This window comes from Haliotis rubra, unplaced genomic scaffold, assembly GCF_003918875.1.
Source record: "Haliotis rubra isolate DU_JTF1 unplaced genomic scaffold, ASM391887v1 Scf234, whole genome shotgun sequence".
Lineage (NCBI taxonomy): Eukaryota > Metazoa > Mollusca > Gastropoda > Lepetellida > Haliotidae > Haliotis > Haliotis rubra.
Window position 1 is genome coordinate 121,488 of NW_025766381.1, and position 286,181 is coordinate 407,668.

The window sequence follows — 286,181 nt, forward strand, 5'->3', positions numbered from 1 at the left end:
AATAATTATTTATAATATCATAAAAGGAATATATTAGTGAATTGCAGTTAAAAAGTGGATATACACATGTCTATAAGAAAGGTTTTCATATTATATTTCCCCATAATGCTAACAATTGTATAGTGCTATCTGCACACAATGGTTCTCAAGTTGACCAATTCGTCTAAATCTCATCTCCTTAGGGAGGTTAAAACCAAATTTGCCAGTTTGTTTCCAGATAGTTCTGCTTTCACATTTTTGTCAAATGTTACTGGGTACCCCTTATCAAGCACCGAGTCAATTGATAGTGTTACAAAACAGTTTTGTCACAAACATTTAGTTGTTTTATTAAAATTCTTGTTGCAGATGTTTTGCGTCATCCTTCGTTCTCACAACTGTGCCTATTCATTCCCAGTAGCATTATCTCACATTCTCTACCTTTTATGGATTTTATTTTACATGATTTTAGCCCTAAAAAACCATCAAAGTAATGAACATTTAAGGTTCTTTCCTATTTCAAAAGACTTCTAGAGGTGAATGAAAAATTGATCTGTTCATTATTGACCAAATCAGATAATATATAACAATAATGCACACAAAAACTCAAGGTGAGCTGTCCATTGGTGCTTAAATATTACTTACAAACAAATATCTTTACCTCTTTAAATATACATATTAGCATCATTTGAACAATCATTATTAAATATGACCCTTTATGGACCATTTAAAGATTATGCACGTACACATGCAAACACAGACACACACATTTTACGGACCACTTAAAGAATCACAAACATATACATCCACCCAATAACTTCATTTACGAGTGACAAGCTTAAATGTGTTTTAAATATAGTACCAAGATGTTATTAAAGCTAAAGGAAAACCATGTTTTATCAGCATTTCACCAAATGTGACAAATGCTGAGTTTGAGAAATCAGTTTCAAATTTGGATAAATTCTTTAATAATTCAAGGTTAATAGAAATACATTAAGTTAAAATATGTTATTATTGTTGAAATGAAACCTGTATACCACTTGCTGAGTCATTTTGTGGGACATTTAGGTTGTGGTTTTCAGGAAAATATTTTTCAATTTGTTAACATGAATTTTCACACATATATGAAGCAAAAACAATATAATGTTTCAAAAGTGATGTCATAATCATCATAAAAAGTTTGGATTAGCCTTTTCTAAAACACAACATAACTAAGACAGGGTTATATTAAGAAAATGTTGAATCACATTCTCACATATTGCTGAGAGTTTTGAATACAGTATTTCAGTACAAAATCTTTAAGTGACAGAAGCTCTGGTATCAGTGGCAAATTTTTGTAAGTGCTGCATGAAATGAAAGTTGTTATACATAAAGTTTGTCTTTCCTAGCTTCTAAAATGCCACTCAAAGAAGACGGAATTGACCTGTGGACTTTTTATTTCTTCATTTTTCAGATGCTACTACCCTTACCTCAAGCTAAAACATAAAAGTACCAATACCAAAATTTTACAGACAGAATAGTGAAGCTGAAATCCATTACTCAGCAGTCTTCAGCATTGAAGAAACTAAAATACTAACAATAATCAAAATGCTATCCAATGCATATCCATGTATAAACAATAAACAATGAAATTTGTATAAAAACCACAGGTCTATTAGAAATTGATTACTGCTGTATAAATACAGTATTCTGTTTGAGTTCTCCAGTTACAAATATGTACCAGATACCACTTATGAAATATATCTGTAATTTGATTAAAACTAATATAACACAATACAATATTTTATACAATAATGTTCATGGTAACAATATTATTTATCATCCAAACAAGCTTCGACTAACACAACAATGAAATTGCATTACCATGCTTTCCAAACTAGCAACATCCTAAGCTTCCATAATGTCAGTCTATCTAACATTTCAGCATCATGCTTTGCACATTAAAGATACCATTTATTTACGTTTTCACACTGAAAAATGTGGAAGAATAAATTTGGATGATAACTAGAATCACATTTTTGTGTCTTTTGACACAGCAAAACATAACACACCTCTGAGTGAGTAACTTTCATCACCTCATAGATCTGAAATCAAAACAGACTACATTGATCAATGAGTTATTTAGAACATCCCATGGACTTATTTTGAAGGTGTTATTCAAATTTCAATTCCTTCACTGACAAACAGTACCAGACTTAGTTTAGGAATCAATCTCTATATACAAATAAATAGAGCATACAGTCACACATGGCAAGCAAACGTTTCAAGATACATAAAATGTCAGTTGTTGATGACAACCAATGAATGATTAGTTTAAAACAAACAGAATGTGATCTAAGTACAATCCAAAATAACACAAAAGGAGGTATTATTTCGTTAACAAGGTTTTCAATAATATTATCCACTTTAAATAATATTTACAAACAAAGCATTGCACAAAATATATACTACTTAATCTTCAATTACATATGGACAAACCAAAGTTGGTCTGACTTTGGTGATGACTTGAAAACTAATCTTTCAGTCCACACAATTTGTTCATGTAGGTCAAGTCATTAACCTTGTGTAGGTATGGCCAAAAGTCCAACAACTTATGAAACTATCCTATACAACAACAAACCAAATTTGAACTAACAAAAAACAATGATAGGGAATACATGTCTTCTAGCTGATGCAGAGAAATCAGTTTGTCTTCCAATAGTTACACAGATTCAGCATCTAGAATAGTTTTCTGTACATACCAAATTCAGTAATGAGTAAAAAGTAAAGATGAAATACTAATTATCTAAAACACTGAATTTATGATCACTACACATTGGAGTTTTGTCATCTGGTTGAATGAACTTACTGTTCAATTGTCTATGCGCATTGATGCACAAAGATAAACAACACCCAAACACAAACCTGGATACACAATCAGGAAAATTAGACACACAAACACTGCATATATACATGTCTCTCAGATGGCCATAACTTGTTCCATATCATAAATACATGAAACTACAAACCAGAGCTATCTCCATGGCACTGATTATTGTGTAGATAAAGCAGATATATATTGTAAATATATGTAGGAAATCTGTACACTCCATCTCACAAAATGTACAACTGACAAAAGTGTGATACAAGCGTGGAATAACAACAGATGTCTTTGTGAATATTTAGACTGAACGAAAATTAAACTGATATAATATATAATTTCTAGATCTATAACAGTATATACAGTGGGATGAAAATAACCTGGTGTGATCCGGGCAACTAGAGAATAAGAGCATGAGCAACACCCAACTCAGTCAGGTTACCATGACAATCAGTCAGTCAGGAAACTGAAACTTACCAATAGATCCAGTTTAGTCTGCTATATATCAGTAGTGGTCTATGATTTGATGATGACCAGGGGAGTACAGATTTGTGAGAGGGGGTAAAATGCGTCTCAAGAGGATGTTGTTAGCCTGAAAGTTTCCAGTGTATGATGAAGGCAGGTTATCTAACTCACTCACTCTTGACATTCTATCAGTAAAGAAACGAAATTTCCATGCACTGATACTTTCAGCACTACATCATACAGTAAGCAATGGTTAGAGATGTTTACACATGACATAGAAATCATTTTGTAAATATTTAACTGATAAATCTCAAGAAAAAATAGTACTGGCATGGGAAACTAAGATTCTGCATTTTTTTACCATGCTCATAGCATTATTGGAACCATATTATGAAAGGTAAACAAGAAGAGGCTAAATAAAAATCAAGATTTTTTAAAGAACTGGTATTACCATAATAAGTAACTGCTGTATAATGACCAACTATAGGCAACATGATGCTCTAAATACCACAGACTAGCCTTTGGAAGTGGTGCTATTGGTGTAAGATATGAACATACACATACACAATGTACTTGGGTATCATCATGGCTTTGTTAAGGTATTGTATTAGTCATATCTATCATAAGGCATCTGCAACATTCTATACTGTATAAGGCTGTATTATATAACATAACCGTGACAACAACAGCTACTCAGGAATTATATTTCATTAGAACATCAAACACAAAGTATACACATACACATCAACAAAGTGAGGTTAGTTTCTGAATCTGTCACCTAGATGAAACAAATATATTTGAACATTTAACAGTGATGCGACCAAATTCCATATCCATCAAAGTATGGATAAATAAAATGATGCAATTCAAGGGTATACTAGGGATATATATTAAATAACATCTAATTACAAGGTATAATATTTGAACTATCATACATAAGTGGCATGGTGTAAAGTTAAGAGTACATTTTAATATACAGTATAATCTGGGCAATTACAAACAGTATGACATCTTGATTTGGACACTCACTTGATGGACCTTGTCGAGACCTTTTTACACATGATACCACATAACATACTGTGGGATATCTGTCTGCCTATTTTACACATGCTATCAGATAACATACTGTGGGATATATGTCTGCCTATTTTACACATGCTATCAGATAACATAACATTTACACATGCTATCAGATAACATACTGTGGGATATATGTCTGCCTATTTTACACATGCTATCAGATAACATACTGTGGGATATATGTCTGCCTATTTTACACATGCTATCAGATAACATACTGTGGGATATATGTCTTGCCTATTTTACACATGGTATCAGATAACATACTGTGGGATATATGTCTGCCTATTTTACACATGGTATCAGATAACATACTGTGGGATATATGTCTGCCTATTTTACACATTCTATCAGATAACATACTGTGGGATATATGTCTGCCTATTTTACACATGCTATCAGATAACATACTGTGGGATATATGTCTGCCTATTTTACACATGCTATCAGATAACATACTGTGGGATATATGTCTGCCTATTTTACACATGCTATCAGATAACATACTGTGGGATATATGTCTGCCTATTTTACACATGCTATCAGATAACATACTGTGGGATATATGTCTGCCTATTTTACACATGCTATCAGATAACATACTGTGGGATATATGTCTTCCTATTTTACACATGCTATCAGATAACATACTGTGGGATATATGTCTGCCTATTTTACACATGCTATCAGATAACATACTGTGGGATATATGTCTGCCTATTTTACACATGCTATCAGATAACATACTGTGGGATATATGTCTTCCTAGTTTACACATGCTATCAGATAACATACTGTGGGATATATGTCTTCCTAGTTTACACATGCTATCAGATAACATACTGTGGGATATATGTCTGCCTATTTTACACATGCTATCAGATAACATACTGTGGGATATATGTCTGCCTATTTTACACATGCTATCAGATAACATACTGTGGGATATATGTCTGCCTATTTTACACATTCTATCAGATAACATACTGTGGGATATATGTCTGCCTATTTTACACATGCTATCAGATAACATACTGTGGGATATCTGTCTGCCTATTTTGCACATGCTTTTAGATTACATACTGTGGGATATCTGTCTGCCTATTTTACACATTCTATCAGATAACATACTGTAGGATATCTGTTTGCCTACTTTGCACATGCTTGCAAATAACATACTGTAGAATATCTGTCTGTCTGTTTTAACACACTGTGGGATATCAGATACCACATGCTTTTAGATTACATACTGTGGGATATCTGTTTGCCTACTTAACACATGCTATGTAAATAACATACTGTAGGATATCTGTCTTTACACTGTTTTAGACATACTGTGGGATATCCTGTATATACACATGTCTGTTTCGGATATCAGATACACTGGGATATCTGTCTGCATACTTTACAAAAAATGTTATCTGGGATATCCGTCCACCTATGTTGATGTCAGTCTAGCACTGAGACAAATAAATACATGTTCATTGATCTGCAGTCTTTTGTCATGCACAGCTACATATGAATTTTGTTTGTCGTTCCCATCTGTACAGGTTTTTATGCAAGTAATATCAATAGTATAAAGTAATGAAACTGAAAGGTAGTACAAGATAATATGCAGCTGAATGAATTAGGTCAAAAGTAGTAATTGCCCTAAAACATATAAATGAATGAGTGAATTATGAATAACAAAGATATGATATATGCTGCTTTTGGCAACACTCTTGCAACATCATAGCAGTTAAACTGACTTTCCGTACTGAAAACATGCTGAAAGGTATCAGAAATATCATTGTGAAGGGTATATAGAACCCTCACACTGGTGTGCTCCAGTCAATGTCTGCTTCAGTCACCCCTTTAGCAGCAAGCTCCTCCTGGACTCTCTTCAAGTAACCAGGGTCAGGGTAGCCAAAACTACAAAACAGAGAAATGAAAGTGACACTCAACAGTGAAGGTATCTTTGTGAAGAGTTCAACTTGTTAACCCAAATACTTACAGATTTAACTGCTGAAGTGAATTTGCTTTTTACATATAATCTTTTTTTGTTTGTTTATATTTTCTTTTTTTTGTGAGTTAATGTGAGTGATCTTTGTTCACAGCGAAATATTCACATACTTTCCAATTAAACAACACAACTTTCCATGAATATGACCTCAACAAAGTATCATTTTATCTTGTATTTTTATTTGGAATTGTTTGCTTCAGTGCAAGGTTTCAACATTTTGATATAAACGGTACATACTCTGGACTAAACCTAACTTCAAAACACAACAGACATATTGCCATTCCATTACTTTATCTCTGTTTTGTAAATTATGCTCTCTTGGAACGTGTAATTACGCCTAAGTACAAAGGTCTCCTATCTTTAAACATTCTGAAAAAAGGGGTCACAAGTAGTTACACATGTCATAAATATTACTGATGTTCGGGATTGAAATATTCATAGTCCTGGACAGTTAAAGATAATGGTTCAAAACACATACTTTACATACTTTTTCAAAAATAAGTTGTCAAATGAATCCAAAGACTTTGTGTAAATGTGCCTATTTTAAATGAGGCATCAATAAGGAAAGTCTTACCTCTTCTGAACCAGTCTGAACAAAGCATTGTTTGACGTCATGATAGAATGTTACTTTCTCAGGGTATACATAAATACAAATTTAAAGTCTACTTTTCTTGTTATTAAGCTAAAGAGTAACTGCAGAACTGTACCAGTCAGTACTTACTTTCCAAAATATGAAGTTTTGTGGTGGATATCATTCCATGTAACTTTATTCTCAGCACCAGTTGTGACAGATCTGCCAACAGTAAATGTCAATCGTCTGTCAAATGCCACTATCAACAGGCGAAGAACTTTTTTCCCTTCCCATGAATCTGGAAGATAGGCAGTCCAATAAGCCCCCATGTATGGTTTGCCTGGGTTCGGGTGTTCTTCCTGAAAAAGCACAATGTAGCTATTCGAAGCACAGCAATTGGTTATACATTCATATGCATGATATCAAAAAGTTTAAGATTTGACCAGTAACATATCAAGTTTCCACAACATTATCAAATGGCATGTTGAAAAACGCCAGTTGAACATCATTGCTAATAAAGTTTCATTAAAATGTCATCTCTACAATCATGTAGGTTTCACAGGAAATGTATGTCCATAATACAGACTATAAAATCAAGGATACAATTAGGATAAAGGAAGTGAAGGTCACAGGACAGTCAAAACTAAAGCTGCCCTCCCAGACTTACAAATGTTATAAGAGCAGCACTCATCATTACCTGGGGATATTTTAAATTTCCATTTGTTCTTTCTTGGGAATCATTTACAAATAGAGAATATGGGCAAGCAAAAACATTCATCTCTGATTACTAAATCAAGGGTTCTCCAAAGGCATTCCAATCTAGGAGTCATCATGACTCTTGACTAAATCATAAAAGTATTAGCATGTTAAACTAATGTGTGGTGTGTTTGTGGATATGCTGGATAAGAATGTACAGTGACCTGACCTGAGTGACCTGAAAAGTTTGCACTTAACTGTTTTTCACCAAGGAAAGAGTACAATATTTTCTAGCATACCCACTTCAAGCCCTGAGACATGCCATTCTGTTTGTGATGTCACTTCAGGATGTGAAGGGGCGGTGGGGTAGCCTAATGGTTAAAGCGTTGGCTCGTCACGCCGAAGACCGGGTTGAATCCCCACATGGGCACAATGTGTGAAGCCCATTTCTGGTGTCCCCCGCCGTGATGTTGCTGGAATATTGCTAAAAGCGGCGTAAAACCAAACTCAGTCAGTCAGTCAGTCAGGATGTGAAGCTTCTTGTAACGTGATGTTTTCAAAACTTAATGAATACTTTTAGCTTGTTGCTTAAAAGGTCCCTGCCCATCACGAGCAACTCTAGTCCCACCTCTTAACTAGCTGCTGAAAGGGTCCTTGCCAATGAAGCTCATTCTTCCACATCCTATCATGCTCCTCCACTTCTATTCTTGGGGACAGGAACAAACCCAAGGATCTAATAATCGTCCCGGGAGCAACAAGGGACCTTGTGAGTAAACGTTAACACCTTGGAAATAGTCTCGTAAGAACAACTGGGTGAAGGTATTATGTGAACTCTACTGGTAAGCGAGATTGGGAAGAGAGTTTTGAACCTGTTTATAACTAAGAGCTAAGATATCAGCAGCCATGCAGCAGCAGCATCTCTTCTGCTGATAATGATGAAGGTCTGTAGCTGCCACCCAGATGCAATTTCAGGGCTTTTAAGCGAAGTGTCCCTAAATAATTTCCATCCAGCAGTTGTATGAGTCTGCCAAGGCAAGAAATCAAGATGTTTCTATCTACAGGGATGGGGACTTGGTCCCACCTAGTTTCTGAATGTACACTACTACCCTTGCATTGTTGGTTGCTATAAAAACTGAAAAATTGAGAAGATCCTTCCAATTCTATAGAGTGTAGAAAACTGCACACAGCATCATTTCATAACAGTTTGATATTATATCAATATTAACCCAGCTTACACCAAATTTCTTTGACATATGCATACATGTGTCCCGGTAATGGGGACGGATAAGATTGGGCTTCTGGGCATTTTCATTTAGGATTGTGTTATGATGAACATACTCTGGCAGGTCAATCATACATTCTAACTTTCTATTTCATTACAGAGTTGAACCTGTCAAACTAAAAATGACAAAAGAAAAAAAACATGTTGTTGAGCTATCAGCAGAAATGCATTCACCATTTGAATGAAATATGTATGTTACTTACTTTTTGAATTCCACCTGGTATGTTGTATCTGATAGTAATGGTTCCATCATGTGGATGTCCCAGGAGATGATTGAAAGCATTCACAGTCACAGACATTTTGCCTTCTGGCATGTTCCCTGACACTGGTCCATGAATGGCACCACAATTTGGACACACAGGCTTGTAATTGTTGAAGTAGTGATCGATACATTCACTGCAGAACCTGTGCCCACACTTCAGGGTTTTGGGATCGTTGCAGGAGTCCTTGCAGATTGAACACTCCTCGCCTCCTGTAGCTCCAGCCACCTCTATGTCCATGGTATCCTCTCCTGATTCCAGGGTCAGATGGGAATCAAACACTCCCTTGAGTTTGGCAATAACCATTGGATTTTTCTCGATCAGATGGATTTCAGGTACTCTGCTTTCCTTCATAACTTCTCTTGTAATGTTACAGAAGGCTTTGGCAAAATCTTCAAGGTTAACTGAAAACACAAAAGTCTTCGCTGGTTATTCAGAAAAGTATAACTATAAGTTTCTGGCGTACTGCTAGTGTCTGTACACTTCAATTTGGATGGATCAGAAATTGCACAAATTCAGCAATAAGGTTGAATGGTGATGCAATATAATGGAGACAAACAAGCATAGTGTGTTGTTGTGTTATGGTTACACAACAACCAAGTGGGTTTTACATAATGTTAAATTCCTACATATTTGACTCAATAATTATTTGAAATACAAAAACCTTTTCATTCGAGTCATGGCTAAAGTAACATTTTTTTCAAAAAATGTACTATAAATATTTATAACTCTACTACATACATAAACAATTTAATCTTTTGACTGTAAACTGCAGTTGGCAAAAAAGATATTGACAAATATTTCCACACACATAAATTCTAAGAAACTTACTATCAGAAACAAAGTTGATGTAAAACCCGGATTTCTAAATGAGTTATCTGTACTTTCCTTTAGGCAGTAGGCAGGACCTTGACACTAATGGTGGGCACTTAAGGCACTCACTATCTTGTTCTTGTCACTACATGACCACTGCTGCTAGTCCACATGTACATATAAAACAAGTATATGGATGGTAACCTCTTCTTTATTGTATAACAGGACGTTTCTGGGCTACTTCTTGCCCCCTTCTTCAGGTGATAGGGACAGGTGTAGAAAACATATTACCCGGACGGAGAATTTTCAAACCATTCCCTATAGATTTCCATTGATAAATGATTCTGTTATCTGGATGGAAAGATCTGTGTGCATGTGCATTTGTATGTTTGTGGTAGAGTTTAAGTCTGTACATAGTGATTATGTTTTATCATTTAGCTGTTTTACTTTAACATGTTTAAAATAATGTCAGTTGTATATTTCAGGCAATACAGTAATTAATAACTATTTATTGTATTAATTTCAGATATATGAACCAGTCATCTTCACTGATATATGAATAATCAAATCTCTTATTTCAGGCTCCATAAGATATTTAAGCAGTTGCAAGTAAACTAGTATCATTAAAGCTCATTTCTTTTGTTAAGTAATTTCATTGGGTAAGTCCACTGCAGTGTAGGGTAGATCAACTAGCAATCAAAGTATAAGCCCAGGTATTTTAATGATTGGCTAATTTTGAATTAGGTGTCCCACTTTCAAACCCTTTGTTTTCCACATATGCATTCTTGTCACTGGCACTTACAACTTGCACTTGGACACTTGGAGAGACACAGGACCAGAAACTAAAAGGGTTAGTTACTATCATGTTCTTTTTATGCCATTGTAATGTATAAATCACTTCATGTAAATATATCTATATCAGATTAATGTTATGTTTAAACATGTCCCATACACTTTGTGTGTGTGTGTATGTTGAGTTTATGTATATAAGAAATACCATATCTGATTGTATGTGTGGTTTTGGTTATCTGGCAGTAATTTGTATTGTTTATTACTGAATTGATAATAGTTTAGATGAAATATTTAGATGTGTAAATAGATCAGAACTCATGGTATGTTTTATATCATGGACAGGTTCATACAAGATTATCTTGAATATGGACAACACCACCCCCATGGGATTCACAGGGTACATATGTTTATATATATTTGTAATGTATAATTAATTGAACATAACATCATGCATGTCATGCCATATCCATATTGCATGTGTAACTTCAACGACCGCAATATGTCAAGCTTATTTAAAGTAGTGATGTCTGTATCACTTATGATTATGTAGAATTGTTGCTTTTATATGTCAGATTGTGAGATGAACTGTACTCTTATTATCTCATTCCTTGTTACAGGGTGTCAGTTTGTCATCTGTTAGTCACCAGCAAATAAACAGTTCTCACACCTTAGCCTGTGTTACCGCGACTTCCACAAGACACTTTGATGGCTATTACAATGGAGCCCCCCAGTGAGGAGCTGTTGAAGACTGATGTTGGAGTGAGTGACAAGCCCAGTGATCAACTGACAATCCAAGTGATCCAGTGAGAGACTGAATATGCACGTCAATACGTGGTAACTATAAACTGAACAATATGATCAACTTGATTCAATCATTGACTGATTTCAAAGCTAGCTTAGAAGCAATTGCTGTATATTTGCCTCATCACACAAGCATGTATTCCATTGCCGGCATATATTCAGGTATCTCATTTCAGTTGATGCATCCAATATTCTGTGAAATTTCAAATAGTTTTCCCTGTCCTACTTAGTAACTGACTTTACACTGCAGTGTTATTCCTGTTGTAACAATTATTCTGTATTTTCAACTCTGGTTTATTTATGCCATTATTTAGTTGAGTCGTTTACTGAAGGTCAGCTGAACTTGTTTATTTATTAGTGATGACCACATGTACCCTGATAGACACCAGTTAGTGCTGCATGGTATTTCATTGTGATGTGTGTGAGTGGTGTGCTTTGTGTTTTATGAAGCTTCAATAGAATTTAAACCTTTGCTTAATCAATAAAGTGTGTAGGCATTACTCTTAGGCGTTATGCATTAATTATACCCAAATCAGGTTATCAATAAACTCATATTGACTGTGTGACTGACTTACTATGTTCCATCACCCAGCACTCACGGCACATTGCACATACCCATGCACCCCAGGGTAAAGCGGGTGGATTCAGTAGTGTCCTACTTGTGTTGTCGTCGGCGTTACTGCAAATCAACATTGGTTTGTTTTCATCTCTCATTGATGATTCGTGATTGAACCTTATCTTCCACCGAACTTTCGTACAAATTTGGTTGTCACATTTTCATATTCTTTCCAGGTGATGAACTCAGATGAACCTGCTGCTTCAGTTTGTATATCACGACTGCTTTGTTGTCATTCATTTCGTTTTCAGCTGTTAGTGCCTCCTTCATAACTCTACTCTTGTCCTCGTGCATTTGACTTTTCAATAGTCAACCATACAGTCATTTAGTCACAAACATTACAACAGCGCTGGCGCCACATTGCACTATCTCCTTTCTCTTTTTCGCCTTCGGGTTTGTGTTTTTAGAAACACGTTTTTCTTTGGCTTCACTTACTCTAACCAATATCGAACTCAGTAAAGAGGACTTGGGTAACATGGTTCGATTGTTTAGAAAAATGGGGATGCATCCTAAAGATGATACTCCAGAGGATTTAAAGGCTTGGATACATGGAATGTCGCAGCAAGAAGGCACTTCTATCAAGATGGAAGACCCAGGCGATACATCACCACCGCCCACAAGCCACAGTAATCCGACATCAGTGTCATACCAGCATTTCCCCAGGCTGCCTTTCTTCAGTGGAGAACATGGAAAGGACACAGAGTATGACCTTTGGAGATATGAGGTGGATTGCCTGCTAGAGAGTAATACATACAGCCCAGATGTAGTATTGCAAGCCATTCGTAAATCCTTTAAAGGAGAAGCAGCCTTAGTTTCTATGAAGTGAGGTCTCAAAGCAACTATAGCTGACTTGTTGTCAAAACTAAGGAGCGCCTTTGGAACACTACGTAGTAGTTCATCCTTGCTATCCGAGTTCTACAGTACCAGTCAGCGGGATGATGAGGATGTGGCAGCATCGAGTTGTAGGTTGGAGAGGTTATTGTTCCAGCTTACTGAACTGAAGCAAATCTCAAGAGAGGAACAGGATGAGATGCTGAGGTCACGACTTTGGGATGGTTTACACTCGTCTCTTAAGAGTCTAGCTGGATACAAATATGATGCCATATCCAATTTTGATGACTTAAGACTATGCCTTCGAGAACTGGAATTTGATCTGCACCACGGGAAACAAGACACATCCAAGAGCAAACCCAAGTCGGCAACACTGAAGATGGCCTCAACTGTTGAAACTGCGAAAGATCAAGACTTTCTGGAACTAAAGGGCATGATGAAGGATTTGAAAGCAGATATTTCAAAGATTAAGGAACAACAGACAGAGATGTCCGCTCATGTATACCAGAGTCAGTCATTTATACCACCCACTATAGAGGGCTATGAAGACAGGCAGCCCCAGAGTTATTCATTGAGAGGAAGAGGCAGAAATCCCAGACGTGGACACGGTTAACAGTTTGGACAACATGCTTCTTGGAGTGAAGAACAGTCACAGGATGTCCAACAAGGTGCAGCTGCACCTCGGTATCAGTACCCAAGCTCACAGCAGTCTCAACCTTCAGGTAAATGCACCTCATCACAGTGGAAAAGCACACAGCCTCAGGGAAGCACACCTATCTGCTACAGATGTGGGTACCCGGGCCATTTAGCTTATGGTTGTCGTGTTTTATTGGATCATCAGAGGCGACCTTTAAACTTGCCAGGGCCTGTGGGAAGGGGTTACCATTAGGCACTTGTCAACGCCCCGTACACAGGCAACCACCACAAGGACTAGTAGGAACTTCAAAAGAAGTCGAAGTTTACATTGAGGACATTCCTGTTCGAGCCCTTCTTGACACAGGAGCAACTGTATCAATACTTTCTCAATCTTTTTATGAGAAACATCTTTCTCACATCGCACTGGAGTCTTTTGATGAATTATTAGATATTGAATGTGCTGGAGGTGAGCAACTCCAATATCAGGTTTATAGAGGTCTCAGTTAGGACTTCAGGAGGTGGCATTAACGAGGACCCTGTGCCTTGTCTTTTCCTTATGGTATCTGATACCAGATACAATGGTAGGGTGTCAGCCTTATTAGGTACAAATGTGTTATCACATCTTCTTGAAGTATGCAAAAACCAAAATGGAGATAGGTTTTTACAGAAAGCCAATTTGCATACCCCTTGGTACTTGGCATTCCCAAGTATTGTATTACATGAGAAAGAATTAGTGAGAAACCATGGGAAACTTGCCTTGATTAGGAGTGCAGAACATCAGAGTGTTGTCATCCCTAGTAACAGTACCACAGTTATCAAGGGTCAACTCAATAAAGGATTGGCATACCCTCAGGTATGTGCACTGCTACAACCAACCAGTTGTTTCGCAGTACCTCAGGATCTTGACATTGCCCCTACTATTGTTAAATACAATCCTCAAGGACAAGATACAATAGAAGTGCACATCTCAAATATCACCACCAAGGCTGTTATCATTCCAACTCGAGCTATTTTGTGCGAGCTGCAACCAGTCACAATTCAAGATTTACCACCTGGACGCCCTGTAGACTCTGACCTATTGCTAAATCAGATTGAGATGGACAAGGAGGGCCTAACACGTGATCAGATTGCTGAGGGAATAGACACCATACTTAAATTCAAGGACATCTTTTCTAAATCAGATCATGACTTAGGTCACTCAACACAAGTCCGGCATCGCATTAATCTTGATGACATCACCCCTTTTAAGCAGAGACATCGTCATATCCCACCAGCTATGTTTGATGAAGTAAGAAGTCATCTACAGGATTTGCTATCTGCAGGTGTAATACGACCATCACATAGTCCATGGGCAACCAATGTAGTCCTTGCTAAGAAGAAAAATGGTCAGCTAAGGATGTGCATTGACTTTACACAATTGAATCATCGAACCATTAAGGATTCTTATGCACTGCCCAGGATTGAGGAAATGCTCGACTGTTTAGGCGGTATGACCTATTTTTCTGTCCTTGACATGAAGAGTGGCTACCATCAGGTGGAACTTGAGGAAAGATCACAAGCAAAGAACTGCCTTTACAGTAGGTCCATTAGGGTTTTTCGAGTACAACCGGATGCCCTTTGGCTTGTCTAATGCTCCAGCAACCTGTCAGCGACTAATGGAGAAGTGTTTGGAAGGCTTGCACTTGAATATATGTCTCGTCTACATAGATAACTCGATCATTTCCTCCAGGACATATGAGGAACATGTCGAGAGGCTTAAACTTGTCTTCCAGCGGCTGCAGGAATGTGGACTTAACCCATTCAACACCGCAGGCCGCAACGTTATGAGTCCCCAGACACCGGAGGCCGCTTAAGCGGTCAGGCAGTAGTCACGTCAAAATGAGACCTAATTTGAGGAACTTACCTGACTTATGATTCCTATATTAAATCCATCACATTTCACAATGTCTGAAAACACTTATTAAATTTCAATTAATCATATATTATCGGCAGAATTAAAATTATAAACTATTTTTCGCAATGTTATTGAAAACAACGATTCTCGGACACATGCTTCGGCAGCGGGTCCACAATAATATTGTCAAAGAGCAAAGTAACGATGTTTCGAGGAAATTATTAAATAAATTGATTAAACTAATGAATAAAATCAACAACAGCATTCAGAAAAGTTGTTAAACGTACATATAAAATTACTATTTCCATCTTTTTGTGCGATCATGTAATGCAAGTCAAGTCACTGACAAGTGACATCTCGGCTCTCGCCGCCTCAATCTTCACGCTCACACACGATGTTTAATGCGAAAATATATACATGAAGCATTTTTGTCACAGGTCATAACCTAGCACGATACGTCCAATAACAGTGTAGGAAAGATGTAGAAAATCTAGCTGTCCACAGGACTGGCAGGTCAATTTTTTTACCAGTCCTGCCAAAATCTAGCCTGTCCTCCAAATATAAATAAAACACCTTCGGCAGTAAATATTCAAAAAGGTTATAATCATTATATATATGTCACTGGTTTGCTAAAATTGACCCGACATGAGGACGGACTAGATATTTTTTTTAACCCGTCCTCCACAAAATTCACCCGTCTCGGACGCTGGGACGGGCTATCTTTCCTACACTGCCAATAAGTCCCATAATTTACGTATATGTAGCGATTTCTTGCTTAATATGTTCAGGATAGCATTATTTTACCCAAAACTTTCGTCTGAATCTAAAAGTTTTCGTTTACGAGGCCGTAATATGATTGGCTGCCTTAGGTCACATGTCTGGTTTTGACCAATCACGACCCTTATAGCAGACTGTGGCGAAAAAGCATCATTAGAAACCAATCTTTATCCAATAAAATCGCTTCTTACAACTGTGAAAATACTCTTGGCAAGGGTACAGTGATATTGTTGATGTTCAGAGCTTTCGAACGATACCCGACATCAAACGATTTGCCTCGCATGTTATTCATACGAAGCATCGAAAACCGAAGTATTTTCCGTTGTTGTGTCCTGTTACCGAGCAGAAAGCCACAGATATCGGGAAATAAGCGACCATACATATTATTTAAGAAATCTTTTTATAATAATTTTCTGATTACGTAAAAATGAAAATATGAAAGGAAAAGGCAAGGGCATGTTATGACATGTCACAAATGGAAAAACATCGCCATCGTTTTTGCTTCTTTCGTGGCTTATCTGGACATCATAAATGTAAACTTGCATTTTCATTAAAAAATAAATTTATTTAAGTTGTAGTTGTATTATTTGAATTATATTATAAAAATAAACTTCATATTTATCAACAGTGGGATTTGATCTTTTAAATGGTGTATGAGATGTAGTAGTAATAACGTTTTACAAGCTTATAATTTCCTTCATAAACATAGGCTTCATCTGTGACCTTAGAGTCTCTGGGAACTCGGTGTCATGGCAGTAAATGCCTCTGGTTGACTGGTGTTGAAAGAGTTAAGCTCCCCCCACAAAAAAGTAAACTTTCCAAGAGGAAAGTGAAATATGTCGGGTACATCGTTTCTGCACATGGCATCGAAGCAGATCCTAAGAAGATTACCAAAATTTGTGACTGGCTTATGCCAACTACACCAGAACAAGTTCGACAATTTCTGGGATTTGCAGGCTATTAAGTTTTAAGAGTCCAAAAGCTTGCCAAACAGGACTGGACATGGGGACAATTGCATGACAGAGCTTTCAATGAATTAAAGATGAGATTATCAACACCACCAGTACTTGGTTACGCTGATTTCTCCAAGCCTTTCGAACTTCATACTGATGCTAGTAACCAAGGTCTCGGTGCGGTTCTATACCAGGAACAGGAAGGTCATTTGAAGGCAATGCCTATGAGATAGCCACTAGACAAGCCAGTCAGTTTCAATCTCAGCAGAAGTCCTTCTATGATTTGAGAGCTAGAGCAGCTGTATTAGATGTCGGTGATCGTGTACTTGTTAAAGTGGTAGCCTTTGATGGTCGTCACAAACTAGCCGACAAGTGGGAAGATAACATTTACATTGTCACAAGCCAGCCAAACCCTACCATACCAGTATATGTTGTGGAACTAGAAAACGGAGATGGCAGGAAGAAAACTCTGCATAGGAATCTGTTATTGCCAATTGGTTCTCTTCCTAGGCCAGAAACATCTGTTTCAGTTCCCAAGCCACGGAAAAGGAGGTACAGTCCACATCTACAACCTACTATGAGACAGACAGTATTGCCCAGTATTAATCCAAGTACCACAGAGAGTGAAGATGAAGACTTTGAACTCGTCCCCAATTCTTCATCCGAGCCATCAGTTTCAGCTGCAGATGTAGTTGATTGGCCAGCTAAGGCAGAAGCAGACATAGATAGTGCTGCTGTGGATGACGAAGATGGAGAGGACCAGTCAGAGGAAGTTGCTCCTGATCTAGATCAGGATGTGGAAACTACTTCGGTACTTGATGATCCCAACAGTGAATCTGATACAGCTCTGACACTACAGGAGGACGCAACACCCAAAGCTTTGGATTTACCTTCAGAACCTGTAGCACAAGATGTTAGTGTACCTCAAGAAAGATAGGTAACACCACCGGTACCTTGTCCTAGGAGATCCAATTGCTCCAGGAGTAGACCACAGTGGATGACCAGTGATGAGTATGTGATGTCAGCAGCTGTACCAAAACCTGATTGGAAGTCCAGGGCAGAGTACCTCACATCATTGATGCTAAGTGGGACTCTCACAAATGATTCTGCTCAAGACACCCTTCTCCACCTGATCTCCGGCAAATGATGAGGACATCATTTAGTCCCGAGGGGGGAAGTATGTGGTAGAGTTTAAGTCTGTACATAGTGATTATGTTTTATCATTTAGTTGTTTTACTTTAACATGTTTAAAATAATGTCAGTTGTATATTTCAGGCAATACAGTAATTAATAACGATTTATTGTATTAATTTCAGATATATGAACCAGTCATCTTCACTGATATATGAATAATCAAATCTCTTATTTCAGGCTCCATAAGATATTTACGCAGTTGCAAGTAAACTAGTATCATTAAAGCTCATTTCTTTTGTTAAGTAATTTCATTGGGTAAGTCCACTGCAGTGTCGGGTAGATCAACTAGCAATCAAAGTATAAGCCCAGGTATTTTAATGATTGGCTAATTTTGAATTAGGTGTCCCACTTTCAAACCCTTTGTTTTCCACATATGCATTCTTGTCACTGGCACTTACAACTTGCACTTGGACACTTGGAGAGACACAGGACCAGAAACTAAAAGGGTTATTTACTATTATGTTCTTTTTATGGCATTGTAATGTATAAATCACTTCATGTAAATATATCTATATCAGATTAATGTTATGTTTAAACATGTCACATATACTTTGTGTGTGTGTGTATGTTGAGTTTATGTATATAAGAAATACCATATCTGATTGTATGTGTGGTTTTGGTTATCTGGCAGTAATTTGTATTGTTTATTACTGAATTGATAATAGTTTAGATGAAATATTTAGATGTGTAAATAGATTAGAACTCATGGTATGTTTTATATCATGAACAGGTTCATACAAGATTATCTTGAATACGGACAACCCCATGGGAATCACAGGGTACATATGTTTATATATATTTGTAATGTATAATTAATTGAACATAACATCATGCATGTCATGCCATATCCATATTGCATGTGTAACTTCAACGACCGCAATATGTCAAGCTTATATAAAGTAGTGATGTCTGTATCACTTATGATTATGTAGAATGTTGCTTTTATATGTCAGATTGTGAGATGAACTGTATTCTTATTATCTCATTCCTTGTTACAGGGTGTCAGTTTGTCATCAGTTTGTCACCAGCAAATAAACAGTTCTCCCACCCTAGCCTGTGTTATTGTGACTTCCACAAGACACTTTGATGGCTATTACATGTTTACCGCATGACTAAGTGTATTCATTGTTAATCTCTCCCAACAGGCATTTGATGTGAATTTGTTAATTACCCATCAAAACACTAGGGACATGTGTCACTTCAGTTGCCAACTAGGATTTGGCAGGTGTGAGAACATCTAATCAGTATAAAACACGTTTTAATTTGGAATAGGATTAACTAAATTGTAATTGTACTGTATAGAATGTGTCGTCAATATGCATCATCAATACGTTTTGCTTGTTTGATCCAGTTAATACGACACCTAGCTATCTGGATGATTTCAGAGGACGCCAGAGATGTACATATGTATATACATGCAATCAATCAATGAGGACAGATCAAAAAGAAGTTATAAAAACAATGATAATTGGGATAAAGTTAAGCCAGTTGACACAAATAATGGGGGTAAGGAGATGTGAACACAGCAGAGTGATATACAGCTAATTAAAGCGACTACTAGTAGAGGCCAGTGTGGTGCGGCTTTTGTGATTTTCCAGGCACTAGGGAGGTATACACTTAGATCGCTATTAATCTCTGGGGTTAATCTCCTGATGTAGATAGCTTCTAGTATGTTTCGTTTTGCCAATCATGAACATTGGTAGCCAAGATGCTAAAGTACTGTCGGAAATGCTAGAAAAATGCTTTTGAGCCTTAATATCTTTATAAAGGTGATAAATGTACTATGTTGTCAATATATCAACTCGCCTATTGTCTACCTAATTTTTATTTCAATCGATTTAACATTCCCATGCATTTAAAGGGCAGTTTACAGGAGAGAATTTGGTACCAAAACAGCAACTTAAGATTTTTTCAGAGTTCAACAACAGAAATCTGAAATAGTCTTTACATTTATGCTAATAATACAGGTGGTGTAAAAAGATGAATTAACGTTTTTCCTAAACAAATAAATGTTGAATGTTTGTGTTACTTTACTTAATTATCGTTTCTTTATTGAAGAAATATTAATATAAATGTTAAGTCTTGATAAATAAGTGTCCCGTCATGCATGCACATCTTTATCACAGCCTCCACTAGGGCCAACGATTTGCAGTCGATTGTTGTTGCAAAGGTTTATAGTTTTTTTCTGCTTCAAAAAGACAGAGGTAAACCGTTCATTAGTTTAGAAAGGGTTTAATACAGAACTTGTAGAGCTGTTGGTATGTCTTACCAACAAGTTTACAATATTGTAAACAAATCAGACAAGACAGGGACCGACTCAAATGCAAAACCAGGACGTAAAACCATCCTTGACAACTTTGACAAGGGAGTGCTCAGACGGGCGGTCTACAAAACTTTGAGAAGAAAAATATATATATTCTAAAGAAGCTACACCAGTGACTTCGTTAAATCTTTGGCCAATGTTCACAACTAGATTAAACAGACCGAATTACATCCATATTTTTGCAATGAAATATACTGTTGACATGCAAAACATTTATTAAAACGTTGCACATTTCTACAATCAATCGATAAGATAACACAAGTAATAGGATTCTTTCCAATGTACAGTAATTCGTATGTTTATTTCAAAACAAATACACATGATCCCTTACATAACTGATACGTATACTATACGTACACATGTTCAACATTTTGCAGAAAACATCTATTGAGATGACCCCTCGCCCGAGCGTGTGCTCAGGTGTCAATTTCACCTGTCGATACCATGCATGCTGATGACGTAACGCAGGCAATTAATGTTTGTATCAAATAACGTCCCACTACTCCTTATTTTTCTAAGTTTTTGGTATTTTCATCAGTAAAAACACATTTTAGAGCATGTCTCAAAATTTATTCCCTCGGTCTACATTAGGTAAATGTTTCTTGAAGTGATATTTGTTATTTAAGTAACTGTAAAACCTCTGAATTTTAGATATAAGTCAAAAAGCATTTTTCTAGCATTTCCGATAGTACTTTAGTCTGTTGCCAGTCAGTGGAGCAGCAGGCCTACCAAAGAAAACTTTCCCACTGTGCAGAAAAACGCAGAAAAGCCCACATTAATCGTGGAAATAGCAACATAAACATAATACCTCGCTACTGAAACAGTTAAAACGGCAAGAGAAGAGGAAGTTGATTTTAGAGTATTATAACAAGGACATCAGATCAGCTAAAGTGATTTCAACAAGCATCCCTTTGTCCACTGTTTATCATGTTTTGAAAAATATTGCAAATGGATATGGCATTTACACCAAGGAGGCGCAGGTAGGCCCATTAAATTGACTGTCAGTGAAAGTTGTTTCTAAAAACAAACGAAGGAGTTTAGAAAACTTAAGGCTGGATATGATTGATAGAGGACCTGTGGTTGTCTGTAAGGAGACAATTAGAACTGAGCTGCATGCAATGGGTTGGCAGAAAAGTTGAGGAATTCCATCACCGATCATGAAACCTGAACAAAAGGAGCGAAGATTGAACTGGTGCTTACAGCATAGAAATTTTAACTGGGACAATGTGATTTTCTCAGATGAAAGTTCTGTGTGGCTATTTCCTAATACACTGAAATTCTGGACCAAACAATGTGAAAAAACATTTGTATCAGCGCCCAAAGAACACAGTCCGAAATTTAACGTGTGGGGTGGCAATCTGTGTTAGGGGCAACGCCCCTTTGTGTATTTGAAGGGAATATGAACAGTGAGCGGTACACAGATATTCTCGAGGGACATTTACTTCAATCTATTCACATGTTCTATGGAAAGTAATGGATTTTCCAGCAGGACAACAACCCAAAACATCGTTCAAAGCATTCACAGGCCTGGTTTCGGACCCAAAATATGACATTATAAGATTGGCCAAGCTATAGCCCTGACCTAAATCCAATAGAAAATGTTTGGGGACTTTTGAAGGAAAGTGTCAATAACAAACATCTGACAAATATTGCTGAAATGAAAGAAGAGGTGGTACGATATTGGAACAGCATGGACTTTCTAACTTCTTTGGTAATTAGTATGCCCCGCCGCATTGAAGCCTGCATTGCTGCCCATGGTGACTTGACAAAATACCAACTGTTAACCTGTCTTTGAATCTGGAGTTATGTTCTGCAAATATTCACATTAAATATGTGAGTAATGAGTGAATTTAAAAAAAAAAAATTACAATCTTAAATTCTCAATAATTTCTGGTTGTACTGTATAATATGTTTTCTACACCTGTCCCTATCCCATGAAGAAGGGGCAAGATTAAGAAGGAGTTGCCATCCATATACTTGTTTTATATATTCACCAACTTCTAAATACCTCTCAAGAATACACTTGTACAGTTAATAAGTGAGGGAGTGAGTAAATTTAGTTTTATGCCGCACTCAGCTATATTTCAGCTATATGGCGGCAGTCTGTAAATAATCGATTCTGGACAAGACAATCAAGTGATCAACAGCATGAGCATCCTTCTACGCAATTGGGATACGGTAACATGTACAGTAAATGTGTGTTAAAACCCATGCCAAAATTCTAAAATATATGTTTTTTTGTTTTCAAATCTGTATTGTCTTCCTTGCTATTGAGGTTTTTGTGAGATAAACCTATGGCCACTTGATATGAGCATCAATTAACAAAAAGTAGTTTCTTCTTTGTGCTCTTTTTGCCATGAGTTGGCCATGTCTATTGTATGCTTGGTGCGTAGCTCCCAACAGTCTATGGCGCAGGGATATTGGTACCACTATATAGTCGCTATAGTACCACAGCTTGTTCAGATGAGAGTTGCTTTTGTCATCCAAAATATTCAGATCTGGTAGAGAAATCTTTGTTGGCCATCTGATTAGAGTAAAATGCAACTGTATCGGATCTCTCTGTGACAGGGTTTGATGTTAACAAGGCCAGAGGGTTAGTGGGTCTTAAAATTTACTAGACCTGACCTTATGTCAACTAGACCATACTGTTGGAAGACAAAACAAGGTTATTTTTGTTATCAGCAGGTTTAAAGTGCAATTACTAGAAGAACAAACTATGGTATATTAAACACAAAATTATGTGATAATTGTTTTCTTTTGTCCATTATGAATACCTAAACTTTTCATTTTCCTGAAGAACGTTTCTTAAAGAGTACCGGTAGATTTTATAGTCGTCTACATTTAAATAAATTTAATACCAGTCTCTATAATGCTCATTATAATGGATTATGCTGTGCACAATTTCGAAAAACGAAAATTTACAAATATGGTGATTTGAAACAGTGTTCATTAAATATCTGCATGATCAGTCAAACCAGGCATGATTTTTAACTAGACCACATCAGCTATATACTACACAATGTCGTTCGGAATTGTGCCTTCCTAAGTGTCAAACCCTGCTGTCTGGCATGAGGTCTTGGCTGTTTTGTGAAGAACATCAATGTGTGTAAAATGGTATACTCCACTTTGCTTTGCCTCTTCCACACTCTGCACTGGTAATTGCAACAAATATTAGCATTCCCATGTGCTTTTGTCTTCCTGAATGCAATGTTGCATGTATAAGCATGTAATTTTCTGAATAAAATTGATATTTTATACTTATCCTGACTCATGCTTATTGTTTGTCTCCTTCCTCTTGCGAATGTTAGTGGAACACTTGTATCTCCTATTGAAGCTCCCTTCAATAAAAAACAGACGTAAAATCACTACCCCCAAGAGTTATCTCTTTAGCTGTTTAGGCGGGAAACTGTGGCTCACCGTTCCCACATGCTTCACTCTCTCCTGATTATGAGCCCGACACTTGAATTTGCAGGGAAATCCAAAGTGTCTACTGGGGAGGCTGGGTGGGCTTACCTCATGAGTCAGGATAAGTATAAAATATCAATTTTATTCAGAAAATTACATATTTTTCCTTATCCTGACTCATGCTTATTGCTTGTAGAATCCGACAGATTGGCGGCGGGCAAGTTACTTTGGATTTTAAGTAGTGATTTACATCATCTATACCCCCCTATGGGAACTTTGTGTTGGCACTGTATTTTACTGCTAATCTCTGCTGCTGCTGCGACCCTGTCTTTCCAGCTGCCTTTAGATGGGGGGACCACAATTGTTAACTTTTGGTCCTTTCTTCTGTTAACATTTTATGTGGATTTTGCGACTCCATCTCTTGATGCAAGCACCAAGTGGAGAAGCGACCCATTCCTGTACAAGTATCCTTACAAGTACTGGGTCATATCACTTATGCAAGTCTGTCCTTGGACGTGCATTTAGACTTCAAGCAAAATTCTCCGGAATGTAGGCTTTGTAAGTCATGTGATAAAAGGGCAAGACTCCGTCTCAGCGCCTTTGTGGGACTGTCAATTGTTGTGCTACAACAAGTGGGCCGAAATGTTGAATGCCAGAGCCGTCCTCGGTGGCAATGTCCCTCAGGTAGTGGTTGGCAACCACCATGTCCCATTTCCAGAAGCAGCCCTCCATTATGGTCCTGATAGAGCGATTCCCATGTAGAGCGAGCGTTGACGCCAGAGCTCTAACTTCATGTGGGTTGGAGGCTCTTGGAGGATCAAGTCCTGCTGCTTTGTAGGTCCGTAGTATGACAGTTCTGATCCAGCTTGATATCTTAGTGCGGACGACCTCCGTCTGTGTCGCTGTCGATATCGAGACGAAAAGACACTTGAATTTCCGTCTCCTGGACCTGGATCTTTGTAGGTAGACTTGCAATGCTCTCACTGGGCACAAGGATAGGTCCTGTGTATCCTGTGATCCAAGGACTGATGATAGTGTTGGGACGTGGAACTGTCTGTCTGGATGACCTGGCAGTTGATTCTTTGCTATGAAGTTCCATCTCAGTCCCATATGCACGATGTTTTGATTTTCATCAAATCGTGTTCTCTGGAAGTCCAGAGCATGTATTTCCGACATCCTTGCTGCAGTTGCTAAGGTTATCAGGAACAGCGTCTTCTGCGTCAAGAACTCGAATGATGTTCTCTCTAATGGTTCGTAGATATCACTAGTGAGATGTCGTAGAACTACGTTGAGGTCCCACGCCGGAGCTTTAAATCTCTGTTGTTGGTCCTCCAATTAAAAGGGCGTAGTAAGGCCAGTAACTCTGGTATTTTCGTCAGTTGCACTCGTCCTCATGGCGATAACTGAGCTCAATGCCGCTAGGTATGTTGAGAGTGTTGACCCTTTTAACAGCATCGTTTGTCTAGGTGACAAAGGTAGTTCGCCACTTGAGGATGTGTCGCTTTCATGGCTGTGAAGCCTGTCCTTGAAGCGTATGTCTCGAAGCGTCGCCACTTGTCGTCGTACAAGTTGCGTGTAGACTTGCGTAAAGCTAGTGTGACTGCTTTCGCTGCCCTGGCGGAATATCCTCTCTTGTTCAAGCATGCCTTGATACAGTCCACACGTGTAGCCGGAACACCTCTGCGCCTATTTTGTGTGAGGATGTACTAGTAGATTCGTCCACTCTGGTAGTTGCAGTTTAGGCAGTCCTAGTTCTTGTATGAGAATGGGGAACCATATTCTCGCTGGCCAGTAAGGCACGATCAAAATCAGTTGTAGGTCCTTCGTCTGACTGATTTTCTGCAACACCCTCGGTATTAGAGCTGGTGGTGGAAATGTGTAAGCGATTAGTCCTTGCCAGGAGATGCTTAGCGTGTCCGTTGCCCATGACCGTGGATCTGGTATTGGTGAGACGAATGTTATCAGTTGACCCTTGTGGTGAAGAGGTCTATTAATGGTGCTCCTATCTCTTGTATGATCTGCTTGAAGATCTCTGGATGTAGCATCCAGTCTGTTGAGACTGTTGGCTGCGTTGGACAGGATAGTGCATCTGCTATCACATTCTTGGCTCTTGGAATGTGGCATGCTCTGATGTGGACATTCAGGTTGACTGTTATGCTGACCAGTTGAAAGCAGATGTCCAGAAGGTTCGCTGACTTTGTTGATCCTTCTGTGGATGTAGAACGCCACTGTGGAGGTTACTGTATGTACCGTCAGATGAGCATTCTTCAAAATGCTGGTCCAGTGGAGTATGGCGTTTATCACTGCTTTCATTACCAGCATGTGGAAGTGCAGATCTTCTCTGCTCTGGTCCATATCCCAGCTGACACATCGTTGTCAAGGTGTGCTTCCCAATCTTGGAGAGATGCGTCCACATAGAGATGCGTCTTGTACTCCGGCTCTGCTAAATAGGTGCGTCCACCATATTAGATATGGATTTAATCTGTCCAGGAGTCCGAAGGGGTCCGGATTGTGCAGTTTGGCATTCACGAAGGCCTGTAGTGGGTGTAGTGGTAGACTCCCTCTGCGTGTCATGTCTTGTGCTGACGTGAGAAGAACCAACAGACTCTGCCACTTCGTAGTAATAACGGAGAGAGTAGTGCTTGAGATACAAGTACTTGTATCTATATCCTACGATCTTGAAACCCTTGCCGTGTCCGTAAGGGAAATGAAGCGATGTCCGACTCTGTGACTGCCATCGTTGTGAAGTCTATATAAAGTCCGTCCAACGTATGCTGCTGCAATTCGTATGATGAATCATCTTCAATGATGAAACGTCGTGAAGGCAGCCAAATCACGCAGGTCCCGTCTAACTGGACTGTAATTGAGGCCTTCCTCTCTCGTTGACAGGTTGTTGTCACTTGTAACCCATTTCTTGACCTGTGAACTACGTCCGACCTCTGCACAGGGCGTTGCCTCTCGTGGTCCAATCAAAATAACGCATTTTGATTCCTTTGGCTTGCCGCGCTGTGACGTCACTGGTGAAGCAGGAAAAAGGTCCTTGTAGAATCTAGTGCCATCGTTGATATCTGATCACCTCTCGGTCTTGTCCGTAGCCTTCCGGAGTTACACGAGTGACCACGTGTATCGAGGGTTGAATGGTAAACGCGCGAAATATTTCGCCGCGGTAGGTAGGTAGGTTGTTTTCCTGGCTGCTGTGACGGTTACTTCAGTCCTGAAGATAATGCCGTCGCCCTTTATACAGATGATCAGCTGTAGACTGCATACATCCATCTCAATGAAGCATCGTAATTGTAGAATTAATGCTGAACTTTGTTGTAAATTCTACTCAGGGAATCTGTGATGAGTATGTAGTTTCCTAGCCTTAGCAAGGCTGCTGCTGAACCACGCCGCCCGTGAGAATATCTGCAGATCTGTACGGAAGTGAAGATCTCTATATGGCCATGAGTCTTCTAATGTAGATATATCAATCCATGCGAAATCCCATCCTGGATTCAGTCTGAAGACCCGTGCCGGTGATGAATTCGTACAAGAGTACCCCTCTTGATCTTTATTACACCTTCAGTCTGTGCACCGACGAAGATCTTATTAGTTGACAAATAATTGTCGCGAATGTTGATCGTCCGAGTCCGCATCTGGGTATGGGTGAGACGTCCTTCGCGAGTGCCCACGCGAATGCTGATCGTCCGAGGCCGCATCTGGGGATGGGTGAGTCGTCCTTCGCGCAGGCTGGTTGACCTCCTGAAGCGTAGATCTGTTCTCAGACATCACGTTAGTGGAGGGCCTCTCTGAAGCGTCGTCTGCGTTGGAACCTCGCGAAGACTCGGGTCCTCTCTGCGGGCTGGTTGTTGAACATGCGATGCCCTCTTCAGTGCGACGCGCCTCTCCATCATCTCCATGATCTGTTGGGAAACCGCTGCATGAGGACCCCCCGGGTTGAATGTCTGCGGTGATAGATGAGCTGCCCTATCTGCGTTGGTAGCGATATGGTCCAGGGATCACTCATCTGCCGCCAGAGTAGATGGTAACTCTCTGCTGCATGAAGACCCTGGGTTGAACGTCTGCGATGATTGTAGATGCGCCCTCTCGGCGTTGATAGCGATATGGTCCAGGGATCGCTCATCTGCCGCCCTCGGACTGCGTGCTGTATCTCTGGGATGATCAGCCGCGGTTCATCATGAAGTCATCTCACTTCCATCGGGACGATGACGGCTGCAAGGACCTTGTAGTCAGCGCAGAAGTCCCCATAGAGCTGCTAGACGTCTTAGGGGTGTGAGGCTTCATTCTGCGTAGAGGATGGCTTCTACGTCTGCGTTGAGGGGTTGTCCGATGTAGAAGACCTTTTCTTCGAAGTAATGGCGGACAACATCCCACGCCCATCCTCCAAGGACACGTCTGGCAGCTCACTGGATGGAAGTAAGTCATCTGACAGCAGTAGACAGCTCGTGAGGAACTCAGCCAGTTTATCCAAGACTTGTAAAGTCGCCTGGATTGTCAGCAGTACGCCTAAGTACAGAGACATTTTATTTATTAAATTGAATTTCTGTTAAATGCTGATAAAGATTACAATAGCTGGAAGTACATGTTGTTGTGCAGCTAGGGCACAGTAATGCGGGTCTGCAGCAGCGAACCTAAACCTACAAAGAAAATAGGTTTTTCATGAAATGTAAACAACTGAACAATCACGTACAAAAACCGTGAAAAAACCGTGAAAATACGAATAAATTTCAAACCATATTGTTGAAAGATACTTTCTAAACCTCTATAAAAGTAAAATAGAGGGTAATAACTAATTAATAAAAGGATATAGTGCCGTATAGGAGAAACAGGCGCTCTCACAACCGTCCGCTAGGGTGAAGAAGGAGAGAGTGAAGCATGTGGGAACAGTGGCGCCACAGTTTCCCGCCTAAACAGCTAACTCTTGGGGGTAGTGATTTTACGGCTGTTTTTTATTGAAGGGAGCTTCAATAGGAGATACAAGTGTTCCACTAACATTCGCAACATTCGCTTTGTGCTCTGGAAACAAGAGTCATCAGAAGATGACATATCCCCCCGGCCCCCACATCTTTGAAAGAACAAATCATCTGACAGTCACTTCAAGTCCAGCTTGATTTTAGACTAAGTGCAAATCGTTTCCATGGAAATCATGAAAAAAATAAATGACAAAAATCTGCAAATAGCAAAGGCACCACTTCAAGATCTGACTCACATATCTGCCAAGTTTTGCTGAAAGATATTAAGAAGTTTTCCAGTTGTGCTCCGGAAACGAAACCCACCCCTCACTTTTGAGACTAAGTCAGAATCATTTCCATGGAAACCGAGAAAATAATAAATCACAAATATCTGCAAATAGCAAAAGGCACCACTTTGGGATCTGCCTCACATATCTGCCAAGTTTTGCTGAAAGATATTGAGAAGTTTTCCAGTTATGCTCCGGAAACGAAAGCAATCCTTACTTTTTGAGAGTAAGTCCAAAATGTTTCCATGGAAACCGGGAAAAATAAAAATGACAAAAATCTGCAAATACCAAAAGGCACCACTCATGGTTCTGTTTGATATATCTACCAACTTTTGTTGAAAAATATTGAACGGTTCTTGAGTTATGCTCCGGAAACGAAGCCCACCCCTCACTTTTGGGACTAAGTCGGAATCGTTTCCATGGAAACCGGGAAAAATAAAAATGTCAAAAATCTGCAAATAGCAAAAGGCACAACTTTAGGATCTGTTTGATATATCTACCAAGTTTTGTTGAAAAATATTGAGCGGTTCTTGAGTTATGCTCCGGAAACGAAAGCAATCCTTACTTTTTGAGACTAAGTCCAAAATGTTTCCATGGAAACCGGGAAAAATAAAAATGGCAAAAATCTGCAAATACCAAAAGGCACCACTCATGGTTCTGTTTGATATATCTACCAACTTTTGTTGAAAATATTGAACGGTTCTTGAGTTATGCTCGGAAAGCAAGCCCACCCTCACTTTTGGGACTAAGTCTGAATTGTTTCCATGGAAACCCGGAAAAATAAAAATGCTAAAATCTGCAAATAGCAAAAGGCACCACTTTAGGATCTGTTTGATATATCTACTAAGTTTTGTTGAAAATATTGAGCGGTTCTTGAGTTATGCTCGGAAAGCGAAAGCAATCCTTACTTTTTGAGACTAAGTCCAAAATGTTTCCATGGAAACCGGAAAAATAAAATGACAAAATCTGCAAATACCAAAAGGCACCACTCATGGTTCTGTTTGATATATCTACCAACTTTTGTTGAAAAATATTGAGCGGTTCTTGAGTTATGCTCCGGAAACGAAGCCCACCCCTCACTTTTGGGACTAAGTCTGAATTGTTTCCATGGAAACCGGGAAAAATAAAAATGACAAAAATCTGTAAATAGCAAAAGGCACCACTTTAGGATCTTTTTGATATATCTACTAAGTTTTGTTGAAAAATATTGAATGGTTCTTGAGTTATGCTCCGGAAACGAAGCCCACCCTTCTTTAAGACTAAGTCCAAAAGCGTTTCCATGGAAACCGAGAAAAATAAAAATGACAAAAATCTGTAAATAGCAAAAGGCACCACCTTAGGTTATGTTTGACATATCTACCAATTTTGGTTAAAAAATATCGAACGGTCTTTGAGTTATGGTCCGGAAACAAAATGATTACGGACGGACGGACGAACGGACGGGCGGACGGACGGACGGACAGACGGACGAGGCGACGACTATATCCCACCGCATTATATGCCGGTGGGATAACAAAACCTACCCCTCCCTTTTGAGACTAAGTCCAAATTGTTTCCATGGAAACTGAGAAAACAATAAGCATGAGTCACGATAAGGAAAAATATATAATATTGGGTTCATCTCTGCATTCATGCTGCCTCCAATGAGGGCACTCCTTTCTTTGGTCAAAGAATTTATAGAAGAGCAAATATACTAAAACAAGAGTCATCAGAAGATGACATATCCCCCCCGGCCCCCACATCTTTGAAAGAATAAATCATCTGACAGTTACTTAAAGTCCAGCTTGATTTTAGACTAAGTGCAAATCGTTTCCATGGAAATCATGAAAAAAATAAATGACAAAAATCTGCAAATAGCAAAAGGCACCACTTCAAGATCTGACTCACATATCTGCCAAGTTTTGCTGAAAGATATTAAGAAGTTTTCCAGTTGTGCTCCGGAAACGAAACCCACCCCTCACTTTTGGGACTAAGTCCGAATCGTTTCCAAGGAAACCGGGAAAAATAAAAATGCCAAAAATCTGCAAATAGCAAAAGGCACAACTTTAGGATGTGTTTGATATATCTACCAAGTTTTGTTGAAAAATATTATACGGTTTTTGAGTTGTGCTCCGGAAACGAAAGCAATCCTTACTTTTTGAGACTAAGTCCAAAATGTTTCCATGGAAACCGGGAAAAATAAAAATGACAAAAATCTGCAAATAGCAAAAGGCACCACTTAAGGTTCTGTTTCATACATCTACCAAGTTTTGTTGAAAAATATTGAACTGTTCTTGAGTTATGCTCCGGAAACGAAGCCCACCCCTCACTTTTGCAACTAAGTCCGAATCTTTTCCATGAAAACCGGGAAAAGTAAAAATGCTAAAAATCTGTAAATAGCAAAAGGCACCACTTTAGTATCTGTTTGATATATCTACCAAGTTTTGTTGAAAAATATTGAACAGTTCTTGAGTTATGCTCTGGAAACGAAGCCCACCCCTCACTTTTATGACTAAGTCCGAATCGTTTCCATGGAAACTGAGAAAACAATAAGCATGAGTCACGATAAGGAAAAATATATAATATTGGGTTCATCTCTGCATTCATGCTGCCTCCAATGAGGGCACTCCTTTCTTTGGTCAAAGAATTTATAGAAGAGCAAATATACTAAAACAAGAGTCATCAGAAGGTGACATATCCCCCCCGGCCTCCACATCTTTGAAAGAATAAATCATCTGACAGTTACTTAAAGTCCAGCTTGATTTTAGACTAAGTGCAAATCGTTTCCATGGAAATCATGAAAAAAATAAATGACAAAAATCTGCAAATAGCAAAAGGCACCACTTTGGGATCTGCCTCACATATCTCCCAAGTTTTGCTGAAAGATATTAAGAAGTTTTCCAGTTGTGCTCCGGAAACGAAACCCACCCCTCACTTTTGGGACTAAGTCCGAATCGTTTCCAAGGAAACCGGGAAAAATAAAAATGCCAAAAATCTGCAAATAGCAAAAGGCACAACTTTAGGATGTGTTTGATATATCTACCAAGTTTTGTTGAAAAATATTATACGGTTTTTGAGTTGTGCTCCGGAAACGAAAGCAATCCTTACTTTTTGAGACTAAGTCCAAAATGTTTCCATGGAAACCAAGACAAATAAAAATGCCAAAAATCTGCAAATAGCAAAAGGCACCACTTTAGTATCTGTTTGATATATCTACCAAGTTTTGTTGAAAAATATTGAACAGTTCTTGAGTTATGCTCTGGAAACGAAGCCCACCCCTCACTTTTATGACTAAGTCCGAATCGTTTCCATGGAAACCGGGAAAAGTAAAAATGCTAAAAATATGTAAATAGCAAAAGGCACCACTTAAGGTTCTGTTTGATATATTTACCAAGTCTTGTTGAAAAATATTGAATGGTTCTTGAGTTATGCTCCGGAAACGAAACCCACCCCTTCCTTTTGAGACTAAGTCTGAATCATTTCCATGGAAACCAAAAAAATAATAAATGACAAAAAATCTGCAAATAGCAAAAGGCACCACTTTGGGATCTGCCTCACATATCTGCCAAGTTTTGCTGAAAGATATTAAGAAGTTTTCGCTTTGTGCTCTGGAAACAAAACCTACCCCTCCCTTTTGAGACTAAGTCCAAATTGTTTCCATGGAAACTGAGAAAATAATAAATCACAAATATCTGCAAATAGCAAAAGGCACCACTTTGGCATCTGCCTCACATATCTGCCAAGTTTTGCTGAAAGATATTAAGAAGTTTTTCAGTTGTGCCCCGGAAACGAAACCCACCCCTCACTTTTGGGACTAAGTCCGAATTGTTTCCATGGAAACCGGGAAAAATAAAAATGCTAAAAATCTGCAAATAGCAAACGGCACAACTTTAGGATCTGTTTGATATATCTACCAAGTTTTGTTGAAAAATATTGAACTGTTCTTGAGTTATGCTCCTGAAACGAAAGCAATCCTTACTTTTTGAGAGTAAGTCCAAAATGTTTCCATGGAAACCGGGAAAAATAAAAATGACAAAAATCTGCAAATAGCAAAGGCACCACTCCAGGTTCTGTTTCATATATCTACCAAGTTTTGTTGAAAAATATTATACGGTTCTTGAGTTATGCTCCGGAAACGAAGCCCACCCTTCTTTAAGACTAAGTCCATACTCCAAAAAGTTTCCATGGAAACCGAGAAAAATAAAAATGACAATAATCTGTAAATAGCAAAAGGCACCACCTTAGGTTATGTTTGACATATCTACCAATTTTGGTTTAAAAATATCGAACGGTCTTTGAGTTATGCTCCGGAAACAAAATGATTACGGACAGACGGACGGACGGACGGATGAGGCGACGACTATATCTCACCGCATTACATGCTGGTGGGATAAAAAGATATTAATCAATTTTCTTACTCCAAGTATTAAAAAGATAGGATTTCTTTCTCAACTTGGGAAAAGCCTTTTATTTATGATCAAGAGGAAGAATTGGCACCTGTTTATTCAAATTCTACCAAATTTCTTTGGATTCACTTGTCTTCACTTCTGATATGAATCGTTCCTGTTCAAGTCAGTCTAGTAGCTCTAACTTAAAGCATATTGAACTCAGTCTTAAGTGTGATGTGTGCTTCCAAATCCTGTATGGTTCCAAGTATATTCCCAAACAAAGACATATATATCTTGTACAAAATGTAATAGAGGTAAGTTTACAAATCTAATATATATTATATGTATATATGATATATATATAATTGTTTCTAATTACCATGCAACATTCACTCTGGTATATTTCTGTCAAGAAACCTACTAATGGACAAGTAAGCTCTGACTTATACAGATGCAAAGTGACACTGACATGTACGCCTATTTGTATCTATGTAGGCATACATGTCAGTGTATCTTCCCCTTAAAAACATGAACCACAAAGACCTTAATAGGAATTGGGATGAAGAACTTGGACAGAATGTTCCAATAAATAAAATCATTTTTAATAACCAACTCCTTGCTATCATTTCCGGACATTAGACATCACTTCCAGCCAATGATGTCTTTACTGTTCCATCTAAAGCAACTTCTGGCCTATTATGCTGTCATTGCTAGACCTTCTTATGAGAAACTCTGGTTCATTATGATGTGACTTCTATTTTTGTGACATCGCTACCAGTCTCCAGATCAAACAACAGTTACAACTGATCTTTATCTTGTTTGGAATTGGAATATTTGGAATAGGCAAAGTTTGAGAATCTGTTCCACTATGTTTGTTGTTTAACGCAGCAATATTCCATCTATAGGGCGGCTGTTTGTAAATAATAGAATCTAGACAAGACAATCAAGTAATCAATAGCATGAGCATCAATCTATGCAATTGGGATGCGATGGAATGTGTCTATCAAGTCTGACCACCTGATCTGCTTAGTTGCCTCTTAGTGGGTCAGTCAACAGTACATATTTACATACGTGTCGTACTGGGTCAGTCTACAGTACCCACTTACATACATGACGTAGTGGGTCAGTCTACAGTATACACTAACATAATTGTCGTAGTGGGTCAGTCTACAGTACATACTTACATACATGACTTAGTGGGTCAGTCTACAGTACATACTTACATACATGACGTAGTGGGTCAGTCTACAGTACCCACTTACATACATGACGTAGTGGTTCAGTCTACAGTACATACTTACATACATGACATAGAGGGTCAGTCTACAGTACATACTTACATACATGACGTAGTGGGTCAGTCTACAGTACATACTTACATACATGACGTAGTGGTTCAGTCTACAGTATACACTTACATACATGACATAGAGGGTCAGTCTACAGTACATACTTACATACATGACGTAGTGGGTCAGTCTACAGTACATACTTACATACATGACGTAGTGGGTCAGTCTACAGTACCCAGATCTTCACAGGTACTTTTGCATCAAGAATTGTAAGGTGCAGAAGCTTGGGACTCAAGAATTGGCAGATGAGACTTCTTCCAAAAATTCACCATGAGACAGGGATTGTTTAATAATTTCCTGATGTAAAGATGGATATTTTTTACATTATTGTGGCAACATTCTCATTTTGGCAGACATAGGAAATGCTTTGAAACTGAGATTTGTAGAGGTGTAATGGGGCTTCATTAATTCAATATTATCAACAAAGACTGGCTGGTCAAGCTAGAGCTATGAGGAATATCGAGCAGTGAAGCAAATGAATCTTTCTATGAATGCTAGGTGGCCAGAATTCTGTCCCACAAGATTGACAAAGCCTCTGTATCAGAAACCAGACAGGTGAGGAGTCTCTTGTTGAGGCCTTTCACGAAGAGATTCAAAATAGTTGTGATCCTCACACATCAATCGCCTGATCAGAATACCAATTACACAGCAAACCATGACCCAACCACTGATTATCCAAACAAAGTTATAACTCTTCACCAAGAGCTCCACATCCAAAATATTAAATGGACTTTTACCATGGATCCTGAAAACCTAGTGTCCTTATCTCATGAATGCAGGGTTGTTTGTCTGCCAGTTGCCTGTATGACAACTGCCCCAAACTGTATGAAAGTCAAGACTAAAAATACATTCAGTAGCTACCCAACAGGCAAGTGATACAAGTGATACACACACCTAAGCTGTTGACACCTTATCTTACCAAACTACTCTAAATATGGATGACACTCTGTAGGAAAAACAAAACATCCGTTCAGTATCAGTCTCATGGGACAATTTGCTGACACCAGTCACTGAAGACACAAACCACAAACTTGTTGCCATCCTTTTTCAGCTAAGCAGGGCACTGAACCAGACACTTGCAGTATCAGATTAAACAAATCAGACAAGAAATGGATCTTTAAACTCAATATAATTCATCCACAATGCATGAATGGCAACATCAAATATCCTCCTATTCTTTGTAAGTGAGCCTGGGTCCTGCCTGTCAAGCATGAATAAGCATTGGAGGATGAAAGTGTGTTTATATCAAAGCACTGGTTATCAGAAATAATGAAATGTATCTTAAGATTACCTTGCTTGGAAGTCAATGGCGTAAGTGCAGTTGAAGTATCAGTTCCACATACCATGTTCAATATTCTTGTCAGAAGTGTTTCTAGATCACTCAGTGAGAGGGAGGAAACAGGCACAATGGCATGAATGATATGTTTTTTATCCCTCATATTTCCTGCATGAGTACTACTAACACACAACAAATCTTTCTTCAAACCCTGTAAATTTATGTGTCCTGTTGCTTCTCCGACAGCTTTGGAGGCACCGGTAATTGGCTGGATGTCAGTGTTTTTCCAGGTGACAAGAACATCAGCACTGGTTTTCACTATATCTCCTGTGTACAACTTCACCACTCCTTTTCCATCAACACTGTATGTGTATGATGCTTCAACAGCAGAAACAGCATGTGATTCACTGACGGTAAGAATTGTTTGACCTCCTTGTAGGCTAGATGAAGTTTGTCTGCCTCTGCTTCTGCTACGCCGACGAACTTCTTGGTGCATGTATTGCTTCATAAATCTTTCCTCATCAGGTCTTGGCGTGATCGTTGAAAGCTTGGATTGAGAGAATGTTGTGGCTATCATATGAAGCATGCTTTCACTCTTATCAACAAAGTGAACTTCTGTCAAGCATCTCTTGCTGCCCGTCCACATACCAAATAGTTTTGTTGCTCTCACATATGCATCACAGCACTTTTGCTTTGGTACACGAAATATACCTACAAGAAAAGAAAAAAACCATGTAGTAATGTGACCTGGTGGTCAAATCATCTAACAGGAACACTGTATACACAGCAATATATACAGTAATATAACTTCTTCTTTGGACAATATGAAACAGAATATGTTCACATTATGGTATGGTGTGCTTAAAGCAAGAGTTCTTTGTGTATAAATTAGTAAGTCCTTAATTCATCAGTTGCTCAAAAAAGTCTGTGGACAAGATATGGATCAAGATATTAGTTATTGAGTATGGTTTCAAAGTGATTGCAGCAATATTCCAGCAATATCTTAGTGGGGACACATCAGTATTACACACATAGTACCAATGCTCTGACAACTACAATGCCGTCCGGTAAGTCCGCGCACCTAAGCACATCGATCGCAACACGGCAGCTAACGTCTCTTATTTTTTGTGGTTTACGTAACTGAACATGCTGCTATGCATCATATTTACCTATAAATATTAGTTTTATTGATGACTATAAGATTCAAACGTTGCATTATGCCATACAGTTGACCTTACCAGCATTCTGACGACATCGCCTGCTGTCCGGTAACTCTGCGCAGCAACTGATGGCGCATAACATCCAACTCAGACTATATGGCTGACGTTGGCAAAAGCGAAAACTTTTTGTCCTTAATTACGTGAATCAGCGATGCTAGTACATACTTTATTGACTGCAAAAGTTTATACATGATACTGTGAATTTACTTCCGTGAGCAATCAACATTTTGCCATGGAGGTGTCTGAATATTCAACAGGTCACCATGAACTTGTCAGCGATGTGGGTGGGCGTGGCAGGTATGTACATTGATGTTTTTCGTAATTCAGTCTCGTTCATAATTATTGTTAACATGTTTTAAATAACATGTTATGCCTATGTACTTAGCTTAAGTGATTAAAAGCCAGTCCCTTGTAGAAATGTCCCGATTTCAAGCGTAAATGTGGTAGCAGACGATGCTTACCTTCGATACGGAAGTACGCTATTGCAGCTGCGCAGACTTACCAGACGCGCGAACTTACTGGACTCGCTTGTAGGTGATATCCAACCATCCCCAACATACATATTCTTCAACATATATAAAAATGTTCTTGTGACATATTAATATTTCCACCATCCAATTCAACACCAATTAGACTGACCTGAACTTATTGCTGGTATTGCCACTTTGGCAGCTCCTGCATTAGTAGCTTCAATAAGGCATCGCAGGATGGTCTTGCACAGGTCATCTTCACACTTCACCTTTTCATAATCCTTATAGTCATACCAGGCTGGTCCCACTGCATGGAGTACCATCCTACAAGGCATTCTGCCTGCTGTTGTTCTTACCACACCAGATACAGGGATGGGGCCATTGTTGTGAACATACTGTCTTCCTTCAACATCTAAAGCATCCCCAGCAGCATCACGTATAGCTCTGGCAACTCCACTTCCATGACTCAGATTGCCGTTTGCAGCATTGACAATTGCATCAACCTTCAGTGTTGTTATGTCTGCTGAGTAAACAAGGACACTGACAGAACCGACTTTGAATACCTGATTATCTGGTTGATCTATCCTTTGCTCGGGTGTAGATGAGTGTTCAAGTGGATTATTAACCACAAGGTGTTTACTAGTGTTTTCAGCAAATGTTCGTTTGGCTCTACTTGATGCTTTTACCTGTCCAAATTTTACTTGAATCTTTTTCTTTGCTGCTGACTGTTCATTCCATTCCTCAGAGATTATGACCACACTCTTACTATCAGGACTCAACTCAGCGTAGACTTTGTTATCATGCATGACCTCTTTCAGTGCCATGTCCTCGTTTGTATTAATTTTCCCATGTATTTCAACAGTTTCAGTGTTAAAACCAAGTATTCGTTGTTTTAACTGATTTGCGCCAGCATTGTCATGAAATAAGAGAGAAATTTGTTCTGCACTACCATGTTTCTTTGAAACTGCTGTTTCTACTTCAGATGTTCCAATCAAATGCATGGCTGCCCTGAACTGAATGCCACTCATCTCTTCCATTTTGTCCAAATCTTTTGTGTTTTTATGAGTGGGAGTTTGCTTTGAAACCACAACTTTAGATGTTGCTGATGAAAACATCTCATCAAGAAACCTGTGTGCTGCAATAATTTGAACAAAGTTGCCATGAACATGGGTAGCATCTTCTGTCAGTGTTATTCCAGTTGCAAACTTGAAATCTTTCTTATCGATCTTTTCATTTTCCTCTTGGCGTAATGCAAGGGTAGTGTTCCTTGATAACTGCAAAGAAATAAAACAGAAAGGGCTTAGTAAATTATAGACTTCGTATTCACAAAGTATCATCTGTAAAAAAATGATGACAATTTTAACAGAACAAGAGCCAACAAATGATGACCAATCCCTCCCAGCTCTTACAAACCTGTTCAAGAGTGATCAGTCCAACTTGATTCCAGGGCATAGGAAATTTTAGACTCATAAATAAGACAGTATAAAAAAATATATCTAAAAGCATCATAAATGTTTAGTCAAGGTTTCTGGGGGTCACGGGTCCACCATAAGAAAAAAACACCTTTTTGAAGAATGCTTGCCTTGACGGGCAAAATTTCATTTGGCAATAAGCAGGTCAACTGTAAAACAGTGACATTGTTCGAAACAAATATCTTAATGACATTTTAATATTCTTGTCAAATTCTTCTACCTCATTACCAAATTCAAAAGTATAGTCTTCAATGAGGGATATCACATACCATTTGCAGCCCTGGGAGATTAAAAACATTCAGGAATTTGCAGACACCTTTAATCATGGGCCTATGGCCCTATGTTTACAAACTTTAGAGGCCACTCTTTCGAGATATGCATTGCAAACTTAAAAGTAATGATTGTGTATAATTTTTTGTTACCTTTTATAATCTTTATCTTCAAATAATAAGTTCACTTCATTAACAAATATTAATGTACCAACCTACTGACAAACATTTAATCACTTCTCTCTGTACTGTGGATTTGCATGAACTATGTAATCAATGGCTCCCACAAATTTCATTACATTCCTACAAACACATATCTTAATGTCATTGGAAATAGCATATCAACTGATCAGTACAAATAGTTACGAGAGCATCATGTTGTTACATCAGTGTTTAATATATAGCGTATGTTTCAAGCATTTGAATGGCATTTAGAAGCAATCCTCATTAAAGATGTGAATTTATAGATGTCAACTTCTTTATTAGGAATAAAGAAGCTGACATCCACAAATTCTTACCTTTTATGGACTTTGTTTGTTAAAGGTCACATGCAACGTAAAACACAACTTTGCAGATTCTGATACCTTTTGGTATGGACGTAGCGAAACAAATAATCAAAAATGCAAATTCAAGTTATAAAGTTGAAAAATAACGCAATGAAAAAAACCGCACGAAATCGGAGTTCAAATGATTCACTAATTTTCCCCCGAAAATTTCGGGGGAAAACGGGTTTCAACAGCTGGGCTGCGCTCATAGCATGTGCGCAGTGAAATAGGTTCGCGCAACTTGGAGGCGGGCTGTCTGGTGAATACTCCGTGAAGGCTTTGGTGTGAGCTATTTTCATAATGTTTTGTTGATATCTCACAGGCGCGAGCTTTTTATATGTTATGACAGTAAATAAACTGTTTATATAATTGCAAATTGCATCTGCAAACGAACCAGCCGTTACACTTTAGTGCACACCCACCCACTCTGACTGGGTTTGGTATCCCGGCTGCTTCGTTTCGAGGGAGGTAAACCCAAGTACAAAATATTGCACTTTTGATTTGCGATTATACGCTTATAATTTTGTTTATTTGTTTTTTCATAATCAGCAATGCATATTATATGTCATGAAGAAGTGATAAATGTGTTTGCATTATGTTTGATTTTTTGGTTGCATGTGACCTTTAAGTATTTTTTCAATTTCAATTAAATTCTCATTCAGAGTTGTTAACATAAATTTTAACATAATATTTACAGCAGATTTACAAATAAAGTACTGTTATTGATGCCTTGAAATGAACATTAGCAGTCAGGGATAATTTTAAAAGTCTTGCAATCCAGGATTCATGGCAGTGATATATTAACGGTAGAGGATTCATCACAGGCCATTGAAAATCTCTTATGGAGACTTGTTGTGTATGTACATGTGTGTGTTAGTGCATGTGTGCATACATATGTGTGAGATTTGTAATGCAAAAAGCAACTATGAAAGGTACTTTGGAACTGATGCTAATATCCCAATCATTTATTGATATACAATGTAGAAATTAAGGAATGTCTTATATATATTAAGCATGAGCAGAAAGGCAGGCTCAAAAGCTATGATCACATACTATAAATATGAACACTGATTCTATAAGTCATAAATATTGCAATACTCATATAAAGTTTGCCATAGAATTTCATCCTTCAAAGTTATTAATTACATAAAAAAATAACAGCTAAAAGTCAAAGACATAATTTGTCATTTATTTGTCATATGTGACTTATCATTTTCACCAAGTTAATTAACCTAGATTGATGGCTCATGTCTGAAATGGTAACCTCCCAAAAACCCCTACATCCCATAACCCCTACAGCTTATAACAACAAAATTCATGGTCCAGTACACAGCTTATTTCCTGCCTGTTACCTATTTCATACAATGGACCAGCCCAGACACTTAGCAATTGAGAGAATGATTTTAATAAGCAATAACCAAACTAAGAGTTTGAGAGAATGGTTTTAATGGAAGATAACAAATACATTGTAACAATGATAACAAATATATTGTAACAAAAGTTCAATATTATTGAACTTTGAGGTTTCATTAAATATCATAATGTCATAACATGATAAATGTTTCTATGGTTTATTTTTCTACATATTATCAGTCAACCTCAAGTAAATTGAGCCTCATGATCCCCATTTTGTTTGACTTTTTACCTTGGTACCCCAAAAACACGCAAAATCTGCAATAAATGCATAACAAACTTCAAGAAACAAAATATGCAAGAAACACTTTGTGTGTTTGAGATAGGCAGAAGTCCTCTAGAATCAAGCTTGAATATCTGGACTCAATGTTTTTGAAAGATCAAAATGGGGGTATTCTTGAAAACAGCCCCAGTCTAAATGTAAATAAAACCTTAGAAGACAAAGTCATCAATATCCCCCGCAATGGCAAAATACCCTTCATGATTATGTCTACGAGTTATGATTGTGTCAAATATTTAGGTGTGTATATAGAAAAGTGGAAGGAGAGTATTGAAAGGTTTTTAAAGTACTGCTCCAGAAAGCAGCACTATCACCAATTTCAGGCTAAGTCAAACTTGTTGCCATGGAAATGCCAAAAATATTTTATTCAGAATTCCAAAACTACCAAAAGGCACCAGTACACCACCAGATCTATCTATGTGCCAAGTTTGGTAAAGAAACATTGAACGGTTTTAGAGTTCTGCTCTGGAAAAGAGCACTACCACCAATTTCAGTCTAAGTCGAACTTGTTGCCATGGAAACGCCAAAAATATTTAATTCAGAATTCCAAAACTACCAAAAGGCACCAGTACACCTCCAGACCCATGTATGTGCCAAGTTTGGTGAAGAAATATTGAACGGTTTTAAAGTTCTGCTCCGGAAAAGACAAATGTGCACGGACTGACGGACGCACGCACGGACAGAGTCCATTTTAATACCCCCCGCAAAACGCATTGCGGGGTATAACAAGCATTGTCACTAAGATGACATAATCCCCTGCTGCCAATTATCAAATCAAACTTAAAAAGTAATGGAAGTGAAGGTCTTAATGTAAGATAAAGTTAAATGTCAACAAAAACATGACCAGTCAACCTTTCTTGATATCTTGCTCTGTAGTTGTTTAAACACACAAATATTTTCAAGACTCACTTTGACCTGACATGAATGTCTTAGTGTATGAAATATGTAAAAATAGTAATAAAGAAATTGCACATTGAGAAACAAGGGGAAGTCTTGAAAGTCTATGAAGAAAATCCAGTGAACTGTTCTTGAGATATCTCGCTGACAATTTTAACATGCAGTTTAACATGCTGAAATCTTCAAAGTGTCACCGTGACCTTGAAAATTAAGTGAAGGTCACCAAAATTGATTGGAACTTGCACCTTCCCTAGATGAAGCTTGGTGTCATATATGAAGAAAGTCCAGTGAATGGTTCTCGAGATATCTTGCTGACAATCTGTATATGCAGGTTAACATGCTGAAATCTTTAAAGTGTTGTCGTGACCTTGAAAATTAAGTGAAGGTCACCAAAATCAACTGGGCCCTGCGCCTTTCCTTGATGAAGCTTGGTGTTAAATATGAAGAAAATCTTGAGAACGGTTCTTGAGATATCTCGCTGACAAGGGTAAAACGTTAAAGTCCCCTTGTGACTTTTAAATGAAGGTCAAGGTCACCAAACCAGACTTATAGTGTCACAAAACCTTTCTTATAGTGTGATAAACCTAGGTACCAAATATGAAAAGAATCCAGTCAATGCTTCTTAAGATATTCCAATTCGTACGGACGGACGGACGGAGCCTAATACTATATCCCCTGATTCGAGCTAAATGCGTAGCGGGGGATAACAATCCAAATCTTTGAATGTTGATTATGACGGGTAGTCATCCAATACTATACTGAACACATGTTACATGATATTATCTCAACGCATACCATTATCCAAGAGGTACCAAATGACCGTTTTTATTTTTGCAATTTTTTAAAGAAATACTATACCCCAGTGTATTATGATATGTGAAGATCATTTTTGGGAAGATCATTTTTTGGTAGAATCAGCATTGGGTAGGTATCGGTAGGTTAATTGTTTGAAGGTTCTTGTCTACTTTGAACCAGGCTGGATAGGTTTATGTATGGAAATATATCATTTGTAGAAATACATAATTGCCATTGGAAGAGCATGGGTTTGTTCAGGTGTGGTGTTACAAGAGGTTGGTATCTCTTTTTCAGGTCATTTCCATTTGATGGTCACATGAGCAAGAGAAGTAAATAATGTAAGTTTTAAAATTTGAATTTGGGGTCAAGGGAAAATATAAAAACACCATAAAAGTATTTCTAATTTGTGTGTTATGATATGTGAAATTTTGGATATGGCTTTGCTAAATAATTTCTTCAAAATAAAATTGAAGTTTTTCAAACATTGGACATCGTGAATATAGTTAGGCTGACTACTTTTTGAATGCCCCTCGTATATACTCAAATTATTTATCCTACTATCTCCAACACTTTTACAACTGATATTATTTCGATTTGCAAAATCTGTCTACTCACTATGTACATCAGGAAGCTATAATAACTAGTTCAATATTTAATTCATCTCAATTATTTAAAATGAATTATTAAACCCTAATAAAAATGTAATTTTCTGATTAAAATTGATATTTTATACTTATCCTGACTCATGCTCTTTTGCTTGTCTTCTTCTTCTTGCGAACATAGTGGAACACTTGTATCTCCCTAATTGAAGCTCCCTTCAATGTAAAATCACTAATTAGTACTCACCAAGAGTTGCCTCCCTCTTCCAAATGCGCGGGAAAGGAGGCACCACCCTCTGGCCTCATGCTTCACTCTCTCCTGATATAGCGAGCCCAACACTTGAATTTACAGGGAAATCCAAAGTGTTATGTGGGGAGGATGGGAGGGCTTACCTCATGAGTCAGGATAAGTATAAAATATCAATTTTATTCAGAAAATTACATATTTTTCCTTATCCTGACTCATGCTCTTTTGCTTGTAGAATCCTACGGAAACGGAGGTGGGAAAAACCAGAATACTTTGGATTAAAATAATGAGTGATTTATATATATATGTAATAATCCCCTACGGGAACTTCATAATGGCACTGAATTAGGATAATTCCTGCTACTATAAAACATAAGTTTTACCAGCTGCCATAGATGGGGTACTACAATAAAAAGATACTATGATAATAGTAATAATGGTATAAAAGTGACTCCAAAATGGAGAAGCTACCCACTGTACATAAACATCAGTACTGGGCTTAAGATTAAAGTAGACTTAAGATATGTATATAATTAGCACTAAAACTCCGTAGAGTTATAAGCTAGATGATACTGGTATGATATATACATAATAATCTCGTGAGACTATGTCTCATCATCTACGAGGGACTGTCAACTGCTGTGCGAGGACCATGGGACCGAAATGGTGAATACCTGAGACGTCCTCGGTGGTGATATCTCTCAGATAGTGGTTGGCAAACACCATGTCGGATTTCCAAAAGCAGCCCTCCATAATGGTATTCATGAGCAGTTACCGTGTAGAGCGAGTGTGGAAGCCAGTGCTCTGATTTCATGTGGATTAGATGCTCTTGGAGGGTCAAGTCCTGCAGCCTTGTAGGCCTGAGAGTATGACAGTTCTGATCTATGTCGATATGGTGGTACAAGAGACTTGGTCTGAGTAAGCTGTCGATAGAGGGATGAATAACCGCTTGAGTTATGAAATTAAGCCTTGTTTTGAATCGTTGTAGATAGATTCTGAGTGCTCTGACTGGGCATAGAGATAGGTCAAGCGTATCTTGAGGTCCGAGAATTGAGGAGACTGCAGGAACATGGAATAATCTGTCTGGTTGACCTGGCAATTGATTCTTGGCGATAAAATCCCATCGCAGTCCCATATGCACTATGTTTTGATTGTCGTCAAAACGTATTCTCTCATAATCTAGTGCGTGAATTTCTGACATCCTGGCTGCCGTTGCTAGGGACAATAGGAACAATGTTTTCTGTGACAGAAATTCAAAGGTTGTTGATTCCAGTGGTTCATAAGCCTCACTTGTGAGGTGTTGGAGCACTATATTTAGATCCCATGCTGGAGCGCGAAATCTCTGTTTCTGATCCTCCAATCGGAATGCACGTAGTAAGGCCAATAACTCTGGCGTCTTGGTTAACTTGACACCCGTTCTCATAGTTATCACAGAACTTAGAGCTGCAAGATATGTTGACAATGTCAAGCCTTTTAAATGTTTATTTTGTCGTAGGTAACACAGATAGTCAGCCACTTGTGGACGTGTCATTTCTAGCTGTAAATCCCTTTTTTGCTGCATAAGTTTCAAAACTGTGCCACTTGTCGTCATACAAGTTGCGTGTAGAATAGCATAAAGCAAGCGTGACTGCTTTCGCCGCTCTGGCTGAATAACCTCTCTTGTTTAGACACACTTTAATACAGTCCATACGTGAAGATGGAATGCTTCTGGGTTTCCGTGCGCTTGTTTGGTGTGAGGATGTATTAGGAGATTCGAGCTCTTTGGTAGCTCTAGTGTTGGTTGTCCGATTTCTTGAATTAGAATGGGAAACCACGTTCTCGCTGGCCAGTATCAGTTGGAGGCTCTGTGTTTGTCTGATTTTCTGTAACACTTGTGGGATTAGCACTGGCGGTGGAAATGCGTACGCAGTGAGGCCTTCCCAGGATATCCTTAGAGCGTCCGTTGCCCACGCTTGTGGATCCGGGACTGGTGATACGAATGTTGTTAGCTGATTGTTGAAGCGAGTGGCGAATAGGTCTACTAGCGGAGCTCCTATTTTCTTGATAATCTGCGCAAAGATTTCTGTATGGAGCATCCATTCTGTCGGTGACGGTATATGTGGCCGAGAGAGTGCGTCTGCTTGTACATTCTTGTCTCCGGGAATGTGACATGCTCTGACATGTAAGTTGAGATCGTCGATTAGATCGAACAGTTGAAAGCATAAGGTCAATAGGTTCAATGATCTCGTTGAGCCTTGTTTGTTTACATAAAACGCCACTGTTGAGTTGTCGGTGTGAATCATCAGATTCGCATTCTGTAGAATGGTGCTCCAATGTAGTAGGGCGTTGATTACTGCTTTCATTTCTAGCATGTTTATGTGGAGCTTGCTATCTTGCTGATTCCATAACCCTGATGCGTCCGGTTGGCGAGATGAGTCCCCAACCTTGGGCGGCGCGCGTCTACATAGAGATGGGTTTTGAATTTCGGCTCTGTTAAATAAATGCCTTCGCAGACATTCGACCTCCTGGTCCACCATAGTAGATGTGGTCTGATGTGTTTCGGTAGACTGAATGGTTGTAGGTCGTCGAGATGAGCGTTGATGAAGACCTGTAACGGGCGTAACTGTAGTCTGCCTCTGACTGTCATGTCTTGGGCTGACGTGAGGAGACCCAACAGACTCTGCCATTGTCGTAGTGGTAGCGGAGAGAGTAAGGCTTGTGGGATGGATTGTTGGATCTTGAGCCATCGGTCCTCTGGTACGACAATACGGTTCAGTGTCGAGATAAATCGAATGCCTAGAAATTGCAGATCTTGCGTAGGTTCTAGGTCCAACTACCATCCTAGCTGTGTTAGTAGCTTGATGATGAAGTATAACTGTAGTTTGAGATGCTGTGGATCTTGATCTACTTGTATCCCGTCGTTGAGGTAGAACGCACTGCGTAGCCCTAGACGATGTAGGTAGGTGACGATAGGTTTCGTTACTCTTGTGAATAACCAGGGGCCGATGATATTCCAAATGGGAGTACTCTCCATTGATAATGCAGCCCGTCTAGTGTAAACCGTAGGTATTTCCTCGAGTCGAGATGTATCGGGATGTGTAGATAAGCATCCTGCAGATCTATACTGGCCATGTAGTCCATGGGACGAATTTAGATGCCGTAGTTGAGGTAGATGTATATGCGAAACGTTGGCGGTTTGCGTAAATAATCTCTGTTGAACGTGCTCATGTTGAAAATGAGTCTGAACTTTTCCTTTGAGTTTTTCTTGGGCACTAGGAAAACTGGGGAGTAGAAGCCTGGTTCGATGTTTACTTGATCTAGTACTTCTATGGCCTGCTTGGTTAGGAGAGATGTAACAGCCTCTCTTAACTTTGGTAGTTGTTGCACCTGGAAGTCGAACTTATGAGGGTTGACTGTAAGCGGAGGCGTGGCCTGTAGTTGGATTCGATATCCGTGTTGAAGTATGTTGGAGACATATGGGTCTTGTAGAATTCCCCAGTTCTCCCAGTGCAGTTGAAGGCGTCCACCCACTTGTGATGGTTGTACTGGAACGGCTGGGGGTGGAAGACTCCAGTCGTTCCGAACTTGTCTTTCATCGTTTATAGTTGCGGGAACCTCTGGGTGCCCTGCCTCTTCCAGATCCTCCTCTGTAGTTGCCATATGGGCGACGAAAAGAATCTTTTCCTCTTGAGCTGGCCATCTTCCTGTCCTGTGCTTTCTGTAAGCCAGTGAATTTTGATCTTCCTGAATATCTCGGTGAAGTCTGCCTGATGACGCTGGCTAGCGTGTCCATCGACTTTATCATAAGGACTTCTCTAGAATCCTTGGTGACTTCCTTAGAGACTTTATCTATTCCTCCGTCGAAGATAGATGGCGTAGACCACGGGGCTGTGTAGAGTGGAGCTGTAAACTGCTCACCCCAACAACAGGAAGCGAGGAGACCTTGACGACGAGCCAGAGTTAGCGCTGCGGAGACTGATGTAAGATGATCCGTTAGAAACTGTTGGTCCTTCTTCTGCATAAGTAGTGCCGAGTAGATCATTCTGTCATCCTCAGATGTCGAATCTCGAAATCTGGTGATAAGAGTCTCATTAATCGTTCTTGATCTGTTAAGGCCGAAGAACATTCGCCTTGTCATGGTTTCGATCTGAACCAGCTTGCGGTCGTCAATCTTATAGTTCTTATTCTTGACATCGTTGATTACTTTGTAGTTATCGTCGATCTCTTGTGCCTTGAAAAAAGGGTCCATATTATGGGTTGAGAACTTTTTAGCCTTGAACTGTGGTAAGTGCGGCGCTTGGGATTTAGTGGCTTTATGGAAGGCTGTGTCCAGATTCTGTGGGACTGTAGCTATCGGGTCGATCGGAGGTAGGGTGATGGTGTCTGCATTGTCCTCCCTCATAAGGTAAGTGTGGGCCGGATTACCGTTCTTGAAAGGTGAAGATAGGTCCAGGTTGTTAACCATCCAATAGCGTGTTTCTGCGTCGGAGAAAATGATGCCTCCATCATCTTCTGTAATGGGATCGCTGATAAGAGGTTGATGCTCTTCCGATGGTGACTGAGGTTGAGACCTGTATACTTCTACCGCTCTGCAGGGTGACGTCAACGGAGACCTGTCTGGGGACTTCCGTGAAGACTTGTGAGGCGAACGGTGTGGTGACCTGTGAGGAGATCGGCGAGGTGATCAGCGTGGAGAACGGCGAGGAGATCGTCTTGGTGAACGGCCTGACGAGCTGCGTCTATATGGTGACCTTTGCGGAGATCTATGTGGTGAACGTTGATAGCTTCGCGAAGCTCTTGGGGAATCCCTCGATGACCCTCTAGACGAAGAGGTTCGCGAATGAAGATCCTCTCATCCCCGGACTCTGACTCGGACCCCCAGCCTTCGCGAAGGTCAAGTCGTCGCTCATGAAGCTTCGAGGGATTCCCCAAGAGCCTTGAAGCTATCAACGCTCTCCTCCGAGGGTAACTCTAGTGGAACACCAGACGGGAGGGGGTCGACCGACAGCAGTTGACTGGCGAGGGGTTCCGATGTATCGGCCATGGCTAAACCCTGTTTGCGTGACCTTAATATTTGTTAAACAGCAGAATTACGAATAAATATCAATACATAATTGTTGAAGGATACTAGCTACACCTCTATAGTAGACTATAAGAGGTAACTAACTAAGAATAATCAAAGGATATAGTGTGTAGGGAGACACAGGCGCTCTCACATCCTGCTCACTGGGCGAAGAAGGAGAGAGTGAAGCATGAGGCCAGAGGGTGGCGCCTCCTTTCCCGAGCATTTGGAAGAGGGAGGCAACTCTTGGTGAGTACTAATTAGTGATTTTACATTGAAGGGAGCTTCAATTAGGGAGATACAAGTGTTCCACTATGTTCGCAAGAAGAAGAAGACAAGCAAAAGAGCATGAGTCAGGATAAGGAAAAATAGAGCACAATCTTATTCCCTTCTCATCTGTATACTGTGAGCTTAATCTCACAGTGTACACTCCTGTAATTTCTCCTTTGGGTCAGTTCATTATGCCAGACAGGTAAATGCCACGTGTTGTTTTACTAATTGTAAGGGTATTGGGCTGTAGGGGTTATGGGATGTCGGGATTTGGGGAGACAACTGTGGTAGTTGCATCAATTGTTAAGTTTTGTACAGTTCCCAAGGGTTGTATTTTAAAGGTTGTCTCCCAAAACTCCTACATGGGGTTATGACAATTATGAACTGTGACAAAATCCCTTAAAAGAAACTCTCCCATCATGCCATTGTTTACTCAGTCACATCAAACTTCAAGCAAGGGAACTATTGACCATTGTTACAACATTTGAGAAATTATGCGAAGTAAATTCGATTAGTATGTCAAACCTTGCTTTACCCTAACCATCATTATTTAAAATACTCTCCAAGAACTAAAAGGTACTTCAGTGCCTAAAGGACTGAATATAAGAGGAAATAACAGCAATATTTCTTCAGCTTGAAGAAATTTTATTATCTTCAAAGTACCATAATTATCACTTGTAACTGAGTCAGATTAGGCATATCTAATTGAGTACAGGCAGTGGCAGTTTCCATGTAGGCAGTATTTATATGATAATAAGCATTCACTGATATGAATGTGGAATAGAACAAATATAGCAGACAATAATTGTAAGTGAATCATAATTTAAACAGTGTACATGTTTCTAGGTTAATTTTCTTCTCTAATCAAGAATGTTACACATGCGCACCTGATATGGTACAGATTTGTACTACTGTTTTTTCAGCTGCTTCATTTTGGCTAAAAGCAAAGCGCTTAGCTTCCTCAGTGAACAAACAGAGGAACAAGTTTACTTTATCGCAATGATAAAATATGTCGTCAATTAATTTAACCTTAATATCCACTGTAATTTGATCTTAATTTAACAGATTTAAATGAACTGAAAGACAAGATACAGAGCCTTGAAGGTACACATGCAAGAACAAACATAAATATTATATTTATACAAGATTGTAAAACAATTTATGACGCATAAACTTACATTTGTAGGAAGAGATTCCGGCTTAAATTTGGCCAATGTTTCTTTTGCCCTAGCTGCATCTGGAACAAAGAATATAAAATAATTATAAGGCAAAACATGCTGTACAGTAGGTACATTCATAGTGAGTTGAATGTCATAATGAAGACTGACTGACTGATTTTGGTTTTACGCCGCTTTTAGCAATATTCCAGCAACATCACGGCTGGGGTCACCAGAAATGGGTTTCACACATTGTACCCATGTGGAGATTCGAACCCGGGTCTTCGGCATGACAAGCCAACGCTTTAACCATTAGGCTACCCCACCGCCCCTCATAATGAAGAAATGTGCCATCATTTGCCATGATGAAGATGGTATGTGCTTGTTAACTGGATGTGCAATGTAGTGTAATGGGGTAAACTTCCTGTGAATATCCTACCTCCATCACACCATTGACATAAGTATTGTATTTTGGGATTCATTACACAATAAAAAACTTCATATTTTCACTAGATGCCCATTTTACAGGAAATTGTCCATATTAAGTGGCACAGATAATAATATTTAACTGCCTAATACTTTGAGTGCTCAAGGTGGGAGAATATGATTGGTTCCTGTGTCTCCAAGTGTCAACATTGAAAATCTTTGCTGAGATTTTGTTTAGCACCATGTGGTAGTTTGGTACACATTAGATGATCAACATCTTTAGTACAACATTAGGAGATACATAGTAGCTTGATCTGATTTGTTGCTGGCTGCCCCTTGCAAACAATGTTGGACACAAGATGCACACAAAGCCTGGTGAAGTGATTTACTCTATTTTGTTGATGTTAGATGCCTCAGCGTGTCTTCTTCTGCATGGAATAAGGAAAGTCACTAAGATTGTTTGATATGTAACGATTGCCTTTGCAAAGAAACTCTCCCATCTTAAGGTGAACACCTGACTTCCTGTGAGCAAACCATGACACAAATGAACTGCTGTCGCATCTTATGTTCATTGCTCCTCATTTAAACAAACAATACTCACTAATGGTGACTCAGTGGCTATTTTCACAGTAGGTTTGCCTCTATGTTTTAGTGTTGGGTGGGAAGATCATTTTTTGGCAGACTCAGCATTGGTAGGTATCGGTAGGTTAATTGTTTGAAGGTTTTTGTCTACTTTGAACAGGGCAGGATAGGTTTATGTATGGAAATACATCATTTGTAGAAATACATAATTGCCATTAGAAGAGCAGGGGTTTGTTCGGGTGTGGTGTTACAAGAGGTTGGTATCTTTTTTTCTAGGTCATTTCCATTTGACGGTCACAAGAGTTAAGAGAAAGTAAATAACGTAAGTTTTAAAATTTGAATTTGGGGTTAAGGAAAAATAGAAAAACACCATAAAAGTAATTCTAATTCAGCTTAGTATGTAACACAAGTTCTGATTGGTCAATGCTATAAACTTCAGACCGTATAATCAGCATGTATGGTCGCAATTTGAAAACCGATTCACCACATCCTTTCAATGTATTCCTACACTATTGGGGTAACTCTGTTTTTCAGGGCACTGTCATTGCAGAAGCCGTAGGTTAATTATAACTCCCCTATCCAGCTAAAATGGGTGGAATTTGTGTTCAAAAAGACAAAACAGAATAATAAATTTAATTTTAAGTTCAAACAACTTGCTCGCAATGGGCTGTTGACCCAACACTGTTAGGTCATGAAACAAGATTTATGACGTCATTATGGAGATGCGACGCTAACGCACCGTTTGGAAAGGTCGTCACCATGAGGACCAACAACGGGACAGAATTCACCAGAACATTCACGAGAAATTCAGGAACATTCTCATCAAGAACAAGATACGTCACCAGATGTCAGCACCGTACTCACCCCATCAGAACGGAACAGTAGAAACGGCACGGCGTTCCCTATACAATCTGGCGAAATGCCTCATCATTGAAGCCAAGTTACCCAAGACTCCATGGTCATATGCTATCATGACTTCAGCGCACATTCGAAACCAGTGTTACAACAAGAGACTGAACATAACACCATTCGAGGCTTTGACAGGTCAGAAGCCAAATCTGTCAAATATGCATGTTTTCGGCACAGCCTGCTTTGCTTTTATTCAAGGGATGAAGAAACTGGACAATCGCAGCGAGAAAGGTTTTTTGTCGGATATGAACGTGAACGCCCTGCCTATCTGGTCTACTTCCCTCAACAGAATGAAGTCAGAAATTAAGATGTGTGAAATTCATAGAAAGGTTTATGAACCGGACTATGAGGAAGAACAGGAAATGTGCAAGAGATTTGAGGCTGAAGAAACTAAAGAACAGGAACAAGAAGACAGTCATCAATATCCCCTGCAATGGCAAAACACTCTTCATGAATAGTACTAGTTATGGTTATGTCAAATGTTTTGGTGTGTATATGGTAAAGTGGAAGGAGGGCATTGAAAGGTTTTTAAGTTTTGCTCAAGAAAGGAGCACTACCACCAAAATCAGTTGAAGCTAAACTTGTTGGCATGAAAACACAAAATTTATTTTATTCAGAATTCCAAAACTACCAAAAGGTACCATTTCACCACCAGACCTATCTATGTGCCAAGTTTGGTGAAGAAATCAAAGTCAAACTTGCTGCCATGGAAACGCCAAGAAATATTATAATCTGAGAAATCCAAAACTACCAAAAGGCTCCAGTTCCCCACTAGACCTATCTATGTGAGAAGTTTGGTAAAGAAATATTGAACAGTCTTAAAGTTCAGCTCTGGAAAAGAGCACCAACACCAATCTCAGTCAAAGTCAAACTTGCTGCCATGGAAACACAAAAAATATAACAATCAGAAATCTAAAACCTATCCTCCTAGGTGGACGAGTGAAGAAGACCCCTACGTCGGACTGCTGTGAGGTAAGCAAAGAAGTGAGCCAGCTGATCCAAAATAGTTTGGAATTGTCCTTGCAATAAAACCATCGAGGCCCGGATATAAGTTTGTTGAGGAGAGACTGCATGGGATACAGACATGGCCACCGCTTCTCTCGCTGTTAACACCATGTTGAGGGGTGCCATTCGCAAGACCATCCAAATGCGACAGTTCCCGGTCTTCCACCAAGAAAGGAGAATACGCTCTCTGTTTCATCCCCAATAATGTAATGTCATCATCCACAGGAGGGGATGCAATCAACGTTGAGGACCCATGGACATGAGAAGACGCCAAGTTAAAACAAGGCTCCGAAAACCATCCTTGACTTTCCGAAGGTTGTCAAACACCTCATCTAGGGAAGCCGCAAGATGAGTAATACAGGGACGAGGAGGAAATGTCATCCGGTTTCATATCAAAGCAAGTCAGAAGATCCGATGGGGAAGTACTTCATGGCAAATGTGTCTTTTTAAAGGTCACATAAACCCTAGGGGGTACAAATACATAAATCACTAACTCGCATCGTTATAAATGAAACCTCGTCATTAAAACTACTCATTTCGACCTTTAATTGACTTAAATCGACCTTTTTGACAACAGTGCACAATTCTCACCCGCGAACGAAATTTCAACCAATCAGAGCGGCGCGACTCTGTGACGTCATATGAGGAATAGCTTGGAGGGCCCGTGCAGGAATTCATCTACATTTTAGGGGTTAAATTATGTTGTTTACAGGCTTGTATAAACTTGAAATCGTGACAATTGTTGTGGAAAATGAAAGCTATATGTTCTCACAATCTACTGGCATTTACTTTTGTCTCCTGCTTTGCCTAGTTTCCGAGTTACAACTTGTTTTCATAGACGATTCTGTCAAAATCGATTGGTGTCGTTAGGCCCTATTTGTATAATGACTGATCCAAATTGATCCCATTTCTGTGTTTTTACCTCGATATTTAATCATGTCATGTAAAAATCTGTTTGTATTCTCAAAACAGTGTCGGCCCATAAGTTTTCACATGCAATACAGCAATTAACACTACACGTTATTTGTCATCATTCACTTGATGGTCAGTTAATGAATTTATCACAGGTATAATTAGTGGTAACACACTTAAATTACCCGACAAAGGTTCCCATTTGGCATTTCTTGTGTCTGGAGTAAATATTCAACATTATAAACATCGATCAAAGGATTAACCGATAACACGCTGATTGATTAATTACTTTTATCTTACACAGCGGAATTGTCAAAAGGTAGTGTTTACGTATGTAGATTTACTAATCTATACTGAGTACACTCTGTAAACGTGTCTGTGTCTGCGTAAAAAACAACGTCCTTCTTTCAAAGGATTAACCGGCAATACATTGATTGATTGCCCATTATTGGCTAACTAAATTACTGTTTTTAAAGAAAGCGGACATTATGCAATTGGTTGCCAGGTGTGCTATCTTGGGTGACCAATGAGACTATACACCAATACCTGAAAAGATTTATCACTTTTTCATTATATTAAACTGTTAAAAGACACATCATTTGGAACAGTTTTGTGGATATTGATGGATACATTCCTCGAACAAGGTAATGGCCTGATATTGTTCCTATAACTTTAATCTGTTTTTAATTTTAATATTTGCATTTTGTTTTATTCATTTGTCGTAGCATTCAACAGAATCATTGTTTTCGTACGTGAAGTGTAATGAGACAGACAACATGCACTAGGGTATTATTATGCGAATTATGATTCACATTGGCAAACTATAAAATGTCTAGATATTACAGTTCTGTTATAAATTCACTATAAGTATCAGCAGATCGTCTGCTTTTTATTTAGTTTCAAAATGCATACAAGTATGATAATAAACTAATTGGGATTATAAGACCAAATATAAAAGCGCACATTGACTAGTATCTACATACTGGTGAGTGGACATTAACCATGGGAATGTAGCAAGAAATTTATCGGCGCGTAGTATTGTGACTTGACCCCACCTAAGCTTCCGTGGAAGAAATCGTTATGTTATAAGTTGTGTCATGCAAAATCCGTTTGGTTATGATTCCAATACATATTTAACTCACAGTAGAAAGTAGTCTTGATTTTCTAAGCAGTGAAAACAAACTATAATCTCATTAATTCTAACAGATTTTTTATTTTTAAAAATGGCGGTAGCCCTGTCGGGAACATCCGCCAGTCTGAGGATAAATGGCATTTAGGTTTGTTTCCACCGAAGTTACAAAATCAAAACTACTTTCTACTGGTAGTAAAATATGTATATTTTATTGATTATTAATAGGATTTTGCATGATAAAATATAACATAACAATTTCTCGTGGCAGCGAGGTGGGTCAATCAATATAATACTACTTACAATATTATTGTTACTTGACCACAACCTCACTTCGAGGAAGAAATCGTTATGTTACAAGTTGTGTCTTAGAAAATCTTTATGGTCATCAATCATATGCATATTTTTACAAAGTAAGTAGTTTGATCCTTTAACTTCCGTGAAGCGATCTGAACACAAGTAAGATATCGTTTCAGGCTTCCACAACGCTAAGCCGCACTCACAAACATAACCCATTTAGCACGAACTGCGGGGGTCCTGTGGAAATCTGTGCATGGGGACACCATAAGCCGACGACCCTAGGAGCAATTGAAGACAAAAGCAGCGATTCGGCATGTGCGTCGTTGATGTCGAGAAATCATCAAAATGATGAGCGTGCTACACATTTTCTATACAACTAACTGAAAATCGTTCCTCATATGACGTCACTGCAGTGCTCCGGCGACAGAGTTACGTAACCTGTCTGTGGTTTCGTTGGCGGGCGAGAGGGAAGCAGGTGACTTTTTGGCAACTTTTAATCGCTCGGTATTAAATAACCACAAGTTTTTAAAGAATAAATTTGGTGTTCCGCATAAGACTAACCACAAATCTTTCATATGTAATGGTTAAAAGAGTAACAAAAAACAAAGTTTAGTGGTTCTTTAACAATCAACACCAGCAACTGAGATGTGTCGACAGCATCAACACTGACATCAAACACTGACATCAGACACTGAATTACCATCCGAAGTGGGAGAAGACGTGGCTGACGGGAGGGCTTCATCCAAAGATTGACAGGGCACGGTTGGCAGGGCCAGCCAACTGAGCGATCGTAGACGTGACTGGAGGTTGCTGACCCAGCACTGAGGCCACTACCCCAAACAATGGAATCAAAATCAAACGGCTGAGATGCAGGAACATCGGATGCCGGATTCCAAGACACCAGTAAATTAGGCCTGGAAGGAATCATTAGACGTAGTCACCGGGGTAGTTGAAGTCACAGGAGGCATATTAGATCTCGTGTCTGACAAAGGAGGATCACCATGAAGGGCTGAATATCCCATTGGTTGTAGTTGTAAGCAGAGCATTGGTATAAAGTGGTGCACTGGGCGGTAGACCGGATACAACAGAAGGTGGTTCACTAATGGAGAATCTCGCAGTCATAGAAATCAGCGCTCCGGAAGGAAGCGCCGAACCCACATCTGTCGCTGTATGAGTCAAAGTAGATTGAAGCACCTCAATCGGAGGGAGGTTAAGGGATACTGAAAATGTGATAGGATAACCAGGCATAGGTGGTAACGTTGACCTGTGTGAAAGCGGCGCATTGCCAGTAAGTGGCACATTGAAGAAAGTGGCGCATTGGAAGAAAGTGGCGCATTAAAAGCAAGCGGCATTCCATAGGCAGGTGGAGCAATCTACTGCACTAGACATAAAGGTAAGACATTTGGTTTGTTTGATGTCCACCATCCAGTCATTACTGTAAAAAGTGCCTGTGAATATATGTCCTATTTCTAGATGATATTTTAGCATACACAATGATGACAAAGACATTATTATTATGCCATTATTTGCATTGCACCAATATCCAGTTCAGCTGCTCAAAGGAGCATTGTTTTTCCCTTGATCATTGGATGTCAATCTTAAATGGCACATCGTATTTACAATCTCAACTCACTGGAAACACAGAAACTGTTCAAATAAGTTTACGTATATTACCCATGCATTAGAGAAGACCCATTCCTGCATCATGACACTATGTCAAAAACACTTACCACTTGGAGACTTTAAAACTATGACTTCATGATCAGGATGATAGAGCTGGTTGGGCTTCAGGAGTCCTTTCACTGCTAGATTTTCCTTCATTAGTGTCATAAAAGATCGATCAGTCTCAAATGGAATCGTAAAGCCACTAGCTTCATCTTCTTGTCTGAAAAGAGTAAATAGATAATATCAAGCAAAGAAAGGGTGAGGGGGAAGAGGATAGGCTGACCTAGATGGCCTTTCATCAAGTAATCAACAACTAGTAAGTAAATCCATATGCTGAAAGATTTAACAGCATAAACTGTCAAAAATTGTTAGTTTATAAGGTGCCTGTTGGGTTGAACTTAAATTAAATAGCCATCCATGCAAATATCACTTACTTATAAGAACTGTTCTCCTAATGTTCTGTTTACTCCTGCATAATTTAACACAAAATGTACACCCATAAGACTGACCAAGTTATGCATGACTTTATTTTAGCCAGATTTAGAAGTAATGACAAGACATCAACATTTGCAACTGTAGAGATTCAGAAGAGGGCAGTTGTTGCTGCTAGTTACTTTCATAATCTTTAAAACCTGTGGGATGTATCAAGATGTAGTTGTTGCACTGTCAGGATTGCAAATACCCAATGTATTTATATCCCGTCAGCTTATAAGACAACTGACGAATTAGGCTGATGCATAGGTACACTTGAAAACTACAGCAACACAGTGTCGTCATATTACTTCCTCAAGTCTACCTTCCTTAAGTCCTTCCTTTGTCTACTGGCTTCAATCATTTCTTATCACAACAAGCTCTCATGCCAACACACTGTACATCAACCTCTTCTATTGTATAAACCCAAATACCTGCCATGTATATATTTCTCCTTGTGCAAATGCTGTGTATCATTTGCTTGATAACGCAGATGTTAGGATCTGCGAAACATCCCAAACTACGGCAACAAAGAAGTTCTCTATCCATAAAAAAGTTCCTCTACAATGTCATATTGCAAATATTTGTATTGTTTGTGTGATCAGCAGTACGGCATAATGTCAGACATTTGGATTGATGGCCAAGCCACATGTAGAGAGTCAACAGTTATCCACCACACAGATGACAAAGTCATTAATTTGTGACTGGCACCACACCAGAACAAATTAGGCTACACTAAATTAACATGTAAGTGTATGGAAATTACGATCAATCGTCCAAATACTTTTTGCACAATTCTGTGTGTGCATTCTGAGGGCAAAATGGAAGTTTTGAATCAATGTACATACTACTAGCGGATTATATTTCAGGACAAATTGTTTGACTGAATTTGCCAATTATGCTCGAACTTGGATTGTGTTATTATCTCATCATAATGTAATATCTTTTGTAGCTTATGCCCTGTATTAAGCAACCACTTCACAATATACCAGTGACTTACCAATATACCAGACTTCTGGGATTGTAAAGGATGGTTTCACTTATTCCCTATAGATCAATTGTCTGTAGGAATTGCAATTGAGAGTAACTCATCTCTTGAAATAAAAAAAAGTGAAGAATAAGGTGAATTATAAGTAGATAAGCTTGAAGTCATAACTTGACCCTTAAAATCAATATCAAAATGGTATGTTCCGTATATAAGCCGAACCACCAGCCTTTGTTCAAATCTCCAGCCAGTGAAGTTCATAATTATGCCAGATTACACAACCACAATAATACACATCATGGTATTTGTCTCTTCACGCAAGGTAATACTTACTCATTTGAGTTCAAGTTGTCAACTTCAGAATCAACAAGCACATATTCCTCATCTGAAATATACATTAAGCTTATTCATAAATGGTTTGCAGCATAGATTTAAATGTTTTACAAATGTCACTTACATTTGTAGCTAAGTAGCATGTATCAAAATGAACACAGACAATTTCGTATGTTATGTCTTCATATTCATACCTTACAAGATGAACAAGAAGTCAACAAGCACTTTGAGTTCACCTTATTTTGCAACACAGTGTGTGGACAGATTACTGAGGATAATTTTGATGAAATAACTGTTTTGAACTAAACATTATTATATGAGCAGCTATCAAATACTGCTTTCTGGATACTATGCGAGAAAAACAAACAAAAAGGTGTTTCTTTGTGAGGCATTTTAGAAGTTGTGAAGATGAAAGAAAACTGATTTGTATTGATAGTCAACTTCTTTATTGCAATGAGTCGCGGCGTGCTTGATAATGGTGTTAGTACCTGCACGAAAATTAAGCACTCATTGCAATAAAGATCACAAACAACACTACAAGAAATATACAACTAATTATGAATTAAACTTTTGACAACAAATATATATTGGAAATAAATATTGGAAATATATATTTCACAAGAAGTGAAACATATTTCAACATGAACCTAAAATGTCAACTATTTCACTTCTGGGCAGATGTGAAATGCCTAAATCTGCCTGGTGAATTCACAAGTGTACATAATCATGTGTTCTAGAGAGGTTGGCAGATATATCTACATAAGATATGCTCTTAATGTTGTGGAATACTAAATATATCTAACACATTTATGTTGTTTTGCCTCCACACTCGGTGAAACGGAGTGGCAGAGTTAATCAAACCTTGAATCAAGTGGTGTGCACTCATTGTTGTTTCCATCTCCATATTCACCAATGTTAGTCATTGTCATAACTTACATTTATTATTCTCAAATGAACTATACAAATATAATTATTGAACAAGAAACGTGTGAATGTATATACAATATAACTTAAAACGGTATATAATGAACTCATTAACACCATTCATTATGTAACATCTGACACTATCTTATAATCTGTTACATTGAACATATGACTGTGTGCATTTAACCATTGTATAAGCAATCCATGGTGCACAGATCAACTGATATTCCGGGTTTAAAGTTCATGTATAGAGTATGCATCCTGGCAATGTTATCACTCCTGCATGTACATATGGAACATCAACTAAGCATTAATGTACCGTATATGACCGTCTATAAGCCGAATTTTGAGGACCAAAAAAAGCAGTCTGTAGAAGGGGGTCGTCTTATCCATGAGTTACACTTTCGTCAAACTTTTTTCCAGGGGTAAGAAAACAACATCGTATCAACAGAAGACGACTTTGTCAGTAGAGACGTCAAATTTGCAATTAAACATCACTGGACAAGATTATTTACCTTTTAAGTTATAAGTTGTTTTTGCTGGGCATTGTATTATTTGCAGGGATTAAGATTACCGTGCGTATTTGTCTCGTACACAAAGCCGGAAATAGCAATCAGCTGTGCACACGTTTCCCGGCGAACAAGTTCAAACATGCACAATAATATAACGGGATGAATTCTGACGCAGTCGTCAGTAAAATATAATACAGAATACTATTAATTAACCCAAAGAAATATATCCTAGCATTGTGTAATTTTAGTTACAGTTTTTATGTAAAATATATATAATCAACACTAAGGTTGTACGGACCCTCATGAAGTTACTCATCTCCTCCATCTCTACCATCTTCATCTGCAGCAGCAGAATAAGAACCTGGCATGAACTCCAACAATGTTACACAATCATGATAGTTTTGGTATTTCCATTACAGAACCTCTGTCCCCACAATCTACCTCAACAATGTCTGCAACAGCAGAAGAAGCCATTCCTGGTTCATTTATTTATACTCATAACAAATATTTACAAGGTTTAGTTGTTTGATATGATATTGAGAAGATACACTTTGTCTTTTTTTATGCAAAGATATTTTCAGTTAAGATTTGTTTCTCATCAGTTAACATGCAAAGCAGCTTAAATGTATATCAGCAGGCTAAGAAATCAGATAAAATGCAATAATCTATGAAAAATAAACATATTAAAAATTTGTTTGTGTTTTATTCTAAGACACCGGTTTTTTTTATTACCAGTAGGTACAAATATAGGCTAGCTAAATGTTTGACAGTTTTACTCATAATGGTAACTTTCTTGTTTAGGAAACAATGTGTCAAAATGTTTCCATAATATCTGCACTAATTATCTTATGAGCGAAACAGGCATATGAACAAATTATGATTTTTTAGGCTATTGTCATATCTTTGGGGAAGTATTTATATGCTTCTACTTGTTATCTGATTTGTACACACTATCAATATTCACATTTCAGTATCATTTCTTTACACAGTAATTATATTTCATGGTATTTCATTGGAAGCATAATGTTTATGTTTATGTTTGTTTGCTAAATCTGTGAATTCTGAAAATAACACTGATTGGTACGTAGATAAATATTTTCTGCAGCAGCAGAACAAGAATCTGACATGCATTTCCTTATCACTTAAGGAAGGTATTGAGTTAACCAACACAAGCGCTCTCTTCAGTCCAGTAATGGATAAACAATGTACAACAACATCATAATCATTCTATTTCACGGTCTCCACTGCCCACAACCTCACTATCAAAGAGTTCTGCAGCAGCGGAACAAGCCTCATAATGTCTATGTATTTACACAATCCTATACTAGTATTTACAATATCTGTGTCTGTATTTAGAATCCAACTGAATTAAATGGTTACACTGCTGTTGAATAGGTATTTACAGGCCACCGCCATATAGCTGGAATATTGCTGAGTGCGGCATAAAACAAAACTAACTCATTCACAGGTTCATATCAGATTTTGATGAAACTATCCACCACTGAATCCATGACTAAATGCTATAATTTAAAATGAATTATGAACAAAATCATTTAACACATGTACATAGCTTCTGCATCCACCTTTCTTCACACCCATTTCAAACTTCTGCAGCAGCAGATCGTGATCTCCTTAACTGTTTCAGCCATCAAGTCCAACACTACTCTAACAATAATGTCAACTATGAAGAAGCTTGGTATAAAAATGAACATCCTGGAGAACACATTTACAGTTCTCTAAATCTGCTTCACATCTTCTGCAGCAGCAGATTGTGAATTCCATAACTGTTTCAGCCATCAAGAAACACTGATTCAACAGTCCAACACTATTCTATCAATAATGTCAACTATGAAGAAGCTTGGTATAAAAATGAACATCCTGGAGAACACATTTACAGTTCTCTAAATCTGCTTCACATCTTGTGCAGCAGCAGATTGTGAATTCCATAACTGTTTCAGCCATCAAGAAACACTGATTCAACAGTCCAACACTACTCTTTCAATAATGACAACTATGAAGAAGCTTGGTATAAAAATGAACATCCTAGAGAACACAATTACCGTTCTCTAAATCTGCTTCACGTCTTCTGCAGCAGCAGCAGATTAAGGTTCTGTGTCCAATACAATTTAGCAATCCATCATTAAACACTGTCAACAGAGTCTTCTATGTTCAAGATCAACAAGCAAATACACATAGCTAACATATTCATAGTTCTTCATATTTTCAACAGCAGCTTCTGTGTACAAGGTACTATAGGAAGTTGTGTGTGAACATTTTCAAGCAACAAGCCCAGTAATGGACAAACAAATGTACAACAACATCATAATCATTCTATTTCACTGTCTCCACTGCCCACAACCTCACTATCAAAGAGCTCTGCAGCAGCAGAACAAGCCTCTCAGTTTCTATGTATTTACAAAATCCTATCTTTACAATATATGTGTTTGTATTTACAATCCAATCAAACAACATGGTTACACCGCTATTGAATAGGTAGTCTGTACATTGTTCAGTTAATGCACAAAGATGTTTGAAGCTACATGTTTTTCCTGTCCAGCAGACCCACATGAGCTCTGTGTGAGTGTACTTGTCATAGGTTAAACATTACATGTTTTCATTTATAAAATAGCTCTCCCATTCAAAAGGACAACGGACTTCGTGGTTGTTTACTTGCTTAAGAAAAAATATCTTAAACTCTTGTGCATTAATGGTCTTATGAGCGAGAGCACATGCACGCATACACACACATACATAAATTCTTTCAATTCTTTGAATTTGTATGTACATGTGACAGTTTGTGGGCTGTTTCATTTATTAACATAACAAATGTTTTCATGACCATTAAATGTGTTTTCAAATATTTTCTATAGAAGCACTTGATAAAATCCTGGTGATGACACTGACTTAAAATCAAGAGATCTGGTTTATCTGCAGGAGCAGAATATGAATCTGGCATGAGTTTCCTCAGTATTTATGGCAAGGTATTGTGTTTTAGGACATAACTGATATTGGGAGTCTAGTGAAGGGTATTTAAATTACTTTTTACGTCATGTTAATTGTCTCCCCTATCATATACCTACCATGTACATCTGCAGCAGCTTAGAATAACAATCTGGTTTGAACTCTCACATTATGTAACAGAAGGTATTGTGCTTGCCAACAATATAATGATACTATCATAATCATATTGTTACTTCCAACAGAACCTACAGGTAACCCTCAGTTTCAGTGACTACTATAACAGTATGGCAAGACTATCAATGTCTATTTATTTACGATCCTGTATTTTCAATATCTGTATATGTGTTTGTATCTACAGTCCAACAAAACAACATGGTTACAATGCTATTATTGAACTACAGTTTCTGGATAACAGACAAAGATATTAATAGCTACTAATTAATCAAAGATCAAACATAATTGTTACACATTTTTGTACTTTATTCTATATTTGCGTTTTATTTGAATCCCTGACATTTTCCTTAAAGAAAAAAGAAAAGGAAATTCAACACATTTTTATCATAAAATATATGTCTTATGCTGAAAAGGAGGAAAAGAGTTTACCTTAGTTTACTTGTATAAGAACAATATGCTAATTATTTGTGAATACCTGATCAATCAAGCACATATGTATACCCAAAAGGTTCTAGAACATACCTACGACGGTTTGTAACTGAGTGTATTCATTATTTTTGTCGTATTAGAAATGTTTGTGTATAAGGTATTATGGAAAGCTATATGTGAACATTTTCAAGCAACAACCAAAATACTTTGTTTATTTCCTCTAACTCCAAAATTAGACCATTTTTCATATAACATATGACTTCTCATTCACTCAGACATGGCTATTTAATTCATTTAAAAAAAATCTTTCTGGTTAGTCAAATTAAGAATCATTTGAAATTTACAGTTATGCATATTTACAGAGAGTTAATTGTTTAACATGTATGAAATGGAATTGTTTAATGTGAAGTCAAGTACACAAGATAATCCGTACATTCACTGTATGCTTACCATGTTCAACAGTCTCTCAAGTTCATCTAGCAATCAAGGAAATGTTCAAACAAACATCTAAAATTTCATTTTCTTTCGAAATGTTATTAAACTCATAAACAGATGCTATGAAACTGGTGATAATGAACATATTAAATATTTCACAGAATCCTTTACCTGAACTAACAAAGAAAGGCAAACAAAACTTTATTTGCAGTTGTATCTATTGGCCAAATTCAAGGATCATGTCTTGAATAACAATAAAATCAATTGAACATTGAACATTTTGTTCACAAGAAAATGAGTAATTATTTTTGAAGACCGTCAGTTATTTTCCAAATTTAATAAACGTCATTGATCTCCCTAAAATATATAAAAGGTATAGATGATTAATAAGTTTAAACAAAATCAGTCTCATGCCCTTTGAAGGCCTTAAAAATGCTGAAGTAGTTAGAGAGTGGGGGTTTTGCCGCAGATGCGGCTTAGAGGCTTATCTATGGGATCTAAGCCCCCCCCCCCCCCCTCCTTAAAAATAGCGAGGTTCATACTCCTATATGTCAGTTCAAATAAAAAAATAGCAAAAAGCCCTCTGTGGCCACAACCCACGGAGGGAGAAATTGGTGTTTTGACCACAGACCCGCCTGGTCCCTGGTCTGATGATGTTTGTAGTGCGCTGGTATTTCTCCTGTGGGGTTGCTCTCCCATTAGAGCTCCGTGTTGTTGTTTTTTCGAACGGCAGGCTTCGAACCTCGGTAACAGAGTCGTTCGACTGAGCCACAGAGGACCTGATAGCTGAGTGCTCGGTTTAACAGGTCTATCCTGAGATTGCAACATTCTCTTGAACCGGGCTCCGTCTATAGTAGTGCAAAGGATGTCTGAAACTCGTCATTCCACTTCCGCCTTAATACTTAGTGAACGTTTGGTGGCTTTTTTCACCTCGAATCCATGTCTCATAAAATATAAACACGATGCCCATAGGTAGTTTGAGCCATGCTGAATACGATATATTAGTCGACGAACGCTGGAAAAAAGTTGTAGAGGCCACAATCCATTATTTATCTTGAGCTGGGCTCCATCTATACTGACTACAGTAGTGCAGAACCAGTCTCCCTCGCCTCGTGCACATTTGGTGGCTTTTCACCTCAATTCAAAGTGTAATAAAATACAACCACGATGCTCTTAGGTAGTCTAGACCCCGCTGATCACGATGCATGCGTCGATGGACGCTGAAAACAAGTTTAGAGGCCACAATCGGCTAATTTAGAATCGGGTTACATAAGCTCGCAAAGCGTATGAGCTATATATAGCTTGAATGCACAACCACTGACAGAGTGTAACTGCTGATCTGATGTGGACGCGCCAGTCTTTGAAGCTGGAGTTTTAGCGTTCAGTTTAACGTGAATCTATTATGGTACCGTTGTTCTGTGTCACGAAGTCTTGAATGATTTGTTGTCGACCTTGTTCTATGAGCTTTTTTTTCTCGACTTGGCTGATGCCAGTGGTTTTCCGAGTCTTGGTTCGAATCTCTTCTTTCATTCGGTGGTATTTCGCGATTTCCAACATCACCAAACGAAACTCTTCCTCGGAGATTTTGCTATCGGTGATTGCGGTGGAAATATGACCGTCGATCGTGTTCAACTTGGCTTCAGCCAGAACCCTGATCTCGTCGTGTTTTAAGGCCTTCCATTACTCCCGACAGCCCCGATACCCCACCGGCTATTTCTGCCCCAGGACGACGGGTGCGGCCACGATGGTGGATAATAAGCCGACGCCTGCTACCCCTTATCCCATCACAGCTGCCACGAGAGATGTGTCCACGCAGGCGATGACATTGACGGATCGATGGTATTTTTTGTGCAATCCGAGTTGCACGTCGCGTTTTTGTTCTAACTGGCGTTTAATTTCACTGATCTATCACAACCGAAATCCATCCACGGTTTCGAGCGTTTGAGCCACGTCTTCCATGGCCGGATACAATCCCATGTCGAGTATATGACAAGTTTAGGAAATTAGCTTCAATTGGTCTGCTGTCAATCTTTGTTTAATATATTTATAGCTAATGAGGTCCCAGGTTCGTCGAATCCTAGCATGTCTCCGAGATCGGATAATGCGATGGTGGCCCTTTGATTGACACGTCGCCCATGGTTATGCTCGAATTATTGAAGAGTCTTCAATTGATTCTCCGACAATTTATTTCTCATGCGTAAACTTCAAGCTGATGAGATGAATTTTTGGATGTAGAAAAAGCCTCGTGAGCGCGATTGTATTCTCCTAGTTAATCGTGACTCCTTCGAGACTCGCGTAAGCGTTGACGTTTTTCTGCATGTAAATCGCTCACAAGATTTTGATGTTTTCGAGGCCAACAGAGGTTTACTCCCGTTATGATTTCAACATCTCGGTTGGGGGATCGAAAGATTCAACAGGACTTGAGCCAAGCGTTTGTTCGGACATCAGTATGCCAAAGAGATGGTCAACCCAGAAAAATGATCTACGGAATGGGTGGTGCGCTTACCGCGAGTGGTGTTGGCGATCAACAACGAAGTCACTCGACTCCTCGATAAAGACCCGTCAAAGCCGCGGAAACTGCGGACGCACCGAATCAGCTGCACCACCACTGCGTCACGGTAAAGAGAAAAACTACCGGACCGGGTCGTCGTGAGGTATCTGTACCAGCCCCGTGAACTTGAAGGAGGGGACAAACGTCATGCCACAGACCCTGTAGGGTCCATGAAAACGTACCACATCAACCGAGTGGATATCAAAGACGACGAACCGAATCTGCATTACTTGCAAGACGGGCCGGTAGGGATTTGTGCAAGAGGAATTACAAATTGTCCCTCAAGACACGGTATTGCCCCCCTTATTAAAGATTCGCCGTATGTTTCCATACATGTGGAGACTAATCGGAAAGCGGTGGTTCAGACGCCAGCGTCGGGTGGATGTCGATGGCCTCGATATTTACACCCCCTGCGTCGAGTCATATGTCGAGGGAAATTCAAGAGCCTGTCACGATAGTTTAGGTCTCGTGGGCACCCAACGGTTGCAACGCCTCATAGATACGTTAGTCGATTATAGCTTCGAGACCAGAGAATGCGATGTCCTGTACTCCTAAATCCACTTCGAGGAATTCATGACAGACCCTCTCCATAAAGCCGTCGCCGAATATTATGGTTACATTTAAATCCAAACCCTGTTTGCTTTCCAAGCTGATGTAACCCGATTCAAAAATAATTGATTGTGGCTTCTAATAAATTGTTTTTCAGCTATAAACTTGTTTCAAACATCGTTTTGCTACAACCAGCCAGCAACCCTAATACGGCTGTGTGCCTAGCTCCGTTTTCAATACTCTGACGTCAGCGTTCCTATGCTCGGTCGCCATCTTGGTTTGGCTTAGAAACCAGAATCAACATAATATAGTCACGTGACAGGTCAGTCCTCCTCCGAGGAGGAATGACCCGACCCAGATTTCCCAACCCTGCATGTCCATGTGACCTGACTCAAACTCACAAAAGTGTTTGCGCCGCTACCCGATTCAAACTGTAAACGCTGAATTACAAGTCCAACGTTCTAACTATCACACTGGCGAGCCAGCTGATAGCTCAGTGCTCGAACTTTGGGTCTAGGTTGGAGGCACATCGGAGGATGGCTCGGGCTACACTCTCAACGTTTTAAGGGGCTGGGGGTTTAGATCCCATAAATAAGCCTCTGTTGCATCTGCCAAAACCCCCACTCTCTAACTACTGCTGAAAAACTATATATACAAAATGTTTTACAACTTCCATCAGGTTTAACGGTTTTTGTTGTTATATATGTACATGGCTAAGTTACAACTATAGGTATTGTGGTTCATCTTGTTTTTACATAAATCAGTATGTTATTTACTATTTGCTATTTGCAGGGATCTCCTATCAGTTTGGAAATGAGTTTGTGACATATTTGAATGCACTGCCCTTCAAACATATAGATATTGCCAATGGCAACAAATTAACAGAAAAAAATGGCTTGTTATTTTTATGGTGAAAAAGCAAATAGTTATAGCAATATCGTCAACCATGCTTCATACACGAACAACATAAGATTTAACGAAATAGGATGAAATATGCATTAAATCCTATTGTTACACATTTACAAAAGACATACAGTTCAAAATCTTACATTTCGGCTTTGACAACTCCATTATGTTACATAGTTCAACTGACAAAACCTACATAAAACATTCTGCAAAGAAACAAATCATAATGAATAATATTGGAGAATATTGTATTACATCAGTATTGATACTGCAATACTGTGGTGCTGATATAAAAGAAAAAGATGGTTGGTTGTTTTCATAATACCGAACACATATTGCAATATGCAGGTATTTCAACAATTACAAATGTTCTCTTGTACTGTATTTAATTCATGTAAACACACAGAGCAGATGTCATCATAGCAAGCCTGTGCAATAAACCCTGAATGAACTTCAGATATGAGGATGGAAACACTTCTTTTGTCAGGGGAGTTGTCAGTCAACTACTTCATTGTTGTGTCACAGTTCCTGCTTAGACAGATGAGCCAGTTGCCCCCAGATCCGCCTCTGTCACACCCTGGGCTGCTAGCTCCTCTTGAACTCTTTTCAAGTAGCCAGGGTCTGGGTAGCCATGACTGTATTAACCAAACGTGAACAAATAAAATGTGAGCAATAAAATATCTGTTTATTTTACATATGGCTTGATAAGTGGGTGAATGAAATACATACAAATATATACAAAGCCTATATTTAATGATGCTTCCTTGTAAAAGGAGTGTTGAGACAACATAATCACATGCATGACACTGACATTATTGTCATTCAGGGCATGTTGACCCTTCTCAGATACCTAATAGCTCCAGTAAATAGGAAAGTACTAGTATTCACAATACAGTATGTGGCCATACTCATTTAAAGAATAGAATCAACATCAATCCCTCCTGAGGAATATCTCCTAAATTAAATCCTTTCTAATGCTACTCTTGTAAAAGCTGTATGAGAATTTGAGATAATATATCTGAGAGAGTGCATATGAGTGAGAAGTGTATTATACTAAGTCAGCAAAGCTATATGATGCTGATCTGTAAGTAGCCGAAGTCTAGACCAGCAAACCAATAATCGATAGAAATAAACAAAGGGGCACCTGGTCTAATTTGGGTACATTGACAGGTACTCAGCTATAAGTACATGTTCTCGTGAGAGTGAGTGAGTGAGTTTAGTTTTACACCACTTTTAGCAATATTCCAGCAATATCATGGCGGGGGACACTAGAAATGGGCTTCACACATTGTGCCCATGTGGGGAATCGGACCCAGGTCCTCAGCATGACCAGCGAACGCTTTAACCACTAGGCTACCCGACCGTCTCGTTCTCGTGAGATAACAACTAAAACTTTGATGGTGGAAGACAGATGCAATAAGATGACTTACGTTGTTGGACCACCAGTTATATGTGTCTTGTGATGTATTTCATTCCATGTGATGCAGCTATCCTTGCCCATAGTAACAGACCTGCCAATAGTGAACGTCAGACGTCTTTCCCAAGCCACCTTCAGCAGAGCAAGGACCTTCTGTCCTTCAGCATTGTTTGGTAGGTAAGCTATATGTGTGATGCCATTATACCACTTCCCAGGATCTGGATGTTCTAACTGAAGGAACATAAATAATCAGTTCTGAAACATTTAACATATTTCACCAAGTAAAATGTTACACTTCCAGGTTAATGTAGAAACTCGACATTCCACATCTTGTGATATTTCTGTATTTCTTCATAAAGATTTACAACTACAAACTATGGCAGTAAGAAATATCTATAACATGTTATCTATATCTATATCTATAACAAACTGATTTTAGGTTCTATTCCCATCATCCATTATAAAATAGTTTCATCAATTGCAGTTTATTTTAGAACATTAGATGTTTAGATTACTTTTACTCATCAGGTTTTATAGGACAAATTTACAACCTCCAAAGAGGTTAGTACAACAAAATATTAAACAAAAATGATTAGTGTATGTGAGAGGTGTATATTAATAATATTACTAAAATATGATGAGGTTCTTATTCTGCTTGATACTGGAATCTGAATCTCTTTGTGTTGCATCAGTCACTGAAAGCTCATGCAAAGCATGTGATCTGCCCAAACTGATCAGGTGACTGACTGTTGGCGTCATTCTCTTGTCCTAGAGCCAGAACCATCCTGTAATCTGTGTAGTGTTGTTGGTCCGGGAATCCATTGTGTGAGATAGGATAAGAATCATTCATATACAATTTTGAGTTATAATGCTCCATTTTTAAAACATATTCTATCTCACATGATTATGCACTTATCCCATGGTTGGATGGTTGTCCGCACATTACCCTCGTCTGTAGGGAAAAGGAGGCTGGCCAAGACTTTTTATCCTGAAGTTGTCTCATCCTGGTTGTAGTCTCACTTGTGATGGGATGCTCAAAATTAAAAATACCCTTATTGATACAAACTCCCAGATCTTAAGTTATTGGGCATCTTGCTGTGTCATTTGTCAAAGAAGAAATGACAGAACTAAAAGACAGGAAGTACTGCTTTGCCACTAATGTGATTGCTTGCAGGCGTAGAGTATGAATGTGGATCACATTTGTTTTCATCTGACTTGCCTCTGTTGGTATGCAAATTATAAAACCTATGATGAAGTCATAGCAGCTGGATTTCAACCTCATAAGAACCCATAGTAAAATAATGAAAACTGTTTATCCTGTAAATTACTATCTGTGTTTTCGGGGTGTGAAATGTTGCTGCACCATGACCAAGGGTCTTCAAAAATGTAAAGCCCCTGCACGTTGTAAACTGAGTTCTGAAATATGGGTTGCAGTAGCATCAGCTTATGGATGATGAGCTCACAATCACAGAGATTCATAGTCAACTGTGGTGAGATGCATCATAACTAATAATAAATCCCATGCTAGCTGACAAAACATTTTCAAGTGGAACTCAACAATGATTGAAGATCTGGAACTGGAGATATCGTGTTACCTGTCACTGGCCACAAATGTGTCAATCATATTGTGTTTCATGGACAACGTGGATCTCTTGTGTTTCTATGAATGCAAAGGTGAAGATAGCCAATGATCGTCTGAGACGAAGTCATAGTCTGAGAGGAGATACTATTCTTCTCTCAATATTTCTCAAAACACTCCCATTTACCATCAAAAGAGAGTGAATAGATGTGTGATGAGCCAACGTGATTGGCTTATCAACTCTCTTGGAACATCCGTCAGCAATCAATAATCTCTGGAGATAGGCCAAGTGTGAAGATGAGGGAAAAACCAGTAAAAAAGATTGAATTGAGGAAAGATCAACACATTGTGCCCCTGAGGGTTGGGGTCTGAAAGGTTTGACAGATCTATGAACAAGCTTCGTGTTGGCCAAAAGGGCATGACCTAAAGCAGATGTATATTCTAGGTTAACTAAAGTTCATTATAGAACCCAATGAACTAGGCCTGTTAGAGGAACTTGGACCAAATCTTGTGATCTGAGCATATGGATACAAGAAGACTTGAAGCGCATGTAATTGCAGCTGCCTCCTGAGTGTGAAGGAATGGGCTGAAGACCCAGAGGCTTCTGCTATTATCAAAATGATCTCACTTTTGATTGTATGAACTGCACAACATCCTGAGAGTAACCATCTTGCCCAGTTGCTTATCAAAAAACAGCCATGGGGAATTGATGTCAATGGGTCAGAACCTGTTCTGCGTAGGGACATCGTACACGAGCATCAATCTTGCCACTGAGGAGGAGAGAAATTAACTTCCCTTCTTTTCGTCTTTATGAGTGGGGAGGAAAATGATTTTTATCTGTATCTACAGCGTCAAATTCATCACATTTGGAGCCTCAGTTCATCGGGATTATATCAAAACAACCTGCTAAGTTGATTCTAGCATCCTGAAGTAGAGACATGAGTTGATCAGGTGTCGGAGAATCAAACAAAGATTCCTTTTCAATATTTCAAAAGTTCGGAGACGATGCTTCAGATCAGAGAGTCCGCAAGAACATCCAAGAATGCATCAATGGTAGGTCATCAGTGAAAGTAAGAACTGTCAAACCATCTTCATAGAGGCTAAGATTCCTTCTTGATAAAGAATCTGATACAATCAGACAAGACAAGATGAATGAGGGTCGTGCAAGGGAAAGTCCCTTACATCTTGCACTGACTATCCTCTTATGTGAGTCGCATGTTGTAACTGATCCCCATATGTTTGTCTTTCATATATAGTTATATAGAACTTTTCGTAGTTGTCATTCTTTATTCTACTTATATTATTTATATCTTCTTTCTTTTTAAACATGAAACAAAACTCCAATATCCGAAGGAATAAAGATATACTACAAACCAAAAGTATGGGAACACCCTAATATTTGATAGTCATACATAAACTTAAACGTTGAGAGGTCATTTATACTTTAAGGTAAATGCAACTTTTTGTGTGCTAACGGGCACTTTAAACGACATGTTGGAAGTGATTGATTCAGTATTCGTTGAGTTTGAGTGAAATAAAAAATTGTCAAAAACAGCGAAAACCAAGGGTGCTGAAACACATGGTGCTGGTGTGTTTTAGCACCCTTGTCATTGAGTGTTTGAATCAAACGTGGTGCTGGTGTGTTTCAGCACCCTTGTTATTCGCTGCTTTTGACAATGTTTCATTTCATTCAAACTCAATGAACATTGAATCAGTTGCTTCACTGCATGTTCCAACATGTCGTGTACACTGCCCATCAAGCACACACAAAAATTCCATTTACCTTAGAGTATAAATGACCTTAGAGTATAGAGTTTATGTATTACTTTCAAATTGTACGGTGTTCCCATACTATTTGTTTGTAGTATATATAAAATGTAAAATAATCACTACATAAGACATGTCTCCTGCACATGTGGTGGCAAGGATGAGAGTGATTCCAGCTGCCAGTCACATGATCAGCCATGAAAGTCACGCTCTCTGCATGAGCTTCCAATGACTATCTATCAATAATTGGAGTAGGGGTGTGTTTGGCTGAGGTGTTAGAAGAGGTGGAAAATATTGATTAAATTTGTTTGCACTCCAAGTATGAAAGAACAAGAGAAAGTGCATGACGTGACATAGGATAAGTCTAAAAATCTAAAAATTCTAACTGCTACCATCAGGAACCGTTCCGTATCCTAAAGGCATCCTTAAAGGTCACATGCAACGTAAAACACAACTTTGCAGATTCTGATACCTTTCGGTATGGACATACCGAAACAAATCGTCAAAAATGCAAATTCAACTTATAAAGTTTAAAAATAACGCGATGAAAAAAACCGCGCGAAATCGGAATTCAAACGTTTCACTAATTTTCCCCAGACTTATCTGGGGAAAACGGGTTTCAACAGCTGGGCTGCGCTCATAGCACGTGCGCAAGTAAATAGGTTCGCTCAGCTTGGAAGCGGGTTGTCGGGTGAATACTCGGTGAAGGCTTTGGTGTGAGCTATTTTTCTAATGTTTTGTTGATATCTCACAGGCGCGAGCTTTTTATATGTTATGACAGTAAATTAACTGTTTATATAATTTCATTTGTCTATTACACCACACGTTCTTCTTACCGAGACACTTTCTCTGTTCGATACTTAAAAGCAATGTCATTATTTAGCGTTGACAGAATTTCTAACTGTGATATAGATATGTCGTTGTCACAGACAAAACTCAATGTCTTGTTTTATTGACACCTGTGTGTCTGCCTGCCTGTCTGCTAATGACAATATTCAATACACAGCTGCTATCACTGACCACTGCAATTTGAACTTAACACCAATCAGGCTATACACCATAAACAAAATGCATTGATTTATGGCCGGAGTTCGGTCTCTGTCACATTATGTAATTACACAGACAGGCAGGTGTGATACTTGAACACATGACATGTTATGATGTCTGTTGATTGCAAAATGTTATACACAAATAATGAGCATGTATTTACAAAACCCAACATCTCTTTATATATATACACACAATTAGCCATGAAGGCATCTGCAAATGAACCAGCCGTTACACTTGAGTGCACACCCACCCGTTCTGACTGGGTTCGGTGTCCCGGCTTCTTCGTTTCTTGGGAAGTAAACCGAAGTACACAATTTTGCACTTTCGATTTGCGATTGTACGCTTATAATTTTGTTTATATAAAAAAAATTCGTAACCAGCAATGTATATTATATGTCATGAATAAGTGATAATTGTGTTTTAATTATGTTTGATTTTTTGGTTGCATGTGACCTTTAAGTTTCTGTGCTCTCCCTATTCTGTGGTTTGAAGAACGTTGCAAGGCAATGGGCCATGTGTGGCAGATATAACTTTGTACATAGGGATTTTATTATTTTAATGTTTTCTGTGCTGTATATATATTAATCAGTGGGATAGGTAAGATATAGGTCATGTGTCCGTCAAGCCCTTAACAAACCCATCCATGACATGCTCAACTGATTGGCCAAGCTTGTAAAAAAGATTTGGTTCATTCCAATATTTGTTCCTGTAATAGTGCATTCGGAACAATTATTTCGTTCCGCATACACAGAATGTATTACGGGTAAATAGGAATTTCCACACACATCATAAAGTGTCTAAAAGAGGGTTTTGCTTGTTTGGGTGGTCTTAAAAATTGGGGCGTTGGGAGAACGGAAAGGAAAAAAGGAATTTTCCTACAGTATTTGTTCCATATGTTCCATATGGAACAAATCATGTGGCTATCAAGAAGCAATTATCATGTGTGAAAGTTCCTTAAATTTCTTGATGAAAATGGATTCCCCAGAATCCGAACTGATGATTCTAAATGAATCTTGTATTAAAAAGAGTTCAGAGTCATTATGTAACCAAGTTACCTTCATTAATCAGGTTACAGTCAATATGTAACCAAGAAACAGTCAGTCAGTACCCAGGTTACAGTCAATATGTAACCAAGTTACAGTCAGTAGCCAGATTACAGTCAATATGCAACCAAGTTACAGTCAGTCAGTAGCCAGATTACAGTCAATATGCAACCAAGTTACAGTCAGTAGCCAGGTTAGTCATTATGTAACCAAGTTACACTCAGTAGCCAGATTACAGTCAATATGCAGCCAAGTTACAGTCAGTCAGTAGCCAGGTTACAGTCAACATGTAATCAAGTTACAGTCAGTTGCCAGGTTAGTCAACATGTAACATGTTACAGTCAGTCAGTAGCAAGGTTACGGTCAAAATGTAACCAGGTTACAGTCAGTAGCCAGGTTACAGTCAAAATGTAACCAAGTTTTAGTCAATCAGTAGCAAAATTACAGTCAACATGTAACCAAGTTACAGTCAGTCAGTAGCAAGATTACAGTCAACATGTAACCAAGTAACAGTCAGTAGCTATGTTACAGTCAACATGTAACCATGTTACAGCCAGTCAGTAGCCAGGTTACAGTCAATATGTAACCAAATTACAGTCAGTACCCAGATTACAGTCAATATGCAACCAAGTTACAGTCAGTAGTCAGGTTACAGTCAATATGTAACCAAATTACAGTCAGTACCCAGATTACAGTCAATATGCAACCAAGTTACAGTCAGTAGTCAGGTTACAGTCGACATGCAACCAAGTTACAGTTCGTCAGTAGCCATGTTACAGTCAACATGTAATCAAGTTACAGTTAGTCAGTAGCCAGGTTACAGTCAACATGTAATCAAGTTACAGTCAGTAGGCAGGTTAGTCAACATGTAACACGTTACAGTCAGTCAGTATCCAGGTTACAGTCAAATTGTAACCAGGTTACAGTCAGTAGCCAGGTTACAGTCAACATGTAACCAAGTTACATTCAGTCTGTAGCCAGGTTACAGTCAGTATGTAACCAAGTTGAAGTTAGTAGACATCCTCGATGTTGACAAGTTGGATGAGGCCATTTTGCATTCAATAATGACTGGAATAGGTTAGGCATATGATATTTGTTCCTGTTGGATGGAATATTTGCCGTATGTGCGGATTTTTTATTCGTGTCATCCATTCTCTTTTTCACGGCATTTATTCCGAAACGGAACATTTACTACTTGGAACTAAATCATGTTTACAAGCTAACCCTCCAAGTTAAATCCTTTGTCTCACAGCCTGCACTCAGTCTGCACAAAGTCACTTCACAGACAAGTTCACAGGAATACTTTTCAAATCATGTTAGTTCAATATATCTCTATATATTTATATTATTGCATTTATATGTTGCAGTACATTAAACCTGTTCTATTAAAGTAAACTAGGTATTTGCTATTATCTAAATCTCATCTATAATCTATTTACATAAATAAGCTAAACTAGGCTTCTAAATTGTAAGCTTTTGTAATTACTAACAAACAGCTATTCTATATCTTTACTCTTGTGCGCATGAGATAAGAGTCTGAATGTGTTGCAGATATAGTCTTATTTAAATTGTGTTGTGGTATGTGTGTATGCAATATAAGGCATAAAAGTAGTATAGAAATTGTGTGTTACTCTTAGTTATGAGAGTATATATATATTTTATTCAGATATATTCTGGATATATTACATTGCTGTGCTGGTCGACACCCCAGGGTAGGCTCAGTGCTTATATTGTCGATTTGATATCTGTATGATTATCAGATGTGTCATACTGTTTTGTACAATTAACTACATGTATATCCATTACTTAAGAAGTGTAATATAGATCAGCTAACCTCCTACCCATTTACTATATGAGTACATTTGTAAAAAAGTTCATAATCTCATTGCAATTAGAATATTTATCAATATATATCGTGCTATATACTTGGTAAGATTGGTTGTAACCTTACTGTGTATTGTATGTTATCTAGTCTGTTTACAACTACTAGTATGACCTATTGCAACATTGATGATTGTATTATGTGTAGTATTAATGTATCATTATTTCTATAAATGTTTCAGGGCTATTTATCGACGAATAAATGGTCCTTTGGGCAATAGCTCACACCCGTAGCGTGTGTTTGTTGTTGTGTTACATTCACTGACCTGCTACACATGTATTCAAGTAAATTGACAACAAACTGACAATGGGTAAATATATAGCTGCTTACAATATGGAAAGTTATAAATCAATAAACTTCAAAGATAACCAAACATTGCATTATATTGTCAGATTACCTTTTGACGACCACCACTGAAACTGTATGTAATCTCTATGGTTCCACATTTGTCATATCCAGGCAAACTCGACCGAGACTCAATGACTTTCATATGTCCTGGAGGCATGTCTCCTGTGATCACTCCACATACAGTTTTACACGTGGGACACATCTTCTTGTGTTTGAATGCAGCATCAATGCATTCTGTACAGAATGTATGTCCACACTTAAGTGTCTTTGGATTAACAATGGCACTGACACAGATGAAACATTGCTCCCCTCCTGAGGCTTCTGTCTTCTGGTTGTCTGCTGAACCCTTACCATATCCACATGATGTCAGGTATTGCTGTAGGATCTGTTTCAATTCATCTACAACATGCTGCTGTTGTTCTGCAATATGCACATGTAATGTCGGCTGTGACTTGTGGCGTGCTAAGTCACTTAGACTGTCAACCATTGTTTCGATGAACAACTGAAGTTTATTTTTTGAAGAACCACCTGGAAAAAAATCAAACAGAATCTTATGAAGCAGCATATAATGTTTTCAGTGATAAGTGGCAAGAGAAGAATGTGAACTAATATTAAAGTGACAAATGTAGATGATAAGAGTATGGTGCAAAAACTAAATACTGGTATACAGCTACAGCCCGTTTGAACCGATGAATTGCTCACCAACACAAAATCTAATAAATGCAACAACTCCACATATTGCACAGTCATATGAATCGACAGACCAACTCTGATGATTTGTGTCATAATTTTGGACACCCGAATAAAAAAGTTGTTCAACAAACGATCATTATTTTGTTGTGACTTTTGCTATTTGTTTGCTGGTAGAACAGCCAGGTGTTGCAATTGAAATTTCACTGCACACACTTGTTGATTGCCTGGCTGATCTACCAGTAAGTGATAATAGATACAAATGTTTTACCAACAACACTTGTTAGAGAAATGCCCTGATAATTGTTAGGGTTATTTATATCAGGAAAAATACACATTTGCTTCCTCATCAGGAACAGTCTAACATGTCAGAGGGGGAGTACTCTACAATACAAATATATGAAGGATCAAAAGGAGGAGGTTTTGATCCTACTAATGAACAGACCGAAGAAATACATAAAATATAATTTTAATATTTGGTATTTACTGTTGAAATCAACTGGGATGCGACTGGCAGCCAATACTTTGCCTTACATGTGCAGTGCACATGCTCTGCATGCACAAAACATGTGCCACAGTCCACACACTACCAATCTAGTGAGGAACACATGGTTCATAACTGACAAACAATCACATTTTTGCCTTCGTAGCCTAGTGGATAAAACCGTCAAGCTAGTAAGCAAAGTATTGCAGGTTGGAAACCAGGCATTGGCACAATATACAGTGAGATACCCGGACTCCAGACATCCGGAAACCTTGCTTTCCTGTCAATTTTTATTAACTCATTAAGGCCGAGAGACGCATATATGGGGCAAATTAATCAGCTCCTCACAGCGAGTGACGTGTTTATGGGGCAGGTAATAAGCAGTTTCTCACAGCGAGAGCCCCATACAGTCGTCAACAGAAAGCACCTCTTTTTCAGCGAGAGACGCACATGTGTGTTGTACTTTTAAAAATCGCACTGTACCTATTATTTCAACCAATTTAGCAGTACTGAGCAAATGTTAGCTTTTCTTACTAGAGATCCCACCTTCAGTATCAATCAGAAGAAGTATTTAAAGGTCACATAAACCCTAGGGGGTACAAATACATAAATCACTAACTGGCATCGTTATAAATGAAACCCCTATTTGTATAATGACTGATCCAAATTGATCCCATTTCTGTGATTTTTTATTGATATTTAATCATGTCATGTAAAAATCTGTTTGTATTCTCAAAACAGTGTCGGCCCATAAGTTTTCACATGCAATACAGCAATAAATACTCCCTTGTTGTAACCCGTGTTAGGTGGTAAAAACCTACACATGTTTTTTGTCATCATTCACTTGATGGTCAGTTAATGAATTTATAACAGGTATAATTAGTGGTAACACACTTAGATTACCCGACAAAGGTTCCCATTTGGCATTTCTTGTGTCTGGAGTAAATATTCAACATTATAAACATCGATCAAAGGATTAACCGATAACACGCTGATTGATTAATTACTTTTATCTTACATTAGCGGAATTGTCAAAGGTAGTGTTTATGTATGTTGATTTTCTAATCTATACTGAATACACTCTGTCGTAATCGGTGTTCATGTAAAAACAACGTGCTTCGTTCAAAGGATTAACCGGCAATACATTGATTGATTGCCCATTATTGGCTAACTAAATTACTGTTTTTAAAGAAAGCGGACATTATGCAATTAGTTGCCAGGTGTGCTATCTTGGGTGACCAATGAGACTATACACCAATACCTGAAAAGATTGATCACTTTTTAGGTATATTAAACTGTTAAAAAGACACATCATTTGGAACAGTTTTGTGGATATTGATGGATACATTCTCTCGAACAAGGTAATGGCCTGATATTGTTCCTATAACTTTAATCTGTTTTAATTTTAATATTTGCATTTTGTTTTTATTCATTTGTCGTAGCATTCAACAGAATCATTGTTTTCAGCGTGAAGTGTAATGAGACAGACAACATACACTAGAGTGTATTGTGCGGATTATGATTCACATTGGCAAACTATAAAATGTCTAGCTATTACAGTTCTGTTATAAATTCACTGTAAGTATCAGCAGATCGTCTGGTTTTATTTAGTTTCAAAATGCATACAAGTATGATAACAAACTAATTAGGATTATAAGACCAAATATAAAGACGCATTACTGACTAGTATCTACATACTGGTGAGTGGACATTAACCATGGGAATGTAGCAAGAAATATTGATCGCGAGTATTGTAACTTCGACCCCCACCGCCGGCCGTGGAAGAAGAAATCGTTATGTTATAAGTTGTGTCATGCAAAATCCGTTTGGTTATGATTCCAATACATATTTAACTACGAGTAGAAAGTAGTTTTGATTTTCTAACTTGATGAAAACAAACTATAATCTCATTAATTCTAACAGACCTTACGATTTTCAAAATGATGGCGGCTCTGTCGGGAACATCCGCCAGTCTGAGGATAAATGCTATTTAGGTTTGTTTTCACCCGAGTTGACAAAATCAAAACTACTTTCTACTGGTAGTAAATATTTATTTTATTGATGGCCAATAGGATTTTGCATGACATAGCGTATAACATAAAAATTTCTCTCCTGGCAGCGAGGTGGGTGTCAATATAATACCTACTTACAATATTATTGTTACTCGACCACAACCTTACTTCGAGGAAGAAATCGTTATGTTACAAGTTGTGTCATGGAAAATCTTTATGGTCATCAATCATATACATATTTTACTACAGCTAGCAAGTAGTTTTGATTCTTTAACTTCCGTGAAGCCGATCTGAACACAAGTAAGATATGGTTTCAGGCTTCCACAACGCTCCTTCGCGACTCACAAACATAACCCATTTTGTACGAACTTCCGCGGGTCCTGTGGAAATCTGTGCATGGTGACACCATCGCCCGACCCCTAGGAGCAATTGGCGACAACGCATAACGATTCGGGCATGTCGTCGTTGATGTCGAGAAATCATCAAAATGATGAGCGTGCTACACACTTTCTATAAAACTAACTGAAAATCGTTCCTCATATGACGTCACTGCAGTGCTCTGGCGACAGAGTTACGTAACCTGTCTGTGGTTTCGTTGGCGGGCGAGAGAGAAGCAGGCGACTTTTTGGCCACTTTTAATCGCTCGGTATTAATTAACCACAAGTTTTTAAAGAATAAATTTGGTGTTCCGCATAAGACTAACCACAAATCTTTCATATGTAATGGTTAAAAGAGTAACAAAAAACAAAGTTTAGTGCTTCTTTAAAGTGTTTTGATAACAATTGCTAATCATTATCATAGGCTTGTACAGCGTTTAGCAAATGAAAGCATGTCGGCGAGAAAGGGGATATATAACAAGTTTTATGGATAACAACTTCTTTATTTTGGTGAGTGCGACGTTTCGATACAGATTCTTGTACCGTTGTCAAGCAAGAGTGATACATGAAGTGTAGGAGCTGCATATATATACTGTATATAACAATGAAACAACATAATAGACAAAGGAAACAACATAATTGCCATGATTGGCTAAGCAGTGAGCTGATGAAGCCAGTAAGTACATAAAGGATAGTGAGTGGAAGCCAGAGATGTAGTTACAATGAGATGTTTATACAATGGATGCGATGTTTATACAATAGACTGGGCTTGGTGGAGGAGTGGATCATAAGCAGATGGAATGAAGTATCCTTGGTCACGGTTGATGGTAGGCTTGTGGCGTTTGATGTGAATGGCTTCTGTGAGCTTGCGTTTAGTGAAGTCCGTTTTGGTTGTTGGCGAGAATGGTGATGTCGGACCACTCTATTTGATGATTGGGGTTGGCTTTGATGTGGTCAGAGATAGCTGATTTGGTGTCGGAATTAGCAACAGAGGTGCGATGTTCTTTGACTTCGGGTGTTGATGGGTCGGGATGTTTCACCTATGTAGCATTGTCCACAATCACAGTCTATTTTGTAAATAACACATTTCGGGTTGTTGTTGTTGACGGTGGGTTGTTTTCTTCCGTTGGCATGGAGGAGGTTGTTGAGGCTGGAGGACGCTGAGAAGGTAGTGTCTATTCCTGCCTGTTGTTTCAGGAGTCGGCTGATTTGGTGTGATGGTTTACCAATGTAGGGAATGGATATCTTGATGGGGGCTGATTCTGGTTTAGATCTTTTGGCAGGAGGTGAAAGCGTTGCTTCGATGGTTCTGTTGACTATTTCAGGTGGGTAGTGGTTGCGTTCCTTGCTTGACAACGGTACAAGAATCTGTATCGAAACGTCGCACTCACGAAAATAAAGAAGTTGTTATCCATAAAACTTGTTATATATTGTACGTCTCAACTTCTAAAATGCCACTCAAACAAGAGAAAGGGGATTATGATGTTTTTATAGAGGTAAGTGCCTGGTACTCTTCCTTGGGAATGGATACTAAAATACTTCGTATGCACCTTGATTGAATTGGATGTAATGGTTTAGAGGTTACTAAAAATTATATTTCCTTCAACTACCTAATAAATAGGAAACATATACGAAATTTCAAGGACATACAAAGAATTCAAACACAATAGAATAGTTTGAATTTACTTTTTAGGCATCATTACGTTGTCATGTTTCATATACTGAAACATAATGTATAAACACAAGTAATTATACATCCAAGCTCGAATAGATTAAACATAATTGAACTTACTAATTTGAAGTTTACTGAATTGTAACTAGTTGTTTTCCATAATCTAAAGTTCGTAATGTTACCTAAGCGAATATAAAGTGATAAGTCGCGCCTTTGCATCGAATACATATACATGTATACATGTAAGTGTTATTACTGTCAACGCGTGGATTATATGTCAACTGGGGAATTAGCTCATAATTAAGATGAAGTGTGCGTTGATAAAGACAAAGGCATAGTTGAGTTCAAACGTCTTTAGTACATGACAAACAAATACACAAGACATGAACGAGTTGAGCGGTGTACCTGCTCAACCCCAGGGCGTTTCCTACGAAGCCGCATTATCCTGCTCGTGGTCGCCCCAACAGACAGTCCAAATAACCAACTCTCAGACTCCTTCACTGTCTAGATGTGAGCATACTAAGTATATATACAGTTTTTGACAACAATGGACAGGCTTAATTTGACTCATCAATGGACAGACAGAAAAACAATAGCACTTCCTTGACCAGTTGATGTGATGGCAGACACGGCCAAGGGGGATTACCAATGAAGGTTATAAATGTCTTATACAATAATTGATGGGCTGACGAGTCAATTTACAATGCGGTAGTGATAAGGATGTACAGTAGTGCTTCAAAATACAGCTTAGCGTCATATATATATTACAATAAATCTCACATGTCTTGAGTACATAGTTTTGGACTTTATAAATATTTGGACGATGGCTGTCCTGAATTAGTCCCTATAACATTACAAAAATGAAATGTTTTACTACGTTTGTTACAAAAGACAGTAAGTTGGTAATTCAAACCATTGTTACACATGGACAGAAGTAATATCATAAGTTATTACATAAGGTATTTCAAGCATTTTTGTTCAAGCTGTTGAAAGTTTCATGTTGATTTGAATTGTCAGTTTTTTATGCAATTTACATGAGCATTCTGTAAAACGTTTGTATTTGATCTGTGTAATTATCAAATCCGGTGCAATTATCACGTGTATCAATCAACTCAGTCTCTATTGATCCATCGTCAATAAAAGCTGGATAGTATATCAGTTACGATATCGATACACATGCGTATAATCATTCAAGCAGATTACAGTAATGAGATAATTGAACGCCTCTTTCGACCTTGAAATAACAGCCTCCGGTAGAATGCATATGTACCGTATTTTTTGCACCATTACCCGCTCCTGAATATTACCCGCACCCCAGTTTTGGACTTAATCTCCACAACACAGTCCACACATAACGCCCACCCTACTATTACCCGCAACCTTTTGTGCGATTCAGTGTAAAAATAAAAAGTAAGACGCGGAATATCTTTCAGTAGCCAGGATCTAGTGTACTTTTATTGGGAGTTGCCTTCAAGAAGTTTTCAAAATCGTTATAATTTGTTATCCTTCTTCTTTGCTATATCCTTTTTTCCATATTATTTGTTGTTATAAATTGTCACTATTAGTGTCGTTGACCGATTGAACATCGTGTGGCTGGCGGATGCGTAGCGTCGCCATTTTAGAAGTAGACCGCACCGAATGGACAATATTGTAGTAAATTCATGTTTCAGACAACTTTAATAATCTTTCGGGATAAATCATCATGTCTTCTGAATAATAAAAATAATCCATTGTTGTTATTACAAAATAAAAGATTAAAACTGATGTGTCGTTCTAACTTCTATGTCTGGCTGCACTGCGACAACTCTCCTACCCAGAGTTCCTTGCGGACAGACTCTGCCACAGGCCAGAAGATGAGACGTTTTTAACACAGTCCATTCAATATAATGTACATATTTCTTAACTTTTGTTATGTTTGATGAGTCTACACATCTAATTAAACATCGTTGCTAAAATGGTTTAGTTTCACTGAGAAAATATCCTGAAACGTGTACCACTATTTCGATTTAGTTACGTCCTTGTTGAAAGGTTTGTCCCGTGACAAGTGTAAAATAAACAGATGCGCTGTTATATCATTGGACATCTTGCTGTATGGAGTCACGTCCCTCTCTGTTATGTTTATACATGCATGCACATCTGTAACCTTATGAACCTCGTTTGCATTCAGTAAAGATATAGGCACGCCCACCTTCATAAATATTGGGGGTGGGGGTGTCAACTGCAAGTTTGACTATAATAATTCAGTATAGTGTCACCTCGTGAATTCTGTAATGCGTGTACTCTAGTTTGGATAGTCATTCGTATCAAGGTGAAGATTATATTTACATGTACAGCAAACCATTATGTTTTATGTACTAGTTGTGTGCATAAAATGTATATGAAAATAAATACTACTTCTACTCAGCGGTTGGATTTCAATTGCTTTGTTTTACTTATCGAAAAACACTAAAATGAGGACAAATAAACTCGCCAAAGTGACTATCTACTTCTATTTGTCTTATGTGTATATTTCATACATCGTTACCAGTGTGAATGTTTACAATACACAAACTGTTACATGATAGCTTGAGTTGATAAAGCTGAAACCCAGCATATCGACTGGTCAACGATATAGCCAATAACCAATCTCTATCCAAGCTGCTGAGTGACCAAACGTGCTCGAAATTTCGCCCACGCCCCGTCACCTGTCCTTTCCTCTGTGACAGGTATCTCATGATACGATTGGTCGCAGATAACATATGACCAGCCACTATACTGAACAGTTGAGATACCAGTGTGTATGTTTACAATACACAAACTGTTACATGATAGCTTGAGTTGATAACGCCGAAACCATGCATATCGACTGGTCAAGGATATAGCCAATAACCAATCTCTATCCAAGCTGCTGGGTGACCAAACATGCTCTTTCAGACATTTTGCCCACTTCCATCACCTGTCCTTTCCTCTGTGACAGGTATCTCATGATAACGATTGGTCGCAGATAACATATGACCAGCCACTACATTGAACAGTTGAGATAATCGAACGCTCTATTCGGGAAATTTGATGACTTCCTATCACGTGACTCTTTGTTTTATGTCTATGCAAGGAATATGTAGTATACATTTTGTATATGTATGTTTGTATGGTCACGATGTTTTCTGCATTAAATCTGTATGAAATAAATTGCAATGCTAAGAATGTGCTTTGTGCTAGTCACAGACTAGCTGCTATAGTACTTTCATTGAAATAATTCAGAACACTAGAAATGTATCGGCAAAACCGCTTATTTTCGCCGAAGATTATAAAGTATGAAAATAAATTCTTCTTTACAGTATGTCATTGTCATAGATGTTTTGTAAATTTAAACCTCACACAATGATATAAGAGAAAGAATTTGTTAACGTGTGTCTCATCTGTTACATACAAAGAATACATGTGTATGTATATTGTGATAAAATATAAATGTACAAGCCGGCAAAAGGTCTACAAGAGAAACTTGCAATAAAATTACATAAAGCTTGCAATACACGACATGTATTCACACCTGATTTCTTTCAACATATATCTTTACGACACAATTAAACAATCAGGACTTGTTTGTACGACTAGACAGTTTCCTGTGATCCCCCAAACCTGCCAGGGAAATCAGGTGTGACTAGCACTAATTAGTCTCGGCACAGAGGGTGGGCAATCAGCGAGGGCTTCCAGGTGTTGAGTAGTGATGGGGCTCTTGGGCTTAATAAGTTAACAAAACCCCAATCTCTTATGTTATAAAAGTGACTGTCTATAATCGATATGCAGGGAACTGTTTCCGGACGGTAAATTTTACAAACCAACTGGCTAAATCAACACAAAATTGACTCACTTATCCGGTTTGAAGTGATGGAGCATGGACCAGACATGCAGTAGACTTTGATGCTACCTTCCCAAGAGCCATATGGAATCAGCATGAGAACACAGGTCCACGCTCCAACAACCATCTTGAAGGCTTCCACAGCGGTCTCATGAAGAGAATGCCCAGGGCTCACCCTAACTACTATCAGTTTGTGAAAGAACTGAAGAAGATCAAGACAGCTGATAGACAATCCAAAAGGCAGATTGGTCTTGGTGGTGCCATAAGGCATCGTACTCGCGCAGACAGAGACCGAGATGTCAGAATTGAGAGACTGAAGCTGCAGCTTGCCACTGGCAGAAGACCTCCCAAAATGCAGATAAAAATAGCACGCTGATTAATTGGGCCATGCTGGTCATCCCTTATTAATGAATGGCCTGGTCCACTCCCCTATACCATAAGGGATGATCGCTATGTTAAGTAGTAGTACTACTACTACACTGAGTAGTAGTGCACAACAACAACATATTGTCTTAAAACACTGCTCCATTCTGATGAACTAAGAATGATTGACGTTGAGGTGTATAAATGAAATTTTATTTGTAACAACTTTTAAATATTATTGACAGGCAGACAGACAATAATCTACACCAATATTTGATTACACGGGTAATATCATTAAGCTGCAGGGGCAATCTGCCACATTCACCCAGTGCCATGGAATTACAAGATGATCGATTTATTTTAAGATACTTGTGCATTAAATTGTGCTCTGGACCAAAGTTTTAGTGTAAATACGATGCCAAGATATATAAATACAGATATTTATAAAGTGTTTTATTAACATTTTCTTTCATTCCTGTTTCCTTGTAAAATAATTCAAGGGCATTTATCATTTTCTGCAATTGAGTACCAGTGTCTGAAACATCAGAAAACATAAGGGCATACACATTTTTGCAAACAGCAGAAATAAATATTCCCTTACCACCTTCATTTTGCATGACTGTGCATTAATGATTAACAAATATTTTAAATATATGAGGGCTTAAAATGCATCCCTGACGGGTACCCACATTGCAAGAAAATTGTTTAGAAAGTCCCTCAGGGCTTCTAATACAAGCACAAAATGAATTATACATACATGTGATAATATCTAAAAACTTCCCATCTAATCCAACCTTATGAAGATAATCAATAAGTATATCATGTTTAAGAGTATCGAAAGCTTTTGAAAAATCGATAAAAAGACAATAAAATCTACCCTGCTTTTTACATGAATATTTCTCTTGTTGAAAGGTTTTTCCTGAAACCAGCCTGACATTCACAAATGATATTATCTAAATCACACCAGATTAAATAAATATTGATGAAATAAAGGATCACTTGCTACATTGTCAAAACTCGTTCCATGGGTGATACCATTTTTCTTAATCAAGGGTACAGCCTATACTAATCGTGGATGCAACCAACCACAAAAAGTGTTGTTTTAATGGGAGGATGCGTTTTGGGAGGATACCCAAGACAAGGTCTGCTAATTCAGATTAATGACTTATCAGCAGGGTATTGGTTGTGATTAGTAGGCCTCTATTACACATAGTGAATTGTAATTGGCAAATCAAAACAACAATGCTGTTTTGGAAATGATTTTAAACCAGATTCAACAACAAAGCTTGGATGACAGAAATCCAGTTATCTGGACACTAAATGCAAAAATGAATGTGTTTAGGTATCCGGGGTCTCACTGAATTGGAAATTTTCAATGTTGTGATATTTTATGTTCGTATTCAGTAATAGCAAGAAAAAGTTGTATCCATATATAAAACTTAAACAAGTGAAATAAATCAAAGTCAAGAGCTATTCCTGAGGAATGCAGAGGTTTACCCTGTAAAAGAGAACCCAACTGAACATTAGAGTGATGACACCTACAAGAAAACCAACACACACCAAATTTCAATATAGTTTGGATTGAGGCTTTGTCAGGCTCGGGGGCAGCATGGCATCATATCCCATTTGTTTGGGATCAGTGCTCATGTTTTTCTTGACCAGACTCATGTTTTTACAGAACATTCTCTTGTAGCTTAAATATTGCTAAGTGCACTGTTGTTTGTAGCTGGTTCACTCATCAATACATTAGCTGTATGGTTACAGACTCTAAATAACTGAGTCTACTCCAGGCATACTTCAGTGACTGTTATCATGTGCATCCATCTAAGCAATTAGATACAATGATATATGTAGCAGCCATAAAATATCTGAATCCTATGGATTCGAAATACAGACCTCCTGATGCCAGGTTAGACATGCCTTGTCCACATGAGGTTAAAACAAACAGTTTAACCCCTGTCAAGGTAAAAATGTCATAAGGTCTGTTGGTATGATTATTATATCATGTTGGTCATTTCATGCGAGTGAATAATTAAATTGCAAACCAACTCACTTTTCGAAAACCAAATTTCATTAACTTCTAAAACAAAACAGTACTGTAATAGCAACATGAAGTTTTAGTGTTCACTTTTAAGGACAATGAGATGGTCATGTGGTTTCAGAGAAAAGAGAAACAAGTTATAAGGGATGGCAGAAACATTTTTTTTCCAATCCGAAACTAACTTACACTATTTCAACCACTAAAATTCAGGCTTATCATTACCTTAAAGTTTGGATAATGAATAATGAATACTTTTTAGTCGTCTTTTTGTAAATCAAACACGAAATACAATAAGTCGTATCTCAAACATAGATGTTTCTGTGGTCAAATGCCCCAAAACCTCGAAGCAGGCATGTTTCATTGGTTCCTAATCAGTAACTGAAGACAATGGTTTGTTGTTTGTCCTTTAATGTCGCATTCAGTAATGTTCCAGCTGTATGGGACGTTGATCTTGATCTTGATCAAGACACTATGCCCTTGTGCACATAATTATTATTCAAGTCAAAATGAAAATGTCATAAAATGTCATGGACAAATTATTGATACTAAGAGACATCAATAATTATGTTTATCCATAAAGAATCAGCAGAACTACAAAATATTAACCTTACCTGTAATGATTTGGTTGCACACAGGAATAAGTACACAGTGGCACTCCTTCTTCACACACATGCCAATTATCTGCCTAAGAAGCTTTTCAAAGGCTGATGGAGTTATAGATACACCAACAACGGCATGGAAAATATGATCTAGAGGCAGTTTTCCCCCAGATGTTTCTGCAATTTTGCCTTGCACTGACATCTGTGACCAATTTCTTTTCCTTTCAGCTTCATAACCAGATCCCCCTGCTTTAATCATAGCCTTTATAAAAGGCTGGATACCCCAGAGTGTAGTATCTTCCCATGAAACCAGAGCACTAGCCTTTGTTTCAAAGACATCACTTTGGAAGATGTTGATTGAGACACCATCAGAGAACTTGAAATATCCATTGTTGATGTCATTGTGTGCAGCAGACATGGTTTCAGACACTTGTTGATGCTTGTCACTACTCTGGTTTGAGTGATGTGAAAGTGAAATACCAAAATATGTTCCCAAACATCTGTAAATGAAGGCTCTGTCCCTATCAAAATCGTTTCCTTCCAGAGGTGTTTTCCAGCTATTTGCTAACTCCTTTGCAATAGCAGTGACCATAGTATCACTGACATCCACAAAGTGAACCTCTCTAAGAGATCCTCCAGATGCAACTGTATCAAACGTCTTCAGGGCTTGTACATACATCCTGGCACAGACATCCTGTGGAACCCCAAATATAGCTGAAAATACAAATCATAAAAAAGGTTAGAAGCAATGAGTGAGTCTGTATCAATACATTACATGACACACCTGATACTTTTCTATGGAATACATTTCTAGTGAAAACTGACAACAGTCCGTTTGAGTAAAAATCTCCCCAATGAATTGCTCTCTAACCCAAAAGCAAATAATTGTAAATGATTAAAACCAATGCCAAAGTAAATATGAAAAACACAACTCTGCAGAATTGTGTCATCATTTTCGTCTACAAAATAAAACAGTTGTTTAACAAACTATCATTGTTTTCATTAGCTTTACCACGATTTGTGACATGGGTGTAACGACAGCACAGGTAACAGCCAGGTAAGTGAGAGGCACGTGCAAATTTGTCACGTGACGGTTTATCCTACTGACTGAGCGATTGATTCATCTCACACAATGAAGTTTACTTGTGATGTTAAATCTGTAATTTACAAGATCTACGACTTCTTCAAGTCTGAAACTCAACGGGGCACACCATTTTATGCACTTCACAATTTTCTTAAACGTACATTTTGTGCTTTTGGGGTTCCACAGAAGCAGTTGAAAACATTATTGAAACAACAACAAACTCCATCTGCAAACAGTAGCGCCCAGGAGGGTATCATATCAAAAGCCATGAAAATTTAAAATTTGATTCATTTCAAAAATAACTTGTCAAGAACATATTCCGAGGCTTATATAGCAAGAATAGACACTCATCCTTACGCGTATTGCAAAAAGAAACGGAAACTCAACATTCCCTCTCAATATCTAAGTACCAACTTTGGAAATTGCTTTATAAGTTCGGATTTCGGTACACCAAAGTTAGTGGGGAAGTGAGACGTGTTCTTTGTGAAAGATCAGATATTGTCCAAATGAAAAATATTCATTTATGCACCATACGTCAAAAGAGGGAAGATCGGTTTCAGCCTGTTTATCTTGATGAGACTTGGGTGAATGCAAGCCACACTGCAGAAACACAATGGGTTGCTAGCACTAAAGAGACATGTTCCAGAAGACTGCCTTTAAGCAAAGGAGAGTGATTCATTGTGCTTCATCAGCTTGTAAATCTGTGGGATTCTTACCTAAATGTGCTCTTGTGTTTGAAGCTTAAGACAAAGACAGCAGAGATCATCACACCGAGATGAATGGAAATCTTTTATGGAATGGATACAATTGGTAATGGCGTTGCCATCAAAGAGCTTAATTGTCATGGACAATGCTCCGTATAGTGTCCAGGATCTTGATACAAAAGCCCTAACTTCAAATTCAAGGAAGGGAGACATAGTAGCATGGTTAGAAAACCGCAATATACCATTTCCACAAAACACAACAAAAGCAAAACTTTATGAAATCCTTAAAATCAACAAAGAACACCTGTGTATAAAACTGACCAGTATCTGAACTCACAAGGTCATGATGTCTTACGCTTGCCTGCTTATCACTGTGGTTTAAACCTGACTGAACTGATCTGGGGTATCATCAAATCTGACATTGCCGTGAAAAACACAACATGTAAACTGGCAGACGTTCAAAATCTAGTCCACGAATCGAGGGCTAAGATTTCATAAGACCCATGGCAAAATCAGTTGAGAAAATTGAAAATGCTGTGGAGCATCAGTAATGGCTTCAAAGCAGTTTACAACAGGCGACTATCAGTCCTGTCATCATACGGGTGCTCTCTGATGACTCTGACAGCAGTGAGTCCATGTCCGATTCAGAATCACAGTGTGATGACCTTTGATACCATCCGCTACCGATGAAATCAACATCGCACGTGCCTCTTGCTTACGTGGCTGTTACCTGAGATGTCATTACACCCTTGTCACAAATTGTGATATAGCTAATGAAAACAATGATAGTTTGCTACACAACTTTTTCATATTGTAGACAAAAATTATGACAAAACTCTGCAGAGTTCACTTTGGCGTTTGTTTGAGTCATTTACAATTATTTAGTTTTTGAGTTAGAGTGTTGTTCATTGGGGAGATTTTGACTCAAACGGACTGTAGATTTGAGGATTTCAAGATCTGAGGATGCAGTGGCTAAGGGTGAAAATGGATACTTGGCAGACTAAAGCATGAAACTTTGCAAAGTGCTAGGGAATATCATGATAAAACATATTGACGTCCAAGATGGCCACTAAAAATCAAGGATTTCCAATTCTAACAATATGCGACTAGATTAAAGCAAAACAACCTTGCACAGTGCTAGGAAACATCATGATAAAACATATTTTGGGTGTGTGTCCTTCCTCTTTTTAAGGACAAAGCAGCAAGTCTTGCCATGGTTAGGCATGGTATGTCTATGATCAAGACAGTCACAGAACATTGCAATCCAGGACATCTCCCAGTCATGGCTGTAGACCAACCACTTTTGCGCTAGCAACGACAGGGGGCAAAAATGTCCAATGGAAATGGCCTAATGTCTTTGGTGAAGACATGTACACTGTCATTCTTGGAGTTCTTCACATTGAAATAGCCTTATGGAAAATTGTTGAAGACTTGTTGGAAGATTCTAGGTGGACTTCAGAACTAACAGAAGCAGGTATTGCCTCAAGTGGAACAGCTGAATCTTTCATTTTGGCATCTCACTATCACAAGATAAGCTTCAAAGAGATGCTTACATGTCCTCACTGGAACCGCATGTTCAACAATCATTTGAAGACTGGATGTAAAAATTGGATGTCAGATAAAAAGTCCAACATTCAAATACTGGGATTTGGTTCTTTCATCTCGAAACAATGATACTAATCTTTGTGAGGTCCCATCGCAAAAGAAACATGTCTTTGTACATTCAGGTAATGAAACAACTTGTCCCATGGTTCTTTGCTCTTGATCACACCAACTATGCACGCTGGCAGTCTGTTCACATCAGAGATATGAAAGCCCTTCCAGTTGTCAGCAGAGAGTCCCTTCAGAGATGTTGGGTTTTCTCAAACACATTTTCTGCCATGCTTTTAGATCAAGCATAAGGGTATTGCTGAGTGCGGCGTAAAACTAAACTCACTCACTCAAGAATAAGGTTGAACAAAACAGCAAAGTTGTAAAACACTCAGGTGGTGCAGGTGGATTAACAGAAAATGTTGCCTCAACTAGATGAATGATATCTGGACCAGAACAAGCAAGAATTATGCAAGGGTTTGAAAAGCAAGATGATAAGGTGGACACGAGAAGCAATGAACAGGGTTTTGCTACACAGCAGACATTTAAGACCCAAGTCAACAACTTATGTGGCACAGTTGCTTCGATGGGAAATCCCTTCCTTGAAGAGTTTCCTGAACCGATGACCCTTGATGAGCATCAACGTGTTGGTAAAGCTGTAGCATCTATGAAGTCAATGGAAAAATCTTTTACTACTAAACGTAAATCGTGTTTGTTATATTTCTGGAAATTATTAGAAATAGCCCCTTGAACGGCGAATATATCTCACATATTGCAACAAATGAAGATATTAAAAAGTCAGCAACCATTCTGGGTGGACTTCATCACTCTTTGATTTTTGGTGGCCGTCTTGGATTTTTGGCAAAATAGGCACAAAAAATTGGGCACACCCCAAAATATCTTTTATCATGATGTTTACTAGTATTGTGCAAGGTTTTCTGCTATAATCCAGGGGGAAAAGTCATATAAGTGTTAGAATTGTAAATCTTTGATTTTTGGCATCCATCTTGGACACCATCTTCCATTTCTCAGAAAATGGGCTAAAAAAATCAGGCACACTCCAAATATATGTTTTATCATGGTATTCTCCAGCACTTTGCAAAGATTCATGCTTTAGTCCGGCGTGTAACGATCAACTTCAATATCAGCCTTAAACCACTGAAACCACTAGCTCCAGGAATGTTTAACATTCTTATGCGGAGTGAGTGAATGAGTGAGTTTCTCTCTGAGTGAGTCTGAGTGAGTTGGTGGGTGGGTCTGAGTGAGCGATTGAGTGAGTGAGTGTTTATTGTTTAACGCTGCACTCAGCAATATTCCACCTATACTATTCACACTTTGCTAAGGATCAAATCATGGATTCAACAGAAAACTATTATGAGGGGTCAAATTTGGTTTAAATGCCTAAGCTTATTGTAAGCATGTATCCTGGGTTTCAGTATGTCATTGCATCTTGTGCACCCCATACCTGCTGTTGACATGTGTTGTTTATTTGTTAATGACTTGTTCATTGATTTGCAAAAATTGAGATACAATGGGATATGTCAACAATGTCACCTGATCCTCTTAATCGCCTCTTATGACAAGCAATTCTAACCGGATCTTCACGGATTGATCGATTGATGACTTTCAACAGGGTTCCAGTTACATCACGATTAAAGCTTAATGTGAAAGGAAAGGGCAAAGTGATGAAGGTAATTTTCTCCATCATGGTAGTGGTACTGTTATTTCTGGAAACATGATTGGGGCAAACTCGTACATGAACCCAAAAAGATACATTTCTGGTGCACGACTCTGCACAATAACCAGTGGCACCTTAGATGATCTGGCCACATTGGTGAAACCCAACTTAAGAATCAATGTAAATAAGGCCCCCCCCCAAATTTGTTATGGTTCCGATTTCCTACATTTCAGAACTAGGGTAGGTAGGTAGGTTTTTTGGGGTTTTGTTCAAAATATTTTTACATTACTCATCATCAAGTCTCATGTGTCAGACAATAAATTTAATTTATTATAGGGTGAGTAAAATTGTTAGGCTCGGGGGGAATATTTAGGGTCGGTCGGGAAATCGGAACCACAAGCTTTTTTTTTTAGGCCCAAGATAAAAACTGTACCACTGCACTGAAGCAGACCTACTGTAGTTAACAGTCAGAAAGGGGGGACTTTAAATAAGCACTTGTATACATTTGTATTAAATATGATATTATCTATTCCAAAGAGCATCTTCTGAAGTTTGTCGAATTCAGTGGAGAGGATTTATGGGCCAAAAATTGTTTTGGAGAAAGTTCAGAGCATACTCAAAACTCAGAGCTCAGCGCTCATACAATGGTAAAAATTATGAATTTCTATAATCTCGATATTTTCAGACTTATTGCACAAACACATTACTTTTCCGCTAACAGTGGAAAAGAAATGTACATTTATGATCTCAGGCTTATATTGCCAAACACAAATACAACCCATTTACAACACACTCTTCCACATAACAGACCTTTCTGGGTGATCCCCATGCATTTCCCAATCTAGTCTTTCTCTTACAGCCAATTGTCTAGATGTAAACAATTTGAGATATAATAAATCTTTAAAGTATTCAATAGAAATTTATCAGAAATTCATACACTGACAAACTCATTCTTTCTCATAGTGACATACTACATTTATCCCACAGTTTGGAGTTGGGTACAGATTCAGACAATTAGAACCATGAGAACATCAGAAAGGAATAACAGAGTGGACATTTGTAAGGATGAAAATCATTGCACTGGTTTGAAAGCCAGTGGTGGTGGTGACAAGGCTCCATATGCTTTAGCATTGAGGACCAAAGACGTAGAGGTAGAGATGGTGGTATGGGATACCTCTATGGTGTATGCTGTCGAACATGGGATGAAAACTCACTTCTGAGTGCTCCTTTGGTCCTCAGTGGCCTGGAGGTAGAGCTTCAAAGCCCTGACAGAGCTCCGTTATTTAGGGATCATAAAACAGCCTGGTATGCCCTGTCGCAGATTCTTGGCAATGACACCCCCACTGGCATAATCTTTCTATGTTGACCCCTCTTGAACTAGACCCAGAAGACATCCAGAGCATGAGTCTGTCTGGTCCTTGCTGCTTTGGCTTGGGGTGATAAGAAGATGTCTTATAATTTCAATCAACGTTTCTAAGCTCTCATGCTGGAGAGGCTTGTAGTCCTAATACTATTTTCAGATCATAGTTGGTTGTCTGAACTTTACAGATTGATAAACACGTTTTTAGGATCAGATCTGAAACAGATGCTTACTCGAAGTCTCCCTCATGATCCGTTTGTGTTGGAGATATTCACCAGCCTGTAGTGGTGATCCTTAAAGGGATATCAAATCCTCCAGACTGAACACAAGCCAATTGTTGTCGTATAACACTCAAATCATGCTAATGGTCATTTGATTAGCATCCATGATAGCCTGTGCCAGTCGTCATAAGTACAGGGTAGGCTTTGACTGCTAAGGATCACAGAAGTGCAGAAATGGAATATCTTATGACTTGGAAAAAAACTATGAGTGTTGCCACACTAGAAGATCATAGCTCTAGAGGTTTGTAACTGGCCATTTTTACCAGAACAACAAACTGACTCCAACCAGAGCTTGTAGATGACCTTGAACTTCTGGAGCACTGGATAGGTAAAATGCCAACATATTTTCCAATGAGAAGTCTACAGCATTCAGGTCCTATGTGCCGTGGTTCAGAATACATGAACCTGGGTTGGTAACTACCGTGCCTGGTTGCACAATACCAGGCCTCTACCTGAGAAGTCCCTATATTGCTGGCATATTCAAATAAAAATATCCAGATCGAGCTCTATTCTGTGGGCAATGGAAGGGTGGGGTATAACAGCTCATCAGTGATCACAAGTAACCGGAATGTGTCTCGTACCTGGGATGGTTTGACTGGAACTTGAATCCGCAGGTAGTCGTGGAATCCCTCTTCATGACTGGCAAATTGTCTGACTGAAACATCAGCATGTGAATCAAGCATTTCTCTGGGAAACCAAAAGAGGCCAGAGTTGTAATGACCCTGTGAGCATTTTACTCAAAGTCAGATGGTCCCCTGCCATTCAAAATGCCTGCTTAAGATTTTCAGGGGCCAACTTCTGGATCTTGTCCCAATTGAAGAACCTAAGGAGTAAAGGAGCATGTATCCTGGCAAATCTGCTACACATGGAGGGACTATTCCTACGGAATTCCAAACAATGCTGCTGTTGAATATTCTCATGCTCATTCGATCCTGCTGAGAGTCATTGTGATTCTAAAGATGATCCTGAGATATAAGGTGTGATCCCTTTATACCATTTAAATCCAAATGTTGAGCCTACATTATTCTTCCATTTCTGAGGAGATCAGATACAGACATCATGATCTATCATACAATGCCTGTAGTGAATGCCAACATCACTGTGGTGAATGGATGATACTGTTCATTGTTCACCACCCAAATCACATTCCCACATCATTCCTCCATTCCAAATAGCTATTGTCTGATGCTGAAAAATCTGTGGAACAATGTTGATCCTTGTTTGAGCTGAACTAAGCTTCTCCACTTTTTTTGGAAGAACAAGTTCATCAATTGTCCTTGACTGATTGTCAGTCAGATAAAGGCAAATGTTCAATGTCATGTCATAGAGTGTAGTCCATTAACAACGTTCTAAACAGTTGATACTGCGATTTTAGACAACTGGACGTTGAGGTTTGCAGTGAGAAACAATTCCAATTCTTCATCCACTACAAATACAGGCTGGAATTGGCTGTGTCTGATCAATACACATGTTTTACACATGTTTCACACTGTCAGTAAAACATTTTCAGCAACAAAGTCTTGGTTATCATGGAAAGAGTAGAGGATGACAAAAGGACAACCATCTCTGACATCTTCTTGAGATATATGTCAAACTCCATATTGGTTATGTGCTTAAAATCCAACATATCACAGAACTAAGAGCATGTTCCTCTAAAGTCACAGCAGACAATGTGGGGGTTAGAAACTAAAAAGTGTGCTTGCTCCCACTACCTTTCCTCTTTCCACTGTCCATAGGAAACACATAATGCCTGAGTAAAATAAGAAACCCAAAAGGTATTAATTGCAACAAATAGAATGTACAAGAGAATAAAGATAATAATTTCTATGAGATTAGATGTGTCCACTCAGCAGCAATACGAAAGAGAATGATTGGATTGGGAAAAACATAGGTTCCTCCTAGAGCATGCTGCACAAATGTAGGACTGTCCACTATGAACTGGTTGTGTTTGGGTGAGGTGTTACGAACATAAAATATATTCTATAATATTCTAGATTTGGTTTTCATGAAATATGTGAGATAGTACATGTTTAACAGTTGACATATCAGAACATATGTGATGAACCTGCTGACTCCAGTTCCTCCACCTCTCTTAAGCTAAGTTCTTTTTCAGGTTGCAGAACTTAACAGATGATGCCAAGATCAATGACAATATTGAAAAAAAATCTTCTGAAACATGTGCTTTGAAAAGTACTAATGTTTTTAATACATACCTGCACTTATGGAAGGGAATGCAATGGAAGTAAAGCCCCAATTCCTGGCAGCACACAGACATCTCAGTATTGTGAAACATAAATCCCTTGAGCACAAATCTTTCATGTTATAATTTGACCAACGTGGTCCAACAGCGTGAAAGATTTTCTTCGAAGGTAAATTACCAGCAGTTGTAACAGCTAATTCTGTTACAGGAATCTGTTTGCTTGCCACTACCTTCTGACTCTCATTTTCCATCATGGATCCAGCAGCTTTTGCAATAGCTCTGGCCACACCTCCTCCATGGCTCAGATTCTCATTTGCACCATTTACAATTACATCAACAGGCAGGGTTGTGATATTTGTCTTATAAACCTTGATGGTAAGTAGAGATCCATGGACCGTGCAGAAGAAGACCTTTCTCTGGCCAAGATTAGCAGGGTCATTCTTCACTTCACAGAAATTTGAAACTTCATCTTGTCCAAATAGATGGATCGCAGCATCTAACTGGGTGACTTTCATATCTACATGTCCTTGTGCTGATGTCTGTGGGCATAGGTGATATTCATGTCCTTTCCTCTTTACAACTGTCTGGAAAAAAGATAATGCATCATGATTATGCACATGTTGATCTTGTTCAAACTGTCCTCAAATGATATTAACAAATGATATATGCTTTCCAAAAAAAGGAAACACATAGGTGATATTGATATATGAAATTTTAAGTATTTTTCAAAATTATTGTTTGATTGTCATAAATTCACCATTATAATGCTGGTTTGTGTATATGGAATGCACAAAACAAAAAATGCATCTTTGGAAACTTCAATGTACACTTATGGTCGAAAGTGTCAACTTGCATGAAAATGTCATGAGAAAAAGTGGTTTGCAATATGTATGTGCAGTTCTGGGGAATCCTGAGCAGGGACATTGTCTGTATAAGCCTGATTTGCTTTTAATGTATACATGCATTTTTTAGCTTAATGAAAGACTATCATTATGCCACAACTCACTGCTGTAAATCGAAAAATTGCTATTGGATGTCTGGAGGCTGGGGAATCTCAGTCTAACATTGCAATTCATATTAATGTTCACCAGAGTACCACCAGTTGTTTACGGGACCAATATCCACAAACCAATTCTACGCAAGATCAGCCAGGAAGTGCAGACCACAGATTACACTGCAGTGCAGGATGGGTACATCCTGGTACTCCATTTGCGGCATCAAGCTGTCACAGCAACTGCAAGTGCAGTGTCTGGCTTGAGAAGAGTATCGGCGCAAAGCATTCATAATCATTTATGAAAAGCTGGACTTCAAGCTATAAGACCCTATTTTGGCCCACCGTGTTGCGATGACTACAACAGTTCCAGAGGTGCAATGTTCGATTCTGGAATCTACAAAACTGGTGACGTGTATGGTTCAGTATTGAATCACGCTTTCTGCTTCAGTGATGGAGGAGTACGTTATGGACCCCGAAATGAAGGTTTTGCCCAGAATTGTATCTCCCATGTTAGTTTTTAATATTAGTGTCAGTGTCATGATGTGGGGAACCATATCCTACATGCAGAAATCTAAGTTTGTACACATTCAGGGCAATTTAACTGCTATTTGGTACGGAGACAAAATCTTAAATATTCACATGACTCTGATTATTGACCACCAGAGGGAGCTGTTTCAGCAAGATAATGCCAGGCATCGCACAGTACATGTCACTATTCAGTATCTTCAGAATGAGAATATTACAGTGCTTTCATGGTCTTCCTAATCGACCAACCGCAAGTCTTGTCTCTCAGCCCACCCCCATCACATTTCTTCTGCTCAAACTTAAACAGCAAGTTTTGGAAGGCACTTCAAGGTACCGAGTAGAGTTTTCCAGCTCAGCCTAACCCTGAACATTATTAAAAGTTCCAGAACATTTGCGCAAATCTATAAGGGGCACACCCATGCCTCGGTCATCTCATATTACATTTAGACAAACAGTTGTGGGAAGATCACTTTCCATCAAGGATTCTCATTCTCAGACTATTTTGAAAGCTTAACCATTATTGCAGCTAGGTGGACACAAACATCACTGTTTCTTTTTATGATCACTGTTATATCAAATTACCATGGTGTTATTTAGTGAATAAACCATGAGGTACGAGTGATTACGGAAAAATATGTCCCGAGTGAAATGAATGTTTCACGAGGGACATATTTCCCGTAATCACTTGTACCTCGTTTGTTATTCTGTTTATTACCCATTACCAAACGGTATGAAAAACAACACAATTCATCAGTTTCCAAATTAGTTTAATGGCGATTTTATTAACCACACCCCCTTGTTAACATTAAGTTTATTTTTAACGAGTACAATCGCATATTTAATATTTAGTCGTAGATTGCAAATGTGTAGCCTAGATCTACTCGTGTCAGAAAGTGGGTTACTGTGGTTAGATACAAAACAGCAAAAACCTGTCAATTTTTTTTAAAGTTAACTAATACAACAGTGAAAATCTGCAGGGGAACAGTAAAACACGGGAATGGTAAACCTGTTTCTAAGAAGACGGTTCACAACTATTAAAGTTTGTCAACATTTTGCTGAAACGGACCGTGACCTAGTTTTGGCTCGCGTCAGTGTTCTTGTCAGGAAAGATAACTCCAAGTCCGAGTCGACAACAGGCAAAATACGCCTTTTGGGCGCAGGTGGTTGGTTGAAAGAAGAATCATTTGAAATAGTGAAGTTGAAAACTAAAGCTGAATTCATTTGGGAAATGACTGATTGGGACTGATTCGACTGAGGCTTCGGTGCATTTGTTGACAAGGGAGAGACAGGCCTGTGTCACGTGGAGTGGAATCAGAGTTGGAAGACAGAAGTCTGTTGATTGTTTTGGTGTTGTTTTTCATTCATTGTGGAATAACTGTTGATGGATTGAACGTTTTTGTGCCCCGACGCTTGCATGATCTGGTGAGCTGGAACACCTTTGTCAGACAAAGTTTGAATCATACGTTTCCTGGCGCTATGGTTTGTCAACCGTTTGTCATTAGAAAGCACTGCTTTACTTGCCATTGTTTTCATCAGTGATCCAAATTTATTTCTGCCAACCTGTTGACGTTTAAACCAAACCGGTTCGTACCTCAAATAGGTGTTTGTAGCCAAATAGAATGGATGGTCATCGTTTGAGAAGTTTAGCGGTTTCAAGTCGCGGTATGACTTGTAAACAGCAACTGGACAACACATATCCCCAGGTTGTGCCTATGCTGTAGGAGCAAGATCGCGAGACTGGTCACCCTGACGGGTTTTTGACTGCTGTTCAATATAAGGAGATATTCACTGTTCTCTGAATAATCTTTTAGTGTTACATCACACCATTACATACGCCTATGCGGGGTCGCAAATCTCAAGCCAAAATAAACCGTGTTTAAAATGGACTCTGGCGTGATAGTGCCTAGTTGGCCACATTCACGCAGTTTCTGTAATCAGTGTCAGATACAGGATCAGAACGGAATGGTACGTTTCCTTTACCTTTTTTTTAAAGACTTGAGTTTTGATTTCAAAACTTCCCTGTTTCATGAAATGCATTGATTCAGCTAACACATGCGAGTACCCTTTACGCTTCAAATAGCGTTCAACACTACCCTTTATTCCCAGGAGGGAAGACGGTTCATACTCCGAACCATCAGATTTTTTTACCGATATGAAAAATGTACATAGAAAAGTGTTCGGTTCATGGGGGGCAATGTCTTCAAGCTGTCTTGGATCATTAAGACTCTCGTGGAGAAATCTATAAACAAGATTCATGTTCAATTTTGTCCTTTTCATTGTGTTTTCGTATTTGTTTGCAGCCAAGAAGTTATCAATGTCATGGTAAAAAACATGAACAAACCTGTCAAAAGTTTTGTTTTCGATTGGGGGGTCAAACAAATCATCTTGCAGTAAGTCATTTATGACACTCTGAGGCAGGTAGGAACTCGCTCGAGATGGTTTCCGGCAACGTCTACAGTCTGTACCTTGCAACTTCCATTTCTCCATATTCAGTGATTATAACATACACATTAAAGGAATTTAGTGGTTGTGTTATTTTTGTTACACGACCAGTAATGTCTCCGTCCCCCTTGACCAGGTCATTGACTTTGATTGGTGTTAACTGGGTAATCATGTTCGTTTACAAAAGATGATGTTATCAATTTAAGACAATTTTTCATTACAAAATATGTTGTTAAGTCGACGACGCTATATTGTCAATGAAATAAAGCATTCAATTACCATCAAAATCAAAATCTTGTACATGTTGCTTTTGTTCTGTTTTAAAATCTCGAATCAGTGCGATTACAGCACGGTCAAATAATCAATGAATCGATAAAATATTATGAATGAACGTAGTAGTGTGAAAGTCAGTCCGTCATCCAATGAAAATGTATATGCGATTGACCAATCAATGCTGAGAATCATTAAATTGCACACTGTGCAAATATCAAAAAGATATTACACGGGATCTCCTCACCCGTATGGGTAATAAAGTATTTTGTACTGTCATTGTAATTCCCTTGTAGAAAGATATATTTCTTAACTTTGTTTTGGAATATAACTGTTTATTGTATAACATTTCTTTGTGGTCTGTGAGTTTCACATCAAATTCCTTTTTGGACAGACTTCTGGTTTAGTTCTTTTTTCATGTTCATGTAACAATATCAACATAATGCCCATCTCTGGGGTTCACTACTTAGTCTTTTGGGAATGTTGCTGTCACAGTCAGTGTCAGGTAAGAGAGCGTTATATTACCTGACACTGTACTCATTTTACATTATACAAATAGAGACTTCTTATTCTTCATACTGAAAGAATTTTGCCACTTTTGCAAATTAAAACGTATTATGCAGCATTGAGGGGTTGGTTGGTAAAGCTCATCATCAGCTCAGGTACCATTTGCCCCCTCTAAACTCAGCTCAGACGGTAAATGGGACTTCTTCTCTGAAGCGGTGTCTAGTCAAACCAACAATGAACTTTCCAGAGAATATGGAAGCTCTCCTTCACTGTAGCCTTCTGCATTACCAAGTTTCAGAGAATCTGGGGTTTTTTTTAAAGCATAGATTCTCAATTGGCAAGAATTCATGTAAAGAAAGTGAGTATGAGGTGTTAGGGATCTTTGCTGAGGAAGTCCAGGATAATATCTGTCTTCTTGGTTAAGCAAAAAAGCTCAACAGCTTTTGGCAATAGACAGGAAAAGGAGAGGAATCAAAGAATCGGTATGAAATATTCCTCTTTTAACGGTAATGAATTTTGAGCGGTCAGCACCTGCCCTTGTGCTTACATCACAAGTTGAATTGACAAGTACTACGTGGAAATCAAGTAATCAGAAGGTCAATACACTTTAGTAACCTCAAAATCAATTTGTCAAAAACAGAACATTTTCTGTAGTCAATCCAGGTTACGGTGGTAAATTTTAACCTTTTCAAAGATTTATTTTTTTTAATCAACAATTGATCCTTACAACACCAACATCCCTTTTTGGCTCCTTTCTGCACCATGTAAATAATATCACTGGAGTAGCAGTAGGTGGATGTCCATTTGTAGTTTCAGGTCTGCTGCCGAAAGTTTATGCAAAGGTACCTGACAAGTGTTGGCAGTTTGCTCAAGTGCTTCAGGCCACAAAACAGTTTTAGTCACCAGAGCTGGTCCGAAAGTTGTCTGCACCTCTCATGTATGCATATGTAGGCATGGCTTTGGTCCCAATGCTGAATTAATCATTTATTCAGGATTATCTGGCCAGTTAATTTGATCTTTATTGTCTGTTTTGCATCTATACTCACCAGCATTGAAAACGCACCACTTACACAAGTTGAGATTACTAAAAGCATGTGTATGCAATTGATAGTTTTTAGTTGATAATAGCAGACGGACGGCTGACAAAAACAGCAACATAAAAAAGATGCTCATTCATTTAATTGTTTCACAGTCAGAAAGGTTCAAACACATGACACATGTGGGGTCAAATCGAAAGTCAATACCGTGTGTGACCACATGGTTTCAGAACGAAATTCACTTTTTCATGGCATGGATGCATGCTGTTGCATCTTGGAGTTAAGATTCATATTGTGAAGAGGAACTCATTTCTAAAACAGTTTTTCAACTGGACATGTTAGTCATATTCATTGATAATTGTCATACTGAAATCCATCTTGATGAAAATATGGATAATGTAAGACTGGTGCGTCTGGTGCATTTTTTTCGCGAGACACCAAATGACATACGAACATCTAGGAATATAAACTTTACAACAAATTAATCTAAACTTGCAGGACTTCCACTTTAAAAGTTGGATAAGCAGCATATATATGCCAATACAGGAAGTGGTGTGATCCATTCAGCTGGAACCAAAGTATAACCTAGAAACAATCATACCTGTTGAACATAGAGGTTTTTTCTGGGTTACATCTTCTTTTTATTCTCGAGTACAATGTTTCAGGGCTTGTTCTGGCCCCATCATCAGGTAAAACTGAACAGTAACTGTTAACTCTGGCCGTGACGTCACAATGCTTATGACGTCACAATGTTATGACGACGCAATACATGTGGTGGTCAATAGATACAGATGACATGGCTAATAGAATATATGTTATTATGAATATATAAGATGTTGTTTACTGCAAAATCATACCTGTTCTTTTGATGTTTAAATAAGCTCAACTGCTGTTTCTAAAACCGCAAGTAACATTATTCAAGCCAGAATACAGAATGCTTTGTAACTAAGCTAGGACCATGAGAATACCATTTTATAGTAAAGGAAAGAAGCATTTCCCATCATTGGAAGTTCTGTAATCCATACTAAGAGTGCCATCGTCTTTAAGAATAATGTGACTTGTAGGTATCAGGTTGTAACACAGTAAAAACTAGACACTGAAATCAGAAGTTGGTTTCCTGCAATTTGGGCAAAGAGAACAAGATCCGTAAAGAACATACAGCATAATGGATCTAAATGGTGTAAGGCCTACGGAGCCATCATTGTTGCTTGCAGTTATATTTACTGTTAGTTTCATTTTGGATATCTAAAACATGGTTGTTGGCAATAGCTAAAATGCTATGCTAAATATTATTCTACAAGGAAAATCACTGACAGACACAAAAATGCAAAGCAAGCAAAACATAAATGGAACACAGAAGGGAAGTTCATGAACTTGGAAATGTTAACTATTAATTGTATACTCCTCACAAAAAGTTACGCAACACAAATGTTTAGTCTAATTACAATTTATTTATTGACATTGCAAATCATGGAATGATGCAATAGAAATGTGAAACATGTACACACGATCAATAAACTGAAATGAAATAGTATTGAGCAATAATAGACTTACAAATCATCGAAAGCATGCAAAATGTGCTGCATTGATGGAGCAAAATGTTAATATTAACGTTCAAGTCAGTTTTGGACAGTGAAGCAGTGTTCAGTAATACGTATGACCACCATGAGCACAAATGCAAGGTTCTACACGTCTTTGCAGTGACCAAATGAGCCTTTAAAGTTGTTGTTGTGGAATGTTCTGCCATTCTCTTTGTAACGTCTGCTCAAGGTCATCCAGAGTCTGGGGGTGAACATGGAGACCGTAAACACGACTTCTAATAATGTCCCAAGCATGTTCAATGGGATTAAGAACAGGTGACCATGCAGGCCAGGCCATATGTGTGATGTTGTTGTTCTAAACAACATCATTAACAACTTTTTCTCACGCATTATCATCCATGGACGGTCATTATCATCCATAAAAATGAAGTTAGGACCCGCTTGTTGTACCAGAGGAATGATAACAGGTATGTGTACACCGATCAGGGTGCATGTGTGAAGAGTGGAGCACATTCATGCCACACATTTCGCATGTTGTTTCTGATGGTGGTTGTGTTCGGGTGAAGTTGTCAATTTTGTGAGATAAATCAATTTAACAATCACCAAAGGTTATGTATTCTTTGAATATTTACCTTTCAGTAACATGTCAGCAAAAATAACTATCGAGATTGATAAACACACTGAAAATACTTGTTGCTTAATTTTTTGTGAGGAATATATATTTTTATACTTTATCCTATCTCAGGGTATGCACTTCGCTCTCTTTTTTGACCAAGTCGTGGAAACGTGCTGTAGGCTAAGTTGAATCAGATCTTCTGGCCTCAGTCCCATCCGACCTCTACCCCCAGTCCTATTAATAGACCTCTCAATCATCTCTGTAAAGCGTGCTAAGCGCTCCGATGGTCATGTGACAACCCACTGCTGTCCTTCTCGTCTTGGAGCTTCAAGTTATCCATCGCGTGGGATAGGATAAGTATATAAATATACAATTTATAGTTAAAATTTCGAATTTTTTAAACTTATCCTATCTCACGGTATGCATTATCCCACGGTTGGCTGGTGGGCCGCAGATTACCCTGTGTCAACTCCACAACCGTGACGTCGCATAACACAAACTCCCGATATGCTAACTTGTGATGGGTTGCTTCTGAGTGATAAACCCCTTGGCGTACACGGCACAAAAACTCTAGGGAGTGGGCAGTAGTAGTACAATAGGGGTTCTGCATCACATGCAGCTTAGAGACTTATTTATGGGACTTAAGCCACCCAAGCCCCCCTTAAGAATGGCGCGGGTGTAGCGCGAAGCATCCTCCGATGTGCCTCCAGCCTAGACCCAAAGTTCCGAAAATTAAGTTATTGGGAGTCCTGGTGGTGTAATGGTAGAGCATAGGACTTGTAATCCAGCTGTGCGAGTTCAAGACGGGGTATTGGTGGAAACTTTTGCAAGCCAAGCTGACACTGGAAATTTTGTGTTGTTAGGTGAAACAAAGATGGTAGAGGAGCTTAGAAACGGCGGGCCTGCATGGCCGTCATCGCTAAGCCAAACAAGATGGTGACCGTGCATAGTAACGCCGTCTAGAGCTGACGTCAGAGTATTGAATACAAAGCAAGGCACACAGCCGTACTAGGGTTGCTGGCTGGTTGTAGCGCCAACGATGTTTGAAACCAGTTATAGCTGAAAATATTTTTTTAGAAGCCACAATCAATTATTTTAAAATCGGGTTACATCAGCTTGGGAAGCAAACAGGGTTTGGACAGGCTTTAAATGTATAATATTCGGCGACGACTTTATGGAGTGGGCCTGCCATGAATTCCCCGAAGTGGATTAAGGAGTATGAGACATTGCATTCTCTGGTCTCGAAGCTATAATCGATTAATGTATCCATGAGGCGTTGTAACCGTTCGGTGCCCACGAGACCTAAACTATCGTACAGGCTGGTGAATTTCCCTCGACTTATGACTCGACGGAGGGCGGCGTAAATATTGAGGCCAATGGACGTCCACCCCAATGTGTCCTAACAACCGTTCCTCGATCAATCTCCACATGTATGAGAAACATTTGATGAATCTTTAATAAGGGGCAATACCGTGTCATGAGGGACGATTTGTAATTCCTCTCGGACGAATCCCCTACACGGTCCGTCTTGCAAGTAGTACAAATTCGTTTCGTTGTCTTTGATGTCCAATCGGTCGATGTGGTACATTTTCATGGACCATACGGGGTCTGAGGGGTCGACGTTTGTCCCCTCCTTCGTGTTCACCGGGCTGGTACAGATACCTCACAACGACCCGGACCAGTAGTTTTTTCTCTTGGCCGTGACGCGATGGCACAGCCGATTTGGTCGTCACAGATTTCATTCGAATGGAGTCGAGTGACTTCGTTTTTGATCGCCGACACCACTCGTTGTAAGCGTACCACCCATTCTGTCGATCGTTTTTCTGGGTTGACCATCTCTCGGGTATACTGATGTCCGAACAAACGCTAAAGTCCTGTTGGATCTTTCAACGATGGCTTGGCTTCAGTGAGCTCCGGCCACGCCCCGTCTCACCTGGACTTTGTGCTTCGATAACAGCTGCAACACGGCTCACATGAACTCGAATCTGGGATCGACTTGTAATTCAGTCGCCCAGGTCAAGCGATTGCGTTTGTAGCTATGTTCTTGACTCAAATGTTTGGTCGTTAACGGCTCGGCTTCCTTGTATTGACTGGCAATGTCCAAAACGGTCAGGGCGTACTTGTAAGTTTTGTTTCTCACCCTGTCGTGCGGGAGAAACAGGAGGTCGGCTTGATGGGTACAATTGGGTACAGAAATGTCAAACTTTCTTCATCGGGATGTATTGGGGAGCCGGCAGGTACACTTGCCAGATGGCTTTTTTTTAGGCCAAGCTTTGGCGGTATCTTCGAAGACACGCTCGGCTTTGGCTAGCTTGGGGATGGCGCCCACACCTTTCCAGTAACCCCGGGGGCTGTAGTAAACCTTCTCCATGATATATACACGCTATTATCCATTCAATAGTCTGTCTAGTCTTCGACACACCGAGTGGAGTTTCCTCTATTGGGGGTCTCGGAAACTCCCAACGCGTCGAGAACTAGACAGACTGTTGGTATCCATAGCCACAATCCACTGTTTGGTATCCATGGGTGATAGCGACGTCTTGTTGAGAGTGATGCCGTAGATGGTGTGTTTGTCGCTTCTCAATGCGGTGTTTGAACGTGCGTTTATCAAAGAGAGCCTGTTTGAAGAGGGTGTGTTTGATGAGTTGTTTCACCACGTATTTCTTGACCCCTTTCGCCTTTCGGATCTTGCCGTTGTCGGCTTTCAGGATGGAATATATCTTGGGTCTCATTCCGACGTATATTCAGCGATGGGTGTTCCTGCGCATTTGTCCTTCATCTTGCCGAGGACCTTTTTATTGGTCGTGTTGTGTAGGGCATGGTCTGGGGGGCAATCGCTGGTGTCGTACAAGTGGCTGTGTTTCTCCATTTCCTCGTACATGTCCTCAGTGCGTATATTCAACAAGGAATCGATGTCCGTGTACAGCAGCTCGCATCAATCACCATACTGTGGTTTGAGTCGGTTGTAGTAGAAATCGTACATGAGATGTTTGGATAAGTCGAGAATGCTCATCCCCACGTAGACGGGTCGGTTGAGTTTGATGTGGTTTTTGTTCATGTGCAACGCTGCCAAGTCGTTATCGAAAAGCTTGCTCCGGTTGAATGCTGGACTGGAGATCAGTTTCCTGAGTTTTTCTTCCTCGTGAGACCGCACGAGTTTGACCGTCATCCGTTTTCTCAAGTTTTCCATGGTTTTGCTGAACACCGAATTGTGCATCTGTTTGTCGAAGTTTTTATCAAAGTCGCTGGTGGCCTGTTTTCGCAGTTCTGTGTTCAACCAAATGTAAGGTTCCATCCAGGGACTTTGATTGAATTGCAGCACCCGATGTATTTTGGTCAGCTTCATGCCCAGCGACAGGTACAGTTGCAGATTCCGATAGTGCACCACGTACTTGATCTTGTGCATCAAGTTTGGAACGAATTTTTCCACGTTGGCCAGCTTATTTTTCCCCGAGCAACGTTAATTGATAGTCCGACATCCAGTCTCAGTTCACCATCAATCGTTCGGGAGCCAGCCGATAGCTGTTGTGAGCAGCATGCAATGCCGCAGGATACTCCAGATTCACTTCGAGGATGTAGCCTTTGTTGGAATCCAGCGCGATGCTTGTGATATCGATCTCATCGTCCAACCACTCGAACCCGCCCATAGGTAGAGACTGGCTCATGGCCCAGCCGTACGGGGTGTTGGCGTCGAGATACTGGAGGTGATTGGTGGGCTTGTTCGAGTCGTAGCCTTCCACGTATGGGTTGTTGGCTTTCACGTAACGTTTGCAGACCATGGAAATCCCACTGTGAATGGCTTTCTCGATGAACAGGTGCATGTCGTAATCCGTGAGCAATTCCAGTTTGACTGTGGTTTTCTTCAAGAGCGCATCCCAAGAGAGACCGGGGCTGGTGTAGTACCAGGTAGGGTCGAGTTGATACTGTTTCAAACACATCATTCTGAACGTCTCGAACACGTCGGCCAGCAGCAGCACGTCCGTTTTCAAGTACAGGTCCAGACGTTCTGAGCGTGGTTGTAATCGTCCTGGGAGATATGGGATTCGGTCAAGTTGCAGTAAAATCGGTAGAGGGGAGGTAATTGGGTCTCATCGAACTTGGGCCAATCGTCCATGTACTCGTACGGGTACACACCCTTTTGAGCAGCAGAGGTCGAGTCGCCTCGTCGGTGTATTGATGGGTGATGGCGAAGGTATCGTTGGCCTTGACCAAACTATTGAGCAATAACAGGGGAAACTGAGTGCTATCGATAAATCTCTGACCGTTGAGCAAAAACGAAATGTATTTCTCCATGTTGTTGGGGATGCACTTGTTGATTGTTGATTTTTGTGGGGATCGATTCTAAGTTTTAAGTTGCACGCATTGTGAGCGGGACCTCGGTACCGTTCAGGGGTTGGTCGCACACGTGGCAACACTTAGCATGCTTGTGAGCGAGTTCATCCTCCGGCGTCATATTCATGGGAGCAGGTTCCGACAATGCTTCCCTGATGTTTTTCTCTTCGCGTTGTAAGAACATGAGAAACGTTTCGGACAAGGCAGGACCTCGGTAGATCACGGGAGTCTCTGTTTCACCGTCACATCGAACGACCACGTACCCGAACCCGCAGGCTTAGTGTTTTTGAGTTTTGTATGTAAAACTTTTTTCCGGGGATGGCACGATGTGGTCGACCCATTTGATGAGCGCTTCGAAGTTGGCGTAAATGACGTAAGGCATGGGCATTTGATGTTTGTGGTTGATGAATTTTAAGATGTTTTCATGTTCTTGAGGCATGTCGATTCGGATCACCATCTCTCCCACCCCTCGGCAATCCTCCCGATGCGCTTCTAGCAGGTCAGCTCGCGTGAGGCCGTGCAAACATCATTCGAAGAAATGTTTCTTTTCTCTGTGCGTCGATTGATCGTACAACAGTGTGCTCAGACTTTCAATATGTGTATAGTGATACTTACCCTCTTTTTCGGTCATAAATAAATTGATTATGCACACATCATCGGGCATGGAGCTGATTCGGTGTAAGATGGTCGTATTGCTTCGTGGCCGAAGACGTTGACGGCTAAATGGTTTAGTTTTTCAAATCAGGTCCAGTAGGAAATGGGTGTGGGTTTAACTAAGCCATCTCAGTTAAGCCCATCGTCTTCGGGGTAGCTCAAAGGTCTGTTTCTTATTAATAGCTACTGGAAATAAGCCAGCTCTCACCGAATATACTGCACAAGCATCGTCTTTATTTTTAATGTTATTAATGACTTTTTATTTCTGTAGTAAGGTGGCAAGCCTAGGTACGATCCGCCTTTGAAAGGTACGTAATTTTACTACATCCAAATAGATGGTGTTGACACTTCCCACCACCCACCCGGAGCCCCTGAGCGTCCATCGTTCCAGCGATTCTTGTATTTTTTGTAGCGAGGTAGCGAGGTCGAAGGGATTGAGTCGGATTGAAGTACGACTTCCTGCTTGCCTCTGAAATAAGGCTCGATGGACTCGGTACTGCCATCCGTCTGCTGTTTGTTGAGCGACATGTGGATGGTCAAGTGGTATTTGATACGTTTTAAATTTTCCAACTCTACTTTGACTTTGTGGACGATCAGGGGTTTGACGCTGTTGACATCGATGTTAGACTGGACGATCATTTTCCAGCCTCTCAGATACTTACCAACGTCAATTGTCCGTCGGCACGAATCTCAACTCGACCGGCTCTGTGTCTTCCAACAAGGTGAGCAGTTCGGCTTTCCTCATGCGAGTATAACCCTTCAATCCCCGTTCTTAAGCTCTGAGTTAAAGGTCTCGAACGGTAGGGGGCTTGACATATTTCATGTCAAGCAAGGTGAGCAGTTGGGGTTTCCTCATTAGAGAATAACCCACCAATCCACCACGTTTAGCGAGAGCTTTGAGTTCGCTGACAGTAGTCATGATTGCTATATCCACATGCAAATCAAATGTCTAATAGGTTTGCTATATCCACATGCAAGTCAGATGTCTGATTGACTTGCTATATCCACGTGCAAAGTCAAACATTTAATAGGTTGACGTTTTCAAAGGGAGATAACTCCATCAGCCTTTCTTTTTGAACTGAAGCGCTCATAAAATATTTTAAAACTTTTTTTTTATTTATTTATTTTTTATTTGAATTTTTATTCTGAGGAGTCGGTTACGTTTGTTGAGGTAATCTTTCTTTTTATCGTAAATCAGTTGGTTTTGGACCACATCTGCTCCTTGGGTTTTGCAACACCGATAATGACATTTCACACCAATCCCGCACACTTCGCATGTGTAGTTCTCGAGACACTTTCGGGTGGACATCATTTGTATGCCGCAGTACCCCTCGGTCCTGCATTTCTTGTCGCAAGTCTCAGCTTTTCCCAGAAGCACGTATTGACAACAACACTGAGCAGGTCTCATCTTCGCTATATGCACTTAGATACATTTTAGTCTAATTGCTTGGCAACCATTAAGGTGGCGGTTAATCCTAAGGCCACAAAAATCAGCTCCCATTCTTGTTGTGACTTAGAAGGGTTGTAATACTAAGAGAGGGTTCGCTGCCGAGGGGGTTGTGTCGTCTGCCGGTGAGCAGGTAGTATTGTCGCATGGCGTGGTTGACGTCCTTGAATGTTCGAATGGCGTGGTTTTCGCGTTTGAGTTGGGCATTGATAAAATAGATTCTTTCCATGCGTTTTGTCACGTACTCGGCTTGCGCGGCCTGCAGTTGCTCCACGGCCAAATCGTGACGTTTCCATTCTGCTACGACTTAGATTGGGCCATTGGATGTGCATAATTATGAAAATAGATCATTGCTCCCCGAAAAGGCAAGGGCATTGATTAATGCCCCGCCGAACATCATCGCGATCGTGGCCATTTTTATATATCATATCACGACTCCTTACTTCAATATGTTTTCTGGAATGATGCCTTGCTTGACGAGCATCTCTTTGGTGGTCATTGCCAGTCCCATGTCTAGTACGAGCATGCCCATGTCTTGCAGGTTGAAATCGAGTTTGGGTGCCGGTTGTTTGGTGATCATTTTGTCAATCGAGCGTAGCCTATGATCAGTCTGCTGACCACAGCGACGTGATACGCGTCGTTGTCGAACGTTTTTCCGTCGGGATTAAACATGATTATAACATAACGTGTGGGTTTACCCCTAATTGTGGGTTCGCTGGTGTTGGAGTCGTCACTGGTGGCAGTGGCGGTGGCGTCGTCTTTTGTTGATGGAGCCATACGGCTGCGGTGACACCCACGACAGCGGCTACCACGGTGTAAGGAATCCACAGCAGGGTCAGTTTACGATGCTCAGCTAACCCTCCTTTTTTTTACCGGCGGCTACTTTTTTCGGTTCTTGGGTTTCTTCATGATTGTAACAATCACTTGGTGGGGGATCGTCTCCTCTTCCGCCACTGATGTCATTTCGGTGTTCGGTTCCGTCATCTTGCGTATCATTAATCGGGCATTTATGTTTAAATTGGCAATGATCGCCGCGGTGATGGGAGCTAAGAACACGCCGTATCAGTGATACAACTCGCAACTGAGGGTGTTCAAGACGTGACCGATAAATGGATCTTTGTTGAGATCTTCACACAAATAAGGTCGATGTGCCGGTGGAATGGGAAGCAGTGACGAAGCGATCGCGGTGTAACATTTCGTTAGAGTCGACCCTATGGTTTTCGTCATTTCGGCCCTGAATCGGGCTTCGTATCTCCCGTACACTTTATAGATGTCTCGCTCAGACATTTTTAAAATTTTATTGGTGGTCATGTTTTCGCCCAAGTATTGTTTCCCCTTCCCACCCACGACGAGGGCCACGAGTCGTTCACGCTTATCACCTACCCGAGAGGACGCATCTTCACCTCCCTTCTCCTCCTCGGATATCATTTGTTAAAGCATGTGGTCGAACTCCATCTTATAATACATCAATCGGGTTTTAAATCTAATATAATGAAATACGGCATAGCCTAAACAGAACGAGATGAATGTCAGGTAATACAACACGGCAATTTCAAACATTGTCATGGTTTTAATCTATAGGGGTGTACATTTAATTTGCTAAGCTATTTGCTAAGTGTTGCTAAGTGTTGCTAAGCATTGCTAAGCTATTTGCTAAGTGTTGCTAAGCTATTTTGCTTAGCATTGCTAAGCAGGTTGCTGATTTTGCTAAGTGTTGCTAAGCCGGTTGCTGATTTTGCTAAGCAGGCTGCTTGATTTTGCTAAGCTAGCACAACGCATAAGCCACGGGTTGGTCTGTTTTCAGCACGAGTTTGGCGTGTTTCATTTGGGCTAACAAGGTTCTCACACGTTCTCGCTCGGGTTTGGTGGGAATGACGTTGTTTTCTCTCAAACATTCCTCGAATGAATCCCTATCCTTGCAGTGAAACAGGGCGACCCATCACGTCTGTTCCCTCAGGTCTTTCAGGAACGAATTGAATTGAATGTGGCGTCCCGAAAACGATAAATACGATAACATGTCTCTCTTTTTGGTGATCTCCTTGATGGCGGTGCAATCGTCTAGGATAAACAGCGTCGATTTTCCCTCGAACTTTTCGTGAAAGGCTCGCAACCAGTCCTGTAAACGTACTCTGATGTCGGTTTTATACACCTCCGTGTCATTCACCACCCACGCTCTCTCCGTGTACGTTTTATTGACCGTATCGTAGGGCAAAGAATCACAATATGATCGAACACGTTCCGATAGTATCCGATGGCGCAATGCGGATCGCAAGGCAAATCAATAGATGGCTTGCACGGATCTTCCATTTTGTATATTAAGCTGCGCATCCATGATCACGTACAAATAAAGGTTGAATTTACCATCGGTTGAGCCTTCTTGGCGATTTGGATGGTGATCCCCTCGCTGCCGTTCTCGATGCGATGCCCGCTGCCGTGCAGTTGATCATCGTCCGTGGATCGCATGTCCATCCACAGCACGTACTTGGTCGTCAGGTACTCTCCTAGCGTCACATAGGCAAGACGGGGTCCCTAACGATCGCGTTGATTTCCGGCAGGCGCCGGTAACTTTTGGGTCTCGTCCCATTGATGGTAAGCGGGCATGCCTTGGCTGAAGAGCTGGTTGGGCACGCCCTAAACAGTCACCTCAACTTTCGTGACCTCGGGTTTCCAATACTTTTCGTTGAACCTTTGAAACGGCTGAAATTCTTCCACCGGCAGGATCAAAATGACCTTCATCGACTGCACGGGCACGTTCAGATTGATGTTCCACGGCGTGTCGATCTTCCGGTGACACAGCACGGGATTGTAAAGGATGGCTAATGTGCCCGAATACTGGCTGCGAATATGCCGAGCCAATTCCGGATTCGTCACCTTGTCGAACTCCAGTGAAATATTGTCGATGGTGTAGTGACCCTCATCATCGTTCTCTGTCATGATCAAGTGGCTGTAATCGCTAAACATGAGTTCTAATTCAAGCCTATCACCCAGAGCGGCTTGATAAAATGGCATATGACATTCCAGCAACTCGACGGACACTCAGCTGGACAAATCCCCTGGTACTTCATGTTTTCCCGTTTGCTTGCAGTTCTCCAGAGGTCCGTGTAGCTGATGAACACGTCACTGTCGTCGATGCTAAAAATTTTGATTCCGCTGATTTTGATGGTCGTTTTTTTCATGAAGGCGCGACCCAGGTTCCCCAAGACTTCTCGTTTATCGTCGTCGGATTCCAAACTGATCTGGAAGGTCAGGCGCCGTCCGCACCCAGCTTGGGAAAGCGCACCAACAGCGTTTGGTTTTCGTCGATTGTGCTCGCATTGTTGGTGATCATCACCGACTGACGCACGGCTTTGACCCCCAGGGGTTCTCTCAATCTTCGGAAAGGGCTTAGTTTATGCCCGTATTGCGACGACATCGTTTATATTAATTCTGTTTTCATATCTTCAATAGAAACATGGCCGAAGGTGGTTATGATGATATTGAAATGGACGATTTGGGTGACTATCGAACCCCGTTGCTCAATAATGATGATGATGATTTCGCAGACACGTTGTTAACGAGCGACCTTTTCAGTGACGAACTCTTAAAACAGACCGTCAACGATTATTACGATACCTGATGAGGCAGTTGACAGAGGAATAAACAGTCTCTTGCGTAACCAGCGACAGTCCTTGTAGGCAGCTAAATAGAGCCATAAAGCCCAGACAAGACGAGAGATCATCGGTGTCGTGAGGGCCCAAAATAGTAAACAGCTGGGGAATGGCAAAATGTCGGTCTGGCTGTCCAGGCAACTGGTTTTTGGTGATGAAATCCCACCTCAAACCAAGGAAGACTTTGGCATGTCTGGTCCTCTCAAATCGCACCGGGAGACATCCAGTGCATGAAGCTCAGAGATAGGGGCAGCAGTCGCAAGAGTTAGGAGGAAGAAAGTCTTAAACATGACATGCTCGAAATCTTTCTCCGCCAGAGGTTCATCTTCCTCCGACACGAGATGTCTAACAACCACGGCAAGGTCCCAGGCTTTTCAGAACTTGATAGCAACGTTTCGATACAGATTCTTGTACAGTTTTCAAGCATAAATGGAACATGAAGAAGGGGTAGATATATATACTGAATGTAACAATGTAACAAAGTAACAAAGAAAATAACATAATTAACATAATTGGCTAGGCAGTAAGCTGAAGAGGCCAGTGAGTTAGACAAAGGAAAGGTGGAAGCCAATGATGTACAAGAAGTGAGATGTTTATATAGTAGGGTTTATACAGTAGATTGGGCTTGGTGGAGGAGTGCATCATAGGCGGATGGAATGTCGTTATCATGAATAAAAGAAGTTGTTATCCATACAGTTTGTTCTATATCATCATAGAGTGACCGGGTGGAAGTATGGTGCACCGTAGTAATTGCCGTAGCAACACTCTTGGAATATCCCTTCGTAATCAACGGGCACCCATGAAAGGCCACCTCCTCGTGGTGGGTGCTGGGTCACGCTAAGAGCCTTTCAACCCCCCGTTGTGGACCCGGGGGGGATATTTTGGTCCACCAACCCGTTTGCCGTGGGTTGCGCCCCTGTGTCGGTGGAGGACGGGAGGCTGGTGGTTGAGGGCACTGGGAGCCTGGAACCGTGTTCCTTTTGCCCAACACACCACTTCGCCCCTTACTTCACCTAGACGGGTGGTAGAACTGGCCCGGTTCTATCAATCGGCTGGTCACGCCAAGCCCTGTGCATGGTACATATATTATTTGCACACATACTTATTTGGGGCTTTTGATATTTTGATCTTCCATTTACAAATTATTCTCATGTTAAATTGCCTAGAGTCCTATGCCAGAAGGCGGTGGCTCATGGGCCAATCTGGCAATAGAGACCTCTGAATTCTGTTCTTCTTCAGAAAGGTGTCAAGGGCTTAACCAGCCTGCCATTTTGTTCTGTTAGATTCGACAGCCTATTCAAGTGTTTATGTGCTGGAGTATAACATCTCTGTAACCCTGGTGGAGCATGCTGGATTCGGCTGTAACACCGCCCTTGTTGACACTCCATGGTGGGTGGGGAGCAGGGATGTTGAACACTTTTCCTACATCATGGCTTTTCCTCTTCCTTCTGGTTCATGAAGCATAAGCGTAGATTTGTAGAATCTACAGGAAGAAAGTCTTAAACATGACATGCTTAAATCTTTCCTCCATGAGAGGTTCCGAAAATCATTCCTCCGACGCAAGATGTCTAACAACCACGGCAAGGTCCCAGGCGCAGAACATTAACGCGTTTGATACAGATTCTTGTACAGTTTCGAAGCATAAATGGAACATGAAGAAGGTGAATATATACGGTAACAGTAACAAAGTAACAAAGAAATAGCATAATTAACATAATTGGCTGGAAGCGGTAGCTAGAGAGGCCAGTGAGTTGAACAAAGGAAAGATTGGAAGTAATGATGTACAAGTGAGATGTTTATATAATGGGGTTTACATATACAGTAGATTGGGCTTGGTGGAGGAGTGCATCATGGTAGGATGGAATGTCGTTATCATGAATAAAGTTGTTATCCATACAGTTTGTTCTATATCATCATAGGTGACCCGGGTGGAAGTATGGTGCACACGTGAAAGTAGTGCCGTATAACACTCTTGGAATATCCCTTCGCCATCAGCGGGCACCATGAAGGCCACCTCCCTCGTGGTGGGTGCTGGAGTCACGCTAAGCCTTTCAACCCCGTTGTGGACCGGGGGATATTTTGGTCCATAACCGTTTGCGTGGAGTTTAAGCCCTGTCAATGGGTGGAGGGGCCGGGGAGGCTGGTGGTTAGGGGCACTGGGAGCCTGGAACCGTGTTCCTTTGCCCGGCACCGCCGTACCGCTACCTAGGCGGGTGGTAGAACTGGCGGTTCTATCAATCGGCTGGTCACGCCAAACCCACAATTACATGGTACATATTATTTGCACACATACTTATTTTGGGGCTTTTTGATATTTTGATCTTCCATTTAAATTATTCTCATGTTAAATTGCCTGAGTCCTATGCCAGGAAAGGCGGGTGGCTCATGGGCCAATCTGGCAATAGAGACCTCTAATTCTGTTCTTCTTCAGAAAGGTGTCAAGGCGAACCAGCCTGCCATTTTGTTCTGTTGGGTCTGAATGGCCTATTCAAGTGTTTATATTAACGTGCAACATCTCTGTAACCCTGGTGGAGCATGCTGGATTCGGCTGTAACACCGTCCTTGTTGACACTCCATGGTGGGTGGGGAGCAGGGATGTTGAACACTTTTCCTACATCATGGCTTTTCCTCTTCCTTCTGGTTCATGAAGCATAAGCGTAGATTTGTAGAATCTACATCGTCCGGATGAAGGATCTTCTGACACTGTGGAGCTAAGTGGCGAGGTTCATTGTTATCATCTATAGAAGACCTCCTTTACAACTGAACCCCTTACGCCCAATCTCAAGGAGGCATTTATGATTGTCTGTGGAGAAGTGAAGGGCGTTACGATCTCGAAATGGCTTCGCTCTTAGTGGAATATTGCCGTGAACAGCAATCGGTCCAATCTGTTGAAACTAAAACAGTTTGTGAATACACCTGTTGTTGTCTCGGCGCACAGAACTCTGAACTCCTGCAGGGTATAGTCAGAACAGGGCGTTGCCTTTCTGATATGGATGAGGGCGTGTGTTCATGAACTTCATCCAGAAATTAACAGGAGTAAAAGCGTTTTTCTAAAAAGAAAGATGATGGCACAATTGTCAAGTTAAATACGTGCTGTTTTCACGTTCTCACTTTCCAACTTCAAAAAGTATAAAAGCTGGAGTACTTTAACATCGGAGTTGAGGTATATGTACCAACTCCGCTCAGATGTTTCAAATGCCAAAGGTTTGGTCATGGGGCCAGGTTCTGCGTAATACCATGGTATGTTCCGTTGTGGTGGTGCACATGAACTCTCTGAGTGCGAATGGCATCAAGTGTGCTAACTTTCACGATGTGAACACTTGGCCTCATCAAATCATGCCGGTCTTGAGCGTGAGACTAAAATTCAGAATAAAACACACCAGCATTTCTTATGCTGAAGCTAAAAACGAGTAACTATATCATCAGATCTACTATTTCATATTCAACTGTAGTTTCCTCATTGGCAATACCTCCAGACCCTCCCATGACATCAGCGTCGTGCCAGACATCCATATCCTGGGTGAATAAACAATTTACAATAGATGAACCTCTCAAATTGGTATCTCTTGTATTTAGACATCGGCCTCTCAGGCGGAGACTGTCACATAAGCTGCCATCAGCAGATCCTGCTTCTGAACCTGAATGTGCCTCAAATGCATCACAGCAAATTAAACCATCAAAATGAAAAAAGGAAAAATGGAGAGGAAGGACCAGGGCCCTTCAACATTTGGAGATGCCTTCCTCTCAGTCGTCCCTGTACAGGTTCAAATCAATTTGAACCTTTGGAGATGGAGGTCAATCCTCTGTCCCAGTCCATGGAGTAGACCTCACTCCGGCGTTCTCCAATTGATCCTCCATGAGTGGCTCAAATAACGTGTTCAGTGGAATTGTAGAGAGGACTGAGAAATAATTTTAATGATTTTCAATTACTAATGCAAGATTTCACACCATCAGCATTTTGTTTACAGGAGGCGTGCCTAAAAACCACAGATCAATTTGATATCCGACGGTATACTTCATATAACTTCTTTTCTCCTCGGGGACTCCGAGCTACTGGAGGCTCTTTGTTTGGTCGCGACAAGGGTGTTATACATAGCCCTGTTCCCTAAATACACCACTTCAGGCTGTTGCGTCAGGTTGACTTACACATTGCCTTTACATTATGCTCCTTTATGTGCATGCATCTTCCCTCTTCACTAAACTGATCTTCAGGCTCTTGCTGATAGCTCCCAAACCGTGTATCATTATGGGTGACTTGAGCGGTCATAATCCTCTTTGGGGTGGATTCTCATACAAACAAATGGGACAGTACTAGAAGATTTTATTTCAAACAACGATCTGTGTATGTTTACTTGATAATTGAGAGAAGACATACCTACATCCTGGCACGGGCACATATTCTTCTCTTGATTTATCACTCCTGCTCCACGCACCGATCTGTTAAATGAATTTGAATGGTCAGTCCATAGCGACCGCAATATTGGCAGCGACCATTTTTCCAACCATTCTTAAAACAATAACTCCTGCGATGTTGCTCCATCATCAAGATGGAACTTCAACAAAGCAAATTGGCCTTGTTTGAATTACTCTGTATTGACAAACTAACTCCTGCTCGTTTTATTGATGCTCTTGATTCAGTGCAATTATTCTCTGATGAACTACACAAAATAGCTGATGAGTGTATTCCTAGGTCCTCTACAAATCCACATATCACGAAAACCATGGTTTAATAGCGGCTGCAAACAAGCTAGAAGGCCGCAGGAAAAAGCTGAACACTATTTTTAAATTAAGCCGCAATGAATTATAATTTAGATAAATTTAAAATTTTAAGCGTAAAACACGTCCGAACATTTAAGCAATAAGCCAGTCGTGGCAAGAATGCGTTTGAAAATAAATTCCTTGGGGCCGATGTCGGGTATGGAACTATGATCCAAGAGAATTAAAAGGTAAGGAATTTACCAAATCAAGCATTAATCATCTCAAAATTGGGGACCAATTGTTAACAGATAATCTGACATCATAAAATAAACTGGGTGAGACACTTTACCAAAACATTCTTCCTCGTCAAGCTATGTTCCCGATTTCAAAAATTCAAAATTGCAAGAAAAACAAGTCAATTTTCATTAGGATAATGGGGAAGAATAAAAATAATGAAATCTTCTCTATCACGAGCTTCATACTGCTCTTGAACAAGCTCATAATGCTGCAACAGGGCGATAACGGTCATTATCAACTCCTGCAACACTACTGAATCTTGTTTAGAAACACTATTAAATATTTTTTTGATGACATTTGGACATCTGTGGCTTTCTTCATCTTGGCGTGATGCCATTTGTTATTCTCCATACCTAAACCTGGATGATCATACCCGATCCCTCAAATTATAGGCCCATTTCCTTGACTAGTTCGTTTGCAAAACCATGAGCAGCATGGTCAATAACAGATTAACTTGGTACTTAGAGTCCAATAATTTAATCACAAATATTCCAATGTGGTTTTCGTAAAATGCGCGGTACCGACATTTAATTACGTTAAGGTCATTCGTTAAAATGCCATTCTTAACAAGCAGCATGCAGTGTCAATATTTTTTCGATTTAAGAAGCCTGTGATACGACATGGAAATAGGCATTTACAAGATTTATGATTTTGGTTTTGAGAGAGGCCGTTTGCCTCAGTTTATATCGAGTTTTTAACTGATAGACAATTTCAAGTCCGCGTGGGTTCTACCCTGTCCCCGGCCATTATAAGCAGGATCAGGGTGTCCCACAAGGTAGTATTGTCTCTCCACATTGTTAGTGTTAAGATCAAGTAGTTTATCAAAGGTCTTAAGTGAAAGTTCAATCCCGATGGAGTCACTATTAAAGTGGATGATTTTAATATTTCTTGTGCATTGGTAAAAATATGCATACTATTGAGCGGCAACTGCAGTTTACGTGTTTAAACAAGATAGATAAATGGTGTCTTGAATGGATTTAAATTTTCTAAATCCAAAACTAATTGTATCCATTTTTGTAGAAAATATAAACCCCGCATAAAGACCGGAACTGTTTCTAAATGGCTCTCCATCAAAGTTGTTAAAGGAAGCCAAGTTCTTGGAAGGTTTAATTTTTGACTTCGCATCTAACTTTTTCTTCCACGTATCAAGGCCCATTAAAACTAAATGCGCTGAAAGCACTAGACTTGCTGAAAGTGGATTTCCAATTCTAAGTGGGGAGGGATCAGAGCTACCCTACTACAACAATTATATCGATCATTGGTTAAGTTTCCAAACTTGATTATGGCTCCATGTAAGTATATGGTGGAGCCTGCAACTTTAACCCTAAAACTTTTTAGATTCTGTCCACCACCAAGGTCTAAGACTATGTCTTGGTTCCTTTAGAACTTCACCTGTTGACGGCCTCATCGATAGAGGCCTTTGATGAGCCATCTCTTCCACTGGCCATTATAAAATTAACTTTACAGTATGTAACAAAGGCTTTTATTCAATAAGAGTCAAGAGCCCTGCATGATGACTGTGTCTTTAATCCAATATATGAAGATCTGTATAACAAAAGCCTTCTCTTGTTCTCTTATGCTCTTGTATAAAGGTGGCTCTTCCTTTCTGCTGCTGGCATTGAGCTAGAACATATAGCTCCTTCGATCTTATTTCTTCCTCTCCTTGGCAATTGGATTTAGGCCGCAGAGTTGACCTTACACTGACAACATTTAAAAAAATCAGAAACAAATGAACTACAATATAAACAAGAATTTAATCAATTAAAAACTAAATATACTACATACACATCCTTATTTACAGATGGGTCCAAGGATGGTGGCGCGGTGGCATGTGCCACTGTCATTGGATCCCGAACAATATCTTCTAGAATACCGGATAACAGCTCTATATTTACAGCAGAAGCAAACGCCATCTTAACAGCTCTTAAATATATTGAAAGACATCCCAAACATAAACAATATATCATCTTTACAGATTCTCTTTCATGTCTTCAGGCGATTAAAAATCTTTCTTGCAAACATCCACTTTTATTAGAAATTATTGAATTGTATAATAGGCTTGCTACTGGCCAATGCGACTATGATCTTTGTTGGTTGCTTAGCCGCGTTGGCATTTCTGCAGGAACACAATGGCTGATCTTGCTGCTAAGGCAGCACTCAACAAATCTGTGGACACCACTTCTGCTCCCACATACTCTGATTACAAAGCTTGCATTAGATCTTACATCAAGTGATCTAATGCAAAAGAAGATGGAAGGACACCAGAAAGTAAGGTAATCAACCAAATTACATGCAATAAAACCCTACATTGGTTACACTTTACTTTGGAGGTTGTCAGTCAGATTTGAGGAGGTCATTATCGTGCGTGTAGCGTTATTGTATACCAGATATACTCATGAATATTCCATTGAAAGCCCGAAGATCCACTCCGTTTTGTATCCTTGTGATGAGAGAGTCACGAGTCAAAGCATCTCCTGCTTGACTGTGTTGGTATCTCCATCATAAAAAGGGATAAATATTCAATGTTAAAACTCTTCACCGGATCTTTTTAATTCTGTTTCATCTTCATTTTAATTCTTGGTTTTTAAAAGAAATTGATTTCATTAATGAATTTTGATTAATATATTATGTATATAGCTGTGTTTTAATATGATTGGTAGTTTGATTGATAACTTAGATTGTTAAGTGGCTGTACTCTCAAGGGGGTTGAAGTATTGTGGAAATTATTGTCCCCTGAGGAAGTGCAGTAGAGATCCCAAAACATTCAAAGTCAGTTTCAACTTTCCGATTTTTTAATCATTAGAATATTTGTAATTTTAATGTATGGCTAGATATCGTTAATTGCTAGCGGTTGAGGGATGATGATATAAATCCAGCTAGGGCCCATGCAGGGAAGCAAATGTACTATGAAGTCCCCATGGTCCCTAGTATGGTGCGTCTACCTTCAGTTGTTAGCGATCTATAGCCCATTTTTTAGATTGTATTTGTCCCCTATGGTTAAAATGTTTTGGAATTTAATTACTAGTTTTAAATTATTCTCTGTGATAATCTAGTTATTTTACTTTGTCCTTAGAGTAGGCCGAGGCTTTTATAATTTTCTATTATTTACTATATGTACCAATTAATTGTTCTCGTCCCGCGATAGCAAAACGAAATATTGCCGATGTGACGATAAATATTAACTCACTCACTCACTCACTCATAATCAACGATTTATGTCGTTGTGCCAGGCGTGCCAGATGGAGCATGTCCGGAGACCAATGCAGCTGATCTGAGTGAGGGTGAACCAGAAGATGGGGTGCAGCCTGGAAGTGAATGCGGGGATTTGGAGTCGAAGCCATTCCTTGCAGATCAAGGAACCAACTTCTGGCCCGACCAGTAGGGCCTTCTACCAAAATCAGTATCATCAGCTGCATCGTAAACGTAACTTGAGAATGCACCGTGGAAGAGAAGTGCCACTTCTAGCGGAAGCTTGCTTGCACGCATTTAAGAGTTCTCCCTGGGGATGGCAAGAACATTGTGTGCCCAGGCAGGGGATCAGAATGCGTCTCTACCACAAACTGTGGAAGCTGAGTGTTGAAATGAGTTGCTGAAGAGGTGGAGCTGTCCGGGAAACCACATCGGGAGGAAAGAATTTGGAAAACCTGCGGGATGTAGTTTCCACTCCGTGCTCGAGATAATGAGTGAGCCAAAGCGGGACAGAGAAGAGTCAGCAATAACGTTTTCACCCTGGGAGTGTGATTGGCCTGGACCGAGATGTTGGCTTGAAGAGTTCACCGAAGCGGAAAAACTGCTGCGTTCAATGAAAGGAGCTAAGGAAATGCCATGGACCCCATGCAATTGATGTACCACACGACTGCCGCGTTGTCCGACAGAATCAAAAGACTGGTTGATTGAAGTAGGTGTTGCCAATGAGTGATGGCCAAGATGACTGCCCTGAGCTTGAGAACGTTGATGTGACATGCACGGTCTGCAAGAGCCCTGCCACTTGATGATCGAGGAGGTGAGCTCCCCACCCCTGTAGAGATGCGTCTACATACAGGTGATGTGCTGGAGCAAACGGCCTAAAAGAGACTCTGCCACAAACATTCAACTCATCCAACCACCACTGTAGATGGGGATGGAGTGCGGGGAGAGCAGAAGGGAAACTAATCGCGTGAGGGTAAGCTTGAGTCAATGGGAGAGTGGCGATCAAAGGAAGTTAGAAACCACGGCTATCGTTGACGTATGCGTAAAGGGTCTTCCAAAATGATCCAATTGCGAGCATAAGTCCCAAGTCTTCCGTCAACTGGAGAGTAGAACTTACGAACCTGACTGGGGACGGAAGGTCCCTGATCGTCTGTGATATCATCAAGTCACTGCTTGCCAGAACCTGACGCGGGGGGCTGGTGAGGCTTGGCAGCCAGGCGAAAAGACCAGTGAAGGACGCGTTGGCATCGGAGCGTCCTTGGGAGAAGACCCTTTCACTAAAAGCAGTGGGGTCAGTGTTGTTAGGAACACTAGGTAGCAGGCGGCGATGAAGCATGGAATCCTCCACCTACATGCGTTGGAATGTCAACAACTGCATCGAAACCTGAAGGTGAACCTCCTGCCCAACCATCATGGCTATCTCCCTAATAGCTCCATTAAACAACGTACGACCCGACCAAGCCTGACGAATCAGATCAGTCCAAAACCTGTTTCCCCAGGAAGATAGGTGTAAGGATCGCCCTAACACGCATATTAGGTAGGAGATAAAATGTACCATTTGATCAAGAATAATTTGAAATTGCATGAGGACCATGGACGCAGGGATGGTTACCACCTCCAACGAATTGTCAAGACCATATTGAAGGGAGTCAAGATCTTGCAGACAGAGGTGTCTAGATGAGAAAGCTCCTGATCCTCAAACAGGAAGGGAGGGTATGAACACTGCTTTGTAGCCAGTAAAGAGATGTCATCATCTACCAAAGGTGATGTGATCAAGTTGGCAAATCCATGCACGTGGGTCGATGCAAGATTAAACCTCGGAGCTGCAAAACCATCCTTGACTTTCCACAAATTATCAAACGCCTCATCCAAAGAGTCAGCAAGCTGTGTAATGCATGGGCGAGGCGGAAACATGATTGAGCTAAAGTCCCATTGACTCATGTCAATGGAGGACAAAAGGTCCGCATGTGATTTGCTTCTAGGCAGTTTAAGGTTGTTAGCAATCCCGGTCAATAATTGTGGAGTCTCTACCGCGTCCACGCTCGTCTCAACTGTGGAAAGACAATCAGATGCAGGCGACGGCGTAGCAGAAGGAACAGCATCACGTAGCGAAGGACCCGATGAATGTTCATGACCCAACGCTCAAGCCACCGCTCTGATTATAGAGTCAAAGTCAAAGGCTGAGCCTGAGAGGTGTCTGTAGACAGATCCCATGAAACCAGCAAACTCCAGGGTGAGACATAGTCAGAAGAAGGTTACCACCAGTGGTAAATGAAGCATAACATGCAGTTGCTGGGAACACAGGCACATCGGCTGGAACAGGCACTGGCAACTGAACAAGCATTACTTGTAACTGCAGGCAAAGCCGAACTGGTGACCGGTAGCTGAGTGGGGGCTTCTGCAAAAGTGGAGATCCCCAGGAACTTCGAGGTATAAAGCGTTGAATATACGCGGAAGTGGCGCGACCCTTGGCTGATAAGGTGGGGAAACCCGAAGTGGTGCATTGGTAGCAAGCGCTGAACGAAGCTGAGACTGTGAACTGAGGTACAGATCAACAACCAACGAAGCACCAGTAGGAAAACCAGTGGAGACAGTAATGGCTGACACCTGCAGGTGGCGCCGAACCCACGGAATAGGTACAAGATGTTGGTAAGTAGACTGGGGCGACCCACTGGGATAGTATGTTGAACCATAAGACAAGCGTATCAGTAACTGGAAGCATTACACTAAATGCGCCATGAAAGCGAGACCGTGAACAACAGCATTGGTGAAGAGCCGCTCTCTGGGAACAAGTGGCGCCACGCAGTACTGGCCAAGGTTTGATCGAGAGCAGCACATTGGAAACAGCGTCGAACTGGTTGAAAGCGGCACATTGGTGGGGAGCGCTGAACCAATCAAAAGACGAGGCACACTTTGAAGCAACACACTCACCACCGTAGACGATCCCTGTCAGCAACCCGTCTAGAGCCAACTCATCTATAGGCCAAGAAAGCGTTGTCATCAAGGTAAGATAAGTATGAACAGCGACAAGACCTTTCGCACCAGCCTATGCAGTCAACACACAACAGGTGCAGAATTACTGTTGCATTTGTCACAATGCTTCCTCTCGCGTGAGGGCCGATTGCTTTTTCTCATGATGAAAAAAGCCAAGTCGAGACGAATACGATCAGATCAGAATAACACGTCCAGCTCGGAGAGTGACAAGAAAGAGAATGACAGCAGTGGGTTGTCACATGACCATCTGAGTGCTTAGCATGCTATACAGAGATGATTGACAGGTCTATTTATAGGACTGGGTGCAGAGAGTCAGGTTCGACTGAGGCCAGAAAGATTTGATTCAAATCACAGCACGTTTACGACTTATTGATGCTTTGTCGAAGAAGAGAACAAGTACATACCATGAGATAGGATAAGTTTAACAATAATCAAGTAAATTTCAACTGATTGAGTCCTTATAGTTAAAAATAGTTGCAAAGTCCTGATGCCTTGTTCAGCAGTTTCGCTAGTAGAAACGACATGTAATTATAGGGTGATCTCTCATATGTTACAACGAGCAAATCAGGAATTCTTCACTTGTTTCTAAATATGTCCTTAAAAGTATGTTGAAATTGATGATAATCTGGTGATAATTCTCTCAAGGCAGTTGGTTTCTGCGGTAAATGAAACGTTCGACAATTATAACTGATGTGTTCATCACAAAGTAAATCAATTTATGACTTTCAATATTGTTCAGCCTTTTGTTTAGTCCAGAAACTCTCAAAAACAAAAATGTTCCTTTTCTGTTAGCCCCCAAAAATATAAAAAATAAACTTTAAATATATTTACCATAAGACCTGCTGTTTGATCATCCAGGTGTTGTGGCACTAGACCTTCTGCGACGATTCCTGGTTGTAAAAATGTCATATTTTTACCACTTCAATACAATAAAGTGGATGCCCACAGCCATCTCAGAACTGAGTTGTTTAACATCAGTTATCATGTTGGATTTAGAAGTTCCATTAACAAGAGTATACTCCAGTTCTTTTAAAGAGGAAAACATGTCTTTCCAGTGATATAATGACTATCAGACTTGGCTAAACGAAGAAAACTGCATACTAAGAGACGTTTAAGTAAAAATGTCCTTGAACGTTACTTAAATAGGAAGGGACGTTTTGATCAATTAATACGAAGACATATGCACGCGTAAGGACACCAGTATGGTCTGTTTATATACTAGGCACATAAAGAAACTGTGCATACAAAAATTTAAAATCTAAATTTATCAAACCTGTGTAGACACATAAGGATTTTAACTCAGAGATTAGTGACATGTATCCAACATGCATGCATGTGCCACGTTCCGTGACGTCTGTGGGTTCGTCCTTGAGACGTGCAGTACGCTGTTGCACGTGCATTCCGGGAAAGAGAAACAGAGCAAATGAATGCCACACAATACTGTCACTTTGGAAAGCTCAACCCCTGCCCTTGCCATCGTTCAAAAAATTAAACGGCTATTGAAACGCATAGCATGCCAAGGCTCACGTCTGCACAACGTCATGAGGCCATTGGGATGGTTCGTGAGGGTATGTCTCAACGACAAGTGGATGCACATTTCCACTGCCACCGGAACACCATTTCTGCACTGGTGAGACGCTACCAGAACACAAATGACGTCATCAATCGGCCACGTTCTAGACGTCCACGTGTAACAACGCCAAGACAGGACAGATTGATAAGGGTGACCCATCTTCGCCACAGGCTTCAGACTGCAGTGATGACTGCCCGAACCATCCCAGGACTTCACTGTATCCACCCCAACACAGTTCGACAACGTTTACGTCATCACGGGATCTGACCACGACGTCCCGCCATACGGCCTATCCTGACACAACGTCATCGACAAGCTCGTCGAATGTGGTGCCCAAATCATGTCCGCAGACCCTTGTTTTGGTAGAGAAATGTTGTTTTTACAGATGAGTCCATAGACGCGTGGGAGAACGTTATGCACAGGCCTGTGTCTTGGAGAGGAATCGCTTTGGTGGTGGTGGTTCCGTGATGATTTGGGGTGGAATAATAGCACGCCAAAGAACTCCTTTGGTGATTGTTCAGGGCAACTTAACTGGTGTGGGCTACAGGGATCAGATTATTCGACCTGTGGCAATTCCTTTTCTGCAACGTCATGGCCCTGGGTTAACATTCCAACAGGACAATGCCCGCCCTCATACGGCAAGGGTTGCTATGGATTTCTTGCAACACCACAACGTTGACTTACTGCCTTGTCCTGCAAATTCACTGGATCTCTCCCCGATTGAGCATGTTTGGGACCAGATGGATCGACGTCTACGCTGTCTTCCTCATCCGCCAGATAACGTCCTTGACCTTGCAACAGAACTTGAGAGAATCTGGCGTGACATCCCACAAGCCTTTCTTGCACGTTTGATAGGCTCTAAGCGTCGTCGATGCACTGCTGTTCTCAATGCCGATGGTGGACATACCGTTATTGAGCTTGTGACATGGTCGTTTGACCCTGTCCCGCTTGTGGACTCGTGACTTCATTGTGATTGACTTTTCAATTGAAATTCTCCTGACTTGTTATGGTCTCATGATCCCTCCATTAAAGTTTATATACCTTTGACATTGTTATCGTACTTATCAACTGGGATAATATTTTGACAATGCACAGTTTCTTTATGTGCCTAGTATATAAAAACAATTATCATTGATTCATGAAGCTATTCTACTGAAGCAGTTAAATGGAGCATCTCACAAGGACTGGTATTGAATTGATATTGTCCACGACACCATCACCCTAGAATTTAGTTTTGTTAAAATATAAAATATATTGCTTGTCTGTTGCTTCCCACACTAATCGTCTCGTTATTTATGTCCCAGTTTTGGAGATCATATCAATGCATGATTTTGGCTCAAGGCATCTACTTTAGTACATTTCCATGAATATTTCCTAGACCATGTTATTCTGCTGGTGAATATCACACATCACACATACACACATCACACATACTCGCCTTCCATGGGTCTTGATAAAATGCCAACATTGGCCATCAGTGCTTCTATGTTAGAAGCTTCTTGTGGCACAAATCTGATGTCTAGCATAGTTTGTTCAATACCAAGCTGCAAACTGGTAGGTGTATCAGTCAGTGATTCCAGGCTCCTGTTTATAGCAGGATACATCTGCAGCATCTCAACAACGTCAGCCTTCTCTTTGGCCTGTGCAAAATATGTGTCAGTAGAGTCTATAACCGCTAAAGTCTGGTCATTAGATTCCATTTTCTTTTGAAGAATGGATAACAAACGGGCACTTCTTTGTTTTACATCAGTCTCCAGCTGCAGTTTTCTCTTGTCCAAAACGGTCTTGAAGTGATCAAACATGGTGTTAATATCTGATAAAGATTTTGCCCTCATGTCTTCAATATGCTTTTCTTGGCGTTTTATTTGTTTCTTATTATTTCTTAAACGATCTGCATGGCCATGAACTTGAGTGAGTTTGGTTTCCAGTTCTGCCTTCCTTGCAGCTGATGCCTCTTCCAGCTGCTGCAAATCATGACCTTTGTGGTCTAGAACTGTACAGGAGACACAGCATAGTTTCTCTTCTGTTGCACAGTAGAATTCAAGGTTGTGTTTCGGGTGTTTAGGACAAAAATGACCTTTTGCAAATGACGTTATTGGCTGGTCAATAAGGTCCCCAAGAGACACGATGACATGGTCTCTGCTAAGCCGATGACGTCTGTGTACAAAGTCACACTCCTTACACAGATAGCTGTGACATTCTTGACATCGTGACACAGCCTCATTCCTCTCAGGACACTCACTGCACTGGGCCTTCTTATCCTGCTTGATCTGCAGGAACTCTACTAGCTTGTCCCTCAGGCCATCAACCTGGAGTGTGTCAGCGTTTCCATGGACTCTTTGGACTTGACGACATAACGGACATGTGATCTGACCTTTCCTCTCCTTGACAAGAAGCTGCTGAAGACACTGTGTACAAAAGGCGTGTAAGCAGGAGTGGAGGAGACGAGGACAACGGTCTGTCTGGTTGAAATGTTCCACACACACGGGGCATTCCAAGAAGTTGTCTTTTAAGCTTCCAACGTCTACCTTTTCTTGAGGTTCAGACATTCTGTAAGAAAAAGAGAACATACTAAGTATATGCAGTGTTTCCGCTGGGTATTATTTTTACCAGCCACAGTGTCCGGCGATCATTTCATTTTCCGGTCCTGTACACAATCTGGCGGTCACAATTTATATGCAAGAGTTATGCAATGATACTTAAATTCAATAAATATAATAAAACCATACCTTTCAGAGTTTTCTGTTTTTATTTCGGAACATGACTCTTGCTTTTTCGATGTTCTTTTCTCCTGCGTGCATGTTTAATGTCATGAGAGTATTCAACCGATCCTGTGATAGTCGATTTTGTCGGGGATTGTGAACCAGATTTTGGAGGCTGAACCCCCTCTCTGCAGCCATGGTGCTCACTGGGATTGTCATGGCAATCTTTGCCAACACAGCAAAGTCTGGGTAAATGTCACCATACTCCATAATAATGGCACGACAATTTGTTTCTAGTGAAGTGGTGCCAAGACCACGGACAGTTGTTTTGTAATGGCTGAAGTCCTTCCTAGCACGGTCGCCATTGACAACACCTGTGACATCATTTTCCTCTTGTCCATTCACAGGGCTGAACTGAGTTATCAACACGTCAAGGGAATCCCGAGCATATGCGACAATGTCGTCTTGTGATTCAGAAAAACGAATGGGGTTCAGAACCTTATCAAGGCATGGTAAAACATGTAAACTCTCCTCTGGAAATCTAGCGTGTAGATTACAGCATAGTTCTTCAATAAATCCTTTTCTCATGTTTTGAAAAGCACGATTAGAACCAGCATCTGCATATTTGAGTTTCACGCCCCCTGAAATATCCTTTCTGGAGATTTTCTGTGAAATACTTCTCACTTTCGCCTGGAGTTGTTATCAACTCCATCAGTGAAGTGCAAGTCAAATTTACTATTGGCATAACCATGCCAATGTTGAGATTTTCTTTCTGAAATATCTTTATCAACTTGTCCATGTAGTACAAGACATCCGAGAGCATGTAAGTGGTGGTATTGAACGAATACGTTTGGATCTTCTTCTGAATATTAACAGCTGCACTGTTATTTCTGTTGGCGGCCTCCTCTTCAATTTCCATAATGAGGGCTGGCCAATTGTTTTTTGCACTTTTGACGGCGTTTCCCACAGACAACCATCTGACACTGCATGGTTGTTTTACACTTGAAAAGTCTGAATCCTCCAAAACTTGCGATAATTCGCGTAATCGGTTATACCGAGAGGCTGAATATTTGTACAGTTTATAAATGTCATTCAGTGTCTGTCGATATTCTGCTACTGTTTTAGATACTTTTGCAGCGTCTGCAGACGCCAGTGCCACCATATGTGCAATACAATGCACATGGATCATGTAAGACCATTCATTCTAAGACCATTCATTCATTCTAAGACCAACACTGCTTCTCTTCCCCGTCATAACGGCTGCACCGTCTGAACCCAGTCCAATAACCTTTTCAAGAGGAATATTCCATTCTGCAAGTACTTCGTGCACTTTATTTGTCACACATTCTGCTGTACCACTGTGAACGGAGTAGTTTCCAATAAATAGTGTTTCTGGCAGCCCATTTGCGTTAAAAATTTTCAACTGTCACATTTAGTCTCATCAATGATGATTCCCATGAACTCACTTTTAGAAATTTTGTCTTTCATTTCATTCACCGTACTTTTTAGCAACGCATCTTCCATTTCTCCAATGCTATCGGAATGTGTGTGGACATCACCAGTCAAACTTGAACAGCCATTTTTTTGCTGTAACTCGATCAATCCAGAAAATTTAACAGTCGTAAAATTTTCTTGTGCCATGTATAATACAGTTCTCATCATAGCTGTTAACTTTGCATCAGATTTCTCAGTTGCAGCGTTTAGATGCGTAGTCATTGCATTTTGATGAAAACTTCTTGTTACAGCATGACGATGGGATGCACTGTCACGATGTTCTCTCAATGCAGACTTTTTCAAATTTATACATCCTCCGGTGAATCCATTCACTTTTGCTGCATGTTCGCATATTTTACAGAACATTAAAACACTTCCACTGTGATCCTCATAACGAAGCCATTTGAACTCTGTCAGCCACTCAGAATTAAATTTGCGTATTTTAGTATTGCAAGTTTTAGCTTTAGAGTTCCCACTTGAACAGAGGCTTTCCCCTTTATTGTGTCGCTTACTGGTTTCTACATCTGTTCTCAGTTCATTTTGATCGTCTTCCGATTCACAAACCTTTCTTTACCACAGAAGAAAGTGGAAAGCATCGTCTGCTTTTTACTGGCCATTTTCACGTTTGACAGTCACCATGTGCTTTTAACAATCTGATACGATCGTACATTTCCGCGACAATTCGTAAGCCTACATATTATTATAATGGGACGAGATACAAAGAACACACAAATTATTCAGAATGGCTGACGAAGCATTGACCAATCACATTTCGTACATTACGTCACATGATTTGGTTTGTTTACGAGATGAAATCATAAGTTCTCGAAACTATATTTAGATAGAATTTATTCTTGAACGACTTCTCGTTGACGTTGATATACATGGCATGACTTGTATTATGCATTTTATGATTTTATGTTTACCGGACACGAGGACCGGCAGCATTTGAATTTATCGGTCCTGGACCCCTTTTACCAGCAAAAAGCCGGCATATGCCAGAGAACGGAAACACTGATATGTAAGTAAGCTTACACAACAATTTTTTTCTATTCAAATGGTTGCATCACTTCCTCATAATGCTATTTTGGTTTTATTCTGAATAGAATCATTTCAAGATAGACATAATTTTTTTTTGCAGTCATATCCCAGCAGGCACATCAACGCTGTTTCAACGTTGAGAATAGGTTGGTCCTCAACGTTGAAATTACATGTAGATTGAAAGTAGGTTGTATATGAAAAATGTTTAGACGTAGATGTCCGACGTGGAATCAACGACAAAGTCTGACCTATTATCAACGTTGAAAAAGGTTGTATATGAAAGTTTTTTAGACGTAGATATCCGACCTGGAATCAACGTTGAAGTTTGACCTATTATCAACGTTGAAAAAAGGTTGTATATGAAAGTATTTTAGACGTAGATATCCGACGTGGAATCAATGTTAAAGTTTGACATATTATTAACCTTGAAAATGGGTTGTTCCGTGGTTGTGTCTGGGAGGTACTACGCTTTCATGTAAATAGACTCGCACTTCATCTTTAAACTACACTAAAGTAGCACCAAACTCATGCATCCAGCTAAAATACCCAAAAAGCTACCTGCAATAAGCAGTGTTCAAACATAAATTGCAGTAAAAATATTTACCTGATAAAATACTTGGTTAAAATTCCACATTCAATATAAAGCTCATTAAAGTTTTATGTCAGTTGGACGTATAATTCCAGTAAGAAGAAAAGAGTATTCCAAATTAAGAAAAACTATTAACTGTTGTATTGTTATCTTGAAAAGGTGGAAATTGGAGTTCTGAAAACAATAATGAGCTCTCATAAGTATACAATAGATTCCCTATTACCTACTCTGTCTCTCTTTGTCATTTGTACACTCATAAAACTCAGATAAATAACTTCTTCATAATTCAGAAATGTTTACACTTAATCTCTTATAGGAACGCTAAGAAAATCTCTCATATGATGAATTATGTGTGCCTATAATATCTGCGACGTCACAACTATGCTTCTCTGAATCATGAACAATAAAATAATGAGATTAAACTCTACACTGCCAGAAATAATCTATCATACCCTGAATAATACGACACTGAATAACATCTCTTACAACTCTGAAATACATCTACACTCAAAAAGACTTAAATGTACTCGTAAACAAACATCGCTGGCACACGCAAATTCTTGGAAACAGTGTATCTCTGACTCTCAATTCCAAGAAATGGAAGTCCTACTCTATTTGACCAAAGGGGTGACAGGTGGCCAAAACATATTGAAATGTAGGTCATACACTGAAAATAACTCTGATTTAAAACACTACAAATATACACTTTCTCTCTAATATACTCGGTAGATGATCTTGACAAGGGAACATGTACATAAAATGCTGATATCTAACAATGCCTGTACTCCAAATAATGGACTCTTCCAAATCTCAGTAGGTTTCACTGCACACACATTTAAATGCAAAATAATGAAAAACCTACACTTTGACAATGATAAAGAAACATCATATTCAAATTCTACAGCTGACCAAATACCTGAAGAGTGTGTCTCCCAGTAATAAACATCTATAGATCTCTATAAATTTATGACTTCTGTCCTCTCTCGTGCTTTCTCGCATCTAAGCTGGTTCCCGGCTCCCTTTGCGCGCGCTAACGTTCGACAAAGCTTATCTCGCATCCAGCTCTGTACGGCGAAAAACAATATGGCGCCAAGCAAGGGAGTGCTCATTAAACTAAACATCTCCGGGAGATATCATTGTCAAATTATTCTCTTACATGATCAACCTTTGTGGTGGATATACTGGAAACAAGTGAAATGTTAAAAACTTGTTACCCCTTAGCATTGCTCCTTTTATGTGATCCACAACATTGATGCCACCCAGTCTTCGAAGATGAAATTTCTGCAAATTCCATTAAAATTATATCTTATTTCATAATTAAATGGTCCTTACTAAATTACTTCTTTTGTATGTAACATTTTAACCTTTAAGAGACATGAATCATCACATCCCTTCCAAACAAGTGTAAGAATGAGTGCAGTTTTGTTAATTGTCCCATCAAAGAATCATTAGTGAAGTTACACATTTTGTAAATAAATAAAAGTTGAAATAAATTATATGCAATTTCATCCTTAACAAAGACTTGCACAAGACATTTTGATGTGAATTTTCGTTGCATGATCTGAGAAAGATTTCCTTTCACCATTCTCCAACCCCCATCCCCCAAATAATATGCATATGTTGACAGGGTTCAGAGCGTGCTCAATGCATAATTTACTGATAGACTTATTCAAACGAACAAATGATCATAATAATGTGATGCAATATAAACTGTCGATAGATTCTATTCGATTTCGTATAGCTGCCCTTAGGGACCGTTCATAATCTATGGCTTGGGGGTGATGATGATTTTTATGAAGAAGCATGTGCAATGTGAATTACCCTTAAAGTGTATGTACGAAATAAGTGACGCCCACCCTGCATGTCATGTACAATATCTATCTATAGATATCTATATCTCCCCTTCCCATAATTTCTAAGCATCATATTAAACATAGTGCGTGTGTACAAAAATGCTGACCCCCTTAGCTCCCCTGAACAAAATGGGTGAACACACCCCCACCCCCAAACCCCGTTCTGTCCTGCGCGGCACACTGAGAACTGACTTGTGTTATTTTCTAATACTGATCAACTGATTTATTTTGCTATCTGCCAAGAGAAGTCCGTGGTTAGATAGCCTAGTCATTTCATGTATATACCTTAAAGATGGAACTGTTAATAAAGCGGCATATAAAAAACACGCACGCTCACACGTTCACACGCATGCACGTGAAATATGCACCAGACCTCAGCACCACCACCCAGAAACACACGTGCGCGTGACTGATAGGGTTTGGGTGTTTCCTTAGCAACAAACTGGACCCACAATTACCTGTACCATTCGTTACAATTCGTTAACGGCACGCAGACTTTGGATTCGGAAACGCAACATGACGGACGGACTTACATGGTCTTATACATGACGCGAATCCATTGCATATTTACTGGTAGGTTTGTGGAAGCGTGGATTTTTTTACTTTTTGGGTGGACTCTTACGGAAGGTGAAGAGGCAACAAAACATCTGCGTGCCGTTGTACAAAGCAACCATTGAGCTAAGGTGATCGCAAGACCCATACCTCAACATAGACTTACGATCGACTTAGCGCTAAGGCTGTTCTGTACAACAGCACCCTGATAATAATATCAGATATAGTTGAAGAGAAAATGATGAAAATGATGAAACATTTGTTGTTGTTATCTAAATGTATTACATATTCAAAGTAATTAAAAATGACTACCACTTTAACATGCAAATGTATGCTGAAAGATTTGCTGTTGCGTTGCAACCAACGTCGATAAAACTTTGCCGTAAAATATGCGGTAACATCACGTGAAAATGCGACGGTAGAATTACGTTATGTCAGTGGCACGGTGCAATGCCGTTAACGTCAATAATTTACGGGATAACGCCGTTTAACCCCAAACCATTGTGGGATATACGGCAATTTACTGTAGTGAATGATTCTGACGGTATAATACCGTTTAACCCCAAAACATTGTGGGATACTGTCACTTACGCCGCCGCCAGTTTACGTTGGGTTTGATTACACGAAGACGAATCGTTCCAGAATCAGCTGCCACAAGACTCATCTATTGGTAATTTGTACTATACGATGTCTAGAGTATGCAGATTAAGAACTTACATGTTCACTATTTAGCTTTTCTATTGTTTCCAACTGTATTTTTGTGTTTGACAAATGTAATGACGTATCGTTGCAAAGAATGTACTTTTGAGACCTCTATCTTACGTCAGTATGTCAGACATTATCGTTTACACAGAAACGTACCAAACATTGTGTTTCCATGTTGTCAGGAGCTTTGTGTAAGACAATTTCACACGTACAGTGCGTTTCGAGCACACGTACTGCGTGATCATGGGCGCAACACAAACACGAGTCAGTCAAGGTCAGTAAATGGCCAGTCACATGTGAATGTACATCTTGTATGTAGGCAAAGCTTTTGTGACAGTACATTCTCTCGTATCGAGGAGCTCTTGAAACATTTGCGTCAGCATTTAGACAGAAGGGATCCCATTGTTTGTCCATTTAGATCATGTAATACCAAAATTGTACATAAATCAACATTCTCATCTCATATAAGTAGAAAGCACAAGCACCACACATTATCGGAGTTATCAGATTCAGTTCTTGAAGCAAATAAAACACATACAAATACAGATGAAGGACAGTGCTGCATATCTTTACAAACAGACAACAGATTGGTTGAAGCTGATCTTGAAGAAAGTGAAACGGGGGGATGTTGATTTAGATGAGACCACACAAAACCAATACCTTAAAAATATTGCCCAGTTCTATTTAAAGCTAGAAGCAAAACACTTGCTTCCTGTATCTTTGATTCAAGATATTCTAACAGGATATCAATCACTTCATGAACTTAGCAATAATTATGTTGAGAGTCAAATCATAGAGAGACTTCAGTCAAATGGGATTTCAGATGATATCATTGATGACATCAGAAAAGACATGAGCACATCAGATATATTTTCTATGTGCAATAAAGGTCCATTAAGATCTGCAAAGTGTAGGTCAACTTTCTACAAACATAACTTCCCATATGTACCCCCCAGAAGAAGTAGTTTTGGGATTCAGTGAAGAAAGTGGCAGGGAGCGAACATTTCAGTATGTCCCTATCCTCAAAACATTGTCCAATATATATACCTACCACAGATCACATATGTCAAGCCCTATTGACAGTGGTGAGCAACAGCCACGTTTGCATGACATTCACCAGGGTTCACTGTATAAAGACAACGAATTCTTTCAAACACACATGGACTCTTTCAAGATAATTTTGTACCAGGATGCCTTTGAAGTTGTGAATCCCCTGGGTTCAGCTAAAAGAAAGCACAAACTTGTAGGAGTATATTTTACTCTTGGAAATTTTCCATCTTTCAAGCGTTCCACAACTGACCAAATGCAGTTGGTTATACTTTGTCGTCAAAGGGACATGAAAGAATTTGGTCCAGATAGAGTTTTTGGTAAATTGGTGAAGGATTTGAAACATCTTGAAAGTGTTGGCCTTGAAGTGGGAAATGATCTCTTTATTTTTGGGTCTTTATTTTGCATTCTAGGGGATAATCTTGGTTCCCATATGGTTGGGGGTTTCGTGGAAAGTTTCAGTGGAAATCACATTTGTAGATACTGCCTTGTCAAAAGATCAGAAATGCTTGAGGAATCCTATGCTGTTAGAGGTGAGAAAAGAACAAAACACAATTACCAGGAAAGTGTCCAACGAGTCCACAGTTAACAATCACACTGGAATAAAGCGAATTTCTATCTTTAGTTATAGCACTTTCATGTAGTAAATGGGTTGCCACCCTGTTTAGCACATGACCTATTTGAAGGAATTCTTGCCTACGATATGATGTTGGTCATTGATCACATTGTGCAAACCAACAAATGACTTACCTATGACCAGCTTAACAGAAGACTGACTGGGTTTCCCTATACTGGCTCTGATGCCCTTGACAAGCCCTGTGCTATCAACCCTTCATCAGATAGACTGCAAGGACATGCAGTTCAGAACTGAGTATTTATCAGACTGTTTTCCGTGTTAGTTGGAAAATATGTTGCTGATACAGAGGATAGGGTTTGGGCATTTTTCCTATTGATGAAAAATTTGGTAGAACTTGTCTGTACACAAAGTTTTGAAGTTTACCAAATTGCAATTTTGAATTCTGTTATAGAAGATTATTTGCACGAAAGGAAAGAGATTTTCAATGTTCAGATGCGCCCAAAGCACCATTATCTGGCACATTACCCGGGACGTATTTTAGAGTTTGGGCCCCTCATTCGCCTCTGGACACTTCGATTTGAAAGCAAACATGCCTACTTAAAAAAATGTGCAAGAAAGCTTCTCAATTATAAAAGTCTTGCAAAAACACTTGCTCAAAAACACCAGCTTTTGCAGACCTTATACAATTCAGGTAGTTTGTTTCCAAATGAATTTAAAGTGGAAATACTCTTACTCTTCCACCCAGAAATGTATTCTAGAAACATCCAAGCTGTTTTGTCAAGGCGTGGCTTAACGTGTTCAAACTCTATGAGGGCTACTAAGGTTTGCATAAGAGGCATTACATACAAACTTGGAAACACACTGGTTATCAGCAAACCAAATTCTTTTGAAATGTTAATTGGAAGCATTCAAGAAATATTTGTTGAAGGAATTACAGTCTATTTTTTGGTACATGACATTGTATGCACCTATATCAATTACATGTATATGGATCTTTATGCATATGAAAGTTCACTTGATCAGGGGTATAGTTCGCAGTGTCTTACTCTTTCCCAGTTTGCAGATTGCTATCCAGTGGAAGTCTATTTTGAATCAGGGACTTTCTACATTTCCCTAAAGCATTCATTTGCTACAGTGACTGTTAACTCAGAAAATGGCCAGTGATATGTCTGAGGGTGAACAACATCTTCAGAGATATGTCCATGATGTTATTGGTAACCTGGACGAGGACACTTTGAACAGTATTGTTCAGGTACTGAATACCTTAGGAGTCACACAAGTGCATGACCTGCAGTGGGTGACACAAGATGATCTGGTGGGGAAAGTCAAACCTGTTCATGCACGGAAGCTCCTTAGCCAAACAATGTGTGAGTACTGGTATATATGTATTTGACAGCTAATCCACAAATTAATTCATCATCTTTCAGCTTCCTGTAGCTTCCTGTAGCTTCTTTAAAATTGCTGAAGCAGTCTGAGTACTCAAGTATTGGCATTGGAATTATTAACCTTCCACAAATAAGTAGATACCATGCAAGACATGGCTGTTGCAACAATAAAATTACAGTTCTATCCCTTATCTGTGATAGATGGTATATGAATAGCTAAATGTGTTCCACATGTATGTTGAGCTTACGTGTAATATTGCTTTCTCCAACCAAAATCTTAACTATTACTGTTAAGCCTTGAGGGCTAAATGGTTGCAGTTTCAGAATCTCACTGTAATACACCTAAACTGTCCCTATAAAAATAGTATATTAATTTCAGCCCAACCATCAAGTGGAGTCCCCTTCACCTTCATCCAGTATGAATTCATCCATGTCATTTTCACCCAGGAATCCGAGTCCTATATTGATCAATAAAATAAACACAGATCCAAACTGGCCTGTCAAAATAGACCTCCCATGGAAAAATGTGAGTGATGCTGTAGTAAATGATTTAGAGAGGGGGGGAAAAGACTTAATCCAAGTGCGAAACAGGATCTTGTCAGGTTGTTTGTTGATGCAGTCAGAAAGAAAACCCATCATGCAACTAGACCCCAAATGTCCATCATTGCCCAAAGGATGACTGCGAGATATCCTGATAGTCTAATGGATAACCTGGATGGTTCCATTATTGGTTCTGGATATGACAGCATTCTGAACAAGCTTGTATCCAGAAATGAAAATCTGAACCGATCAGTTAATGCAAGTAACATGTCTTTCTCGCAAGAAGAGACCACTTGCTTGTGATTCAGGCTCTAGTGACAGTTCAGATAATCAAGATATTGGTGGCACTCCTGCTGCAGCAACAGCTGAACGAAGAGACTCATACGGCTGCATCAACTGGATGCCACTGTTCACAGGGGATGCAGAATCTATGGAAACTCAAAAACAGAGTTTGAAAGCCATGTTTGACGCCTCTGAAACTGATAATGAAAAGGTAATGCATCTAATGAAAGCTAGCTATGCCCTGCAGCGCAAGGAGATTAACAGTGGGACCTCCATGGAGGAACTGATGAGAGACTGGCCATATCTTTTTGACGTGATCATGCTCAGGAACTTTTGGAAATCGACATAAGGAATGCCTTGGGAACCGCCTACAAGGACAAAGCAGTAAGAATCAATCGATTCTTTAAAAACAAATCAAGTTCCAAGTATCAGATGATCTATGATGAAGCCAGAAGGCAGAGTGAGAAGGATAACATCAAGGCTTGGTTGGCCGCAGTGATTCTCTGTGTTCTGAACCTTTTTGGGGAAAATGAGAAAGATGTCTTCTTTGTCGTTGATGTAAGATATATTTTAATAGTAAAATGCAGGTGGTGAATTATTATCATTGCTCTGAAGACCAAGTTTAAACTTAGATGGACCTCTATTCAATTCTATTGTTTTTCTACAGTTTTCAGTATCAGTATGAAATCAAAACGTCTCCTCAAGACATTATGCTCATGGAGTGTTTTCCTGTTAATTCATTTTATTTTTACAAACTGTTGGAACAGGAAACAACAAGTGTTGGAGAAGTAGAGGCCACCACAGGAATGGAATCACTACTGCTGCTAGTTTTTGGTAAATATTTTATTCAGTTATTTCAAATGTAATATTGAGCTTTGTTGGTGGCAGTATTTCTAGATGTACCCACAAGGACAGTTTCCTATGCATACTTTCGTAGTCTGTAAAATACTAACATTAAAAGTTGCACTGAGGATAATTTAAAGGATACTATCCATGCCCCGGATGCATTTAATTTAGATCCACAGAGAAAAATGTCAGAACGATGTCTAAGTAGCCAGTCAGATAATGCTCTTATAAAGTGATCTCTTATACTTTTTTGTTCCAGGTGATTCAGTCCTTGCTGGCAAGTCGTACATGTTAATGTGTGACAGAATGGTCATTTCATCCATGGGAAGAATCCCAAGCTTCATGGATGCCTTCTCTGCATTCTTTGCATCATTCTACGTGTTCAATCTGGAGTATCCCCCAGCGGTTTCAGCAACCATGGAGTTTATTCAGAGGTATTTACATTCAGTAGAATAGTCAGAGGTGGGATGACAAAATACAAGCAGATTGCTTGTTTTGCTTCTTATGACAGAATTGAAAGATACATCTTTTCTTCTTTAAAATCCATGAAATTATATGAATTAGAGCCCAGTAAAGGGAATAATCGTGTGCCATTTTAGTCATATGTGGTACATTTTAAAGCATATAAGAATGAGTATACAATGCACTCAACACAGGCACGGTGTGTTTAACATAAATAAATACCTTACTTGAATCACACCCTCAAGTGATTGTTTAATTATGTTTTAATATGATTCAGATGTTTCATTGGCATCAACCCTGATAGAGGATCTAAAGGGAACAAAGGAAAAAAGAAGAAGGTTAAGATTAACCCCAAGGTACTCAGATTAATCAACGCTCTTGCGGATTTTGAGTGGCTGGAATCAGACTCATAGTGTGATAGCATGGTGGACTGGAGTCTATAACAGGACAATGAACACTTCTGTGTCATGTTTGCACTTGGTGCTCTTCCATTTAGTTTATATGATGATTGTAAGCTGTCCCTGGCATTCGGTTGTCTGTTGACGGTAAGATGTATTTACTTTAGAAGTGGTTCATATGATGTCAGTGTACATCAAAGATATGAGCGGTCTTGCAATATTGGATATGTATAAACACAATCCTTATTTCATGACGTAGCATTTATGAAACAGATCAAATTGAATAGATTCAGTTTTAGCTAACATTTAGCTTTTAGAAATGCTTAAATGTTCAAAATTAATTGCATTAAACGGGAGGACTAACAGTGAGTACGGTACGATTATTTATATTTTCACGGAAGAATTTCACTTCTGAATGTTGTGATTTTATTGTTTTAAAGTTCATCTATTCTGTTAAAATTCACTGTGAATTGGTATCTTATTTGAGATTAGAAATATCTGAGCAGTTTGAAGGATCGTTTAATGAAAGGAACAATTTGAAGAAAGATGACCGTCTTTTATTACACCATTAAAGTAATGCTAGCGTCTGGGCCGTGTGACTTTGTGTAATTTGGGTAAAATGTTTCAGAAGATTAATTGGCATATATATTTCAAGTTTTCTCCTTCACGGAATATGTTCGTGTTATTGAGTTCTTTAATGTTGGACATTTTCAAACCTTAAGGTTTTCTAGTACTCCTTTGACGAATACCCTCCATTAGAGGGAAATTGTATTACCGTAATTTGAGCACAGGACATTGACCTGTTTCTCATTTTGCTTTGTGTTCAGGGTGAGTCTAGCATATGGAAATGGTAGTCTGTTTGCGTTTAGTGTTTTCTGTTTCATGTAATGTTTTCAGACAGATCACTGTTTATATCAGTCCACGTGGATTAGTTATATTGTTAGAGACCTATATTGTCATCAGGACATAGAGAAATGTTTCTTTTTTTGTTTGCTGTTAATGCACATCATTTTGTCGCCTCTTTCCCCCAGCTTAAACAAAGTACGAGGGGGGTATAGCTGTATACAGCATATACTATGCCAACTTAGGTTAACATCGTTATAGGCACCCATGAAAGGCCACCTCCTCGTGGTGGGTGCTGGGTAACGCTAAGCGCCTTTCAACCCCCCGTTGTGGACCCGGGGGGGATATTTTGGTCCACCAACCCGTTTGCCGTGGGTTGCGCCCCTGTGTCGGTGGAGGACGGGAGGCTGGTGGTTGAGGGCACTGGTTCCAGGAACAGTGTTCCTCTGCCCAACACACCACTTCGCCCCTTACTTCACCTAGACGGGTGGTAGAACTGGCCCGGTTCTATCAATCGGCTGGTCATGTTAAGCCCTGTACATTTTAATTTTGCTGCACAAATTTTAGAAATTATTTCAAATTTTTTTGTCAGTGATCTTGGCTTCAAGATGATATATTATATTTTCATTGTACAACTGCGATTTAGTATTATTGTGATTGATTAACCTGAATATCATCAATAAAATGTTCTATTGAAATTTGCCTAGAGTCCTATGTCCAGAGGCAGTGGCTCATGGGCCAATCTGGTGGAATAATTGCTTGTTGATTGTTCTGCTTGAGTATATCATCCGGGTATCCTTGGTGCTGCAAGTCGGAAACCCACTTGTGATTAGCATTGTCCTTGTGATACTTTCGTGGTGGGTGGGAGCCCGGATGATGAATCAAACTAAACTTACCATGGATTACCAAACCCCACAAAAAAAAACAAAACGTCCACTCGATAATGACAATGAGCAGAGACCTTCCAAATCAACAGAAAATTGGCCACGTTTCCTGGTTCTCGACACTGTAGACGAGACACCACTAAAGCTGAACCCTTTTGTGATTTCCAAGGGTATATATGGCATCGCAGGTAAAGTAAAGACCATAAAACGCTTGCGTTCGGGATCATTATTGATTGAATGCCTTCGGAAACAACAAGCTGCCAACCTGATGACTACAGAAACATTTGCTGGAATCCACGTTTCAGTTACTGCGCACAGAACACTGAACACCAGTAAAGGAATTATAAGAGACAGAGATCGTTTGTTGGCCGACATGTCAGAACTGGACATCGTATCCGAAATGAAAGATCAGGGAGTGACATATGTCAAGCGATTTACCACCCGCAAAAACAATGACGTAATTCCGACAAACACGTACCTCTTTTCGTTCTCTTCACCAAATCCTCCTAAGTCTGTAAAGGTTGGTTACTGTAACATCACAGTTGCTATTTACATCCCAAATCCCTTGCGATGTTTCAGGTGCCAAAAGTATGGCCACGGTGTCAACACTTGCACAAAGCCTATAACATGTGCTCACTGTAGCGAAACTTCACACGTAACTGAAGATTGTGAAAGTGCCTTATAAAGAAATGCACAAATTGTTCAGGTAAACATTCCTCCTTTTCTAAAGACTGTCCCATATGGAAAAAACAAATGGAAATAAACAAGGTTAAATTCATTCAAAACATTAGCTTCGCTGATGCCAAAAAGCTTGTTGATTCAACCGTTCCAAATGAATCATATGCATCAGTCGTCAGGACACCCGCCGAAAGCTTGTCAAAAGTAAATTCGCCAGTATCCAGTAGTTCAATAGAGTGTCAAACAGACTTGACCTGGGTTACAAACGATACCCCTCACCTTCTTACACCTGAACAATCTAGTCAGACTTCAGAGTCGGTACAAACCGAAGTTCAGGATGAAGTTCAATTATTGTCCACTCAGAAGACTGGATCCGACACAACTTCAAAGAATGTGGTCAAAAATACAGTTAAACCTAGGACGGAAAAGAGTGCAAAAGCGGTAGACCCTCTAAGGGTTCAGAAAACCGTATACAATTATACAACAAATATGGTTCTCTCGAAGACATGGATGTGTCAGAAAGCATCCATCCCAGGGCACGTAGCTCGTCGCCCTCGAAGAAAGTGAGGGGAGATCCCTATCAATCCACCTAAAAGATAGGTCATTTTACTACTATCGTGCAGTGGAATTGTAGAGGTCTGAGGACTAATTTTAATGAACTACAGCTATTAGTCCAGGATTTAACGCCATCAGCATTCTGTCTACAAGAAACGCATCTGAAACAGACTGATAATTTTACTTTACACCAGTTTACAGCCTATCATCATTATTCTCCTCTGGGTGATAGGGCCACTGGAGGATCTTCTATCCTTATACGGCAGGATGTTATTCACAGCCCTGTTACACTTAAAACTAATCTCCAAGCTGTTGCAGTGCGACTTACTCTGGGTGTAGCATTTACATTATGCTCTGTATATATTCCGCCTTCATGGGCACTTCAGCAGACTGATCTACAGTCACTCTATGACCAACTCGAAGCCCTGTGTTATTATGGGTGACCTAAATGGTCACAACCCGCTATGGGGTAGTAATGACACTAATACTAAAGGTAAAATACTGGAAGATTTTATCTCCAATAATGATCTATGTATATACAATGATGATTCAAGCACCTATCTGCATCCTGCAACCGGAACCTATTCTTCTCTAGATCTGTCTCTTGCAGACTCTAACCTCCTAAATGAATTTGATTGGTCTGTCCATAGTGACCTCTGTGGAAGTGATCACTTCCCAACTATTCTTTCAGAAATAACTCCATCTGATTCTCCATCATATACAAGATGGAACTTTTCGAAGGCTAACTGGACCCTATTTCAAACTATATGTAAATCGAAATTACGACCTGAATTCTTCAGTGACGTACCTGATCCCATTCAGATTTTTGCTGACGTTTTAAAGGACATAGCTGATGAGTGTATACCGAAATCCTCTACAACTCCACACGTACGGAAACCATGGTTTAATGCAGACTGCAGACAAGCCAGAAAAGCGAGGAAAAAGGCAGAACATTATTTCCGCCATCATCCAACTGTTCATAATTTAAATAAATTTAAAATACTCAATGCGAAGGCACGTCGTACCTTCAAACAAAACAAACGACAATCTTGGAGGAAATATGTCTCCAAAATAAACTCCCGCACATCCATGTCTAAGGTGTGGAACATGTCAACCAGTGAGGCGTTCCCTGGTGGTGAGTACTGTGTAAAGGTTTTGATGTGAGCTATTGTTATAATCTTTTGTTGATATTTCACAAGCGCGAGCTTTTTTATATGTTATGACAGTAGATTAACGATTAAACTGTTTATATAATTTCATTTGTCTATTTCACCAAACGTTCTTCTTACCGAGTCAATTTCTCAGTTCGATACTTACAAGCAATGTCATTATTTAGCATTGACAGAATTTCTAACTGTGATATAGATATGTCTTTGTCACAGACAAAACTCAATGTCTGTTTTATTGACACCCGTGTGTCTGCCTGCCTGTCTGCTAATGACAATATGCAATGCACAACTTCGATCACTGACCACATGCAATTTGAACTTAACACCTATCAGGCTATACACCATAAACATAACGCATTGATTTATGGCTCGTGCACCCGAGTTCGGTCTCTGTCACATTAAGTAATTACACAGATAGGCAGGTGTGATACTTGTAAACATGACATGTTATGATGTCTGTTGATTGCAAAATGTTATACACAAAAAATGAGCATATATTTACAAAACCCAACATCTCTATATACACAGACACAATGAGCCGTGAGGGGGTCCGCAAATAACCAGCCAATGAAAGACTTCGTTACACTTGAGTGCACACCACCCGCTCTGACTGGGTTCTGTATCCCGGGTGCTTCGTGTCGAGGGAAGTAAACCCAAGTACAAACTCTTGCACTTTTGATTTGCTGTTGTACGTTTATAATTTTGTTTGTTTGTTTGTTTTTTCATAATCAGCAATGTATATTATATGTCATGAATAAGTGACAATTGTGTTTTAATTATGTTTGATTGTTTGGCTGCATGTGACCTTTAGATGACTGTCTAACGTGTACTGTGAATGCAAGACGAATTTCTCACTCGCTCACTATGACTGAAATGACCAGTATGTTCGTTTTTGCAGTGTTTAATGTTAAGCAACATAGTTTCACCTGATGTACCTGTAGATTTGGGGAGGGGCAGCTGTGTGCTATATTGGGACCAAATGTTTTGGAGGCTGTTTCAGGGAACTACAACCCTTTTATTTTTGTCTTTATAAGGGGAGCTAGATATTGCCTCTAATCTTGCCTTACACCTATTACAGACCAGTGAAGATCCGGACTAGAATTGATCTTAAGTAACCCACGCTTGTCGTAAGAGGCGACTAATGGGATCGGGTGGTCAGGCTCGCCGACTTGGTTGACACATGTCATCGTATCCCAGTTGCGTAGATCGATGCACATAGTGTTGATCAATGCGCTGTCTGGTCCAGACTGGATTATTTTGAGACCGCCGCCATATCGCTGCAATGTTGCTGAGTGCAGCGTAAAACTGAACTCACTCACTTCACCTATTACACCTCAAGTAACCAGAAGACCAGCACTGTGTGTGATGATCAAATACCCTGCCAAGGCCTATAGTTACAAGTCAGAGTACTGAGCCGAGAGGTGACTATTACCATCATTGTCTTTATTGCTATAATCACTGTTCTTGTATATACTGCCTCAGATTGGGTCTCTATTTTGTACTGATTTGTATTGATTTGTGAACTAGTTCATTTTAGAAAACATTGGTTAATTACAGCCTATCTTTCCAGTTGTGTGTTGTTGCCACACATACTTTATTTTATTGATTGATTCCCGGTAACAGTTTTAGTTCCAACTAGGAATCAACCTACAATGTCAGGGTCATCGTGAATAAATCCGTGCTCATGTGATTACCATGCATGATTCTGAAAAGTAATGATACTGAAATTTTAATGTGAATTTTAATTAAGCACAGCATTATCAAGGTAGACCAAACAATCCATTAGAGTCAGTGCTATTCATATAGTATAACGGAAGATATAATGAGTCTTTTTGACATACAGCTTGGCACAGAGATTCAGATAGGATGGTTTCTCAATGACTCAAAACACTACTAAATAGCTTGTTAAATCAAATCATGTTCCTTATTCCTCCTCCCCTAAATGTCTTTTAGCACTGTACCCCTTCTGAGATATGAAAACGCACCCATTTAGAACATTCCCCATGCGAACTACACAGCCCAAAGATAGACTTCTTTTCTGGGATATATGGGACCTTTGTCACTAATTGTGATGGGAAAAGATAAAGTTATATCTCTGTTTTCAAGATCCAGAATAACTGAAACAAACCAACAGCCGATGTCATCTGAAAAGTATAGAAGAAACAACATATGAAATCCTGGACCGCCTCTATGTTAAATTCGGGAGTTATTTAGACGAAAAGCAGGCAATCAACTGTGCAGCCATTGTGCTATACTTCTTGATGATCCAATTCTTTTTGAACGAGAAAGGAACTGGCAAAGTCAAAACAAAGGAAGTTGACGAAAAAGCTTAGCTAAGTTTCACTTATCTTCATAACCTGATATCATTCAACAATTATCCGATTGTCACTTCCACTGACTTACATTGAAACAAGTGAAAGCTCCTCGTCTCTTCCATATTTAGATTTATGCATAAAGGTTCAGACTCACAAAAAGATTCACCACAAGACTGAATGTCGAAAGGGATGGCTTTAAAGTTCCGTTAGCCTACAGCACTATTTCAGATGTTAAAGCCTTTGGTGTCTACATTTCACAAATTTTCATATACAATCGAACATGCTCCTTCTACTTCGATTTCAAAAAAGGTCATACGACTGAAAACACACTTAATAAGATGGAGTACATTTCCAAATTTGAGGCATCCGTGACTAAGAGGATGTGACATACAATTCACTCAATTGTTATACAACATATTTAATGTTAACAATTGATTTGCCCTTGCATGTGTTTGTGATGGGCTCCACCCTTAGGGAAAGATGCACTTTCCACATTCAGCAATATTCCAGCTGTATGAGCGCGGTCGAACGTCTGACATCAACACCATTTGGTACTTAAAATATGATCGAAATGATAAAGGAGACTGCGTTTCCAGCAGGCATTCCTTATGTTTATGAAAGGTTTTTTTTGTTGCTTTTATTTTAAGCTGTAATGCTGTAGACGGGTCAATATCAAAGAATGCTGTTATTTGGCACTATAATTCATTGAAAAACAGTGTGTAGTTGTACTAAATTGCATCTTTTGAGATTCACTATTGAACAGTTCTGTGCCAGTTACAAGCAGCTTCTACAGCAGTTGGAATAATCCAGTTTAAAGGTCACATAAACTCTACGGGGTACAAATACATAAATCACTAACTGGCATCGTTATAAATGAAACCCCGTCATTAAAACTACTCATTTCGACCTTTAATTGACTTAAATCGACCTTTTTGACAACAGTGCACAATTCTCACCCGCGAACGAAATTTCAACCAATCAGAGCGGCACGTCTCTGTGACGTCATATGAGGAATAGCTTTGAGGGCCGATGCAGAATTCATCTACATTTTAGGGGTTAAATTATCTTGTTTACAGGCTTGTATAAACCTGAAATCGTGACAATTGTTGTGGAAAATGAAAGCTATATGTTCTCACAATCTACTGTCATTTAATTTTGTCTCCTGCTTTGCCTAGTTTCCAAGTTACAACTTGTTTTCATAGACGATTCTGTCAAAATCGATTTAGTTTCAAAATGCATACAAGTATGATAATAAACTAATTAGGATTATAAGACCAAATATAAAGACGCACATTGACTAGTATCTACATACTGGTGAGTGGACATTAACCATGGGAATGTAGCAAGAAATTTATCGCGCAGTATTGTGACTTCGACCCCCGCTTCCGTGGAAGAAATCGTTATGTTATAAGTTGTGTCATGCAAAATCCGTTTGGTTATGATTCCAATACATATTTAACTACCAGTAGAAAGTAGTCTTGATTTTTTAACTTGATGAAAACAAACTATAATCTCATTAATTCTAACAGATTTTTTTTTACAAAATGTCGGCGCCCTGTCGGGAAACATCCGCCAGTCTGAGGATAAATGGTATTTAGGTTTGTTTTCACCGAGTTACAAAATCAAAACTACTTTTCTACTGGTAGTAAATATGTATTTTATTGATGGCCAATAGGTTTTGCATGATATAACATGTATAACATAACAATTTCTCTCCTGGCAGCGAGGTGGGTGTCAATATAATACCACAGTGTACTTACAATATTATTGTTACTTCGACCACAACCTCACTTCCGAGGAAGAAATCGTTATGTTACAAGTTGTGTCAAAGAAAAATATTTATGGTCATCAATCCTATGCATATTTTACTACAACTAGTAAGTAGTTTTGATTCTTTAACTTCCGTGAAGCGATCTGAACACAAGTAAGATATCGTTTCAGGCTTCCACAACGCTCGCTTCGCACTCACAAACATAACCCATTTAGCACGAACTGCGGGGTCCTCTGGAATACTGTGCATGCAGGACACCATCGCCCGACCCCTAGGAGCAATTGACGACAAAGCAACGATTTGGCATGTCGTCGTTGATGTCGAGAAATCATCAAAATGATGAGTGTGCTACACATTTTCTATACAACTAACTGAAAATCGTTCCTCATATGACGTCACTGCAGTGCTCTGGCGACAGAGTTACGTAACCTGTCTGTGGTTTCGTTGGGGGGCGAGAGGGAAGCAGGCGACTTTTTGGCCACTTTTAATCGCTCGGTATTAATTAACCACAAGTTTTTAAAGAATAAATTTGGTGTTCCGCATAAGACTAACCACATATCTTTCATATGTAATGGTTAAAAGAGTAACAAAAAAAACAAAGTTTATTGGTTCTTTAAGAAAGAAATATCTTGCAGCTTTTTCATATATCTAGAAGGGCACACTTGTTGTGCCCTTAAACGCACAATGGTCTTAAGTGCACAGAAATCATGAATATTCATGAGTGGGCGGAGCTTATGTCACTACGTCACATACACGGCACAGTATCTTCCGCGGAACTAGTAGAGGGAGTTGACCTATGCTGCTTCGTCTGTTATCGCCTTATACAATGTGACAGCTGCAATATGCATATGATGTATATGTAAACATGAAGTATACGTGCCGTTTATTCAATATAATGTGCTGTATTGAAGTTTTGCGACGCAACTTCCCACGGTGAAAGAGTTTAAGCGAGAAAGCCTCCTCGAGAACAACCACGGTACCTAGCGTTGCGATGGAAACATTCACATGTCAATATTGTCATTGCTCAGTCCTGACTTATCATAACTCTCCAACCAAACAGAATAACATCTCTTGTCAACCAACTAAATGCTTATACAATACATATGTTCATGTACGTACATATTGCCAGATCTAATTAAACTCCACGTATTTCAATAGTGTCAGCTCTAATAGGGCGTCTTATGAAGGAAGGAAAGGTTACCCAGGCAAGCCAAAGTACCCAAAGCTACCTTTCCATGGCTATCAGGGCACTACAAAATTGAAACAAATATTTGAGATTTATATCCCAGGGTAACCTAGCATGGCAACAAATATTTCTGGAATTTGGGTAGTGTATCTGAAGTACCTGAGGAATCCCTCCAAATGGTAAAATTACTAGTTTCTGGTGTGAAGGTGCAGATAAATATATTCAGGATAAAAAAAAAACCCACCATGTCAACACCTCGGCCAGTTTAAATGTCTGGCAAAGTATATCCCTCCAAAGATACCATACTGCCAGGGTGTTTTGGTACTTTGGCAAGTCTTACTGAGCTTACTTATTGGCACTTAAAATCACTTTCAATTATTTCCAACTTAACTTCCTTCTAAAGTTATGAATATAAAATCATTTTCATGGCATTTTTAACACCCCTTTCAACCTGATCCCTTTGACCATGTACAACCCCCTCTAGACTGAAAATTTCATTCAATCTCTCTCCCATTTCAGCCTAGCTGGGCCACTTCCTCGGCACGTCAAGGCGGACAGTCAGTGTGCACCACAGAGGTTCTGCCAGCTGCCCAGGAGAGCTTCATCCAGCCCCAAGCACCCCAGGGGACTGGTAGGAAATGAAATGCATGTTGTTTTTGCTGTGCCTTTTTAAAAAGGTCCATTGTGCATTTATTTTTCTGTGCACTTAAGGTTTCCTATAGGAGTCCTTAAGTGCACAGAAAACCTTAAATGCACAATGATGTCTTGGCCCCTCCCTGGACCCACTTGGCTGTTTTGGCTGGTGCAGAGGCCCCACCTGATCCCTTTGACCATGTACAACCCCTCTAGACTGAAAAATTTCATTCAATCTCTCTCCCATTTCAGCCTAGCTGGGACACTTCCTCGGCACGCCAAGGACAGTCAGTGTGCACCACAGAGGTTCTGCCAGCTGCCCAGGAGAGCTTCATCCAGCCCCAAGCACCCCAGGGGACTGGTAGGAAATGAAATGCATGTTGTTTTTGCTGTGCCTTTTTTAAAAAGGTCCATTGTGCATTTAAGGTTTTCTGTGCATTTAAGGTTTCCTATAGGAGTCCTTAAGTGCACAGAAAACCTTAAATGCACAATGATGTCTTGGCCCCTCCCTGGACCCTCTTGGCTGTTTTTGGCTGGTGCAGAGGCCCCACCTGATCCCTTTGACCATGTACAACCCCTCTAGACTGAAAATTTCATTCACTCTCTCTCCCATTTCAGCCTAGCTGGGCCACTTCCTCCTGGGCCACATGGCGGACAGTCAGTGTTCACCACAGAGGTTCTGCCAGCTGCCCAGGAGAGCTTCATCCAGCCCCAAGCACCCCAGGGGACTGGTAGGAAATGAAATGCATGTTGTTTTTGCTGTGCCTTTTTAAAAGGTCCATTGTGCATTTAAGGTTTTCTGTGCACTTAAGGTTTCCTATAGCAGTCCTTAAGTGCACAGAAAACCTTAAATGCACAATGATGTCTTGGCCCCTCCCTGGACCCTCTTGGCTGTTTTGGCTGGTGCAGAGGCCCCACCTGATCCCTTTGACCATGTACAACCCCCTCTAGACTGAAAATTTCATTCACTCTCTCCCATTTCAGCCTAGCTGGGCCACTTCCTCGGCGCTGGCCAAGGACAGTCAGTGTGCACCACAGAGGTTCTGCCAGCTGCCCAGGAGAGCTTCATCCAGCCCCAAGCACCCCAGGGGACTGGTAGGAAATGAAATGCATGTTGTTTTTGCTGTGCCTTTTTAAAAGGTCCATTGTGCATTTAAGGTTTTCTGTGCACTTAAGGTTTCCTATAGGAGTCCTTAAGTGCACAGAAAACCTTAAATGCACAATGATGTCTTGGCCCCTCCCTGGACCCTCTTGGCTGTTTTGGCTGGTGCAGAGGCCCCACCTGATCCCTTTGACCATGTACAACCCCTCTAGACTGAAAATTTCATTCACTCTCTCCCATTTCAGCCTAGCTGGGCCACTTCCTCGCCACGCCAAGGCGGACAGTCAGTGTGCACCACAGAGGTTCTGCCAGCTGCCCAGGAGAGCTTCATCCAGCCCCAAGCACCCCAGGGGACTGGTAGGAAATGAAATGCATGTTGTTTTTGCTGTGCCTTTTTAAAGGTCCATTGTGCATTATAGTTTTTTCTGTGCACTTAAGGTTTCCTATAGGAGTCCTTAAGTGCACAGAAAACCTTAAATGCACAATGATGTCTTGGCCCCTCCCTGGACCCTCTTGGCTGTTTTTGGCTGGTGCAGAGGCCCCACCTGATCCCTTTGACCATGTACAACCCCCTCTAGACTGAAAATTTCATTCACTCTCTCTCCCATTTCAGCCTAGCTGGGCCGCTTCCTCGGCCGCTGTCATGACAGTCAGTGTGCACCACAGAGGTTCTGCCAGCTGCCCAGGAGAGCTTCATCCAGCCCCAAGCACCCCAGGGGACTGGTAGGAAATGAAATGCATGTTGTTTTTGCTGTGCCTTTTTTAAAAGGTCCATTGTGCATTTAAGGTTTTCTGTGCACTTAAGGTTTCCTATAGCAGTCCTTAAGTGCACAGAAAACCTTAAATGCACAATGATGTCTTGGCCCCTCCCTGACCCCTCTTGGCTGTTTTTTGGCTGGTGCAGAGGCCCCACCTGATCCCTTTGACCATGTACAACCCCTCTAGACTGAAAATTTCATTCACTCACTCTCCCATTTCAGCCTAGCTGGGCCGCTTCTCGGCGCTGGCACAAGGACAGTCAGTGTGCACCACAGAGGTTCTGCCAGCTGCCCAGGAGAGCTTCATCCAGCCCCAAGCACCCCAGGGGACTGGTAGGAAATGAAATGCATGTTGTTTTTGCTGTGCCTTTTTAAAAAGGTCCATTGTGCATTTAGGTTTTCTGTGCACTTAAGGTTTCCTATAGGAGTCCTTAAGTGCACAGAAAACCTTAAATGCACAATGATGTCTTGGCCCCTCCCTGGACCCTCTTGGCTGTTTTTGGCTGGTGCAGAGGCCCCACCTGATCCCTTTGACCATGTACAACCCCCTCTAGACTGAAAATTTCATTCACTCTCTCTCCCATTTCAGCCTAGCTGGGCCACTTCTCGGCGCCACAAGGCGGACAGTCAGTGTGCACCACAGAGGTTCTGCCAGCTGCCCAGGAGAGCTTCATCCAGCCCCAAGCACCCCAGGGGACTGGTAGGAAATGAAATGCATGTTGTTTTTGCTGTGCCTTTTTAAAAAAGGTCCATTGTGCATTTAAGGTTTTCTGTGCACTTAAGGTTTCCTATAGCAGTCCTTAAGTGCACAGAAAACCTTAAATGCACAATGATGTCTTGGCCCCTCCCTGGACCCTCTTGGCTGTTTTTGGCTGGTGCAGAGGCCCCACCTGATCCCTTTGACCATGTACAACCCCCTCTAGACTGAAAATTTCATTCACTCTCTCTCCCATTTCAGCCTAGCTGGGCCGCTTCCTCGGCGCGTCAAGGCGGACAGTCAGTGTGCACCACAGAGGTTCTGCCAGCTGCCCAGGAGAGCTTCATCCAGCCCCAAGCACCCCAGGGGACTGGTAGGAAATGAAATGCATGTTGTTTTTGCTGTGCCTTTTTAAAAAGGTCCATTGTGCATTTAGTTTTCTGTGCACTTAAGGTTTCCTATAGGAGTCCTTAAGTGCACAGAAAACCTTAAATGCACAATGATGTCTTGGCCCCTCCCTGGACCCTCTTGGCTGTTTTGGCTGGTGCAGAGGCCCCACCTGATCCCTTTGACCATGTACAACCCCTCTAGACTGAAAATTTCATTCAATCTCTACTCCCATTTCAGCCTAGCTGGGCCACTTCCTCGGCACGCCAAGGCGGACAGTCAGTGTGCACCACAGAGGTTCTGCCAGCTGCCCAGGAGAGCTTCATCCAGCCCCAAGCACCCCAGGGACTGGTAGGAAATGAAAAGCATGTTGTTTTTGCTGTGCCTTTTTAAAAAGGTCCATTATGCATTTAGGTTTTTCTGTGCACTTAAGGTTTCCTATAGCAGTCCTTAAGTGCACAGAAAACCTTAAATGCACAATGATGTCTTGGCCCCTCCATGGACCCTCTTGGCTGTTTTTGGCTGGTGCAGAGGCCCCACCTGATCCCTTTGACCATGTACAACCCCTCTAGACTGAAAAATTTCATTCACTCTCTCTCCCATTTCAGCCTAGCTGGGCCAGCTTCCTCGGCTGGCCAAGGCGGACAGTCAGTGTGCACCACAGAGGTTCTGCCAGCTGCCCAGGAGAGCTTCATCCAGCCCCAAGCACCCCAGGGGACTGGTAGGAAATGAAATGCATGTTGTTTTTGCTGTGCCTTTTTATTTTAAAGCATCGTAGAGAGCCTTCAGTGCTGACTGAATCAAATGACAGCAGTGATTGGATGATTTTATGTTGTTAAAATGTGCATTCATCCACTAATTAAACCTAACCATATTTTTTCAATGTGTAGTTGCTTCTTTTTAACCTGATTGCTTCTGCAGAATGTGTGCAGAGATATTTTCATGTAGGTTACATTTTAATGCGAAACTGGGGTCGGCGCTTTTCACACTCCTGTATTATTCCTCTAAGTTTTACCATGACCCGGAAGGAAAATAGGAGAATGTAGTGCCTTGTTTAAATGCACTGATTTGTCTGTGCTAATTTATTCAGGGTGACTTGTGACAGCTTAAATGAAAGATCAGACATTTTACTTTACTGCCATTTGTTTTTGTCCTCAATCTGCACATGTTATTGACTCCAGCCTTTCATGATTTGACCCCAAGTTCAGGCTGTTTAGTGTATTTCAGCTCGAAAATTCCGGTGACCGTTGTTGACAGTGGATACAGCAAAACTGAAATACTCGATCCAGACCGATATTTTGATGGGTAAGTGAGAAGTAATAGGTTGGTCAGCATGCCACAGGACAGCCTAGGACAGATATTAATTATGGTGCTCTGGCCATGGCATGTCACTGTAGATAGTAAAGTGGTCTGAGGCTATATGTACTACATGTATTGGCTGTTAACAGCCTGGTTGTTTTTAATGTTGCTTTGGAAGTTAATGGGAAAACATTTGATTTTGTGCAACATGTAAAGGTGAGTGCACATTTTAGTAATTCATACATTACATGTATATGCTTTCCTATTTATGTTTCACCATGGATACAAGTTGGCATTGTTATAGAGACTAATTTAAGGGGAGTGAAGCTAGGGCTGCTTGAGTTGAATGGATTGTTTTAGTGGCCTTGATTTGAATGTAGCCTCGATTTGTGGTCTAATAGTGACAAGAGCCCACATGGTAATGGTTACCTGGCTTCTAAATTTGTTGAAACCGATGAATTGACAACAAATTAGGATAAAGTCACCACTGACACAATTTGGGTGTCTGTGTGTAAAGTCATATGATATGAGTATTGTGAGTATGAAATGTGTTCACTGCTGATGGCACAATATGTCACAAAACCCTCTTATCTTAAGTAAACAGTGTTGCATATGATCCATTCTTTCTGTTACACCCTTTTTGCATATGAATAAACTTTTTTCTCTCATGACTTTCAAACAATTATTTAGTTTCTCAAAAACTGTCTCATGGCTGTTATGGTCTTTATGATTGAACATTTAATATGATCTTGACACTATTTTCAGCTTGGAGAATGACTGATGGTGACTGGGGAGGTGTATCTTTGCACATACAGCAGAATCAGAAGCCTTCACATCCAATGTTGTGTTTCAACAAGTCGGTCTGATGTTGGCAGTGTGTGCACCCTCCTTTAACCTTGATATCCTCTACCACCTTGAACAAGTTGTGGTACTTGAACATGTAGGTACATACAGTACATTTAAGTGCCCCAGTCCAGTGAAGGCTGTATCTCAAATTTCATAACTCTCTCAACCTCATCCATTAGATATTTCTGATGAATAATAATCACTTTTGGGCAGGGTAACTAATAAACTTCAGTTATCTGGATTTTTTCATTTTGTTTTTCATATATGAAATTGGCAAGTCTAGCATTCTCAAAACAGCAAACAGTGAATTTTTTTATTTCATGGAAGTATTTCAAAGTCTTAGCTTGATGAATTGATAGACTCATGTGTAATTTCGTTTCATGCTGTGGTCTCAAAGAGCTTTCATCTGTTTCAATTTAAATTTCCTGGCTTTAACAGGCAGTAGGGTTCTTTGGTCAGTGTTTCACATTGCTAGGCATATTCCAACCCCTTACTTTATACTTTCTGGCAAAATTCATTATTCAGCCTTACATATGTCAGGACTTTAAAGCTGTTTAATGTGACCCTGGCCAATTTCTGGCCTGAATTCTGTGCTTTCTAACTTTGAACAATGTTTCTGATTCCTCTCCACTTAGATCACCAGCCTACATCAAAAATGCTTACACAAATGACTTTGGGGATAAACAAAAGATCAGACACTGGTGTTAGCCCTCTCATAAGTGGTTTATCAAACCTGGACAGTTGTTAGTTTACAATATAAGCAATGCAGGAGTGTGTGTTGAAACAGTTTTAAACTATCTCAATCACATCAGGTCATGAATATCAAAACCATATTCTATTAATGTAGTCAGACTCTGCTATGATTTGATGATGTCAGCAGAGGAAGGCAAACAACTGACCATTAATGAACAGGAGGTTGCATAGTTACTAGTTTTGAGGTTTAAAGATTTTCTGTCCTTCGAAATATGATGTTGCGTGAAATTATCCCATGACTCTCTTTTTATGTGACAAATGAATAAACTCCCATGGTATCTGTATGATTATAAAACATTCTTTATTAATGCAGAAATACATTTTGCAAAACATTAATGAAATAGACATAATTTATCTCTTACAAGTTTTTCAGTGTAACAAATCTCTCTGTATCTTGTGCCATATAGACATATTGGACAGGGAAAAGTATTGAAGCTTCATCCAATTCTTTTAAAAAAAATTCAAGTGACATGTACACATATACAGGGCATGGGGTAGCCCACTGGTTTGCTTCCCAGGTCCATTCCCCACATGGATGAAGCCTATATATGGTGTCCCCTGCCGTGATATTGCTGGGATATTGCTAAATGCGGCATAAAACTAAATTCACTCTCTCACTCACATGTACACATACAGTACATAAAACACAGATTTGCCTAGTGCAGATATCTCCATTTTTTTCAACATTAAGACCTTTCTGTATGTTTAAGGGCAGCTGCAGAAGGGTCATAAGTACACATATAAACATCACATAGGAAGACAAGGCATTATTGACTCATGTAGTTTAGTGATATTTCATGCAACATGTAAGTGCATGTAAGTATCCATTTCATATTTCATATTTATAATAACCTGAAGATTACAGCAAAATATATCAAAAGGAAACACCAGCTGTTTATCACCTAAATAATTTTCTTTTGCAAACTGCTTTGGAGACTACCACATGTGAAATATTATTTAGTTGCCATGTCATTTACTCTGTTCAAGGTTAGAGCATGTAAAACACATTTTGGACCAAAGGCCATTTTGGATGTATTTGACTAGGTGCGGTGAAAGTCTGACAATATCATTATGTTCACAGCTGAGTTGGCTAGATCACTGACTTTGTATGTTGGCGATTTGGTGGAGAGAGTCGGTTCAAATCCTGGATGGGACTGAACCCCAAACATGTCTAGAATGTGTATCTTACTGAGAAAGTGTAATCTTGCATATAACATGGTTTCATGTGTACAACTTGTATAAATGTGATATGTTTTGACAATTATTATGTATATTGAAGAAAGGATTTAATGGATTTGAAGGACTATATATGCATAATAAATGTTTCTTTTCCATTTTAAAAGGCTTTATAATTATTATGATTACCATTAATACATCACTGAGATGTACTACCACTTCAACAAGTAATCCATCCTAACAGTAATGTACAGAACCTAGCCTTTGTTTCTTAGTTAGAAGATAATTGTTAGTCATGTTAGTGTCTCATTTGCCCTAATTCATAATCAGCCACATATTAAGTATAGGCAGCAGCTGAACTATTTGGGTGCGATTACATCTGGATATGGTATGTTAATAATGGTGTGCATTAATATAGTGTTCAGTGACTGTTTATGTGTTTCATATGTGTTTATTATGTTATAATCTATTGTGCAGTGATATGTTCATTGTACCATACTGTCAGTATGTTTACCCAAATAAACTCTACAGAGTAATCTTAATGCTGATGAGGCAACCACATTAAAATATGTTTTACCTCAGTTTGGTTTGTCTTATTCTTTTCATTTTTGTGTGGAATAACACTCCATATAGAATAAAGAGGGTCCTTGTGTGTACCTTTTGTATTGTATACGTTTGTTAATAACTTTTGTAAGATAACTCAATAAATTATATAACATTATTAACATTAATCACATAATGTGAGATAAAATAGAAACAAACATATGAGGTACAATTGAACCTAATGATGGATTTTGATGCATTTCAGGCTCAACCTTCAAGAAATAGAAGCATTGGTGTTCTTTCAAATGACATCACGACTGCCTTAGATTAAAACTTGAAGGAGGTGACATTCCCCAGAAAAGTAAGATTGTCAAGTTTTATCATTTTTGAAAGAAAATGAACAAGTTTGATTTACCTTTGAAAGAAATCCACAACCCTGTCCATGGAAAATACAGACTGGAAATTATTGATGGGGACAGGAAAATAGTGATTTATTATGATATTGGTCTTGGGTCCAAGTGATGGTTCCAGTGAAACACCTTATCTAACTGGCGTTCTGGTCTGCTTGGGGGAATTAACTCAGCAAAAGAGTCCGAAGTCACAAGAAGCTAATCACAATTTTATTTACAAGAACGGAGTAACATGGGGTGGCCACAGAGAGTCGGTACAACCCTCTGGGCTGAGGGCTAGAGCTGACCTGTGTTGGGAGTCTAAACCCTACTCATCGACAAATGAAGATAGAGACATTTTATCTACAATTAAAACAATAAAGAGATTATGATTGGTTGACTGATACAAAAAATGGGTGTAACCTACATTAGCCTATCAAATACAGAATATACTAAATGGGTGGGTCCTTCAATGACCAGACAGGGCAATCACTCTTAATCCTTGTTAATCCTAGTTTAACTGGCACTAATCTGATGGCACTTTTACTGGATGCTTGGATCTTAGGGCTAGATCTCAATGAGCCTAATCTGATGTGTCAATTACAGGTGCTTGGATTACAATAGATGCATTTAATCGTCTGGTCATAACTCTGAATTACTGAAAGGGTTGCTAACAGCTTGAGTCCTCAATACCTTAGGCTAGGATTTTATCTTGGATATCTGTGAAATTGTGTAGCCGTAATTTATACCTTTTTCAATAGTATGTCTGTGAGATGAGTTTTACAACTTTTGACTGGAGTCTTTCTCTAAGCTATTACTAATATTCTATATTTATATTTTCCTAATATCTGAATCCTAATATATTGCTTGTAGTGGTAATAATGAATAATGAATTTTGTATGAATTATTATCCCATGATAACTTATCCCATGATAGATTCCTCAGTCTGGACTTCATAATGTCATATCCACAAATATACACAGCGTTTGTTGGGTTCAGGATCCGAAATTCCGAAAATATTAGAACATTGATAAACCGGTATTATGCTGGAAATTCTTAGGAATCCGTACAGGAGTTTATTGATAAGCAGGGTGACAGGCAATTGTTATCCCAAATTTCCTAATGAAGCAAATTTGAAACCTGATATAGAAAACACCAGTGGGGCAACATACCATTGACTTTGTGGATCAACTACATAGGATCTACCTTGAGTATGGATTGGGAAATCCAAGAATACCACAATGTGACCAAGGCTCTGAGTTTAAGTGAGCAGTCAACCAATTATTAGTGGTGGTCTGATTTATTGAAATAATCAAGATTGGTCGCAGTGACTAAAATGACCAAGCAATCGAAAATGTTTTCTCATAATCAAACACAAGCAGTTTTGGAACACTTGTTTGCATTAACAATATTTTTTCACAAGGTTGGTTTGTCTGAGTCATTTTATTTACATTTCATAAGCACTACAAGCTTGTTCCAAGTCATGATTGAATTTATCTTAAAGACTCCTGAAATTTATGTTCCCCACATACTAGCCATCCTTTAAATATGTGAAGTATGAAAATGCATTTTGTGCAATTTACCCCAAAACCCAAAGAACTACATGGGTTTTTGTAAATTATTTTGTGCATTAACAAAGGTAACAGGAACATTTGATAAATGATCCTAACCAATTATTTTCGATGATTGATCGGTTGTAATGGACCAATGATCAATTTTAACCAATTCCCAACACTACTAATTATGCATTGAAATGGGAACAATAATTGTCATAAGTCTTAACTCACCATCCCTAATATCAGGGAAGAGTAGGAGATAAATAACAAATAATATATATGGGATCTGAAATATGATATGTAATCTATAAAGGTCATGTCCATGGTTAAGGTCACAGATGTAATGGCATCTTCCTGATGCTTGATATGAAGGAAATTATTGTTGGTGTAAGTTGGAACATTTCAACGTTAGGGCAGAGCCACAAACACAGAACAGATGTATTGGACTTGCAGGTTCCCACTCACTGGTCAGGCAATATAGGCTCAGCTTTTTTGTGAACCGTTGGTACCACCACAAACTGGTAGTAATTCATGAACACTGTATGCCATAGTCACAATCAGACAATTGACCCCACTTTTGTTAGGATTATAGAGATATTTTGCTAGTTTCATTTGCACATGCATGGATGAAGATGTATTTGTTATTTTTCCATTAAGTGAATCAATGTATTTGACAGTTCACATCTTTCTGTCATGACACCTTAACAGGTATGCTCCTTTTGGCAATGTTATATACTGTAGTTAGACTTTTCTGTTTTGATGTTACATTTTAACCTCAATTGTCAAATAAGGCATTTTAAAGTTAAATCTCAACATCTGTGTCTATTTTGTGCATCCCTTCATGGTTACTCAGAAAACATCAACACATGGATGCAGTTATTATTTATATTATGGCATTAAAAACAAATGTTTGTGTGTATAAATAACTTCATATGTTTACAGGTTGTTCACCATACCATCCCATGTTGGGCTTGCCCCCCAGTCCAGATCAACAGTTTGTTGAGGAAAAGCTTGGAATTCAGTTGATGCCTATTCTTGCTGTGAAGAGGAGCAATCTGAACTGTATGCAGGGGCACTGTTGAATTTTTAGATTTAGCATTTAATTAGGCAAGTGGGCACATCTGTTATCCCATGTCATACAACAGTGCTGTATCTATATAGGTGAAAATAGATCCCCAGGAAAAAATCTATGTTGAGTCAGGTGACCAGGCGGTAGTCAGTCTTGGTGACCTAGTTTATGGTACAGCTGGAGTAGTCTGGGATGTTAATTATAATGCAGAGGCAATTAAAAGAAAGGTACAGCATCATACAAACATTAAAGGACTGATGAATGCTACATTATTATGATTATTATTATTATGAATGTATGACTTCAGTCTTTGCTGTCAAATGCAAACTCTGTCACTGAAAAGTACCAGGGTACCATTTCTAATTCATGGCATTACAAGATATTGAAAGCTTTAAGAGTAGGGAGGAGTGAAAGATTTCGGTGTAGTCATTATTATGTAACTTGTGCTCATATGCTTTAGGATTAATGGTATGTTCTCTTATGTTTACACTTCTGGTGATTTTATGCACCATTGAAAGGGAAAAGGATGTAGATTTCTGTGCCCTCTTGTTACTGTTTTCACAAAAGCTATGATTTAAAAATCAGTTTGACAAAGTGTATTCATATTGTATCTTAACATTCCCATGTTTTTTTATGTATTTTTTATTTGTTCCTATAGTCAAAGGTATACAGTAACAACAAACACAGAAAAGGTGTAAAGATGTAATTATAATTTGTTGCTGAATATTGGCATGAGTGAATTCCATTTAAGACTTAAGACTGAATTTATCAATTTCATTATTTCAAAGTTTTGAACGGAAAATATCTCTTTTGCTGCCATTTTATATTTAATGAATTTTGGAATTGATTTTTAAATTTACATAAATTGATATGTTTTTGCAGAGATAATGATTTGATTTAGTAATACATCATTATGTAATGTACCAAACCAAATCAAATATTTGTAATGTTTTTTTTCATGGTAAATAGTTATTAATTGATTTCTAGATCATTCCAGAATTTTATGGTTTAACAACAGTCCTAATAAGCACAACAATTGCTCTCAGAAACATCATTGCAAACTAACGGTAGACAAATCATTGTCAGTCAGGTTCATTTTGAATAATTATATATTTTAGTATAAATAACTATTTGCAGAAATGTGTATTGAAAATTCACAATCATTGAATATCATTTCCCATTTAGTACAAATCTCAAGTTTGTCATTTTAGAAATACACTTGTCATTAAGTAATCTTGAACCCTTTGAGGGTTTTAATATATATTTTATAACTTATCCTATCTCACGGTATGCACCATCTCTCTCTTCTACGACCATGTGTGGAAAACGTGCTGTCAGCTAAGTTGAGTCAAATCTAACTGGCCTCTGACCCGCCCTGACCTCTGCCTTCACCCTGACACTCTCTATCTCATCTCTCTCTCTCTCTCTCTCTCCCCATCTCTCTCTCTCTCATCTCTCATCTCATCTCATCTCATCTCTCTCATCTCATCTCTCTATCCCATCTCTCTCATCATCTCATCTCTCTCTCATCTCTCTCATCTCTCTCTCTCTCTCATCTCTCCTCTCATCTCATCTCTCTCTCTATCCTCTCTCTCATCTCATCCCATCTCTCTCTCTATCTCCATCTCTCTCTCTCTCATCTCTCTCCATCCTCTCCTCTCTATCCTCCCCTCTCTCTCATCCTCTCTCTCTCTCTCCCCTCTCTCTCTCCTCATCCCTCTCTCCATCCCCCATCTCATCCCCCCCTCTCTCCCTCCCCATCTCATCATCCCATCCTCCCCATCTCCCCTCTCTCTCTCCCCTCCCCATCCCCTCTCCCTCTCCCATCCCTCCCCCCCCCCCATCCCTCATCCCCCTCCCCCATCCCCATCCCTCCCATCCCCCCATCCCCCATCCTCCTCCCCCATCCCTCCCCATCCTCTCCATCCCTCCCATCCCCTCCCATCCCCCATCCCCCCATCCCCCTCCCCCATCCATCTCCCATCCCCATCCCATCCCTCCATCCCCATCCTCCCATCCCCCCTCCCTCCCCATCCCCCCATCCCTCCCCCCCCCCTCATCCCTCCCATCCCCCCCCCCATCCCCCATCCCCTCCTCCCCATCCCCCATCCCCCCCCCCCATCCCCTCCCTCCATCCCTCCCCATCCCATCCTCCCCATCCCCCCCCCCTCCCATCCTCCCCATCCCCATCCCCATCCTATCCCCCCCCATCTCCCCTCCCATCCCCCTCCCCATCCTCCCCTCCCCTCCCCATCCATCCTCCCTCTCATCTCTCTATCTCATCTCTCTCTCTCTCTCTCTCTCTCTTCTCTCTCTCTCTCTCTCATCTCATCTCTCTCTCATCATCTCTCTCTCTCTATCTCTCATCTCTCTATCTCTCATCTCTCTATCTCATCTCATCTCTCTCTCTCCATCTCTCTCTCTCATCTCATCTCTCTCTCTCTCCATCTCTCTCTCTCTCTCTCTCTCTCTCTCTCTCACACACACACACACAAATTCTAATTTCTAATAACAAAAAATTGCACTCGACTGATTTTTATGTCACTGGATGAACATTGGTTGATGGTAACTTAGTGGTAAATAAAATCATCACTTTTTAAACAAGTTCATGGTCAGCACAGGTATGGATGGTATATAGTGCCTAAATGCAAGAGGTAATTTGTTTAGAGTGTGTGATGAAGCATTTGTTGATATTTAGCAATTTCTAGAGCCAACAAAGAAACAGTACATTTTTAACCATTTACAATGATCCACTCTTACATGAACCCATGAAGATACGGGTTAGAATTGATCTTCAGTAACCCATGCTTGTCGTAAGAGGCTACTAACAGGATCAGGTGGTCAGGTTTGCTGACTTGGTTGACACGTCATCTTATCCCAATTGGGTAGATCGATGCTCATGCTGTTGATCACTGGGTTGTCTTGTACAGACTCGATTATTCAGAGACCGCTGCCATATAGCTGGAATAGTGCTGAGTGTGGCTTAAAACTTAACTCACCTACTCACTCTTATATGTACCCTGAAATGAAAACATTGCTGATGCCTGGATTTGTACCAAAGTAGGTAAAATATCATATTTTTTCACATGTATTGTCCTAACAGACTCATTGCCAGATGCAAAAGAAGGAGAAACCCATGACAAAAAGGTTATTACAATTTGAGACACTTTTAAGAAATATTATAATGGTAAGCATTGCTTTATGCTAAAGGAACATGTTTGCACTTGGTGATAAATAATTTTACTTTTCAGGAAGGGGAGAACAGACTCCAAACAAGAGTAGATGTGATGACACCAAGAAAGGTATTAGCTGATGGGTATAGTATATGGGACTAATAAACTCAAGATGAATCATAATTTGGTATGCAAATGCTAAGATGAGGGATACTAGAAGGTACAAACTGTAAAAGAACTGGAGCTATAGGCCTCATTTTGTGATCTTGAGTTTGAACAAGAAGGGCAGCTAACTGCATATCTGATGCACTGTCTCAAAACCACCAAAATGAGATCAGTCTTGAAACATTTTTAAAACAAACATGAATGTTTTGTTTTGTAACAGTGTAATGATGCAACATGTTACATCTTGGTGCAGAATAGAAAAAAGTGGATATGTAATGTCCGTTTAAGGGAACGTTCATTAATTATGGCTTTTGTTACATTGGTTTTTTTTTATTTTTTTTATTTTATTTTATTTATGCTTTTTGTGTATTTATTTATTTATTTATTTATTTTTTACATTTATTTATTGGTTTTTATTTATTTATTTATTTTTTATTTATTTATTTATTTATTTATTTATTTATTTATTTATTTATTTATTTATTTATTTATTTATTTTTTATTTATTTATTTATTTATTTATTTATTTATTTATTTATTTATTTATTTATTTATTTATTTATTTATTTATTTATTTATTTATTTATTTATTTATTTATTTATTTATTTATTTATTTATTTATTTATTTATTTATTTATTTATTTATTTATTTATTTATTTATTTATTTATTTATTTATTTATTTATACCCCTGTGCATTAATTAGGCACCACCCTATTTTGAAAATAAGATGTGATGCTTCAGAAAAGTTAGGGTATAGCCATCAATTTAATCAACCTGTAGTTACAAAAACCTTTATCCACTGACAGTTTTACAGATACCATAACCTTTTCTCTATTCTTTATGAAAGAATATGTTGATTAAAATGTGATTGGACTGAAATTTTACCCAAACTAATTATTCCTCTCCTGCTCAAACTACACAATTGAATTACATTTTGACTAAGAATAACAATTCTGTTATATACCAAGATGACATTTACACATCAAGTGAGCTTTAATTGCGAATAATCAGGAAGAACCCGAATGTCAAAGTTCAGACATTTTTCCAACAATTCAGATTGCTAATTGACAAAACTGAAAAAGACCACATTAACAAGATTTTGGAATAAATGTTTTATGATTTTGAGTTTATTGTAATGAATAAACACTTCCTCTTGCCAGATACTGATAATTACAGCTAAAATCTGTTTGTTTTGTTTGTAAAGCAACTTTTAATGCATTTTAAAATTTGCCTTTTTTTTAGTTTGACTGTAACTTTTCCTTAATCTTAGTTTACAAACTTTCATCCATTCACAATAAATAACGCATGTATAGGCCACACAACAATCAGTTATTACTCTCACTTTTCAAAACACCTGTTTTTAATATGGGCAATTATCCTAATCAAAATTCAATGATGTTTTCGTTTTGGAAATGTTAAATGCTTGCTCTATCAAATCATAAAGGTTATTTTTTGAAAAGAGTTGAGAATTTTATTTCAGACAAACTTAATTGGTAGAAATAGAGGGTGGGTGGGTTGGTTGGTTGGTTGGTTGGTTGGTTGTTTTATGCACAGAGGGTGGGTGGGTGGGTGGGTGGGTTGGTTGGTTGGTTGTTTGGTTGGTTTATGCACAGAGGGTGGGTGGGTTGGTTGGTTGGTTGTTTGATGCACAGAGGGTGTGTTGATTGGTTGGTTGGTTGATGCACAGAGGGTGGGTGCGTGGGTTGGTTGGTTGGTTGTTTGATGCACAGAGGGTGGGTGGGTGGGTGGGTTGGTTGGTTGGTTGATGCACAGAGGGTGGGTGGGTGGGTTGGTTGGTTGGTTGGTTGGTTGGTTGATGCACAGAAGGTGGGTGGGTGGGAGGGTGGGTTGGTTGGTTGGTTGATGGACAGAGGGTGGGTTGGTTCGTTGGTGGGTTGGTTAGTTGATGCACAGAGAGGGTGGGTGGGTTGGTTGGTTGGTTGGTTGATGCACAGAGGGTGGGTGGGTGGGTTGGTTGATGCACAGAGGGTGGGTTGGTGGGTGGGTGGCTGGTTGGTTGGTTGGTTGGTTGGTGGGTTGGTTGATGCACAGAGGGTGGGAGGGTGGGTTCATTGGTTGGTTGGTTGGTTGATGCACAGAGGATGGGTGGGTGGGTGGGTTGGTTGGTTGGTTGGTTGATGCACAGAGGGTGGGTGGGTTGGTTGGTTGGTTGGTTGATGCACAGAGGGTGGGTGGGTTGGTTGGTGGGTTGGTTGATGCACAGAAGGTGGGTGGGTGGGAGGGTTGGTTGGTGGGTTGTTTGATGCACAGAGGGTGGGTGGGTGGGGTTGGCTGGTTGGTTGATGCAGAGGGTGGGTGGGTGGATGGGTGGATGGGTTGGTTGGTGGGTTGGTTGATGCACAGAGGGTGGGAGGGTGGGTTGATTGGTTGGTTGGTTGGTTGATGCACAGAGGGTGGGTGGGTGGGTTGGTTGGTTGGTTGGTTGATGCACAGAGGGTGGGTGGGTTGGTTGGTTGGTGGGTTGGTTGATGCACAGAGGGTTAGGTTGGCTGGTTGATGCACAGAGGGTGGGTGGGTGGGTTGGTTGGTTGGTTGCACAGAGGGTGGTTGGTTGGTTGGTGGGTTGGTTGGTTAGTTGATGCACAGAGGGTGGGTGGGCGGTTGGTTGGTTGGTTGGTTGGTTGATGCACAGAGGGTGGGTGGGTTGGTTGGTTGGTTTATGCACAGAGGGTGGGTTGGTGGGTTGGTTGATGGGTTGGTTGGTTGATGCACAGAGGGATGGTTGGTTGGTTGGTTGATGCACAGAGGGTTGGTTGGTTGGTTGATGCACAGAGGCTGGGTTGGTTGGTTGGTTGGTTGATGCACAGAGGGTGGGTTGGTTGGTTGGTTGGTGGGTGGTTGGTTGGTGGGTGGCCGGGTTGGTTGGTTGGTTGGTTGTCTGGTTGGTTGATACACAGAGGGTGGGTTGGTGGGTTGGTTGATGCACAGAGGGTTGGGTGGTTGATGCACAGAGGGTGGGTGGGTGGGTTGGTTGGTTGATGCACAGAGGGTGGGTTGGCGGGTGGGTGGTTGGTTGGTTGGTTTGTTGGTGGGTTGGTTTGTTGGTTGGTGGGTTGGTTGGTTCGTTGGTTGGTTGGTTGGTTGGTTATGATTTTAAGGGGAGGGGTCACCCGTTTTCTTCTGGGAGGTAGGGGTAGTCGTGAATTTTGTACACATGTACCCGGGTGGGTCAGCAATTGTGTACATAATTATGTTTAAATTATAAATATACAAATTAATGTGAAGGCGAGGGAGGGGGGGGGGCATAATTGTATTTGTACATGGGAGGGGGGTCACTTCCTTTGTACATAAATTTTAAGTTACTCAGATTGTACATGCTTCTCCATAAAAATCATCAAACTCCTCTCCCCCCTCACCCTTGTGATTTTTGTTGGACTAAGTTTGTACTGCCAAAAGAAAATTAGCTTACTGATGCTATTATTATCTCATTGAAACTGACTGTTGCTATTTTTTAACAAGCATAAAATATTAACTGAGTTAATGTATCTCGGTTGATGTATAACACAGTTTCCCAAATATGACCAAATATTGTGATGCAGGTACATGATATACATTTATGGTAGTTCACCTTGTCCAAGCATTCGTTCACAATGGTACAAAATTCTTATCAAAACGTCACACTTATAAAATAAAAAAAGGTTGTTATCCATAAAAAGTTGTTCAATATAAATAAAAACACTTCTATCTTTTTGTACTTCAGAGCAGCCACATATTACCTCGAGAGGTTAACCAGAATGCAAATCAACAGAATATGATGCTGACCAAGTACCAGGAAGAGGTGTCCCCATCACTGTAGATGACAAGTGATGACAGTTATCTTGATGGACTACAGGAATAATTCAAGTGCATTCATTATGCAGTTTACTGATTTGTATGATGTATTTTGATAATTGTTTTGGCATTCTGATGTCAGCTGAGTAACACCTCCATAATGGAGACAAATTAAGGAACTTCTGTTTTGAAGCAGTAAAATAGTCTCAGCAATAATTTTTATTTATTTTGCCAGCAGAACAGAAGTTTCCATTAATTTTCCCACACAAACATTTTGTGCTTTTCTGTCCCCCATTTGTGCTTATTGTCCTGCTGAACAATTGGACCACCTTTCCAGTGACATTTTTTTTACACTGCATGACAATGTGATTTAGAAGTATGATTTGATATAGTTTGATGGTTTGATATTAGTATATGTGGCATGTAGTAAACAATGGAATAGTAAAGTTATACCATATTTCTTGTATTTCATGATACTGGCTGTTATATTACTTTTGTGATAGTTAGTATTTAATTAAGGCTTTACATACTGGCAACTAAGTCTCTGCATGTCTGCCATGGAAGGCATGTAAAACTGTTGCCCTTTGCCAGAATGAAGAAAGTTTTATATGTGTAATTTATGATATGTGAATAATGTCTTACATGTGATGTTACATCTAACTATTTAATGTGTATGCTGTTAGTCTTAGAAAAAAGAAAATTTCCCCATCTTGAAATATTCAGCTTTGTCAGTTTTTGTTGCTCCAGATTTTGCCATATTTTGTTTCTGGAGGACATTTTGTTAAATGTAGTTACGTATCATGGGTTCATACCAAATCATTTGATAAAGGTAATAATTTATAAACAAGATGTGCAGCCCAGTGAAACAGTGTTGTTTCCATAATGACTACAACACAAAGATTAATGAGATTATTCTTCATTAGTCCTGGGAATTGTTTTGGTAAAATGTTCATGTCACAAGACAACACAGGTTCTAAGAAGGAATTCACACATGCATAATTAAACATGACATGTGCTTCTTCTTTCAAATGGATACCCTGTTCTTTGAAGGTTTTGGTCATGATCATTAAAGTTGATGTCAGTGTTCATGTAGCTGTAAAACATGTTTCACTTATTATTACTCATATATGATGCAAGGTATTCCTTATTTTCATGTCTGGTTATAATTACTGAGTGAGTGAGTATGGTTTTACACCACTTTTAGCAATATTCCAGCAATATCACGATGGGGGGACACCAGAAATGGGCTGTACCCATGTGGGGAATCAAAACAGGGTCTTCTGGGTGATGAGCGAAGATTTTAACCACTAGCTATAGGCTAAACCACCACACACCTCACACCCGACCCTCCCCCGAGATGATTGTGAAATGTGACTGTAATACTTGTATTTATATCATAGACTTGGTTATTGTTGGATTTTAATCAGTTGTATGGTTTTACATTATTCTTGTAACACTTGAAAATATTTGAAATATTTTCAAATAGCTACCTTGGTTTGTTTACTAGTTTATATTTTCACAAATATGATGGGTGTAATGTTCAATGCCATATACGTGTAACCTCCACGTATTTACACATTTCACGTTGGTGAGCCAATGGCATTACTTCAATTGTTTGTAAGAGTCTTTTCAACAGACATAAAGATATGTGTGTGAACCAACTTAATGAGTTCGGTACTACATATAATTACATTTCATAGTATTCTTCTTGCCTGTCCCATTTCAAGACAGGCTGCTCTGTATTTTAGTAATAAAACATCTTTAACAAAACTCATTTCTTTTTGTCATTTTATGGGGAAATCTGACAATGGTCAGTTTTTATCTGGTCAGCTGGTGCTCTACAACATTTCTGAATACACAAACAACTAACACCATGCAGGATTTGATGGATGTCTATACTTGGACAGAAAATGTCCACTGTGACATGTTCACCTTGCACATGCTTGTCTATGTTCAGCTGCATAAACTTATGTGACGCCTCAGGCATTGGTTTGACTCCCTACCCCAATGCAAATATATACAGTTGATGCCCTTGATTGGGATGTGACTGGTATGATACTGATAGAGGCATCATAACCAACTATCTCTCATTTCACACTATTTCAAAGATGTCCCAAATGTTTAAACTTCTCATATCTTAAAAATCACATAACACATTTGCATCTTTTACCTTTAGTAAACTGTGCTAAAGGTGTCCTGTATACATTGCTTCTCATGCATACTGTATAAGCACACCTATATTTCAAGTTTAGACCAGACCAATTCTATTTCTTGTTTTACGTATCCTCCAGTTGTATTTTTTCCAGAATACGAAAAGAAATAAAAGTGAATTTTCCCCGCTCAAAAAATAAAATCCTAATGTTTTTATTGGTCAAAAATGTAAACTTACAAGAAATTCTTCTGAGGACAAAAATATGTAAAACAAGAAATACATTGGTCTGGCCTTATTGATAAAGAACATGGCACATAACCCAAGAATTGATTACCAAACACCAAATTCAGTTCCAACAGGGAAGACCTGCAGACAACCCACCACCCTGCTAAAAGACTGAGTATGGGTTTACACCACTTTTAGCAATATTCCAATATTATGGCGGAAGACACCAGAAATGGACTTGAAACATTGTACCGATGTGGGGAATCGAACCGGGCCTTCGGCATGATGAGAGAACACTTTAACCACTAGGCTACCCCCACCCCACCTAAAAGAGTAGAATTCACACTCTCTCTAATTTTCTAAAGTTACACACTCACCCAGAGAGAAAGAGAGAGAGAGAGAGAGAGAGAGAGAGAGAGAGAGAGAGAGAGAGAGAGAGAGAGAGAGAGAGAGAGAGAGAGAGAGAGAGAGAGAGAGAGAGAGAGAGCATAATTTTGTATACATGTACATGCACTTTGACTGTTATTCACATTGTACGTGCTTCTCCATAAAAATCATCATCACTCGATCCCAGCCCAGCTATACATTATGAACGGTCCCTTGCAAATTTTCGATCGAACTTTTAACAAACATTTGAATATTGCTATATTTTCTTTAATATTTATAAATGGTAACTATAGAAGGAAATGCTGTTTTTGTTATGCTGTAGGGGAAAATGCACTCTCATTACACGCTATTCATCTTTACACGACTCAGCAGAAGTAAAGACACTTCCGTGTTCAAGAGAGAAGTAGTGCGTACGAAACACGTATGACGTGGTCACATAAGCTCCGCCCACTCATGTTTATTTATGATTTCTGTGCACTTAAGACCATTGTGCGTTTAAGGGCACAACAAATGTAAACAATATAAATTACATGTTTCTTATCTTAAGAGCATTAACAAGACATTTACCTAGGTTACATAATTGTATAGTATTTTGGATAGTAAATAATTGTACAAGTTTATAAACAGCATGAATGCTGAATCATCTGTCTTGCAGTGGATATAGATGGGCTATTTGTGAAGTTAAGTTTACTTGATGCCACTAATAGAAAAATGCATTCCCTTGCATTTGACCGAGCTTAATTGATTATATTTCTATCAACCAGTCCCAACCCAAACATGCTCTTGTTGATTTTTCTGTATTTTTATAGTGTCTGACATAGAACATCACTGTAAACACACATATATTTCTTGCCAAACATAGTCAGCTTCAGTTGTTGGGTTTTTCATCAATAGAAATAATCACTTCTTAATATTTTTGCCTCAGTGGTAGGGCAGATAATACCAGTATTATTTACCAACGTAGGAGCGGTTGGGTAGCCTAGTGGTTAAAGCGTTCGCTCGTCAAGCCGAAGACCTGGGTTCGATTCCCCACATGGGTACTATTGCTACTTTTGAATCCTTTGAATCCAGGTTTCAAAAGTACACACAACACTATTTGTACTTTTGTTTTACATGAACCATATTCATAATTAAACATAATAATATGGTATTGTGTGCGTGCGAGCGTGGGGGTGTCTCAAATCTAAACCCTGCATCCTATATCGACTTGACAAGCCTTAGGATAACTGTTCCCGGTAGCCAAAAGACCCAGAGAGATGATAATAGTGTTCACCTTAATCTGTCCCACGTTCTATCACATATGAGTAACACTATTCTTACATTCCCACATGTTTAAGGTTCTCTTGAGCACCGTCAAATGCGTGCAATCCTAGCCCTTGATGCTGACGTTATCAAAACCAGAATAAATGTATGCGGTACGTGCAAACGGGATGTTGCCAACATACAATGGTGTACACTGACGTCATTGGCGTTAGTCACAGACCATGTTTGTAGATGACTCCTGACTGACTTTGCACTTCCTGGATGGTGATGGTTGTGTCTGGCGACGTTGAAATGAACGTCAACCCAATGTCACTCTGACAGATATGGGCGTTTCATCAGTTATGATTTAAGGTGCATTACAATGACAAAACGAAAGTCATTCCATACTGTGCAAGAAGGGTTTGTACAGTAATGTCGGAAAAAAATGCCCGTGATCACCATGTACGAATTGTCAATGCGAGATGGAAATGTGGTGGCGCGTGGTCCTGTGCTCAAAGCTCAGGTCACAAATCGGTGAAGTTAAGCTGCGTCGAGCTCGGAGAGTCCTTGGATGGGTGACCGCGTTTGGCAGCTTGACTCCTGAGAGTTTCTAGGACTTGAGTCCTGCCCCACAACGAAGCACATGTGACACATGTGGTCTCACCTTAGGCAAGTGAGTTTGTTCAAAATTGTCTCTGTTCACCCAGCAGGAAAATGGGTACCCGGTGGAAAAAAAGTCATATGACTATAACCTTCTAGCGCCTAACAGGCAGCTTGGGTTATCCGGGGTAATAGTGTGCTGTGCCTTGATTGTTAGCGCTATGAGCATACCTACTGTGGAGTTTGGCGCTATATAAATGGACACATTATTATTATTATTATCTCCCAACAGCGGAACAGCCATAGAATGCTTTCCCTCGCTGATAACGTCTGGAACATGACAAAGGCGTTTGCGGTCGTCGACCACGATGGCTGAACGTAGCCAGGCCTTGCAAGAGGAGAGCTACAAGTCGACTAATACGCCCTGTGCCCTGTCGAGTAAATAGATGTTTGACAAAACGCGGCGGTATTAGGCACAACAGATCCAATGATGTCAAGGATGAAATTGTCCACCTTATCGTCTTACGAATCGTCCTTCGTTGCAGCCACCACACTTGCTGTCGTTATGACAATCGCTGTAATGTATTCATAAGTCACACATTATCAAACAACTGTAACTTGAGACTACTCTTTATTATTCCTAACTTCTAACTTTTCCCTTTATTAAATGTCATGGAAATGACTTGTACGATCCATGTTCTGCGTCATACCTGCGACCGTAGGTTTCACAAAAACATCAGTTCGGGAGGACCAGCTGAAATATTACTTAATTATTCTGTGAACGGCATTAAACTCCAAAAGTCTCTTTAATGGTGACCTGTTGGAGCATAACAGACACATTTTCGCTTTTCCCACTTGTGGTAATGGACCCTGGAGATGGATAAACAAACAAACATATATATGGAGTAAAATATCATTTTATTCACTTTTCTTGTCTGTAAAAATAGGTGACAGCAATTGTTAACGGTCAATAATATGCTTGTAATTACGAGGGCAATATGAATCGTCATATTGATTTCAGTCGGCAAGGTTACATAATGAAAACATAAATACATTAGTTATGATACGTACATGCTAGACATACTTGTTGCTTTCTGGGGATGTCTTTCTCACTAAGGGAATGATTCCATAACGTGATCAAGTTTTAATTTACGTTACATTAGTACTGAATGTAAATGAATGTTTATGTTTCCATTCTTCTTCCAAATAAAAAAGGGGCGGTGGGGTAGCCTAGTGGTTAAAGCGTTGGCTCGTCACGCCGAAGACCCGGGTTCGAATCCCCACATGAGTACAATGTGTGAAGCCCATTTCTGGTGTCCCCCGCCGTGATGTTGCTGGAATATTGCTAAAAGCGGCGTAAAACCAAACTCACTCAGTCCAAATAAAAAAAAACAATAAAGGAAGAAGGAAGTTTGAAACAACGAACGCGTAACTATATTAGCTGTTAAAAACAACTTGAGTGGTATCACGACCCTTTTTTGATGGTAATGGTAATATATACACGATGATGGCTGTCGATAACGGGTTTCCTCGTCTTCCTCTTCAGATGGCTTATGACATGCTGATAACTGTAACAAAAACAGATATATTCATTAGTGACATACTACAGCAGGTGCAGAGATAGGTTATCTAACCAATGACATGCAGGACTGATTGTGATGTAACACGCATGACGCTGATATGTCTATACACAGCTTCCGGTCGAAGAGTGAGTGAATTTAGTTCATAGCCGCACTCAGCAATATTCCAGCTATATGACGGCGGTCTGTAAATAATCGAGTCTGGACCAGACAATCCAGTTACCAACAGCATGTGCATCGATCTACGCAATTGAGATACGATAACATGTGTCACCCGAACCCGTTTGTCTCCTCTTACGACAAACATGGCTTGCCCGGATTAATTCTAAACCTGATGTTCACGTTTACAAATCAGTGGGTTAGAGGTAAATATAAGCGAGTATTAAGAGAAATATTTTTTCGCAGGCCATTTACTGAAGAACACCTAAAGAAGACAAATTAAGAAAAAGGATTTTCTCAACCTCCTTTTGGATGTATGCTTATAACGTACCTTCACAGAGTCTGTCTGTCATGTCGTTTTTGAAGTCGACACTCTCGTAATCAAGAACTGGAAACCTCGACATCTGTGAGAGCTCCTTCAGACTGGCATCACTTCCGGCCCTTACGAAGATAAATTTAACATTCCTATATTCCGATCTTCGTACCTCCCTCGCAACGGTTTTCAGGTCGCTGATAGGACCATTAGCCAACACGACGGCAACTTTCTTGGCGCCTCTACGTGCTCCATTGCGATTCAGAGTCAGCGTTCGGCGATTGATGGCAAGAAGCTTGCTCAGGGGTCTTGTTCTTGTTGGCGTCACGGCAGCCATGAAGTCATCATAGAAGAAGTGCTTGTTCAAAGGGATATCTTCAACGTCAGGACAGTCATTTGAGAGGAGCCCAACGCGTATCTTGTTCTTACCAACGTTGAGAGAGTCAACTGATCTTCTGATTATGCCCAAGCTTCTGGTTACGTCTTTACCCCCAGCTTTGCTAAAGTCATTGATGAACATTACGTCAGTTGGCCTCGAGCTGGCACACTGGGCTGAATGGAAATATTTACGTCACGTTAAAGATTTTCTTCAATAACAAATTCATGAAAAATACATAAGTTGTAGATTTTCTTCAATAATATATTAACGACAAATATATAAGTTAAAGATTTACTTCAATAATAAATTCATGACAAATACATAAGTTGTAGATTAATAAAAATAAATTAACGAAAACTATACCAGCTAAAGATTTTCTTCAATATTAACTTAACGACAAATATATGTTAAAGATTTTCTTCAATGATAAATTAACGACAAATATATAAGTTAAAGATTGTCTTCAATATAAATCAACGACAAATATGTAAGTTAAAGATTGTCTTCAATATAAATCAACGACAAATATGTAAGTTAAAGATTGTCTTCAATATAAATTAACGACAGATATGTAAGTTGAAGATGTTCTTCAATGATAAATTAATGACAGATATATAAGTTGAAAAAATAGCACAGTACACGAATTGCGGATATTATACCTTGCAGATTGCTGGTGTAGTACATATTCCATTACAATTATCTTTGGTATCTATCCACCACAGTATGATGCTATGTAGACATTACTGTTGAAGATGTATCAGAGGTTCGATACAACCTCAAAATTAAATAAGGTATACATAGGGACCTAGCTGTTATTTCGAGACAACCGTATGGTCGGCACATCAAAATTCGACACAACGATGTTGGTACTATGTAAAACTGTTAGAATCATATTGAAATGTTTACAAGTTAACTTCCCATTTTTATTACATAAAATAGTTGTTCATGCGACTTACTTGGCTGGTCTCCTTGCATTTTGAACTCGACTGAAAAATAATGCATCGTGGCATTAGAATTGGTTTGTTTTGCTTGTTGTGTAACGCCACACTCAGCAATATTCCAGCTATATGGCTGTGGTCTTTTAATAATCATTTATGGACCAGACAATCCAGTGATTAACAGCATGAGCATCGATCTACCATGAACCATGGTAACACCTGGTATCATCACATTATGATAGTGATTCATACACACATGCTGATAATATAGTTGGAATTGTTGGGATTAGGATTTCTTAGGGATGTCGAAAAAGTACTCACGCTTGTATTAACACTTTAACCGTAATTGCGTTAAAGTACAAGGCATACCAATGACCTCTTTGCGTAGCATTAAGAAGCTGGTATGAAGAACAGGAACGATGTTTGGTGGAAAGACAACTTCTTTATTGCATTGGATGCGGTGTTTCATTGTAGATGCTAACACCGTTATCATCACATTGCAACAAAGAAGTTGTCTATCCATACAAAATCGTTCCTGTTCAGCAGATCAATGGTTGATTGCAAGCGACAGTGCTTACCTTCGCAAGTCTTCATGGCAAGGATGTTCTTCAGTTTCCTCAGGGCTTGGTAGCCATTTACTTGATAGACGAAGTCTTCAGTAGGCGAGGAGCCAATAGCCTTCAGCTCCGGGAAGTCTGTTTGGTTACTGACACCTAGGAAGAAGAACACAATTAATGTTAAGACTTGTAAAATGATACCCTCGTTCTATTGAACGTATATCTCTATGGTCATGGTAGAATCTTTATTGGTTCTGTGTTGTCATATCAGTACTGTGTTGTAGATATAGATATAATGTCACCTACAGAATAATATCAGTACTGTGTTGTAGATATAGATATAACGTCACCTACAGAATAATAAAAATAATAATAATGCACATGTATAAAGCGCTTTGTGCATGCTCAAAGCACTAAGACAGTATTACCTCAATAAACCCATGCTATCCCACAGGGTACCCATTCACTGCTGGGTGAAGAGGCAATTTTCAACAAACTCACAAATAAAATAACTAAGTATTTGTTTCTTAGTCTTCTTTGCGTAGACCGACATTTAGCACTAACAGGTTACCTCATTTAGTTATATATATGAAAAGATTAATCAAAGCAAAATGCAAAAAAAATAATTCCAGAACAGTCGTTAACGAGGCAACCTTGACGTGAGTGAGACTACATCTCAGATTATGCAAGTGATAAATATTTCCTTGAGGAATAGTAGAGATACACCACTGATTAATATCTGAGTTTGGAATAAATGTATTTGTGTTATTTGTAAGATCTCGCATTTTCATACCTATTGCAAAAACATACATCCCCTTCTTTTTCAGCTCAGCTGCAACTTCTTTCGTCTTCTCGGGCTCTGCAGACATTCCATCAGTGATGACAATAGTGATGTGAGCTACGGACTTCCGTAAGCCGTTCCTGGCAGCCATCATGCTACTCCGTACTAGGGACAGGGCGTCCGCTGTGTAGGTCTTTCCACCAGTGTAGTTGATGGCCTTGACGGCTTCCTGGATGGACGCCTTGTCTTCGAACCTGTTGAGATGGAATGCCACTGAGGCGTTGTCACTGAAGGTTACCAAGCCAACCTGACTTTTCCATGCACCGATGTCGAAGATGTCGATGACGTCGCTGACGAAGTCCTTTTGAACTTTGAAATCGTCAATCCAGATGCTGCTGGAGGTGTCAACGACGAAGATGACGTCGGCTGGCTTTCCACCACACACTGCAGAAAAGGATTTCTCCATTCAGACTCAAAGCACCACTTTGTTACGTCACAAGCATGTGACGCCTCGTAAAATGACTGAGTGAGTGAGTTTAGTTTTACGCCAGGGTTATATGGCGACGGTCTGTAAATTATCGAGTCTGGACCAGGCAGTCCTGTGATCAACATGAGCATCGATCTACGCAATTGGGATACGATGACATGTGTCAACCAAGTCAGCGAGCCTGACCACTCGATCCCGTTAGTCGCCTCACGACAAGCATCGGTTGCTGAAGATCAATTCTACCCGGATCTTCACAGGTCGACGCCTCGTAAAAGGGTCTAGTAGATTTCAATGATTTGATTTTTAAGTTGATTCTGTATATACTCATTTCCAAATGAATGATGAATATTTGAATTGACTTGAAATATTTTTTTGTATCATAAACATTATATTTCAAATGGCCATTATAAGGGGTTGTGAAAAGTCCGTGCAAGTTAGACACGTTTCAATGCTTTGCATTTCTAATCAAATAATTTAATCTAAAAGCACTACATTAAAATATATATGATATATAATAATTAAATATATTCCACAATATTATCAAAATATATTAATATTTCATATATTCAATGAAATATAATGTTTGTCTGTGATGTTTGTAAGTGCGGTTATAAACAACATAAAAATACAACACATTTTTTAGCAGACTTTGTTCCAAAAAGCTTATCTTCATAAAATATTCACACATTACACTATCACAAAACAAAATGAACTATTGTCAAGGAAAAGATATGGGTTTGCTTTCTAAAATAACATTGTTATAAATAAAAGTATTATCACCACAGTATTTCTATAAATTCAGGCTTTCGTTTCTCAATATGAAGTGAAAATGTCTTTCTAATACAGTGTGTTTCAAACATAAACCAATCTTTCGCCACAAGAGTTTTTCAGCAAACGAGATCAGTCCTAACAATGATGCTCTTTGAAAAAAGGTTGTCTTTGTATTATTCGATGTTAATGGTATCCCCAACGCCATGCTACTGGAGAACTTAACTCTTACGCAGCAATACATAATTGTATTCGTTAACAATCACAATTATATGTAATAAATATCTCACGTCTCATTGCCTCAGCGCCCATTATAGCATCAACTGGAAACAAGAAGCGCATCATGAATAATTCATACAATAAGGATATAACGCAATACAATAAACAAATCAAGGTAGTATACGCATGTTGATTCGTCACAGGGTAAAGGCTAAACGATTCATTAAGATATTGGAGTGTGGTTTTTAAATGTCACTAAAAACATAAAAATGTTAAAATCAGTCAATATATGTATTAGTGTCTATCTGTCTGTGTGTTATAATATAGAGAGTTGTTATTGACAGCGCGTTAGGACATAGATAGATGCGTAGACAGTAGTGTTGGGAATTGGTTAAAATCTTATAATTGATGATTGGTTCATTACAACCGATCAATCATCGAAAATAATTGGTTAGCGTCATTTATGAAATTTGTTAATGCACATAAAGATAAGGAAAAAAACATGTAGTTCTTTTGGGGCTTTTTGGCAAAATTTCACATCTTTAAAGGATGACTAGTATGTTAGGAACATAAATTTCTTGGAGCCTTTAAGATAAATTCATGATCGATTGCTTGGTCGTTTAGTCACTACGACCAATCTCCGATTATTTCAATTAATCGGACCACCACTCCTGTCCATGTGACTAAGGTATTCGTACTAAGGCATGACGCGATGTTAAACGGTTAATAACCGAGTTGCTTTTAATTGCTAATGGGATACAAAAAAAGTGACAGACGTTGAAATAGCTTATGAATAGGTGACACGTAACAAAGGAGAGAAAAATAGACAAGTTATATGTCAGGCAGTCCGACTTACTTACAGGGCAATTGTAAATGGTGAGATCACTATCTTTATGATCTTTTCCAGCAATTAACTCAGCTTGACCTGCTCATTGAACCAGCGTGTCATTTGGAGGGTGTTTTAGTTAATTACTGGATAATTGCAGGATGAGTCAGGAAGCATCCAAGTTGAAGTTCGGCCATTGTACTTACGGCTCTGTGTCGTTGTTGTAGGTGTAGTCGTTGTAGTTGTAGTTGTAGTGGTTGTGGTCGTTGTTGGAACTGAAATACAAATATTTGGCTATTTGAATATTGGATGCTCCAGATTTAAATTTCATGTTTGTCTTCCACTTTTCGTTGGCTCTATCAACACTTTTTCGCTTTCTCTTGCACCCCCCCCACGCGCGCACACACACACTATTCTCCTTTCACACGCACACATACCAAAACACATATCTCCTCCGACCCATGGAGATATTAAAATAGGTATTCAGCAACCCATCCTTATCGTAAGAGGCTACGAACAGAATCGGGTGGTCGACACATGTCATCGTATCCCAACTGCGCAGATCAATGTTCTTGATGTTGATCACTGGATTGTCTGGTCCAAACTCTATTATTTACAGACCGCTGTCATATATTCCTGAGTGCGGCGTTAAACAAACAAACAGAAAAACAGAAACAAACAAACAAACACCTTTCTCTGTCATCCTTCTTCCCCTGCACGAAACTGTGTCTATTCGAAATCGCAATAATGTAGCTGTGAAAAAACAATTTCAATGTTATTTGGTTATGAACATTCACGAAAAGAAAAATGTTAATGTATAGAATCTACCTGTAGTAGTAGTAGTAGTTGTTGTTGTGGTCGTTGTAGTTGTGGTAGTAGTTGTGGTAGTTGTAGTCGTTGGCTCTGTTGTAGGCGGAACAGGGGTTGTCACTGTCCAAAACAATACACACAAGAAATTATTCATATTAATTTTATTATATTTCCGGATCACTGACCGCCTCCGTGGTGTGGTTGTTAGAGAGTCCGCCCGGAGAGCGGAAGGTCGCGGGCTCGATCCCCGACCGCGTCATACCAAAAGACGTTAAAATATGGTACTTGTTGGTCCCTGCCTGGCGCTCGGCATTAATGGGTACAACAAGGACTGGTCGGCTCGGAGTCAGTATAATGTGTCTGAGTGGGGTATTCATGCTTCACTGCGGTATGGTATCTCAGTGGGCTAACTCTATAAAACCAGCTTCAGTCTAGGCTAGTACAAGCAGTTGCACATACATATACACACGCATGCACGTCGTCATATGAGCGAAATATTCTCAAGAACGACGTAAAACCCAAATTCACCTCACCTCACCTTACCTCACCTCCGGATCACTAATGATATCATAGACAAGAGGCTATTGGGGTAGCGTTAAGTTGCCAGGCCCCAGACCAAGCTCATTCCCCATATTAAGTCTGTGTCAATTGTCTATCTCAGTCATCATGAATAAGGATGGCTGACTGTATGCATCTCCCTATCTGTCTCAGTCACCGAGGATATGGATTGCTGACAGAATGCGTCCCTTTTAGCAGTGTTACAGCCTTATAACGGCGGGGCTTCATAAAAATGGGCTTCACGTGTCATTAGACGCTAAAACTTAGGGGTGACTATAGAGGTTGAACAACCAATGGGATAGCGATAGTCTATTGTGAACAACTACAGCAATAAGATTGCAATCGGTTTTCTGTCCATGAATTGTCTCATTTGAGGTCATTTCACAAATGTGTGTATAGTTTATATGAAATAAAACAAGCTAGAGTGATATTGTTGGAATATTGGTGACAAGAAACTTGAAACCCAGATCAAGTTTGTTTAAGAGGTAACAGGGGCGGATAACTCCAAATCAAAGTGAACTAATCTGGTACTTCCTACAATTTGCGCTGCGCATTTATCAACGGAGGCCAATTACTAAACTATCGATAGTCACACATACTATCGATCCATCGATTGTTTTCGTTTTTAGCATCGATTAATTGCTATCGGAGACTCAATGATTGCAATCCATCGATAGTTCAATGCGGTATATACCACTGGTTGTAATGTCGTTAGTGCTCTAAGTATTTCAGTTTCGTGTGAGGTTGGTGTGTGAGGGAATCACACAGGCCACAGACATTGGATTCGAACCCACAATCATAGGTTTCTAGCAGGTATGGGTTGGGTGAGTGAGTGAGTGAGTGGGTGGGTGGGTTGGGTGAGTCAGTGAGTGAGTGAGTGCGCGGGTGGGTGAGTTGGGTGATTGAGTGAGTGGTTGAGTGAGTGAGTGAGTGAGTGAGTGAGTGGGTGGATGAAAGAGGGAGTGAGCGGGTGGGTGGATGGGTGACTGTTTCGCCTTTGACACTCTGACCATCTGTGACCCCGATTGCAAGGTAAATATCATGTATCGTAATTACTAAAAGTATGAGTATGGCAGTATACGTTTCTCTTTAAGACTTTACCATGACATGCCGCCATAGCAAGCAGTGACCTGATGGTGTCCAGCTCTCGGAAGCTGACAGTTTTCACGTACTCCTCCGCTGGGGAGCTGGCCATTTCCTCCAGTTCATTGATGTCCACCCCGTATCCTATACCGACTGCGAAGATCTGAAGACCCGCTTTCTTCGCCTTTGATGATTCTGGAAAATGATAGGAATACACGGTATTACCGGTATACCGATATATCGCAATACCGGTATATTGGGTGATGAAGGTATTTGAAGTTTAGTGATTATCTCTATGGTTTTTGTGAAATTCTACACAGACTTTTATTCACACTGAAGTTTTCAAGTGAAATTAATTGACAAATCAACATACTTTGTAAGAAAACAAATTATACAAAAGAAAATACAATCTCTCAAAATCAAATCTAAATTCAATATTTCTGTTATCACAACCAGAACATTTATTATGTATGCAGAAAATAACATTTATTTAGTATGCAGAAAATAGACTCTGCACGTACAATCAATGTCACTCACTGTCAAACACTGAAACTTCCAATATATCGCAATACACATAAGAATGCGGGTACCAGAATCGCACTATATTGCAATACAAGTTATTTGCCAATACACAGCCCTAGAAAATAACCATTGAGCGCATATGATATATATTCAGTTATTGCTTAATGGTTCACGGGTTAACGTCATAAACAAGTGACGTCACGTCAAACCTTATTACGCCGTCCTGATTGTCGATACCAGGCAGTTGTCTTTAACAGTTTTATGCGATAGCTAAACGTTATGACGAGAAATTAAGTTATCCAAATATACCGTGATGAGTATTAGGTTGAAGTGAGTTGGCTTGGTTAAACGCATATTTCAGCGTTATTTCAGTTACATTACAATCGCGTACCTGTATATCATTCTGGTACAAACAGCACAGATTGCTGTTAATAAACGTAGAATCTGGAATTCGAACGTCGATCAGAGGTTGCTGGCACGCCTAAGGGAGGCAACTCTATGCAGTAACAGCTCAACCGTATGGTATGATTACGGATCAGGTACGTTCGAGCGTACGATTACCTTGTAAGGTTAGGGTCGTATTTGTTGACTTCCCATCTGTAATGACAATTGCAATATGCGGGACTCCGTCCCTGCCGCTGTCCGCCATCATTTGTTGCGCGATCTGCAGCCCGAGATACGTATCTGTGGCTCCACCCATTGTGAACTCTATATTAGCAATAGCCTATAAAACAGGTAAAAATGTACACATGACGTGGAAACATCTTTCAAAATAGATTCGATTTGCTCTTCCCTTACCACATGCAATGAAAAGCGGACAATCCAATCCGGTATGAGGGATGTTTGTTACTTATTATACTTCTGAAATATATCGAAGAAAAAATGGTAGGCATCACTGATCTTTTAGGAGGTGCTCAGTCTTTAATTTGCTTCGTGTTTAAACTAAATCTTCACGATCCGTAACTTTTTTTGTTAAGTATACATGCGCCTTGACAGCGTTACATAACCGTAACTACAATACTCCTTCATACTGACATTTAAACTTCATCCACATCCATGATATGGGTAATACTTTTGATGGATTTCCTATTAGCGTATATATCTGGGTTAACATATTGTTTGTTGCGTATCTTATTGTGAAGAGTATAGTTATCCTCGACTATTACGTTTCAGATTTTAGATTTTACTTACATTTGTCACTTCCTGTTTAGTTTCAAATTCGCCCAAACCAAACTCTGGTCTAGCTCCCTCGCTGAAAGACACTGCTCCAATTCTGGTTTTGTCGGGCTGGACCTGGAACATCTTAACAACATTCTGTACAAACTTTAGCTGCTGAATGAAGTAGGGTTGCCAGATACTTCGCGACGTGTCTATGATGAACACAATATCAGCAGGCTGCCCGCAACTGTCGCTTCCTACAAACACAAACATATGAGTGAGTGACTTGGTTAGTGAGTGAGTGACTGAGTGAGTGACTGACTGGGTATGGTTTTCCGCCGTTTTTAGCAATATTCCAGCAATAACACGGCGGGGAACACCAGAAAGGGGCTTCACAAATTGGGAAATCGAACCTGGGCCTTCGGCGTGACGAGCGAACGCTTTAACCACTAGGCTACCCGGGTTAGTGAGTGAGTGGATGGGTGAGTGAGTGAGTGAGTGAGTGAGTGTGTGAGTGGATTTGGATGAGTGTGTGGGTCGGTAGGTGAGTGAACTAGTGGGTGGTTGGTTGAATGGTTGAGTGGTTGAGTGAGTGAGTTTACACTATTCACATCACATCATCAGCTAATTGTGAGTTTAAAATACAGGTCTCTGACGTCCCGCTCTTTGGTGTAATCAGTCGGTATGGTGCGGACGAACCAAGAAACAAAACTGAAGCGAATCCATATTGGAACCGTACATCATGTTTTCCCAGTGGTCAAGGAACGGCTCAAGCGATCGGGTCTCGTGTGCCTCTTATTGCTAATTATATCTACAGATGTTTTGTACTAAATGTTATTTCATGTTGAATATTGGTTTGCGTGATCCTTGTAAATATCACGTAAACATCTGCTGGTCCTGTGTTCGAATCCAAGTGGTGCTCAATTGAAATCAGTGGTGTCAGCGCCATACCCCTTTCGCCAAGGTAGCTCACCTCTACGACCGATGTCCCCCTGACATGTTCGAATCCTTATTGTGGAATATTCGTACACCATGAAAGCGTATATATCAGCTACGGATATTCGTAGCAATTCCCCATTTTGACCATACATTCGCGATTTTGTTTACGTGAACAGCTGACAAGCCTTTGCATATGTGCATATATGCCACCTGTGGCAGCTTAGGCTCACCTTTTGCGAACACCTGTCATTGTATCGCGTGTTGTCAATAACTGGTTTGTCTGGTCCTGGGCCTAGATTTTCGAAGCTCTCTTAGCGCTAAGATAGTCGTAAGTGCCATACATTAACATTAACTTACGACTATGTTAGCGCTAAGAGAGCTTCGAAAACCTAGGCCCAGACTGCTGAATGCGGCGGCAAACATATACTCATGCTATAGTCAGATTTGTATAATCGACTCTGCTTGCAGTAAAAAATTCTTTCGGCTGTGGAAAGGGTTTTGCCGTTTGTATTTAAAAATGTGGCACTAATTATAATAATTGTAATAATAATATGCTTCTAAAGCATTCTGTTCCAAGTGGAAAGCAGGTTACGCGTGTTCTTACGATGGCGATGTCGTATTTGGCCCTAGTTCGGTGTGATCAGTCATGAGTCAGTAAACGACTTATTAATTGTATATTGCGTGAGTTGGGTTGAATTTTAACAGTATTCCAGTAACAGCTCGGCTTGTCCACTTAATACGGGAGGGAGCTCGTGTCAAACTGTGCAGCCATATTAGCGTGCAGGGACGACGTCAGGCTAACGCTCAGTTTCTGAATATATATAATTTTGATTGTATCAAAAAAACCCATTGAAATTGAAAAGGAGCCTCAGGGAGACCAGAGATCCTGAACTTGGGGAAATCTAGACTTGGTTCAATTAGGGCTTTAGCATTGCAGGGAGGGCTAGGTTGTGGGAAAATAATGTGGTTCAGGGACTGTGAGACAGACTAGGACGACCTTGGACGTTAGACGTTAGACGTTGGAGACATACCATGGAGACTGACAAATCTAACACGGACCCCCACTCTAAAGGTAAAGAGCAGGCATATACAGCTTGGAGTACGGACTTTCATATAGACGCGGTGATAAGCTCTTCCTTTCTCTTCTCTAAATTTGAAAAGGTCATAGATAAGTTGAATGCCGGGTTGTCACATGTCAGAGATAATTGCAAATCTCAACATCTGTGGTGGAAATGCGAGTTTCTCCCATAAGCGTTGTATTATCAAATTGTTTGAAGGTCATGACTGGAATTTAAGTTGAATTTTCACAGAACGAAACATGTTCACAACTTACTTAGCCCTTAATACGATAATTTCAAATAATATCATAATAAACATAGATACTATAGAGCAAAGACAAAAGGAAGCAGATAGAGAGTTTCAGCCACTTTTTTACAACACGATGGAAACAGTCCCTTCCCCACCCCTACAGATATACGATGAAAACAGCCCTTCCCCACCCTACAGATTTACGATGAAAGCATCCCCTTAGCCACCCCATCAAATATGCGATGAAAGCATCCCCTTCCCCACCCCAACAGATATACGATGAAAGCATCCCCTTCCCTGCCCCTACAGATATACGATGAAAGCATCCCCTTCCCTGCCCCTACAGATGTACGATGAAAGCATCCCCTTCCCCGCCCCTACATATATACGATGAAAGCATCCTCTTAGCCACCCCTAAAGATATACGATGAGAGCATCCCCTTACCTACCCTACATGAAAACAGTCCCTTCCCCTCTCTGAACAGTCCCTTCCCCTCTCTACAGACACACGATGAAAGCATCTCCTTCCCCACCCTACAGATATACGATGAAAGAGACCCTTACTACTGAGCCTGTCATTTCGCACGTCCACATTAGAAATATTAATAATGTAGTCGTGCTGCCGTACATTGAAGCGGTGCAGAATGACTCTCACTAACAATTATGGGAAATATTTTTGAACAGGGCAATTTAGTTGTATTATAGTTGAACCGCAAAGCGACATAACAAATTGCTTTGTTAAGTTTCATTACACAAGATTATTTTTGTTTTCTGTAAAGCTGTACGGGTTGTCCACAAATATATTTCCCTTTAAGTAGAAACATTATTTGCAAAAACGTGTGGGAAAGCAATAGACAAGGAATGCACTCCCCGTTTTCACGTTCAGCATAATATGTTACTGTTATTTCGTGTCTATTTGACAACATCATATTGTACCCACATTTGGCGTCTTATTGATTTCTGCCTCTTGCACTGGATGTATTTTGCCAAGGAGGTGAGCATGCCTTTAATATATTGGATGGAAAATGTATTCTGCCAAGGAGGTGAGCATAACTTCAATATATAGGATATGAAATGTATTTTGCCAAGGAAGTGAGCATAACTTCAATATATAGGATATGAAATGTATTTTGCCAAGGAGGTGAGCATAACTTCAATATATAGGATATGAAATGTATTCTGCCAAGGAGGTGAGCATAACTTCAATATATAGGATATGAAATGTATTCTGCCAAGGAGGTGAGCATAACTTCAATATATAGGATATGAAATGTATTCTGCCAAGGAGGTGAGCATAACTTCAATATATAGGATATGAAATGTATTCTGCCAAGGAGGTGAGCATAACTTCAATATATAGGATATGAAATATTCTGCCAAATGTATTTTGCCAAGGAGGTGAGCATAACTTCAATATATAGGATATGAAATGTATTTTGCCAAGGAGGTGAGCATAACTTCAATATATAGGATATGAATGATGTATTTTGCCAAGGAGGTGAGCATAACTTCAATATATAGGATATGAAATGTATTTTGCCAAGGAGGTGAGCATAACTTCAATATATAGGATATGAAATGTATTTTGCCAAGGAGGTGAGCATAACTGAGCATAATGTATTCAATATATAGGATATGAAATGTATTTTGCCAAGGAGGTGAGCATAACTTCTTCAATATATAGGATATGAAATGTATATTTGCCAAGGAGGTGAGCATAACTTCAATATATAGGATATGAAATGTATTCTGCCAAGGAGGTGAGCATAACTTCAATATATAGGATATGAAATGTATTCTGCCAAGGAGGTGAGCATAACTTCAATATATAGGATATGAAATGTATTCTGCCAAGGAGGTGAGCATAACTTCAATATATAGGATATGAAATGTATTCTGCCAAGGAGTTGAGCATGCCTTCAATATATAGGAAATGAAATGTATTCTGCCAATGAGGTGAGCATAACTTCAATATATAGTAAGAGAACCTATGTTGCTCTGCACAGTGTCAGAAATCTAATTTCACGTGGACAAAAAGTGGTAGATAGCACGAGCATCAAATTCAGCCAGGAGACAGACTGTGACGACAAGATCCTCATATCCTGGGATACTAGAGTTTCAATAAGGTGACATGAACATGTGAGTTTAAACTTTTGTAATATTTTTTTAACAACGTACTGTCTCGAGACATTACGACTGAGGATATTTGGAACAATCTTTAACCTGAATGTAATTAGCCTAATGTATTTATAATTAATTTGAGAAAAAAACTAAATGTAAACAAATATCAGAGAACAAAATTTACATATAGAGAAAAGTTATATACCCTACATTTCCTCGGAAAATGGTCCTTGTATTTATTGGTTGGAATGATATGTAATGTCATTTAACAACGTATTGTTTCGATACATTACGACTGCGGATGTTTGAAACAATCATTTACTAGAAGGGAAGGATTTACTGTGAAAAGCAAATAGATTATGTATTTATAATTCATTTGAGAAATGAAAAATAAATGTGATTTAATATCAGGAGAACAAAATTTACGTATAGAGTAAAGTTATCTACAATATACTTCATTGGGAAATAGTCCTTGTATTTATCAGTTTGACTGATATGAAAAAAATATATGTTTCTGTTTATATAGTTGCCTACTGATATACAGACCAAAATCGATTATCTAATGGCATGAAGTCATCTTTTGTCATAATAGAATTAATAGTCTGTGCACTTGAACAAACACGCCAGCAATTAAATATAATATCTTTGACCTTAATATCCCTTAAAGTATTCGTTTCAGTATAATATGGTAATGTTGCACTGATTGGCTCTAATGACTGACAGTTGAACCTGCAAAGGTTTTGGTCTAATCTTGGAGCCAATCGGACACAATTATATATTAATTGTTCTGATCTGTCGTGTGAAAACTATCAATGACTATGGTATGTGGCAGTTATTTGTTTCCATCAAACAGCTTTATACGTCAGCGCGAATGTCTCGTTATATACCAATACTTTACCAATTTCTGTAACAATGTTGATGTTGTATTGCATGTAAGAAAAATACTTTCAAACACGTTAAAAAACCCCACACATCCTCGTTTCGATGCTATACTCGTTATGTACATACAAATACCAAACAGTATTCTGATTAAGTCAGTAAGAAGTGTGGACCATACATATTCTCCATAGTTTCTAACGTTTAGGGGAACAGTGGGGTGGCCCAGTGGTTAAAGCGTTCGCTCGTCACGCCGGTCCCGGGTTCGATTCCACACATAGGCACAATGTGTGAAGCCCTTATCTGGTGTCGACCGCCGTGATATTGCTGGGATATTTCTAAAAGCAGCGTAAAACTTAACTCACTCACTCACTCACTTTAGTGTGGACTTTTGCGATTATACTTGGAAGGAGACAATCTCTTAATACGAAAAACGGCTAAAACAGCCAGCCCCATAAATATGAAAAATATATTTTGAATTGGTAATTGTTTCATTTAACTGTTAATCGTACCATTTGGATAGAAGGTGTTTTTCTAGATATATGAATACCTTTTTCGATCACAAACCATAATTAAGGACGGGTCTTCACGAACACAAGATGTTTGAATATTGATAAATGTACTTACCCTCCACAAAGTGAACCTGCAAAGAAAAGTGAAGTATTTATATGGTATGTGTATTTTATAACATGTAAGAAGTGAAAATATGACATAACTCAACACTGTGAAGAATTTACAATACGTGTATTTAATTTCGTATTAATGAGATTATTGACAGTCGTAAGCTGGTTGTATATAATTTGACATAAATTACCAAAAAAGCATGTTTCTTAACTTTATTCTAAATAAACCAAAGCTACATTATTCTGAATAAACTCAAGCTAAATATTATGGTAATTGTATGAATTTATCTATCGTCCAAATAACCAGGTACATGTTTGGGTTCAGTTGTTCAAGTCGATGATCAGAGATGCGTCCCCTGGACAATCGTCTGAGTGAGTGAGTATGGTTTTAGCAATATTCCAGCAACATCACGGCGGGGAACACCAGAAATGGGCTTCACATATTGTACCCATGTGGGAAATCGAACCTGGGCCTTCGGCGTGACGAGCGAACGCTTTAAGCACTAGGCTAGAGATGTACACATTAAGCTGACACGCCTTTATATAACTGGGATACAGTTAAAAACAGCGTTAAACCCAGCTTACTCACTTACTCATCGGTTAAATGTCTACATTAATTTATACAATTAACCCACATTTATCACCCTCTTTGTGTTGGTCGTCTTTGTCTCGCTGCAATACTCTGATATTAAATGTGTCCCCAGTCAGGTAACTTATACATGTAGGTGCATGTGTCAGCCCCTTACGCTAGAATGCAAGGTAACAGTATATCATGGCTATCATAATTTGACACATGACTCCGAACCGGGAAAGAGTTTCTTTGGTATTATCCTCAACAAACTGAGAAACTAAAGCACAAAACAATACTTTGAAACAGAAATAAATAAACAGTATGAAGCGAGTCCTTACCATACAACACAGCGATAACGCTGCAAGGAGTTTCAGCATCGTCCTCATCCTTCTCTTCACGTCAGCGTCCGTGGAATGTAACAACGCGATGTGTTCAGTATCAACGCAGTTCCCGTGGCTAGTACCGCGATCTGTTATAACGTCCCTGTCACAACCCACCTTATATCAACGCGGAGTAGAAAAATACTGCATGATTCACCATTTAATTACCCCACGGCATGTCAAGAGATCGTTGTTTAATTGGTTGGTTATAAATGATCTTTTATGCAAATGTAAAGTCGCTATTATTATTATGGCGTTTCATGTCTGCTTATTTCAAAACGTTTAAGGAATGTAGTTAAGTAGATAATCGGATATAATACACATAGACAATGGATATGCCTTCTGTTTTGAATGGAAAATATAATTTTGAAAGGGAAATAGACTAGTTTAATTTAGTTTATCTTCCTATATTTCTGCTAGGGACTTGCCAGATGTGAAGATTTATCAGGTTGCAAAGTACAATCAACAAATTACTTGTCCTTTTCATCCGGTATCAGTTTTGATAAGACTATATATCGTGATAGCATATGCTATGAAATGGTTAACTGTCAGTCCAAGCAAAAATCCTAAAAGATTTTTCTTTGTGCGGGTATTATCCAGTTAATAGCTTGGCTTTACGGTTCTCCGTGCAGGCATCGAAACCCCGTATGGAGAACTACATACGGCCTCTTTGATGTGTATTGTCATGCTTCCCACTGATGCTGTCGTATATAATAATAAATATAATTTCACAATAAATGAAGAGGTGAGGTGAGGTGAGGTGAGGTGAAATTGAGTTTAAAGGAGAATCCGAACGAAAACAAAACTTTTGATAAATTGTAAAGGAATTTCTAAAAGTCACCTTCCGTGATTTAAAGTGAACAAAAAGTTTGCAAAATATCATTAAAAACACAAAAAAACGCACTCGTATTTCCGCCGTTTACGGAAACACCCGACAGTTAATGAGCAGAGGGGTATCACGTGACATGACGTCATGTGTGCCTGTTGCTGATGGCTGCCTCTTTGATATTACCTCACAACTTAACAGTGTCCATGGATTCTGAAGCAGTAAAAGCTGTTCCTAATGTCATTTCTGAAATGGATGTTAGACCGTATCAATACGATCCGATTTTACATCTTGCAAGACAATCTTCCAGTGAAGATGAAGAAGAAGAATCAAGCAAACGGAGCCACAGCTTGAGTTCAAAATAAATTTTAAAACATACCATATCATTTAACAAGAATACTATTTGACAGCAAAATGTGATACAGTTCCAACCAGCAAACCCACCCCTATAAGTATATGACCAGTTTCTAAGAATTATATTTTTTGCAATGTGATTGCAGTTCCTTTTGTGTCAAATGGGTGACTGTAGGGTGTCTGGGACTTAAAAACACAATAATTATGCTTCAGACGGGGGAAAATAGAAATTATCTGCTAGAAACACTTCTGCATCATTTAGGGCTCAAAACCGAAAAGAACGTCATAGCGAAAAATTTTCAAGCTCATGTGAAATCTCTTACTGATTTTGATGATATATATCTCATGGGTACCAGTGGAACTGCCCCAGCTACAAAATGCCCCAGCACATTTGGTCATTCATTCTAATTTGGTCAAATTTAGTTAAAATGATTTAATACATGCCGTAAATGCATAGTTTTTGTCAACTTTGATATTATGTTCCTCATATAAAAGTTATTAAGAAGTAATATTTCTGATAAATGTTCCATCAGTAAACTCATAACTATGTATATACTTTTATATGAAGAACATGATATCAAAGTTGACAAAACTATGCATTTATGGCCTATATTTAATCATTTTAAATAAATTGGGGCATTTCAAGTACCCCCTGGGGCAATCTGACCAAATTTGCTCGGCCAATTTGCAGCGGGGCAATTCGACTGGCAATCGCACTTGATGTAATTTATGTTAAAAATACCACTGACAGTAAGTCTAGCTTTGGGATTTGTATGCCCCATGTGTGCTTGTCTCTTTCATATGCGTCCGACTCGGAATGATCGGAGCATTTCTCCTGCCTAAGTCTTTCTCTTTACTTGGAAAACAGAAGAAATGGTGGCTTTCCATTGTTCGATGATTCCGTGCATCCCCAGGCAACAGAATACACCATCGTACCATTTACAAAAACGACAGAAACAACACGATTTGTACTACTGTGCTTGGTCTTTGGCAATATGGCGGACTCCAGGCACATTTGACGTTACGAGCGGAAAGGTCACGTGGGTTCCAGCGAAACATGCATAATGGCCGAAGCTGAGATTTACAGAAACTGTTTTCGCGATTAAAACATAATTATACATAATTTTAAAATTTGGGAATATGTTTCGGGTGACTTTATCTTTAACCCAGCAAATTATTGCAATTCACTCGTATTCTTCTTTAACGTCGTGCTTGAGAATATTTCGCTCCTATGACAACGTGCATCCGTGTGTATGTGTCGCTGCTTGTACTAGCCCAGACTAAAGCTGGTTTTATAGTGCTAGCACATTGAGATACCATTCCGCAGTGAAGCATGGATACCCCACTCAGACACATTACACTGACTCCGAGCCGACCAGTCCTTGTTGTACCCATTAATGCCGAGCACCAGGGACCAACAATACAATATTTTAACGTCTTTTGGTATGACGCGGTCGGGGATCGAACCCCGCGACCTTCCGCTCTCTGGGCGGACGCTCTAACCACTACACCACGGAGGCGGTCTCTTTAGATAAAGAGTGTAAATGACTCTGAGTAAAGTCGCGATATTCAGCTCGAAGTACAATTATATACATCGCACGTTCGTAAATCTAGTAATCAACCCGAAAAGTTAATGTGTACAGGCTTTCTGGTGAAGGTTGTGAATTGTGCTGAGAAAAAAATGAATGCAAATGCAATGACAGTACTATGTAATCAAAATATGAAATTACTTACAAAGATACATGGACCTTCTGGGATCGTTGTTTTAAGAAAGTGAGTCGAATTTCGCAAAAGTAAACACTTGAATCCTAATAGTGTTGCTTGTTTAATGTTTAATGACACACTCAGCGATATTCCAGCTATACGGCGGCGGTCTGTCTGAACCAGCCAATCCAGTGACTGACATCATGAGCATCGATCTACGCGTTTCTCCAATTCTAACCCGGATGTTCACGGTTCAAGCGTGGGTTGTTGGCTTGTTGTTTAACGCAACTTTTCGGCTATATTCTGTAAATGCCCGAGTCTGAACCAGACAATCCGATGACTGACATCATGAGCATCGATCGGGATACGATCAGTTGGGATACTATGACATTTGTCAACCAAGTCAGCGAGTCTGACCACCCGATCCCGTTAGCTGCCTCTTACGGCAAGCATGTGTTGCCGAAGACAAATTCCAACTCGGATCTTTAATTGTCCACCTCATCTTTACTACCAGAACGTACCCGTGAAGATCCGGGTTAGAAATGATCTTCAGTAACCGCAGCTTGTCGTAAAAGGCGACTAACGGGATCGGGTGGTTAGGCTCGTTGACTAGGTTGACGTATGTAATCGTTTCCCTAATGGGTAGATCGATGCTCATGATGTTGATCCCTGAATTGTCTGGTCCAGACTCGATTAATAATAGACCGCCGCCATACAGCTGGAATATTGCTGAGTGCGGCGTAAAACTAAAGTCACTCACTCACAGAACGTGTTATAACGGTCCTGGTGTGGATATTAACAATAGTTGTAATAATATAGTGACATAACATGCAGCTGCCCCTACAGATATACTAATGACAGACATGATTAATGGCCATGCCTGCAGCACTAGACGCCATCACCATTCACAGGAAGGACAACAATTAGCAAAGACAAATTACATCACGTGTTCACCCACCAGACTTCTCCCAAAAATAATTATATTTCGTATTAGGTTACGTTCATTATCACGGGGAGTGTCATAATTCATTATGGCATTATTCGCTTTGATGTTATCGGCTATGCGTTGGCAGAAGCACGGTGCCATACCTTCACATTAAGCTTGATAGGAATGGTTGACTCATTGCACTATCAACAGATCATCGTGGATAAAATCTCCATGGGAGACTGTATGAATGAGTGAGTGAGCTTGGTTTAGCGACGTGTTAAACCACTGGCAGTTGTTGCATATCGTGGTAAGGGTATCGTGCTAAAAAAAAAGCAAGAAGAATAATCAGGGCATTTCAGGAATTCGAATCCAAAATCCTGTAACGTATGAGGGAGAAAACTCCAGTTCTTCAATCAGTTCTATTTTGCTGCACTATTCTACATTACGCAATGATGCTATAACATAGGAGAGGGTTATATTAAAGTGAGTGGCTGGGTTTGATATAGAGAGATTATTAAACTCAAATTATGTATTTTACAAAATTTCACGCTCGTTTCGGATAGGTCGTATAGTGATATGTGCACACATGCACTTATGATATATATGACACTGGTTATGTTTCACCATATGTGTAAAATAATAATGGATACTAGGCGTACATGTGAAATATGTAAAACCTTTTTATCATACTTTTTATGCATTTAACAGTAAAGTACAGATTCTAGTACTTTAATACCGAATATGACGTATGTTACCTTTGACCACTTTTTACAAAGCAGAGTGTATTCACTATTCAAAGCTTCTGCCATGGGAGCTGTGCCTATTCACACTTGTCAGAGGCGTAAACAAACTATATAGACTACCAGCTGTCAGACTTCCAGGTTTATTTAAGCTACGGAGGCTGAGTGGGTTAGATCTGTTTGTACCTGGATATTAGGACTCAACCCCAAAAGTAATAGAATCTGTATTTTATTAAGAAAGTGTAATCCCAATATACCCGTGTTACGTACATGTATGTTACATTGAACAACTTGCTAAATGTTATTGTGCCTATGAAGAAACCTTGGAAAAAAAATAAAGGAACACTTGTCCTTTCATGTGATCCCTTATTTTTCCCCCTCAGTATATATAAGCCAAATTACACGGGTTATCGCCCAAGTGATGAATATACTGAATCCTGGACCATAGGGACTTTATAGGAAACTTATAACATATACTACTTGATCGTATAATTAAACCTAATGATGTTCCTTTGTCGTGTTGAGAGAGTGACTGTTTTATCTCAATGAACATGCGAAAAGCTGACGTTAATCAACATTAGCGTTATCGATTCCTACAATAATTGTTATAATTGTTTTATAATTAGTCAATTATGCCTCTCCCTGTCGACCTGGTCTGAGGTTTATACATGCCTTGAATAAGGACAGTTAAGTCAATCCCATTTCATTGCACTGGTCGGTTTATAGTCCCTGGACAACTTTAACAATAAAACTTCTAAAATGTTATTGTTGAGTGTTATATGATTATGTGGTTGACGAAATGCATTGCCACATGGACAAAGGATGAAACAATTAATTGTAATTAGAAATGCAACAATTGATGTGTATGTCTTCTGAGCAGCTTTCTAAATAGCTAAAATATATATCATACCTATATGGGCAAACTGTGTCATTATCATCGATTTTTCCCTGTATCTCGTGGGGCGGTGGGGGTAGCCCAGTCGTTGAAGCGTTCGCTCGTCACGCTGAAGATCCGGGTTCGATTCCCCACATGGGTACAATGTGTGAAGCCCATTTCTGGTGTCCGCTACATGATATTGCTGGAATGCTGCTAAAAGCGGCGATGATCTCACTCACTCACTCCCGTATCTCGTCGTCCACGGTGATATTGCTGGAATATTGAAAAAAGCGGTGTAAAACAATAGTCACTCTTTGACTTATTTACTCCAGAACTAAAACTTTCGTACAGAACCATCAGAACAATTGTAAGGTTTTAAAGATGTATATTCTTGTGCACCTATTTTACAACATGCACTAACAAATGCCAAAAAACGCGTTGTCCAGTGCAGTCTCGTAAAAAAACAGCGATGCAATCTGATACTATTTTCACATAGATCAGACCTCAAGGATCATTACCATCCCAAATGAAACACCTAATCAGTCCCAGGTTTGGCAATTACTTGACATAGTCAGAATATCTCATTAACTATCGTGACAATCCAAGATAATTGCACAAACATCGACAATTAACGACATACACATTAACGTCTCCTGTCAAATGCCGCCTAATGTAGAGACTCTTGTACCACGCTGTCATAGGGTGGGATTCAACTTGCACTGAGATTTCAAGATCAGTATACACAGGAATTCGCCCTCAGATGTGATGAAATGTCAGTTTTAATTGCTTTTCCGAAGACCATTTATTGTCAAAGAAGACAAAGACTATTTTCCAGTTAATTTCGTCGTGATTAATTATTTTTCCTTCCAACACTCGTAAAATTATAGATCGTGGTTATTACGCCATTTTCTCATTTTTAACTTGTTTCAGTGCATTGGCATAATGAAAAGGATTTGTCATTATCAGATTTCAGTGGTATATAAACACGCTGCCTTGGGTGATATAAAAATGTACAACATGAATATGTTGGTTGATCTGTGAGAAACAATGAACATTAAAAGATTTTTTAAATGCTTCATGCGGACAATGCGCTCTAATCGACATTGAATCATATTTATTGCGATATAAAGATATGTTGCACATCGTTGCCATTGCTACTTAATTAGACCAGTATATGGAATTTAAAGCCTCTGTAATGGACTCAATGTTGTGGTTGTTATTTAGCTTTTAGTGAGCTATCAGTCAGGTTTTTCAATAAAAGTACATAGGATATTACGTTTTGTACATGATTTTTTGGGTTCTATCTTTGTTTTGAAAATATAACTTAATGATTCATACTCAATACTCAATTAATACTCTTTCACTGCTGCGACTTGCTCCGTTGAACTTTTTGTCCGTTGATCTTTTTTGTCAGGAGGTATAACACCTACATCACAAAAACCATCAGGAAAGTACATACACAATCTGTATATTCCTGCTGTCCTTAACATGTATAAATACGTGCAAAGACTTCTCAACATACATAGCCAACTTTCTTATAAGGTCACTGTTATCACTGGACATTAAAAGATCAAATTTAGCTGATGTTGGGAATACACAGTATTTCTTGGAATAAACTGTAATTGTCACAACCATTATTGCATAATTTATCAATAATGACAACACGGTGATTCATTTTCGAAAACGGGCTTTACTATGTTACTAAGACATGCAGCCAAAAATGAACTTCCGGAATAACTAGCATTTCGAAAACTAGAGCCATATGCATACATCACATCATAATAAAACGACACAACGGCATACCGAAAGTGAGGATATATTCTACAACTGTGTACACGGAAATGTCTCTTTATAAAGTAACATAACTCTGGGTGAAACCTTTGCATATCACTAGTAAAATATTTCAAGCTAGTCGGGCTAGCTATTCCTTAAAGGTACTAGCCCATAAAATAAGTCACTAGCCCGAAATGTGAATGTAGAAACGAAGCAAAAGATTATATTTACAACATCACTCGTTGAAAATTCGGGCCAGTGACTTTGGAGATTTACTGGCCCGACTGGATTTTTACTAGCCACGGGCTAGCGGGACAGTGGCTATTTGGCACACTGCCTCTAACTGAGGATAGTTTCTACAACTATATATATTACCAAAAATGTCTATTTATTAAGTGCGATAACTCTGGGAAAAGCTTGTGCATACCACTAGTAAAATGTTATAAGGTCGACTGCAGTAATGACAGTAATGTCATAAGATGACGCGCCTCCTTTCAAAATGTCCACATATTTAACTGTATTTGAAACACTTTTCTTTTCCATAACTTCAAAATATACCTTAACAGTTAACTTTTACACCTATTCCATTAAAACTCAGTTATATTCATCACTATGATGAAAACTTCAGGTTTCCGTATTTACACTTCAAGGATTGTTCAGTCAAAAACAAAATCTTTCGTCCTTGTTAGTTTCACAAGTTTCGCGAAATATACTTGGACAACTCGCTCGCACTTCATACCGCGGATGAACGCACAGTGGGACAATTTCGAGCAGCACATATTATTACCTCCAGTATTAAATCTATCAAAGTGCATCTCTACATGATTATTAAAGCATTCACTTGGCCTCTCTGATAAGGATCACAGCATCGCCTACAAAAGTCCACACTTATCACAGTTTGCATATTTCAACATTATTTTACCAAACTTGCGGTTGGAGCTGAGAGGTTGAAAGCATTCTCTGTTCATGAAGTTGGGCAGAATTAAGTTCATCAAGTATCTGGAGCTGAAAGACTTACTTACCTCAAACAACCATCTGTACGGACATGATTATGCTAAATTATTTGCCGATCGGTAGCGGAAGGAGAAGAGAAAATCTCAAATCCAGGATCGAACATATCTAGGAATTAAAATAGCAAAAGAACTTCAACTAAACGACAATCAACGCAACACCGAGTCTTGACCAGACGCTGTGTCACGAATATTTTCACCTTGTCCACAACAGCAGTAGAATGTACGTTGTCATGCAGCTCAACTGCGGTGGATGTGTGAGTGTTGGTGATAATATATAGGCATTGGAAAACAGATTCCTGCTTGACAAGGGTATAAGAATCTTTGAGGTTGAAAGCATTCTCTGTTCATGAAGTTGGGCAGAATCGGCTTTCATCAAGTATCTCCAACTAAAACACTCAACTCGAACAACCAGCTGTACAGACACAGAGTGGACGTTGAGAGATGATGCTACATTCTCTGCCGGTCGGAAGCGCAACTCTGATTTAAACATATTTTATTCACAAATGTGAAAGGGATTGGGGGCAAGTTATCCAACTTAAAATACCCGCTCCCTAAGATTTACATACATACATTTTCAATTATATACATCTTGGGAAAGAATACAGAGAAGAGATAAGAAGGTAAAAGAGAGAAGAGAGGAACGGACACGACTTATGTGATCACTCAAAACGTTTTGATTGATGAATAAAAGTTTGCACACATTTGAAAATGCATTCATTCTGATCTGTTGAATAGTCTTCCAAGTAACATTAGTGACAATGTGATTGGAGAATCACGTTTTACAATATTTTTAATATTTAACATTAATATCTCTATTTGAATGTTGTGCAGTCTACATTCTAATAGGAAGTGATGTACATTTTCACAAGCATTACCACAGTAACAAGAAGCAGAATGTTTCATGTTGAAACGACACAGATCATAATTTAACTGACTTATCATATATCTCAAATTTTCTAATACCAAACGAGTAATATGATGGAGCTACAGGTTGCTCACAATTTAAATACGACTTGAACTTTGTAATGAAGGTCGATTTCTTTCGGTTTCAGAAATATTATTCCATAGCGGAACTCTAAGACAATCCAAGATCAAACTTAACTAAGAATTAAAATCGCAAAACAACTTCACCCAAACGACAATCAACACAACACCGAATTTGACCAAACGCCGTTGACTTCCTGTTAGAAGTGAGGCGTTGATAAACTATTGTCTGCTATGAATCTTTTCACATTTTCGACAATAATGGTACAAAACTCAACTAATGTACGTATGGGTGTGGCTGATATTGAAAAGGGCGTTGAGCAAAGCAGGTTCGTTTTCATTATACATGTTGAACGTGACTCGAAGTGTGCGTTATTCTCAATAAGGGTGTTTTTGCAAACCTACACGTTTACAGCAGAGAGAGCGCCACGTGTTCTTTGGTTGGTTTGGTGCCTTCGTTGCTGCAGCATCTTTCTCGTGTGATTTATGCCTTAGCTGTGTAGTTCACAGTTCATAGACAGATTAATATTGTAAAACCAAAAGTCACTGTTTTTAAATCTGATTGGTTGAAAAACATGATCGAATGGTATTCGATTCCCTGAAATTGCAGGATTATTCGCTGCGTATTAATACGTACAAACAATCGGTACTTTTATCGCCGAAACGATCGGCTGATGACACCCGTACTGTCAATGAGTGCAGACAGAAAAACGCGTTAGGACCTTTTGGTTTACAATGTCGATAAACAGCAAGTGTTGGCCAATGTCCGGGGTCTTATTGAAAATTCGAAGCTCGGGAATAATTCATTTGAAACCTCTGGCTAACGCCGTCGGTTCGAAATGATTTCCCGTGCTTCAAATACTCAATAACACCCGGAAATTGGCCAACACAGGATGTTGATCTCCTAAATGTTATCCCAAAGGTGCTTGTTGATGGCAGGTTGAAATATCTACGCTTGAGAACAAACAGTTTCGAAAATCTGATGTTCAAACAGATTTTTTATGCCGTAAAAGGCAAATCAATGCCACAAATTATTTGAAGTGATCATGTCCAATTATGTCCATTTTTCTGGAACGGTAAAGAGGCTGTAAACAAATGCAGTCCTTGCAAATTTGAGTCCTTTGAGGACCATGATGTCCAGCTGTACATTTTGGGTATGTGTATACATCTAATTATGATGTCCATATTTCAAGAAACGTAGTAACTTAACTTGTATGCAATTTGTTGTGATTCCGTCAGAACAATATTTAATTGCTTCATATGACATCAAATGTAGTTCTTAATAGCATTATCCGGGGATTATGTAAACCAGTACCAGTATATACTGAGACACACTTCTATAAATGACATAGAAACATAATCTACAGTGTGGCCAGATTTGTGAGCTACTGAATGTTGAGGGACACATTCCCGGGGGGCATCTGACACTGGGTCCCGTCGGGGGAACCAAACTGCAGCACCACAAATAAGTAGGTCACAACTGTTCCCAGAATCTGAAAGAAAGAGAACAATTTCGTCAAATTGGAAAGCACCATATCCTGAGGGTTGATTGTTGTGTCTCCATTACTAAAGAGGACGTCTGAAGAAAATAAAGGCAATATTCTCGTAGCTGTTCGGTGTATTTAACAATGTTACTGTGTGTTTCGTGATTCCTAATGATATACATTTACAGGTACAGTTTCGACTGTAGGGATGATGAACTTATGTACGTATGTCTGTTTGTCTGTCTGTCTGCATGTTAGTAAATGTGCTTTCGTTTGTGTTCCTGTGTGCGTGCGTGCGTGTATTTGTGTGTCGGTGTGCGTTTGTGTGTCGATGTGCGTTTGTGTGTCGGTGTGCGTTTGTGTGTCAGTGTGCGTTTGTGTGTCAGTGTGCGTTTGTGTGTTAGCGGGGTACTTGCGTTTTTGTGTCGGTGTGCGTTTTTGTGTCGGTGTGCGTTTGTGTGTCGGTGTGCATTTGTGTGTCGATGTGTGTTTGTGTGTTAGCGGGGGTACTTGCGTTTTTTTGTGGGTGTGCGTTTGTGTGTTGGTGTGCGTTTGTGTGTCGGTGTGCATTTGTTTGTCGATGTGTGTTTGTGTGTTAGCGGGGGTACTTGCGTTTTTGTGTCGATGTGCGTTTGTGTGTCGGTGTGCGTTTGGGTGTGCGTTTGTGTGTGCGTTTGTGTTGATGTGCGTTTGTGTGTCGATGTGCGTTTGTGTGTCGATGTGCGTTTGTGTGTCGGTGTGCGTTTGTGTTGATGTGCGTTTGTGTGTCGGTGTGCGTTTGTGTGTCGGTGTGCGTTTGTGTGTCGATGTGCGTTTGTGTGTCGATGTGCGTTTGTGTGTCGGTGTGCGTTTGTGTGTCGGTGTGCGTTTGTGTCGATGTGCGTTTGTGTGTTGATGTGCGTTTGTGTGTCGGTGTGCGTTTGTGTGTCGATGTGCGTGTGTGTGTGTCGTGTCGGTGTGCGTTTGTGTTCATCGCGTGTGTCGGTGTGCGTTTGTGTCATGTGCGTTTGTGTGCCTGCGTTTGTGTGTCGATGTGCGTTTGTGTGTCGGTGTGTGTCTGTTTGTGTGTCGATGTACGTTGGTATGTTGATTTGCGTTTGTGTGGGGCCTCCGTGTCTGTCTGTGCCTGCGTGCGTGTGTATGTGTGTCTGTCTGTGTGTATGTGTTCGTGTGTCTGTTTGTGTCCATGTGAGTCTGTCTGCCTGCGTGCGTGTGTATGTGTGTGTGTCTGTGTTAATGTGAGTCTGTCTGCCTGCGTGTGTGTGTATGTATGTCTGTCCGTGTGACTGTCTGTCTGTGTGTTTGTGTGTCTTTTTGAGTGTGTGTATCTGTATTCAGGGTAGGTATATGTGTGTTCATATCGTACAGGAATCCGGGGTCTCTATATAAGCAGAAGAACCTCACCGCCGTCAGCGTTGGGAAGTTGATGGTGATGAAGCCGTAGATGTTGTATGCGATTGGGTCTCCAGTCAGTCTGGACACCCACAGGTTCAACTGAAACAACAGTTGGCAGATTTACGTTCCGCACAAAATCGATGATAACAATCTTCTTTTGTCATGAATGGAAGTTACATATCAATTATCAACCTCGAGTAGATCCTGTTCGAATATTTCGAATAGCATCAATTTATTAAAATGCATTTCTTCTAACAATTGTCATCTTGTCATAATCGGAGACTGAGCAACACGAACGTATCTCCGTTGAACTGTTGATTAAAGGTTTTCAAAAGATTTTAAAAGTTGTCTTTTGCCAAATTAATAATGCTCCACACTTTACCATTTTTTTCAGAGTTTACGAGTAATTGTAAAACGTCTAGATAGGAAATCTAACTGTTTGATAATCGTCATCGTCAACAAACTGGGTTCACTACATATGGATATTTTTATTCGTTTCAAGTGCGATATTTGAAACATTGTAAACCAAAAGTCACTGTTTTCTTTAATTTGATTGGTTGAAAAACATGATCGGTTATTCGATAAATTGCATGATCGAATGTTATTCGATTCCCGGAAATTGCAAGACTTTTCGTACGTAAAGTCCGAATGACGTCACAAATGAGCAGTTCCAAATGCTACCATGGGAAACAGCCGAAACGGCCGGCTGATGACATTTCACTGCTATACCCGCACTCGCCAATGCCGTCGGTTCCAAATGAATTCCCGTGCTTCAAATACTCAATAACACACGGAAATTGGCCAACACATGATGTTTATCTCCTAAATACAGCAAGAGGACTGTCACTACTATTACGTCACACCTTTATTGTGACGTAAAAGATATGACGTCAGTGTCACATACAGAAGTGTGCCAAATTTTAAGCTCTCTGCCATGTCTATACTTACAATAGACTCTGTTAGTCAATTTGAATAATGTGTATTGCCTCAAATGTTTTACCTGTCATAATTTCAGCAATCGTAAGCCTACATTTTGTAGAAAGATGAGAAATAAATAAAAATAGATAAGAGGGTATCATTGTGATTTGAAACCCTGATTGTCAAATCGGAATCGAGAATTTTCCAAGATTTATTTCAAAATACATCAGTGGTTTCATTCAGACGGCATCATTATGATTTGAAACTCCTGGTCGAGTATTATCCTAGAACATATCAGAAAACCCAGTGACACCCGCAAGTGCGAAATTGCTATAACTGTATATCCTCTAGTTCAGGCCTGTCTCCTAGAATCACATTCGAGGCAATGTGGCAACATACCTTTAACAAAGAGTCTTAATCTAAAGAAGAGTGTGCCCCCCAAGCCACAAAACCACAGAGCCAACCTCCTCATCCCCAGATGTCACAAATAAAGGTGTACTTATGTGTCCCAACATTGTAGTTTTGAAAACTCCCAACTCATTTCATGCCTTCCCAAATTACTATTACTCCCAAAGCAGCACCAGCTATACGAAGGCGACATGTAGAGAGGAACAAGTGATTGATATTATGAGCAGCTCTCCAGATCACGTTGACATGATACGTGTCAAGTCACCACTGTCTTCATTAATTGTTTAAGCAACAGCAACTGTGAATCAGCTTTAACAGGGAACAGAGATACTCTTCAGAGTATCAGATCGAAAAAGCCAGAGGCTGTGGTGTTAGCTCGTCACACCGATATGCTGAGTTTGATTCCGCAGAAAGGGTTACAATATCTGAAGATTACTTCTTGGCGCTGAACGTGTCAATATGTTCTGGGATGCGCTTACCTTTAGAAGTCCACGATCAGAAAATCGATTCTTGTTCAGCATCCACAGATACTGCAGCGGTACTTGTGCCTGTAAGTGTAACATCGTTTGTCAGTGGAGGTTATTTATTGGTGAGTGAGTGAGTGAGTGAGTGAGTGAGTGAGTGTGGTTTTACGTCGCATTTTGAAATATTCCAGCAATATCACGGCAGGGCAACACCAGAAATGGGCTTCACACTTTGTACCCATGTGGGGAATCGAACCTGGCTCTTCAGCGTGACGAGCGGACGCTTTACCCATTAGGCTACCCCACCGCCCCGGCTATTTATTAGGAATACGGCTATTTATTAGTAAAATACCCGTAATTAACAGCATGATTTTCAATTTCGGCGTGTAGTGTCACAGAATACACAATTCACATGCAATGCACGTGAAAGTTGGGGATCAGATAGTCTCAATGATGGGTATAAAAGGTTGATCGCTGTCATATCGCCATTGGTTTGCTTGAAGCTGGCCAGTCTCAACGTGCAGTTGCCCGACGCATGAATGTTCACCAAAGCACCATTTCACGGCTCTGGGAGAGATATCGCCGGCAGAATTCGGTAGCAGATGCCTCTCGTAGTGGGCGACCTCGAGCGACCACTGCGGCGCAGGATCGCTATATCCGGGTACATCACCTGCGTCATCGAACAGCTACGGCGACCAGTACCGCTCGACAAAACCCGGATTGAGGAGGCTTTCTGCACAGACCGTCAGGAACAGGTTGAGAGAGGCTGGTTTACGTGCCAGAAGACCTAATTTTGGCCCTGTGCTTCGACAACAACATCGTCGACATCGAGTTCAATGGTGCACCAACGTTCAGGCCTGGCACCTACCGAATTGGCGTAGAATTTGGTTCAGTGATGAATCACGATTTCTACTGGAACGACGCGATGGAAGAATGCGGGTGTACAGACGTCGACGTGAACGTTTCGCCGACGCTTGCGTTCCCCAGGTGGACAGATTCGGCCGGGACAGTGTTATGATGTGGGGAACGATCACCTGCCGTAAGAGAAGTGATTTGGTGATGATCTAGGGGAACCTGACAGCTCAACGGTACTGTGACGAAATCCTACGACCACACCTCCTTCGAATCATTGATTGCCAGAGGGAGTGGTTTCAACAGGACAATGCCAGGCCCCACACAGCACGTCACACTAGAGACTTCGTCCAGAACCACAACATCAATGTGCTCCCCTGGCCCTCAAGATCACCGGACTTAAACCCGATCAAACATCTGTGGGATGCCCCTGGACAGACGGGTGCGACGCCGTAACCCTCAGCCCCAGACACTTCAGCAACTCGCACAGGCACTACAGGCAGAGTGGGCTGCGATTGGGCAACACGAGATTCTGAGACTTATTCGTTCGATGCCGAGGCGATGCCGTGCAGTACTAGATGCCCACGGTGTTCACACGAGGTATTGACTTAAGCGCCACCACACGTCTCCAAGTGACACTCAAACTGACTTTCCTCGAGTTGGTGCCAAAGACGGATAAGTCTGCATTCCCAGTGTGCAATTTCCTTGACTCATAATGCCTACAAGATGTTTCAAAATAAACATAAAACTACAGTTGAAATTTCTATATGCGTTTCTTTATTTGGAGAGTATATATTCAGCTGTTCGTTTCAAAGAAATGAACCGTGTGTTTTGAGGCACTGAAGATAACTTGGTCCTGAATTGTTGTGCATATACATTTCCTTGTCTGTGATCAGATATTGAGGTCAGAGTTCCGACAGGATGAGTGAGTGAGTTGAGTTTTACGTTGTTTTAGGAAATATCCCAGCAATATCACGACGGATGCGACAAGATATGGGCTTCACACATTGTACCCATGTGGGGAATCAAACCCATGTTCCGGAACTGACATGGGAACGCTTTTACCACTAGGCTATCCCACCACCCTACCTGATAGGATGACGCCTTGCAGTGTTTTTTACATAATCAATAGACATATGTGTAACTTTGGAAAGCGCAGGGGAGGTAACTCCAGCATACCGGGCAATGGCTTGATACTCTGCCGAATATCTTTGAGAAGGGTGCGTTTTTAACAGCGTTTTGACATGAATTACTTACACAGAATTAGATCATAGGCTTAGCAAAAAAACGCGGCGGTGGGGTAGCCTTGTGGTTAAAACATTCGCTCCTCACACCGAAGACGAAGTTTCGGTTCCCCACTCGGGTACAATGTGTGAAGCCCATTTCGGGTGATATTACAGGAATATTGCTAAAAGCGGCTTTCAACTAAACTCACTCACTTACTTAGCAAAAAGTGATAGTGCTTCACTCTGATCAAGCTTAAGGTACAAGTCAAGTCTGGTTGGGGAGGGCTTCTTGAAAGAACCAAGTCAAAACATTGATTACACAACAGTCTCGTTTCCTGCTGACCGGGATCCGTCCTATTGCGCAACTTCGTACAATACACAGTTAGGAATTTTGAGAGCGTGCTCTGACAAACGGAAATCTGGAAATTTGTGGAAATCTCAAAACGAGGCTCTGCCGCTAGAAAAACTTGGCGGTCTGGTACGGACTTGATTTTACATCAATCACATTGTGCGTTACTAAACTACACTACACATCATTTTACGACCTCATCAAACAGGGGCAGTCTGTGACAGCTTAGTTAAGGTCATGCTGACTACACCTCGCCATAAAATATAGAAATGCGATGTTATTAAAGTTTAAAATTAAAATTAACTTGTAAATACCATTTCCTTATGAAACAAGGAATTGGAATTCAGTGTAACCATACTTGTTTGTGGTGTCTCTTTTAACTTTCACACGAGAAAATTCGGATCGGCTGAAAAGTAGGTCATTGTCTGAATAGGTTGATGAGACTCATGTTTCGGTTTGGTGTCCCATGTTTCATATTGTTAACAAAAGTAGGCCCGATTAGGCTAATTGTGATGCCTAGGAATCAAACAAACAAACAATATTGATGTTCAAGTTTATAAAGGAACCGTTCAGAATTTATGGCGGTGTGGGTGGGGGGTAGTGTGGTTCATCAATTTTGTCAATGACATGCAGTAACTTCTTTGAGAGGCATTTAGAAGTTAGAGCAGTAAGGAAGGATCACAGTATATCGTTGAACAACTTCTTTATTGCTGTGAGAGCAACGTTTCGTTGTAGGTTCTAACACCGTTATCAAGAAAGTGATGAACAGCATAGGGATATAAAGGAGCATATATACAAGTTAGAGCAGATGTTTTAACAGTACAATGACAAACCTTGTACATAAATTGTAAAGGGGGTGGGGTGGGGTGGGGTGGGGTGGGATGTCATTCATATTGAACATGATCCTCCATAAGAAGCATCATCACCCCCCAGCCATAAATTATGAACGATCCCTGATTGTGATAAAATGCGACTTACCTTTGAAGCCAGGTGTGCCTGCATCAGCAGAGCAACAGCAATGCACGCCATTGCCCATGTTATTGCAACCCAGATGAATATATTTTCCCTTATTGAAACAGACTGGGAAACAGTGACGTAAAAATATACATCATTCCAGATCAGTGTTATGAAGAGTATACTGAAACTGTGAAACTGGGAACAGGTGCTCGCTTGAGATAGAATCCTTGCCAGTGCTTCATGCTGACACGTCAATGTATCAGTGATCTCTCGGATCATCGGACTTCACAAGGTTTTTTAGCTTATCGCCAATTTGGGTAAACTCACACCGGAGGATATAAAGCATTGTTATTATTATGATGCTGAACCCACAGGTCTGTGCTGAACCCATGATAAAAGTGAAGACTGGGACACACCTTCCTATATATATCCAAGGTGATTCAGCGAGCCAAGTTGAATGCACTTGGGGAGGCTGCAGTATAACAACTAGTAACTTGACAAGAATTATCATCAACATTGCGAGGGTCGTAAAGGTGATATACCTTTTTATCTTAGCAACATTGGCACAGAAGCAATACAGTTTCTCATAATTATACACATGATTTTTGAGACGTTTGATATCCTTTGAAATGGTCAGAGAACATACAATGACATTGAATAATGATTGCAGATTTCCTGAATATTCCAGTAACATGTTTGCAGTCGTCATAGTCTTATAGTAACAGTTAAGGATAAACAGGACTAAGAAAGCTGAGAAAATAGCCACGGACACAGCAATGACAGTTCGACCTGTTTTCCTGTAGCGCTGAACTATGTCCCCGGGATATATGCCTCCAAAAGCCAACATCCATGTACTCCTGGCAAACATAAAGTTGATAAATCCATCCTTGCTGCTGTCAGACGTTGAAGCAGGTTCCACTTTCGCCGGCATTTTGGCTTCTTGGTGTGTCCGTGTCCGTCACCCTTATTGAAACCGATTCATCAAACCACCTTTATATATAGTAGTCTCTGAGTGTTTTTGGGATGTCATAGTTGCCCCAAAGGTTGCTCTGAACCATGATCACCATGAAGTGGAAAGCAAACATCGTTCCATTATGAAAATAACATACAGAGTTGAGAGGAGAATTGGTTCCATATCGCTTGTATTTCTAGTAAGCTCTGACGAACTTCAAGCATAAAGCCAAACACCAATTTGATTAACAAATTAAGAGTTTAAGGGTTTAACAAACATGTGTTTGGGCAGAAATGCATGGTGATAATGGCTTAATGGCTCTTTGCGGACGACAGTATCTGTTCAAATCAAATGATGGTAATACGCATATGACTGTAGAATATTTAGACCATCACAGATGTTGTTTTAGAACCAGTATGGAATCCATAAAATATATAATCATATGTATCAATATATAAACAGGCTATAGATCACCAGCAGTTAAAAGGAGATCATCATACTAGGGACCACCTGCATGGATCCCAGTAGGGTTGACATCATCCTACCAGCAACTGGCGGTTATCACCAAATGTAGCCAAACTTAAAATAACATGAATTCTGCGAATTAAACCCTGGTAATAGTAAACATACCCTCTCTACCATTATCAACTATGTTCGGAAGAAAATGATATTATTTTGCCGTTTTGGAGTATCTTTATGTCAATCGCAGGCAAAAATATAGGGTGTTGGCAATATACAGTTTTGTTGGACTGCGGGGAGATTCTGATCAGCTGCTTCCTGTGACGGTTGGTTGTTTAAGGTCAGTAATGTTCCAGCTATATGGCTGCTGCCTACAGATAATGGAGACCCGACAATCCAATGATCAACAGCATGAGCATCGATCTGCACGATGACATGGGTCAACGAAGTCAGCGACCATGACGACCTAATCCTATTAGTTGCCTCGTTGCCTCGCAATGATGCGTTGCTGATGACCAATTCTAACCCGGCTCATGGTGTTGATCACAGGATTGTCTGGTCTAGACTCGATTATTTACAGACCGTCGCCATAAAGCTAGAATGTTGCTGAGAGCAGCTGGAAACAACAAATACACAAACAAACAAACAAACAAACAAACAAATCTCCCTTTTAACTCTTTCAGAGCGCCTGTATTATACAGGACTCCAGGGCCCGGTTGTTCAAAAGCCTGTTAAATTTTAATGGAGCGTTAACTAGTCTTAACGGTCTGTTAACGTTAAGAGAGCAAAAACCTGTTGCTCAATGTGCCGTTTACCTTTAACGGCCCGTTAAGCCCACGTTAACTTAACGGAAGGGGAGGGGGTACATTAGTTCACTAACGTTACCATTAGCATTAGTTCTAGGTCTAGCTCCATGGTGACAACATGACGTTTGTTGTCCAGCCTAATGCAGCATTCATGAACATTAGACCACAAAGAAAACTTATGGAATTCAGGATTTTTTCTGTTGAGTTTAATGAAATGGAATTACACCAAAGATACCGATTTCGAAGAGATTCCATTGACTACATAATATCTTTGGTTCGTGATGATGTGGAGAGAGACACAAAAAGGAACCAAAGATGCAGGTGCTAGGAAGGTTCTTGGCCTGAGACTTTCCTACAGGTTGTGGGAGACACGGTTGGCCTTGATATGAGTACAGTTTCGAGGACTGTTGAAAGAGTGTGCGGTGCTCTTGTTCAAAAGCGGCATCAGTTTATCAAGTGGCCAAGCGTACAAGAGAAAGACAAGATAAAGAAGGGTTTTTTTGAGATTGGAGGTTTCCCTAATGTCATCGGTTGCATTGATGGTACCCATGTCCGGATTCAGGCACCCACCCAAGATGAGCCTGCTTATGTCAACCGTAAGGGCTGGCACACCATAAACGCTGGAACAGCATAAACGTGCAGGCTGTGTGTGACGATAAAGGTATGTAAACAACACCTTCACAGTAAAACTTACTTGCAATGTTTACTTGTTTCAAAGTGTGGCAAGTAAAGCCGATATATCACTTCAGTGTACATGATTGAAAACTGTCATCTGTTTGAAATGAAAACAGAATGTGAGAGTGAGCTCCCTTGGTATAGTATGCATGATAAAAGTAGAGGTAATCCTTATACTCAATTATAGCATGACAAATTTTTTTTTATGAGAATTGAGATTGGTTTTCCCAGAAATTCAGCAGGAATAAATTTACATTTTGCATGATTATTACTTCAAATCTATAATTGAATTTTAAAAACATATTATATATATGGGTTTTTTTTAACAGGAAATATAACCAACTTGTGTGCCAGCTGGCCAGGCTCCACCCATGACAATCATATATTTGGGACATCAAGTGAAGTGAAATATTTGTTTTATTTCAAATTTGTCAACATTTCCAATGAATGCTTCCTTCATACTGATGCTGTGTTTGCAGACCCTACTTACTCACTACCTACCTTCACCCACAAGGGAACCCTCAACAGCGGTATAATGACAGACTGTGTAGGACCAGAGTCACTATAGAGAGGACCTTTGGCCGATTAAAACGAAGGTTTCATGTTCTGCATTCTGAGGTATTAAGATACATGCATTTCCTCGCAATTGATTTAAAGTAAGGGCAGATGGAAGTTAAAAGGAAATGTAAAATTTTCAGTAAGATATGTAAAATAACATTTCTATGATAAAGTTTTCAATACATAAATAATGTATGATTGCATATATGATTTTTAATTAGCAAATAATGTGATATGCTTTTTAACTTTTGTTTTAGATCCGTATGAACCCGGGAAAGGTGTGCAAAATCATATTGACCTGCGCAATATTGCACAACATAGCTATCCTTCGGAATGAGGTTCTTGATGCCGATGATGCCCATGTGAAACAGGACCAGCCACCCATTGACCACTACAGAGGACGGAATGACGGCAAGGCTATCGGGGATCATATAGCAAGTATACTCACCAATAATGGTTGTCACCCCCTTCAATTTTTTAATTTGAGAGGGTGTGTGTGTTGGGTTGGGGTGGGGAGGGGGGTGACAACCATTATTGGCATGAGTATACTTTCTTTGCTAACAAGGTAAGTAGAAGTTTTTTTTATCAATATAATCTGTATATAAAACACCATGTTTAGGTCAGTTCAAGATTACCTGTGTATTAATTTACAGGGATATGTTAAAAATGTTGTAATAAACAAGCACAACTGAAACATTACATAGGTATAAACAAATATATTACTTTTTATAATATCTTCTGTATTTACTGAATCTAATTCAAAATAGCTTTGTCTTTAAGAAACAACATCACAATGACATAAGACATGTTCAAAGTGAGATAATGTCAAAGGTGTGATGAAGGTGGATTGTCTCCCTTTGATTAAAAACAATAACGAGACTCAGGAATTTAACTTTTGATACTTGTTATGCAAATTACACTGGCTAAGTTGATTCATAAATGAAAAAGAGCTCATTTTGAACAAATGAATATTTTATTAAATGATATTGAGCACTATTATAATTTGAATATGAGTGTTAATGGTTAATAGAAGTTTGTATATACAGATAGAGTAATGTGGAAGAAACAATTTAATTAGATTTACCAGCTAATTCACTTAATCATTATCAACAAGCAACTATCTTTACAATGACATCATTAATTGTGACATTATTAATGCAGCATAGACATCAGAAGCTGTGTTGGATTAAGGTTAACGTCAAAATCATTCTGAACCAAAGGCGTTGAAGCAGTTCAATCTGTAGTTTCAACCTCTGCTTCTCTAATATCAGTTTTTCTTTTTTCAGACTCTGGTTCTCTCTCTCTCCTGCTAAGACCTGGTACTGCATGTGAAGTACATCATCATTACTGTGTTTAGTCTTCCTGGATTTTCTCAGTCTGCCCTGGATCTTCTCCGTCTGCACTTCATCTTGCCTGCTTGATGATGGAATTTTAGAACATTCAATTGGTGTATCCATGGGTGATGCTGATAGTTCGACGCCAGATTCAGGATCAGTTGGAATAGTTTGCTGATTATTTGTAGAAAAAGATACTAATTCCATATCTTCAATATTGACTGTTTCTGTAATTGACAAGTGTTACATTGCATCAGATTTAAATTACTAATATAGTGTAATGTGGCATACAACTAATTGTTTACAAATTAATACTTATAAAGTTCAATTTAGTAACTGATTTTCTGAGAGATTTGAAAGTTTCTATTATGGAATAAGCTTATGCAATATCAGAAAATGTTATTAAATGTATGTATTTTGTATGGATTAGGGAACTAAGATTCATATCAGTTAATTGCTATTTACATCATTTAATTATAATAAGATGTATCTATTATAAATGAACTATTAAATAGTTCACTAGCTTCTTTAACGGTTTTATGATGACAATGTTTTGAAGCTGCAATATGATGTCTTGTTATTTTCATGATTACTTTCTATATTTAGAATCAACAATTTAAAAAGTAATTAAAAATTGTTAATCAGTTTCACATCATTATTATATTTTCTTTCATACATTATCTGTTATATATTTGTATATATACTAGGCACATAAAGAAACTGTGCATACAAAAATGTAAAATCTAAATTTATCAAACCTGTGTAGACACATAAGGATTTAAACTCAGAGATTACTGACATGTATCCAACATGCATGCACGTGCCACGTTCCGTGACGTCAGTGGGTTCGTCCTTGAGACGTGCAATACGTTGTTGCACGTGCATTCCGGGAAAGAGAAACAGAGCAAATGAATGCCACACAATACTGTCACTGTGGAAAGCTCAACCCCTGCCTTTGCGATCGTCAAAAAATTAAACGGCTATTGAAACGCATAGCATGCCAAGGCTCACGTCTCCACAAACGTCATGAGGCCATTGGGATGGTCCGTGAGGGAATGTCTCAACGACAAGTGGCTGCACATTTCCACTGCCACCGGAACACCATTTCTGCACTGGTGAGACGCTACCAGAACACAAATGACGTTATCGATCGGCCACATTCTGGACGTCCACGTGTAACAACGCCAAGACAGGACATATGGATAAGGGTGACCCATCTTCGCCACAGGTTTCAGACTGCAGTGATGACTACCCGAACCATCCCAGGACTTCGCCGTATCCACCCCAACACAGTTCGACAACGTTTACGTCATCACGGGATCAGACCACGACGTCCGGCCATACCGCCTCTTCTGACACAACGTCATCGACAAGCTCGCCGAATGTGGTGCCGAAATCATGTCCGCAGACCCTTGTTTTGGTGGAGAAATGTTGTTTTTACAGATGAGTCCAGGTTTAACATTTCCCATAGCGATCGAAACGTAGCACTCACGAATAAAAAGAAGTTGTTATCCATAAAGTTTGTTCTATATTGTAAAATAAGGCTCTTCCAAACACCACCGTCGACAGACAACCCATACTAAATACCCGGATGTGGGGAGCGGCAACAGTTACGCCTATGGGATATTACGATGACATCAACGTTATATTTGGAGAAAACACTTGATAATTTTGTGTTTGATAGATGAAAACATCATTTATCACTCAAGGTTAGTAAAATAAAAACTTTAAATAACATTAATGATGAAAATTACGTTTTTGTCTTACATCGTTGAAAACCGGGATATTTCATCATGTCTTACATTTTTGTATCATCTGCATGCTATGAAATATTAATTCATTGAATTCATTGTTATACAAATGTGGTGGGATAGAAAATTATATGTATTTAGTAGTATGTAAACTTTTCTGAAACAGACTAGTTATAGTCTGAATGGATAACTGAGGTTCAACGGTGGCGCTGATTGTCACTTCCTCTTCCTCTCAAAACATGTTAGCATGGACGCTACTGTTGAAATATTGTGAACAAGCTGTTAATTTACCACAATATAACATGAATTGGTAAGTTTAATTCTTAGGAGTTGTTTGCGAGTTGTTTCTTATTAGTTTTATGACAGATGTAAGCATATATCTTACACAATTTAGATCGATGGTACGCGATGGTAAACTTAGATTAAATTTGACCACAGCGTGGCACTAAACATCGAATTTGCACATTTTATGCCAGGAAAATCAAACTTTATTTCGTTAAGAATATTGTCCATTCACTGAATTTATCATTACATCAACATGTAATTATGTTTAGGCCTCTTATTTCTTACCACATGAGCTTATTTCAGTTTCCATCCCTCCAGGAACGCCGCTGAAAGAGGCTGTATCCTTCATAGAATCTATGATGGTTGCCGTTGCTTGGCTCATCTCTGAAGGTGGGGGCCCTCCCCCCGTCTTCCTCTGCTGCATCCTGTAATCGCTGAATGTCTTTTTTATTTTTCCTTAACTTGATCCACAGTACGGCAGCAAACGCCTTTGTTGTTTACACAATCTGTTATTTTCTGCCAGATTGCAGCCTTGGCCTTACTAGTCACCTCATTGCTGAACTTTTTATTAAGAATCTCAGCATTTTCCTGAAACATTGCCTGAATGACATTCTCTTCTTCGGCACTGAATATTTTTCTTCTTTTTCTTTTTTACAGTCAGAGGTTACTGTGGTCATTTCAGGTGCTTCTGATAGCGATGCCATTTTGACAGGTAATCATGGGACAGTGTGCAAGGAATTGTGGGTAATGGTTAGGTCCTTAACAGGCTGTTAACCTCTAATCATACCATTAGTTAACGGCCTGTTAACAAGACCTTCCAGCAACAAAATTTTTAACGAACTGTTAACTAACTTTTCGTTAGCTATTTAACGGTATTTAACAACCATCTATACGGACATAGATGCTCAATTCTTTGCCGATCGTTAGCGGAAGGAGAAGAGAAAATCTCAAATCCAGGATCGAACTCATCTAAGAATTCAAATATCAAACCCACTTCAACTAAACGACAATCAACACAACACCGAGTCTTAACCAGACACTGTTGACTTCCCGTCACGAATCTTTTCACCTTGTCCACAAGAGCAGTAACATGACGCCGGAGTATGTAGATTGTCATGCAGCTTAACTGAGGTGGAGGTTAGAGCGATTGATATTAAAAAGGCATTAGAAAACAGATTCTTGCTTGACAACGGTATAAGAATCTACACCGAAACGTCGAGTCATAATATAATAAAGAAGCTGTTAAACCATAAAGAATCGTAGCTTTCTTATCATTCATCAACTTCTAAAATACCAGTCCAACAAATGAATAGGTGTTGACAAAAACAGGTGCGTTTTCATTTTTACATGTTTAACGTGAACTCGAAGAGTGTGTTATTATCAGTTATTAACAGTGAAATTGCAAACCAACTCATATTATTTCATAGTAGAAATCACCACGTATCCCTTGGGCGTTACTGAGACTTCTATCTCGTGTGATATATTCCCTCAACAGTGTAGCTTAGATTCACAGACTGATCAACACTAAACCAGACATGCTAGCCGATGGGAAGTTGGAAATGGTTAAGTCTCGAATTGTGAGGAAACAAATTCCATGCCGGCAAACAGGCAACACAGTGTCGAACATTTTAATAAAGTGATCATGTTCTATCCAGAAATGTCTTCTTGAAATGTAAATAGGTTGTTAACGCATGTCGCGCGTTTTCGCAGTCATGTCTACTAGTTCATTTTGAATAAGTGTATATATCTAATTACAATGCCCATATTTAAGATAAAAACCTGGGAAATCGTCCCCGTCAACACACTAACGGTATGTAGTTGTTGTGAATCCATCAGAATAATATCTCGTTGGTTCACACGTGATCAAATGTAGTTATCAAGAACATTATCCGGGGATTATGTAAACCAGTATGTACGTAGAAGACATGCGCGACACACTTGTATAAATGACATAGAAACATTAGCTACAATGTGGCCCCGTCAACACAACTGCACGATGAGTTACAACAATATTTAGTTGGTTCAAACGGCATCAAAGGTAGTTCTTAATAAACATAACCCGGGGATTATGTAAACCAGTTGGCAACCGGGTACTGAGAGGACATGCGCGACACACTTCTATAAATGACATAGAAACATAATGACCAGTGTGGCCAGACTTGTGAGCTACTGGATGTCGAGGGACACATTCCCGGGGGGCATCTGACACTGGGTCCCGCCGGGGGAACCAAACTGCAGCACCACAAATAAGTAGGTCACAACTGTTCCCAGAATCTGAAAGAAAGAGAACAATTTCGTCATATTGGAAAACACCATATCCTGAGGGTTGATTGATGTGTCTCCATTACTAAAGAAGACGTCTTAACAAAATAAAGGCAATATTCTCGTAGCTGTTCGGTGTATTTAACAGTTTTACTGTGTGTTTACTAATGATTTACATTTACAGGAACAGTTTCGACAGACGTGGCTGTAACTCATGTACGTATGTCTGTTTGTCTGTCTGTCTGCATGCATGTATGTGTGCTTGCGTTTGTGTGTCGATGTGCATTTGTGCGTGAGCCTGCGTGTGTGTCTGTCTGTGTGTCTTTTTGAGTGTGTTTATCTGTTTTCGGGGTAGGTATATGTGTGTTCATATCGTACGCGAATCCAGGGTCTCTATATAAGCAGAAGAACCTCACCGCCGTCAGCGTTGGGAAGTTGATGGTGATGAAGCCGTAGATGTTGTATGCGATTGGGTCTCCGATCAGTCTGGACACCCACAGGTTCAACTGAAACAACAGTTGGCAGAGTTACGTTCTGCACAAAATCGATGATAACAATCTTTTTTATGTTATGAATGGAAGTTACATATCAGTTATCAACCTCGAGTTGATTATGTTCGAATATCTCGAATAGCATCAATTTATTAAAATGCATTTCTTCTAACAATTGTCATCTTGTCATAATCGAAGACTGAGCAACACGAACGTATCTTCGTTGAACTGTTGATTAAAGGTTTTCAAAAGATTTTAAAAGTTGACTTTTGCCAAATTAATAATGCTCCAGATTACCATCTTATTTTCATTGTTTACGAGTAATTATAAAACGCCTAGATAGCAAATCTAACTGTTTGATAATCGTCATCCAACTTGATTCACTACATATGAATATTTGTATTCGTTTCAAGTGCGATATTTGAAACAATGCAGCACAGCAAGAGGACTGTCACTATTTTTACGTCACACCTTTATTGTAAAACATATCACGTCAGTGTCACATACAGAAGTGTGCCAAATTGTAAGCTCTCTGTCATCTCTATAACTTAACATAGACTCAGTTTGAATAATCCGTTTTGCCTCAAATGTTTCATAATTTCAGCAATCGTAAGCCTACATTTTGTAGAAAGATAAAAAGAAATAGAAATAAATGAGAGGGTATCATTGTGATTTGAAACCCCTGATTGTCAAATCAGAATCGAGTATTTTCTAAGAGTTATTTCAAAATATACTAAGTCAAAAAAGAAACTTCACAAAATGTAATTTGAAAAATAATGAATAATGGTTTCTCTGATGATACATCTATGCATCCGAAATGGGATCCCTATCTGTCGATTCTAGAAAAACGTTAGCAAAACCCACTCAAACCCATCCATTCGTCGTGCAAATGACGTTAGTGCCAAATGCAGTCGATCACGTGATCTTCGCATCGAAGGTTTCTTCCTATGCACGTGTTTGCATTGGCCTCAAGAATTGAAAAAACACTTTTAAACCACAGTTCTAACGGTACTTGAAATGCCACGATTGTCAAATGTGCAACGTGAACGTGCCGTTGGCATGTTGCAAGCGGGAAGATCAGTTATTGACGTCGCAAGAGCAATGGGACGCAGCCGTCGTACTGTGTATGACTTGCGAGGTCGTCTACAACAAACTGGCACCACTTTGATCGCCCAAGGTCGGGTCGTCCACGTGTGACGTCACGAGCAGACGACCGTCAAATCGTCCTACGTCACCTACGTGACAGATTTCTGCAAGCTACACGAACCAGGGCTGAGATGTTTAGAGGTCGACTGTTCTCACAGATCATTCGAAATCGGTTGCGGGCTGCCAATCTCTATTCTCGACGTCCATATCGTGGGCCAATATTGACGCCGTTTCATCAACGTCAACGTCTGCTGTGGGCCCAACGTCACCTCCGATGGACCCAGAGAGACTGGAATCGAGTCGTCTTTAGCGATGAATCCAGGTTTACCCTCAGATTCGCGGACGGCTGGCATAGAGTCTGGAGACGACGTCGTGAACGGTATGCCCAATGTTGTGTACAGGAAGTCGACAGATTCGGGGGCGGAAGTTGCATGGTGTGGGGTGCTTTCTGTGGGAACAACCGTTCCCGACTTCTGGTCATCCGTGGAAACCTCACAGCTGCTGCTTACCGCGACCAGGTGCTCACCCCTTAACTCGTTCCTTTCATGGCGGCTCATGGCCCAGGTCTACAGTTCCAGCATGATAATGCTCGGCCGCATACCGCGATGTTGACACGAAATTTCCTTCAAAACGCTGGAATCAACGTCATGGACTGGCCATCGAGGTCCCCTGACCTTAATCCAATAGAGCACGTTTGGGATGCACTTGGGAGAAGGCTTCGTGGTCTTAGGAACCAACCTCAGAATTTGCAGGAACTTGGCGCTGCCTTGCAAGAGTAATGGCGCAGAAACCCCAACCACGTGTTCACAAGCATCAGGCAGTCGATGAGGAGACGGTGTTTGGCAGTGGTGAATGTGCGGGGCGGCCATACACGATATTGAACTGAGAAATTTCGCATATTTATTCTTGGGACTTGACATTCTGTATACCCATGTTTTGGAACGGCGGTGTAGCCTAATGGAACTGATTATGGCACTGTCAGTGTATCGAGTACATCACACAGATCTCAGCAATGAAATAATAACAATTTAACCATCTTACCATCTCTTGTTCTTTTATAGTGCCCTGAAGAAAGAATGTGAAGTTTCTTTTTTGACTCAGTATACATCAGTGGTTTCATTTAGACGGCATCATTATGATTTGAAACCCCTGGTCGAGTATTTTGCTAGATAATATCAGAATACACAGTGACACCCGATGTCACACCGACGTGCTGAGTTCGATTTCTCAGAAAGGTTACAATATCTGAAGAATACTTCTTGACGTTGAACGTGTCAGTATGTTATGGGATGCGCTTACCTTTAGAAGTCCACGATCAGAAAATCGATTTTTGTTCAGCATCCACAGATACTGCAGCGGGGCTTGTGCCTGTAAGTGTAACATCGTTTGTCAATGGAGGTTATTTATTGGTAAGTGAGTGAGTATGGTTTTACGCCGCATTTTGCAATATTCATGCAATATCACGGCGGGGGACATCAGAAATGGGCTTCACACATTGTACCCATGTAGGGAATCGAACCTGGCCCTTCAGCGTGACGAGCGGACGCTTTACCCATTAGGCTACCCCGCCGTTCCGGTTATTTATTAGGAATGAGAAAGGGGCATACACATACGATGTCAATAGGCAGTGTTTAAAACTCCCAAAATTCCAAGCCAGACAGCCGGACTGGTAACTTAAAAAAATTACCAGTCCGGATACAAACTTGCCTGTCCGGTTTTCAACAATTAAAAACTGTGACTGCCATTTCCAACTCGCACAAGCTCCATTCACTGTTTGTAGGCATCGCAATGAACTACATAGCACTAAAAGGCAATGCACCGAGTTTAGGTAAACAGAAAGGACATGATTGTGATTGGTTATCGTAACATGAACTGTCCAATCGTAAGTAGTTTAACATAATTATCATAATACCTTAAACACCTCAACCTGACGACAAGAGAACCTGTCCGATATTATGAAATATTTACTGTTAGGGGTAAATTATCTACCAGACCACCGGACAGGCTAGTTTTGAAATTTGACCGTCCGGGATGAAAATAGACCGTTCCGGACGGTCGGGCAGGCGGGAATTTTAAACGCTGCAATAGGAACATACATCACACAACAACCAAGTACCATTATCGAACGCTAAACATTTACGGAAAACATGTGTAGTAAAAGAATATATATTGAGCTGTTCGTTCCAATGAAATAAAACGTGTGTTTTGAGGCATTGAAAATAACAAAACCCAGGTCAGTCCAAAATATTAAACACTGGGTCCTGAATTGTTGTGTGAGGTGAGGTGAGGTGAAAATGGGTTTAACGTCGTGCTTGAGAATATTTCGCTCATATGACGACGTGCATGCGTGTATATGTGTGTGTGCGGCTGCTTGTACTAGCCCAGACTGAAGCTGGTTTTATAGTGCTAGCCCAGTGAGATACCATGCCGCAGTGAAGCATGAATACCCCACTCAGACACATTATACTGACTCGGAGCCGACCAGTCCTTGTTGTAGCAATTAATGCCGAGCGCCAGGCAGGGACCAACAAGTACCATATTTTAACGTCTTTTGGTATGACGCGGTCGGGGATCGAATCCACGACCTTCCGCTCTCCGGGCGGACGCTCTAACCACTAGGCTAACCGGAGGCGGTCCTGAATTGTTGTGTATATACATTTCCTTGTCTGTGATCAGATATTGAGGTCAGAGTCCCGACAAGATGAGTGAGTGAGTTGTGTTTTACGCTGTTCTAGGCAATATTCCAGCAATATCACTACGGATGAGACTAGATATGGGCTTCACACACTGTACCCATGTGGGGAATCTAACCCAGGTTCGGGCCTGACGTGGGAACGCTTTTACAACTAGTATAGGCCCAATAGGACGATGCCTTGCAGTGTGTTTACATAATCAATAGACATATGTGTAACTTTGGAAAGCGCAGGGGAGGTAACTCCAGCATACCGGAAATTATCATTTGCAAGTCTCAATGGGTTGGTACTCTGCCAACGATGTTTGTGAAGGATGCGTCACTGGCGTTATTTTTATTACAGCGTTTTGACATGAATATCTTACACAGAATTAGTCCATAGGCTTAGCAAACCACGCGGCGGTCGGTCAGCCTTGTGTTTCAAGCGTTCGCTCCTCACACCGAAGACACAGGATCCCCACATGGATACATTGCGTGAAGCCCATTTCTGGTGATATTGCTGGAATATTGCTAAAAGCGGCTTACAGCTAGACTCACCCACTCACTTAGCAAAAAATTGTAGTGCTTCACTCTGAAAACAAAGGCACAGGCTTATCAAAACTATGCTCCTGTTTCCATTTTTAATCAACATAACAGATCTTGAAGATTTGCATGGCGGCAATTTGTATAAATGGCCGACAAGGTCACCAGAGGTCAAAATCTGGTTGGGGTACATCTTGAACGAAAATGTTTTGAGACATACTGTGTCCTAAATGTCATTGTAGTATCACAAAGACCCGATTTGGGCTTAGGCCTGCGTACAATTTCGAGGCCCTGGAAAAAGAAAAGACAATTATGATGTTCATAAAATGCGACTTACCTTTGAAGCCAGGTGTGCCTGCATCATCATAACCCCAGCAATAAGCGCCATTGCCCATGTTATTGCAGTCCAGATGAATATATTTTCGCTTACTGAGACAGACTGGGAAACAGTGACGTAAAAATATACACCATTCCAGATCAGTGTTATGAAGAATATATTGAAATTGAAAAACTGGGTACAGGTGCTCGCTTGAGATAGAATCCTTGCCAGTGCTTCATGCTGACACGTCAATGTATCAGTGATCTCTTCAACTCTCGGATCATCGGACTTCACAAGTTTTTAAGCTTTTCGTCAATTTGGGTAAACTCACACCGGAGGATATAAAGCATTGTAATCATGATGATGCTGAACCCACAGGTCTGTGCTGAACCTACTATAAAAGTGAAGACTGGGACACACTTCCCTATATATATCCAGGGGGATTCGGAGAGCCAAGTTGAATGCACTTGAGAAGACTGCAGCACAACAACTACGATCTTGACAAGAATTATCATCAACATTGCGAGGGTCGTAAAGGTGATATACCTTTTTATCTTAGCAGCATTGGCACAGAAGTAATACTGTTTCTCATAATTATATACGTGTTTCTTTAGACGTTTGATATCCTTTGAAATGGTCAGAGAACATACAATGACATTGAATAATGATTGCAGATTTCCTGAAGATTCCAATAACATGTTTGCAGTCGTCATAGTCTTATAGTAACAGTTAAGGATAAACAGGACCAAGAAAGCTGAGAAAATAGCCACGGACACAGCAATGACAGTTCGACCTGTTTTCCTGTAGCGCTGAACTATGTCCCCGGGGTATATGCCTCCAAAAGCCAACATCCATGTACTCCTGGCAAACATAAAGTTGATAAATCCATCCTTGCTGCTGTCAGACGTTGAAGCTGGTTCCACTTTCGCCGGCATTTTGACTTCTTGGTGTGTCCGTCACCCTTGCTGAAACCGATTCATCAAATCACCTTCATCTGTAGAGTTTTTCGCAATCTCATATATACCCCAATGTCGCTCTGAATCATGATCACCATGAAGTGGAAAGCAAACATCGTTCCATTATGAAATAGCACAGATAATTGAGAGGAGAAGGGTTCCATATCGCTTGTATTTGGACATTTCTAGTTAGCTCTGACGACCTTCATTCATAAAGCCAAACACGAATTTGATTATTTGTTCGTCAATTTAAACTTCATAGGAGCCCATGCAAATTGCGTTTTACTGATTCACATTGAAATCAAATCCACACAAATGGGACTGTGTGACATCACTTATCAGAAAGGTTTATATTTATTTTAAATGCGTGCGCGAGTCGAGTTTAACAAACATGTGTTTGGGCAGAAATGCATGGTGGTAATTGCTTAATGGCTCTCACTTAAAACACCACTGCAATGTCATTTAAGCACTTAATAGTCTCACTAGCGTGAAAGGTAAATCACTACAAAAAGCATCAGTTCGCCAAGTGAGAGCGTCCGCCCGGAAAGCGGAAGGTCGTGGGTTCTATCCCCGACCGCGTCATACCAAAAAGACGTTAAAATATGGTACTTGTTGGTCCCTGCCTGGCCATCGGCATTAATGGGTACAACAAGAACTGGTCGGCTAGGAGTCAGTATAATGTGTCTGAGTGGGGTATTCATGCTTCACTGCGGGATGGTATCTCAGTGGGCTAGCACTATAAAACCAGCTTCAGTCTGGGTTAGTACAAGCAGCCGCACATACACATACACACGTATGCACGTCGTCATAGAGCGAAATATTCTCAAGCACGACGTAAAACCCAATTTCACCTCACCTCACCTCTATCGACTAACGGTCGGTAGTTTAACCCAGTGTTTAAGGAGTTCGCTCGTCAATCGAAAGACTCGGGTTCGATTCCCCTCATACGTACAATATGTATAGTCTATTTTGATGTCCTCTGCCGTGATATTGCTGGAATATTGCTATAAATCGGCGTAATACACAGCTCACCACAGAGGCTGTTAGTTGAAATACATTAACAGACACATACATGCAAAATATGGAGATATTTTCTATTCATTGTCGGTATCTTTGCGGACGACAGTATCTGTTCAAATCAAATGATGGTAATACGCTTATGCCGTCATTTAAAGTTAATTGTCGTCGTCGGTGTCGGGCGTAGAACGCCTACCAGTATCAGTGAGTGAGTGAATAAAAATTTAGAGTCACAGCGGCAGTATTTCGTGACTTCAAACGTTTTGCATATACAGTAAATACATTTTGTTATTATATAATCCTGTCATCAAAGGACTGTAAAATAGTTAGATCACAGATGTTGCTTTAAAACTAGTATGAAACCATAAAATATATCATCATACGAAACAGTAAAATATATTAACATGCTATAGATCACCAGAGCAGTTAAAAGGAGATCACCATACCAGTATCTTACTTACAGTATCTGTGCTACCTGCATGGATCCTAGTAGGGTTGACATCATCCCACCAGCCACTGGCGGTTATCAGCAAATTTAGTCAAACTTAAAATAACATGAATTCTGCTATTAAAATCATAGTAATATGTTCGGAAGAAAATGATTTTATTTCTCATTTTGGAGTATCTTTATGTCAATCGCATGCAAAAAACATAGGGTGTTGTCAACATACAGTTTTGTTGGACTGCGGGGAGATTCTGATCCGCTGCTTCCTGTGACGGTTGGTTGTTTAAGGTCAGTAATGTTCCAGCTATATGGCTGCTGCCTACAGATAATCGAGACTCGACAATCCAACGATCAACAGTATGAGCATCGATTTACACAATTGGGATACGATGACATGGGTCAACCAAGTCCATGACCACCCGATCCTGTTAGTTGCCTTTTAGGGAAATGATGGGTTGCTTCTAACCCGGCTCATGATGTTGTTCACAGGATTGTCTGGTCCAGACTCGATTATTTACAGACCGCCGCCATATAGCTGGAATATTGCTGAGTGCGGCGTAAAACAACAAATACACAAACAAACAAACAAACAAATCTCCCTTTTTAGCTCTACCACAGTGCATGTATTGTACAGGACTCTAGATCAGTAAACCCTACTTCTATCTTTTGGTACGACGCACAGGGATTATGGAACGCACTACTTACCGCGGAAGCAGCCTTGTCGGCTGGTGACTTCAAAACAGACAACAAAATGAATACAAACATATTATTCTTTATTATTGTTTCTACACTGACAAATACACAAATAATTGTACCATATAACAGTACTCCGCCCTCACTTAACGTTGTTCTGATTAAACATACTCAGTATGAACACAAACCCCAAACATACTGGAATCTGTCGTGTGGTTAACTATGGAATATCTTATAATGAACCTCCAAGCAATAACAAGGTTTGAACTGTCTTATAGTGAGTGGGTGAGTGAGAGGATATGGTTTTACGCCACTTTTAACAATATTCCAGCAATATCACGATGGGGGAACACCAGAAATGGGCTTTGTCCATTGTACCCATGTGAGGAATCGAACCCGGATCTTCAGCGTGAGGAGCGGACGCTTTAACCATCAGACTACCCCACCGTTCCCCACACCTACACTACATACATTGAGGATTTTACGATTCGAACTATAGCGATGTCGTCACATGTATAACATGCTTGAATGCTTAAAATATTCGTAGAAATAAAAATATCTAACAATAAATAACATTAATAGAAATCAGTTATGTAACAATCATTGTGTTACTGTCTCTGGGGGTGGTGGGGTAGCCCAGTGGTTAAAGCGTTCTGTCGTCACGCCGAAGATCCGGGTTCAATTCCCCACATGGTTACAATGTGTGAAGCCCATTTCTGGTGTCCCCCGCTATGAAATTGCTAAAAGCGGCGTAAAACTATACTCACTATTACTTGGCTGCTGGGCACTATAGGTATGTACACATCTTGACACATTCTGTGTTGGAACCACGTGTGGTTACCTAGGAGTTGATCAACATCATCGTTGTTCCTTGGTACCCCTATCCTTCCTCTTCCTGGTTTTGATATTGTCCCAAATACATTTGTTAATCGGGATGATGATGACACAAAATGGCTGAGCAGAGAACGGGGGTAAGTGGTGTACACCGAGTTTTATTATTTGTTGGTTACGCTACATTCTAGACTCTCAAGACAGGCATTTGGTCCCGCGTTAAACTTACCTAAAAAAAACCCTCACAACCCCCCCAAATAAATAAAAAGTAAATAAATAAAAAAATATATATATGAATATAAATAACTAAAAAAAAATTTAAAAAATTAAAATCAAGCCAACTAACCAAGAATAAAAAAGACCAAAGAGAAGCACAGATCAATTTAAAATGCACCCCCCCCCCCAATAAAAAACATTAAAAAATAAAACGAACAATGCAAGTAAACAAACCAACAAAAATAGATCTGAAAGAAGCTCAGATCAATTTAAAATGCAGTGTAGAAATTCTATAAAGTCCAAAATTAAACGGAACTATACTTTATTGTCGGAGAACCAAGTGTAATTCCCCGCAGAAAAGCTGAGAGCATGTTGTGTTATAAATATTTTCATAACACGGACCCACCATCAATATTCTTACAACAAGAGTTTCGCTTGGAAATGTGAAGAAACAAACAAAAGACTATTATTTTGTAGGGATTAGTTAAACAAACGATTTGAAAATAACATTACTCAGGTTCTGAGCTTTAGCATACATTGTTACATGAAGCAAGGGAGGTTACTCAAATTACTTTTGCTCTTGACATGCTGACATGATGAGCTTTTTTAAGCAAGGGACGTTACTTTAATTACTTTTGCAGAGCAGCTGTTCGCTACTCTTCGGACAGACGCCACCGTGTGCTTTTGTCGGGCAAGATGAAAGGTTCATCGAATGGGGTTTTAAATTTCAAACTACTGGCACAAGTAGAGGAACAAGACACTCCAACTGGTAGTTTTATCAGTGTCCGCGTGAATATAGGAAACACATTCACTGAAGATTTAGAATTTTATTGGTGTTATTAAAAGGAAAATATGATCTGCAGTTCGATGATCGGCTCAGACACCTGACTGACGTTGGTCTTTGGTTAACGTAGTGGTCGGCGGTTTAACTCTGCACCAATATTCCGAATATATGACAGTGGTCTGTAAATAATCGAGTTTAGACCAGACAACCCAGTGATTGATTTCATGATCTACGCAATCGGGATAGGATGACATGCATCAACCATGACCACCCGATGCCAAGTCTGGGCCAGACGATCCAGTAACTGATATGATGAGCATCGAGCAGCATGTGACATACATCAACCAAGACAGTGAGCCTGACAACCAGATCATCTAACCAACCGACCCTTAATGGAACAGTCAGATGCCGAGTACTACCAGAATATGCAATGGTATTTGATACTTTCTGTTAATTCATGTCAGATTTCATTTATCAAGACTTCGTATATTTTAGTCACGAGACTTTGTATAACGGAAATACTGAATTTGAAATATATTAAACATGGGAGTCATAAAGTTACTGTTCTTTAAACTGATAGGATGTAGGCTAAGAACATTAGACATGACATTGGAAAAAATAGTAGAAAGCTGATTTTTTCAGAAAAGGTTCAGAACATCATTACCATGTGCAAGATACAAAGTTCTGCAAATTTTACCTTGTGGCATTTTCAAAATGGCCGGCAATTTCAAGATGGCCACCAAAATCATTAAAAAAAGTCTTGAAGATGATATCTTGTGGATGCGAGTTTGAGTGCAGGGGTCGGTGCAGTTGTCGAAGAGCAGGAATTGAGTGCACATTGCTTTGCACTGGATGTCGAGGATTGCCAAACTGCCAAAATGTACTCTGTATTGAAGAATGAGATGTTGTGATTGACAAAAAAGACTTTATGATACATGAATCAAAGACTGGTGATTACAGTGAGTTTCAAAATTTACTAACTTAAAATGAAGATATGGATATTTGTAAAAGTGATTTACCATCAATGTGGTGACCACAGCTGTCTTGATTTACCAACCATGAGTAGCCATTTTGACGTACCAAAAGCACATGCATCAAATGTGTGGTTATCATACCATAATTAATTGTCTTATGTATGTTAGGTGTTAAAAGTAATATTTTAGATTCCTTGTGAGAAGCGTTTTCTTTTAATGTATCACTACGCATAATTATTGACAAAATATCTGTTTGCATAATCATTTTAATGATTTTGGTGGCCATCTTGAAATTGGCGGCCATTTCGAAAATGCCACAAGGTAGAATTTTGTATCTTGCACATGGTAATGATGTTCTGAAGCTTTCCTGAAAAAAATCAGCTTTCTACTATTTTTTTTCAATTTTACCTATTGTTTGTGTCTAATGCTCCTGGCCTAATGCAAAGGTGCACAACGGGATTCCATCTTGAATCGTCTAGTTTACATTGCTGAAATGAACAGCAGTGGTGCAGGTTCTACTCACTTATAGTAACAGTTAAGGATAAACCAAGGACCAAGAAAGCTGAAAAATTGACGAGTTCCACCTGTTTTCTGTAGCGCTGAACTATGTCAGGGGTATATGCCTCCAAGAACCAACATCCATACTCCTGGCAGAGCATAAGTTGATAAATCCATCCTCGCTGCTGTCAGACGTTGAAGCTGGTTCCACTTTCGCTGAACGACTTCTTGAATTGTGTCCGTCACCCTTGCTGAAACCGATTCATCAAACTGCAACCATTGTAGGAGAGTTTTTCGCAATCGCCATATATACCCCAATGTCATCTGAATCATGATCACCATGAAGTGGAAAGCAAACATCGTTCCATTATGAAATAGCACAGATTGAGAGGAGACAGGTTCCTGTTTGTATTTGGACACTTCTAGTTATCCTGAACCTTCATTCATAAAACCAAACACGAATTTGATTATTTGTTCGTCGTTTTAAACTCATAGAAGCCCATGCAAATTGCGTTTTACTGATTCACATTGAAATCAAATCCACACACAAATGGACATGTGACATCACTTATCAGAAGGTTTATATTTATTTTAAAGTAAGTGCGCGAGTCGAGTTTAACAAACATGTGTTTTGGGCTTGCATGGTGGTAATTGTAATGGCTCTCGCTGCATAAGTTTTCTTTTAATGTATCACAAGGTATGGTTAATTAAAAAGAAATATTTTCGTGAAATTATTTTGATTATTTCCAGGACAATGGTGGCCATCTTGAAAATGCCACAAGGCATGATAGCAATATATTTAGAATCCCTGTGAGATGAGATTTCATTATGAGCTTATATTACATGGCATAATTATTGACAAAATATCTGTTTGCATAATCATTTTAATGATTTTGGTGGCCATCTTGAAATTGGCGGCCATTTCGAAAATGCCACAAGGTAGAATTTTGTATCTTGCACATGGTAATGATGTTCTGAAGCTTTCCTGAAAAAAATCAGCTTTCTACTATTTTTTTTCAATTTTACCTATTGTTTGTGTCTAATGCTCCTGGCCTAATGCAAAGGTGCACAACGGGATTCCATCTTGAATCGTCTAGTTTACATTGCTGAAATGAACAGCAGTGGTGCAGGTTCTACTCACATATTAAAATATTTGTTTCATATTTTTTATACTACCAGACCTTTAGAGGAGGAAAAACCTATAGGGAACCACTGAATAGTTGCTGATATTTTCCCACTAACCGACAGATAGGTGCCTGTATGAAATCCGTAAAGCAAGTGAAAAAGATGTGACCTCACATGCATGAACGGAAACAGGTTTTACAGTGATAAGAGAGTTCTTTTAGCATTGAAGTGATGCTGGTAGGGCATATCAAAGGATGACGGACAGCTGTAGTATCAGTCTAAGAAGGAGTGACGTTCACTGGAAGGGTTGCGTTGAGTCTGAAGGGCTCTGGGACCACATCAAAATGGAAAATGGCGTCTCCCCATGTAGCGGTTGCCATGAGCAACAGAGGTACGGCTAAAATGTTCATCATGATTCCAGCTGACGCCTGAAAGCAATCATGAATGAGTGAGTTAAAATTTAGAGTCACATCGGCAGTATATCTGCGATACCGTGACAAGAAGAGTTTTGCATACATAACAAATACATGTTGCTATAAATCTAGTCGTCAAGGTACTGTAAAATTACCAGATGATCACAGACGGTGGTTAAAACTAGCATAGCTATCTAGAACTATTTTACAGTATAAACACAGGCAACAGATCGCCAACGACTGATCACTATACTAGGGGCCTTGGGGACTTTTGCGTTAGCTACCTGTATGGACCCTAGCTGGATTTACATCAGTTCTTCGAACGTTTATCAATTATAACAAATTTATCCAAAGACAAAACGAACACATAGTCCCCGAATAAAAGTACGGAAGAAAGTTTTTCTTTGAAAGAAGTGGTCCCAGGAAGCCTCTCCGGAGGACATAACCTACGGTACCACATCTTCTCTCGAGGACGCAGCTACCAACAACCGCAGCTGCTAACTTACACCATCAATCACAAAAGGCTACAATGAGAAATGGTAAAATAGCACTTCTTTATGTAAGGGGTGATCTCGTTGGTCGTATATTGGCTTCAGCTGATCCCGACATCTATTCATCGAATATACAGTGAAAAATGTTTATATTCCAAGTCTATGGACTTACCATGTCGGACACTTTGATATGGCCGTAGCTAAACACGATGGCATTAGGGGGCGTGGCAGCGGGCAACATGTATGCAAATGAAACAGAGAGGGCTGCCGGAAACATGTAGAACAATGGGTTCACTCCGGTTCCAATAGCCTGCAGAATGGAGAGCAGAGTTCACTTAATCCAGGAAAACATCAGCTGTAAATACTTAAGGATGCACAGAAAACGTCATTCGTTTACATGGTGAGTGAGTGAGTTTATTTTTACGCCGCTTTTAGCAATATTCCAGCAACATCACGGAGGGGAAAACCAGCAGCGTCACACATCGTAACCATGTCGGGAATCGAACACGGGTCTTCGGCGTGACGAGCGAACGCTTTAACCACTAGCCTACCCCATCGCCCCTCGTATACCTGCACGTTGCATATCAATATCCGTGTAAATACTGAACATGGATGTCGGGAATATAATCAAATAAGCATCACATTATGGAACTCTTTCAAATTTGTAAAGTTCCTTGATTTCGTGTTGACATAAGGTCATAATAAATCAGTAAAATGAAATTGTTTTGAAGTAATTTTATGAAATTTATACGGTCACATTTGTATAATGATTATTTGGACACGTGTTTTAGTTTCTTAATTCCTGATGAATGTGGGAACCAAATATAGGCTGTGACGTCATTTATACTACACATGACGTCATTGACGAAAACACAAAACACAAAAATGTAACGTACCAGGTTGGCCAGGATCGGCATGACAAGTGTTGCTGTTGCTGTGTTGCTGGTCACCTCGGTTGCTGCAGCACACACGTAACAGATAATCAGAAGCAACAGCCATGGGTTCAGGCCCTTCAACACCTGCAGCTGAGTACCAATCCAGAAAGACAGGCCAGACTCCTGTAATTATCACAAAAAAGAACTACATGTAGTTACTTTTGTGTTTGTGCAGGATTCAGAGTGAGCATAGTTTTACGCCGCTTTATGCTTTACATTCCAACAAAACCACAGCGGGGTACGCCAGAAATGAGCTTCACACTTTGTACCCATTTGAAGAATCGAATCCGGGCCGTCGCTTTTACATCTTGGCTACACCCCAGGGTTGTGTGATTGAGAGTAGATTTCAGGGATATGCCAAGTAATTTATACAAGCAGTTAGATATAAAGAATATTATTTTATCCTAAAATTGGAAACTCCCGGTAAATACTTTATTCAATGCAATAAGGAAAAGATTAGCATTAAATTCGTCTTACTTTACTGGTCCGTCATATTATAGAGTGAGTGAGTAAGGCTTTACGCCGCTTTCAGCAATAATCCAGCAATATCACGGCGGGGGACACCAGAAATGGGCTTCACACAGTGTACCCGTGTCTGGAATCGAACCCGGGTCGTTGGCGTGACGGGGCGAACGCTTTAACCAGTAGGCTACCCGACCGCCCTCATATTATAGGATTGAATTGGTAGTATTTCAGACCTGAATCCCGTCAAACACTCGGAAACACGTGTCTGTGACAATAAAGATCCTACCTCTCAGCCCTTAGCAAGAGCACATATGTGTCCAAGCAAACAAACACGTGTCTGTGACAATAAAGATCCTCCCTCGCAGCCCTTAGCAAGAACATATTTGTGTCCAATTAAATAAACATGTATGTGTGATAATAAAGATCCTACCTCACAGCCCTTAGCAAGAGCATACCCGCCTCCAAGCAGGAGGAAGAGTGCCCATGGCATCTTCTCGTGGAGGACCTTCCACGTCAGCAACGGTGTGATCGGAGCCTCGGCTTCTGCCTTCTCTTCTTCAGTCATTTCATAAGCTGTAGAAATAATCATATTGTAGCATCACTTGGCATCACCTTTATATTTTCTGGTGGTGATGGGCTGGGATTTAGTATGGAGGTTACAAACCTTTTCAGCTGAAGGTGCAAAACCAGATATTTAAAAAAATTAAAACTAAAGAGTTAAAAGTTTTTTTTATAACAAACTCTTTACAGAAATGTTATTTATTTATGGCGGATACCTTCTTTAATTATGAGTACGAAAGCATTTCAAGAAAATTTTCGGTATTTTCTGCGGATAAAACCCCAGTCCATCTCCCAAATATCAAATGGTCGACTCAAAAGAAGTTTGAAAGTTGTAGCCCACATCTACCTGTTAAAGTAGGTGGCCTTAACTGTCTACATTTACTTTTTCAAACATACAAAACAATTCTGAGCTGACACGCGTTTAGCGTGTAACGGGCAAGGTTCTGTGTTTCATAACCAGACTTACAGTTTTTCCGGAGACAGAAGACACGTGGTAATTTGGAAGGAAGAACAAAAAGCATCACTGCCAACAAAACTGCAGGTGTCGAATCTTTTACCAAGCTGCAAAGAAAATAATGTCTCTTACAGGTACATGTTTGCGGGTTTTATTTAAATTTATTTTTTAATATTGAGAGAATATGGGCCAATTTGAACCGTTGAAAATGAGTTTCTACAAACTGTGTGGGTATGCTTATTGTTGAAGATGCTTCTTGTGATATTTTCGAAAGAAGTAGAAAACAAATGAAAAAGACACTTTATACAAATGCCAAACTTACTTGTGTTCAAAGAGATCTCCCCAGCCACCAACTCCTCCGAGATCTCGCGAGACCCAGAAAATAACCAGTAGAAGAAATAACACCATGACATTGGCCTGGGCGTACCTGATAACAAAGCACGTTACATTGCAATAAACATGTATAGGGGACTATGCAGCATATTTTGAAAAAGTACTGGGTTTGGACAGTATTGGAAACATTGGTCACTTGGCTAATTGTGTGTCATTGTAACAAAAAATGACAATGTTTGGGACTATAAATAAATAAGTAAGTAAGTAAGTAAGTGGGTAAGTAAGTAAAGTAAGTAAGTAAGTAAGTAAGTAAGTAAGTAAGTAAGTAAGTAAGTAAGTAAGTAAGTAAGTAAGTAAGTAAGTAAGTAAGTAAATAAATAAATTTGCACTATAAAAGAATAAATAAAGGAAAAAGTCCATTAAGATCTGCTGCTTCTGCCCACACCTATCTTTCAAACAGCCTTTGAAATATTTTTACCAGATGGAAACCTCTTTGGAATACCCGCTATGCAAAAGAAATGGCAACTTTCAAAGCAGAATTCTTTGCTTCAAACGTCCTTGAACACAAGACCAAGGTAAGCATGCGGATAGTACGTCCGGTATCATTGCTTGACACATGGTGGTCACTCTCCTACCCAGAGTTCCATGCGGCAAGCCAGCATAGTACCTCTGCCACAGGCCACAAAAATGTGACGATTCGTCACATCTTGCAATGTCCATTCAATATAATGTACAGATTTCTTTTACTCTTTTATTTTTGACGAGTCTACACATTTAACTAAACATCTTTAATAGAATGGTTTAGTTTCACTGAGAAAATATCCAAAAACATGTAACACTATTTCGATTTGCGTAGCGATCCTTTGTTTACACATAGGTTGTACAGCTCCACGTGCTGTCATCGAAGCTGATGGAGAGCAAACGATGCAGCCAGTTTGATACCTAAATATGTACTGTCATATACCTTACTGTCGCAGTTGTGGAAGAATATATATGTAACAATGTAAAAACATTATGAAGAGAGCGCCGAAAAGCTTTCGTGAGTCCAGTCTCTTCTTATTTTAAAATATGCGCGTTTGATTACAAACAAGAGAAAAGTCCGGCCACGTGATATGCAAATTAGCCTGTGGCAGTGATGTTATGTTAAGTCATCGCTGTGCCGGAGTGTGACATGGTGGTATCACAAGATGGCAACCCCCTGGACTGGTTCACGAGTTTATAGCTTCAATTGTAGGCAAATATCTGCACCAGACTCTTCATGCACCATGCGTTTGATAAGTGTTGCTATTTCCTTTGCTGATTCGAATATCATTTTATGGTCTCTTTTTCAAACTGACTATAATATGAATGTGTAAGCCGATACTTCGTTGCCAGCAACATCAAAACACAGATAAGCCTGTGAGTAACATTAGGTTGCAATACATGAGAATACATGCAAAATGTATACAATTGTTATGTCAGTACACTTCCACTAAGAAGAATTAGAACGAGAAAATAATAAAAATGAAAGCTCACGTGATAGCACCAAGTTTCTTATACTCTGTCACGATGACATTTCTCACTTTCTCGGCCTGGATCCTTCTTAAAGGGTCATCGCTCAAGCAAGCACAGATACCTCTGCAAACGGAAAACAGATATACATTTTCTCTTTCTGAGAGCATGTGCAAGGCATTTCCTAGGGACGACAACCATCTTAATTTGTGTCGAATTAGGACACTTCCTCGATTGCATGAAGGACTATTATCTAAACAACATTCCTATTTTTAACTGTAACGTTCCATAAATATCACAGCCATTTAATGACCCAAATTAATGAAAAATAAATGAAATGCTTTTGATATGTATAATAGTGTTTAAGGTACATTTAGGACTGAGAGAATGGTGATGTGTTACATCGCATTATAATAAAATACTTGATTGGTTCGATGGTTGGATTGGTGTTTAACGCCGCTCTCAGCAATATTCCAGCTATATGGCGTCGGTCTGTAAATAATCGAGCCTGGACCAGACAATCCAGTGATCAACAGCATGAGCATCGATCTACGCAATTTGGATCAATGACAAGCCCGTTAAGCCTGTGCAAAAATTGGTATTCAGCAACACATGATGTCGTTAGGGGCGACTAAAGGGTTGCTAGCCTTGGTCGATGCATGTCATCGTCTCCCATTTGAATGGAACGATGTTCATGATGTCAATCACTGAAAAGTGTTGCCCTAACTCGATTACTTATTTATTTTCCCATGTAGATGGAATATTGAAGAGTGCTTCGTAAACCATCAATCATGGCCAATGGACTTGTCAATATTCTTACTTGCATCTGAGGTAGAGAATATTGAGCCAGCACCAGCAGACAATGAGGACGACGACAGACAAGGGGAACCCGTAGGCCATCCAGGAGGCAAAGTTGACGGGAGACTCAATACCACGGCTACTGTACAGTCTGGAACAGCATGTTGTCGCCATTGATTATGATACCATTATCGATATAAACTAACGTTCAGAATAAAGTACATACCCCCAAAAAAAAAAAAAAAAAAACAAAAAAAACACCCCAAACCCACAAAATAAAACCATCACCACCACAAACAAACAAAAAACCCAACAAAACACACACACACAAAGAACAATACAACAAAAAAAACCCCAAAAAACAACAACAAACAAATTCATTTTTTTCACGAAATCAGAAGTTCACGCCGTATAGCTTTCTTCGAACAAAAACAACCCAATATGCCCAATTCCAGGGACCGCCTCCGTGGTGTAGTGGTTAGAGCGTCCGCCCCGAGAGCGGAAGGTCGCGGGTTCGATCCCCGACCGCGTCATACCAAAAAACGTTAAAATATGGTGCTTGTTGGTCCCTGCCTGGCGCTCGGCAGTAATGGGTACAACAAGGACTGGTCGGCTAGGAGTCAGTATATTGTGTCTGAGTGGGGTATTCATGCTTCACTGCGGCATGGTATCAGTGAGCTAGCACTATAAAACCAGCTTCAGTCTGGGCTAGCACAAGCAGCCGCACATACATACACACGCATGCACGTCGTCATATGAGCGAAATATTCTCAAGCACGACGTTAAACCCAATTCCACCACCACCAAATCCAGAAACAAAACTTAACTTAAACTAATCATATTAGTATACGCCCATTTACACTAATAGACTAGGAATTGTAGCAGTATAATTTACTCACTCATCTGTCTGTCCTTTCAGGACGAGGTTTGGTCCAGTTCCTGTAAGACTTGCGATGCCTCCGGAATTAGCCCCGTATGCAATACACAGTGAAAGGGCTTTCTTCAAACGGGTAAACTCTGCTTCCTCGGTTACGTCTGGTCCATCGCTGCAACAGGAAGTCGCAAGATGAACCGTCCATAAAATATTGCATTGTCCTGTTCACACGAAACTCAAATGGTGATTGACATGCACCATTATCATACGTCGCTTTTTATGTAATTTAATGCAAATATTTCCACTTTGTAGCCTTCTTTCGTCGGAAGATGGATTTAGGTTGTGGGGAGCTGAATGTTATTGCTATAACCACTGTTCTTGTAATATGTTATCTTTGAATTGAACTGACTGCAGTGACTCCATTTTTACTTTCATCGTGATGCCTTTGAATGGATTTGTGAACTTAGTTAATTTTATAATTCAATTCTTAATTTCGTCATTTTTTTTATTATTTGTTGGTTTTGCACCTAGTTCTTTTGTGAGAACTAGCTATGTCAGAACTGCTGGGCGGTGCTAGGCAATAAATATAAACAAACATTTACTTTAATGCAAATACTTTGAGTGACGGGTGCTAGCAGTAAGACATGGCAGTGCTGGCCCTTACCGCGAACCCCTGTGGTCCCCACAGATGTTTCATTATTCATTCAGCTCTATGATGCCTTTTACGCCCAATGTTATTTCTTCTGGCGAGTAATCGAGACTGATTTTATCTCGTTTATGTGTTGACATAAAGTTATTGTCCCAAGCAGTACGCTACAGGAGAAGACACAGGTGTCCGGTTTACCATTAAAGATGCGAACTAGCAGATTTAAATACAGGACACGTTTTATGGACAAGAACTTCATTGTATTCTTAACACGACGTTTCGGGGCCAATTATTGCTCCTTTTTCAGGTGAATGATGTTGAAGCAGCAAGAATTAGTTCTGAAACGTTGAAGGAATAAAAAGAAGTTATACATAAAACGTATGTCAGTTTACAAGTCTATATGTATTAAAATATCCAGTATATATCTAAAATATTGTTTATTCACACCTTATTTTTCTTCTTTACTAGGGGACGAAATTTCACAGATTGGTGGGTGACCAAAATTACAGGCGCACCTTTTGTTCTTGGGGATATATCGCCTCACTGATCTGGAACCTTAGCACAATAGCTGCTGGGTATGCGGGACACAGAGAGAGAGAGAGAGAGAGAGAGAGAGAGAGAGAGAGAGAGAGAGAGAGAGAGAGAGAGAGAGAGAGAGAGAGAGAGAGAGAGAGAGAGAGAGAGAGAGAGAGAGAGAGAGAGAGAGAGAGAGAGAGAGAGAGAGAGAGAGAGAGAGAGAGAGAGAGAGAGAGAGAGAGAGAGAGAGAGAGAGAGAGAGAGAGAGAGAATCACCCACACACCTCTACGTACCATGTATCCATGTTTGTCGAACTTTTAAATGCTTTTCAAGAACTAGAACATTTAAATCTTCTTTGATCTGTATTTCTTTGATCTGTCATCACAGATGTTCCATTAGTCATTCATCCATATGCCACATTTGTGTTACCTCTTACAACCAATGTAATATATTTTGATGAAAAATCGAGACTGACTTTCTCTGGTATTGGTGTTGACAGATAGCATTTAGGCCATGAGCCAGACCATTTTCCTCAGAGGGACCAAACACTTTTATGTTTTATTACTTACAAGAAGACACAAAAAGTGACCGATGTTTACTATACAAGATGCACACTTGAAGTATTAACTCTGCCCTGGACTGTATTTCTTGGATATTTGCATGGGAAGAAACATCGAAGTGATGCATGTAATCCACTGTGCTGAAACCAACATGCACGTGTAAATTAACATAGAAAACATAGCGAGGGGCGAAGCAGGGATTCAAACCCACGATGGTACGCAACTCTATTTTTATAAACAACTGGGCCATCAACACCCTGTAGCGTGGGTGGGAGTTTTCTCACGACCTAAAGTATTATAATCCTGGAATATGGGGAATAGATTCCGGCGATAAACTTACGACGGTTTGATTTGTAGCTTGTCCACTGGTGGTTCCTGTTCTTCTTTTTCAGCATTTTTGTCAGTAATTGATTCTTTTCCATTCATTTCAATTTCTGAAATGAAAAAAAATGTTTTTTAATTTTTTAAAAACAAAACCCAAACAAACTTGAAAGGTTCCAAGGATCACACAGTGTCAGAGAGACATTTGCCGAACAAGACGTCAGTAATTCGATGTTTATTCTTCTCTTTAATTGCATGGCAAATACAGTTGTCTCACAAGTTAGCAAATAATCCGATGTTAAAATAGTGACAATAAGAAACATGAATTTATCTGAAATTTATGAAAGAAGAGCGGTTAAGAAGGACATTTTCTGTCAGATAATTGAACTGCATGGAATGTATGGTTCAGATTACTGCTCTTCAGAAGGATTTGTCGAGCCGATAAAAGTACCGAAGAATACATTTTCTTTGCTTGTGTCCGTTATGCCGCACAAAGCAATAAGAAGGCGGTCTGTAAGTATTCCAGTCAAGAACAGACAATCCCCCGGTTGACACATGAGCATCGATCTACGCAGTTGGGATACGATGACATGTGTCAACCAAGTCAGTCGCCTCCTAAGACAAAACAGACACTAACGAAATGGCTGGAGACTAGTCAAGGAACCAGTCCCAACCGATAAGCACCGTCCCCTTGCATCCGTCCTCGGAGATTAGTCGCTATGGCGTCACATCCGGTGAAACTTGATTCCGCGGGTGATGAATCTTTCCTGTTTGGTACCCGTCGTTTGTAAAACATATTTAAAGAGGAGGGTTATACGTATTTTGGCACACCACCCCTCTCACCGGGTGTTTTTCCACAGAGGAGCGTTTCGCCCTAACCTTTGGACTTCTTGATTTATGTCCACATACCCTTCTCCAAAATCCCCGCCCCTGCTGACTGATCATGCCAGTCAGTCAGAGATGTACACATACTACTCACACTTTTCTAAGGATTACAAAAAAACACAATTTTACTTACACGTAGATTTATGATTTGAAATTGTATCCATTTAAAACTGGATAAATAGTAATATGGTAACCCCTCTTTAGGCAAACAGTCACTAACCTTATGCACTTGATACATGAGTAACCATAAAAATGGTTTTCATGGCACCAGTCAACCATTTTGCAAATCACAGAACAAGTCATTGACAAGAACACAACACATGTCAGTAGCAGGTATGGGATCCACAAGACGAAATGACTAACTGAAACCTAGGATCCATGCTAGGACTAACTGAAACCTAGGAACCTTATGCACTTGATACATGAGTAACCATGAAAATGGTTTTCATGGCACCAGTCAACCATTTTGCAAATCACAGAACAAGTCATTGACAAGAACACAACACAACACATGTCAGTAGCAGGTATGGGATCCACAAAACGAAATGACTAACTGAAACCTACGATCCATGCTTACAATAAGCTTAGATATTTAAACCAGTTTGACCCTACATTATAGTTTTCTGTTGAATCCATGATTTGATCCTTAGCAAAGTGTGAATAGTATATTACGCCAGGGTCACTGACCTATGCACGTGTACATACTTAATATCGTGAGGAGGTGTTAATTGACATTCATAGAGAGAGCCTTGAGAACTTTAGTAAAGATTCACAATGGCAGAAAATCAGAACCTCATTACTCGAATCTTACTACAAGCATAGGGAGCTGGTCCCCTACTGTGTGATGTCGGCTGACTGATCCAGGTGTAACGTACCTCCCTGGTCTTTAGAACGGTCTCTCGTATCCTTCAGCTGTATTAGAATGGCGTTGGCGATTGGGATCATCATGGCCGTCGTCGCAGTGTTGCTGATCCACATCGACAGGAACCACGTTGCTATCATCAACCCAAGCATTAACCTGTTCAAAATAATGGTTTTGATTTGTTTGGTTGGAAATTTTAAGATTTTCGTTGAATTGTTTTACGCCGCAGTATTCCAGCTGAATCACGATAGCCGGTGAATGCTTTCATTCATGGCCAACCAAACCAGTGGTTGATACTATGAGCAGCATCCAATAATACCAAGAAAGTCATGATGCCAAAACTACGGCGAGCAGCGATATAGACCTATTTTGACTGGGATAAACACGCTGTCAGAACACAGAAGTTTGTTATTCGAATGTTCTACAGTGTTGATATTTAGTTTTTACCTCAAGGAGGATTTTAGCAGGTAGTATCTATCAGTATACCATAAAGGTCTAAGATGTAAAACCTCCGCTGAAGGTTCTAATGTCAGTAAAAGGCTATCATGTCAGTATGCATTCGGTCACCATTTGAAATAGATATAGTACTGGTGCAGCATTTCTGAGATATTTCAGAAAAGCATGTCGTTCTACTTAAAAAAGCTGGTCTCTGTACTTCACATGGACGTGTATCTGTTCACAATTGGATGTGATGTATTAATATGCCTCACCATCTTGGTTCGGACCCAACCATCATCAAAATGCGCAGTGCAATTCTTCTGTGGATGTTCCAGTGTTCTATAGCAACAGCCATGCACAGTCCACCAAGGAAAACCATGATTGTATCCTGTAGGAATAAATCACCATTATACTGTAGCTCCACATACAGACACACATCGACATATTGCTACACTGATACACCAGAACTTGTAAAGGATGACTATTGGATATATCTTCATATCATCATTGGTTCAATGTGACATATGATATCCAACCAATACTCATATTAGTCACGTGAGGCTTAATTGTGCTGGAATAATGCTGTGTGAAAGTGAGGGAAGAAATACACACTTGTTTACGCAAATTATTAGACTAACAACTAGTCTCTGAAATGAACATATTTTACAGAAAAAACAACAGTTCATAATAAAGACAAAAAACTATAATCAAAAGGGGCCCTGAGACTTGCTTCATTTTCAGAAACTGTGGAAATCTAGAATTGCTACATATTTTAGACTTGCTTGGATATGTTTGTTTCAGGGTCTGTATGACAGACAAACAAATTAGTTGAGTTGCATGTTATACCGTGGCGCGTGGTCCTGTGCTCAAAGCTGAAGTTAAGCTGCGTCGAGCTCGGAGAGTCCTTGGATGGGTGACCGTGTTTGGCAGCTGGACTCCTGAGAGTTTCTAGGACTTGAGTCCTGCCCCACAACGAAGCACATGTGACACATGTGGTCTCACCTTAGGCAAGTGAGTTTGTTCAAAATTGTCTCTGTTCACCCAGCAGGAAAATGGGTACCCGGTGGAAAAAAGTCATATGACTATAACCTTCTAGCGCCTAACAGGCAGCTTGGGTTATCCGGGGTAATAATTTGCTGTGCCTTGAATGTTAGCGCTATGAGCATACCTAGTGTGGAGTTTGGCGCTATATAAATGGACACATTATTATTATTATTATTATTATTACCGGTAGGGCAGGACATACTTACCCTTCCCGCGAGCACCTGGTGTCATCAGTGATTTGCGGTGATCCATTCATATAATTTTCAGAGTTATTTTACTTTAAATGCTGACGTTATACATTTGTAGAATGACAAATAACAATTACTCATTAATTATCATTTGGAGCAAAGTTAAAAAAGTCATCCATGTTGTTTTCCCCTTTACACAACTGAACATATTCATTGTAACAGTTTGGTCACAGAACAAGATTACTTTGTATCGATTTTTGTTTAAGGATATATCAATGCACCCTTAAAATCTTCAAAGAAAAGAAGTGCACTGAAATCACAAAATAATCAAAACACACTTGAGTCCCTTGAGTGTAAAGTCTCTCTACTCACATTCATATAAGCCTTCGATATGACTTTAGCCTCCACCACATTGAGGAGCGGAAACATGAAGACTGGGAGCAGCGCTGTCACCGAGATTGGCAGCGACTCGGAGATCCAGAACACCGCCATCATGATAACAACGTAGGCACATCGTCCCTCCTGAAAAGTAACACGCAAATTCCGTTATTGAATCTTTGTGGCTTCCGGACACCACTGATTACCTCAGTAAATATACACATGGAACTTTATTAAGTACCCCTCGATTGTTTCATGTTGCCATGAAACTGAGCAACCATTACCATTAGTATGTATACTGGAAAGCTCAAACTCCATTGTTTCCTGAAAGTTGACATTTTGGACTAAACTAATTTGCATTATTTTAATTTACAAAATGACATGAAAACATCAACGATGTTTTGTCAACGAAATGTATCCCTGTACAACTATGGGGCTGCAGAGTTCCAAAATGGGAGAGGTGAGTTTCTCTCAGTCTGAAAATGTTCTCTGTCATCTTCAGACAACAAATCACATGAAACATGTTAATAGCGTGCATATCCACCATGTGCACGGATGACAGCTTTACCACAACCCCCTCCTCCCCAATCTTGTACAGGCGGATCCAGCGTCCAAAATTGCCCCAGACAGGCTCCAATGAGCTCCAATCCGGGCTCATAGCAGGCCATGGAGCTGTCACATGTCGGGAACGATGTGGTCGGGCGTTGCAATCCATAAATACAGGGCAAGTGGCTAATGGGTGGTTATCCAAATGTGGCACAAGAACAGGATCCAGAATGTGGTCGCCATTGAGATTTCCACGAACAATTGCCAAGACTTAGTCCAGTCATGGGAGAGACAATCCCAGACCATGACAGATCCACCACCGTAAGGAATTGATCCCGGTGTCGTGCATTCCAATAATGTGCCATCTTCTTGCTTCTTGTAGTCTCCCTCGTGTCATAACAGATACTGGTAAAATCATTAAAGCGTTTTAGCGTTTTATACAGTTAGCCGCATTGAGTTAATAGGGCTTTTGGAGACAAACTTGGGTAGTGTGCTTTAACTGCATATTAGGATGTGATTGATTGATTTAGCAAAACCCTTAAACAATATTGAAAGGGAATACAGTAACCAGTTCAAATAATAGTCATTGTTACAATTCAAGATTTATCATTAGGTATGTCAGTAACTTAATATATGTTAGGGGTGCTTAATTAAGTCCCTGTGTATATTTGGAACAGTGTGTCGTTGTACAAAGCAACCTTTGGTTTACGACTGTCGTAAGCCTATGTTAAGGTAGCTCTAAGATCGTTTTGTACAACAGCACCCATATGACTAAGTCTGTTTTGGTTGTAGTTGAACGCCGCACTAAGCAACATTCCAGCTGTATGACAGCGATCTGTATATAATCGAGCCTGGAACAGACAATCCAGAGATGAACATAATGAACATCGGTCTACGTAAATGGGATACGATAACATGGGTCGACCAAGTCAGCGAGCCTTGACCACCCGATCAAGTCTGGTTAAGTAATTAGAACAGATGAAGAGTGTGTTTCTTTTATATTCAGTAGGTAAATATTTGGAACAGATGACGAGATGTGTTGCTTTTCATTCCGTACAGTCAATTCCGTATGGTCAACTGAAATATGCTGCTTTACTCTCTGTACAGGACAGATGAGATGTGGTGCTCCGCATTCCATACAGTAACGATTTCGAAAGGTTTCCAAAATATATCCCACACAATAACCAGTAGAAGGAAGAAGAACATGTATTTCTGTACATCAAGCATTCTATTAGACATTTCCGCGTCACACCTCACACAATAACTATTCAGACGATAGAATGTCATCGCCTTTCACATCCCGCTAAATACATATCCAGGCCATAGAATCATACATATTTCTTCACGTTTCTTATTCTTCTAATAATGGTCACGTTTTGTATTTAGACTTGGTGTATTCATACTGGGTGTAGTTTACGAGTTCCTCGTCATGTGGCGTCATAGTAGGTAAGTACAGTGGAAACCGCCTAAGTAAAGACCGCTTAACTGAACAGACCTGATAAGTAAACACTTTTCTTTGGTCCCGGCAAATTTCTTCATAAATTATCACTATTAGAGTCTGGTTAACTAAACTCGGATAAGTAAACAATACCGCTTAACTAAACGTCTTCTCACGGTCCCTGGAAGTAAATTACTTAACAAAAGAGACCGGATAACTAAATTAGCGATCACCACATAACCCGACATGAGGGGTAGTCATGTCAGTCTCCAGTCAAACAAACACCCTACTTACAGCTTGCTGGCAGCACGCAGTTGACAATACACTGACAACTGGAGGCCAGCCCTGATAAGTTGTCCATTGTTACATATGCATACATATACATGCATATGGTTGTCATTTGCAGGTTTTTATAAGTTTGGATAAGTAAATACCTGATAAGTAAACAATTTTGGCGAGTCCCTTGAAATTTTACTTATCAGGTTTCCACTGTAATTATATCATGAATAACGCCGATGACGTAAAGATTACACTCTATTTTAAGTCTTTTGAAAATTCATGTTTAAAGGCCATTTGGCTCAGATACAATCAGGTCATAGTAGATAGGCGATGATGTCATAAATGACTGAAAGGTAAGATTGTAGATTCTCTTGAACAAAATCATTTAACGGCGACTTGGCTCGGGTTAGTCACAAATGACACCTCTATTCCATTCTCACTACCTTAAAAAATAAAATATATCTGATGGTATAGAGACTGTGTACAGAATACGTATCCTCCCCAAACCCCAACGTTCCTACGGGTCTATTTATTGATGAGATGCTTAAGAAACCAATATCTAGGGCTTGCTAGAAACATAATACAGGATACATGAGACACATGTGTTTACCTGATTTGTTTACTGAGCACACAAACGGTACCATGCCACATATACGTTGTGTCCTTGACGTGACGATGAATGTTTGATGGAGATCACCAGCCACGTAAGGGTATGAAAAGGATCATATCTCTACTGTAGTGCCTATAAACATACTCAGCCCAATTCGGTCTGAATAAGTGTGGCGATCATAGCCCGTGGCTGTTCTATCGCACACTAAACTAGAAATTATGAATACCGTATTTAAACGGACTAAAAATTAAATATTGAATCTAACGTACCCTGTATGGTAATATCATGTGTACAAATACTGTAATTTTCTTTCAAAGGTAAGAGTAAGTAAAAAATATAAATGTTTAAGTAACGTCTACTTATTTCAGCCATATTGTGACTGGAACAGAACAAGCTGTGCTGTCACTTAGTGTTTGTCCTTAAAACTGAAAAGCTGTATGCCCTAAGGACCCAGAACCACAAAAAAAAGTTGTGGGTCGTGATCAAAATATGTGAAGGCCTTATATTTTAGCTACAATATAAATAATTCCCAGAAAACAAACTATGTGACAACTAACAAACTAATTTAAAGAGTTTAGAAATTTAAACTAGAAATTACTGAATGATGTTTTTTGAAAAAAGTTATTCGTAGGGATGAATTCTTTTCACAGAAAACATCATTCAGTAATTTCTTGTTTAAATTTCTAAATTAAACTCTTTAAATATTTTTTTTTCAGAAAACATAAAGACCTGCAGAAAACAAAAGCTGTGAGTCCGAGTGGTTTTCAGTCGGCTTCGTTAATTTCGAACGCTGCTGTCACTTAAACCTTAAACACTGCCACCGAAGGACAGTCGAACAACAAGCAACGTATCAATTGTTGTAACACTATCAGTGCAAAAGGTAGTGTCGTCATACTAGTTGCCATGGTATACTGCGGAACCGCTGGTTCCTTCCTGGTAAACCAGCACTATTTACGAGTATATCATTATATTAGTAACTGTGAAGGAATGCCCGCATTACATGAGAAAGCTGAACGGTATGAGTTACATAAAGACATACGTGAATAAAAGCGACACCCTTTTCTATTACATAAACCTGTGTTCTGTTTTTCCATGTGAGTGAGTGAGTTACATCGCATCGGCAATATTGCAGCCACATAGAGATGAGAACAAGTTGAATAATATTAAAAGTCTGTCAACAAAGGGCAGTAAAATAGAATGTTCAATATCACAGTTTAGATGTAAAACAAACCACTAAGGGGAGGGGGGGGGGGGAGGGGGCTGAGCCTAGTGGTTACGCTCGTCACGCCGAAGGTTCGATTCTCCACATGGGTACAATGTGTAAAGGCCCGCCGACATATTGCTGGAATATTGCTAAAAGTGCCGTAAAATCATACTCGTTCACTCACTCACTCATACCCATCTGAGACCTGAACCAACTGAACCTCCAGCATGAAGCTGAAACGCCATGATATAAGTGAAACACTACTGAAAGCGGCGTACGTACTCATACGTTGACCTAAATATGTATTACATATATTGAATGTTAAACCTAATATTCCAAGGTAGGCCTTTATGTTGTATACATAAAATATAATATGAATGTAGTCTAAAGGGTGCGTAAAAAAAGCAAACTGTCGACTTATGTTTACGAACAGAATGGTATGTATGGAAGCGTATTAGTGCTACTGTCTAAAATAGTTTTAACATCCATGTAGATAATTCTTTTATCGACTCGACGTACATGATACCTTTGTTCATGATAATGATACTTCCATCTTTGGAATCGTACTTATGCCTCAATTTAAAATAATTTTAAGATCTATGTAGATAATTCTTTTTTCTACGTAGCTGATTCTTTCATCTACGTATAGTCTACGTGACACTTTAGTCTACGTGAATGAATCCAGTTAGGGTTCATGCAGGTAGCGAAAGTCCAAATGGTCCCTAGTATGGTGATCAACGTTCAGTTGTTGGCGATCTACAGCCTGGTTTATATTGTATTGTCTTCTATAGTTAAACTGTTTTTTACTAGTTTTAAATTTATGTCTGTGATAATCTAGTTGTTTACTGTCCTTCGTTGACAGATACTTATTATGTACCTTTAATTATTATAAACCTATAACTCGCTGAAATATTGCCGATGTGCCTTTAAATATTAACTCACTCACTCACTACGTGAATGATACTTTCATCTGTGGAAGCGTAATAAAGGCACAGACTAAACTGATTTCATCAATTAAGTAGAAAGATCTTTCATCTGCACAATTGCTATAAATAAAGTGCTCGTTGTTATGTGAAATTATATCAAAAGGTTTGGCAGCATGGGGGTCGTTTATTTTCATTGGCCTTGTCTGTATTTTCACAACTGAAATCATTTCAACGTATCAGCGTCTGAATGATAAACAATCTTTTTAAAAAACAATTTAATGAAGGACTTATTTAAGACGCATTGAAAAACAGAGTTGCTTTATGGCATATTCTGATAATACTTCAATGAAGACATTGTCAATGTTGAAACAAGTAAGATGAAAGTATCATCTAGATAGCTGTAAGTAGAAAGAAAATATCTTCTACGTCGATGAAAGTAACAGGAAAGTATCATCCACGTAGATGAAAGTAACAGGAAAGTGTGATCTACGTAGATGAAAGTAACAGGAAAGAATGATCCACGTAGATGAAAGTAACAGGAAAGTATCATCCACGTAGATGAAAGTCACAGGAAAGTATCATCCACGTAGATGAAAGTAAGAGGAAAGTATCATCCACGTAGATGAAAGTAGCAAGAAATTATCATCCACGTAGATGAAAGTAACAGGAAAGTATGATCCACGTAGATGAAAGTCACAGGAAAGTGTGATCTACGTAGATGAATGTAACAGCAAAGAATGATCCACGTAGATGAAAGTAACAGGAAAGTATCATCCACGTAGATGAAAGTAACAGGAAAGTATCATCCACGTCGATGAAAGTAACAGGAAAGAATGATCCACGTAGATGAAAGTAACAGGAAAGTATCATCCACGTAGATGAAAGTAACAGGAAAGTATCATCCACGTAGATGAAAGTCACAGGAAAGTATCATCCACGTAGATGAAAGTCATAGGAAAGTATCATCCACGTAGATGAAAGTCACAGGAAAGTATCATCCACGTAGATGAAAGTCATAGGAAAGTATCATCTACGTAGATGAAAGTAACAGGAGAGTATCATCCACGTAGATGAAAGTAACAGGAAAGTATCATCCACGTAGATGAAAGTCACAGGAAAGTATCATCCACGTAGATGAAAGTCACAGGAAAGTATCATCTACGTAGAGGAAAGTAACAGGAAAGAATCATCCACGTAGATGAAAGTAACAGGAAAGTATCATCCACGTAGATGAAAGTAACAGGAAAGTAGCATCCACGTAGATGAAAGTAACAGGAAAGTATGGTCTACGTAGATGAAAGTAACAGGAGAGTATCATCTACGTAGATGAAAGTAACAGGAAAGTATCACCCACGTAGATGAAAGTAACAGGAAAGTATCATCTACGTAAATGAAAGTTACAGGAAAGTATCATCAACGTAGATGACTGACTGACTGACTGAGTTTAGTTTTACGCCGCTTTTAGCAATATTCCAGCAATATAACGGAGGGGGACACCAGAAATGGGCTTAACACATTGTGCCCATGTGGGGAATCGAACCCGGGTCTTCGGCGTGACGAGCCAACGCTTTAACCACTAGGCTACCCCACCGTCCCCCGCGTAGATGAAAGGAACAGGAAAGTATGATCCACGTAGATGCAAGTAACAGGAAAGTATGATCCACGTAGATGAAAGTAACAGGAAAGTATGGTCTACGCAGATGAAAGTAAGAGGAAAGTATCATTCACGTAATTGAAAGTAACAGGAAAGTATGATCCACGTAGATGAAAGTAACAGGAAAGTATCATCCACGTAATTGAAAGTAACAGGAAAGTATCATCTACGTAGATGAAAGTATACGTTGAAGAAAGTGAAAGGAAAGTGTCTTCTACGTAGGTATAAACTAATTTACAATGTGGCTCTAATACTCTTCCATAGAATGGCGAGTGTATATATTGTATGGGAACTATTTTTGGAATGACACCCCCTGGGTTTCGTGCAACGCTTTGTCAGTTTAATATCTCCGCCCAGATCGCAAATGCTCTACTGTGAATAGCAGTATGTGTGTGTACGTGTGTGTCTGTATGTGTGTCTCTCTGTCTGTCTGTCATTATGGTTGGTCTTTGAAAGTTGTTAATCATATTTACAAGGTCAAGGCGAAACTTTTTAAACTATACCCGAGGATAAGTCGAAATCTTAATCGGATTGTCCATTTGATATATACTGAGTCAAAAAAGAAACTTTACAAAATGTAATTTGAAAAATAATGAATAATATTTCTCTGATGATACATCTATGTATCCGAAATGGGATCCCTATCTGTCGACTCTAGAAACACGTTAGCAAAACCCACTCAAACCCATCCATTCCTCGTGCAAATGACGTTAGTGCCAAATCAGGTTTTGCACGTGCAGTCGATCACGTGATCTTCGCATCGAAGTTTTCTTCATATGCACGTGTTTGCATTGGCCTCAAGAATTGAAAAAAACCACTTTTAAACCACAGTTCTAACGGTACTTGAAATGCCACGATGGTCAAATGTGCAACGTGAACGTCCCGTTGGCATGTTGCAAGCGGGAAGATCAGTTATTGACGTCGCAAGAGCAATGGGATGCAGCCGTCGTACTGTGTATGACTTGCAACGTCGTCTACAACAAACTGGCACCACTTCTGATCACCCAAGGTCGGGTCGTCCACGTGTGACGTCACGAGCAGAAGACCGTCAAATCGTCCTACGTCACCTACGTGACAGATTTCTGCCGGCTACACGAACCAGGGCTGAGATGTTTAGAGGTCGACTGTCCTCACAGACCAGTCGAAATCGGTTGCGGGATGCCAATCTCTATTCTCGACGTCCATATCGTGGGCCAATATTGACGCCGTTTCATCAACGTCAACGTCTGCTGTCAACGTCAACGTCGCCTCCGATGGACCCAGAGAGACTGGAATCGAGTCGTCTTTAGCGATGAATCCAGGTTTACCCTCAGATTCGCGGACGGCTGGCATAGAGTCTGGAGACGATGTCGTGAACGGTATACCCAATGTTGTGTACAGGAAGTCGACAGATTCGGGGGCGGAAGTTGCATGGTGTGGGGTGCTTTCTGTGGGAACAACCGTTCCCGACTTCTGGTCATCCGTGGAAACCTCACAGCTGCTGCTTACCGCGACCAGGTGCTCACCCCTTAACTCCTTCCTTTCATGGCGGCTCATGGCCCAGGTCTACAGTTCCAGCATGATAATGCTCGGCCGCATACCGCGATGTTGACACGAAATTTCCTTCAAAACGCTGGAATCAACGTCATGGACTGGCCATTGAGGTCCCCTGACCTTAATCCAATAGAGCACGTTTGGGATGCACTTGGGAGAAGGCTTCGTGGTCTTAGGAACCAACCTCAGAATTTGCAGGAACTTGGCGCTGCCTTGCAAGAGCAATGGCGCAGAATCCCCAACCACGTGTTCACAAGCATCAGGCAGTCGATGAGGAGACGGTGTTTGGCAGTGGTGAATGCGCGGGGCGGCCATACACGATATTGAACTGAGAAACTTCGCATTTTTATTCTTGTGACTTGACATTCTGTATACCCATGTTTTGGAACGGCGGTGTAGCCTAATGGAACTGATTATGGCACTGTCAGTGTATCGAGTACATCACACAGATCTCAGCAATGAACTAATACCAATTTAACCATCTTACCATCTCTTGTTCTTTTAAAGTGCCCTGATGAAAGAATGTGAAGTTTCCTTTTTTGACTCAGTATGCCTGTATGACCCCCCCAGAGAGTGCACTGTTTGTATAACTTTCAAAAACTGGCAACAGATAGAACCATTATTCAATTACTGCTGTACGTGATCCAAATACACTCCTTGCAAAACAGCAGGGCATAGTGTGAAAAATCATATATCATATCTTCTGATCCAAATGATACTTACGATTGAAATGATGTGATCATATCTGTTGGTGAGGGGTGATCACATAAAATGGCTCTTATCGTTCGTGTGATGAGACGGTGGCACACTACATGTGGATCGTTCCAGAAATCGGAGTTCGAACATTGTGTAAATCAACTCTGTTAGCCTGACATGCACAAATTCTTCGAGTAATGCTTCTGAAGAATCGACCAATGTCATGAGAGCAGCACCGTGTTCATTGAGGGTGGACATTGACGTTGACGTACACGCCCGAGAGCTGTTCAGTTGTAGACTGGGTGCTGTCCATGTAATGACATGGATGTTGGTGGAATTGGGTTATTAATGCTAAATTTGAAAAGTACTGTAAAACGTGACTCTCCAATCACACCGTCATTAATGTTACTTGGAACATGACTATTCAACAAAATGAACACGTTTTTAAATGTGTGCAAACCTTTCTTTTTCAGTTATAACGTTTTGAGTGATCACATAAGTTGTGTCCCTTTCTCTGTTCCCTCTTTAACTTCTCTATACTTTCTCTATATTCCTTCTTAAAATGGATAACATTGAAAATGCATGTATGTGAATATCATGAGGCAGGTATTTTAAGTTGGATAACATGTCCCGAATCACGTTCACATTTGTGAATGAAATATGTTTAAATCAAATCGGGTCAAATTCCTGGCACGATGAGCATGTGCACTATCAGCATGAAAGATGAAAAGTTGTCCGACAAAATCATACCATCAAATAGTTCCGGTAGTTTGACCTGGGAGTTGACAATGATAATGATGATAATGATAATGTTAATGAAATATATTTGTTTTACGGTGCTGAAGAAGAATGTCTGAAAGACTATGAGAGGAATACTGTGGTTTTTAGGACTTTTCAATAAATAGTTTTCACAGTTGATTTCTCTGATAGTGATTGGGATTATTCCAGAGTAGTGGGGCTGGTAGTGGTCTTGGTGGTTGCCTTTGCGATTACATTATGAACGTCATATGTATTTGTTGATGTTGGTGCAGCAATCTGCTCATATACAGATCGAGCAACATGGGTGATTTAGGCAACGATATACACACGGGTGTCCACTTACAACATGCCCATGTGTTTAAAAAAGTGTCTTTGTGCGTTTTGTTCAAACCCCACCGAGTTCTTACCCGAGTCATGTGATTCATGACTGTTACAGTGTTGTCATTGGTAGCTTGATTTCTTCGGAAATGTTCTTGAAAAAATATATAAATTACTTTCACTGCCATACATTGGGGGTATGTCCTTGAATAATACCTAAAAACAAACTATCCCCTATTGTTTTGCATAGCACATAATGGATGTTGTCATACCATGTCTTTCTTTGTTAAACATATTTTTCAAATTCAAATAAATACTGGTACGCCTTGTTTGTCTGATGCTGTTTAAGGCAGCACCAAACAATATTCCAGCTATATGGTGGTGGCATGTAAATAATAAAGTCTGGACCAGACAAGTCAGTGATCAACAGCATGAGCATTGATCTACGCAATTGGGATACGATGACATGTGTCAACCAAGTCAGCGAGCCTGACCAGCCGACCCCGTTAGTCGCCTCTCACGACAAGCATGGGTTACTGAAGATCAATTCTAACCCGGACCTTCACGGGTTAATATATATTATTAATAACATTCACATGAGACGACATGAACGTCACACGTTTACTTCCAATATAAGTTAGGAGCAATATCTTGATCTTGATCAAGCTGACTAGTCGCATGACATTCCACAGATACATTATGGGACTGTGAGCATCGGCCTAGTTAACGAACATTGCCGTGTCGATGTCCAGTTGAGGCATATGTACGACGAAAATGTTAAACATAACGCTTACACCAGTGATGGCAACCGCCTGAATCAACTGCAAAACAAGAAACGGATTGCTAACTGAGTTATCTGCACTTTAAGACACTGTACATGAATCTGTACGTTTAATTACGAGGGGGCATACTATAATGATGTAGGGGCGCCAATACGGTGTGACGTAATGCAAGCCTGATACAGTACTGTGGGCGACCTTCATCTTAGAATATGTCTTACATTGGAAATCATGGATCTACGCATTGATCTACGCATTTGGGATATGACATGTCAACCAGGTCAGCGAGCATGACCACCCGATCCCGTTAGTCGCTTGTCACGACAATTTCAAACCCGGATCTTCTCGGGTTTCGCTGTTTTTATGTTATTAGCACAGTAAGTGAAATTGCCATAATGATATGTATATATCAAAATTCAGGGGCGATTCTGTATTATCAATATACCTAGTTTGTCCTCATAACAGTGTTATGTTGATTCAATAAAGGTTTACAATACATTTAGGGAGCTCAATTCAAGTCAGTTCAGTTGAAGTCAGTTGTCCCTGAGCAACAGACCAGGACGGTCACGACAAGGCCTCATGCTTCAAAATACTTCGGGCAGGTCACAGTGACATATCATGTCACATTACATTTATCGACATTGTTAGCTGACATACATGTATCATGTCCCGCCACATATGTTGACAAAGCCATTTTTAACGGCCTTCTAGATCTGTATTGTGATCTCCCATTAACATTTACATAACTTAAAACGTCTTTATATCACACAATGAACTATGAACGTCGATACACATCAAGACGTTTCCCCGGGTAGACTCGTCAACGTATATATCGTGAAAAACGTTAATGTAAATGAATTTCAGAAATGTATTTAACTCTTTCAACACCAGAATCTTTTACTGCTGTGACACTGAGTTCCCAGATGACAAATGAAACTGACATTTATCATGGAAATGTAAGCTTGCAAAACGTTATTGTCAACGCTAAATGTCATACACCATTTGAAATGTCTAATCTCTCTGTTGATGAAAAGAAAAGTTATTTTGATCATATTATTTAAATGAGACAACTACAACTTAAATACGCTTATTCTAAATGAAAATGAAAGTTTACATGTTCTGGTGTCAAAATAAAGCAAAGAGGAAGAGAAAACCTCTGCTATTTTGGACAATTGAAATACGTCAGACATCCTTTTGCCCATTTCTTTTATATTTTATGTTTTCGTAATATGAAAAGTTATTTTATTTTTATTTTCAATAATATGTATGGTCACCTATTTTTAGATAACAGTAGCTTTCTGTTTGGTAACGAGAGTCAACCATGGGAAATGCTTGATTTCCGAAGCGTTGTATGGATAACCCGTGAGAAGATTCGTTTGATGTTGGGTACCGTTCGAAAGCTATGAACATATAAGTTGTCTGCTTCTCTCGAGGGTAATACAGTCTGATGTACGCCTCTTTGTAGGCGAGGTATGACACTGCAACAACGAGGCGTACATCAGCCCGTATTACCCGAGGGAGAAGCATACAACGTATTTATCTTATAACCGCCACGTTAAATGTACAAAATATCATTTTATTTTATTTTAAAGATCGCTACCGACTATATTGCATATAAACAAAATGGCGTCTGCCCCCTCAACTGGATTTTTTGAATCAGTGAAACATATTCTGACAAGCTTAACACTGCCATAAAAATTGTTAATTATGTTTACGTTGAGTGTGCAAACGATTCAATGTATAAAATAGTTTAAATTAAGCAGTGAAAGGCGGTAAAATAAATCTGTACATAGTGAACTAAAAAACAACTAATCGAACGGTTTTCGAACTCTGGACACTGCATGCGTCATATTATGACGTCATACGATTGTTAGCGATACAGCTTCTCCGCGGAGAGCTTGGCGGTTACCGCGGCAGCGGGTAATATTTTTTCTAGTTGTCACCCTCCTGGGAGGGGTGACACGGAAACTTGTTAAAGCGTCATTGACCAATGAAATTACAATAGTTCACATGAAGGTAAGATAATAAATAATATCATTGAAGCCTTGCCAGTATTTTGGCAGTTGTAACAAGCGATTTTATGGTAGAAAGATTGGTTTCTGATGACAATTGCTGGCCACAATCTGCTACGGGGATCATGACTGGTCAAAGTCAACCACGTGACCTATGGCAGCTAATCACGCCACAGCAATGGATCCTCGTGTATCATTCAGATTTAGATGAACGTATTTGGGTGAATAGCGTTATTCTCAACGTTTTAACAGGAAATCGCTACCTATTCTTGAAATATAGATCATCGTGGAGAAATTGTATAAGGCTCCGACCTGTGACATGTATTTTCGCTTTACAAATCGTTTCCGAGCGCGAAGAACGAGGCTACAAAAGCCGAGACATTACATGATCGCATGAAAAGATGAAAATAGAAGTGAGTGAGTGAGTTTAGTTTTACGCCGCAGTCAAGAAATATTCCAGCTATATGGCGGCGGTCGGTATATAATCGGATCTAGACCAGACAATCCAGTGATCAACAGCATGAACATCAAGCTACGCAACTGGGATACGATGACATGCGTCAACCAAGTCAGCGAGCCTGACCACTTGATCCCGTTAGTCGCCTCTTACGACACGCATGGGTTACTGAAGATCAAATCTAACCCGTCTCTTAACGGATCGCTGAAAATAGTAACTTAGGTGTAATTGTAATTGTGGCAAGTTTTAAAAATACTTTTGTAAATTTTGTCCAATTTATAATTCTGTTGTTTGAAACATCATTATTTTGCTCTATGATAATTCCGATGTGACCATGCTGCCTAAACATGTGTACGAAAAGTTTATTCAGTAACACTGCAGAACATCGTTAAGAATTTCAAATCTGTCTATAAAAACTGGTACACTGAAAATTAATACCTGTTTTAGGACATTGTGAAAAGTAACAGATTTAATAAATGAGTCGTATGACAGGTAGGTCCTGTCATAAAAAGCTATATCATCTTGACGTGACTACTGCGTGGGCGGATTACCGTCGGGGAATTCGTGACGTCTTGGCTGGTTAACCGACCTGCATCCTTGGGTTAAGCTCATTGTAATCACGTGGGGAACTGTCAAATGCCTCCAGCATGATGAATGGTAAACTTTACCTAAAAGTATCCATTATGGCACGAAAACGTGAGGGTAGGGATTTGTGAGTGAGTGAGTTTAGTTTTATCCCGCTTTTAGAATATTCCAGCAATATCACGGCGAAACACCAGAAATGGGCTTCACACATGCTTACTAATGATTCCTTCAAAATAAAATGGAAGTTTTTCAAACATCGGACATCGAGAATATAGTTAGGCTGACTACTTTTGGAACGCTCCTCGTAGCTTGCGATACTCTCATTGACATGTGTATAGATATATTGTTATGCATCAGACTTTTGAACTTGCACTAGTATATCTTAAAAATAATGCAAAACAATCTTCCAAGGGGAAGAAAACGGCTCTCTAAAATCCAACGGAAGGTCCGATCACTGCAACTTGTGACATTTGTGTTTGTAAATATATTGTCAGGTAACATCAAGTATTATTGCTGGCATTTTGTAAACCTTTTGCGTTTTTCTTTATGCCCAAATTATTTGAGAGCTCGGGCAGACATAGCTCATACGTGTCTGCACCCACAGCAGTTCACGAGTTGTCAGGAAACGTCACGTAACGTGTGTGGAGAAAGACGTCAAGTGTGCGTCGCATTAAGACACCTGCAGTGAAATAAGGAACATTTCTCTTTTTGTTCTCAAAAAAGCATATTTTTTCGGTCCCCAGAAACTACTAATTGGCCTCACTCAAGCACGTGTACATTTGTGAGTGTTTCGAGTGCTTTGTAACAAATTTCTTGAAGTATTCGTGATATGCCCAACTGACGCTTTAGCTATATATCAAACAATGGGCCGAGTCTTCAGCGTGGGAGTATAGAGGAACGGGAGATTAACACAGCATGGTCTTAAAGGTGTCGTGCCGGGAAGGCTAAAATTTGTCAGAGCCTTCGAGTGAGGCGCGCCGTGTTCATTCAGCCATAACATTGCATTGCAGACAGACAGATTATTTATTAAAGTCTCACCCCTGTTATACATATATACAAACTAATTAAACATATATTTACATAGGGCCATTCTATACGGAATTATGAGAGACTAAAATTCCTTAAAAATTGCATGTACATGTATTATGAATAACAATAATTAAAAGTTATATAATACGGATTTTGCAAGTACCGCGAAGGCTATGCTCATTGAACCGAAAAGCGTCACGACTTTAGCCTTCCCGGCCATGAACCGTCTTAAATAGTCATGTCCCCGTGAAGGTGTTGATTAGAATTGATCTTCAGTAACCCATGCTTGTCGTAAGGTACAACTAACGGGATCGGGTGGTCAGGCTGGCTGACTTGGTTGGCACATGCCATCGGTTCCCAATTGCGCAGATCGATGCTCATGCTGTTGATAACTGGATTGTCTGGTCCAGACTCCATTATTTACAGACCGCCGCGATAAAGCTGGAACATGTTTTAGCACGTCGTAAAACTAAACTCAGTACCTCAGTCAAATAGTCATGGGAAGATCTGACTGCTGCAAGTAGAACACATTTCTTCTACTTGCCGAAAAATATTCCTTTTTATTTATTAACTATATCAAAAACAACAAACTATCCCAACTGTGTGTGTCTACAAAGCTAATGTACTATCCCAAAGCACAGTGTGGTATGCATGTTCCAATACAAGACTCACATGAACCTAATGGCGATACATGGCACTGACTTCGAATTATGAATAAGAATAATACATGTTCTGTTACTATAACACATGGGGGCGTGGCGGTAACCTAGTGGTTAAAGCGCTCGCTCGTCACGCCGAAGATCCTTGTTCGATTTGATTCGATACATGGTACAATGTGTGACGCCTTCTGGTGTCCCCCGCCGTGATATTGGTGGGATATTGCTAAAACTTAATAATAAATGAACTTATTGGCGTACTCATTGATACACATATTGATGATTCTACACTATAATTCGGAGTTACTGAATGCCGACGTACAATGACCCATATTTCTCAAAAATGCCTCAGCATGACACAGAAGTGCTGAATTACGATTGTACATATTGTATTATGACCTCTAGACGATCTTTCCTGGAAAATGATCACGTTCCTTTGAAGGCCTTACACGGAAGATACACTAAACTGACTGCAACATGAATAAACCAATCAGCTGTTTGTACTCAAGATTGCGACGAGATATTCGCAACTTCCTTATTGAAATATCAGGAATTGCATTATCGGGAAAAGAGTGCGACATCACAACGTTATGGTCCCTGACTTCACGTACATCCTGGAGTGCCTTGAACCATGACGAGCTGTACAATGTGTTCAAGGAAACTGCATTGTTATATCGCCAACCGCCTTATTACAGATAAGACACACCGTGAAGATTCGAGTCACAACTGGTCTGGTGATGATGATGATGATACTGCTGCTGCTAATGATGATGGTTTGGAGATCTAACATGCGCTCTCCGACATAATGGGTATTTCACAGAGGTCCGCCTGGTCATTTAGTGAGCGTCGGGCTGCATGATTAAATTTGCATGAATTTTGAATGTGGAAATTCGCCAGAAGTTGTTGGGGGATGGACTATGGGATGGTTTGTTTGTTATTTGATTTGTTTGTTTGTATGTTTTTCTTTTGGTATTTATATTATGTTAGCACAAGTTGGCTATGTGGGATTATAAGCGACCTTAAAGGCCAGTTTTGATAGGATGCCTTAGGCTTTGACTGACTGACTGACTGAGTTTGGTTTTACCCCGCTTTAAGCAATATTCCAGCAACATCACGGCGGGGGACACCAGAAATGGGCTTCACACATTGTACCCATGTGGGGATTCGAACCCGGGTCTTCGGCGTGACAAGCCAACGCTTTAACCACTAGGCTTCCCCACCGCCCCCCTTAGGCTTTGAAGGTTTGGGTGATATGTAGTGTGTTTGGAGCGTTTGTAGTGTTAGGTGTGTGTTTGTGACCAGTGAACTCTGGAGAACCAGTAACCCATGCTTATAACACTGGCTTAACGGGATCGAGTGGTCATTCTTGCCGACTTTGTTGATGTATGTCATCGGATCCCAATAAGATCGATGTTAATGATGCCGGCAATAGATAGATGTTCCTGTCGACTATTCAGACACCGAGGTGATATAGCTGGCATATTGCTGTGAACGGCGTGACACTTAACAAACAATGTACATATAACTGACTGACTGACTGAGTTTGGTTTTACGCCGCTTTTAGCAATATTCCAGCAACATCACGGCGGGGGACACCAGAAATGGGCTTCACACATTGTACCCATGTGGGGATTCGAACCCGGGTCTTCGGCGTGACGAGCCAACGTTTTAACCACTAGGCTACCCCACCGCCCCATGTACATATAAAGTAGATACAGTAGGAAATATACATGTTGCGACAACAACCAGTCTGAAACAACGAAGTAAACGAAGGGATAGATACGACTTTCCTTTATAAGGCGACAGTGTATGAGTCTGAATGTTGATGCGATTCTGAGGTGTAGCTGTTACAGGTAGAGATGTCACTTACAAGTTAATGCATGCAGCCAAGTGCTAAGAATAGCCATGAAATGACCCGGAGTCATGAATATAGATAAATGGAAGAAAGGCAATGAGGGTGGAGAGAAAAGGCGCTTGGGGGATGGGACAGAAATGAGACAGAAGGCAGAAGAGGGAAGGGGTGGGGGTGGGGTGAAATTAGAGAGAGAAGGTGGAAGAGGAGAGGGGTGAGGTAGACATGAGCGAGAGAAGGAAGACAATGGGAGGGTGAGGTAGACATGAGCGAGAGAAGGAGGAAGTGCGCTGTGTTTTGTGGCGTTGAGTCGGGGTGACGAGTTGTATGTGGTAAAAGGATATACTCGGGAAAAATGTGGGATACAGGCGGTGCGTGTTTGTATGTGTCCTTGTGTGTGTGTGTGTGTGTGTGTGTGTGTGTGTGTGTGTGTGTGTGTGTGTGTGTATGCGCGTTTTTGTATACATATTCAAGATCCAACAAACATGTAGGACACGTATATTGTCTGTGTATGTGTATGTGCGCGCGCATGTGTAAATATGTGTGTACCTATTCATGATTCAACAACCATGTGGGACAAAAATATTGTTAGTATGGGGAGCCGAAAGACATCATACATATTCAAACTAAGGTCGCAGCGATGCAGCTACATTGTAGAACGTTACTCTCAACACACAAGTCACAGCGATGCAGCTACATTGTAGAACATTTCTTCAACATCCGAGTCATTAGAGGCCTTCTCAGGCCCTCAGAAAAAAGCGAACTGTGTACAGACAGAATATTATAATGTTTACTTTGCAATATACCCTGAAAGGATAAAGTATAAAGTATCCTTATGCACATAAGGATATGTAGGTCAAGGTCTTCTTAATGTTCTTTCGGGCCCGTCGAAATATATGTATACGTTAATGCTTGACCTGTGCACGGTTTATGTCCTTGTTTAATAGTTTACACGTGTTAACACATAAGGTTCTTATGTCATCGTGACGAAATGTCGCTAACTTGTAAAAGTAGCACCATTTGAAATACAAACTTTATAACAAGCAGATTGACTTGTACTGTTATAACAGGCTGCATGAGTCTAATACTCCCCAGGGAGTTCAGTTGGTTTATATAATGCCAGAATAAATGACATCCGTTGATCTAGGGTCCACTCCAGCGCCTTGAGCATGTACTAGTTGCGTGGATATGTGCGCTATATATAAATCCTGTTATATGACAATAATATGTTTCGTTAAAGCCTTGTTAACGTTGTGAACGAATACGACGAATTAACATCATATCAGTTCAAAAGTAACAGTTACTGGTTCTCAAGCGTTTCTGATTCCTGTATGTCTGATCCGATGACTATGAACTGAACATAGGAAGAGGCTGTGAGCTTAGTAAAAAGAACCTGAAATGTGAACAGGTAAAGGTCGGGGCATGTATGAGTCCTTTGTTACCCATAGATGTTTCATTCAGCATAAACGGTGTTTCAATGAGCATTGAGTATATGTACCACCAGCAGCAATATGGTCCGTTGCTTTCAAACATCACGCTTTCTTGTTATAACCTCGGTACGGAAAGCTGGAAGTCAACATGACGAGTTGTTTATCACGTCTATCCTCCTACATGGGTCTTCACGGTCTAGTGAGGGTTTGTCATCCAATGTTTACGGCATCTCTGAGTCATCATTTATGCATAACGCTGAATGAACGGCAAACCTCAGTTAAATGCGTGTGTGGATGGTAGAGAATAATGTGACACACTATCTGAAATTCAATTATCTTTATAGTAATTTTGTGGTATTGATTTACAACTTCATTTTGCCGTCTCTTTATCACTGACGCAGATGTATAGTGTTAATGACGGTAATACATGCTGGAGTCTAACGACTGTTGGCTCGAACCAGGTGTCATTTCTTGAACGTTTGTATTCAATGAGTAGATCTAGTCAAGTTTGTCTGTTAATATATAATAACCAACGTGTAGCAAGGTGTCATAATGAAATTACTTCAATATCCATACTTAAAAACAGATTTGGAATCTTAACCGTTGATATTGAATGCTGGTTTACCTCATCAATACTAAAGCATTTGCAAGGTGGCTAGTGATAGTCAAGTCTGGTTCTAAAGAATCAGTGGTTGCCACACATATACGACAACAATCAATATCTCCGATCGCCGTTTGAAAACAAACTTTAAGCAGAACCATGTCACGCACGTCAGACACTGTTGCTTCTAACAGCTGGTCGGTGCACAATATATATTGGTAAGCAGGACCAAAGCATACTTTTGAATGATTTTATAAATGTACATGACAAACATATATTGTGTTTGTTTATTAGAGCTTACTTAAATGTTTACATAAATATACATTATATTATTTGTATTTAGTATTATGCATGCTTGAAAATGCGCATGACAAAACTATATATTGTCACCAAACAAAAATCGGTAAGAATATACTGAGAATATGTAATCCCAAATATAGCATACGTGGCATAGAAGAAGCAAATACAACTGTGGCGTGAATGGGCTTTGCTTTCAAAATGCTCCATGAATATCCAACATCTACACTGCTGTCAACACGTTACCGCTTGTAAATTATTGCTTGAGTGACAATGACAAGGCTTATGCGTCGCCTGCCAAAAGGAATGACAATTGTACCCCGGCCTAAGAATTTTACATAAGGACATACACATACATGGTACATACAGACTACACACGAAACCTGTTTGTAACATGTATATTAACATTAGACATCGGTGTACATCGAACTGATTAAACCAAACGAGTGATTTAATGGGATAATACTTACCTTCGTAGGTATCAGTATTGGAAGCGGCAAAAGCAGAATTGGGGTAAGAAAAAGTATCAGTAATGTCCTAATTTTCCATAGATCCTTCAGCGTGTTGCTCACAGCCATCCTTTGGAATACGTCAAACTGGTCAATACAATATCTCCTCTTGTTTGTATCATGCGCTGGGTGGACAGCAAGGGCGCTCTCTCTGCCCGTTTCTTTTAAGTTTCAAGCGTCAACAACTAGCTCAGCGTGAACAACCCTAGCTATGTGGGTCGTACGTACAAGTTCGTTGACGGTGTATGTACAGCTCTATATATAACCCTGGCCGTCACATGGCCATTACCCCGGGTATCCGGGAGGAGGGGTCGATTTCGTATGATGATGGATTTTGTGGCTTTTAGACAGATGACACATTTAGAAAATGGCCTAGTATCAAGGGTGGTGCATTAGCCTAATGGTCAACGCGACGACCCGTCACTCCCATTCATGGTGTCCTGTCGTCGTCACATATTGAACTATCGAAGAACCTCATTCTTCATTACACAAGGGCGACATCTTTAGCACAATCTTGCAGTTCGTTGTTGAGAGTTACACGCAAGAAACACATCAATTTGGGTTCGAATTCCGAGTTAGCCACGATATTGTTTCTGGGTTTGTCTGTTCCATACCCGTACTCATGGGTTCCACCACACACCTGCATCACTTTCCTCCTCCATACGAATAAGACTCCGTGGCACACGGGATTATGTTAAAAGCTTCGTTCAGAACTCATCCTTGAACCATCCCGCCTTCTCATCCCATTCAGTCAACAGCCTGTGTTGGATGTTTCAGCATACGAGGAGAATGATCTATACAATCCATTTGCATGTATATGTCAGCTGTTGCAATTATGTATACCGTATGCTAGGTACCGTTAATAATGTAAGGTATTGCTGATTATTCTGATAAGGTTAATTGTATTTATTCCAATGTATACATTTTTTGATCAGGCGTTTGAACTGAGACCGTGAATTCTTTTGTCTCTGTATTGATCGATACGCAGGGACCAGATACATTTGTATAGGTCGAGTGAGTGAGTTTAGTTTGACGCCGGGTCTTCGGCGTGACGAGCGAAGGCTTTAACCACTAGGCTACCCCATCGCATTAACACATAGGTCGAAGTTGGATGTATCGAACATAAGTAGCAAATGATGTGTTTCGTGTAAGCAGTCGTTGATGGCTCGTAGGAATTCCAGTTTAGTGTCACCAACATCACGAATCGTAACTTCTTTGAGAGGCATTTAGAAGTTGGGGCAGCAAGGAAGGATAACAATATATAGATGATCAACTTCTGTATTGCTGTGAGAGCGACGTTTCGGAGTAGGTTCTAGACATCACTTGCACTATCGCTCTATCGTGATGCACTGTTACTATATCGTGTTGTACTATCACTATACCGTGCTGTACGGTCACTATATAGTGTTGTACTATCGCTATGTCGTGTTGTACTGTCACTATACCGTGTTGTACTATCACTATACCGTGTTGTACTATCGCTATACCGTGTTGTACTATCGCTATACCGTGTTGTACTATACCATGTTGTACTATCACTATACCGTGTTGTACTACCGCTATACCGTGTTGTACTGTCACTATATCGTGTTGTACTGTCATTATACCGTGTTGTACTATCATTATACCATGTTGTACTATCGCTATACCGTGTTGCACTGTCACTATAGCGTGTTGTACTGTCACTATATCGTGTTATACTATCGCTATACCGTCTTGCACTATCGCTATACCGTGTTGCACTGTCACTATAGCGTGTTGTACTGTCACTATATCGTGTTATACATATATCGCTATACCATGTTGTACTGTCACTATATCGTGTTGTACTGTCACTATACCATGTTGTACTGTCACTATATCGTGTTGTACTATCGCTATACCGTGTTGTACTATCACTTTACCGAGTTGTACTATCGCTATACCGTGTTCCACTGTCACTATACCGTGTTGTAATGTCACTATATCGTGTTGTACTATCGCTATACCGTGTTGCACTGTCACTATACCGTGTTGTACTATCACTATACCGTGTTTGCACTATCATCTATACCGTGTTGTACCTTTCATCACTTATACCGTGTTGTACTATCACTATACCGTGTTGCACTATCACTATACCGTGTTGTACTATCGCTATACCACACTGTCATATACCGTGTTGTACTATCGCTATACCGTGTTGCACTGTCACTATACCGTGTTGTACTATCACTATACCGTGTTGTACTATCGCTACTACCGTGTTGTACTGTCACTATACCGTGTTGTTGTACCGTGTTGTACATCGCTATACCGTGTTGTGCTACTCACTTGTACCGTATCGCTATACCGTGTTGTACTTCGTCACTATACCGTGTTATTGTACTACACACCGTCGCTATACCGTGTTGTAATGTCACTATACCGTGTTGTACTATCGCTATACCGTGTTGCACTGTCACTATACCGTGTTGTACTATCGCTATACCATGTTGCACTGTCACTATACCGTGTTGTACTATCGCTATACCGTGTTGTACTGTCACTATACCGTGTTGTACTATCACTATATCGTGTTGTACTATCGCTATACCGTGTTGTACTGATCACTATACCGTGTTGTACTATCATTTTGTTCCACTACTATACCATACCGTTGCACTGTCACTATACCGTGTTGTACTATCGCTATACCGTGTTGCACTGTCACTATACCGTGTTGTACTATCGCTATACCGTGTTGTACTGTCACTATACCGTGTTGTACTATCGCTATACCGTGTTGCACTGTCACTATACCGTGTTGTACTATCGCTATACCGTGTTGCACTGTCACTATAGCGTGTTGTACTGTCACTATATCGTGTTGTACTATCGCTATACCGTGTTGTACTGTCGCTATACCGTGTTGTACTGTCGCTATACCGTAACCGTTATACTATCGCTATACCGTGTTGTACTATCGCTATACCGTGTTGTTGCACCGTCACTATACCGTGTTGTACTATCGCTATACCGTGTTGCACTGTCACTATACCGTGTTGTACTATCACTATACCATACTATCACTATACCGTGTTGTACTATCGCTATACCGTGTTGTACTATCACTATACCGTGTTGTACTGTCACTATACCGTGTTGTACTGTCACTATACCATGTTGTACTGTCACTATATCGTGTTGTACTATCGCTATACCGTGTTGTACTATCACTTTACCGTGTTGTACTGTCACTATACCGTGTTGTACTATCGCTATACCGTGTTGCACTGTCACTATACCGTGTTGTACTATCGCTATACCGTGTTGTACTATCACTATACCGTGTTGTACTATCGCTATACCGTGTTGTACTATCGCTATACCGTGTTGTACTGTCACTATACCGTGTTGTACTATCGCTATACCGTGTTGTACTGTCACTATACCGTGTTGTACTATCGCTATACCGTGTTGTACTGTCACTTTACCGTGTTGTACTATCGCTATACCGTGTTGTACTATCGCTATACCGTGTTGCACTGTCACTATACCGTGTTGTACTATCGCTATACCATGTTGCACTGTCACTATACCGTGTTGTACTATCGCTATACCGTGTTGCACTGTCACTATACCGTGTTGTACTGTCACTATATCGTGTTGTACTATCGCTATACCGTGTTGTACTATCACTATACCGTGTTGTACTATCACTATACCGTGTTGTACTGTCACTATACCGTGTTGTACTATCGCTATACCGTGTTGCACTGTCACTATACCGTGTTGTACTATCGCTATACCGTGTTGTACTATCACTATACCGTGTTGTACTATCGCTATACCGTGTTGCACTGTCACTATACCGTGTTGTACTATCGCTATACCGTGTTGCACTGTCACTATACCGTGTTGTACTGTCACTATATCGTGTTGTACTATCGCTATACCGTGTTGTACTATCGCTATACCGTGTTGCACTGTCACTATACCGTGTTGTACTATCGCTATACCGTGTTGCACTGTCACTATACCGTGTTGTACTATCGCTATACCGTGTTGCACTGTCACTATATCGTGTTGTACTGTCACTATACCGTGTTGTACTATCGCTATACCGTGTTGCACTATCACTATACCGTGTTGTACTATCGCTATACCGTGTTGCACTATCACTATACCGTGTTGTACTATCGCTATACCGTGTTGTACTGTCACTATGCGTGTTGTACTATCGCTATATCGTGTTGTACTGTCACTATACCGTGTTGTACTATCGCTATACCGTGTTGTACTATCACTATACCGTGTTGTACTGTCACTATATCGTGTTGTACTATCGCTATACCGTGTTGTACTGTCACTATACCGTGTTGTACTTTCACTTTACCGTGTTGTACTATCGCTATACCGTGTTGTACTATCGCTACACCGTGTTGTACTATCGCTATACCGTGTTGTACTGTCACTATATCGTCGTTGTACTATCGCTATACCGTGTTGTACTATCGCTATACCGTGTTGTACTGTCACTATACCGTGTTGTACTGTCACTATACCGTGTTGTACTATCGCTATACCGTGTTGTACTATCGCTATACCGTGTTGTACTGTCACTATACCGTGTTGTACTGTCGCTATACCGTGTTGTACTGTCACTATACCGTGTTGTACTGTCACTATATCGTGTTGTACTATCGCTATACCGTGTTGTACTATCACTATACCGTGTTGTACTATCGCTACACCGTGTTGCACTGTCACCATACCGTGTTGTACTATCGCTATACCGTGTTGCACTATTACTATATCGTGTTGTACTGTCACTATATCGTGTTGTACTGTCACTATATCGTGTTGTACTATCGCTATGTCGTGTTGTTCTGTCACTATACCGTGTTGTACTTTCATTATACCGTGTTGTACTATCGCTATACCGTGTTGTACTATCGCTATACCGTGTTGTACTATCGCTATACCGTGTTGTACTATCGCTATACCGTGTTGTACTATCGCTATACCGTGTTGTACTTTCATTATACCGTGTTATACTATTGCTATACCGTGTTGTACTATCGCTACACCGTGTTGTCCTATCGCTATACCGTGTTGTACTATCGCTATATGGTGTTAACTACTTGTAACAGATTGATCTGTATCATAAATTGTAACTGTTTAACATGTGAAACAAAGTTTTTTAATTCGGTGTTATGACATTTCCTCTTTGTGGATAATAGTATAATGAAGTAGTATTTAATATTTTTTAAGAAACTCATTTTAACTTTGCAATCAATATGTGAAGACTTGGTCTCGTCGCTATATGGCTGAAACAATGCCGATGCCGCGTAAAACTTCAACTCACTCACTCACTCACTGACTTTGTCGCCATTGCGCGTGCATTTTAAGGCTTTTACAACGATAGACCTCATCAGCTACCATACAAACAGCGGGTGTCTTTCTGAGCTTGGTGACCTGGTTCATGACGGCGAGTGCACGTTGCTCATGATATCGATAACTGGGTTGGTTGTCATAGTATTGTAGGAATGTGGCCACAAAGAACAGATAATTGGAGAGGACAGATTGTTTAAATGAAAATGGAGTGTCAGTGAGTTAAAATTTAAAACTTTAACGTTACCTCGGCAATATTTCAGCCATATAGTGACATGTTAAGGGAACCTTATGACATGAATTTAGCCTGTATCACACTTTCGAGTTGCACAGTATCAAATTTCGATCACATTTTCTGTATCACATTTCGAGTTGCACAGTAGAGCAACATTTGTACATTCGTCACCTTTTCGTAACCCGCAGGGGTGTGTGAATGAGTAGTGAGTGAGTATGGTTTTAAGACGCTTTTTCGATTCCCCACATGGGTACAACGTGCGAAGCCTATTTATGGTGTCCCCGTTGTGATATTGCTGGAATATTGCTATAAACGGCGTGAAGCTAAACACTCTCACTCACTCATCTACGTACGTACTACCATTTACCTACGTACCGTTCTACGTATCTACCTAAGTATAAGTATATATCTACCCACCTGTATATACCTATTTTTATATTCGTTGCCTTTATCCTCGACATTATATTTTGAAGGAACGTTCTGTCAATCCTGATGACAGTATACACCATCCACAAGGACGGTGAAGCTGGTGCAGCTCCATAAACGTCCCGTCTGTGGCCAAATCCAACCGTGACTGTTCACTCTGAGAAAGTGAAACTTGTCCGCCCAAGCGAAACTGTCACATCGTGGTTTGAAAAGACCCCTTGAAATAGAATTTAAATGTTTTTGCGACCTTATCACTGGATGTCTTATCTGTGATTTTAATGTTATCGCCAACTCTGAAGCACATGTGATACATGTGGTCCCATCTTCGGCAAGTGAGTTTGTTCAAAATTGCCTCTGTTCACCCAGCAGAAAATGGGTACCTGGTGAAATAAGTTGTGAGACCATCAACCTTCTACCGCCTAACAGGCAGCTTGGGTTATCAGGAGTAATAATGATCCTGGAAAAGGCGCGTTATAAATATTCTCTTTATTATTATTAACTCTGCGATCTCCTGAACAATTTCTCTGCATAATACATAATCTCACACTCAGGCCATTGGGTACTGTTTGTTCCGATTTTTTGGTTTGGTTGTAGTTTAACGCCACACACAGCAATATTCCAGACATCCAGTGATCAACAGCATGAGCATCGATCTACACAATTGGGATACGATGATATATGTCAACCAAGTCAGGAGCCTGACCACCCGGTCCCGTTAGTCGCCTCTTACGACAAACATGGGTTACTGAAGACCGGACCTTCACGGGACTGTTTGTTTCGACACAGGTATCTAGTGTAGGAAACAGGCCAAGTGTGCCCCTACTCAATCAGCACATTTACTGGTTCAGTGAGAAGCCGTTGTCTTCTAACAAACCCCGCGGAGATGACAGTGGGTTATTAGATAAAGCTTTATGGCCCGTGCAAAAGAGGCAGGTTCCTGCCCCGACTTGTCAGGGGATTTAACAATAACTCTCAGCCAAAGGGACACTGGCCATTCAGAAATATTCACCCGACATGTCGCAAATCACACCATGGTCAGCAAGTTCAACGGATCTGTATGCGCCTAGCTAAGAAGGGGTACCGACATGGGATGCCTATCTTGACACGGGGATGAAGTGAAATTAAGAATGTGATAATGAAAATCACTGACCAGGTGCAGAGTGTAATGAACCATCAATGAACAAACCCTGAGTATATAAGTGTACAGGAAGTAGGCCTGCCTGTTCAGTAGGGTTCAGCTGAGAGTTTGATTTCAGTTCTGACCTTCGTCCAAATAAACAGTGGACCCTCAGATAGACTTCTGTTGTTCGTGCGGGAATCATCCAATCAGTCGATCAACGTGTATCTACAAATTATAAACTGTTGCATATACTAATATGCTGTATTTCTGTTTGATAAAATGATTCGAACACATTTGAAATATGTTTGCCTTATATATGGTTAGCGATATTTGATGTTTTGTTTGTTTCGATGGTTTTCATAGCTATTTAGCACATCATATGCACATTATCAAGGTTGTGGTTCGGTCACGAATTTCCATTGTTTGACTTCGACACTAGTACTTAGCAGGTAATAGATCGAACACGACTCCGGGGTATTGTTGGAAACATAATACCACGAGCGAGGTTAAGCCCGAGGGCTGCAGATTTAGAAAAAACAAATCATTCGATCGGGATTTTATAATTTGGTGAGTCAATAATGAAGCATATGACTTTATGGATAACAACTTCCTGTTTGTTGCATTGAGAGACGTTTTTGGAGTTGTCATCCATAGAGTCGTGTGCTTCATTGAAGAAAACATCATTACAAATATGGGAAAAACAGTTATTTGTTATTGTAGTTGCAGCAGTTCGTAGGACAAAGAATTATGATGTGGAGATGAGGAGGCTCCCTGACGGTTTGGAAATTGTACCCAGGCCAATTTGAAATACTGGTACCTTGATGCTGAAATTTTCCATTCTTAATTTTACATAACAGTGTAAAATAACGGTTTTGTTTCGAATTATTATTGAGTCCTTGACGCGATTTGGAAAATTATTTCAGAAAACGTATTTGTGAAAACGACATGCATCATAAACTTGCTCAAGAAACAAGTGACACAGAATTAACACAAACTGCCTTCAGTTTCACACAAAATGAAAAACGAAAATACAGATCAGTATTTACTCCATCAAAGACGACAAAACCCTAACAGTTTCACCTTGAAATAGCCATGTACTCTGGTGGCTTGATGCAGTGCAAGTTCAACATGGGATACCTTTCATCAACAGATTTTACTATATATTATAATAGTAGCATAATATTACAAGTTTCTATACGTGATAATTGTGTCACAGACTGACTTCGTGGTACTCTGTTTGGACAATGTATTATCTTCAAAGATTAAAGCTTTTCGACCACTTCACTTTGGTAAGGTGTTGGGTTTCTTCTCCTTGGGATGAGTTACACTGCTTCACACCGACATTTATTATCTTAACTGGTTATCCGCTCTGTCGTGTCTGCCATCACATCAATCAGGCCAAGGCAATGCTATTGAATCTTCATCTGCCCATCGTTGTCTGGGGCGGTGGGGTAGCCTAGTGGTTAAAGCGTTCGCTCGTCTCGCCGAAGACCCGGGTTCGATTCCCCCTATGGGTAGAATGTGTGAAGCCCATTTCTGGTGTCCCCCGCTGTGTTATTGTTGGACTATTGCTAAAACTAAACCCACTCACTCCATTGTTGTCTCTTCGTCTGTCCATTGTTATATATAAGTGTACATATTTTCATATCTATACTGTCAGACAGTCTGGCACTCCGACTGCACCTGTATGTACTGCCGTGAGTTGGATAACCCTGCTTACTGAACTTGTTCCATCATAGTAAAGTTATAATGACTACTATATATAATCTGCTTTTTGTGTAACCATCTACAGAAGTTTGGACTTAACGTATTCCTCCGTCTGCGTCAACGTATAACGAACTACTTCCCCTGTCGAAATACACACGTTGACAATTGTTACATGATTTCGATGCTTATGGGTTCTGCTTCTTTCAGAAAATACTGGACGAAAAACAGTGTCCTTGTTTGGGAAAACAATAAGCATAAAGTATTTTATAACAATGGACATTGCAAATAAGTTCACCGCATTTTGCTCTCATGAAGGAAGGACATTGTCGTTCACTGTAGAACGTATACCTTTCCACAATTACCTTGACACTGACATACAATTTGAAGTCTTTCGTGATAATGTTGCTTGATAATAACCGACCCTGCTACTCCAATGACAGACCGATGAATCAGCATTGCCCTCCCTATGTCCCCAACAAACCTGCTGCCTGTGCAACTGCGCTGGTATCCGTGTAACCTGATAAGGCATGAACGGTTAAGTTTATAGAATCCCATCACAAGCCATGAATGCGATATTGCAGTTGTAGGCATGGATGCACACTGATGCTGCTTGTCGGTGTAAAAAAAATGTAAAGTACTTTAAAGCCTTTAACTTGTTTATTTGTTGTTTACGACCCACACAGTAATATATTCCAGCTATGTGCCTGCGGTTTGTAAATAATCGTATCTGCATCACAATGTACGTCATGTGCAGTGATCCATAATTTTTACACGAAGACAACGTAAACAACCTCAGCTTGTTCCTCAAGTGGGCTGATGAAGAGTGCAAGAAAATATGCTGCGAGTGCATATATGACATGTACAATGATGATTAAAAGAAATTGTGTTCTGTTCTGTTCTGGGATTATTAACCGCCATATAGCTTAAATATTGCTGAGTGCGGCGTAAAACTGTACTCACAAACAGGTAGTTGACTCTAGCTATATTTAGATGTTTCGAGTCAAGATTAATTTGGAAGCGTCTAGAAGAGTATAGACCTGTCCGGCATGATCTTTAAAATCATCATCACCCCCCAGCCATAAATTATGAACGGTCCCTTAGCGGTATACCTGTTTAAGAGGCGCGTGAAAATGCCAAGGCTATCAGCAGCGGAGAGAGTATTGGACTATAGCAGATGGGGGCTTCAAACAGCAAAACTACCAGAACATGCATATGTACAAGGCAGACTATTATCAGGCTAATGGCACGCATCAACTAGGAAGCCCAGGGCACCGTTTCACAAAGCGATCGTAAGGTGATCGTAATCCCCATACTTTAACGTAGACTTACGACCGCCGTTGAGCTACTATCGCTTTGTGAAACGATGCCATGGCTTACAGTCCCAGAGGACCGAATGTGAACACCCCGCAAGATGATCCTCTCCTAAGCATTCTCCATCTGAGCAACCGGATGCTCACAGTGACGTTATCAGTGGCAATAGCACTGGTCCACCATCCGCATATCTTGATGTAAGGGCAGCATTTTTTATATTCTGTGTTTCCCATCGCCCGACCGACCCTTCAAATGTTATTGCCGCCCCCCAACCCCCCCAACCCTTTTTCATTCCAACATCGCCGACTCGAACCTAAAACGTACCGCCTCGGTTTATCTTTTAATCAGTCGCTGCCACAAGTCCAAAGAACGCGAGAAATTGTAATAATTACAATAAACGAGAATCAAGAACATTATTCAGATAATTTTGTCTTTATTAAGTTTGTTTTTTCCCGATCGACCGAACCATGCTCAGAATTTGCTGGCAACGTGTAGCACATAAAAAGCAATGATGCCTTAATGTGAGATATTAGAGCCATCCACTTGCCACTCATTTTGGACTTAAAACCTGATTGACCATACCATGCTGGACAGCTTACAACTCTTCTAGAAGCTTCAAGATTACTCTTGACGACAACAGCATCTAAATATACAAACATCCTCACCAGTGCCTTCAACTGAATCCTAACAAAAGTGAGTGACTGAGTTAAATTTTAACGTCACATCGGCAATATTTTAGCCATATCGTGACGAGAATTTGAATATAAAGACTAAATATATTAGGAATAAGAAATCTGTCGTCGATGGACAGTAGAATAACAAGATTATCATAGTTATAAGTTTAAACGAGTTGATATCATTTAAAAGAATAGATAATAAACAACAATACATTGTAAAAATGGGCTATAGATCGCAAGCAACTGAAGGTAGATCACCAAACAAGGGTCCCAACAGAAAGAATGCAATGCAATTATAATACTGTTTTACACTACTACATAACAGTACATTCTCTCAGCATCACACTCTAACACGACAATACCTCACGGTAATCAAATGCGGACAGTCGGGAGTTTAATACCTTGAATAAGAATCATGCAGAATATTACTTGTCCGCCATTACAATCAGAGAATCACGTCGATTGCTATTTTTTTAAGACCATCCGAACTCCCTCTAAGAATATATACAGGAATATGGTAACGAACTCCCCCCAACATCCAACCCCCAGCATTCTTGAAGCAAAGAATATGTTTAATATGTCATCTACTAGAATGTCCTGCCTATCGTAACTTAAGAATAAGATATCTTCCACTGTACTACTGTTCTCAAAACACCATAATTATAATCATTATTATCCTGCTACCATCCTCCAATTCTATCTTGCTCAACAATTCTGCAAAATTAATTTTTGAATAATGTTAAAATCATTACTATGTAAAATGAATATACTGCAACCGTGTTATTCAATTGTTATATGCTTTCTTCATGGGCCATTGGCCTTTATACCAAAATGCATCATATACTCATCATACTATTTTGATATGCCCAAATGCATGCCTAATTTATTACACTCTATTAGTATATCTCCATTATACGGTTTAATGTCTCTCTATATGCAATTAAATATGACACAGTGTAAATTCATATCAAAACGCAGTACTGGATGTCAAGCTCAGTGTATTGATTTGACACCATTTCATGCGTTACAGCCATGTGTACAGTTTAGTTTCAATTTTCAGACTACGTTGTAATTGTATGCATGTGACACTAGTAACCTAACCACTTCATCATCACTTCATGAAGCATGTGTGTGAATGGTTCACTCCCATTATGACCACTAAAGTCATAAGATGAGCCAACCAATACACTAGTTGGTTTGTCTTTTAACACCTCACTCAGCAATATTCCAACTATATGGTGGCGGTCTGTAAATAATCGAGTCTGGGTCAGACAATCCAGTGATCAACAGCGTGAGCATCAATCTACACAATTGGGATACAATGACATGAGTCAACCAAGTCAGCGAGCCTGACCACACGATCTCCTGTTACGACAAGCATGGGTAGCAATTCTAACCCTCAGTATTCTTGTCCGTACATACATACCCAATGTCTGATGATAGATGTTGATATTTTCTATGCACCATATATGCTTACGTTCTATATTTCCACAGCAAAGAGAATACCTTTCGAGAAACGTATTAGTATATTCACAATAACCAGAAACATGTTAATGGAAAATTTATCAAAAGCCAGGGGCGTAGCTACTATTGTGAAGAAAAAAGCCCGGGCTTACACCAGGGTATATAACTCCCAAAGCGGTATACCTGTTTAAGAGGCGCGTGAAAATGCCAAGGCTATCAGCAGCGGAGAGAGTATTGGACTATAGCAGATGGGGGCTTCAAACAGCCAAACTACCAGAACATTCATATGTACAAGGCAGACCATTATCAGGCTTATGACAAGCATCAACTAGGAAGGCCAGGGTACTGCAATCAATTTCTGCCGATTGTAAGGTGATCGTTACCCCATACTTTAACGTAGACTTACGACCACCGTTGAGCTACGATCGCTTTGTGAAACGGTGCCCTGGCTTTACAGTCCCAGAGGACCGAATGTGAGGTGAGGTGAAATTGATTTTAACGTCGTGCTTGAGAATATTTCGCTCATATGACGACGTGCATGCGTGTGTATGTGTTGGTATGTGCGGCTGCTTTGTACCAGCCCAGACTGAAGCTGGTTTTATAGTGCTAGCCTACTGAGATACCATGCCGCAGTGAAGCATGAATACCCCACTCAGACACATTATACTGACTCCGAGCCGACTCAGTCCTTGTTGTACCCATTAATAGCGAACGCCAGACAGGGACCAACAAGTACCATAATTTTAACGTCTTTTGGTATGACGAGGTTGGGATCGAACTCCGCGACCTTCCGCTCTCCGGGCGGACGCTCTACCACTACACCACGGAGTTGGTCGACCGAATGTGAAGATGATCCTTTCCTGCGCATTCTCCATCTGCGCAACCGGATGCTCACAGTGACGTTATCAGTGGCAATAGCACTGGTCCACCATCCGCATATCTTGATGTTAGGGCAGCATTTTTATATAATCTGTGTTTCCCATCGCCCGACCGACCCTTCAAATTTTATTGCCGACCCCAACAAAAAACAACAACAAAACAAACAAAAAGCCTTTTTTTTTCATTCCAACATCGCCGACTCGAACCTAAAATGTACCCGCCTCGTCATATAAAATGTTTATCTTTGATCAGTCGCTGCCACAAGTCCAAAGAACGCGAGAAATTGTAATAATTACAATAAACGAGAATCAAGAACATTATTCAGATAATTTTGTCTTTATTAAGTATGTCTTTTCCCGACCGGCCGAACCATGTTCAGAATTTGCTGCAACGTGTAGCACATAAAAAACAATGATGCCTTAATGTGAGATGATAGAGGCATCCACTTGCCACTCATTTCGGTCTTAAAACCTGATTGACCATACCATGCTGGACAGCTTACAACTCTTCTAGAAGCTTCAAGATTACTCTTGACGACAAAAGCATCTAAATATACAAACATCCTCACCAGTGCCTTCAACTGAATCCTAACAAAAGTGAGTGACTGAGTTAAACTTTTAACGTCACATCGGCAATATTTTAGCCATATCGTGACGAGAAGTTGAATATAAAGACTAAATATATTAGGAATAAGAAATCTGTCGTCGATGGACAGTAGAATAACTAGATTATCATAGTTATAAGTTTAAACGAGTTGATATCATTTAAAAGAATAGATAATAAACAACAATACATTGTAAAATGGGCTAAAGATCGCAAGCAACTGAAGGTAGATCACCAAACAAGGGTCCCAACAGAAAGAATGCAATGCAATTATAATACTGTTTTACACTACTACATAACAGTACATTCTCTCAGCATCACACTCTAACACGACAATACCTCACGGTAATCAAATGCGGACAGTCGGGAGTTTAATACCTTGAATAAGAATCATGCAGAATATTACTTGTCCGCCATTACAATCAGAGAATCACGTCGATTGCTATTTTTTTAAGACCATCCGAACTCCCTCTAAGAATATATACAGGAATATGGTAACGAACTCCCCCCAACATCCAACCCCCAGCATTCTTGAAGCAAAGAATATGTTTAATATGTCATCTACTAGAATGTCCTGCCTATCGTAACTTAAGAATAAGATATCTTCCACTGTACTACTGTTCTCAAAACACCATAATTATAATCATTATTATCCTGCTACCATCCTCCAATTCTATCTTGCTCAACAATTCTGCAAAATTAATTTTTGAATAATGTTAAAATCATTACTATGAAAAAATGAATATACTGCAACCGTGTTATTCAATTGTTATATGCTTTCTTCATGGGCCATTGGCCTTTATACCAAAATGCATCATATACTCATCATACTATTTTGATATGCCCAAATGCATGCCTAATTTATTACACTCTATTAGTATATCTCCATTATACGGTTTAATGTCTCTCTATATGCAATTAAATATGACGCAGTGTAAATTCATATCAAAACGCAGTACTGGATGTCAAGCTCAGTGTATTGATTTGACACCATTTCATGCGTTACAGCCATGTGTACAGTTTAGTTTCGATTTTCAGACTACGTTGTAATTGTATGCATGTGACACTAGTAACCTAACCACTTCATCGTCACTTCATGAAGCATGTGTGTGAATGGTTCACTCCCATTATGACCACTAAAGTCATAAGATGAGCCAACCAATACACTAGTTGGTTTGTCTTTAACACCTCACTCAGCAATATTCCAACTATATGGTGGCGGTCTGTAAATAATCGAGTCTGGGTCAGACAATCCAGTGATCAACAGCGTGAGCATCAATCTACACAATTGGGATACAATGACATGTGTCAACCAAGTCAGCGAGCCTGACCACACGATCTCCTGTTACGACAAGCATGGGTAGCAATTCTAACCCTCAGTATTCTTGTCCGTACATACATACCCAATGTCTGATGATAGATGTTGATATTTTCTATGCACCATATATGCTTACGTTCTATATTTCCACAGCAAAGAGAATACCTTTCGAGAAACGTATTAGTATATTCACAATAACCAGAAACATGTTAATGGAAAATTTATCAAAAGCCAGGGGCGTAGCTACTATTGTGAAGAAAAGCCCGGGCTTACACCAGGGTATATAACTCCCAAAAAATTCAGCCAGATCACAGGGCTGGTTAGATGTAAAACTTGCCAGCCCTGACCAAAACTTACCTGCCCGCAAATAATTTAGGTTTGTTTTACGAGTGAATTCATAATGATTTATTATTCTGAAATTTGATGAATATCTTCATATACATGTCTAAATGTTAACCCCACCGTCGGGCAGGTGAATTTGAGAATCTGGCAGTGAGTTGAAAATAACCCGTCCGGCACGTATTTCGAACGCTGCTTACACACGTTTGGTGCTGAAAAAGTTGGACAAGCACTCAATACTATCTAAATATAAGGCTTTGCAACCTATCGGGCTTACACGAAAACATTGGCTTGCTACGCGCCTGAAAGCTCCGCAAGCACGGTATATTAACACAACAGGTTTCCGCGAAAAGCATACGTGTCATTTTCTGCCGGTTGCACCCTCCAGGTCAACAAACTCAACAATCAGATTAACGTCTGTGTGTTGTTTAACTCCATACTCAGCAATACCATGGCGGAATGTAAACAGCCGAGTCTGGCCAGACAATCAAATGATTATGCGCTATGATCAACGTCTTTTTAGAGCAACGTCACATCGTCAACGAAGTCAGCAAGCATGAACACCGACCCCAATAAGCATGGAGGTATAATGACGCCCTGTCAAAGTCACTGGAGCTGGGATTTTACTTAGCGTGGCGTTAAACAACAAACAGACAAATTATGCGACACCATCGCGCATCTTGTTTACAAGGAACGCAGGATGTTTTATATAGTCTTCTGAAATGTTTTGAACGATTTGACCTGGTTCTAATGGTAAAGACCCGTGAAGATCAGGATTAGAATTGATTTTCAGTAACACATGCTTGTCGTAAGGGGCGACTAACGGGAGGATCGGGTGGTCAGGCTCCTGACTTGGTTGACACATGTCATCGTATCCGAGTTGTGTAGATCGATGCTCATACTGTTGATCACTGGATTGTCTGGTCTGGACTCGATTATTTACAGACTGCCGCTATAAAACTGGAATATTGCTGAGTGCGGCGTAAAACTAAAGTCACTTACTCTAATGGTAAAATGGTGACATTTAAGTCATGCGTACACGCTTTTAGGTATAATATTCTTATACTTTACTTAATACTCTAAGGGACATTGTCGCGATCCAGCCTTTCGAAACAAGATATAAATTCCTGAGGTATGACAATGCGAGACTGGCCATTTTCTTCTTTTTTTTTAACACAGAACCTTTTGCTAAGAGTGATTCTATTATTAAACTGCTGTTCATGCGCATGACGTATTATTGCGAGACCTGTGGCTTAAATCTATATAGTTTAGAGATACTGGTGTTACGTAAACGACCGTTGTATTAAACATACAATGAATGAGAGTTGATGACAACGGAATGTATTTTGTTGGAATCAAAAGGCCAATTTGCGGGTGGACGAGACGAAAACTGTGTATAGGGGAGATAACTGCCGTGGTGTTAGTGTAGTGCAGCGTACAAATAACTCAACCTTCCTAAGTTGAGCTTAGACGAGCAAACCACTCTCTCTGCTGAGTCTACTGGGTCCTGGGCAGATAGGAGTCCGTTTACGCTACGCCATAGAACCCACCCGCTGAAGCTCTGCAGGCTGGATAATTGGCCCCCACTCTTGAAGCAGACAATAATGCCGCCGCCATTGTGGTTTTTGCAGGCAGGATGCGGAACACGCGAACAGATTTGACTGGTTCCCGTTCGTTCCAGACACATTGAGCTTGGACGGGCATATAGATGCAGCGATACCAAGCCCAGGATCCGGGAAGCGGTCTATAGAGAGATTTGCTGTGGGGGCGGAGGCGTGGTTGTGACGAAGGGAAAAGAAAACAAACCACCACAATATCTCTCTTATCAGACCATCAACAGTTTAAAATGAGGAAACTTCAAAATGTCCTCCTAAAAGCTTGCTGCATTTCACTAAAGAAGTCCATCTTTTGTGATGCAGCACATTTTAATGTTTGGGCTCAGACTGAGGCAGCTAAACCGTAACAAATATATTGATATTCAGGTCAGTGTGCGAAATAGTTTACAAATTTAGTTTGCCAGTCGGGCTTGCTATGCCTGAAAGTTACTAGCCCACGAAATATTTCACCAGCCCAAAATTTGAATGTAGAAACTAAGCATAAAGATTACAAAAGGTTAAAATACCAACAGGTTATAATCTTGCATGATTTAAAATTGCATTATAACATAAGTGGGAGAGAGTCATATATTAAAAAAATTAACCCCATGAATGTTCACTAAAGCCAGTCGGGCCAGTGACTTGGAGATTTACTGGCCTCGCTGGGTTTTTACCAGCCACGGGCTAGCGAGCCAGTGGTTATTTCGCACACTGCTGAAATTCAGGTATATTATGTCACCAGCACACATGTTTGTGGTATTTTGCGTTTTCCGCTGGTTGTCCATGGGTCATTTTACTTTCGACTCCTTTCCTAACCAACTGAACTGATGAACCGGAAACGTCTGTGCGGTATCGTGGTGGGAATGCATGTTTTTCAAAAATATCATGTTTGTGTGCAGGTAAAACTAACTTATGAACTTAGAATATTATTTCGAACATCCCCCATGCTACATTTGGGGTTGTACTATTATACATGGAAAACGTATAATATTGGAAAATGTGCCTAGAAACCACAACGCCGACAAGCTCTTAATTTCTTACTGGGAGTAGCAGAACCTCAGATATGACGCTACGGCACGTGGATTCATGTCGTAGTTTGTGAAGCTAAGCGAAACTATTACTGAGATCATTAGTCCTTTATCTCCCACACGTGGTTATAGAAGACGTTGTGTGTGAATACTAGACTACGTTCTTTTACTCAAAATATAAATGCCATAAAGTGGATGTTTATACATGCTCAAGATCCGTGACGATCCGGGTTAGAATTGATCTACAGTAACCCATGCTTGTCTTAAGAGGCGACTAACGGGATCGGGTTGGTCAGGCTCGCTGGTCATCGGTTCCCAATTGCGTAGATCGATAATCATGCTGTTGATCACTGGATTGTGTGGTCCAGTCTCGATTATTTACAGACTACCGCCATATAGCTGTAATATTGCTGAGTGCGGCGTAAAACTAGACTCACTTATACATGCTCAATGTTGGAAACGCATGTTACTTTTCATCGGTGTGAACTTGCACTCAGTAGATCTTTGTAAATAGGTTTGTAAGTAATGTTTGGAATGTAAATGTATAATTATAATTCGTAATTTAGGGAACACTCATTCATGTATTTGGGGGTATCTTTAGAACAATATATCTTATAAGCACCAAACTAGTATTCACTGAGTACCATTGAACGATCTATCATTGTTCGCTGGTAACACTCAGATTCCAGTGAAGATCCGGGATAGAACTATTCTTCAGGAACTGAAAACGTGACGTTTCGTTTTTGTCCACAAAACAAACTATTCACTTTTTCCATCACTACCAACAAATTTTCCATTGCGGGCATATATCTGAAGAAACTATGCATTTAACAGAATACTGCTTGTCTTGGCTTTGCATGTGTTTGTGACGGGTGTCTCAGTTTGGGATACGCAAATCATTTCGCGAACATCTTATCATTATTTCAAAGGGATTCGTAATCACCAGATCATTTCATTGTCAGAGGCCCGATCCACATAAACGTCGTAGCACTATGCCATTTGTAGGCCAACGATAAAGTAAAGAGATACGATAGGTCGTAACGTTACGAAAGCTTTGAAGAACAAGAACAAGAATCGTAAAATACACACTTGCTTTGACAGAGATTTCTTATCAATGATTTCGCAGAAGTTTTTTTGTCGATTGCATTTTAATTCGTTTTGACACATCCAAGAAGATTCAAAAAGAATAATAGTAATAGTAAGAGCCCATTACAACTGTTTTCACGTTTAAATGTAAAAGGTGCCTGTTGTCACGTGAGGTGAGGTGAGGTGAAATTGAGTTTAACGTCGTGCTTGAGAATATTTCGCTCATATGACGACGTACATGCGTGTGTATGTGCGGCTGCTTGTACTAGCCCAGACTG

The 286,181-nt window shown here is 39.8% G+C and overlaps 3 protein-coding genes and 2 long non-coding RNA genes across 6 annotated transcripts; 2 read left to right on the forward strand and 3 right to left on the reverse strand.

Annotated features, from left to right (window-relative positions):
- Nucleotides 1-5,920: 5,920 nt before the first annotated feature.
- LOC124278256 lies at nucleotides 5,921-133,406 on the reverse strand. The gene is made up of 8 exons (XM_046713973.1): nucleotides 133,000-133,406; nucleotides 131,555-132,666; nucleotides 129,375-129,433; nucleotides 99,367-99,937; nucleotides 90,469-91,170; nucleotides 78,430-78,908; nucleotides 70,725-70,942; nucleotides 5,921-6,292 (listed from the first exon to the last, which is right to left on the reverse strand). Exons 1-8 carry the CDS (start codon nucleotides 133,404-133,406, stop codon nucleotides 6,193-6,195), a joined length of 3,648 nt encoding a protein of 1,215 aa, XP_046569929.1. The 3' UTR covers nucleotides 5,921-6,192.
- Nucleotides 133,407-154,584: 21,178 nt separating this feature from the next.
- Nucleotides 154,585-159,661, forward strand: LOC124278253. Of its 2 annotated transcripts, none has more exons than XR_006899042.1 (3): nucleotides 154,585-154,621; nucleotides 158,785-158,872; nucleotides 159,632-159,661. It is a non-coding gene; the product is annotated as an uncharacterized LOC124278253 (long non-coding RNA). The 2 variants fall into 2 exon arrangements; XR_006899043.1 differs by having other exon boundaries at nucleotides 158,795-158,872.
- A 105-nt stretch (nucleotides 159,662-159,766) lies between these two features.
- LOC124278261 lies at nucleotides 159,767-173,182 on the forward strand. Its single transcript, XR_006899046.1, has 5 exons — nucleotides 159,767-159,806; nucleotides 162,450-162,545; nucleotides 165,072-165,191; nucleotides 168,450-168,500; nucleotides 172,261-173,182. It is a non-coding gene; the product is annotated as an uncharacterized LOC124278261 (long non-coding RNA).
- A 5,062-nt stretch (nucleotides 173,183-178,244) lies between these two features.
- LOC124278286 (cartilage matrix protein-like) lies at nucleotides 178,245-194,986 on the reverse strand. Its single transcript, XM_046714014.1, has 13 exons — nucleotides 194,852-194,986; nucleotides 193,947-193,962; nucleotides 188,109-188,332; nucleotides 187,479-187,641; nucleotides 186,414-186,590; nucleotides 184,773-184,874; nucleotides 184,151-184,219; nucleotides 183,190-183,222; nucleotides 181,657-182,088; nucleotides 180,885-181,019; nucleotides 180,325-180,354; nucleotides 179,008-179,541; nucleotides 178,245-178,505 (listed from the first exon to the last, which is right to left on the reverse strand). Exons 1-13 carry the CDS (start codon nucleotides 194,897-194,899, stop codon nucleotides 178,489-178,491), a joined length of 1,980 nt encoding a protein of 659 aa, XP_046569970.1. The 5' UTR covers nucleotides 194,900-194,986; the 3' UTR covers nucleotides 178,245-178,488.
- A 38,573-nt stretch (nucleotides 194,987-233,559) lies between these two features.
- On the reverse strand, nucleotides 233,560-267,009 carry LOC124278262 (solute carrier family 13 member 5-like). The gene is made up of 15 exons (XM_046713979.1): nucleotides 266,722-267,009; nucleotides 246,585-246,734; nucleotides 245,253-245,368; nucleotides 244,556-244,698; nucleotides 242,815-242,908; nucleotides 240,777-240,923; nucleotides 239,900-240,028; nucleotides 239,104-239,205; nucleotides 237,578-237,682; nucleotides 237,268-237,362; nucleotides 236,671-236,813; nucleotides 235,737-235,898; nucleotides 235,013-235,150; nucleotides 234,140-234,364; nucleotides 233,560-233,716 (listed from the first exon to the last, which is right to left on the reverse strand). The coding sequence occupies exons 1-14, from the start codon at nucleotides 266,827-266,829 to the stop codon at nucleotides 234,215-234,217; spliced, it is 1,782 nt and encodes a 593-aa protein (XP_046569935.1). The 5' UTR covers nucleotides 266,830-267,009; the 3' UTR covers nucleotides 233,560-233,716; nucleotides 234,140-234,214.
- Between the last annotated feature and the right edge of the window lie 19,172 nt (nucleotides 267,010-286,181).

What these genes read in the sequence shown, in the direction of transcription:
- LOC124278286 (XM_046714014.1), bottom strand. Translation starts at nt 194,899, where the DNA reads ATGAGGACGATGCTGAAACTCCTTGCAGCGTTATCGCTGTGTTGTATG. An exon ending in GATGTATGTTTTTGCAATAG is followed by an intron (nt 181,020 to 181,656) that starts GTATGAAAATGC and finishes TCTTCTTCCTAG; the next exon opens with GTGTCAGTAACCAAACAGAC. An exon ending in TGCCATGAAGACTTGCGAAG is followed by an intron (nt 180,355 to 180,884) that starts GTAAGCACTGTC and finishes ATTATTTTTCAG; the next exon opens with TCGAGTTCAAAATGCAAGGA.
- LOC124278256 (XM_046713973.1), bottom strand. Translation starts at nt 133,406, where the DNA reads ATGAGAAAAGGATTTATTGAAGAACTATGCTGTAATCTACACGCTAGA. An exon ending in GTGCAACCAAATCATTACAG is followed by an intron (nt 78,909 to 90,468) that starts GTAAGGTTAATA and finishes ATTTTTTTCCAG; the next exon opens with GTGGTTCTTCAAAAAATAAA. An exon ending in ATAACTGGTGGTCCAACAAC is followed by an intron (nt 6,293 to 70,724) that starts GTAAGTCATCTT and finishes TCTGTTTTGTAG; the next exon opens with TTTTGGCTACCCTGACCCTG.
- LOC124278262 (XM_046713979.1), bottom strand. Translation starts at nt 266,829, where the DNA reads ATGGCTGTGAGCAACACGCTGAAGGATCTATGGAAAATTAGGACATTA. An exon ending in GTTGGGTCCGAACCAAGATG is followed by an intron (nt 244,699 to 245,252) that starts GTGAGGCATATT and finishes TATTTTGAACAG; the next exon opens with GTTAATGCTTGGGTTGATGA. An exon ending in AAGCTACAAATCAAACCGTC is followed by an intron (nt 240,924 to 242,814) that starts GTAAGTTTATCG and finishes TTCCTGTTGCAG; the next exon opens with CGATGGACCAGACGTAACCG.